At 44.0% G+C, this 248,980-nt stretch overlaps 6 protein-coding genes and 1 long non-coding RNA gene across 25 annotated transcripts; 2 read left to right on the top strand and 5 right to left on the bottom strand.

Annotated features, from left to right (window-relative positions):
• Positions 1–4,371: 4,371 nt before the first annotated feature.
• Positions 4,372–19,194, bottom strand: SSX2IP (SSX family member 2 interacting protein). Of its 2 annotated transcripts, none has more exons than XM_083447192.1 (13): positions 19,059–19,194; positions 18,203–18,366; positions 17,822–18,022; positions 15,465–15,575; positions 14,036–14,171; positions 13,220–13,295; positions 12,940–13,117; positions 11,189–11,339; positions 10,161–10,297; positions 9,345–9,515; positions 7,522–7,633; positions 7,105–7,225; positions 4,372–5,296 (listed from the first exon to the last, which is right to left on the bottom strand). In XM_083447192.1, the coding sequence occupies exons 1-13, from the start codon at positions 19,099–19,101 to the stop codon at positions 5,125–5,127; spliced, it is 1,773 nt and encodes a 590-aa protein (XP_083303318.1). In that variant the 5' UTR covers positions 19,102–19,194; the 3' UTR covers positions 4,372–5,124. The 2 variants fall into 2 exon arrangements, with proteins under 2 accessions (XP_083303318.1, XP_083303317.1); XM_083447191.1 differs by having other exon boundaries at positions 9,345–9,518.
• Positions 15,594–16,276, top strand: LOC310680494. The gene is made up of 2 exons (XR_014512812.1): positions 15,594–15,762; positions 15,908–16,276. It is a non-coding gene; the product is annotated as an uncharacterized lncRNA (long non-coding RNA).
• A 33,307-nt stretch (positions 19,195–52,501) lies between the features above and the next one.
• Positions 52,502–81,478, bottom strand: LPAR3 (lysophosphatidic acid receptor 3). Of its 3 annotated transcripts, none has more exons than XM_083445044.1 (3): positions 80,803–81,478; positions 66,762–67,518; positions 52,502–57,038 (listed from the first exon to the last, which is right to left on the bottom strand). In XM_083445044.1, exons 2-3 carry the CDS (start codon positions 67,495–67,497, stop codon positions 56,710–56,712), a joined length of 1,065 nt encoding a protein of 354 aa, XP_083301170.1. In that variant the 5' UTR covers positions 67,498–67,518; positions 80,803–81,478; the 3' UTR covers positions 52,502–56,709. The 3 variants fall into 3 exon arrangements, with proteins under 3 accessions (XP_083301170.1, XP_083301172.1, XP_083301171.1); XM_083445046.1 differs by lacking the exon at positions 80,803–81,478 and adding an exon at positions 76,484–76,927; XM_083445045.1 differs by lacking the exon at positions 80,803–81,478 and adding an exon at positions 70,088–70,122.
• Positions 81,479–87,410: 5,932 nt separating this feature from the next.
• MCOLN2 (mucolipin TRP cation channel 2) lies at positions 87,411–113,516 on the bottom strand. Of its 2 annotated transcripts, none has more exons than XM_083444933.1 (14): positions 113,377–113,516; positions 110,410–110,572; positions 106,077–106,250; positions 105,141–105,294; positions 103,757–103,832; positions 103,571–103,667; positions 101,890–101,989; positions 99,552–99,664; positions 98,430–98,579; positions 98,185–98,286; positions 97,860–97,982; positions 96,889–97,095; positions 95,096–95,211; positions 87,411–92,534 (listed from the first exon to the last, which is right to left on the bottom strand). In XM_083444933.1, exons 1-14 carry the CDS (start codon positions 113,493–113,495, stop codon positions 92,498–92,500), a joined length of 1,731 nt encoding a protein of 576 aa, XP_083301059.1. In that variant the 5' UTR covers positions 113,496–113,516; the 3' UTR covers positions 87,411–92,497. The 2 variants fall into 2 exon arrangements, with proteins under 2 accessions (XP_083301059.1, XP_083301060.1); XM_083444934.1 differs by lacking the exon at positions 113,377–113,516 and adding an exon at positions 110,856–111,110.
• A 162-nt stretch (positions 113,517–113,678) lies between these two features.
• DNAI3 (dynein axonemal intermediate chain 3) lies at positions 113,679–179,192 on the top strand. Of its 6 annotated transcripts, XM_083444851.1 has the most exons (24): positions 126,148–126,215; positions 132,872–132,974; positions 153,567–153,724; positions 154,535–154,576; positions 156,434–156,615; positions 157,832–157,936; positions 158,035–158,181; positions 158,971–159,173; positions 160,620–160,736; positions 161,402–161,592; positions 162,697–162,821; positions 162,938–163,027; positions 163,769–163,858; positions 165,156–165,284; positions 166,033–166,106; positions 167,575–167,722; positions 169,007–169,094; positions 170,216–170,346; positions 170,650–170,713; positions 171,870–172,000; positions 172,897–173,101; positions 174,132–174,223; positions 176,317–176,439; positions 178,677–179,192. In XM_083444851.1, exons 3-24 carry the CDS (start codon positions 153,583–153,585, stop codon positions 178,821–178,823), a joined length of 2,766 nt encoding a protein of 921 aa, XP_083300977.1. In that variant the 5' UTR covers positions 126,148–126,215; positions 132,872–132,974; positions 153,567–153,582; the 3' UTR covers positions 178,824–179,192. The 6 variants fall into 6 exon arrangements, 5 of the variants coding, with proteins under 5 accessions (XP_083300978.1, XP_083300977.1, XP_083300976.1 ...); XM_083444852.1 differs by lacking the exons at positions 126,148–126,215; positions 132,872–132,974 and adding an exon at positions 113,679–113,695; XM_083444850.1 differs by lacking the exon at positions 126,148–126,215 and having other exon boundaries at positions 131,190–132,974.
• MCOLN3 (mucolipin TRP cation channel 3) lies at positions 117,914–141,237 on the bottom strand. 6 transcript variants are annotated; one of them, XM_083444928.1, is made up of 14 exons: positions 141,037–141,237; positions 136,604–136,836; positions 134,080–134,247; positions 131,021–131,174; positions 130,198–130,282; positions 130,017–130,113; positions 128,763–128,862; positions 127,272–127,384; positions 127,013–127,162; positions 125,797–125,898; positions 125,541–125,663; positions 124,489–124,695; positions 122,056–122,186; positions 117,914–120,145 (listed from the first exon to the last, which is right to left on the bottom strand). In XM_083444928.1, the coding sequence occupies exons 2-14, from the start codon at positions 136,832–136,834 to the stop codon at positions 120,139–120,141; spliced, it is 1,668 nt and encodes a 555-aa protein (XP_083301054.1). In that variant the 5' UTR covers positions 136,835–136,836; positions 141,037–141,237; the 3' UTR covers positions 117,914–120,138. The 6 variants fall into 6 exon arrangements, with proteins under 6 accessions (XP_083301054.1, XP_083301055.1, XP_083301053.1 ...); XM_083444929.1 differs by having other exon boundaries at positions 141,028–141,224; XM_083444927.1 differs by lacking the exon at positions 141,037–141,237 and adding an exon at positions 140,857–140,957.
• A 1,498-nt stretch (positions 179,193–180,690) lies between the features above and the next one.
• Positions 180,691–228,046, bottom strand: SYDE2 (synapse defective Rho GTPase homolog 2). 5 transcript variants are annotated; one of them, XM_083444799.1, is made up of 8 exons: positions 225,813–228,046; positions 218,278–218,976; positions 208,234–209,333; positions 206,932–207,058; positions 198,426–198,607; positions 194,721–194,952; positions 184,587–184,685; positions 180,691–181,165 (listed from the first exon to the last, which is right to left on the bottom strand). In XM_083444799.1, exons 1-8 carry the CDS (start codon positions 227,305–227,307, stop codon positions 181,101–181,103), a joined length of 3,999 nt encoding a protein of 1,332 aa, XP_083300925.1. In that variant the 5' UTR covers positions 227,308–228,046; the 3' UTR covers positions 180,691–181,100. The 5 variants fall into 5 exon arrangements, with proteins under 5 accessions (XP_083300925.1, XP_083300924.1, XP_083300927.1 ...); XM_083444798.1 differs by lacking the exons at positions 180,691–181,165; positions 184,587–184,685 and adding exons at positions 184,692–184,876; positions 187,766–188,259; XM_083444800.1 differs by lacking the exons at positions 180,691–181,165; positions 184,587–184,685 and adding exons at positions 184,970–188,259; positions 188,842–188,896.
• Positions 228,047–248,980: the final 20,934 nt, after the last annotated feature.

Raw genomic sequence — 248,980 nt, forward strand, 5'->3', positions numbered from 1 at the left:
GAGCTAATGGATTAACAGAGATGAGGAGGAGGTTGCAGGAGTCAAGGGTGAGGAATGAACAGGAGGTGTCAGCTTGAAGGGTTGGTTTTCTTTAGAGGGGTGCTAAGGGAACAGGTGGTGGGGCATATTTTGCTATGTTTTAAGGAGAGAAGTGACAAAACTTGTTACAAGGAAATAGTGGCATTAGTCATAGAGAAAGCCAAGTCAATGGTGTCATTCTCAAGAAGGATGGAGAGAGGAGTGGAAGCCTTGTGAGTAAAAAGGAACGTTGTAATTTGGGACATAATGAGTCCATACCCTCCAACATTTTTCTGATGAAAATAGAGACGTCCTATTCCATAATAATAATAATAATAGTAATAATAATTTTATTATTTCTACCCCGCATACCTGATTTGGTTGCCTCAGCCACACTGGGACGCTTCCAACATATATGAAAAGCATAATAAAACTATACAGGACTGCATTCAGATGTCTCCTAAATGTTGTAGTTACTTAACTGCTTGGCTCAGGGGTTGCATAACTCCATACGCCCCAACATTTCTCTGAGGAAAATAGGGGCATCTTATCATACCCTCCAACATTTCTCGGATGAAAGTAGGGACGTCCTAAGGAAAAGCAGGAGATTTCAGGTTCAGGTCAGAAACCGGGATGGCTTATGTAAATCCAGGACTGTCACTGTAAAATAGGGACACTTGGAGGGTTTGTGAGTCTGAGGCAGGCAGTGGACACACATTCAAGGTCCATGTTAAATGATGGCAACTGCCCAGACCCACAGTCCAAGAATGTCCACCACTGACCATTAGCCATCCTGGCTGGAGCTGATGGGTATTGGGAATTCATCAACATCTTAAAGGAAGATTTGTGCATTAACTTGTTGTTGTTGTTTTTCTAAAGAATGTACTTTAGATCTTCTACAGCATTCCCACCCCCCCACCCCCCAAAAAAAGATCCATCAATAGTACTATTGCACAAATATGAAGATATAGGCAGGGGAAAGGAGGTGAACAGATATTTACATGATTTTAAAATTTGATATATAAATTCATAATCTGCCTCTCTGGGTTATTTTCCTCTTCGGCAACATTGCTGCAATTTGCAGTGTGTCCTTTAATCACCGGTCACAGTGACCAAGGGATTACTTTTTCGTCTACAAAAATATTGACAGTGATTAGCAAATATTGTATCTTCCATGAATGCCAAGTTATGTAGGTTTCCAGAAGAAAGGGGTATTGGGGCAATAGCAGGTCAGTGAAAGCTTTCTCTGTTCCCTCAAAGGCAGGTCATTCCAGGGAATCAAAGAACCAAGGCAAGCCAAGGTCGTTTGTCCATCCAGCTTCATTGCAGCCGAATATAATTGCTTGCTGATTATTCAGTGTTAATAGTATGGCTAAATTAAAATTCCATCCCAATATACAGGACTCCTGTTAGAAATATTCAACCTTTAAAATGAATGTTTTAACTGGTTGAATTGATATCAAGTGGGTTCCTTTATTAGATAAGAACATGTTGAGCATCAATTCCTGAAGGATCTTTAAGATATTGCATCGGTAGACAAACTAAGGCCTGGGGGCCGGATTCTGCCCAATCGCCTTCTAAATCTGGTTCGCAGACAGTCCGGGAATCAGCATGTTTTTACATGAGTAGAATGTGTCCTTTTATTTAAAATGCATCTCTGGGTTATTTGTGGGGCCTGCCTAGTGTTTTTACATGAGTAGAATGTGTGCTTTTATTTAAAAAGCATCTCTGGGTTATTTGTGGGGCATAGGAATTCGTTCCTTTTCTTTTTTTGAAAATATAGTCCGGCCCCCCACAAGTTCTGAGGGACAGTGGACCGGCCCCCTGCTGAAAAAGTTTGCTGACCCCTGAGCTATTGTTTCTGAGCACACATTCCGATATTGGCTATGAAGAGGGCCTGAAATGGATGTAAGAGTCCAACTGGAATATTTTGATCGAAGACCATTGGTAGAATTCTATGTGGTTAACTTTCCCATTTAAATCAATATAATCTAGTACGTGGGAACAAGCATTAAAAATTGAGGTCATATATCATTTTTGCACTGTGAGACAGCTTCAACTGACGATCTCTAATTCAAGGTTGTGTAAGGAACCAGGATCATTCCAGCATATGTAGTGGACTTTAAAAAGAAATAAAGACATGTTGCAGTTTTGTACCGGGGTCTTTGCAGAAATTACTAAAATGCCTGGACAGCAACTACTGAAATCTCTGGAACTCGTGGAGTTAAAGATTTGTTTCAAAACAACATGGATTGTCATTTCAAACCTCTAAAGGGCTGTCTTCTTGTAGCTACCTGGCTGGTTGTTGCTCTGTATTGGAATATTGGAAGGTGCCACATTAGCTAATGGTTATAAAATGGCTTGGCAAGTCGCTCTGGTGGGAGAAGTAACAAATATGTCTGGTTAAAGGAGCGAAATATAAATATACTTTTGTGACAAACTGGCACTCTTTTATTGTTTATACAAGCAAAGATGAGATACAAAGACCTTCTGGCTGCTGTGAACATTCTGTACTTGAATTTCAGTCCTTCCTGATGGGCTGTATCGACAGATTAATGACCAAGGGTAATGGAGCTGTAGACCACAACATCTGCAGGGTCATACATCCTCCACCTCTGGACTAAAGTGTGACTAATTTACAGTGAAATCCTTCACGTCGATTCCAAAGCAAGCCCCATTCAGTTCATTGGGGTTTACTCCCGGGTTAATTGGATATAGGAGTGCAATCTCAGACTGTAATTCTTAGTGGGGTGGACTGTTGGTGGTGGTGATTACATTTATATATTGCCCTTCATCCGTAGATCTCAGGGAGGTTCAAAATATAAAATTACAATATAAAAACCACCAAATACAGAATAAAAATAAGAACAAAGGGAAACCAATAATCCCCCCTCCCGCAAGCAGATTTGAAAGGCCATAGGAGGTTAATCAGCCAAAAGCCTGGTTCAAGAGGAACATTTCTGCCTCGTGCCTAAAGGTGTATTATGAACGTACCACTCAGGCCTCCTTGGGGAGAACATTCCACAAGTGGGAAGCCTCTGCAGAAAAGACCCATTCTCATCTTGCTACCCTCTGCATTTTTTGTGGATGAGACTCATGAAAAAGGGCCTCAGATGCTGAACGCAGGGCCTGGGTAGGTTCAAATGGAGAGGCGTTATTGCGGTCCTGAGCCATTGAAGGTTTTATAGGTCAAAACCAGCCCTATGAATTGGGCTCGGAAACTAATTGGCTGCCAGTGCAGTTGGACCAGGATTGAGATTATATGCTGTTTTGCTCCTGTAAGCAACCAGGCCGCTGAATTCTGCACCAGCAGGTTTCCAAGCTGTCTTCAGAGGCAGCCTTATGTATAACACGTTGCAGGATTCTAACCTTGAGGTGTGTGAAGCAATGGATTGCCAACTGTATCTGAAGTCCTACCAGCACTTGCTGGCTAAGTTAGAAGATGTGATGGCGGGGTTGAGGTGTCTTCACTCACCGTGTTCCCATTTACCTTTTGTGTTTATCAAGTTTGCAGATTATCTGAGTATGACCTAAACTGAAAGTTTGACTGATGTCAGTGTTGTGTTGGCAAGTTGGGGAGCCGACAGGTCAAGAAGTGTCAGTTGACCAGTCAACAGATTGCCCCTTGTTTGATCACTGTCAAATATTCTCAAGCATTCCATGAAGCCAAGAATGTCACTGTGTCAAAAGAAGGCAATGTGCTTTTTTTATTTAATGTTCTGAATAAGGAGTTTCCCTGAGCACGATGATGGGTGGTGTAGATGCCTTTTCCCCACACCGGAGGGTGAGGCACGTCCACAACACTCTGGTGCCTTGTCTCTTGTGGTGCTCTTTCAAGATGTGGGTGTTATTTTGTGTTACAAGTCACACCCTCACAACTGCTATTCCAAATGTGGCCATTGGCCCAATACGATGAGTGACCTCTGCAGTAGGTATATGCCTGCATGCACACCATTAAAAAAGTGTATCGGGTCTTCTCTCATGTAGAAGAAATAATTTTGTGTGAATTGGCTCCAAGTCTTACATTTTAGAAACCCCAGAAACTTGCAAAAAGAATCGCAAAGTTCTTATTTGTTTTGCTAAAATGCATTACATAATGCAAACTGTGTAGCAGGGAGATACCGCAACGCCTTTTCACGGAAAGAATCAATTCTAAAAATTATATTGCATACAAATAAACACAACTTTGATTCTTCAAGCATAGATTCATGAGCTGATGAAACACAATGCTTAGCAGTTAGAATTCAGAGGCCAGATGGAAGACTCTGGCAAGCCAGAGGGAGCTCCATCGTAACCTACCTCCGATTTGGTACAGTGCTTCCAATTGATAAATAAAACACCAGAATCCATTAATTTGTATTTTGTAGAATACGCTTATTACATTTATTTTGCAGATGCATTATAAGGTTCTTTTTCTCTGAGCATTAAAAAAAATCCCCCATCTGTAAACATAGTATCACAATTTAAAAAAAAACACCTCTGTGACAATTGGCATGTAAAATACTATGATTTTTTGGGACCTGTGAATTTAATTTCATGGCATTGACACGTTATCGTGTGTGTGTGTCCATCTATGTGCAAGCTAATACCTTGCTTTTTAATTTATGAAAAGCGGTAATCCCAAAGTCACACAATAAATATAGAACCTGCCGTGTTAATCACCTGCAATATGCTGTACATTCAAGTTGGGGGGAGGGGGGAGAGTTTCAATGCCAGTTACACTTGAGACGCAAGTGAATATCCCCCCATACTAGTGCTAAAAGCACTACTAGTTCCTGAAGTAAAAAATACAATTTCGCTATCAGAAGATTCACACATTCCTTCCGTTCAAGAACGTCTTCTGTTCTAAGAATATAATCTGTTTCAAGACATATATATTTAAACAGCCTTTCAAAAAGGGTACAGACAGGAAAGGTCCGAAGTGAGGGCTGGGATGGGGGGGGGGGAGAGAATCCTTAAAAAGCCACACATACAGCACAACCGCTATCAATGTCCGCTGATTGATTCCATGAAAAACAAACACCCTGTTTCGCCAAACGAAAGTTTATGGACACATCCAGTTAAGCAGAGAGAGAGAGAGAGAGAGAGAGAAAGAGGTCCAAGAATCTAAGGCAAGTTATCTATGTGCTCTGTGCATAAGTTTGCTGGCAGTGGCATGTGCAAGCTGTCCACATCGTCTTGCGCAACGGGACTGGCATCAGTAGTCTGCATCTTCCTCAACTGTTCCTTTCTAACCTGGCTTGGCTTTCGGTCATCGGGCGTTTTATCCGGAGGAGCACTTGAGGCGAAGAAGAAACAGAAACAAGAAGAGAGGGTCAAGCACATTAATTTGGAGGAGGAGCCCTAGCTCACGCCATTTATGACACCTCCCCCAAGCCAGGCACTGTTTACCAATTATATACAGCAATTATATATGGGAATGTACCATTGGGTTCTTCGTTTTCTACCTCCATGGTGCAAGGAATGGCCCATGCCAAGCAAAACGCAGGGATGGTGGGATACAATTGGCTTGGTCTACGTTGTGTAGACTTGCCCTGGCCTGAACAATTCCAACAACAGCTCTACGGCCAGGTGTGCGACAACAAACTTGAGGGACAACAAACTTGAGGGACAACAAACTTGAGGGTTGTTGATTGGAGTTTCTGGCCGAAAACATGTGACACTATTGTGAAAACAGCTGCACTGACTTTACCACCAAGCCAGGTTCAAGGTTTTTGTATTGATTTAAAAGTCCCTGAACAACTTAGGTCCACTCCAAGGCAGCTCAGGGAGCACCCTGAACCCTTATATCTCAACTCAGTCACTGAGACCCTATGCAGGAGCATTGCTGACCATTCCCCAAGTTGGTGAGGTTTGTGTGACAAGAAGAAGAAACCGAGTTGTGAGTGTCATTGGCCAAGTCTTGCGGAATACTCTGTCAATAGAGGTTCATTGGGCGCCTTCTGTGCCAACTTTTAAGTGCCTGCTGAAAACTTTTTTAGTCTGCCAGGCCTCCCCCCCCCCCCCCAATGGTTTGTTGCTGCTTGTTTTAAACTCTTTTTTTATTTTATATCTTTTTAATGTTGTAAAACCACTTTCATGTGATTTAGTGGTATTTAAATACTTTTATAAGTAAATACAGTGGTACTGCAGAAGTCAAATGCCTTGCGAGTTGAACGTTTTGGCTCCCGAATGCCGCAAGCTCGGAAGTGAGTGTTCCGGTTTTCCAAGGTCCTTTGAATCCCAAATGTCTGAAGCGGGTTCCGGTTGGCTGCAGGAGCTTCCTGCAGCCAATCGGAAGCCGCGCCTTGGTTTCCAAAAGTTTTGGAAGTCGAATGGACTTCCGGAATGGAGTTTGTTCGACTTTTGAGGTACGACTGTAATAAAAAATAAACTTATGTTGGAATGCCCCAATTCATTGCAGAATTAACCCATCTCTCCGTCAGACTTCTTGCAAGACCTTGTGAGACTGGAAAACTGTTAGGGAGGGGTTGTATTATATTTACTATTATATTCCTACCCCACCTTTCCTGAAACGAGTTCAGAGTGGCAAATGTGGGTCACCCACCTTCCCGTTTTAGCCTCACAACAACCCCCCACTTGGGCTGAGAGAAGGCAACTGTCTCAAGACCATCCAGAGAGCCTCATGGCTGAGAGAGAATTTAAACCCAAGTCTCCCAGACCCTAAACCAACTCTCTAACCATTATACTTGTTGAAGCCAGGAAACAGCTAAGAACAGATTACATAAGAGAAAGAACAAGGGTGCCAACCTGAATAAAATATTGTGGGGGCCCAGGGAAGCCCTGTCCTGCATAACCAATCACATGACACAGTGCACACACCCCATTTGGGAGTGCCCATCAATTTTATTGGGGGCCAGCCTCCTCAAATATTTTATTGTGGGGGCGGAAGCCCCCACGGCCATTAGGAGTTGGGCTCCTATGCAAGAGAACAATTATTACACAGAGTCAAGTGATTCTAACATCCCTTGGAACAAACATCTAATCCAAAAACGTCTGAGGTTCGTGAATATTTCTACCACAGCCTGTTAACTTTTTAATGCTGTAGGGAAGGGAAGGCAAAAGTGATAGAATAAACGTGGGTACCTGTTCTCAAGGATATGCAGAGCTGCCTGACAAACATCTGAGAATTTGGAGGCATTGGTCATGTGGTTCAATTTCTTTTGGCGATACCTGAAATTTGCTAATGGATAATCCGAGTCGGTACCTGCAAAACAAATGTTGCTTCTTAGGAAACAATAATGCCAAATGCTGTCAGAGCCGGGAAGCTACTAGAGGTTTGTTGGTGCAGCGAGCAGTTCATTAGGAAGCAAAATAAAATCATGGCAGTACACCACATTGTCCTTTATCATGCCCTTTACTTACGCTAAGTGTATACAACAGAAATCCAGTGAGCAATATTGCACTTATCACCACAAATTTAGTCATAGAGATTTACAGCTAAAGGTTTCTGCTGTTAAAGGGAGAATGAGTTTGTGAAGAGTTTTTTAATAAAAGTCTTACTTCCCCAGAAGGCACTTTGAGGTTTCGCGTGGTCGCATTTATTTTGGTCAGGAGTCATACTCAAGAACTGTTGCTTCAGCCAAGTCCCGCGATCTTCTTCAAATGCCTTCCTCTACACCAAGGGAAAACCCAAAATTACCATAACAAATCAACATACATCTTGGCACTATCATAACATTGGCCTTCACCTGGAGGTCCCCTTCTGCTTTGGTTAGTGGAGGTATCAAAGGTGGGTTATCTCCCACTCACACAGGAAAGATGGACCATGCAACTTCAGGCACTGAACCTAAGCTCTCCCCACCCCCTTAAGTTTCACATCATGGGCCAAGTCTGCAGCAGAAAAAGCAATTTAATAATGTACGTAATGACCTGGCTAGGAGACCATGAAAGAGCCTCCTGCACAATTTGATAGCCAATTTAAGCTTAAGACATCTGCACCCCAAATCAGAAATGAACTTCCCTGCAAGTACCAACATTCCATTCTCTGTTTGGTGAAGGAGTTCTCCCAAGATGGAATAGATAACAGGCTCTATTAAATACTAAGTGGGCAAGTGGCTATTTACAAAGGGAGGAAAACTCTGGGCTGAAAACACTGCCTATGGCAGCGGTTCTCAACCTGTGGGTCCCCAGATGTTGTTGGACTACAACTCCCATCATCCCTGACCACTGATCATGCTGGCTAGGAATGATGGGAGTTGGAGTCCAACAACATCTGGGGACCCACTCAACACTGGCCTATGGGGAGATGCCTTAGTCCTGATTGTAGCGTCTTATGACGGTGCTTATCCAAGGACCAAGTTGCTTGAAGGACGCAGAAGCTTTAACATCACGGATTTTCATAGGTTCAAAGGATTATAAGGCAAAAGGAAAGAAGAAATGAAAGCAGGAGAGGATGCCTGAGAACATGCAGCAAAGAGAGAATTTGGATCCACTCTGAGCAAGCGCAGGAAAGAGTGAGAAAGGAGCTTCTAAGAGATGCTTAATAAAAAGAAGAAGAAGAAGAAGAGGAGGAGGAGGAGGAGGAGGAGTTTGGATTTGATATCCTGCTTTATCACTACCCGAAAGAGTCTCAAAGTGGCTAACATTCCCTTCCTCCCCCACAACAAACACTCTGTAAGGTGAGTGGGGCTGAGAGACTTCAGAGACGTGTGACTGGCCCAAGGTCACCCAGCAGCTGCATGTGGAGGAGCGGGGAAGCGAACCCGGTTCACCAGATAACGAGTCTACCGCTCTTAACCACTACACCACACTGGCTCACTGGATCTAAACTCACACAATCTCTGCTTTCCTGTAGAAAGAGGAATTTAAAAATCTGCTTGCGTACCTCCCACACTAAACAGGGAAGGAATGCTATCACAAAGTTTTAGAGCTTTTGCAGAGCTTCACCTGGAACTATGGTGCTGCTGAGCACGAACTGTAAGCATTTAAGAGCATCAGAGGTAGATCAGGTCAATGGCTCTTCTAGCTCAACATCCTCTAGGCCAACCTAGGGGAACCCACAAGCTGTAATACTTGGATTGTCGGAATTAGAACCAAAGGCTGATCAGACATCATACAGCAGGCATGTTTTAGTGGGGGGTGCAGATCTATAAATACAAATAGATAAATGCAAAGAAGCTGTAGCTATCCGCAGCTCCCCTAAACATGCCCTGCCTGCTTTTCCTTTCAAACATTTGAGTGTTCATTGTGTGGTAAACAGTGGACACAATATGAACAAGGCCTGCTACACAGATCAGCTCTAGTTCCCGGCAATTTGATTTACCTGAGAAGCACAGAAAAAGACCGATCTCCAGCCTTAGAAAGCACACAATCATTTTGAGTACCTCAAGTCCTAGCCTGATAGCAGCCTCTGTAAAACTTTTGCGCTCTCTCTCAAAGTTCTTCTTCTGTTCCCGGAACAGTTTCCACTCCTCCTTCAGCCTCTCCTTTTCTTCCAGCAGGTAACAGTCCTTTAGCAACATATTGGTGTCATCATCACTTGGAGAAGTTAGCTGCTGCTGCGCATAAGCATGGGGGGGGGGGAATGAGAAGTGATTATTTGGAAGCTACTACCTGGGCCAAAATAAAGTTATCTTTAGTTACCAGAAAAAGTCAAAATAAACTTGACAATTAACTAGGTGTTCCACTAGGCCCCAAAGTCAGAAAAACATGTGTTGGTGGAAAGGAGGAATCTATAAACTGAACTATTGAGCATGAGAAAAAGATTCCATTTCAATTCAGCTGCTCTATACTTGGAACATTATGTAACCTGCAGCATGCATGAAAAGTTCTAAAACTAGTCAATTCAAAGTGCAAGGAAGCAGGGCAGCTAGAGTTTTGTTTTCCTTGCCCTCCTTCCTAAAATTAGTTCTGAGGCACACCAGGATACAAAAGCCTGCATAATCCCCTTCAGGAATTTGTGACCTTGTTCTTTTCCATTTGTGCCAGAATCTAACAATGCACAGGCAAGGCAGACTTCTTAAAATCATGTTAAAATGTGTATTTTTAAAAACTGTTTGTAGATCTGTATCATTATTATTATTTAATTACTACAGATCTAAAAGAACATGAGGAAATTTTTAAGTGGAAAGCTAAGACTGATACTACTTGATACCTCTTGCACACTTCATCTAAGACCATGTATCTGATAAGATGCTTACCTGTAAGAGCTGCTGCTGAGTTTTTACCATCTCTTTGCACTGCTGAATTTCCAACTGCAGCCTCTCGACTTCTAGCTCATGGCTCTCTCTCGAGATTGTATCTTTCTCGTTCGGTGACCCAGAATGCACATGCGATACTGCAAGTTTGAAAAGTGCCTTCTGTTAATTTCTGCCTTTTTATTAAGAAATAGTTACTGAATTTGTTCTAGAGGAGAAAAATCTACAAAGAATCGACCATAGAAGTCAATAAATTCTGGAGGTGTTGCAGCACAGATCATATTCACCAGTCCTCTGTATAATGGAAATGGAGAAAACCATCAGTTGTTTGTTAAATTGCTCAGGATCTCTGGGGCTACATGGACTCTCTTAGTCATTAGATAAATGGCCAGCATTTCTTTCAAAGCAATTATGCCAAAATTCCAATGAAAGCATTAGCAAGGCTCCAAAAGACTTGAATGGAATCAGAATGTGATTGTTTACTTAATGTACAAAGGAAAAATAATAAAAAAGATGGGCACTGGACATTACTGAGTTTGTTAGGGGCTGTAATATATAGAAGGAGAAAACTTGAGAGATGGAAAGCGGAAGAACCCAAAATGCCTGAAAATACAGGGTAACAGAAGTGCTATTCTGAAAACTTCTATAACTGAAAGAACTGAGATAAAATGTTTGAGGACAAAGGGAGACCAAGAATTTTCCATTAAAGTCAAACCTGCTAATAATGCTTGTGTGATTATGAATTAAGTGATTTGTAAATAGACAATGGTGTAAGTTTTGTTCCCCAATTCCTGAAGGGGATAATGAATTTTTTCTGTCATAATATATCTTAAATAAAATGATTGTATTAAATGCAACTTTCTTCTAGCTGTTCCCCTGTAGTAAGGAAAATCCAGTTTCTATTGCTTGAGATGTTCTGTAGTGAGTGATCACAGCACCACTAGAAAACTGTATTAAATAGGTATTTCCATAGCAAGTGCTCAACCAACATTACAGAAGGATTAAAGTATGATGCAGAACTCTACTTTTACCTTGGTTGTCCAGGTTTTCAACATGATTCTTCAGCATTCTCCACTGTTTCCGAATGCTGTTAGCAAGCTGCTCACGCACCGTTTCACAAGAAAGTTCCCACACATTCTCTTTGTTTGCTTCTCCAGAGTCCTCCTCCATGTCTGAGAGAACCTGAAAGGAAATGCCTGGTTAAGAAGATATCCATGAAGCAGCAGTGGTTTCCAAAAGTGTATGAGCTAATTGTGGGATTGTTTGGTTCATATTATCCTACTTTTAATACTGTCGATTTAGTTTGTGTTTTAACGTAGATGGTTGACTGTAAATATTTTGCTTTTAGTGCTCCTATTTTGAGAACTTTTTTGAGTTGAAAAACAAAGATAAATCTTCAAAGAAATATACATAAGTTACGGTTACAATATTATGCTTTCCAGCATAGGCTATTCATCTACACAGCTATTTATATGCACAATGTGTGCACCTCCTCTAGAAAACCGCTTAAATAAAAGGATATTTCCATAGCCTTTAACCAGCATCTCCTACCAGTTAAGGCAGCTCAGAATTCTAAAATCCTGTTTTTCTGGACATGATCCACTCAGAACTGGTTGTGAAATTGCACTGGCTCAAAAAACTTTTTTTTAAAAAAAAACATGTTTATGTCAAATATACTGCAAATGCAGTTAAAAAGGCAGCATAGAACATTTCAGGAAAATAGTACCTTGATCATATTTTTTTAAAAAACACACACACACACAAAATATAATTCTTCAAAGAAGATACATGAATTCAGTCCCCAAGAATCACCCAGTTTCTCTTGTGCTTTAAGCCTGGCACCCTAAGTCACTAGTTCCAATCCTATAAACCAGGGTGTTTCTTGTGGCAAAATAAAGCAACAACTCCATCTACTGAAAGTAAAAAAGAATGACACTATGTGTTCAAATATTATAGTGTTAAATGTTATGAAGACTGTCAAGTGACGCTTTAATAACTATGGAAGCAGTGAAAGTAACTGGCAGATACAAAAACACCGAATAGATAGAATAAGGGGAGTCAAATACCAGGGCAGTTTAGCTGGAGTTAATCTGTTTTGCAAATATAATCTAGCTCTGAAGTTTGTGTAATAATGGGAAATATAAAAAAAATGAAATGCTGCTGGCAGGAATTTAATTTCTGGTTTAAGAGCAACAATTCCAACATGCCCAAGTTAATGAAAGCACAGCCATATATATAAACTATGCTCTCCCACAAGGAACAGAAATCTGCTATTCCTGTCTTGCAGAAAATAAAACATGTGGAGTTAGAGCCTGACTATGGCACATTTTGAAGTCAACAGGAGAAGTTAGGTTACTTGTGACTAATTCCCATTGACTGTATGGTTATCTTAGTTCGGAACTACAGTGGTATCTCGGGTTAAGTACGTAATTCATTCCGGAGGTCTGTACTTAACCTGAAACTGTTCTTAACCTGAAGCTAATGGGGCCTCCCGCTGCTGCTGCCGCCGCAGCAGCATGATTTCTGTTCTCAACCTGAAGCAAAGTTCTTAACCTGAAGCACTATTTCTGGGTTAGCAGAGTCTGTAACCTGAAGCATATGTAACCCGAGGTACCACTGTACTCAAGTAGCACCTGGTGGAAGAGGCAAGTCTAACCATTTAAAAGACGAATCACAGAAGACAAAAGTGAAAAACAATTCATACGATCTCATGGCACAACACCTTATGGTGCAATTTTGTTTTTGCTCTGTGTGACGTGTGTGTGTGTGTTTTAAAACTTACAGTTCCATTGCCATCTTCAGCCTTCTCCTTGGGTTTCTGCTTCTGTGATGGAAGGAGAGAGATTATCTCCTTCTTCATTTGCTGAAGCAGCTTTTTGAGCTCAGCATTTTCTATCAGAAGCTGTTTCTGACGCTGTTCGTACTCGTTTAAGAGAGCTTTGAACATCTCCTCTTCGTTTCTGAAAGCAGAACACGCATAGTAACTAAGCATGAAAAATACAGAAATAAAACTGTGTTGTGAGCAAAACTAAAGCAGTAATAGCTCTTTAACATTAGCTCACCTCGCTTCTGTTTTCCCAGTTCTCCATGCACCTCTCTTGCCATCAACTCTACCTACATAGTTTAGAACATCCATGGCTGCAAAGAGGAGAAATTAAAAACACATTTCAGACACCCTAGAAGATGACAATCGACCATACCTTTAGTATTGCATTGTGCTGTGTGAAGTACAGAAGCCCAAGTGAGTGAGACTGTGTCATTGCACTGTCCACTTTCAGCCTCGTGCAGATGGACATTGGCAAGTTGGCACTGGTTGTCGTCCTTGCTATGTCCAAACCTAAACATACCAGAAACATCCATTGCTGTCTACCTGCCAACCCCAAGTTAGGCTTCATATCAAGTTAGGTTCTGAGAAAAGCAATATACAGTCGTACCCTGGATCCGAAACACCTCGGTAGTCGGATGTTTTGGCTCCCCAACTTCGAAAACCCGGAAGTGATTGTTCCGGTTTGTGAACATTCTTTGGAATCCAAACATCCGACGGGGCTTCCACAGCTTCCAATTGGCTGCAGGAGCTTCCTGCAGCCAATCAGAAGCTGCACTTGGGTTTCCAAACGTTTTGGAATTCGAACGGATTTCCAAGGTACAACTGTACTGTGTTTCTTCAAAGGTACCACTTTTCCTGCACCATACATCATGCTGTTTGGACAACGCAACCTGAGGAACAGTCTTCCACAAACTGCCAGAATTTACCAAAATTTAGGAGTTTCCATGCCTATCAGTTTGGAAACAAAAAAGGGAATGACTGATAAATTAAAACTAGAATGGGGAACAAAACTGACCAGCCCCACCCCTAGAAAAAGATTTAGAAGACATACTCATTTTTTTATCTTTCTTGTTCATAAGAAGTTGATGAAAGCGCTCCTTCAGTTTGTTGTATTCTCTTTCTTTCCTCTTCATATCATGATTGTACTGGGTGGCTCGACTTGCAACGATGCTCTGTAGTTTCTGTACCTACAAAATGCATATTTTTAAAGAAAAGATTACTCTTGATTTTGAATTAAAATTCCTGCCTAATATGAAACTGCTTAGGTCAGTAATTCTGCTATTCATGCAGCCAGAAATTCCAATTATTGGTTTGGATGCAATTGTGTCACTGCTTCTGGAAAGCTCTTCGATACAGTGGAAGCTTCCTTGAGCCAAATAAAAGGGGAGGGGTGACCCACAAATTCTTTTTTGCCTACACAACCTTCCCTACTGTTCCAAGGGGTCCTACAAAGTAAGGTTACCAGATTTTTTCCCCAATGAATCTGGGGACACTTTTCAACTTCAATGGATTTTGTATGGGGTCTGATTTGTAAATCCAGGGACTGTCCCCAGGAAACGGGAACGTCTGGTGACCTTACTTCAAAGCTCTTGAGCAGATTTAGAATAAAAAACTAAGATGCTAATAACCCTTAATCACCTCCATTTCATTTCAGAGTTAATAATCGTGAAAACGACTTAATTACCTGTGGTGTGAAACTGAAGATGCAATGCAGAGTTTCCTAGAAATGTGTTTATTTAACACAAAATAGGTGGGCTGCTGGGTTGAGTAAAGGTAAAAGGTAAAGGACCCCTGGACAGTTAAGTCCAGTCAAAGGTAACTATGGGGTGCGGCGCTCTTCTCGCTTCAGGCCGAGGGAGCCGGCATTTGTCCATAGACAGCTTTCCAGATCATGCGGCCAGCATGACTAAACCACTTCTGGCACAAAGGAACACCGTGACGGAAACCAGAGCACACGGAAACACCCTTTACCTTCCCACCACAGCAGTATCTATTTATCTACTTACACTGGCATGCTTTCAAACTGTTAGGTTGGCAGGAGCTGGAACAGAGCAACGGGAGCTCACCCCGTCACGGGGATTCGAACCGCCAACCTTCTGACCGGCAAGCCCAACAGGCTCAGTGGTTTAGACCACAACGCCACCTGCGTTGAGTATGCCAGCTCTAGCCCCATGCCACATCACCTTCCAAATTGTGGAAGGCAACCACGTGTACTTGTGTGAGAAGCGTTCACATTTTAGAACCCCAGAAAATCAGCAGCCAGTGTTGGTCAGTGATGATAGGAGTTGTAGTCCATCACCATCTGGAGGGCTACAGCTTCCACACTGTCAATTACACAAGCCTGCTGCAAACACAGGTTTCAACAACCCCACACCTAGTGAATTTCCTTTTAAATGAAAGGCTGGCAATATTTTTTAAAAGTTCACTCAGTCTAGCAAAAATTATCAATGCCACTTCCATCAACGTACAGGCTGACTAACCTCATCTTTTTCCGTTTTTAGCAACTGGTGTAGATTCCTGTTTTTGCATTGCAATTGCCTGTCCCTTTCTTGAAGTGCAACTATTTCTCTTCTAGATGTTTCCAGCTGCTCCTGTTAAAAAAAAAAAAAAAAAAGAGGGGAAGAGGAAGTGACCCACAATTCAGTCTCACACGTTTACCTGAAACACAACTGGCTGCTGACAAACTACTGAGATTGTAGTGTTCGGTCACAGAAACAAACACTTAGTACTAAGCAATTGGCTTCTATTAGTCTGAACCCCAGGGCATTAGCCAGTGGCGTAGCGTGGGTTGTCAGCACCCGGGGCAAGGCAAGTAATTGGCACCCCCTAACCCGTGGATTTGCGCCCCCTAACCCTAACCTGCAGATGTTGCGCCCGGTGCGGACGGCCCCCCCATGCTACGCCACTGGCATTAGCACAACAGCTTACCTTCACTGAATGCATTGAAATAAAGTTCTATGTTCTTCTGTTTTTTAATGAAGTTGTTCAATTTGCCTCTAACCTGCAGACCTGGAATAAGGAGGGACTAATCCTAGTTGTGACCCCATGCATTGCACAGCACACTCTGCCTTCTGGAATTAATCCATTAACACAAGGCTAGAAGTGGTAAGGCTGGGAGTCATTTATACTGAACGCAAAGTGTGCTGTGTTAAGCATGCTGTGTTAAAGAGAGAACCACCAGGATATCTACCACAGCAAGTGCTTTTTTTAAAAAAAAGAAAGATGACCATACTCATATAGCAATAAATGTGCCATGAGTCCCTGCATAAAATGGCTGGCACAGGCAGCAAAATATATATATATATATATAAATGTTCCAGTACTCCATACCCGTGAATATTGTTGCAAAAAGGCCCTGGCCATAGCGCTGCTCTGAATTACATAAAGTGCAGTGCTATGAAGACCCAACCAAAAGGATATGGCAGTAAAAGGCCCCCTGGTGTGAAATGCAACTTCAAGAATTTGCTCTAATCGCTATGAGTTTTTCATCTGATATATTAAAAAAAAACATGCCTATATCGTGGCACACAGGGAAGCTAAATGTTGCGTCCATGACAAGGCTGAAGCGAGTTCCCTTACAAAATACTGTGGGCATTCTAAGTAAGTCAGTTGACATCAAAGCGCACATTTAAAATATTCTATTTACCTGCAATAATAAATCCAAATTCTACTTTAGAAGATAAATAGAAATCAGGCCAGGTGATCAGCTCGGTATCTCAGAATAATCTTTGCCTATTGTATGCTACCAAGCCCAATTCAAGGTGTTAGCATTAAAAGCAAAATGACTCGGGGCACAAATATTTGAAAGAGCCACCTCTCCCTATTTGTGCCCCTTGTGCTAAGGTTATCAGGAAAGGCCCCTCTCGCTGTTCATTTCTTAGGGAGCAATCACTGCACAATGGCATGAGAAATCACCTTCTCTAAGATGGCACCCTGCTTATGGAACTCCCTTCTCCTTGGAAAACAGTTTGCACCATCATTAATCTTTTGGTGCCAGTTAAACACTGAGTTGCCTGGGCTTTAAGAGGGGGTTGATCCGAGGTGGACAGTGGTAAACGGTTGGTTGTCCGCTTGGACTACTGCAACGCGCTCTACGTGAGGCTCCCTTTGAAGGTGACCCGGAAACTGAAATTAATCCAGAATGCCACAGCTAGACTGGTGACTGGGAGCAGCCGCCGAGACCACATAACACTGGTCCTGAGAGATCTGCATTGGCTCCCAGTACGTTTCCGAGCACAATTCAAAATGTTGGTGCTGACCTTTAAAGCCCTAAACAGCCTCAGTCCAGTATACCTGAAGGAGCGTCTCCACCCCCATCGTTCAGCCCGGACACTGAGGTCCAGCTCCGAGGGCCTTCTGGCAGTTCCCTCATTGCGAGAAGTGAGGCTACAGGGAACCAGACAGAGGGCCTTTTCAGCGTAGCACCAGTGGAGAAGGGGGGCAGATGGGGGAAGCGGCGAGGCGGTCCCATGACTCCTTGCCGGGGACCAGCAGGGAGAGTAGGGGTCCTCCGTTGCCCATGCCCTCCTTGCGCAGAAGGCTTTCGCGCAGAGAGAGTAGGAGAAGACTAGGCGTCAAAGAGCTTCTTTCCTGGAAGAAGTTTAAGAAACGCCCACTGACGGATTCTGCCAGAGATTGAGACAGCCACGGGTGAGTGGCTGTCCGGACAGAAAAGGTTCACTCAGGCAATCCAGCCAGGTGTTTGCCGGCTTACGCACGAGCAGCACCTAGAACCATTACAGTAGCGTTCCAATGAATTTTATGGCTGTAACCTGCCATGGAATCAAGAGCAAACAAGAAATCCAAACAAAATAAAACAATAAATAAAATGTTGCACCTTTAACTTAGTATAGCTGTTCTGGAGGTGGTCCATATCACTACCCAGTTTTAGATGCTGGGTTTCTGTTTCTTCCTGAGCCCGCAGAGTCTTGCGCTGAAGCAGCAGCATGTCATTCACACAGTTTAAAACCGATACCACGTTTAACTCTTTGCCTCTGGAGTCTGCATAAAGCGAAGGGAAGCCCAGCGTGGTCAGCTCCTAGCGCAACAGAACAAATTCCTTTTAAACCAGTCTCTGGCAACATTCAGGTCTTTATCAAACAGAGTACTATTTCTGCCATAAGGAGCAAATGGTGGGTGGGTGGGTGGGTGGGTGGGAGTGGCACATTCATTCCTCAAAGAGCATGCTTATATTTGCTACACAATTAAGTCAATTTACCCTGTTAAGATAGGAGAGGCTCTGTTCAACATTCTCTTCTGTGCAGAAGGCACTGAAAAAGCTGTGCGCACTTTTGGACAAAGGCAGTGGTGAGCAATGCGCTTGCTGTGCACTTAAGCTTGAGGGGGACATGTTTCTGTCTGAGGTATACCAAGTGATATTATCTGGAGAGGAAAAAGCAAATATTACAAAAATATTACCAATCGTTCTTGTTTTACTCAAACATGTATACCCATCATCAGAGACCATTCAATTGGTTTCAAGGCAAGTGTAATTCCTGTGTAACAAAAGTAAACAATACACAATTGAAGAATTTGGGTGATTAACCAATGGCAGCTAAACGTTGGAAACTGAGAGCTATGACATCCAGCAAGCTAATTATAAGAACAATTCCAAAAGATTTGTGGCAATATCTCTCACTGTGAAGCTTTGCATCTGATTAAATAACGAATGTGCTTTCCTTCTTTCTTATGTATAATCAATACGAGTGACCCTGTAGATACAGTATCTTATACCTCAACTTTCCCCAACAAAGCTTACTACATTAGTCACAACATTCTGAACATGCAAGACATTACAATAAATTTTCTGTTGATTGTTAGATAGAAATACTTAGCTACCTCTCTCTCTCTCGCTATATATATATATCTCACAATTCTGCAAAAACCAACCTTCTTCAGCAAAACCTATTAGAAGCAGTTACATAGTTATGCATTTCCATTTTAAAGATTAATTTAACTATTTTGTATACAGACGGTCAGTTTCAACTATCAACTGCTAAGATCTTTTAATAATTATAATCAACCCTTCCTGCATTAAGACATCCAAAATTTAACTTATGACTTCAATAATTCACCTGGGGACAGTGCTGGCACTGTAACAGTGTTCCAATCTCCCATAGCAACTAACGCATCCAGAGAAACAGATCAACTGCTTCAGCAGAGAAGCATTATGAGCCACTGCGGGTTAAATCTCCTACGTAAGCATCTCCTAAAATAGCAAGAACGTTTTAGATTAACGTGAGTATTTAAATCAAATGAGAGGCTAAAGCAGGCACAGAAGGCATTCTATGTATGTTAGAAGCCACACTCTTTGATTTTCAGATCCATGGGCCTGGCTAACTGTTCATAAATGCATCACCATGAAGAGGTTTGCGATAGGTAAACCTCAAGTTACAAATCAATACTTAATCATCCATGTGAAAAAAAGGAAAAGTAACAGGGTTGCGTTAGACAAATTGCCTTATCATCTGTGTATGGCAAATGGGCTCTTATAAGCAATGAAAGCGTTTTATACATTGGAAGTTTATCAATATGCAATCACATCAACTCTGTATTCTTCACAGAGGGGGGGAAATAGAAGCATTCAGGAATCGCTGTTAATTCCTCCCCAAAAAAGTGTGCTGCACAAAGAGGGAAGAGACATTACTGACAATATTTCCATGATTTTCAAAACTGGGAAGAAAATCTGATTCACTCGAGGTCAGAATATGACATCAGAATTGAACAAAATTGTTAGACGATTTACCTCTATTCTTTTTTTTTTTATGCTACCAAGCCAATTTTGCGTGGTGATTACTTCATCACTCCATGTAGCAAGAAGTATTGACGGCGTCAGGGTATAAACTTCAGAACTAGCTCCCTGAAGTGGAGAAAAACATCAGCTTAAGCCACATTCATAGGAAAGAGCAAAACCGTCTTAAGGAAAATAACCCCGTGGTGACTTTATAATATGCTAAAAGTGAAAATGGAAATCATGAGCCAATCCTCTCACAAATAAAAGTTTATAGGGTCCAAAGTCTCCTCTACCCAGCTACCTCACCTCTGGTTGTAGCAAACTCTCTCATTTACGCATCCATGCTCAAAAGATGCATAGTGGCTACCTATATTTTATGTAAGAGAAATGCTTTCTTGACATTGACATGCCAGTAGCTATTACATTTTTAGGCTCACTTCCTCCAAAGAGATCAAATTATAGGCGAAGAGGCAACCACTGACCCATGGTGACCCAGCAAGTTTTCTGGCCATATAGTGATTTGAACCCAAACACTACACCACACTGGCTTTCAATAGCCCTAGAATGAATTTATAATTTTGGGTAGTACAAAATTCAACCCAATTTAACAGTCACCAGCACTAGATGTTACTTAACTACATCTGTGTTGTGCTGCCCATCTATGTTTCCTGTCACTCTATATAACATACAACAATTGATTGGTTTGCTTCAGTGTGGATTTTCGATTTGTGCCTTAGGATTCCCTCCCCAGGAATAAATATTTTCACAGAACAGAGTGAACACAGGTAAACACAAGGTTGAATTCAGACTATGAGAGTTGCAAATTTTAACTGTAGGTTTAAAAACAAATTCATATTGACAGCTTTACTGCAAGCCTTTCCATGCAGAACAGCTTGATTATAAGCTCATATGGTGCTGTAAATTATTTAGACTTGATAAATAGGTTTAAAGTGAGATTTTAGAACCCCGGCTAGTTCAGAATTAAGTGACAGAAGATAAATAGGTTCCTACAGCACTACAGTGCAATCACATTACACCATCTGCCTTTTCAATACCACATGCTGTGTCATCCAAAAAGAAAAGAGGCTTGCTCCAAGTTCTTAAAAACACAACCCCCTTTCCACGGCAGCATATGTACCTCTCCTAACAGGGTTCAGATTATTTTGCAAATGTTGAGACAAAGCATCCACAAAAGAGTTGACATCACGTAACTTTATTTCAAATCTCGTTCACAGCTGCTCATGGCTTCAGAGATTAACCATGGGTAAGGATGTATGTTAAGTCATTATAGGAGACGGTGTTGCACACCATAACTAGGAACAGCACATGGAGAACTGTGTTCTAAGATTAGATTGCAAAGAGAGTTTATAAAAGCTTAAGCCTTTCATTTGGCAAGTAATCTCCTTAATAGACAGCTCTGTTATCCGGATGAAACAAAACCAATTTTGCAAAGGATAATTTAAGGGGCCACAGAAATGATGCAATTATACAACTCTATAACTAACATTAAAATTTTCTAACAAGCTCTTTGTTTGTCTCCCGTATGTTTTATACTAGATGTCTGGGGAAGCATGAGTACTAAGCATAAGGTAGCAAGAGGAGGGGACAATAAACAGTTTATCTGCAACTGATGGACAATGTCTTTGCGCTATAACAAGAATCAGCATGCAATCTCCGGAAAGATCTGGGGAAACTGGACTGCATAAAGGCTATACAACCACAATTTTTAAAAAAGCCTGGTGGATAAAAATAAGTTTAGTAAGTACAACACTATCATTTCCATTTGTCCTTCTAATGCTAGATGATGTTGCTATTTTTTCTTTCCACCAGAGCTAAGAAAACGCACAAGAACCACACTTCGCAGCTCAAGCACAGTGTGAACTGGAAAACAACCAGGTGTAATCCCTGTGACATACCAAACTAGCAGACAACCTTGACTGTCCCAAGCAATGATTAACCAGATCCACAAACAGCTCGCGTCAACTTAAGAGGGGGGCTGGACTTAAATCTCCAAAAGCTGGGGAGTGGGGGGAGGAGAGGCAGGGAATCCAGTTTGGCTACTTACAAGCAGACAAGAGATCAGAACTGGACGAGATAGACAGAGAGAAAAAACAACACGTCACCACAGGGGATTTAGGGATTAACGCTGTAGGCGGAGCCCCACCCCATCCCACCCCGTGGGCGGCGTAAGCGCACGTGGGTGCTTGAGACCCCTGTCCCCAAATTCTTAACCTCAGGGTCGTGAGGGTTCTGCATTGCAAAGAGAGTCCTGCATTGCAGAACGGGGTTGGACTAGATGACCCTCGTGCTCCCTTCCAAAATCTACAATGCAGTTGCAGCTCGAGCTAGCACGCCCCCCCCCCCGCAAGGCCCGCTTCCACGTGTGCACCGCCTCCCTATGCATCTGTCTCTCCCCCCCCCCCCGGTATTATTTCCTATTCTCCTTCCCTCCCTACCCCCCCACCCACCTCGGGGTGGGGCGGGTGAGCTGCCGCCCCCCAAGCCCAAACCTCCTCCTGGGGCAACTCCGCCCCCCCACCCCACCCCCCGCTGGGCTGAGTGGCAGCTGCCCTCCCCTCACCTGCCAGGCACCTGGCGCTGCCCACCTGCTGCTGCTGCTGCGAGAGGACAGGGGGGCGGGGCAAGCTGGCGACCTCGGCTGCTTCTACCTCCTTCGCCGCCGCCGCCTCCGGCACTAACCGACTGGCCCCGCCCACGCGCGGGCTAACTGCGCGGGCCCCGCCTCCCCCTTCCCCACGCGGCGCCCCATTGGCCGGGAGGTTGCTAGGAGACCTTTCAACAAGAGGCCCTGGGAGGCTCTGCAGCTGCTGCTGAGTCCGCCGCCGCCACCTCCCACCCTGCGCTCCAGAAGCGCCTTTCTCACCTGTTGCAGCGTTCCTCTGAGAAAAGGGGCCACTTTGCATTGGGAGGCTAAGGCTATATAGAGTTTCCCAGGCTGCAGTCAGAAGAGATGAGTGTTCTGGGAGGACTAGGGAGCGTTTAAGGGGTTTTTTTGGGGGGGGGGGGACCACAGGATTCAAGTGATGGGGGGAGTGTATTTTTATTTTATTTTATTGAATTTTTATACCGGCCTATACCGTCTCAGGGCGGTTCACAAAAGAAAATCAAGATGTAAAACCACAAAACACATAATAATAATTAAAAAAAAACAAGCCAACAGCCCTCACCCCACAAAAAAGGAATTTTAAAAGGGCATAGGATGTGTATGTAATGTGCTCGCAGTTTTATCATGATTAAAAGCTCTCCAGGGAGAAAGGAGAGAGGTGGTGACTGATTTCTGTAACCGAAACTCCTCCCCTCTGAGAAAATTTCTAATAATTCTTGTTTCGCTTCCCAATATAAGTACAGTGGTACCTCGGGTTAAGTACTTAATTCATTCTGGAGGTCCATTCTTAACCTGAAACTGTTCTTAACCTGAAGCACCACTTTAGCTAATGGGGCCTCCCGCTGCTGCCGCGCCGCCGGAGCACGATTTCTGTTCTCAGCCTGAAGCAAAGTTCTTAACCTGAAGCACTATTTCTGGGTTAGCAGAGTCTGTAACCTGAAGTGTATGTAACCTGAGTTACCACTGTACAGCCGTTACCTTGAATTTTATTTTATTTATTATTATTATTATTATTATTATTATTATTATTATTGTATTTCATGATAAACTTATAGAGTTGCACAGGAACCCCCAGGGTCATCTAGTCCAACCCCCTGCAATGCAGGAATCTCACCTAAAGCATCTGTGGCAGGTGACCATCAACCTTCTTACTTAAAAACCTGAAGAGAGTGCACAACTCAGCCACCCAGTTCACTCTGCCACACATATAAGATGCTTTGCACCAGTTTTAGTACTGGAGCATTGCAGCAAGAGCAAAATGCTGGCCAGGTTGCCGACTGTTGCCACTGTGGTTGCTTGCAGTGTAGCAAAAGCAAACACCACTAGCCTGGTGGGGCATTTCTGTGGAATTACTGCTGTGTTACCTGGGCAGGTGGAAAAGACAGTGCAGTGCAGGCACACTTGTCAGGACCACCAGATTTGGCTCCAGCAGTGTGTTCCCTCCTTCGTGACCTTCCCCTGCCCACCTGGTCTCTCAGCATCCAGGTAAGTGGCAGCCACAGCCATGGCAGCTGCTCCTGCATTGGGGGGGGGGCAGTTATGCCAGTCACGCTGTTTAACAGTGAGCCCTTCCTCCAAATAATAGTTTGGCAAAACTCCCCCAAATTTCACCGCCCATAAAAAAATGCAGAGAATTTCAGAAGGTTATTTTTTGCTCTGTTCTAAACTGAGATCCAGTTTCTGAAGATCGGGACCACATCCTGCTTTTGACCTGGCAACTGAGTTTAGTGTAAGGTAACCAGATTTCCCCCCCCCCCCATGAATCCGGGGACACTTTTCAATTTCAATGGATTTTGTATGGGGACTGATTTGTAAATCCGGGGACTGTCCCCGGGAAACGGGGACGTCTGGTAACCTTAGTTTAGTGGGAACGACTTCCGAGTAAAGCTGCAATCCTATGCAGTGTTAGGCATGCTGTGGGCTCTGAGATGTATCTGAGACCCACATGTCCATAGGAATGCAATAAGGGTGCCAGCTTTAAAAAACAAAAGAAAAAACATAACATAACCGTCTTTTGCATAGTGCTTGATCTGCAGCAGTTAGCAGGTGGTCTTGTTTGTCTCCATGCTATGGCAACTTGACTTGCTAATCTCTGTATATCAAACTCCCTTTAAGTGGGCAATGCTATTGTTTTCTTTGTTTTGTCTGGCAGCTCTATATATGAGTCACCCATTACATTCTGGAAGAGTGAATAACTAAGGTGTGATCCCTGTTTTCCTTAAGGAACTTTTATTTCTAGAATAAAGGAGAATGCTTTAATGTTCTTCAGTCTGAGAGCCACCTTCAAGGTTAGCCAATTCTGTGAGAGCTGATGTATGTGTACACACTATATATAGGTTAAAAAAAAAGGTAAAGGACCCCTGGACAGTTAAGTCCAGTCAATGGGGACTATGGGGTGAGGTGCTCATTTCGTTTCAGGCCGAGTTAGCCAGTGTTTGTCTGCAGACAGCTTTCCAGGTCATGTGGCCAGCATGATTAAACCGCTTCTGGTGCCACTTGCACTGGGCGCTTTTGAACCCCGTTGTGTGGACTCAAACCGCCGACCTTCTGATTGGCAAGCCCAAGAGGCTCAGTGGTAGACCACAGCGCCACCCACTCCCCTTACACACTACAATTGCACACCACACATATGACACACACACGCCCTCTAGCTGGTACTTTTTCAGGGTTTAAAATATTGTAAGTAACAGTACTTCTCTTGCCACATGTCTGCGTGGCATTTAATAGAGTAGGAAAGTGTAGGAGAAACGGCATATTACTTCAGTAAGAAAGGGTACCAGAGAAGGCACTGGCAGGCAAGCAGAGGTGCCTCTGACATTCAAGCAACCTTGTGCTCTGCAGATAAAAACTAATTTGTTTGGCTGTGATTCTGCAACTAGTGTTTCAGTGTTGCAGCACTGAGCCTCTGTTATCTTTAAGGTCATGGCTGCTTGTTCTTACAAAACATAAGGGAGTTTACTTTTCCAGAACTTTTTTAAAAAACAACAACAACTCATATAACAATTAATTAATGGATTGTGGACCATACGATTAATCAACTAAGATTTACTTAACTGATTAATAGTCTTATACTTTGTACGTAGCAAATTTCTGCACCACCCCATGGCAGCTGCTTTGTGGCATGTTGCAAGTTCCATCTTGTACCCTATGCTATTTAAAAATCTGCATGAAATCACTGGGTGAGGTAGTCCGGAATTTGGGGGTAAGGTATCATCAGCATGCTGCTGTTACAAAGCTCAGCTTCTTCCTTGGTCTCATGAGACCATCTTGGTTCTGAGTCAGGTTAGGGGTGGGCTAGATGAGGTCGAACTGAGTGAAACGTAATCCAGAAAACATGGGTGCTGAGGTGGGAGTTGCCTTGTTCTAGATAGAATTGCATTTGCCTTAAGGAGCAAGTCCACAGTTTGAGAATGTCTGGATCTGGCATTGCTTCTGAATAGCTCACATGGCAATTAGGGCTAGGAACACTTTTCACCATCTTTGTTTGGTGTCTGCTGCTGAGAAATAACGGCCCTCTAATGTCACGCATAGGGACGCGGGTGGCGCTGTGGGTTAAAGCCTCAGCGCCTAGGGCTTGCCGATCAAGAGGTCGGCGGTTCGAATCCCCGCGGCGGGGTGCGCTCCCGCTGTTCGGTCCCAGCGCCTGCCAACCTAGCAGTTCGAAAGCACTCTCGGGTGCAAGTAGATAAATAGGGACCGCTTACTAGCGGGAAGGTAAACGGCGTTTCCGTGTGCGGCTCTGGCTCGCCAGAGCAGCGATGTCACGCTGGCCACGTGACCCGGAAGTGTCTTCGGACAGCGCTGGCCCCCGGCCTCTTGAGTGAGATGGGCGCACAACCCTAGAGTCTGTCAAGACTGGCCCGTACGGGCAGGGGTACCTTTACCTTTACCTTAATGTCACGCATGCCTTGATATTCTTCACATTAGACTATCGTAATGTACTACACACACATATATGGCTGCTTTTAAAAACCATGTGGAAACCGCAGTTGGTCCAAAATGGGTAAGACATAACAGAATAATCAGTAGCCTTCCTTCTACATACATAACACCTGTGTCTGAATATTTGCACTGGCTCTGAATTAGTTTCAATCAGTGCTTTTTTCTATAAAAAAAAATGTTTAGGGGTACGCTCATTTTGACTCAAGAAAATCACCATTTTATAGTTCAAACCAGGGAAAATAAACACAGTAAATGGACAAAAGTACAAAAGATTCGCAAAACGTTTAGGGGTATGCGTACCCCTGCGTCCCTCCAGAAAAAAAGCACTGGTTCATATGCACAACAAACATTGAAGAAGCTGATAAAAGGGAAGAGGGCAACTATGTGAACACAATGTGAAATTTAATCTGTCTCTTGTTCCACACTAGAACTATTAGTTTCTGTTTCTTAATTAAAAACAAAAACAAAACAGAAAATTTGTCAGCATGTTAGTGCATCCCTCCCTCCCCCCCCCCACCCCATACATACATTTATGTATGTGATTCTGAATAATATACACATTTCGGCAAGCAATTTTCGCTAATAGCATGCATTATTATATTTTATTTTCATTAATATCTGCATTTTGTGGGCATGCACACTAACTAATACATGCTTTTTTGGTAAACGTTATTTGGCTGAAGAGATGCATCACAATCTGGAGAAGAGCAAATTTCAAAGGATAATTGTGTTTTACTTTACCTAATTCCCACTTCTCCAACCAATATGCAGTTGTTATTAAAATTCCAACCAAATCTAACTTCTTTATGATCACTACTTTCTGCTAATAAAAAGCCTCCACAGAATACAACTCTGTGGTTATAAAGAAATCCCAGGCTTCTGGGGTCAAGTCAGGATTAGAAAGTCAGACTGTGAAGGGTTTGTATTTCACAATCGCTGTCTTAATCTGAGTGTGCATGTTTTATGGTTACAGTTTAACTCTACCAAAACTACCTAGGATTTCGTGCTCCTTGCTGAGACTGTGATATTAGTGATGAGAGTGATTTAGCAGAGGACAAAAATGATTGTCCAAAAGGCCAGTTGAATAATTATTCCTAACAGAATAGCATGAGCAAGATACACTTGAAATAGCAGATTCAGTGAAAGGCAATCAGTGCTGGCAAAACAGACTTCGAAAATAAGAGGCATGTGGCACAGAGAACAATTATTAACTGTTCTAAGTTTTCTCTTGCAGAGGCTGAGGTCCTAAACATGGGCACTCAACCATTGAGAAACTAATAGAAGGCTTTTGCATTTAAATTGAAGAAAGGAATCCATATAATCCTGCGAAAAGAATGCACTTTCAGAAAGTGCTATGCTCTGTGATCAGGGGGGTCAGTATCGTTTATAAATGCTTCTGCAGTAATCTAGAAGGCTATGTTCATTTTACAACCCTAGAGATTAAATATATGGCCTCATGGTCTTGCAAATGGAAAATCCATACAGTATTTTGATAGGGTTTTTAATACTGCAGAAATACTAATCTCCTGGAATGGTCATTGGATATTAAATGCTTTGCTCTCTGAACTTACTCCCTGAGCTACACAACATTATAGCTATTCTTGCACCAGAGGCAAGAATTTATGCCCCAGCAGTTTGGACCAGCTGGCCTAGTATATTTCTATGAAGTAGGGTATCATAACCTGATTCCTTCCAAAGAAATTTGCGAAAGCCTCACAGTTCATTGTGCTAGTTGTGTGATCCATAGAAACATTCCTTTCTAACCACTGTTATCAGCTTACACTGAAGTGTAAGATTTGATTACCCTTGTGGTACAACTGTATAGGAAGCCAGTGAGTTAATACAGTACAATGTGGGAGTGCAACGGGGCATGTGGACAAATGATATAGCACAGCTATAAAATCCACCTGTGTGTGTGTGTGTGTAACATTGCATTTCCCCACAAAGTATTTTGCAAGTCCCTTGTGTCTTCCGCCTGTGTTCTGTCACACCATAATTATTTCAAATCATACTTATACTTTCTTGTTTTCTACTTCGCACAAAGCCATTTCAAATGTTTCCTTAACTTTACTGTGTGACAAGGTTTTGTTATTTAAAATAAGCTTCTTATAACAGCCGTTGAAAGAGCTCTTAGATTCACAGGTACACTTGAATGTGGCTGTAGGTTTCACTCTATGATCATAGCACTGCACTCTGTTTGAAGGCTGCCAACCAAGAGGGAAGACTCTGGAGTTGCGGCGCTCATCTTGCTTTATTGGCTGAGGGAGTCATCTGGCCAGCATGACTAAGCAGCTTCTGGCGAACCAGAGCAGTGTACAGAAACACCATTTACCTTCCTGCCAGAGCAGTACCTATTTATCTACTTCCACTTTGTGCTTTCAAACTGCTAGGCTGGCAGGAGCTGGGACCGAGCAATGGGAGCTCACCCCGTCGTGGGGATTCGAACCGCCAACCTTCTGATCAGTAAGCCCTAGGCTCTGTAGTTTAACCCACAGTGCCACCTGTGTCCCTTCCTTAGGACATCCCTATTTTCATCTGAGAAATGTTGGAGGGTATGGAGTTATATGTCCGTCCCCCCCGAGCCAAGGAGATAAGTAATTATCTGGAATGTTTGTTGACACAACCTTTCAGATCTTTAGTCACATCCTTAATTGAAGCAGCATAATATACTGCAGATGTCACGTTGTAATTCCAAAACTAAAATATGAAATATGCACAATATCGTAAAATATATTTAATTAAGATACCATGGATATCTCATACTTTAGTCCTTGGTTTAAGAAAACAAATCTGTAGAAAATGGGGAAAACTAAGGAATTTCATACAGTGGCCAAATAACAAGCTGCCAAGGAAACCTTCATTATAAGCTCCCCGGGGTTACGAAGAAACACTCCACAAATAGTTCGTTACCAATTATGCTTTGTGAAAAGAATACATTGTTCAAAAATATACCACCGCCACTAACCCAGTTAATAGAACGGTCATTCCTTTGCGAACTTGGCTGCTTACAGCATTTCCTATTGTTCAATTAGAAGTTGCAATAGACACATTCCTCAAATATCTAAAGGTCTGCCACATGGAAGATGGAGCAAGCTTGTTTTCTCCTTCTCCAGAGCCTGGGAGCCAGTGGATTCCAGTTCCAGGAAAGGAGATTCCAACTAAACATGAGGAAGAACTTTCTGATAGAAAGAACTGTTTGACAGTGAAGAAGACTGGCGTGAGAGGTGGCGGACTCTCCTTCCTTGGAGGTTTTTAAGCAGAGGTTGGATGGCCACCTGTCATGGATGCTTTAGCTGAGATTCCTGCATTGCAGGGGGTTGGTCTAGATGACTCTTGGGGTCCCTTCCAACTCTACAATTCTATGATTCTTCATAATGCAGTATTAAACTATTTGGGGGGTGGGGTAGGTGACAGTGCAAATCTACAATGGGATTTCTCTTCCCACGTGCAACCTGTTTTGTTCCACAATCTGCTCCCAGGGCAGGTGGAGAAGAAGGGGAGTAAGTTTGCTTCACACAAATAAATCCCTGTTCTGAGGGAACATTTGCCTGAGTGGCACATTGGATACACACCATACTCACAAAATTACTCAGTCAGATTCTAAACCAGGTTTGCACTTGGAATTTTCATGGAAGTGCAACACTGAAGACTGGACATTCCTAACAACCCTGGCAGCCCTACCATTATTAATACTTCAGGGCAAAAAATTGTTATGAGTTTTGGGGGAGGGAGAATAGGCTACATGTGAGGCCCTTCCAAGCCCTGGATCCAGCAAGTGTTAAAATATAAGCCAGGCTAGCTTCCTTTGTTGAGGTGATCGCCTGGGTGATGGGCCATTAAGGGGAACAAAGGAAAGGGGCTCTCTGTGAGATGGCAAATGGGTGGTTAGTTACAAGACAAATCCAAGGTTTAGAGTTGAGTTGCAGTGATATGACTTAGAAGAAAAGCAGCAAGCTGGAGAGAGAATCTGAGCAATGTTTGAGAGCAATGCTTGATTTCTGTTTGAATCCAAGGCTGTGGCTATGGGAGAAACAAGACTCTCTTGTGGCGTTCATGCTGCGAACCCCTCCATCGTAGGCTCAGGTTGTATATCTGTGTAAATAAACCATTTATCACAAAGACACCACAGTCTCTGCTGTGCCTTATTCCAAAGGAGGTTCAAGGGATGAATTCCTCCCTTCCTGCATGCATTCCTATTTCCGACCTTCCCTCGGTGGTTGCTAATTAGATTTCTTTTTTAAAAAAGGTGTTAATTGCATTCCCACAACTAATGCTACGTTTATTTTGGTCCTTGGTTGAGGAATGAGCAATCAATAATATATGTGTAGCTTTGGCTCTGACGTGACAGAACTTGCCGGTAAAAGGTGTAAAAAGTTCTGCAAACAATTAGATCTTTACACTTACACTTGGCAATAAAATGTTTTCGGAAGTGAGAAAAGATGTTTTTGTGCATCTTGTTAGATTTGGCATATTTTATCATCTGTTTGTCATGCAGATTTAGAGCAGCAAAATCAAAGCATTGGAGAAAACAGACAATTCTTCTTCTTATTTTTTAAAAGACCTAACTCCTAGAACAACTATTAATAAATTTGTACATTGGAAAGGTATTATAACCTGAAACGTGTACAAATCAAACATATCTAACAAATGACCTTTGAGCCTATGACATGTCCCATCATAGTACACATGACATAATTTTGGTTAGTACTGGAAGATAAAAATACTGTGTAAACAGAATACTCAGGGCAATTTAACCTGGGACAAAGACAAACTTTTCAACATCAGAACCTCTGGATACATTCCATCAAGTTCATTCCACCGATTTGATTGGCAATTGGTGGAATAGCACTTCATATCCATGACTGAAAAAACAGGAATATGTGGAAGGAAATATGCCAAATTTGTGGGTCTAGTTTTTGCATGAAAAAGGCCATTTTTCACAGTCTGACTTGGGTTCCACTATTGAACAGGGTGTTTAAGATATGCCTGAAGGAATAAGAATACATGGAGTTTAGGAAGGGGCCAGGTGTGTGTTCTGCTTCCATTGCCTGCATGTCTCTTTCTCCAGATTAAAGATACCCAACCCCTTCCATTTTCCCTCTCATTAGACTTGGTCTCCAAGTTCCTCATCTTATTTGTCGCCCTCTTCTGGACATGCTCCAGATTGTCACTATCCATCTTAAACTGCAGCGCCCTGAAATGGAAACAATCCTATGATTTGGACAAGGTCCGAACAAAGCAGAATTGAAGGACCTTTTTTATTTGGGTGTCTTTTCCTAGCATTCAAATACCAATTTACTGCAGTTGGGAAAGTGCTGCTTCTTACCCAAAATTGCACATCCATTGCAATCATAAATACTGAAGCTGACCTGTTGACGAGCGCCTGTGATAGCATCAGTGATCAGAAGGACACTTATTTCGCTACCACCAGGCGTAACTTCCCCTTCTACCCCCCAAATATTTGGTTGCATATTTCCAGCAGCAGAGATGGTGACTGGCACCCAACCAAATGCATAACGATGGGGTGAGACGTTGCCTATTCGCTTTTTAGGAAAAAATACAGTGACAAAATGAATCTCTCGCAACACACATATTCGCTTCTGCATCTGCAGACGTGGGCAAGCTCAGGAAAATAACCTGTACAACTCATCTATTTTTACTGGAGCAACAGTGGCCTCCTGTGGCCAGCAAGCATCAATGAGGCTGTCCATTCCCCCTAGGGATCGAAGGAAATTCAGAGCCTTAGTCATCATGGCTTCATGGTTTATGGAAACCTGCATGCCTCAGCCTCTGCATTTTAAAATAAGGGGAGCAGACTTTAGACAGGAATGAAAAGGAAGTGATACTTTATTGAGAACAGCAGTCCGATAGAGGTTATATTTGGAAGAATTGAACATTTGTAAAGGGGACTGTTTCTCAGTTGTGTACTGCTGGCTTCCACTAAGATTAGGTGGAACAAATTTCAGACTGCCAGAAGCAGAGATGAGGGAGAAATTTGATTCTGTTTGCATTTTAATGAGAAACTATTTAGTTCACACTTTTTAAACTGACGTGGGAACCAAATCACAATTATCCTTTGAATTCTCTAAATTTTGCAGTGCAGTTTTTCAACCAAACAATGTTTCCAACCAAAAATACACATACTAGGGAGAAATGTTCATTAAAAATTGGACATGAGTGAAAATAGCATACAGATAATCATTACCTTGAGGGGAAGGCTGCTTGGAAAATGTGTATATGGTCAAAACAGCATGCAAAAAATGTGTATATTGGGATAAATCCACACGAAAATGCTAGTGAGGATTAATTTACTGCAGAAATGGAGTGAAAGAAACCATGATCGTTGTCAGTTAGACGTAACACTGAGGAATGCTTGCACAACGGGTGGAGCAAAGGCAGAAGCAATTTTTGTGATTAGAATACAGTGGTACCTTGGTTGTCAAACTTAATCTGTTCCAGTAGTCCATTCAACTCCTGAAACTGTTCGAAAACCAAGGTGTGGCTTCCGATTGGCTGCAGGAGCTTCCTGCACTCAAGAGGAAGCAGCGTCAGACGTTCAGCTTCTGAAAAACATTCACAAACTGAAACAGGGTTTGCAGCATTCGGGAGCCGATTTGTTTGGGAGCCAAGCTGTTCGAGTACCAAGGTACCACTGTAAACCATAATCTGTGGTTTTCTGTGGCATGTGAACTGGGCCAAAACAAAGAAAAATCTGCTTCCTAAGTCTACTACTAGGGCCCTTTGCTTCAAATCGTTGACATGATGCAGATTCCTTGGAGTGTTTGCACAAATCTCTTCCTCAAAAGTTTTCATTAAGCAACTGTCATATATAGTAAAGGGGTAAAGGGACCCCTGACCATTAGGTCCAGTCGTGGCTGACTCTGGGGTTGCGGCGCTCATCTCGCTTTATTGGCCGAGGCAGCCGGCGTACAGCTTCCAGGTCATGTGGCCAGCATGACTAAGCCACTTCTGGTGAACCAGAGCAGTGCACGGAAACGCCGTTTACCTTCCCACCGGAGCGGTACCTATTTATCTACTTGCGCTTTGGTGTGCTTTGGAACTGCTAGGTTGGCAGGAGCAGGGACCAAGCAACGGGAGCTCACCCTGTTGCAGGGATTCAAACCACCGACCTTCTGATCGGCAAGTCCTAGGCTCTGTGGTTTAACCCACAGCGCCACCTGTGTCGCTGTCATATATACTAAAAGGCTAAACAGGCTGATCTGAATGTGCATCCTCTTCCTAATGTAATCAATCATCTTATGCCCAAATCTGTTTTTCAGCAGGGAAGGAATGCCATTATTGCTTGCTACACCCTCGTATTAGTAACTCTCGCTGAACTGAAAAACAGAGTGAAGAACAGCATGTACTCCCTTCTGCTGAGTTAAAATGAAAATAAAATCGGATCATTTGCATCCATCCGTCACAGTTAGCATTTGTGAGACTCAACTAAGGCAGTGATCCGAATCTTATTTTGATATCGAATAAAGCAGCAGACATGGCAATCTCCTTGCCGCGCCGAGTAAGGAAAATTGATCTGACTACACATCAGGATCAGAGGCTAGACAAGAAAATCATTTTACACAACTTTGAGGGTGTGTGGGAGAGAAGATAGTACAGGCATAATATATGTAATGGTTCTTGTCGTACTTTGTGTAAAAAAAAACCCCAACAACCTCCAAAATGATTTCCCTGGAGTTGTGGAGCTGATCTTTCTGAATCAGAGTGACAATTATCCATTGCTCTTATTACGTAAAGAATCAGAGTTTATATTACTTCCCTATGACTGTAAAACTGAGTTGAGGTTTAGTATGGCAATATTCCTTATTTATTTTTAGAGCCCATAAGTATGAACTAATCCAGGACATGTTGGCACTGCTGCAGATAGTACCATGATAAAATAGCCAAAAATATAGCAAATTCTTTGACTTCCTCCCACCCCAATGTGGACTTTAGTATTTGTAAATGATCATGACCCATATGTATGTCTTGCCCGGAAAGTGCTGTTTATACCTGTTGTCTGTATTATGCCCTCGGACATAGCACAATTCCTCTCTTCAAAAGAAATATCTTCCCCAACTCCTGTCATCTTGTTGTTTTTATCAGTTTTAACCTGTTTGTGTTAAGGGCTAGTGTTTAAACAGCCTCGGTCCAGTACACCTGAAGGAGCGTCTCCACCCCTATCGTTCAGCCCGGACTCTGAGGTCCAGTACTGAGGGCCTTCTGGCGGCTCTCTCACTGTGAGAAGCGAAGTTACAGGGAACCAGGCAGAGGGCCTTCTTGGTAGTGGCACCCACCTTGTGGAACGCTCTCCCATGAGATGTCAAGGAAATAAACAACTACCTGACTTTTAGAAGGCATCTGAAAGCAGCATTGTTTAGGGAAGCTTTTACTGTTTGATCTTTTATTGTGTTTTTAATATTCTGGTGAGAGCCGCCCAGAGTGACTGGGGAAACTCAGCCAGATGGGCAGGGTTTAAATAAATAAATTATGATGATGATGATGATGATGATTATTCCCCAAACTTTTCATAGTTAAAAAAAACACACGATTCTTGCATGATATTTGAATTTTACTTAACTAAAAAAATCAAATCAATATAAAAATTGTATTTATTGAGATGCCAGGTAAACTGTGGAAGTGTCATTGGCATGCGTCTGTCTTGAGAGACAGTGGAGTGCTCCTCCGAGGTGAAGTCAAACTGCTGCGTGAACAGCACCAAAGCAACCACTTGGGGGCGCAAGCCTGGGCAGTGTGATTGGAGGTCCTAGGCTTCCCAGATAACAAGACCCCACTCCTGGCCTCACTGATGTGGTCCAAAGGTAAGCAGAGCCATACGTTTGGCACCAGCTTGGCTGCAGGAGTTGCCAGAAGGAGGTGTACAAAATGTCATCCAAGTGTGTTAGGGACTTTACTCTGGTAGGTGTTACTCCTTAGGCTTAGCCTGTTCTTCTCCTGAAGATATCCCTCAAGGCAGTGGAGGTTTAGGTTCAGAGTTAAACCTTCTCAATTTGATGGGCCCCATCTGCCCATCACTTCCCCCTACAGCGCATGCAGAAAATGCCATCTTGACCATTGGACCCACTACTGATCTCATCTACTCAATCCGCCATAGCCTGTCTTCGCATGCAGGGGAAATCCTTAGCTCAACGAGGGTTCAAGACCCATCAGGTACCTTCACCTGGTTTTGCTGGCCAGTTCCTGGGGTATGGCTGCTGCTGCTGTTGCATGATGACAGCTTCTAGAAGCCATAGGTGAGAATTGAGTGCAGCTTGAGGACCAAAGATGGACAAACTACCCCACCAGAGGTACTACCCCTCCCCTAACACCCCATACACCCTGTGGAAGTTGTTGCATATATTCCCCACTTTTCCAAATCAGCGAGATGTTCCAACAGAGTCACTACTGTGGAGTTTAATTTCCCAGTGAGTTCAATGCTGATTCTAAAATTATACTGTTTCCCAAGAATCTGCACAAAACACCCACATACCTAGAAATTAAGGACCCAGGCTAAGGCAATATACATGAAAGGGGGGGGGGTTATAAACATCACAGTATATTTATTAGTAACATAATAGGGAGTGGAAATACTGTAGCTTCTAAATTTAGACTGGATGAAGAGTGGGAAACAATTCTCTCTAGAAAAAGGCAACATGAACATGCTTTTTAAAGAAATTACGGGAAGCTTAATTCAAGGAAATGTTGATCTGGGTCCATGCCCTTTGGAAATTATTTCATTTTAGCTAACTGGGAGGGGGCGGGCTGTGCCTTCTCCTTGCCCAAGCGCTGCAGAAACTAAGCTTTCAGTCCTCTGTGGTGCCATGGTGATGTTCAACATATGCATTCAAATAGATTAAATTAGGCAGATAAGTCATAGTCAGAGGAGGAAAATGAAATGTGAGGTTAAAAATAGCAACATAAGATGAGTTACGGGAACATAACACTACAGATCTATTTATTACCTGCCTTGGTTTCGTGTTTTAAAAAAAAATATTCTAAAACTGTGCTATTGCCAATCTCATGCCAGTCTCTATGGCAACAAGAAGCAATAGCTCTCAGCAAACTTTTCACAATGCCTTTTAGATTCCTTTGGGGTGACAGGTCTGTTGGTGGCATCCGAACAGCAGCAGCAGCCCAGGCAATTATGGGGTTAATTTCCAGTACAAAGGCTTCTGGCTCAATACAGACCCTCCAAGTGTCCCTATTTTGTAGGGACAGTCCCAGATTTATAGAAGCTGTCCTGGTTTCTTATTTGATCTCAGAATGTCCCACTTTTCCTTAGGATGTCCTTATTTTCATCAGAGAAATGTTGGAGGGTATGGAGTTACACAACACAAACACCCCCAGCCAAGGAAATAAATAATTATACAACCTTTAGAAGACATCTGAAAGCAGCCCTGTACTGGGAAGTTTTTTAAAAAATGTTTAATGTTTTGTTATGTTTTTATATATGTTGGAAGCTGTGCAGAGTAGCTGGGGCAAGCCAGTCAGATGGGCAGAGTATTAATAGTAGTAGTAGTAGTAGTAGTAATAATAGGCCATATTTGTTTTGGGGGGGGTTATAGAATATTGCGTTAAGCTCTCCCCACTTCTCAATGTATTTCCCCACCGCTTCTGACAAAAGTCCAATTTTAGGGAGAAGATGGTTTATTCCGCAAGAGCACCAAATCATTTTCAAGTGTGCAACCTGAATTTGCCAGTTTGTGGTAGAATCTCACTGAAAATAGAGGCAGTCTGGAAGTGCCCCAACTTTTCAGTATAAAACATTTAGCACCCCAGAAAGAGCATAGGGTTTCTGTCAAATATTGGTTTGCACTGTTTTTAGATTATTGTCTTAGCACATATTGTTGTTTTTTTAAAAAAAAAAACCCCAGCCTCTTATTTTGAACACTCACAGCATTTGGAAAATAAAGATTTAACGTTTTAGAGATGCCAGGTATGCGTAATTTTAGTGGAAGTCAATGATAGTTGTTAAGTACATATTTGCGTGTTCAGACCCAGAAACCTCCCCCCTAAATAAATTCACACTTGACTCAAAATTTTGGTTTTGGTTTTTGGCAGAATTTAGGCCACAATTTTATTGATTACAGAAAGTGATTGGTTGCATAGGCTCTGGTTCGACTAGCTCCCTGCCATGCAGGTAGTGCTGACCCAGGGTTCCAGCACAGGTCAGCCTAGGGTGAACACCTGGATAAGCAGAAAGCCGGGAACGGGCTAACTCCGCCACCCAAATGTCCCCCTGGACTCAGGCACAGACACAACCCCATCTCAGGAGTTGACCAAACCATTGAGTCCCTGGATTCCTTTTAACGAAATACCCTACACATAGGGATGGCAAGAGCGTTCTCCCATCCCTAGAACCTGAACCAGAGCCTATCCGCAACCTTAAAAGTTGTGAATTGCTACACGGCAGGCAAAACCCAAATGGCACTTTTTTTTCTTTTCTTCTATGTGATTAATCAATAACCCCTTCTCATAACCGACCTAAGCAGGATGATTAAAAACTGTGTGGAAATAATTTACTACCAAAAGCTTGACATGTGAGATTGAGAAAAAGAACAAGGGCTTTTGATGGCGCAGCAACAAAAAGGGAGTCACCATTTTGACGGGTCTTGTCGAAAGATTTATTGGGACGAGGAAGCTTTGTTTTCATACTGGATTCCTGGTAGAAACTGGTAGAACCTCCTCGAGGACTGAGAAAGTGGGACAGACCTGCAAAAAGTGAATAAGTAGACAGCAAGAATGCTTTTCTTTATGGAAGCGATGAAATATGGCGGCTGTCTGAAATACGACTCTTGGACGAACGGAAAAACCCACACAGGAATACAAATTTGTTTGAACCTGTTTATGGAGACAATCAGAGGCCACAAAGACAAAGAGAGAGGAAAAATATCTGAAAACAACTAGAAGAGATGTGGAAAACAGCAAGAAAGGATTGGACAGAATTTTGAACATTATTTGGACAGATTTGTGGACTTTTAAAGCAGCAGCAACAAGAGGATTGGATCCCTTTCGGAACTTGAAATATGGGTACTCCCAACAAAAATTTAACATTAGGCTCTGTAATTCAGAATTTATGTGATTTGATTTGATATGATTGGTCTGTTAATAAAAATTATTTTTTAAAAAACAACAAGGTCATGCGCAAGCCCTAAATATAGGGAGAGATGGGTGGGTGTTCCGAATGCACACGCTGAAAGAGGAAGCTCTGGGTCACGTGCATGGGCATAAATAGGTCCCTCGAACTGTTTGGACAGCGCCCAATTGGCCAGATTGCACCCAGCTTCAAGGGACCTACCAATCAGGTGTTCTGGTTGACCAGTTGTACCCACCCACAACACAGGGTGTTGGTTTTCCAGGTCTCACCGCAATACGTGCCTTCTTTAAGGGAGAACCCGATTAATCCCTTCAGATAATTTATGAACCAGAGATTAGCATGAAAAGAGAAGGCAGAGAATACCACATGGAAATTGCCAACAATGTAAGCTTCTCTCGGAAGTGAATAGCTTCATAATGTCATTTAGAGAACACCAAGAAGTTAACAGATGTGTGGAAAGCTACCAGGCCAAAGTTTATATTTCTATCCCGTCTTTTTAATGTGATACATTACTCAGTGCAACATACAGCAAATAAAAATATCACAATTCTTCATAAAGCTACAGTATAAACCACAAGCAATTATTATAAAATAGAGAAAGGCTTGGGATGCAGGTGGCGCTGTGGTCTAAACCACAGAGCCTAAGGCTTGCCAATCAGGTTGGCGGTTCGAATCCCCATGACAGGGTGAGCTCCCATTGCTCAGTCCCTGCTCCTGCCAACCTAGCAGTTCAAAAGCACTTCAAAGTGCAAGTAGATAAATAGGTACCACTCCGGCAGGAAGGTAAATGGCATTTCCGTGTGCTGCTCTGGTTCGCCAGAAGCGGCTTAGTCATGCTGGCCACATGACCCAGAAGTCTGTGGACAAATGCCGGCTCCCTCGGCCAATAAAGCGAGATGAGCGCTGCAACCCCAGAGTTGTCCGCAACAGGACTTAACGGTCAGGGGTCACTTTACTAGAGAAAGGCTCAGCAAATTAAAAGCAGTATTTATAATCTAAAAGGTTTAAACCAAGAATAGTTTAAATGTAGGTATTGCTGGACTACAATTCCAGTGGGATGATGGGAGTTGTAGTCTGCCCAAATGTATCTGGAAGACCACAAGTTCCCCACCCCTGGTTTAGATACCAAGAAGACACTTCATAATGAAGACACTTTGGGGGATGACCAAAAAGGGTTAAGTTCGTTACACAGCCTTTTCCAACCTAGGGTTCTCCAGATGTTCTGGACCACAACTCCCATCAGTCCCATCCACCATGGCCGATGGTCAAGGATGCTGGGACTTGTAGTCCATAATGGTGGTGGTGGAGGAGAAGCTGCATTAATGTATATATGCATTCATCTACAAAGGACCATGCCAACCACAAGGAAGGAAGTTTAGGAAGTGCACCCACCTTTTCCCTTAATTCCATAAATGCATTATCCCAAAGTCCTCACGAAGCAAATAAGCCTGTTCTTCCTTCAAGATGTGGCGAAGAACACCTTGCACTAGGCTGGCAGGACAACCAGGCCTTTGTTCCTTTCTCGAATCCATCATTCTGAAAGGCAAAAGTAAACAATTACACCCACTCTCCTTTCCCTGGCGATTTCATGCCTGCCGCCAGGAAGTTAATCACAAAGTTACATAGCGGCTGAATGGCCTTTTGCTTTGCATGTGCAGCTCCCACCATGCGAATCTGTCAAGGCTGCATTCTCGTTCCTGACATATGAGCTTTCCATTCTTTCTGCAGAGCAGCCACCGTCACTGAAACTCCTAAAGTTTCAGAGCTTCCGTCGGGCAAATTCACAATGGAAAAACACATGCACAGAGAGAGATAGAAACACACACATTGTCCCCCATCAGTATAGTCCTGTTTTAACAATCTCATGCTTAATCAAGTCATTTTTATAAATATTGAACTGGCCATCCTCACTGATGCAGAATGACTGCATCATTCCTTTCTACTTGCATCCCTCGGTTTTAGGTTCCAGCGATGCAAATGTTTATAACGGGTGTAAGTTTTAGGCTCTTCATAACCACGAACTGCAACTGATGTAAGCAAGGTAGCATTTACTCAAAACATTCTTTGTTGTTTTCAGTTTTATTTATTTATACTTATTCAAAGGTATTCAAAAACACAGACCCATTGCAAAGTATCTTTTCCAATTTACTGAAATAAAACAGTACTTAATCCAAAGAGAGAAAGCAAAGTCAGAAGGAATAAAATACAAGAAAAAGAGAAATCTAAAGAAAAGAGGAGAACAAAAGCTGCTGTGTCAAAGCTGCTGATTAAAATAATTTAAAATATATTAAAATTGTCCCAAAAAACCTTTTCCAGAGACATGGTAGCATGCAGGGTGACATGTCCTTTCAGGGTTATGTATGTGGGCAGGTGGGAGAAATAGGTATAAGTGCAGCAACTACATGATTAGGAAATATGATAAGGTTTGCCTGATATCTGTGGAGCATCAAATTCATGTTCTCAACAGGATGAAACTACAAAGGTCTCATGACAGAAATGACCATATGTTGCAGCATATATTCAAAACAACAAAGAGACAGTTCACAGTATGAATATCTGCAATGAGGTGAAAGCTGGAAGATATTATCATCCAAAACATCACCGGGTACCAGTGATCTCTGTGTGATTACTTTCCAACAGATGTCGAGGAATGACTATGCCCTTCCGCCCATGATGTTTATCCGAAAAAGAAATGTCAAGCAAACATCCTCTTAGAAGTGGGAAAATTCAGCCTCACCATATTTTCCACCCTCTCCTAGATCTGCCTTCCTCACTTGAGTGTCATCAGGATTGACCTTCATCTTGCATTATGTCTCATCCATGAGTCATTCTCCTATAAACACTGGGCTACATAATGACTAGATGCTGACAAGAGGTTGTAACGCGAAGGTCGTCAACAGCTTTTGAAGTATTGTCAGACAAATGGCCTCAGGTTAAATCGCAGGGCCAAGGCACTGTGGCACCTGAGGCAGGAAATTAAGTATCTACTACCATTTAATCCTGGCTTCCCCAATGTGGTGCCCCCTTGGGATTTTGTTGGACTGCAAGTTCCATCAACCCCAGCTAGCATCGGGTGCCAAATTTAGGGCAGTGCGGGCTGTTCCCTCACACAGGGTGCTGAGCCGAGGCGGCACACAATTGAGAAGATAAATAACTGAGAAGATCCATTTGGGGATGCCAAATTTTGGCCTCATACAGGGCACCATACTATGAAAAATTACCAGTGTCCACTCAATGCACTCTGTGTGCTGAAAAGGGGGCTTACATTTCCAACGAGTGGACCTGAGTGAAACCTGCCTGTTCTGCTCCACCTCTCCAAGGATGCTTGCCCCTAAGCCTGCCTGCCATTGGCCAATTCAGCAGGCAAGCTAAATTCAAGCTTCCTGGCTGCTGGAGAGCCAGATTGGCCAGGATTCCCCTGACTGAGGCAGCCCTCCACTGGGATGCTTCAGGTGAGGTAGTGCCGGCCCGCAACACTGCCCCACCTTGCAGGAGGTAAACGGATTTACTTTAAAAATAATCTGTTCCACTCTTCCTCCCAAAGGAACCCAGGATGGCAGAGTCTGCCCATTAAGTGTTTGTACACCACCATCTACAAAGCAGCTCGTAACTATGAAAGCCCGTCAAGAGAGTATAAATACAATCTTAAAATAATTGAATACAGAAAAGCAGCAGTAATAAACAAACACAGTAAAACAGAAGCAAAACCCACAACTCAGCTTGCATCATATGAACCAGGGATTCCTGTTCCTGTTCCTTTCCTGTTCCTGTTCCTTTCTTAAACCAGGTTTATATCTGGTCATTCTGAATGACAGCCTTTTGTCATGTTGCTATTTGGAACCGCCAAAGCTGGCAAAACCTCCTCTGGTGGATCAGCTGTCAGGCAATCATTCTTAGAGCTAATGCCTTTCCCAACAGCTCGTTGTTTGGGGGCCTCTAATAGGCCTAATGAACCGAGTCTCCCAAGAGAGCTCCATTTACACAGCCACTGAAAACTAAACAGCACTGAGAAAACATATTACAGGGAGCCGTCCATTGCGGGAGGTGAAAAGAAATGGTGAAAAGAAAAGGGTTATTATTCAAATGAATAAAATTCACTTTGATTTCTGATGGTTGCGGTCTTTATGTTCCTGTTGGCTATGTCCAACCTCCAGGTTCAGATTGAAGCAGCATACAGCTGAATATAGGGGATGCGGGTGGTGCTGGGGGTTAAACCACTGAGCCTAGGGCTTGCCGATCAGAAGGTTGGCGGTTTGAAACCCCGCAACGGGGTGAGCTCCAGTTGCTCAGTCCCTGCTCCTGCCAACCTAGCAGTTCAAAAGCACAAAGTGCAAGTAGATAAATAGGTACCGCTCCAGCGGGAAGGTAAACGGCGTTTCCGTGTGCTGCTCTGGTTCACCAGAAGTGGCTTAGCCATGCTGGCCACATGACCCGGAAGCTGTGTGCCGGCTCCCTTGGCCAATAAAGCAAGATGAGCGCCGTAACCCCAAAATTGTCTGCGACTCGACCTAATGGTCAGGGGTCCCTTTACCTTTACAGCTGAATATCAGCTGCCAGGGAGCAATTGCACGAGAGAGCCTTCTGCCTTCATATCCTATTTTTGTGGATTCCACCAAAGTCATCCATTCAACTATTTCAACATCTTCCACATGTTGCTTCTCACCTCACTGATTCGTTTGCAAAGGAAACCATACCAAAGCCATTTTGAAACCATTGCAAGCCTGCAAGCTGGGACTGGCTTCTTTCAGTTAATTGCTTGGAAGCCACTCTGGGAGTCTTTGGGCCTGAATTGTGGGGTACAAAAGCTCTAAATAAATACATATAGGCAAGAGCATCATTCCAAGCTCTTAGAGATAGCAGCCTGCCAACAACAGGGGAATGGTTGTTGCTCATAAGGAAAGGATCTGCCTTGCATGCAGATGGTCCTAGCAGTGGTGTTGCATGGGTTTCTGCTGCCCAAGGCGAGGCAAGCATTGCACCCCTAGTGGATGGGGCAGCTGGGGTGGAGGCACGCACCGGGGTTTCTGTGCGCAGAGCCCGCAAGGCACGTGGCTGCCACTGCTGATGGCACCTTCTCAGCTTGCCGACCCCCGCCGCCTCCCGGCTCAGCCATCCCAGGAGTGGGGTGTGTTGATGTCCCTTCATTGGCCAAGAGGAGAAGGAAGTGGCGCCCCAGACCCGATGGCCCAGACTGGGCTCAGCTTGCGTTCCTTTGGCTCTGGAAGGCGGCAGGAGCTAAGCCATGTGGCCTTGATGAGGGGTGCCTGGATTGTGCCCCTCTCAGAATTTTGTGCCTGGGGCCACCACCCCTCTGCCCCCCCCCTGCCACTGCCTAGCTGCATCACACCTGATATCCACTGAGGACAGAAAGTCCCCTGAGCACGCAGGGTGGGTGGGTGGGCTTTGGAAGTAGGCACCCATTATGATGTGCATTGATAGTACATGCCTGCTTCTGGTGCCCCACCAGGCACAAAGAGTGGCTCTCTAGTGGCTTTGCAAAGGAACCCAGCGTTCCTTTGTAGCCGTTGGACAAAAGCATGCAGTGGTAGACTTTACGCACTGACTGAACACTCCTGAGTTGAGAAGAAGGAACGTGGCAAGGCGTGAGTGCAGCAGTGACCCTACACCCCGCAAAGGTTATGTGTGAACTGACCCACAACTTGTGATCCATTTTTAATTCCATTAATACGTAAGTATTCTAAAATCTGTTTTGCAGGACGAGAAACTCAAACGTGGATAAGGTTTCTCCAGTTCTTGCTCAAGCTTACAGAGACATCTTGTGGCTAAGGTTGGAACAAATTAGAAAGGCAAAAGATGATTAGTAAGTCAATAGGTTCCACCCTTCTGGTGGAATGTTATGGCACTTTGATTTTTTCAAGAGTTAAAAACTGGATATAGAATTAAAATGGCGGTTTCAAAATAGAAGCGAATGAGCATTTCACTCCACCTCTCTTGTTTCCTTGAATATATGTATATTAAGTACAATCTACTAGGAAGATATGGGAAGATATGGGTGGCGCTGTGGGTTAAACCACTGTGCCACTTGGGCTTGCCGATCGAAAGGTTGGCGGTTCGAATCCCCATGATGGGGTGAGCTCCCATTGCTCGGTCCCAGCTCCTGTCAACCTAGCAGTTCGAAAGCACATCAAAGTGCAAGTAGACAAATAGGTACCACTCCGGTGGGAAGGTAAACGGCATTTCTGTGTGCTGCTCTGGTTTGCCAGAAGTGGCTTAGTCATGCTGGCCACATGACGTGGAAACTATCTGCGGACAAACGCCGGCTCCTCAGCCTATAGAACTAGATAAGCACTGCAACCCCAGAGTCGTCCGTGACTAGACCTAATGGTCAGGGGTACCTTTACCTTTACTAGGAAGATATGCACATACAAATGAATTTAGTTAGACTGTTCAATGGCTAGGATGAATGGTAGAGAATCAGAGAGCGACCTCAATTAATTTCAATAGGAGCCCTATTGACCCATTATCTGTTCCTATATATTGTTTTATTGTTTTATTTTAATGACAAACCCAGCTTTATGAGTTATAATTTACAGGATCTGAGTGTTTCCAGCAAAAGTTTGATTCTCAAGAATTGGCAGATCATCGTAAACAAACAGGGATTTGATCATAGAAAGAATAAAATTGTAAGATCGTGCATCACAGCGACAAACAACAGCAACATCTGACATCTCCAAGAAGGTAAATGCTTTGTGTACTTGATAGCAGAGCTCGTTTTGAAATTTCAAGTTGTAGCTAAGAGGATAACGTGCTTTCCACATAAACAGTTTGGGAGCCAAGAGTTTTAAAATGTCCCTCTGTTTGTTCTCCTGTAAACAAAGAGGACCACACTCATCTTTGCTAAATTGAAGAGTAGAAGGCGAACTCTCATAGAACCATCGTCCACATTTAGACATGCAGAAAAGTGTCTGTGGAACTTAAGGAGGAAATGTGTTTATGACTGTTTGATATTGTGCCGTGACCTCAAATGAACATCTTTATAAACATGCATACATCAATAAATTATCTCTCTCTCGCGTGCTTGCACAAAGATGCGAGTAACCGGGGGTGGGGGGGAATCCCATCCCTCCTCGGCAAATTCTGTAGGAACAGGCATATGGAACTTGTATAAGGTTTTCTCTACCATCAAACCAAAATAAATAAATAAATAAATAAATGCTGCCCATCTGACTGGGTTGCGCAATCCATTCTGCTCGGCTTCCAACAAATTAAAACACAATACATCATCAAACATTAAAAGCTTCCCTGAACAGGGCTGCCTTCTGATGTCTTCTAAAAGTCAGATAGCTGTTCATTTTCTTGACATCTGATGGGAGGTTGTACCAGAGGATGGGCGCCACTACTGAGAAGACCCTCTGCCTTGTTCCCTGTAACCTCACTTCTCACAGTGAGGGAACCACCAGAAGACCCTCAGAGCAGGACCTCAGTGTCCAGGCTGAATAAATAATTCTAGTCAGCATACTAAGTCTCCACTCCTGTGGCAACAGGGTGTGTGGGGTTAAAGGTGGTTGAACCACCACATCTAATGCTCTGCTAGGCTCTTCCCCACCCCTTCTCATTTTGCTATTTCATTCTCTGGGTCACAGGACTGCAGCCTAGAGAACTGTTTTTCCAGGCATGTTAAAATTGCCTTGAGTTAAACCTGCTGAAAATATTTTCAAGATCAAAGCAAAAATAATGGCCCTATTTACTCGATGGTGGGGGGGCTCCAAAGGAATGTTCTTTCTACAAAACCTCTGGAGTCAATTTGGGGAGGGCGTGGGGCACACAGGAGGGAGAAGAATGGTGGAAAGTCGTACAGTGGTACCTCGGGTTAAGAACTTAATTCGTTCTGGAGGTCCATTCTTAATCTGAAACTGTTCTTAACCTGAGGTACCACTTTAGCTAATGGGGCCTCCCGCTGCCACCGTGTGATTTCTGTTCTCATCCTGAAGCAAAGTTCTTAACCCGAGATACTATTTCTGGGTTAGCGGAGTCTGTAACCTGTAGCGTCTGTAATCCGAGGTACCACTGTATTGTGGTAGCAGTAATCCTTGCAGTAACAGGATGAGTTAATTGAATGCTGCTCAGAGAACAGCCAGGGTGTCCATACCTTGCTTGTGGACTTCTGCAGGTTTCTGGCTACTGCTCTTGGACACAAACCAATTCCTTTCCATGGACCTTGGGTCTGATCCTGCAAGGCAACTCTACAATACAATACAATGGAAAGAATTTTGGAGTGGCAGATTTGGAAGGTGCAAATGACAAGGGAAATATCATGGGGAAACATTGAGAGCCATTTGGAAAAAAAGGGAAAAAAGCAGAGCGCCTAGTCCTGGAAATGGCAAGGCAAGGATGCAAGAAACACCCAGAATCAGGGTGTACTACAAAGAGAACATTTTGTGACCACTTCCTGGCCAGGACACGAGACACACATCCCTTGAGTGCACACAAATGTCTCCCTGCATCTCACAGTGCAGACCAGAGCTATTTTCTCACATCCGCATAGCACCGCATTCTTATTTTCCAGCAAAGAACAAAGGGTTTTCTCCCCACATCCTCCTGCTTTTGCTAACCGGCTCCCTGGGCTGAGCTACCAGAACGAATGCCGGACCTTGTGTGGCAAACTCCTGGAAAGGGTTGGCTGCTCTGGCAGGCCTCCCAGTTTAAGAAAGAGTAAGCTCAGCTGGCTTCAATGCTCTTTTGGTGTCTCTCCACACACACACACACCGCATTGCTTCAGGGAAAATTATTACACCTTGACTTAGTGAAGCGCTGGTGGACAGAGGCTGTGTGCACATTACTGACTTAAAACACAGCAAGGCTGGTTTCTCTCTCTCTTCTGTGTTTCAGATCACATCTGCATGTTGCTGTACCCACACTGGTAAGCAGAGAGCAGGGCCGTCTTAGCATATGCACCGCTGGGGTGCAAAGATCCGCCTAGCACCCCGAAATTTAGTTTAAAAAAGGTAAAGGGACCCCTGACCGTTAGGTCCAGTCGCGGACAACTCTGGGTTTGCGGCGCTCATCTCGCTTTATTGGCCGAGGGAGCCGGCGTACAGCTTCCGGGTCATGTGGCCAGCAGGACTAAGCCGCTTCTGGCGAACCAGAGCAGTGCACGGAAACGCTGTTTACCTTCCCGCTGGAAATATTTATCTACTTCCACTTTGTGCTTTCAAACTGCTAGGTGGGCAGGAGCAGGGACCGAGCAACGGGAGCTCACCCCGTCATGGGGATTCGAACCGCCAACCTTCTGATCGGCAAGTCCTAGGCTCTGTGGTTTAGACCACAGCGCCACCTGCATTATATTAGCTGCCCCCAAATTGACTTTTTTTAGGGGGGGGCGAACTCGAAGTGGTTGAGCTTTACTGAGGGCAGGGGGAATCACTCACCTGTAATAACGACGCAGCAGAAAAAGCTGCTTTTGTTTCCTGCCTTGTCAGAAATATTTGACACTACGGAGTAACAGAGCAACGGGGGTGGGCAGGGACTTTTGCTCCATTGCTTTTCACTGCCGCTGATCAAGAGCGACTGGTATACAGTAGGTATACATTTGGCGCCCCCCCAGAATTTGGCGCCCGGGTACCCCAGGGTAAAGACAGCCCTGGCAGAGAGGGCTTGATAACGACTTCATGTGACTTATGCATTCGTATCAGATCGAAGTAGGTTTGGGGAAAATGCATCAAAATTCAGTACTTCTCAAGAAGCTACAGGATAGATGCAGATTGTGGCTAACACTATCTGTACATACTAGCGGTGGAGTGAAGAGTAAACTGGGAGTGCCAGAAGCCAGATGTACTTCAGTGGGGAGGGAGTTCCAGAATTTAGGGGCTAAAAGGACTTTGGGAAATGATATATAATGAATTGAAAAAAAAGTTTCAAATTACTTTTTCTAAAAGACCAGAAGGCTTTCTTTTAGGAATTTTAGGTGCCAAAATTCCAATGGAGCAGAAAAGACTTTTTATGTATGCGACCACAGCTGTGCGGATGTTATTGGCCCAGAGATGGGAAGAAGACAAAGTCCCTACCAGAGAAAAATGGCAGATGAAGGTGATGCATTATGCTGAAATGGCAAAAATGACCGGAAGAATCAGAAATCAGAAAGACCAAAATTTTAATAAGGAATGGGGAAAATTTATAATTTATCTTAAAAACCATTGTAAACAGCTAAAATAGTTAGTAGTATTGAAATAACACTTGTAGTTTATTGGTGACCTTTGGAAATAATGGAGATATAATAGATATGGATTATTATAAAAGATGCAGGAGGAAATGATTAACAACAGGATCCACAAACGGGAGGAGGGAAGTCCAGGAGATTCTTTGGAATCTTGTTTTTATGGTGTGTGTTGGATATACGATTGTAAAACTTTAATCTGAAAAATCAAATAAATAAACTTTTTAAATAAAGAATTTAGGAGGCTACCACAGAGAAGGCTCTGTCGTGGGCCGCTTTTGTGATCCTGAAATTCTGAGGACAGCAAAACTACGAAGAGCAGAGTCACCAGCTTGCAAGGGCGATTAGGGAGGCTAATGTCATGCGCGTGACGTCAGGATATTGGGAGGAACTGAGGGTGGAGTCCAACATGGCGGCTGTGAGATTTCAATGGCCGGTGGCTCCTCCCCCACTTCCTCCTGGTACTACCACTGGCAGGAGGCTGCTTAAACCCTCCTTCCCTTCCACAGAAGGAGAAAGAGGAGAAGGAGCTGGCCACAAGAGTCAGCTCTGTGCTTCACCTCTGCCCTTTTGGAATATTGAGAGGGGCTGGCACAAACTCAAAAATATAGGGGGGCCAAATAGGCTCAGCCCCCTGGAACTGGTGGCCCTGGCCAAGAGGGACCCCTCAGGCACTCTTTACACCATGAAATAAGGCCACCTCTAAGATATTTGATCATTTAGGCATTGCACCTTAAATTCTGTATGTAGCTTATTTATTTTTTTAATATAGCAAACTAACAAACTGCTTGCTCAAAAAAAATCTCTCTCTCCAAGTGATGTACTAATCCAGTGCTTATGGTGGAAGAACAATGACAGCATAACGATCAAAGCTCCCACTCTGTTCGAATGGAAGAATCCCCCACAAATGTATTTGCATGCGATATATATTGTTCCTTATTGTCAGTGAAGCAACAGGGTGATTAAGGCATGATCCCTGCACACAAGTAAAACTGGTCTGGTTGGCGGATTGGATTGCCCTTTTTGGAAGCCTTCTTTTGTTTCATTTTACCTACCTGTAAAATGGCAGAAACTCTGATGGTTCTATTGTGCCCCGTACGTGATTCATAACCTTGTCTGCAAACGTGCAGTCCCAGCAAAAGCAGGCAGTAAGTTCCAAAACAGTGTCTCGACAACAATGATATAAATTGGAGCACGAACTTAATACTGGCTGCTTGCAAAAGCATTAGGTAACCGAACATCAAACTCTTTGCTCTTGGTTATTTATTTTCACTTAATGAAGGCAGGGAGTCCATGCTTAGATTTCCCACAGAGATCTAGCCAATGAATCAAATGGAGAGGTGTTGTCGAACCAACAATACACAACCTTCGACGTTTTGCATTGTAAGCAGACGCAAGTCCTCGGAAGTGGGGTTTGTTTCTGGAAAGGCATCTTGCAGATTTGCCTGCAGAGGAACAAAAAAGAGGCAGAGTTTCCCAGGAACAAGGATGAATAAAAAATGGTAAATTGATTATACAAATGTGTCTGACAAGGCTTCCCTCTTTCTCTGTGTCTGTTTTATTCTTTATGGGGCAACCTACCTTTAGAGGCAATACATGCATTCGGCATTGCGAGCCAGATTTATATAGGGGATATATATTTAGAGCTTGAAGCTAAACAACGGCCACCCCACCGCTTATATTAGGAGTAAGCAAGTAATTCTGTTTACAAATATGGAGCAGTTGCTTCTGCAAATGGAAGCCAATGGCCTGCATGATGACTTGCACCCCGCGAAGCATCTTTCCTAACCGCTAAACTTACGTTATTGTTTTGGACAGGAGAGGCAGTTTTCTCCTCATCGTCTTGAGCTGCCCTTTAAAAAGGCATGTCTACCGTTAAACCACAGAGCCTAGGACTTGCTAATCAGAAGGTCGGCAGTTCGAATCCCCGCGATGGGGTGAGCTCCCATTGCTCAGTCCCTACTCCTGCCCACCTAGCAGTTCAAAAGCACATCAAAGTGCAAGTAGATAAATAGGTACTGCTCTGGCAGGAAGGTAAACGGCGTTTCCGTGCGCTGCTCTGGTTCGCCAGAAGCGGCTTAGTCATGCTGGCCACATGACCCAGAAGCTGTATGCCAGCTCCCTCGGCCAATAAAGCGAGATGAGCGCCGCAACCTCAGAGTCGGCCACGACTGGACCTAATGGTCAGGGGTCCGCTTTACCTTTACCCTTACCATCAGAGAGGACTTCTCAGGGATAGGGTTGTGGGAGAAGTGATGGGGGTCTGTGCTCTGCAAGGAGGTGGTGGTGTGTTGGCAGCCAAAGTTCCCACCAGATAGTTTTGCGCGCGCACACGCACACACAATTAGGCATGGCATGGAGAAAGCAGATAGAGAAAAGCTCTCATAACACCAGAATTTGGGGACATTAGAATGCTGAAGGTTGGGAGATCCAGGACGGACCAAGGAAAGTACTTCACACAGCTCATAAACTATGGAATTCACTCCCACAGGAGACAGTGAGGGACAAAAGCTTGGATGGCTTTGAAAGATTAGACAAATCCGTGGAGGAGAGGGCTATCGATGGCTACTAACCTGGATAGATAGGTTCCACTTCCACAGTCACAGGTAGTTTATAGAAACCACAAGAAGAGAGGTTGCTATTGCACCGAAGTCCTGCTTGCGTGCTTCTGCCTGTAGGCATCTGGTTGGCCGCTGTGAGAACATGGGGCTGGACTAGATGGTGTGCATCGGCCTGATCCAGTTGTCTTTTCTTATGTTCTTACACGCCCTCAAAACTCAAGCTCACCACAAATACGCACACTGCACATTATTGTTCGGTGGCAGGCAGAGAGACAGGGCTTTGCGGGTTTTCATGTCTAGAGAGTGGTCCTCTACTGAATCAGCACATTGGTCCACCTAGCCCTGTCCTGTACTGCAAAGTCTGACCGGCTACCACTCTCCAAAGGCAGAGCTCTTTCCCACTGCTGCTAGCCCTGTTAGCTATTAACATCCCACAGAGAATAGAAGTGGCAATCAGGAACGGCAAAAAACACAATTTTCTCACTCAAGAAGCATCATTTAAATAAATATTTCCCCCCTCTGTGGTTAATCAACTCCTTTTTTGCCCTCACTTGGACTCTCCAACACTGAACACGCTCCCTTAAACATGCCCATATTTCATTGGATGCCAGGATAAGTCACTCATTCTCCATTCTATTCCAGAGGGAGGCAGTGAGTATCTCTATCAATGAACAAGTGTGATGGTGGCTGATGAAGGTTTCTTTGCCCCAATCATGGGAGATGGGGGGGGTACATGTCCACACCATTTTGCATTCCTGTCTCCTTTTCTGCTCTTTTTAAGATGTAGCAGCCATTCGTGTGGTGTCACTCGCAGTCCCTTTGTGACTAGTGCCTGTGGCGTTATCACAAAAGGTCCCAAAAGGCTGGCGAACCTTTATCTGTCTTGTGTATGAAGACTTGACTATTTAAAGACCCAAAACAGGATTTTGACAAATCAATGCAAGGAAGTAGAAAATCTTTCTGAACAGCAGAGGAGGGACACACACACACACACACACCCCATTTACGACCAGGTGGAGAAGGCTGTTCTGAGGAAGGGAGGTGAAGTGTGATTCCATACCCTGCAAGTGTCTCAGAAAAACTGGGACATCCCCTTTTTTTCTTGCAGGAGAACAGCAGCCAATTTGGGTGCTGGGTTTTTGGGCACCATGCCCCAAAAAGCACTTTTTGGATGGAAAATTGCGGTGTGAAATCATGCGAGATCATGGCTTCCAAAATGGCCGCCGTACTCTCACAAGAAAAAAACAGGAAGATGGCGTCCTGGAACTTGTTGTCCCACATCTTGCTGTCACGGTACTGGAGGGTATGTGATTCTGCTGAGTAATAAGTCAACAATTCATTAACAAAGAGTGTAGTTTTTTTCTCTTAAATAAAGAGTTAGCTCTTGTAGCATGGATATATTTTTATTTCCGCATGCTTCACCATCAGTGTGCATGATGGCACCTTGCAGATTTACACATGCAACATATATGAGTCCCTGCTCCCAAGGAGCTTACAACCTGAAACAAACCACATGGAAACCACAGGCAAAGGAAACAACAGACAAGAGAATGGGAGGGAAGAACGTGGACAAGTCTCATTGTTATGTACTTGAAGCTTGGTTAAGAAATTTAAGAAGACAAAGGGCACACAGAAAATGTTGGTTTTGAGGAGGGCTTGAGCCAAGGGATAGAGGCAAGGCCATGCATATGTTCATGGAGCATATTTAAGGAACAAGAAATCTTATCACTGGCCAAGGGTAGTAAATGTGGGAAAAGTCATAGGGTGGGCCAATTGCTCGCTCCACCCTATACTTCAGCCTTGTTTCTCATCATTAAAAAAAAGTTTTGCATGCTGGTTGATCAAGAACAAACCATGTCCTCTTACCAGAGCGAGTCCTACATGGCAATCAGCAGTGATTTATTTGCTGGAAAGCACAGCCAAATATTTGAAATTGAGACTTCCTGCTCCCACCTACACCTGCTGCACACATTCCAGTGGTAGAGCCCTCCGTGCAGAAAGTCTCAGGATTAGTCCCTGACATCTCCTGGAAGGGCTGGGAAAGACCAGACCCTCCAAGTGTCTCTATTTTCCAGGGACACTCCTGGGTTTTTGATTTGAACCTGGAATGTCCCACTTTCCATTAGGACGTCCCTATTTTCATCGGAGACATGTTGGAGGTTACGCAACCCCCAAGCCAAGGAGATAAGTGACTATTCAACCTACGGAAGACATCCGAAGGCAGCCCTGTTTGGGGAAGTTTTTAAATGTTTGATTATGCTTTTATATATGTTGGAAGCCACCCAGAGTGCCTGGGGCATGTTGCAGGGTACAGAAAACTCCTGCCAGAAACCCCGAAGAGCCACTGCCTCTCAGCATGGACAATGCAGAACCTGATGTGCCCGTGTCCCAGGATTTGGCAGTGAGAAGTTTGTCTGGGGGGTCTTGGAGATTTCACAGGAGCTCAAAGAGCAGAAGCCGTGTTAAAATGGGTCACCGGCATGGAGGGGTGGAGGAAGGGGGGAGCGGTGGGGGCGGACCACCCCGGGTGTCTTCACTGGGGTGGGTGACATTTGGCGCGCTGCCCACCTGCGACTCCCAAGCCTACCCTGAGCCGTTGGGGTAAGGGGGTAGCTTTGCCACTTCCATGGCAGAATTCCCCCCTTCCCCTTTCGTTTTGACAGCTTGGGAGAGGCTTGGGAATTGTGGGCGGGTGGTGAACCAAATGTCCGCCATCAGCGGCTTGCTCCGCCCCCATAAGCGGCTTGCTCTGCCCCTGGCTGCAGGGCATGCACACCACTCCGTGCACCCAAGCTGCTATCCCGCGCCTGGGAGGGCACCCTCTGCGCCCTGCCCCCCCCTCAGGTCACGCTCCGCCCCCCTCGGGAGCGCACCCGCCCTCAGAAGTGCGGGCATATGCATGTTCCAGCAGTTTGGAGGCAAAAGGGAGAGGCATGACCAGGCATTAGTTAAGAGGATGAAAATCCATCATGAGAGAGGATGGGATCTTTGTACAGCAGGCACCTGAAACGGAGAGACAGGTTGGTGATGCTATAGGACACAGGTGTCAAACACAAGACCCGCGGGCCGAATCCGGCCCGCCAGCACTCATCATGTGGCCCGTGTAGCCGCCGCCGGCCACCAGCCTTCACCTTTTATTCTCACTTTTTTTGTTGTTGACACAAGAAAGCCGCCTCTTCAGCGCATGCGCGGCAGCCTACAAGCCAGAGAACGTCTGCCCTCTAGCGGCACCGGCCGTTCTGATGCGGCCCCCGATGAATTTGAGTTTGACACCCCTGCTATAGGATAATAGTGAGGGATATGGCAGTCAGGAGAAACTGGACCTGCAAGGGCGTGCACAGGTATTAGATGAGAGCAACAGAGATGTATACAATTTTAGATCTTGGTTACACTAATGCGAGCCAATGACATGCCTAATAAAATAGAAACGGGGCATCCTGCAATTAGGCTTTCAAATTTTCACATTGCACCGTAGGCTGGCGTTGTTGTTGTTTGTTTGTTTGTTTTACTTCTAAGTTAGCTAGTTGTGTGGAACTGGGCAATCTGTATCATGAACAATGGGCATCATTCCTTCAAGGCTTAGCCTTCATCTGCTGGGCCCCAGGAGATCTAACATCAAATTCCGGTCTTAATTCTTCTTGCCACAATGCCCTGGTGATAATTATTTGGCAGCAGTGACTGCAGATATCTCTGAACACAGATAATCATTTTGCAAGCAGGTGTCGTTAAGAGAAAAATACTGGGCTGATGGACTGGTTTAGGCATGCTATTAAGCCAGACCTAAGTAGGCCTGGAACTTTGCTTATTTTTGTTTTCATGCAGGGAGCATGCAAGAAGAGAAAGTGCAGTTTTCTCTCATTTGACATACTATTATTTTGCAATCCTAGGAGATGCATAATTTTAAACATTCATGAATTTGAATAAATTAGCACATGCTAATAAGAAGTGGTATTTCTCTCCCCAAGGTAGGCAGCAAATTCTGGTCCTGTTTTCTGGCAGCATTTAGAGGAAAGGTGTCTGTATTGCTTCTAGAAAAATCCCAGTGTCTGAATATGGTCCCCCAAACAATGAGGTACCCAAACTCAGATATAAAGCATTGCATTTATTTACAATTCTGGACCATCGCCTTAAGTATACCACTAATCTCACACACAGTCCACAGGAGATAAAACCACTTAAAAAGTACAGTGCAAAAATTAATCTATGCACATAAAAAAATACTTTGAAATAACAAAAAGTATGATCCCATGCCTTTGCAAGAAGTTTTTCCCTCACTAACTTGAAAGGATTCAATCCATAAATCACAAAGTGCACATATATTCTTGCTTATGTCTCTGTTATACAGGTCTAACTTTCACCACACAATAGTCTAAATCCTTTTTTTTTTAAGCCGGGATTTTTCAGAAACTCAAATTTAATAACCAAACTTCCAACATCTTTTGTGCTAGCAACTCAGGCCTGAACTTGTGACAGCTGAAAGGTAAGATCAGAGGCTTAAAAATACCGCCATCAATCCTCATTGTCCCACCTTCAACTGAAGCAGTCAGTGATTATTTGGCTTGTTTCTTTAAGAGCAAACAGTTCTATCCCTACGAACAAGTCACAAATGTTGTATACGCACGGAATAGTATGTTATTGGGGGACTGGATGCCTTTGCGTGCAATTAGTTTATTGCAGAAATCTCCTGAACTCCCCCACCCCATAATCACAGCTTGGAAGGAAAATCAGGATGCTCAGAAATCATTACATTTACTGGGATGGGGCAGAGGAGCCAAATAAGACCTGTTTTGGTTTTGCAACCCTGTTACGCCATGAAAAATATTTATAAAAATGTTTACTGGAGGAGCACAAACACCATACCACACAGGAGACTGAAGAGCCCAGTCCGATATATGGTTACTCGGGAGCAAGTCCCACTGAGTTCAAGAGGGCTTTAGGGCTGCAATCCAAAGCAATGAATATCATTTGGAAGCAAACCCCCCACTAAGCAAAATGGCACATACTCCAATGTAAACATGCGTAGGGACAGGCTGCAACTTTGGTCTGGATCTCACAGTATTGAATAGCCCTCAATACAACAACTAAAATAAAATAAAATAAAAATATTTCCACGGAGCGAAATAAAACATGACTCAGAAAGCTAGTTTACAACTCTTCTGCCTGATATCCTAGTTCTGTATGTGGAGATGATAGACAGATAGATAATAGATATAGGTAGCTAAGCATTTAGATGTGAGAACCAGCCTCATCTCAGCAGTCTGTAGTGGTATATGCCACACACAGTGGTAACTTGGCCTCTGAAGAATGAGGACTCCACAATGCCGGTTGTACAGTTTTCCAACTTTAAAAACACACACTGCAGAATAAGTCCGCTCCTTCTATTCTTCTCCATCCCTTCCAGCATATTACCCCTCTCATCCAATAATTATTTACAATGATGTCAGGCCACACTGGGGTTTGGGTTTCCTGGCACACAGAGTATACACTTCTGCTGTTTCGGGATTATGAACTCAGCTGGTTCAGTGCTCGGTCCGCTTGCATCCGCCGCACAAGCCACAGTCCACTTCTTAAGGAGGAAGAACGAGAGAGTGTGGCTCAGGTGTTTCCTTTGCCACTGATTGTCCCTTGGGTGATGCCATTTTCTAAGTATTGACTAGAGGTGTCCATACTCCTGTTGAGCACCGTGGAGGGGATCCGCGAAGACCGGCGCTCCGGCCTCTCCTCAAAAGAGCAGCAGATCATGCGCCTCATCGTGCTCGACATCTCGTCGTCTTTGTACGAGTAAATGATGGGGTTCATGACAGAGTTCAGAAGGGCCAGGAGGAGGAACCACCGCTTCACGTTCTGTACCTCACAATGAGTGCAGTTCAAGCCGTCGAGAAGAAGGACGACGAGGCCGGGAGTCCAGCACACAACAAAGGCACCTATCAGAGAGAGAAAGAATGGATGTGTTTGTTTGTTTGTTTGTTTGTTTGTTTGTTTCAATTTGTTTGGATTTGTTCATTTGTTTGCATTTTGCTGCATTAAGCATTCGGGCTTAGGACAAGACAAAGAGGAACACATAGCCTCCAATCTTCCTCAGATGAAAACAGGAACATTTCTCACTCGCCCCTCAACTGACCCCCTTCAACCTCCCATTTTTTGCCACACAGACCTCCCCCTGCCACACAGCATTTACACCAACGGGACACAGAACACAGCATCAGCCCAGCCACATCATTTACCTCGGTCTATGAACAGCCCTGTTAACGAACACCCACCCCCCACTGTCTGGAGAAAACCACTTAATCCAGATTTTATTTCATTTACAAAACGAAAAACATGTACCAATATAGTGGTACCGCGGGTTAAGTACTTAATTCGTTCCAGAGGTCCGTTCTTAACCTGAAACTGTTCTTAACCTGAAGCACCACTTTAGCTAATGGGGCCTCCCGCTGCCGCCGTGCCGCTAGAGCATGATTTCTGTTCTCACCCTGAAGCAAAGTTCTTAACCTGAGGTACTGTTTCTGGGCTAGCGGAGTCTGTAACCTGAAGCGTCTGTAACTTGAAGCATATTTAACCCGAGGTACCACTGTACATAAATTTTAGAAAGGAGCAAGATTAGACATGGACATACAAAGCATTAAAAGAAGAAAAGAGACTCTGCTGTACTCCCCCTTTCTTCCCGCCCAGGGCAGCCCTACCCTCTGCCTGCCCCTCAGAGCCAGCACATTAAGCGGGACTGGGCCTTGCTGGCAATGGCTGCCTCTTCTCCTCATTGCCTGCTCTCCAGCAGTTGCTTCAAGCTGCCCAAGGGAGGACGCTGGCAGCAGCGGCCATGGAGAGGCCATGGGATGCTTCCTTCACAGCCGTCACTGGAGGAGGCAGCTGCTGCTCAAGACAAACACTGGTTCATCCCTCTCCCCAACCTCAGCAACCCTGGTATATGCATGGAAAACCACGTTGCAAAATTCAGAGAAATTTGGATTTTGAAGGATGGCTGTGTTTTGATTTGAGCATTGTTTCAAAAAGTGCAAATTTGGGGAGTTCACCTTCAAATGCAAACCGAGTCGAATTTCTTTCTTGCAGTAAGTTGAGAAAAACTGTGGTTCGTCGCCCATTTGTGATAGCGCAACAACCCGTTTGCAATATTTATCTCCTGTCTCAAAACACCTCCTGGAACAATGTGCAGACCAGCCAAGCATGCAGGCTGGTGACGCTGGTCAGAATCTATGAACCAACACACACGAGCACTGCATTTCTTTTATTTCATAAATTTGTATTTCGTTCATCAACCCTGCTGGGTTCCCAGAGCAACCAACAAATCAGGAAGACTAAAACCACACAGTAAAACAGACAAACTCAATTAATATTTATGGAACAGGCTAATTGTATCGCTCTTTCATCTCTGGTGCCGGCATTCCCGGTTTGTCATTCCATGCTTCTTAGTGCAAAAGGAGAGAGAAAGAGAAGGAGGGAGGGAGAGAGGCCAGAGCTAATGCACAAACCAGCATGTGCTTAGCTCAAGCCACAATTGCTGCCTATTTTACAAAAATAGGAAAATTACAGCTCTGCACAAAAGGCAGGCTGCAGAGGACGCACAGAGGAAGTGCTGCCCATTTATGTGTTGTTGTTGTTGTTTAAAAAAATCAAAGTCAAAAGCTTACATTTTAGGAAGCCTTTTCCCTTCTCCCCTAAAGCCGGCAAAGAAATATTCCAGCAAGTTATGCCAGCGCTCTGTTTCCCCGCCCACAAACCATGCAAATGTAGGGCAATGGAAACCTAATCTGAACGGGGACAAGAGTTCAAATCCCAATCCTGCAGTCACCTTGAAATGGGCAGCTTTATTTGAATTCCCCTATCAGTGTTGCAGGCATTCTAAGAAATGCGTATGGCGGTGAGACCTAACTGTGGGCAGATCAATGCCATAAATTCAAAGCACATGCCGTTCCTCAAAGAATCCTGGGAACTGTAAGTTTGACACGGGTACTGGGAACTGTAGCTCTATAAGGTGAAAACTACAGGATTTGGGGGGGCTGAGGTGCTTTAAATGTACTTTAACTGTATGGTGTGGCTCTGCCCTGTCCCTCCCTGCCTTCCACATACAGGACAAGGCCAAGTACATCTCAATCACTTTTGAAACAGCTACTCAGTTCATTTGCACAATACAAAAAAATGTCAGTGTAAGCTATATAGACGTAAGCGATACGAATTTATACGGAGAGAGAGACCTTTTTATTTGCTTTTTGGTTTCTGCAAGCATCATTTCTGCTCAAATATAAGCATGTTAGGACAGACTGCCGATCACTCTTCAGCTTAGCAAAAACCAAAGTCATGTGTGGACTTGCCTGGAATGTCACCTCCTTTTCTTTCAAAAGGCTGCTTTGCATTTTTCACTGGGATGCTTCTGCGCAAGCTACATGCAGTGAAGCATCTAGAACATGAAAAAAAACAGCAACACTGTGTTGCTGGATCAGATGAAATATTCATCCAGTGTGTTTTTAAGAGCAGCCAACAGGAGACCACTGAAAGCTCACTCAACATGACTTCCTATTCATCCTTAGATGTGAATTCCTACCGTAGGTGACATTTCCATTTACAATCATACCTTGGAAGTTGAGTGGAATCCGTTCTGAAGGTCCGTTTGACTTCCAAAACGTTCAGAAACCAAAGCAAGGCTTCTGATTGGCTGCAGGAAGCTCCTGTAGCCAATCGGAAGCCACAGAAGCCCTGTCATACATTCAGCTTCCAAAAATAGTTCGCAGACCGGAACACTCACTTCCAGGTTTGCAGCATTAGGGAGCCAAAACGTTCGAGAACTAAGCTGTTTGAAAACCAAGATACGACTGTAGCTGCCCTGGCTAAATAGACCTTTCCACCATGGATGTGTAGCTCAACGAGGTCTGAGCATGCTCACAAACATTTGAGAGTCTAGAAGAGTATGGAAGAGTAGTGAATTTCATGAGACAACAGCACACTTTATTTTCTTGCCTGCAAACCTATAGGCCACTGATTAGGTGATCCTGAGTTCTACTATTATAAGAAAGGAAGAAAATATTTTGTTTTATAAACCTCTATATCATGATCCAGCCGCCACGTAAAACACCTACTTGTTAAACAAGCCAGCCGCGTATCAACCCATTGTTGGAAGTTGGCTTGTTTTAAAATTGATGAGTGTGCCTTTTAAACCACGTTTCGTAGTTCACATGGCAAGGAATGAAACTGAAATCACAGTGAATTCCTGATCACCTGGACTGCTTAAAGTGCAACTGAATACTGGTTTATTTCTGCCTCCTGACTGCAGGGGTAACATGAGAGGGGAGTGCTTGAGCCCAAAGTATCGCCTAGGTTTGCAAAGGCTTCTGAACTAAACCATGGTTTGGCATTACGTGCACATTGGACCACTGTGCCTCTATTCATAGATTACTTGTGCAATTGATTGATTGTACTTATTAACTACTTTAGGCTTCATTTCAGAGGAAAAAGCAGGGAACAACACAACCATCAAACGCAATGAAGCATCTGTTGAGTGGATATTTGAATAGACAAGCGGTTATCTGGATCACTTTCTGCTAAATCTGGATCTGATCACGTCAAGGACAAAGAAAAAGCTGGGGACTATGGAACTGTGGGTTGGGATCCATGCTGTGTTCTTAAGGGAAACTCAAGTGGGAGCGGGGAATCACGAGGCGAAAGGAGCAAGAAGAAGAACAAAAGGGTCGATGATAGGGCTCTCCCCTATCTGTCCAAGGGTCAGAGTAACACAGACATTGCACACGTAGGTCAATGGAACTGGCAACCACAGCAAGTAATTTCTGTCTAACGTTATCTAAATTTCTCTACCACTCAATTGGGTGAGCCTCCCAAGAAGACAGCTATCATTATCCAAAGATATGAGAGCGCATGATAAAATTGACTCGGTGGAAATATTTGCTAGTCAATCATAATAATAAGACAATGAGCGGATAAGAGTTTTTCTTCTTTTTCTCGTAATTCTGGGACCCGGGGTCAACCAATAAAGCTGAAAAGTGTAGATGTGGGCCAGGACAGAGGAAGTGCCTCTTCCCACTGAGCACAGCTAAGCCAAGGAACTCACCACCACAAGATGTAGTGAATGAGGATTATCAAATTGGAAAGTTTTTTGTAGGGGAGGAGGATACAACTATTGGTGGCTGTAAAACAAGATGAGAGGCACCATGGCTCTGAATGCCAGCTGCTGGAGAGCAGTAGAATAAGAGGGTCAGCTAGCCCTTATTTATGGATCAGATTAGCTCTGGAAAACAGGATGCTGAAAAAGGCAGCCTAGAAAGGGTTCTTGTAATCTAGATGTTGGTATCACGTTGGTATCAGAAAGAAGCAGGCAGAATGGCAATAATGCAGAACTATTTCTGGTCTGTTTTCTAGGAAATGGAAATATGAAATGAATTCTCACACAGGCTACAAGTCTAAACATCTTCAACGGCTGACAACCAGAAAACCGTTTCAGATAAAAAGGAAGGCACTCAAAATAAATGGAAGGCATTGTGACTAAAATACGTAGTTTCCAGAGAGTGGAAACTGTCATTTAAAGAAACCCAGCTAGATTCTAATCTCCCAACATAATAGGAGAAGGAATCAGAAACATCTGAAAAGCAACTGGCATGACGTCTGACTGGAGTGAAAATGCTGCTCTCCTGAGCAAATAGCCTATAGCTTACTGCGAAACTAAGCCCTTATCTGGCCCTGCCAAAATTTATGGAGAGCGTTGCCATCCATTTCGGTATGAGCTGGGTAAAGTCATGGCAGTGCATTATTTTACAAGCGGTTTGCGCCAGCGGGCTCTGCTTTCCCACTGAAAGGCAGCAAAACATACTTGAATCAGTGCAAATATGTGCACTCGGAACCTTTCATCCAGAGGCATTTGCAATTCTTGTTAGCAGTACTTATTTGAGGAAGGCTTATTGGGTATTCGTTCTACTTGCTTTCCTGCTCAGGTATCTTTAAAAACTAAGTAATAAAAACCAATTGCCGCTACAAGTTTTCAGAATTAGGGTCGAAGCCCCCTTTCCCTGGCAAGACTCTTTGCCCCTGTAATGACTGCAGAAATTCAGCAACTGAAGTTCTCGTTATCACTGTGTATTCAGGCCAGGAAAACAGTATTCACTTCTTAAATTTCAGCCTGCCGTGCCACTGGTAAAAAGTGCAATAGTTTTGTGAGTGGGTGGGTCGTAGATATATAGAGTTCAAAAGCTTACGGTAGGTATTTAGGGTTGCATCTTCTCTGTATTTAAAAACTAATTTTTAAAGGTTATGCCTCACTGTAGCACAGGGGTAGCAGTCTTAATAGGATCTGGAGGGGCGGTCCCTGATTGGCACCACAATCTGAAATGGCATCAGAAGGCCTCAGGCTATGCAGAGAAAAGTTAGCTCTAAGCAAGGATTCTCCACTGACAAAGTCAAAAGGGCACAATCTAGGTCACCGCCAAGATGCAGCAAAAGCTAGCCGGAACTGTAGGAACCACCAATGGCAAGTTTGATATTGACCCAAAATAGTACCCCACTCCCCACTAGGTGTACAGTGGTACCTCGGTCTATGAACAGCCCTGTTAACGAACTATTTGGGCAACGAACTCCGCAAAACCGGAAGTAGGTGTTCCGGCTAGCAAACGTTGCCTTGGAAGCCAAACGGTGGAAGGGCACCAGCCTCTGTAGGGAAAGCGCACCTCGGTTTAAGAATACTTTGGGTTAAGAACGGACTTCTGGAATGAATTAAGTTCATAGACCGAGGTACCCTGTACTTCTTTGTCCTCTCCCTTATAAGTGAATGGATGACGTTCCCTCATACAGGAAAAGAGGAAGTACTGCACTGAGGGGGTTGAAGATATGCCCCTCACAGTGGACATGTTCCAGCCATCAGGAGATGGGAGGCACAATGCATCTGTGCACATGCGTGCGCACACACACTCACACATTAACAAACAAACCACAAAGCCCCCGAAATACAATTATCTAGGTACATACACACAACCAAGCCATAAAGCCCTTCTTCCATTTGTAACCTGCTCCTTGTAGTAGCATAGTTAAAAGTCACTAAAAAGAAATTCCACACCCTCTAACTTTAGAAAGTCTTTCTCTGATATCAGAAGTGTGGCCATTTATTGTGGATTGCTCAGCAGTAAGAGAAAGGTGCTGTTGCTTTTTACTGTGGCATTCCTGAAGAAAAATTATGGGGCTAAGAAGCCTGAACAAACCATGGCTCAAAACACATCTTGATGCTATAGATGCGTAAGATTTGACAAATAAGAGAGCAAAGCTTTTGCTGGGGCTGTGTTGGTTCTGGTGTCCTGTAACCTGTCTCCCAGCATGTCCAAACAGGCAGGGAAAAGAAGGAGAGGAAATGTAAACCACCCAGGGAAGAAAAGAGAGAGGCGTGGGAGGATTTCTAACTTCCCAGAATGCACACCATGGTTTTGCTTTAAGCAAACAGATTGTGTTGCCTCCTACCAATGGTAATAGTCAATAATATAAGACTATATGGGGTACAGACATAGCTCAGTGGTAAAATGGTAAGTGTGCTTTGCATACAACAGGTCCCAGTTTCAATCCAAGGCATTTCCAGGTAGGGCTGGGAAGAACCCCATCTGAAACCATGGAGAGCTTATACTGACTCAGTATAAGGCGACTTGCTATGTCCATCTACCCCAGTGCTTCCCAAACTTAGATCTCCAGCTGTTTTTGGACTACAACTCCCATCATCCCTAGCTAACAGAACCAGTGGTCAAGGACGATGGGAATTGTAGTCCAAAAGCAGCTGGAGCCCCAAGTTGGGGGGGGGGGGACTGCTCTACCCAAAGCTATTGTTTTGTATCTACTAAAGTCAGCTGAATTGACCCAGTGGAAAAACAAACGTGCCTCGCAACGGGACAGCTGTATTGTAGAAGACAATCCCTACTTTGAATTCACTATGTCAACCACAATGTATTTGTTTAGATCTAACAGCTGGGTCCCCGTCCCCCTCCGCCTTTCCCACACATACTTTGTGTTGCGCTACGAGAAAACAAGGCCTCCTTGAGAAATTCTGATGCCAGACCTAAGCAGCGGAGTCCTTGGGTCTGGCATTCAATAGATAAATGGGCGAAGCATTCGGACTATGAAAAGAGAGGCTGTCCTCCATGTTACAGATATCTTGCAATGTTACAATAGGGTCAGTAGCGGTCTCCCCCAAGGCACAGCAATGCTTTCTTTTGTTACCTCCTGTGAAAAGGACATGGCATGGTTATGAAAGAAGCTATTCGGTGCCTGACAGGCAATTGCAACATGAATAACAGCCACGGCAAGATGCTCAGGGTCACCTCATCTCACTTAGCATTCCTTGACTGTTATAATATTTGCACTGCACACTGCAGATGCCCAAGCAGGTGAGAATGAAAATTCAATACTAGATTTGGTTTGGATATAAAGGTGTTCTGTATAACAGCCTTCCCCAACCTTCAACGTGGTGCCCTCCGGATGTTCTGGCTTGCAGCTCCCATCAGCCCCTTAGCTAGCATGGCCAAGGACAACAGGAAGTTGTAGCCCAAGATAAACAAGAAGGTACTACATCAGGGAAGGAAGCTGTATTCGGAGTCTTCCAATCATGGGACAGGGTTCACCTGCCAGTAATTAGAATAGAGGCTCCATCTCAGCAGGTTTTCAGAACCTGGGCACTAGGGACAGAGCAATATAATGATTGTGAGGAGAATGAGCTCTGGGGAGAGGGAATGGGTAGAAGGTGATACACTTTATAAACAGGGGAAGTTAAGATCTATCGCAGTGCCAATAAACCACCAGAGAGATTCTAGACTGGCCTTACTTATAAAAGGACTGCATTTCAAGTTGGAAGGGACCAAACCTTCCTCTTAATACTGTGGCTGAATTGTGGCAAAAGGCACTTAAGGAAACCCCCAAGTTCCACCCCCCCCCGACTCCCATCCTCATTTTACTCAAACCATACCCATCCTATAGCCTTCCTAAAGCTGCAGCTGAAAGGATAACCACAAAAAAGGGTTAAAGGGCCAATCTATGGAGTAGATTGAACCCATCTCAATATTTTGGGATGCAGTGAACAAAAGTTAACAAGCCCACAGGTTGGTTGGTTGGTTGGTTTGTTTATTTTTAAAAACCAGGGCATCAGCCCAGCCACATCATTTATGGCCAGGACATTAGAGTGAAGGGTGTGTAAGAAATTTATTATTATTAGCCAGAAAGAGTGAACTAGCTTCTCTTCCCCTACCCCCCCCCCCCAAGTTTACAAGAGCCGGTGTGCCTGGAGGCAATTCCAACTCATCTCAGATGACCATATATTAAGGTTAAAGCCTGATTTCAACCTAATTTTTTCCTTGTACAACTACCAAGTATACTGACAAGCCTCATACAGTTTGTGAGACTTTGGGCTTCCTCTTGGGATCTTTTGCTGTTTGTTGCAAAGCTGCTGGTGCCAATTAATGCAATCAGACATATTGCTGCTATTCCTAGTTCTTAGGTTTCCCGTCAGTGTATCCACCACCTGTGCATGACCTAGGGATGGGGTTAAAATTCAATTCAGCTTGTATTTAAAGCTATCAAATTTGCACTTTATGAAACAATATGAGAACCAAAACGCAGCTTCTACAAATTTTGTGATGCAGTTCACCAAACAAATGTTGACTAAAATGCATATATTAGAGGAAAGTGTGCATAAAATGAACATACAGTATTAATAAAAGGGGAAAAAACATGCAAATGATGCATTGTATTAGGAGAAAATGATAGCAAAGAAGTAGTCAAAACTGCATGTAAAAATGTGTTTATGAATTCACACTAAAATGCTGATGAATTTTCTTGATGGTTTTATTTTTGGCTGCAGAAATGTGGAGAACCAAATTTAAAACTGGAAAAATGAGGAACCGAGAGAGCCAAAATTGACAGATCTGTCTATCCCTGTGCATTACTACCACAAACCCTACAGCTGAATAGTAAGGTTGGGTGTGAAGTCAAGCTATCAGCATGAATGTCAGAAACCCTACAGGAGGGAAAATGCACAAGCCACCTCCTAAGACAAGCATTGGCAAAGTCGGCCCTCCAGATGTTTTGAGACTACAGTTCCCATCATCCCTGACCACTGGTCCTTTTGGCTATGGATGATGGGAGTTGTAGTCCCAAAACATCTGGAGGGTTGCGTTTGTCTATGCCTGTCCTAAGATATTGCATTTGAAGAGTGGGGTAGTGTTACCATACCTCACATTTATAATTTTTCAGCAAAGCACCATGCTGGGAATGCAATAAGCTTACAGGTAGATGCATCCTCCATCTGCAGGTTAAATGGCTTTGACTAGCCACTTTGTAAACTAAAGCTGGTTATTATTCATAAGCAGCCTAATGATTCATAAGCAGCCCAAGGCCAAGAATCAGGTCAATGGCTCCCATGGCACCACAAACATAGATCCAAGAGAACGGATGAGGCATGGAGTAATAACACCCTCTTGCAGCTGAAGACACATGGTGAGTTTCCATCCCACCATCTCAGAGCCCCCGTCCTACGATGAGGACCACGTGGGCCCTAATCACCGGAAATGTAACCACAGATGGCTCAGCCAAGATCTACCATCCTTCTCAAACTGAATGATGATGATGATACAACACAAGCACATCTGCCCTCCACATCCTCTTACCTAAGACCGCCATGACTGTCTTCATAAGTTTCATTGGAGTCCTCCTGCGGCTGATGGATCCACTCGTGTGCGGAGATAAAACATTTGTTTTCCTCTGGACGTACATGTAGATTCTTATGTACACCACCACCATGATGAAGAAAACCCCCAGGTTGGAGACGGTCCAAAATATCAAGTAACTCCTGCTATAAATAGGAGCCAGCGAAGAGCAGGTTGAGATGTCACAGAGGCAGTTCCAGCCCAAGGTGGGCACCGCCCCCATGAAAATAGCTATGGCCCAGATCAACAAAATGAAAAAGGTGACCCTCTTCTTTGTGAGGTTGCTGTGGACCCTCATCCGAACAACAGACAAGTGGCGCTCAACGGCAATTACTAGCAAGTTGGCCAGAGAAGCCGTCAGGCTCGTGTCCAGAAGTCCCTGTCGCAAAAACCACCTGTTAACAGTTAACGTTTTGGAGACTGGGCCGGTGTTGAACATCAAGAATACATAAGCGATGCCTGCAAAGAAGTCCGCAGCTGCTAGGTTGGCTAGCAGGTAGTAGAAAGGGAAGTGGAACTTCTTGTTTTTGACCACAGCGGCTATGACCAGTGAATTGGAGATGAAAATGAAGAGGCAGAAGAAGGCCCCGAAACATAACACAATGACGAGAGTTGTCCCCGTCCACTCATCTGCTGTGGCTGTATTACTCATGTTATAGAAGAAGTCCATGCGTTTATCATAGTGGCATTCATTCATCCTGGATTAGAGTATGGCATCCTAGGGGGAGAGAAAAAGAAAGGAAGGTTAAAAAAAATGGATGATAGGAGTGGTGCCATCTTGGAATTGCCATGGATAAGGAAGCTGTCTGAAACAAATATTTCTCACCTTCGAAAGTCAAATTTTGCAACTACACAGGTTACGCAAAGCAGGCAAGCTAAATCCATTTATGTGCACATTTATGCCTTTTACTCCGGTTTCAGAACCTTGATGTTTTTAGGTAGAGTCCTTATATGCAAATGCCCCGTTTTAAGAGTTCCTACACGCCACAAGCAAGCCACGTGTCAGACTCCAGATCCAAGCATATTCAACGCTCTTCCAAACGAATCAGATACTCTTTGTCATTTTATGGCAAGACATTCTGAGTGCCCGTTAATATTTAAAAAAACAAAAACCCGGAGTGTAAATTAAATATATAAATGCCTTTACAAACGGCTTATTTATGTAATTAAATGTCCCAAATGTCCCGTCCATGGATTTAATGACATGGAATTTACTAAATTTATTACATTTCTATCCCACCGTATTGGTCGCAATATCAGGTACATATATTTGATGTGATGAGCAAGAGACGCCTGAGCCTTTCCTAGTTTTACTAAGGAGTCCTGCCCCGTTCTTTAAGAACTCCCAAGCCTCAGGGGAAACATTTGGAAAACCTTCAGGGCAATCAATCAATCAATCAATCAAATGTTTAAGAGATTAGGAGTGGCAATTCTGCCGCAACCTTAAAAGCAAGTTCCGTTTCACGAATTTGCGTGGTGGATATGTAGGAAAATACAGGCATTCTGGGAGAGTATACACGCAGAGCTGCAAAAAATGCTAAAGATCTCTTTCAATAAAAAACCAGAGGCCTACCTCCTGGGAATAACAGATTTGGATATTCCACAAAAGAGGAAGGGTATCTTTTTATATGCCACGGCGGCAGCAAGAGTTTTGATCGCAGCAAAATGGAAGAGTAATGAAATCCCCTCTATTCAAGATTGGATCCAAAAGCTGACAGAATATGCTGAATTAGATGGTTTATCAGAAAAAATAAAGAATAAATCAAAACAGGAATTTGTTTCTAAATGGGAGGTTTTCAAAGAATATTTGAAAAATAAATATAGTAGTTTAAATTCTGTTGCAGCATTCGAGGAACTTCAGTAAGAGTAGTAAGGTAGATATAAGAAATTAGATTTAATGAGAATAAGTTTAATTATAAGAAAAAATGTGTATGGGCAATAAGTAATATGAATTTGAAGTATGGAATGGACGGGAGGTCGGGTCTTTAGTGTTAAGACCAATAGATGTTTTATTGTCTGCTAGGAGTATTGTGTGTCTATGGTTGTTTTTGTGATTAGTGTATGGTTTGGTATTCGTGTTCGGTGTTTGTTTGTTTGTCTTTCTTGTTGTATAAATAAAAAACATTAATAAAAAAAAAAAAAGCAAGTTCCGTTTCACTAGGAGTCGTGTTTGTTATGTATATCTGCATATATTCTCTATAATTTGTATGCTAGGTAATAATTTTCACTCTCCTAGGTCGCTAGCTTTATTTAGGCACACAAGAGTCAGCTAAGCAGGCGTCGCTCGCCGCTTCTAACTTAAAATGTGCACACTGTGTGCTAATTGTGACACAGTCACTCAGGTTCTGCATTCCTCCCAGAGCACATGGGCAGTTGGATGAAAAAGTTGGCAGAGCTCCCACACTTCCAACAACTGTGTGGAACAGAGGTGAGGGCAGCCTTCAGCTTGTGAGAACCAACTTCATTTCACCGCCCCCCACTGAACCCCAAGATCTAACTGGAGCCAGGTACAAAAGATGTCCACTTAGAATTAAAGAACTTTGTAACCAGGAAATAGTTCTAAATCCCAGAACTGAATGGACCTTGCAGCTCTTCCACACAACAATCCAATCCTGGTAACCTTTGCTTCCGCTTCCTTCATTTCAGCACTGTAATGTGGAGGGACGGAGACATTTTGTTGTTGTCATTGTTAAATACTGGGAGTCTAGCATCCTTGATGGTCAACTTCAAATCATCCGAAGATCTACCACCCTACCTTCTGTCCACCCCAAGTATAGGAAGTGGCATTTCAGCAGGTGTAGTATATAACGCCAGGTAAACCTGCTGAAATCCCTTCTGGTACACAGTGGTGAAAGGTGCAAGAAGGAAATGCTTTGCTAAGCTTGAAGCCGTCACCTTTGAGTCAGGTAGGCCATTACTTTTGGGAAGAGCAGCAGACCTGCCACAATTTATGCAACCAAGGCCTCTCCTTATCCCTCTATCACTTGCGAACCATAGAACTCACAGTTTTCCTCCCTAGTTGCTATAGCTACTCAAATAGCACTAGTGTTGCTCATTCCCTACCAGTCTGATCCTGTCCTCTTCTTGTTCCTGTCAACAGTGTGTTGGCAAGCGCATGAAGAATCAGGTTCCCTGTGAGGTAACTTCAGAGTTTGAAGACTTAAAGGAAGAGGAAGGAATACAGTAGCCAATGGTGAGGGAGCCTGTGTCAGCCAGAGAGGACTGCATTTTTTTTGTTTCTGGACAAGCTTTTGTGCAGAGCCAGAGGCAACAAATTTACAATTTACCTTTGTATCATATGCTGGTTCCTACACAGACCTCTCATCCCTCACCCAGGCAAGCAAAAGATATCATCAGAGTTCAAGGGCACATTCCAGTCAGGCAAAAAAAATAAAAAAAACACTCAAGGAGGCTGTGAAGCAAGACTGCTGAGGGACATGGCCTCAGGAGAAGTGGTGTGGTCTGGGGAGAGTCCTAAGGGCCAGACAGAGAGGGCAGGAGTCTCCATGGGATACGAAGCCCTATAAACAGAGAGGATGCTTTGCTTGATTGAGCAACCTATAAAGCCTTGCCCAAGGTAAATGAACAGAGGAAGGAGGCCTCCAATAACCATGTCAAGAATCACATGTGTGCTGTTAAGCTTCCCTGGGTCAGTCCACCCAAACATTTTGGCCCTTTTTCTGGACCTCAAAACAACTGAATCAAAAACTAGCTGGTGACCTTTGGGGCTCCTCTGAGCCAGACCCTTCCTTGTTGAAGAAGAGCACTGGACCTCCATGACTGTGATCCATTGGAGCTCATCTCCACATGCTCCTACTTACCCAAGGAAGAATCGCAAGGTTGGAAAAGGACGGGCTCATTTGTTTCATTGTGGGATTCCATGAAAAATCTCTGCCACCCCTTAATTTATATAAAAACATAATAAAGCATAAAACATTAAAACAAACTTCCCTATACAAGGCTGCCTTCAGATGTCTTCTAAAGGTTATATAGTTACTTATCTCCTTGGCTCGGGGGGGGGGGTGTCGCATAACTTCATACCCTCCAACATTTCTCCAATGAAATAGGGATGTCCTAAAGAAAAGTGGGACATTCCGGGATCAAATCAGAAACCGGGATGGCTGCTGTAAATCCAGGCCTGCCCCTGGAAAAGAGGGACACTTGGAGGGTCTGATATTGGTGGGCATGTTACTTTTTCCAGAGGTGTGTTTGAATGCACAGCCTTTAAGGTCAGGTGGAACTTATGTTATTTGCAGAGGAGGGTATAAGCAATCCCTGTCCTGTCTAGTTTTCAGGACTCTGGGTAATTCTGTTGATATTGCCTGACCAGAACTTTCCCATGGCAGAAACACCTTGCCTGCATTGTTATTCACAGGAAAAAGAACATGCTGCCTGTTCTTTACAGACACTGTGTACTCAACTTCCTGCTTTGCTTCTGCTGTATTCTCACAGAGCCACCAACCAGGATTTCAGCTGAAGGTGTGTGTCTCACCACCCCACATGCGTTTCAAGTCCTGAAGTGCACAATGGATAATGACATCATCTCTAGAAGGGTGCTCGTCTTGCACAGTAGTACTTCATGCCCCCCACATCCCCTGCAAAAGGCTTCGGGGTGGGGGGGCAGAACCCCTAAAATGGCATACGGGGTGGGTGGGTGTATCATTCTGTCTGGCAAGCCAAACTGCTTGCACAGATGGAACAAATGCAATGTTGAATTGCACCCCGTGACTTGATAAGGAGCCATCCCAAAATACAAAACTGGGAGATGAGAAGCAGCTATGAGGATTAGTGTCCTTGCATTCTCAGCAACATGGCCAAGCTCATGGGTGCGATCAGGGGCATACGAAGGGGGGCGGAGGGGTGGTCCACCCTGGGCACCACTCTAGGGGGGTTGACAAGATGGCCAGCTGCTCCCCCCCCAGCTGTAGAGCAGCCAAGGGCGCATGCACAGTTAGTATGGGCGCCGTTCGCGTAGCATCCGTACGGGCTGCCGCGCATGCGCAGTCCATACAGACGTCACACATGTGCCACTGGGTGGTTTACCCCATCCCTCAGCATCCCACCCTGGGTGCCGGAAAGGGTTCCTCTGCCACTGGGTGCTGTCACCCCTTTTAAGTCATTAGGTAACTCGGAAGAAGCAGCTGCATGGAACTAGAGGAGCTACCAAGAATGCCAAGAAAACAACAACATAAATGTGAAATATGAAGGCAAACGTTTTGATTGGGGTTTGATAATGTTCCTTTCACATAAAGAAGTGCTTGCTGGATCAGGCCAAAGGCCTCCCTCTTGCACAGCATCCTGTTTTCACAGTGGTCAACCAGATGCCTGTGGGAAGCCCTCAAGCACAAATAATGTGGTCATCTTATACACACAGCAATGAATCATTAACTTTCCATTTAGTGTAACAATGCAAAATGCAAATTGATTTGTAGGGAAAGGGTTTGCAACCGGATCTCTCTGATGGAGTGCTGGTTCACAAAATTAATGGTTTTCTTTTTCTTTCTTTCTTTTTTTTAACACTAGAACATGCAGGCTTATTCTTTAAGAAGAAGAAGAAAAGATAAGTATATCTCTCCTGCGCTGGAATATGCAAGATTTCTGGTAAAAATGAAGACACAAAACATTTCTGGACTACATACATACATACATACATACATACATACATACATACGAATATCTCAAGGGCTGTCACATAGAAGAAGGAACAAGCTTGCTTTCTCCTGCTCTGGAGGGCTGGACTTGAACCAACAGCTTCAAGTTACAAGAATGACCGCTCCCCACATTAAATGGGGGGCACCCTTTGCGTGGTCGCGCGCAGCCCCCGGGACCCTATGCAGCACCATTAACACAGGCTTGGCTTCACCTTCCCCAGGTGGGGTACCTGGAGGTCTCCACCTACCTCAGCCTGTTGCCCAATCCCACCTGGGGAGGTGTTGCCAAGGTGATCAGGCCAGGTAGGGGGAGGGACCACCCTGCCCACACACTAGGGGGAGGATCTTACCTGGGAATCGTGACTAAACATGTGGGAAAACTTTCTGACAGGAAGAGCTGTTCAGCAGTGGAACAGTCTCCCTTGGGAGGTTGTGGACCCTCCTTCCCTGGAGGTTTTTAAGCAGAGAATGGATGACCATCTGTCATGGATGCTTTAGCTGAGATTCCTGCATTGCAGGGGGTTGGACTAGATGACCCTTGGGGTCCCTTCCAACTCTACAATTCTATGATTCTACAATTTATAAAAAGATAGAGTTGGGGGAAAATACTTTGTGCAATGTTTATTAACATTTCCAAGAAAAATAACTACCTATGGAAGTGTGCCAAGAGTAATAATAATAATAATAATAATAATAATAATAATAGGAAAAATAAATTTATAAACAGAAATAATGGAAAGCAATAGCATTTTTTAAAGCTGGTTTTCAAAGGCAATTCTGCCAAGTAGGCAAAACCTCAATTTGTTCAAGCATCATCAGCTGTTTGAAAGACTGGATAATATTTGACCATGATCACATAACATCTGACAAGTTAGTTTGATTGGTGTGTTGGCCAATCGTAACAATGTCTATTGAATACTGCAACTATTTAAATATATTGTACAGAAGATACCTTTGAATAATCCAAGTGAAAAGCAGTCCACAAGTGTGTCTTATCATCACTTTATTACTTCCCAGGCGTGAGTAAATAATTAAAAGTCAACAGAGGCGAGCCACACACGGAAAGACAATATTATGCAATGCTAATGTTAGACATTGTGGGCCATTTTTGTACCATACTCCTCTAGTTCAAAGCTACTGCAGCCATGCTAAAACCTGTTAAGGGCAGACACCCAGTACATCTCTAGTTACCACAAATTTAGACTCTGGAGACTTTCATAATTTAAGATCTTCTGAAATTACGGTTTAGGAAGTCTATACATGGCATCTAACCTAAAAACGTCATGACAAAGCTTTCATTTAAAGACTCCCGGAGTTGAGGACTAAAGAAAGAGTTGGCATCTCAGCCTGTAATGAGGAAATAATCTCAGCATTTAAGACATTATAAAGCCGGTCTCTATACTATTTACTAAATATGTATGTGCCAACTCCTTTCGTCACCATCATATCCTTTCCCCCTTAAGCTTTGCTCTTCACCCGGGCAGTATATACCGAGAACAGGATTGGGAGTCAGCAGAGATTACTGGATTGAGCCTTGATCGGGATGACTGGATACTTCAACATGTCGGCCAACAAAACAATACACAGCTGTGCAGAGTCACCATATCTCAGCCTCTTGTCTTCTAGTCTAGACAATTCAATACCAAATCAGTTGCAAAGATATTGCTACTCTTCATACTGGGAACACAATGCAAATGAAGCTTCCCCCCCCCCACACACACCACCCAAAAAAAGCATAAAGGATTTCAGAAAAGCAGTTTCATTGACCTGTGGCAGCAAAAGCACACTTGCCAAGATCCAGAGGGGACATTCCATGCTCAGAAACTAGGTTGTACACCTGGGGGAGCCATAGTTCAATGGTAGCGCATCTTGCTTTGCATGCAGATGGTCACAGGTTCAAATCCCAGCCATACCTCCTGCACTCCGTTCTGCAGCACTGTTTGGCGCCCCTGCAGTGTGGCACCCAGTGTGACCACAGCGGCCTTGTGGGGATGATTGGGCAGATAATTCAGCAAATAAAAGTGTCTTCTGGAGGGGTTGGTGGGGAGTTGATGAGCAGAGTGGGCGGGGGCACAGCCCCTCCGGTATTCCTATATCTACACTGCCCTCATTACAGGAGTTTGTGCATGCATGTTTGTTGTTGTTGTTGTTTAGTCGTTCAGTCGTGTCCGACTCTTTGTGACCCCATGGACCAGAGCACGCCAGGCACTTCTGTCTTCCACTGCCACCCGCAGTTTGGTCAGATTCATGTTTGTAGCTTCGAGAACACTGTCTAACCATCTCGTCCTCTGTCGTCCTCTTCTCCTTGTGCCCTCCATCTTTCCCAACATCAGGGTCTTTTCCAGGGAGTCTTCTCTTCTCATGAGGTGGCCAAAGTATTGGAGCCTCAGCTTCACGATCTGTCCTTCCAGTGAGCACTCAGGGCTGATTTCCTTAAGAATGGATGTGTTTGATCTTCTTGCAGTCCATGAGACTCTCAAGAGTCTCCTCCAGCACCATAATTCAAAAGCATCAATTCTTTGGCGATCAGCCTTCTTTATGGTCCAGCTCTCACTTCCATACATCACTACTGGGAAAACCATAGCTTTTACTATACGGACCTTTGTTGGCAAGGTGATGTCTCTACTTTTTAAAATGCTATCTAGGTTTGCCATTGCTTTCCTCCCAAGAAGCAGGCGTCTCTTAATTTTGTGGCTGCTGTCACCATCTGCAGTGATCATGGAGCCCAAGAAAGTAAAATCTCTCACTGCCTCCATTTCCTCCCCTTCTATTTGCCAGGAGGTGATGGGACCAGTGGCCATGATCTTCGTTTTTTTGATGTTGCATGCATGTTTGGGCCACTGCAAAAGTTGCACCAACCACGGCTGCAAACGTTGTTTGCATTCTGAAAGCAGGAAAAGAGCCAAAGTGATTTTTGATCTCGTAAAGCCACGAGCAGGCGCCTTCAAAGTCCCTGAAATGTCTTGATTACAGTGGACTGAAAGTAAAATAAGAGTCCAACCTAGACAAATCTAGGATTTGCAGCCTGGTACAGGGTATATTTTCGTTTCGCTTTCCAGTGCACATCCAAAACTTATATAAAGAGAGGAAAGATAAAAATACCCATGTTGCTATCAATAGCCATCAAGCCATAAGCACTATATCAAGCATGTTTTCCTCTATTTCACACATTGCATAATTAAGTAGCTGGAATGAGTTGGGAATAATGTCCAGAATATTTCATTGGAGAATGTGACACGTGGTGTAGAATTTTAATTCAGAATGTTCCTAGGTTGTTGTCGCTTTGGCTTTCAGACAATATCTTAATTCAAATCACAGGTGAGACACATTAAAATTCCAATATCAATGGAGCTGATAACAGAAAAACTTCATTTGAGTTGGTTGGGCATATCCACACCACACATGGTATCCTGGGAATTGCGGTTTGCCAAGGGTGCTTGGAATTGTAGCTCTCTCTGGGTGGGTAAACAAGAGTTCCCATAATTCTCTGGGGGAAGCCATGTGCTTTAAATGTACGCCATGCATGTGACCAAGTCTGAGTCTTTTCTCATGGCAGAGAATGTTTCTTCCAGTTGAAACTATTTTTTACACGTGAGACTAATCTTCTGCTGCCCCAGTAAGTATAAACAAGAATAAAGATAACATCAACTAAGGTGCTACTGGAAGGAATTTTTTATTTTGTTTCGACTACAGCAGACCAACATGGCTACCTACCTGTAACATCAACTGTTCTGACACAAATTAACAGTATCGGAAGTACTCTTGTTCAGATCGCTGTATGCAAAATCTTATTCTTCCTACACTGGAAGAATGAAGGGCATGTAATTTAAAGTGGAAAAGTTTACACTGTTGACTTGTTCTCTTAAGCCCTCTTGAAGCAGGAGAAGGGTGGGGAACCTTCTTCAGCTGAAGCACCACATTTTTTCTCACAAATAACCTTCTGAGCGTCAGAAGCAAACAGCTGGCAGGGCCAGAGGCGAAGTGGGTGGGATCAGAAGCAAAGGTGGGTGGAACAATGGGGCTGACTCTCACCTTTGCAAAGGAGGTTGCAATCAAGCCACACAAAAGCTAGGCGCTTCCACCTGCCCGTGCATCATTGCCATAGTACGGGGCGTATTCCAGCTTGAATGTGGGCTATGATGAGATCTGAGATCTGGCCAGAGGGAACTTGGGGCAGCATTTGGCCCATCAGCTACAGGTACCTCAGTCAGTAGAGCATGAGACTCTTAATCTCGGGGGGGTTGTGAGTTTGAGCCCCATGTCGGGCAAAAGATTCCTTTCATTGCAGGGGGTTGGACTAGATGGCCCTTGTGGTCCCTTGCAGCTCTGTGAAAATTGTGCAAATCCTGATGTAGAAAAAAAAGGCAGGCAGAATATGCTCCGCAGCAAAAGGATGATGTGCGTGAGGAATGCCGAATCCTGACCCAAACCAATGGCTGCCTCCTCACTGCGCTCTCTCTCTCCAAGCACTTTATTCGCAGCTGGAATGAGGAAAAGGAACACCTTGAGACACAGACTGTAGGCAAGTGAGCTGCAGGCAAGGAATGAAGTCCACAATCCCGGAGGCCAGCTAATTATGCTACCAAGTTCTGTCCCCTTTTTGTATAAAAAGAGCCCTGTTTAAACGAACGGTTCCACTGCCATCACATCTAGATTGGTCCTCAGACTTAGGACTCAGCTCCATTAGTCAAACAAACAGAGTTTTGAATGCATTATAAGCATGCAACACAGGATGGCGCTGGAGAGCAAAAAACATTCTTTGCGATTTCCCATAGTGTTTTTCCCCCTTTCGTTATAAAAATTTAATTTCTGACTTATTTATAGCGTTCCCCCCCCCCCCCGTGTGTAGATCCACCCTTAGTGAAGAGGCAATTAATGCTATAAAGAAGTAACATCCAGCCATCCCCAGTAACACACTTACAATGGAAAGCCACCGCAAGCTGCAAGTATTGTGTTACATTGTGTTACAGAAATTTTGCTAAAAATTTCTCAGACAAGCATGTACTTTATTTAGTATTTTTTTAGGTCATTTACACACCACCCTTAATTTGGAAAATCTCAGAACAGTTGTCAAATCCAGAGCAGTTTAGAGGGTAGACACAATGCAAGTAGCAAAACACACACACAGAGAGAGAGAGACTTTAGCTCCTGGCTATATCTGATAACACAGTGAATTCATCACTGTTATCGGCCTCAGCAATGGCGAACCTTAGAGCATTTAATCTCCACTTGGTGCCACTCTATTTCATGCCTCGATTAGCCAACAATTTGCCTTGCAATAGGCATTTGCCCACAAGGCTCAGTGACTACAAACTCTGGCTTATAATCAATTACGTCTATTTGCTAGCCTTCCCGCTCAACAGTAAATGGAAAGGATTGCCACGAATTCATTGGCGTTATTATTGTTGCTGTAGTCACAATTATTATTTTATGTTATGTACCATTAGCCAACTTCCAAATGAATGTAGGTACAGAGGTTAGGTAGCACGGCTGCTTAAGTGTATAATACTTTGCATGGCTGACAAAAAGAGTCTCATCCTTAGGGACACCGTTCCTTAAAGAGCCGCCCTCTGATTGTCACAAGGGAGGTCCAAGATAAGGGAAGAAGCCAACCCTTTGCATCTTATCTGCGGCCTGACAATGCAACGAAGAGCCCCGGCTCAATCCCAGTCTGCAGTCACCCAAATGAATGATTAGGTTTCAGCCTTACAAGTCACCCAGGATTATTACTGAATCCTGGTTTAAATATATCTGGCTGTCCAGGCGCTCTTGTAAACATATATCCCGAAAGAAGGCAGTTCCACTCTTGTTAGTAATATTATCTCTCAGGGTTGGAGCCCTATTGCAATTCTTTCCACTCTCCAGTAGCCAAGGATTCAGCCTTTTCCAGTGCTATTGCCTGCCCATGAAGTGAGCTGGCTAGCGATCACAAAGTCATTGAAAAGGCGACTGGGACAAGGCACTCAGCACAAAAACAAAGGCAGTGCCGCAGCCCTAACTTAAGACAACCTGTCTATTGAGCATTTGTTCTGATTGGTTTGCACAGAGTTTGCAGGGAGGTTATACAACATCAGCTGTTTATTGAGCATTTGCCAGTACAGTGGTACCTCGGGTTAAGTACTTGATTCGTTCCGAAGGTCCATTCTTAACCTGAAACTGTTCTTAACCTGAAGCACCACTTTAGCTAATGGGGCCTCCCGCTGCCCCGTTAGAGCACAATTTCTGTTCTCATCCTGAAGCAAAGTTCTTAACCTGAGGTACTATTTCTGGTTAGTGGAGTATGTAACCTGAAGCGTATGTAAACCGGGGTATCACTGTAGTTCTGTTGTGCAAGAGCACCATGTTCACTTTAATTGCACAAACTGAATTTGCCAGTATGTGGTTGAATACCACCCTCAAATTAGCAACCCTCTGGAAGGACCCACTGTCTGTATTTTGAAGAAGAAGAAGAAGAAGAAGAAGAAGAAGAAGGAGAAGAAGAAGAAGAAGTGTGTGTGTGTATTCTAGCCAGATTAGCATTGCAGTCAAATGATGGATACAGGAACTGTAAACAGAGAGAGGGAGAGGGAGAGAAAGAGGGGAGAAAACACTTTTACATTGGCCCCAAGGCGGTTGGATGAAGAAAGCAAAGGTAAGAGCTTATGCCAGAATGGCTTCATCAGAACCAAACATGTTGCAGAGGAAAATCGAAATGGCAGTGCTCAATGGATTGTGGATGAGGATTACCAAAAAAAACCCCAAACATCTGCCCTAGCTTGGCTGCATCAGAGTCAGTCACAACAACAAACAGGCATTTAGTAGCCCAGAGACCTGAGCGTATGAACATGGGCAATTGCCGGCTGCAATGATACACTTACTCTGAAGTCCATACATTAAATTAAACACACCTCTTCTTGGTGGTGATGAGAAGTTCATTCTTCCCTTGTTGGCAATCCTGCCAGCTTTGCTAACAAGGCAAGGGCAGGTCACGGCTGCTCCCATCTCTAATTGCACACCTGCCCTCTCCCTCTGAACACAGGGGCGGATTTGGGCAATACGGCAACCTGAGCAAGGACAAATTTTGGCACACACACCCAATATGACAAATAGGTTTCGTTATTATTTTGTGCCCCCTTGGCTCGGCGCCCTGTGAGGGGGGGGGGACGACAGCCTGCACTGCCCTAAATCCGGCACTGCTGGAAGGCTCTACCTCAAAGGTGAAGAAGCCTGTGGCCCTTTAGATCCAACTTCTCCCATCAGCCTCAGCCAGCATGGCCCATGGTTAGGAAAGATGGGAGCTGCCAGTCTGGAAGGGCCCACAGGCTCCCATCTTTGCTCTACCTGCTGGGGAAAAAAGCCTTCTCTCTTTGGGCAGTGCTGAAAGAAAGCCTGGTTCTAGCTGGGTCACCTAGAGGGAGCGAAAGGTGACCCCAGGAACTCCACCAGGAACTCCAACGGAGGAGCAGCCACCATTTCTGTCTGTTCACTCACACTTTCACGCTCTGTCCGGGCAGGGTGATGGGGCCCAATCCCCCAAACAGCACCACCCAGAAGCATGGGCAGAGGCAGGGGGTGGCTGCCGCCCCCACCACCACCACAAAAATCAAGTAAATAAATAAAAATACTTAGAAATTGTAGAAAGATTTTGACAGATTTTTCTGAGCTACCTTGGGTTCCAAAGAAAGTAATTTGAAACAACTGCTGTTGAGACATTTCCTTCCGAATCTGCTAGACAGAGAAGGGCGACCGATGGGTGTCCTGGCCCCCACCCCATCCTGGCTTCACTCGTGCTCAGAGGGAGAGTGCATGCAAGCAAATCACAGAACTGCAGAGTTGCAAGGGGTCCATAAGGGTCATTAAGTCATGCAGGAATCTCAGGCACGGTCTCCCATCCAACTAGGAGCAGCACCGGACCCTGCTTAGCTTTGCAACTGTGCTAGCATCGCTAGGAGAAGAAGGGAAGCTGCTCAAACTCCGGAGAGGAGAGAGGCGTCCCGCGTTCCCGATCCCCGCTGTCCTGTCGCTCCCCACTGCCCCGGAGAAAACTCTTTTTCCTTGCTTTGCACGTTGTCCACCCTCCTCCTCCTCCGCGCGCGCCTCAGCACCGCGGCGGACGCTGCTGGGCGAAGCAACAGTTTGGTCTCCGCGCGAAGCCAGAGGCGCTTGAAGAAGGCGGCGGCGGCGGCGGCGGCGCTCGAGTCGGAATCCCGGGGCAGTTCCTAGCTTCCCACGGGGACCCCGCTTCCACAAGTGGAAAAGGCGCCGAGAGGGGAGCCACAGGCGGGTCAGTCACCCTTCTCTCCCCGCTATTACCTCCGTACCCCACTCCCTGCCCGTCTCCCCTCACGGCAGGGCGCAAGCCCCTCACTCACCACAGCAGCCTGCGCGCGCGCGCCTCAGTTGCAGCCTGCCCGCATGCCCGGCTGGCACCCGCCACGCCGCCCGCTCGCTCTCCGGCGCCGGCTCCTTCCCGTCAAGCCGGACGGTGCACGCTCGACGTTTTGGGCGGCTGCGGCCCCCAGAGCCGCCGGCGTGGGCGTGGGCTGCCTCCTTCCCCCACCGAAGGCGGCGCGAGGGCGGGGAACCCTTGGGCGAGCCGAGGCGCCCTCCGTCGGTCAAGGCTGCCTTCTGGGCCGGCGCTGGGTACGTCGCCGCGCGGTTTCTTTCGCAACCTGCCGCTCTCGGGTCCTTCCCATTGGGCCCTCGGTGGTTTGTTATGGCTTCATTCGCAAGCGGAGGGCTGAGGAACTTCTCGCGGCGCTGCTCCCGAGCGAATGTGGAGCAAGGCGCAAGGGCGGCAGCGGCAACGGGAAAGCCCAGTCGCTGCTGCTTCGCTTCCCTGCCTGCTCCCGCCTCTTTCCTCCTCCTCCTCTCCCAGTCCCTCACAGCCACGAGTGAAAAACTCCTGCTCCTCCTCTACATTTTCTTCTTCTTCTCCCCTCCCCGCACTTCACATGCGTGCATACTCAGTCAAGACTAGCCCCCCAGGGCAAAGGGGGCAGTGCCCCACCGAGACCTGGGCCTGCCCTCACCTTCTTACCTCCAACTGGTCCAGGGATGGCACTTCCTCGGCGGCGTTGGTGTTTCACTTGTGAAATGGGCCTTGGTGAGGATGGGGGCAGAATTCGAATGTGTGCCCATGGCTCTGGCACCACCTCCTGTAGGGCTTCCTGCCTGGATGGGGCATCTGTCATGGACGCTTTAGCCGAGATGCCTGCATCGCAGGGGGTTGGACTAGATGACCCTCAGGGTCCCTTTCCAATTCTTTAAGATTCTAGGATTCCACCCTACCAGCCCCCACAGCTCAAAAGTTAAGCCCCACGGCTAGGGCATGGGAATTACTTCATGCGACAGAAGGGAGGAGGTACCTTCAGTCCTGTCTTAGCCTCTGGAAATTTGCATGGATGGCAGGTGTGCCTTGCTGCCCCTAATGCAGCAAGATTTGCAGCCATGTGGAAGGTTATGAACCAGACAGGGGCTGAACTGGCCACCCCGGTGCAATCACCTATGCCCAAAAGGCACTCTGCTCCTTTGCACCTTGCCAGGACTTTGAGGTCATCAGAGGATGCCCTCCCCAGGTGCCACGCTTCTCTGGTGCGTGGTATTTGGGGACCCATGCAATAGTGACACTTGATTCTGGACTGCCCTCCATTCTCAAGTGCAAACAGCAGCAGCGCCCATGCAAGTTTTGCCACTAGGTAAACATGGCTACTCACCCAAGTACAGTAGTTGACTAAAGTGATACCCTTCGCTTGGCTGGTGCAGATATTAGTATATTGTCTGTTTTTACATTAAATTGTATGTAAATGAAATGTTGTTTTATTGCAGAGGTGAAGAACCTGAAGCCCTTCCAGATGTTACTTGCACTCCAGCTCCAATGGTATGGCCAATGGTAGCCCAGCAATATCTTTGAGTGCCACAGGTTAGCCACCTTTGTCTTTTTGTGTTATTTTAATGCTGTTTCTCATTCTGGGGCTTGTGTGAACAATGAATAACATGTTACAAATAGTGTAAACAGATAAGCAGAGCAGCCATGCCCAGAGGCAGTATGGCTCTGAGTACCGGATGTTGTGGACCAACTACTGGAACACAGAACGTTTCACTAGCCAGACTTTGGTCTGAGCCCTCACACAGCTCCAGTCAATATGATCAGGTACTTGCTACAAGCAACCTCTGCCTGAGACCCTGAGGAGCTGCTGCCAATCAGTGTAAACAATATTGGGCTAGGTGGATAAATAATCCAACTTTGGCCCTGTTCCCCACTGGAACCCTTTCTATTTCTCTGTGTTAGTTCTGTTACACAGAGTTGCCTTGGCAGCTTCCAATGTTCCTAAAGCAATTCTTATGCCTTTCCTCACCCAACCAACACAGCTATCTCCTTTCTTTGAATTTTTACTACCCACAACTCCCTATTTAAAAGCCACTTCTGTTTTCTAATTCCTTTCCTGCTTTTTACACAAATTACAATTTTGGTTCCGAGATAACTCTTACTCCCATAGAGGCTCAATGAACGAAGGGAAATGAGCGCACATTCTCAGAAAACTTGCTAAGTGGCTATATTGATGTCTGCCTCCACTGTGGGACAGCTCACAGCATGAGCTAACAGCAAGCTGTCTTGCTGGTTCTTGTCATAGGCAGAATTAAGAGCTGATCTAAGCGCCAGGCATCTTTTTGACTTTGTACCACCACAAAACGTAAAGAGCTGACACGAGACTTTTGGCAGCCTACCTCTCGATTTTCTTTCTCGTTGTTGTTATTGTTGTTGCAAGACAGACAGCAATGAACATGACAAGTGTTTTCAGTACAGCATTAATTTCCAGCTCTTCCACAGTATGGCTTGAAACATTAATCTTGCCAATAAGCAGCAAATCAAATCAAATAAAGGAAGATGCTGTGTCTTCGCTTTTCAACAAATTCAATTAGGAAGCACTGAAAGTAAGTATCGGACATTTGAGCTGAAATATTCATGCGCTGGAGTTTCAAAGCAAATATTTATGGAGACGATCCGTAACTTTATCTAAGCAAGAAAACCATGAATGCTAGAAACCTAAATAAATATGAAAGCTGTGCTCTCGCAAAGTTCAGCAAGAAATTTCAGGTCTCGTAAAAGTGTCAACTTTTCATATCCCTCTAATATAGAAAGTCCTTCTCAAGTCCAACATCCAGTGCTTTTTTCTGGGGGTACGCATACCACTAAACATTTTGTGAATCTTTTTTAGAAAAAAAGCACTGCCGACGGGCTGCAGGAACATAGAGCCAGCAAGCGAGGTTTCAGCTCCCCATACCTGTGTGCCTCTTTTTGAAGCTAACAGCAGACACACCCTATATATGACTAGGCCAGACATGCAGTTAAACAAACACTGATACAACCATCAAGCCCAGTTAGCCCCGTTGTAGACCCAAACAATGACTCGCCCACCTGACCAGTATCTCACAGTGATCTTGCCCTTGCGTTATAAAGTCAGCAAACTGGATTTGATATCTTTGCTGTTAGGTTAATCTGTAGTTGAGTCCTGATAGAATCATAGAACTTGTAGAGCTGGAGGGGATTGCCAAAAGTTCAAACCTCTGCAGCAGTGCAGCTTCACTGTACGGCATGTGAAGCTGCGGAGAATCAGTTGTGTGTGAGCTGTACCTCTGCAAGATTCACTCTTGCTCGGTTGGCAGCGAGCAATCTTGCCCACACCAGTGTTTTACCTTGCATTATTACATGCTTTACCTCGGAAATGTTTTAAGGCACTAAAGAGAAATGAAACCTCTCCATTTATCTCTTCAGTGGAAGTAGCTTCCAGTAAGTTGGAAAGTAATAATAATCATAATAATTTTTTATTCATACCCCACCCATCTGGCTGGGTTTCCCCAGCCACTCCTCAGATACCTTTTTTGCCATTTGTTGAGGATTTAATGCTGTGGGCAGAGAACCTGCATGTGACTGCTTGGGGGGGGGGCTGAAATTCAAGGGGGCCAGAACCATCCCAAGCTATCCACTTAGCAGCAGAAGATGGGTCAGTGTCAAACAGGCTCCAATATACACCCAATTCTGGTTGCCACAACATCCTCTTCTTGTTGTTTAAAACATTGTGCAGTCAAGGTATGTCCAGCCAAGCATATGCATGATTACAGTTGCTCAATTTTATTATTTTTACTTTTAATATATATTAACCTTTTCTGCAACAAAGTGGTGCTTAATCTCAGCTACGTGTCCATGAAGTTGAAATGAAGGTGCAAACATGGTGTGGTTTTTTTGTTAATCTGTATATACACACCACAGGGATGCGGGTGGCGCTGTGGGTTAAACCACAGAGCCTGCTGATCAGAAGGTTGGCAGTTCGAATCCCCACGACGGGGTGAGCTCCTGTTGCTCGGTTCCTGCTCCTAGCAGTTCGAAAGCACATCAAAGTGCAAGTAGATAAATAGGTACCACTCCGGTGGGAAGGTAAATGGCGTTTCCGTGTGCTGCTCTGGTTCGCTAGAAGCGGCTTAGTCATGCTGGCCACATGACCCAGAAGCTGTACGCCAGCTCCCTCCGCCAATAAAGCGAGATGAGCGCTGCAACCCCAGAGTCGTCCGCGACTGGACCTAATGGTCAGGGGTCCCTTTACCTTTTTATATACACACCACGAAATAGCAATTGGAATATATACCAAATAGGAATACTCAGGTGGATACTAGCTATGTGTATGAGAACTCAGAATCTACACTGAACTTCAAATCAAGGAGACTCTGTCTTAACACAGACATAGAGGGGGGGAAACCCCTGTGTGCTATGGTACGTAATTGTTCCATTACATATTGTAAAACAGAAGGTCATTTTAGTTATTAAGATGGAAGGGCTGAGAAGACAGCTTCGTTGCCAAGGTTTGTTCAACATTCCATATATAATTTAATTGCCCCTGAGAACTTTGTGGAACTTCAAAAACAGAGCGAAGCCAAATTTAAGTCACTTGGATCAGCCGAATTTATGAGCATGAACTTCACTGAGACTACTTGGCTCAGATTTTAAAAATTAATCTTCAGCATTTCTTAAAATAAAATAAAAAGTAATGCAAGTCCTCACTTGGCGTTGTGGAATCCAAAGACCCTCCCCTTTGAAAAAAAAAAAAAAACAACCCCATAGCACAGAGATTTGATAAAAGTCACACACACACACACCCCTGGGGGGTGAGGGGTAAGCTTCACAACTTTAAAACCTTATACAGCTTGAATTCACATTCATTTTCTCTTTTGCATTTGAAAACGTAATGACAAAATACTAACTAGTTTGTGAGGAGCAGGTAAATAAGCCTAGCTTGCATTGTGGTTTTCTCCATTATCACCTCCAGTCTCATCTGTCAAGTTTGCTTTCAATAAGCACCATTTCAGCCACTTAAAAAAAAAATCATTTTCTCTCCCATTAAGCTGAATAGTGTAGCTCACATTACTTAAAAGCTGTGCAACTGCAAAGCGTTTTTTGCTTGTTTGTTTGTTTCAGCAGGATGAGAACTCTGGATTATGAATACTTCTCAGTGGAGACAGACTTATTGCAAACTTATCTGCTGTTTGCTTATTATTATAGGCAGGCTGGCAAAAGGCTCATGGATTACACAGTCAACAGGGCCACTTTCATGCCACTCTACATTTCCTGTTGCAACTCTGATGCCTATTTATTTTAATGTTTCTAGCACTCATTGTTTCCATATCTTGTTTGATAAAACTGACAGTAGCAATACCAAAAGCTGGAAGCGAGAGGATATAATGTAACAATAATTGAAAAGCCATAATGATTTCCACACTGTAACACTGTAAGAGTATGTAACATACTCTTTTGGTATGTATACATTTAGAGGTAAGTGGAATGCTCTCCCCAGGGAGATTTGCCTGGCGCCTTCATAATACTCCTTCAGCCGCCAGGTGAAAGCATTCCTCTTCAACCAGGCTTTGGCTAACATCTTAAACCCTTTTAAAATGTGTTTGTGGGTGTGAAGGTTATTGATTTGTGGTGGGGTTTTTTTGGTTATTTCTTTTATCATGTATTTTCTGCTTTTATATTGTGTTTTTATGTTGTGAACTGCCCTGAGATCTGCGGGTGGATGACAGTAAATAATAATAATAATTTAATCATAATCATAATGTATCTGTTCAGATATTCTGTTCAGAAAAAAATCTTAATAATGGCAACAAAGAGAGGGCTTCGTGTAAATTTATCTCTGAAATTTCATTCTGTTCGTCCCTACCCTGACAACAACCAGTCCGAATTCTGTGGCCACTGAGCATTCTCAGTCATGATTAAGCTGCTGCTCTTTTTCTGAAAGATTTTTGTAGTTCTGCAAACCTGGCATTTTCCTGAGCCGGTCAGAACCTTCCTCTTGTGCGCGAATGCTGCGACTCTGGCTACACTATCAGCGTATAGGAAACTTGCTGTCAATATATACAATAGTATTTTGTAGTTAGTTAGTTGATAAGTGGTCCAGCCATAAAGGTAAAGGTAAAGGTACCCCTGCCCGTACAGGCCAGTCGTGTCCGACTCTAGGGTTGCGCGCTCATCTCGCTCAAGAGGCCGGGAGCCAGTGCTGTCCAGAGACACTTCCGGGTCACGTGGCCAGCGTGACTAAGCAGCATCTGGCGAGCCAGCACCAGCGCTGCACACGGAAACGCCATTTACCTTCCCACTATAAAGCGGTACCTATTTATCTACTTGCACTTAGGGGTGCTTTCGAACTGCTAGGTGGGCAGGAGCTGGGACCGAACGATGGGAGCTCACCCCGCCGCGGGGATTCGAACCGCCGACCTTGCGATCAGCAAGTCCTAGGCACTGAGGTTTTACCCACAGCGCCACCCGCGTCCCTGGTCCAGCCATACTACATCCCTATAATTATATCTGACAATGACGAAATCTGTGTATGTCTTGCTATATGAGAAATATTCCTGGAGTATTTTCATTTGAAAAACTGGAAGCATCAAGCAGGTTTCCAATTTGAAAAAAGACACAAGAACAACTGAGTGAATTAACAATGTCTATTCTGGAGAAAAGGGCTACTGTGGAAGCAATCAAGTCAGTAGAATACTACATTTTTCCAGAGTCTTTTACAAATATGTAAGATAAATGGACAGTTATAAGAATATATGATCAATACTGAATCATTTGAAGTCTGAAATTCCTAACTCTGGAGGTTTAGGGTACTCAGACTCTTATGGTTAATGTCTTGGTCCTGAAGATAGCCTTTCCTCTGTCATTAGGCTTAAACCCAGATCATTTATCATTCCCTTTCTGCAGCTGACCCAGTAAAAGGCTTTCAATGAAAAGGCGGGGGGGGGGGGACGGGACAAGAACTGGACTAGACCAAATGTACTCACAACAAAGAGCGTCATAGAATCACACTCCATCACTGGAGTGGAAACTTTGCACATTTATAAATACAACCGATTTGGGACACACATGTGGTTGTGTTACACCTCCCCATCTAAAGCTACTAAAATGAAACTGTCTAGAATTAAATCAGTGGCAGAATGACACCACCCACCCAATCTTGCTACTTGATTATAACACTCACCTGTACTGCTCACCTCACTAAGGCCATGAACCGGTACATTAAGTTTGTTGTGTGTCTCCCCCACCCACCCAAGATGGCAAATGACAGCATCCCTTTCTGGTGTAGCAGCAAACTAGGAAAGTTGGTTTGCAGAGTTCAAAGCGGTCTTGCCTCTCTCCTCCACTGCATCTTAGGCCACAGTTAGGGCTAGTTCTCAGATTTCTTGCTGCTACAGAGTGCTGAGTCATTTCCATCATTTCAATTAAACTAACGACTTTCATTCCCTCAACCTTTGAAGATGATTCATAGTAGGACTGCAACACATTTCTCCACAGTGGCCTCCAGCTATCGAAAGCATATTCCATGTGGAAATTCACAGCATTTTCATTGTGCACTGGGGACAGCATTTATTATTATTATTATTCCTCCTAGTTTTTAAAGGAGGACACGCAATGCTAACACTAAATTAGATTTTTCTTGGGGGTAGAAAAAAAAGTATATAGTCTTCTTTGCTAGATTAACCTGCACTCACACTTGCCCAGATTTCATAAAACAGAATCATGTTAATTATTCAATAGTGTGTGTACTCATTATCCTAAGTCACCATAGACAATATTTACATTGGAGGGCAGGGATACAAGTTTATAAAACACAGTAACAGATCAACTCATCACCCAAACATTATAAAACATAATATTTCCCTGAAGAACATACCAATAATTCCGTCTTAGAAGTCTCCGGACTGCAATTCCTGGAAATTATAGTTTGGAAATAATCTGAATAAAAGCAATTGCAAAATTGTTGATTTTTCTTAGATGTGATCCAGACCAATATAGCTAGAAATTACTGAGTTCAACTCTTCTCCCAGATTAATGTAAAGAGTTAAGTAGCAAGATTGGTCAGTATGATGAAACATGCTCTCAGCTTACCCCCTAGTTTAGGTTATAACTACTCTTTTGAACCACAGTCATGTTTCTAGCACGCCCTCCTCTGTCTATTAAATAAGGCATAAGGCGCTCTAAGTGCTTTGTAGAAAAGCACTCAAAAACCGATCAGGTCAATGAGATTTTCAGCTTATTAATTGCCTTTGCACTTTCTCCAATGTTACTTTGCCATTTAGGTAAGTTACGATCCTCCAAAATACATTCGAAATTAACTTGGAACATTTCATTTCCCTCCTGAGTCACTGCTTTTATATAACGGTGCATAGTACTTGACAAATCTTCCATTGTTTTCGAATCAAAAGTCTTCGTTCCAATTTTTGCATTTCTTTTTAAGGGCTGTTTCCTTCGTTTATTCTAAGGGCAGTGGCATGTTTATTTACCTGTTCAAATTACTTCTAAGCTACAACTGAAATCTTTTATCCTTCAGTTCTGATTTATCTTATCTAGTTCATATATTTTATCTTCCATTATTTTACCTGCTGCTGGAGAACCAGGTAGATTATGCCTTCATTTAAGATCCTAATAGTTTTTATTTTTCATGCTGTTTATAATTGCAACTTCACTACTAATTGCTGCAACCCCCTTGTAACAGATTTCATTGTAGTCCCATACCACTGTTGCCTTTAAGGTAGTACAGTAGTGGATTGTCTCTTCCATGTTCTTGCAAAGTAACTTAAAATTAAATCTCCAATTGGGGTGTCATATGGAGACTGAAAATACAGAATTGTGCTGTCATGAGGCATGTACTAATATTTTGTATACCCTGGATGCAGACTGTGCACACAAAAAGGTTTATAGAGGAAGAAACATAACTTATTTTAGAAAAGGAGCTGTGAGTGCTGCATAGAAGGTATACTACTAATGATTTGGACTGGGAGCCCTCGTATGGGTATCTGCCAAATCAAAGCAGCAGTTTTGTAAAAATAAAATAATAATAATAATAAATAAAATTGTAAACATTTCAGCAAACTACCATTCCTCATTAGGGTTGGGCAATATATTGATACCTACATCGTCCAAAACTGGTTTGAAGTCCATTATCGTGATATCAGTTTCATAATTTTTGACCTAGCAATATATATCTCAAATCATGGTGTGTGTGTGTGTGTGTGTGTGTGTGTGATGCAAAAATCACAATGAGGGAAAAACCATGAAGCCAGCCAATGTTTCTCTCAATTTTCCCATTAACTCTTGTTGGTTCAGCTCTCCCCTGACTCCTACAGGGGGGGCAGCGAATCATAAAAGCAGGTGCCAGCAAAAATCACAATGCGGGGAAAACCGTGAAGCCAGCCAATGCCTTTACATTGCTCCATCCTTATTTCAGACATTGTTTATATGGAGTTGCTTAACTGGTAAAAAAGCACGATGTTGAAAACCAGATATGGCCCAGCCCTATTCCTCATTCAAGGTTAGTCTGCATGTGGTCTCCAACCACCTTTAAATCACCTCCCGTTAATATTAGCAATTTTTGTCAAGGTCTTTCTGAGAAAGTCCCATTGTGTTACATTGGGGCTGTATACCAAAGCTATTGTGATGTGCTTTCCCCCATAAACCCTTGATAGTGACAGGTACCTGGAGGGGTGCCAATAACTATATGGCACTTAAAAGGGGAAATTACAGTATAATATGATTGCTATCCCATGAGACTTTTAAATGCCAGATGCAGAAAAGTGAAATCCTAATTGTTTTTGTTTCGATGAACATTGCCAACAGTTAACACGGCAAATTTCCTGAAGGCAGATCATGCTAGGTTCTTTCCTTATGTACCGGGCAATAGCATCTCTCTTGGCTGGGTTTCCTAGACCTTTCATTTTCCAATAAACCCGTTTTCAGTCGCTCTATCCACTGTCATTATTGAGAGTTGAACTGAGCTCGAACATAATAAAATCTACAAGAGTTCACTGCCTGATATATAGCAAACTTAGAACAAACACCCACCCATGTAACAAACAAAACGGAAAAGCTATTTTGCTCCAAAAGATACCAAGGGCTATCACACCTCTTGCAAGCATCTGGCTAAGCATAGGCTAAGCTAGGCTAAGATCAGCAGGTCCTGATCTTTCCACAAAGCCAGTCCCACCTGCTATGCAAGTCCGACTCTCAGATATTAGCGCGTGAGAATTATCATCAATACATGTGTCGTTTTCACTTCAATAAAAGGTTTTATGTATGGGAAGGTCCTTGCATTCAGGGTTTCCTAAACTAATTTTCTCGAAACAGCTTTTTAAGCTTGTTGCCTTTTAAAACTTTTAGCAAAAGCACGGGTTGTTTTGGAAAAATCTGGTACGAAACCTGGTTATTATTCACCTCACTCCGAACTGTCATTCCATTCTACCTAATTCAAAGGGCTACTTAATGGGGGTGGCCTAAGGAAAAGAAAAGAAAAATTCACCCCCTGCCACCAAACACATAACAAAGAAAAGGGCCCCAATTTGGCTGATTTGCTTGCCTCCCTTCCTTCTTAGGGTGCAGGCTGTAGCCTGTGCTGTTGGCTCCCCCTCTTTTGAATTTACTGCTAGGAGTCACACAACCTGCCTTGACTTGCCATTGTTTCTACTGCAGATGCCAGGAAAGACTTGGGTCTCTAATACCAGCTTTGAGGGTTTATAATTGCCTTAAAGTTCAAGCGGCTCACCCAAAGTTCCACCCTCCTTCTCAATCCCGCATTGTCCTCACCTGCACTACTGCTTTATACCTGGTGGCCAGTGGTTACAAGCAGACAGTGAGAGGTGAAGGAAGGCTGGGTAGATCTTGATAGGAGGCAAAGCCCCCTAGGCCTTCCTGGCTGAGAGGGTCCTGGTGGGGCTCTATCATCCGCCGGTGGTTTTAGGGTGCAGCCTCTTTTCTGCTTCGGAAGCCAATGAAGAGCAAACAGGCCTCCCATTGCAATGGATTTGTAAAGGATTTGCAGGCAAGTTTCATCTCCTGGCCAATGTAAAGAATTGCAGCCTCATTTAGATGCAAGGGGACAATAGGGATGACACACACAATGATTGTGATTCTTTGTTTGTTTTAAAGGGGGGGGGGGAATGCACACCTGGCTGAGTGAACCTCAAATGACCAAACAGCTTTTTAGATCAATTTCATGAAACAAAATCCACAAAGAAGAGAAAGCATAATGGTACAAGTTTTGCATAGGTTTAAAGGGAAAACCTACATTTGTAATTCCAAAAAAAGAAACCTTAAAAATGAATCTCCCGAATGGTACTGTCACCAAGAACCGCAGTATTCTGTGTTCTTTTAGGAGGTGAGTTTCATTTAAATATTTTAATATAAAAATACCTAGAAAGCAGGTTGCAAATCAAGAAGTGACCAAATGATAACCGATTCTCTGAAGTTCATTGACCACGACTTGCAAGATGATCTATTTACAACTGAAGCAAGAAATGGTCATCAGCTGTTGATGAAATGCTAGCTCAAGATGTACAGTTTTTGAGCTTTCCAACTGTGGACTGCAGGACGACTCCACCACTTCTCTTTATAAAGTTGTAGTCGTTGGTTCGTAGAGGGGGGAGAGAACCACATGGCGGTGGTTCTTCTGCAGTTCAGGAGGCTCAGCTTTTCCCAGCAGTTACCTCCACGTGTGCAAAAAATTATGCCAGCACCACCCATCTTCAGTTAATAAGTATCAAGTTGTCATCGCTTTTCCGTCTGCAGAAAGAAGAAGTTCACCGTTTCAGATGGATAATAATGAAAAGACAGGATAAAGCGCTAAAATCTGTAGCTCCAGCTGTTTTCTGCGCTTCCAGCCTCCTCAGTTATCAGTTCCTGGCAATGATGAGTCCCAAACTCTGCTATCATCAGTCCCTTTTCATATATTTACAGCTCTCTACATCCAGAGTTCATGAAAAGAGGCAAGAGGGTCTCACAACACATTCCAGATGTTCAGCAGGAATCGCAGGTGGAACATCGGAAAGTTGCCAGTCAGGCCATCGGTCTATGTAGCATGGAGTAGTCTGCATCAAATAGCAGCAGCCCCAGACTAGGTTACCTGCCAGCAACTGAACCTGCATACTTGGATCCTAGAACAATAGGCAAGTAGGATCCTAGAATACAACAACTGATTGGCTTGCAGGAAAAGACCAGTCAGCCTCCAGGAGGAAGTTAACCAGCCTATTAGGCTGGTAGGATCGTAGAATGCAACAACTGATTGGCCTGCAGGAAAAGACCAATCAGGCTCCAGGAGGGAAGCAGAATCAGCCAATCAGACGGGACTCATTGTGTAAATAATGTATATAAAAGCCTGAGGTTTGGGGGGCAATTCAATCACTGTTTTACAAGCTGCAACAAAGAGCATGAAATCACTACAGGACTCCAAGTATATTTCACCTTCCCTGCTATGCACCTACTATGAGGAGCCAAAGACTGGCACGACACCTTGGTGTAAAGAGAGACAGCCAGCAAAGACTGAATACTGGACAACATGCATCTCCAGGGGGCATTTGTGTGCCCTCTATTTTAGTTCAAGGCTAGCGCATACATGTTCGGTGTCAGCAAACGACTGCTATGCTCGAGAGAGAGAGAGATGCAAGGAGAGAAGTAGGGCAGGAAAACAAGTCCGGTGTGCTCTGCCCTTAACCTCAAGCTGTCCTTGGACAATAAGTACAGGACGTGTCCATATGCGGCTATTTAAAAAGTTATCCAAAATGGTCGAATATTGCTTCAGTATTGATAAGCATTTCCTTTCTTTTTTAAAAAAAGAAAACTAGTCTTTAGGCAAGCTTCCTCAACCTCGGCCCTCCAGATGTTTTTGGCCTACAACTCCCATGATCCCTAGCTAGCAGGACCAGTGGTCAGGGATAATGGGAATTGTAGTCTCAAAACATCTGGAGGGCCGGGGTTGAGGAAGCCTGTCTTTAGGGATATTGAAGGGGCTATTTTAAATGCGGCATTTTTCAGCTGCCGTTTGGAAGTCTTGCTTGATGGAGGCGAGTTGTAAATATTAATACTCAAGACTAAAAGACTTTAGAAGAAAAAAAGTTGGTTAGTTCCATATGTGAAATCCAGCACTTACTTCCATTCAACCCTTCTGCTGCTTGGTCCTAGTTGCTCCTGGAGCCCCAGTGCTAGAGCAAGGGTAGATGCCACAGCACTCTTAAATTTCAGGGTCTTGGGTTTGAGCCCTACGTTGGGCAAAAAGATTCCTGCATTGCAGGGGGTTGGACTGGATGACCCTCACGGTCCTCTCCGGCTCTTTGATTCTGAATAAATGTAACTGAAAACAATCCTTTTTTCCCTATGCAATCACTAAGAGAGGTATTCTGGACAATACACCTCACAACCTGTTAGCTTCCTGGTGGGCAGCCATGTCCTTAGCACAGTTGCTCCACAAGAGGAGAGATTTGCATGTGATCCCTTTCTTCCCCTCCATTGCTAGAAGAAGCCACTTCCAAATAGTCTTATTTTATTACTTATTATAAATATTTATCTACCGCTATACCAGCCAAACCTATCAAAACAGTTTGTGACAGTGAGATAAAACAATACAAAAAAAGTTTAAAAAACAACAAGGTTCAAAACAAAGACCAGTAACCCATTGTGGAGAGTGTACTCTTCTGTCCTGGAGACTTTAGCTGCGATCCCTGCATTGCAGGTGGTTTGACAACATGACCCTTGTGGCTCCCTTCCAACTCGTATGATTCTTAACTGCTTGCATAAGCTTGGAGGAATTTAAAGTTTCCAGCAGGTGTTTAAAAGCTGGCATAGAAGGTACAACAGCAGAAAAGCCAGGTGGATACCTTAACCTGAAAGCTCTTTACAAAGAATGTATTTTTCACTCCATAAGACGCACCTAGTTTTCAGAGGAGGAAAACAAGAAAAAAAAATATTCTGAATCAAATGTTGTTGAAGAGGAAGGAGGAGGGAAGATCAAGCTAAGGCATCACAACAAGAGGCGCTGTGCAGCTTTCCCTCTTGCTGTGCTGGCTTCAGCAGAGCAGTGCAAAGCCTCTTCAGCGAAGCGGGAGGAGGAACGCTCCGACTTCGCTGAAGAGGCTTTGCGCAGCTATCCCTGAAGCCAGAACAGCAAGAGGGATTGCTGCGCAGCTCTCCCTCTTACTGTTCTGGCTTCAGCGATAGCTGTGCAGCCTGCATTCGCTCCATAAGACGCACAGACATTTCCCCTTACTTTTTAGGAGGAAAAAAGTGCGTCGTATAGAGAGAAAAATAAGGTATGCAGAATTTAAAGGAATCTGAAGAAACAACACACTGACCTCTTGCAGCAGCAGAAACTCCTGAACGATCGTGGCTCTGTGCTGTATTCTTCACTGTTACATTCTTTTAGGAATTCTTGTAGGTCTGTGTCTGGGAAACCCATCAGTTGGTATTTCTGAAACAGGAGTTGGAGGGAGGGGGGACAATCTGTTTAGGAAGCCACTCTCCGTTTCATACTGCTCTCCCGACTCTGTATATCACAGGTGGAGAGGAATGGGTGAAGTCACAGCAAAAGCTTGCAAGGCTAAACCAAGTTGTAGGGTTGCGATCAATTTTTTTTCTTTTTATAGTGCACGCTGTAAGGAGGGAGATAAAAATGCTCTCCCCTTTGCATCCTCTTATTCTAAATAGAACAAGCTCAACCTGCAACATCAGTACAAAACTACTAATGTTCTTATGCATGGGCTTGTCAAAATATCAAACAATTTGCTGTTCCTGCTCCCTATATCCTTTCCAAGACACACTCTGCCAGGCTACTTTAGTACAGGGTTTTCAATACTACTGTTCAAAACAACCAGGGCAGGGAAGACAGCGGTATCTTCTGGCTTTCAGTGTCTTTTGAGGCTGTGCAGCCAAAACAGGACTGCCCAGGCCCAGGCAGAGGTGGGGGGGGGGCAGCCGAGTACATTTGCCCTGGGCCACAGAGGGGTAAGCCGGCCGGGGGGCTCCCGTCAGGGACGGACCGCTTTTTTTGTTTGCGTTTATAACTTTATTCCAACAAGACTTCCGCCCCTGGCCTCAGATAAACTCTACATGGGCCTGGGACTGCCTTTACCTGCTTCCCGCCCTGTGGAACGCCCTCCCACCAGATGTCAAAGAGAAAAACAACTACCAGACTTTTAGAAGACATCTGAAGGCAGCCCTGTTTAGGGAAGCTTTTAATGTTTAATAGGTTATTGCATTTTGGTGTTCTGTTGGAAGCCGCCTAGAGTGGCTAGGGAAACCCAGTCAGATGGGCAGGGTAAAAATAATAATATATTATTATTATTATTATTATTATTATTATTATTATTATTATTCCTGCCTTATTATTACAGCAAAAGTTGGAAGAGCTGAAGTTTCATATTCTATGTGGAGAAATAGCTGTCAAATAGCTTAATAAAATGGAACATTAGCATTCCCAAAAATAGAGAAACCTTAGTTTTGCAACTTACTACAGACAGAGATTGGAAGGTTCCATCACCGTCACATATGGTGCATGCCAGGGCAAGCGAGTGAAATTGAGAGGAAGCCAATTTTCATACCCCTTTTAACAAACTCTACCCACCCAGTCTCGGGACACGGGTGGTGCTGTGGGTAAAAGCCTCAGCACCTAGGGCTTGCCGATCGAAAGGTCGGCGGTTCGAATCCCCGCGATGGGATGCGCTCCCATTGCTCGGTCCCAGCGCCTGCCAACCTAGCAGTTCGAAAGCACCCTCGGGTGCAAGTAGATAAATAGGGACCGCTTACTAGCGGGAAGGTAAACAGTGTTCCATGTGCGGCTCTGGCTCGCCAGAGCAGCGATGTCACGCTGGCCATGTGACCCGGAAGTGTCTCCGGACAGCGCTGGCCCCCGGCCTCTTGAGTGAGATGGGCGCACAACCCTAGAGTCTGTCAAGACTGGCCCTTACGGGCAGGGGTACCTTTACCTTTACCTTTTTTACCCACCCAGTCTACACAGTTACATACTTTTAAGGAGCAACAATAAAAGTTAGTAAACGTTATTGAAGTCCAGTTCACCATCTGGGGACTTCTTGTTACTTCTTGAACTATAGCTCATATCTCTTGAGAAACACAAACTCAATAAATTTACCTTTATTGTATCATATGCATCCGTAATGAGGGCAATGAAAAGGCTGAGGATCATGTATATGAAGAGGCTAATGAAGGAAAACAAATAGAGTCGGCTGAAGAGCCACACCAAAGTACTCTTCTGCTGGATTTGAGCAAATGTAGCGAACATGTCGTCGCCGTTGACCAAAGAAAACAGACACTCGGCTACCGTGTTCAGATCTTCAAACTGGAACGCATGAAAAACTGGCATTAGAGACAACTGCACTTGAAAGAATCAAAGGCTCGCTTTATAAAATCTTTCCTTAAAACCACTATAAATTGAAGTGCACAGGCCTAAATATCATTCATACCTCTTAAGTCTGAACTAAAAAGCCAAATGCCATCATATAAACGGTGTGAAAAATAAAATAAAATTCTTTGTTCAGAAACGGCCTGCTGAGTAAGAAAACAGTGCTGGGACTCTGCATAATGCACATGCAAAGTCTTATAAAGAACAATGCGCCTTTTCTGTCAGCGATCTCAGCAAGATCAAATTTTAACTGCTGTTTGAAGGTATTTTGGACCAAAGAAGAGGATGAAAACGCTTGAACTTCTGACCCAACTACCAAGACCGGTCTTCTTTCAATGAAGAGATCATGTTCACAGTCAATGGGCAACTGTGATACAAGACTGCCCTCTTGTGAGAAACCTGAGGGTGAGCCACAGACAAAAAGCCCTAGTAGTTTTCCATTCCTTCCTGAGCAAACTTCGTTATTTCCTTCGATTTTCTTTTCCAGTAAAGAGGTTTGCTTAACAAAACCAAGTGTTGCAAGTTATTTAGACTCCAAGACATACACGCCTCATTCAGAATGCAGAGTGAAGCATGCATATACAAATAAGTATCTTGAATGGAGAGTATGCACAGCTTAATTTTTTTGGGCGGGCTTTGAGAACTGTGCTTCATGTACTTTTTACATTATCCCAGTTACACAAACTGAGACACCCACATACCTTGTCGTGGTACGGTCCTAAAACGATCCAGCCACAAAAAGTATATCCGAGGTATATCATCCCAGCACAGCAACAGAACCTTAGTACTTTGGGCAATGATGCTTGCATTGTTAAAATGAGCACCTATGAAAGGAGGAGAGTGTTACTTTCTTTGCTTGGAAGAAAGGCGGAATCTAATCCATCATTGTACCCACGGTTGTAAACATGTTGTTCCCAGGCATTGGGACCAGACCCGGACCTGCTTGTCTGAAGTAAGGTGGTGTTCTCACACGCATTAAAAGAAAGGAAAACTCCACCACTGATTGTTTTTTACTCTAGTGCTTACATTATAGGTCTGGAAGTAGCCTAAGTACCGAATGACTCCAACCCAAACGAATAAAGTAGATGTGCCAAGCAAAATACTGCAGACATCATAGCTTGTAAGATTCTGGAAGAAAACAAAGGAAAACAAGATTTTACACAGTTGATTCCTCCAGTACTTCAAAAGCATGGCTTGGCAATTTAGGATTACCACAGCCGCTGCTCCAGAACAGGCCAAAATATTTATGACTAGTTTTTTTTAAGGCTCACCTTGGCTTTTATTTCCATTTTCATGATGGAGCCTATGATAGTCATCACATCACTGATAATCACCAAGACGTACCATCCGTTTAAGAACTCCAGGCGGTCTGCGTTGCACACGTGGCGATTATATCGCTCCAGGAAGAAATTCACAAATCTCTGTTTTTAAGCGTTGAGAAGAATGATTAAAAAACTCCCACCCTTTCAGAGCAGAAAACCTATTTACTTCACGTTACTAGAGTCCACCAAGTGACTATAACAGGTATTGCACTAAATTGTAGAGTGGTTTTGTTTCACGACTATGGATGGCCACCAGAAGATTGCGAAAGGTAACTAAATTTTATATTTGCCATAAATGTGTGGGCAATAATTCCTTTACACAGCGCATGGCCCCTTACTGGTCTTGTTGTCTAGTCTAGCATACTGTTCTTACAGTGGCCAACCAGATTCCTTAAGCCCAGAAGCAGGGCATGAGTCCAGCAGCAGTACTCCAATTCTGTTCTAAACTCCCCAATTGAAAAATACTCGGAGTCGAGAGTGGATTTCATGCTCTTTATTCAGCTCATAGTGGTGAGGAGGAATGGAAGTTGCCCCAGAATGTCTGCTTTATATACATTATTTACACAATAGGCTCCACGTGATTGGCTAATTCAGGGATTCTCCTGCAGGCCAATCAGGTTGCGGATTCACTTCCACCTGGAGCTGGATTGGGTGGCTCCTGTGGACCAATCAGACTGCTGCATTCTGGATCCTAATTTTCTAGGACCAATCAAACTGCTGCATTCTGAATCCTACTGTTCGAGGACCATTCAGACTGCTGCATTTTGGATCCTATTCAACTTGGTACATAACACCAATTCTGTTCTAATCAACTAGTATTCAAAGGTATGGTTCCTCTGACAATGGATGACAGCCTTATCCTCCATGTTGCTTGAGAGACAAATCCAAAATTGCCAATAGTACAGCCACCATAGAGAACTCCTGACTAAGCTACAAGGCAGATAATGCCAGACAAATTGTTCTTACTTTATTTCTTGTAGGTTCAGCCCATCCTTCCTGTTTTAGGATAGGGGTTTGGGGTTTTTTTTTAAGCCAAGCACACATCTACCACAAAGACAAAGGTATGCTTACTTTTTGCAGTTTCAGAGCAAGAACGATGGATCGCGTGCAGAGGATAAGGGAAGCGATGCAGATGACAATGACAGCCCCATCAAAAACCAAAAGATACTGTGTGTTTTTCTGAACTATTAGAGAAGATTTTAAAAATGCAAAATTTAATCAGCATAGGGCTGCTCAAGTAATTTAGAGAGAAAGTCTAAATTACATTCCCCTTTCAGTAAGTCTTAAATGAAACAGAGGGCTGAGAAGCAAAAGAATGAACAGGAAAAAGTTATTGCACATCTGTAGGTGGATCACCTCTTCCAAAAAGCAGCCAAGGAGCCTGCATTCGCTCCGTAGGATGCACACACATATCCCCTTCATTTTTTGATCCTATAGAGCGAAAAATACGGTATGTTATAGTACTATTCAGTGGTAATTTATTTTTGTTTCTGTAGCTTATTGTTTGGGGTCTTTAGGGTTGAGGGAGTATTTACTATTGCATCTCCAATTCTTAAAAAAAAATAAAAAAATACCAGCAATAGAAAACTTCATTGGTTCAAAGGTAAAAAAAAAAAATGCAAAGTACTTATATTCAACTCTAGCTGCACTTTGATTTGCAACAAGGGTGGATAAAAATTAATGATTTATTTTTTAAAAAACAAACAGTTTTTAAAAATTTAAATCAGATTTTTAAAAATTTAAATTGGGTTTTTAAATTAAAATGCTTTTGGAGGGAAAATCTTTCTAAAGATAGTTTTCTATTTAAGTTACATTATAGTTCAACGGCTATTCATCAGGAAATAAGAATTGCTTTTCATGTGTGCTAAAACTCTTAAGTTGTTTTTTTTTTATTGTTTAACCACATCAGTTAACAAACATGGATACATATGCTACAATGTTATTGTTTTAGTTAAACAAATTGTCTAAATTGTTATTAAGGAAATGATTGCAGTTCCCCTTCCAATAAAGTACAATGGTGCCTCGCAAGACGAAATTAATTCGTTCTGCAAGTTTGTTCATCTTGCGAAGCACCAATGTGTATTGACGGTTTCCCATAGGAATGCATTGGCGGTTTTTTTAAAAAGGCGCAAGACGTTTTCGTCTTGCGAAGCAAGCCCATAGGGAAATCCGTCTTGTGAAGCAACTCAGAAAACGAAAAACTCTTTCGTCTTGTGAGTTTTTCATCTTCCAAGGCATTCATCTTGCGAGGTACCACTGTACAGTGGAACCTCGGGTCGTGAACGTGATCCATGCGGGAGGCACATTCACAACCCGCAGGGTTCGCAACCCATAGCGCCCATCTTCGCATGCGCAGGTCACAATTTGGCACTTCTGCGCATTCACAAAGCACGATTTAGCTTTTCTGTGCACGCACGAGCGCCGAAACCCAGAACTAACCTGTTCCGGTACTTCCGGGTTTGGCGCGGTGCGCAACCAGAAAATGCGCACCCTGAAGTGTCTGTAACCCGAGGTACCACTGTACAACAGAAAAGTTGTCCAAATATAAACAGTTAACTTATTAAACCTCACAATGATTTCATAATTATCTGTCTATGTATTTCTGATAGTATAACCAAATCAGTAATTTTTGATATAAATGTAAAAACTACTCTGAAAATGTATTATTCCAAAAATGAAACCTTCACCTGGTTGTAAATATTAAGATTAACCAGCAGGAATAAGTCTTTCTGTAAAAAAGTGATTTAAATCAAGTCTTACTGACTAGTGATTTAAATCGTGATCCATCCTCTTTTAACTCCTCCCCCTCTACTGCACTCCCTCAATTTCAGATGTTCATGGCTGATGCTTCTGTAGCCAAAAGCATAAGACAGAGGTATCAGAGCAAGCTTAGGTTTGTAGACCCAGCGAGGACTAAGTATCTGCAGAGTATATTCCCATTACAGACCCAGAACTTTAAACAGGTCGCTCTACCACCAGCAGCTTTTTTTTAATTTCACATAGTTTTAAAGGTAAAAAATAGTAATTATGATCTGCTGCCCAGGTAAGAGGTGGTGCATTTTGCTTTCGGAACAATCAAACCAACTTCACTACAAAATATGTTTCGGATTAGCACACCATTGCTGGGCTAATACAGCATTTGAGAGCACACTTGCATAGCAAACTAACTCCATAAGCCTCACTGGCACAGACAGGCTAGCAAGATCACCTTTGCTAGCTGCAGCACAGTGTCGCTGAACAAGCCTAGCCCTGTGTGAAAACTGCTACTTGCAAGAAAGTTAGCTCTGCAAATTGCCACAGTGCCAGCAACCCCTATGCCAACTCATCAGCGAAACACACACGAAAATCCCAGGCTTCTTTGTGCTCATCATTGAACATGGATATAGTTCTCTCACACACAGATACTTACTAGAGCCAGTTATGTTCCAGTCTTTACATTCTTCAATATCAGCATCCGTATCAAAAAATATTTTCATTTTACCACTGTGGGCTTTATTGTTAAAAGTAATCTGTTGAGATAAATGTTGTTGTTTTTAATTTACTTGCTTGAAGCAATACAGCATCGGTGGGCATTACTCTCACACAGTGCTCTTTTCCCCCCAGAAAAAGAGGTGCCAGAGCTCACCATGAATTTCTCCCTTGTTCTCTTAGAAGGGCAATGGCGCCCACCTGAGATGTGTCGGAACGGAGCGTCTGGGAAAAAAGGCCCTGCTCACATATATCAACTTTTACACATCTGAAAATTTAAAAATCAATATACTTTGTGGGCAAACACACAGACAGACATGCACCTTCCAAAGGCCTAACAATTATGTTGTCCCAAACCTACTGTGGCCGGAAGACAGAACCAGCCATTAATACCCTGGAAATTGAGAACTATTAATTGGATGCTAGGTTAGGACCCCACCCCCACCCCGTCCACCAAACAAGGCAGAGCATATGTGTAACACACACACACACACACACACACACACACACTGCTTTCCCAAGGGGTCTGGATATAAGTAAGAATTGAACTGGGATCTTTTTAAACAAACATGATTTCACATGGTGTCTTCAAAGAACCACCATCCAATTTAAAGACAGCACAGTAAAAAAAAAAAAATTAAATTGCACATCCAATGCTTGCCAATGGCACAGAAGCATTGATCCAAGGCACATATACTATGTAAAAAGAAAAAAACTGAGGATCCATGAGGATAACAACAAGGCACGGAACACATCTGTGGACACGTGATCTATAAATTTGATGGCAACCCTTGTAAACCGTATGGTGATCTGTAAGGATCCATGTCATTCATTCATACACACACATTACACACACACACACTTTGGCAGCGCTGAAAAACACCACATGTGCTATTTTTTTGAAGTGGCATTACAAAATAAAATAAAATAAAAATTTGGTATATGTCTAATAGGGTCCCTTTCGAAAACAGAGGATGCTGGCATAAAGCTAAAAGTCATTAATTTTCTTAACAGGTGTAATAGAAAAATACAGACAGAACCTTTAAGACACTCTGTGCCCAATTATGGCAAATACGCATTTGGAATAAGGACTAAAACTGAATACAACAATATTTACAACGAGAAATGGGCAGAAGTGTTCTCATCCAATATTATATCACAAGGTTGGTGTAAATATCAGTGATTTTTACTGTTCTGTCAATGGAAGCAATTGCAACCTGTGATTTGACAGTGGTTGAGGGAAGTGGGGGGGGGGCGGGGAATTGTGCACTTTATGTTACAAATGTTTCATTAGATCCAGTGTGTGCATCTTCCTTTCTTTCCCTTGCCCTGCCCTGATTCTTCTGGAATTCAAATTCCCACCCACCCACCTCCTTTTTCAGTGCCCCATATTGCTCCCCTTTCCCTCCTGTTCTCTTGGCCACTCTCTGCTGCTCCAAAGTTGGAGCTAAAGAGGAAGTGTAGAAGTCTGCCACTCTACCAACTTCCTCCTTCAGCTCTATGTACTTTTCAAGGTGGGGGCGGGGAGCCTATTGAACTGAAAAGGAACTGAAGCCCATCGTAAGTAATTTAAGAGACAGGATCCCATAGTCTATGTGTATAATAACAAGAACAGCACTTACAGTATTTTCAAACTCATAGCAATCAGGCAGTTCACGAGAATGGATGGTTTGTAGATCAATGCCTTTCAGTTTGAATGAAATTATCACTTGTATCAGCCTGGGTGCAAGAAGATACTGTATTATGTTAGGTTCTCTCCGCTTCTTTAGAAACACAAATAAAACTGGTGTCCCCAAACCTCACTTTACCTATAAAACTCAAAGTTGAAAAAAGAAGAATTCTTTAAGTGGCCCGTTTCGTCGTGTGGTTTCACAACAATGCATTCTGGAAGTGAAAGGAAAAACCAAAAGACATAAATGCATTTCTGATTGTACCACAAGGAACCTAGAACTGTGATCCTAGAGACATCTACTTGGGAGTAATTCATTTTAGGACTATTAAGACTATGGAGGATTATGCAGCAAAACAGCAACCTTTTTGACCACAGGGTTTAACCCCACTTGGCAACGCCATGAAATGGCAAATCTCAAAAACAGTCTGTGTCATCTTCTGCATGTAAATAGCAGGCTACTTCTCTATCCATGCAGCCCAAAGCCTATGCATGTCTAATTCCCACCAAATTAGCTATGAGGAACAATAGGCTCTGTCTCTATATAAAGCGAGTCCATGCAGACAGTGAAACTGCTCCAAGAATTTGTTCATCTGTATTCGTTTGCCACAATGGTAAGGAGTTTTAATATACATTGGGGGCAGAACAGTCATATGCACGGGCTCACAGAAGTATACCGTAGCTCTTGATTTTATACTGGTACCTCTGTCAAGACACAGATGCAACTTTTAGTCCATGTGTTCAAATATAAACCCCAAAGAAAGAAATCTATGGTCCTGGCAGAGACTCTTGAGAGTCCCATGGACTGCAAGAAGATCAAACCTATCCATTCTTAAGGAAATCAGCCCTGAGTGCTCACTGGAATGACAGATCCTGAAGCTGAGACTCCAATACTTTGGCCACCTCATGAGAAGAGAAGACTCCCTGGAAAAGACCCTGATGTTGGGAGAGATGGAGGGCACAAGGAGAAGGGGACAACAGAGGACGAGATGGTTGCACAGTGTTCTCGAAGCTACCAGCATGAGTCTGACCAAACTGTGGGAGGCAGTGGAAGACAGGAGTGCCTGGCGTGCTCTGGTCCATGGGGTCACAAAGAGTCGGACACGACTAAATGACTAAACAACAAAGCAAAAGCAAATTCACAGGAATACCTGGAACTTCTCTACAGGTTGGTTAATTTCTTGTGTGCTGTAATCACATCAAGGAATGGAAGACTTGTGGCAGAGAGATGCCACAGTGCATATTTTTTTTACAGATAGGAGCATTCGCAAGAAGTAACAACATGATAAAAGCACTTGTAAACAGCCTCAAAGTATAAAATGAGTTCCCTGATGTAATGAGAAGCCTTGAAGATTCTACACCTTCATACACCTATTGTTTTTAAAAGCATTGGCAGCTAAACTGTACAAAAAGAATACAAAACCTATATAAAAACAGGAGATATAATGGGATTCAATTCCTCCTTCGTTAATGAAGTTAGACCGATTTTCTCCCAGAGGGAAAAAAAAACATTAACACCGTACCTTCTTCAACTGTGCTGTCTATGTGCAAGGTATCATTGGAGGAAAGTACTGTGCCTTTCTTATACTCTTCTTTACAAATCTTTAAGCCTCGCAAGTCATCTTCATCTTGCTCATAACCAAGTGTACCCAGGGATATATTCTTCAGTTGCCGGTACTAGTTGAGAAGCAAACACACAAAATGAAAACACTTCTTCAGAAAGGCTGCAAACCCGTAAAGGCAAAACCGTATTTTCAAGTGATATGCAAAGAGTACCTGTTCACATCTGGAACGAGTCGCTGGTGAATATGGGTTTGAATCATAGAATCATAGAGTTGGAAGAGACCACAAGGGCCATCAAGTCCAACCCCCTGCCAAGCAGGAAACACCATCAGAGCACTCCTGACATATGGTTGTCAAGCCTCTGCTTAAAGACCTCCAAAGAAGGAGACTCCACCACACTCCTTGGCAGCAAATTCCACTGTCGAACAGCTCTTACTGTCAGGAAGTTCTTCCTAATGTTTAGGTGGAATCTTCTTTCTTGTAGTTTGGATCCATTGCTCCGTGTCCGCTTCTCTGGAGCAGCAGAAAACAACCTTTCTCCCTCCTCTATGTGACATCCTTTTATATATTTGAACATGGCTATCATATCACCCCTTAACCTCCTCTTCTCCAGGCTAAACATGCCCAGCTCCCTTAGCTGTTCCTCATAAGGCATCGTTTCCAGGCCTTTGACCATTTTGGTTGCCCTCCTCTGGACACGTTCCAGTTTGTCAGTGTCCTTCTTGAACTGTGGTGCCCAGAACTGGACACAGTACTCCAGGTGAGGTCTGACCAGAGCAGAATACTACTACAGTTTGAAAGTAGTTGTTGCTACAACCCAGAAACTGGCACATCTAAAGCAATGTGAACTATGATATTAAACTCTTGTGTGTGGATGCCATGAAATGGATGCTTACCTGATCGACCACAAAATGTATGCTATCGTAAGCATCTTGCTGTGTGTACACACTGCAGCTGTAGTCATCCTCATCCATGCCAGAGTAGTTTCTCAGAAACAGGTGCTTGAAAGCCATAGTGTTTTCCTCTTTGAAAGAAACCACCAACTGGTTACTCAGACCAAAAAGGACGAGCTTTACATAAATGAAAAAAGAAAGAAAAAGAGATAGATAGATTCTGTCATACATAACACAATGCATCCAGTGATGGGCCCTTTCAGATGTAACGCACCCTGGCTCACTAAACCATGATTCAGTAATGTGGGAGCAAACATCAGGCCTGAAAGTTGCTGCTTCATTTCATGTACCAACATCAACAATTCAGTCCTGCATTTGCTAGCCAGGATATTAAACTAATTTGCTCCAGATTTAAGATCCTGGGGAGTAAGCAGACTTTGTAAAAACAAGGATTCCCCACTTAAGAACCCTGACATGATCAGAACACAAAGTAAACATGTGAAAGGGAAAACATGCAATGGTTTCACAGCTAAACTATGGTTCTACCACTGAGAGAAACTATAGCTTAGCAAGCTTGGATTGTGGCACATTGTTTAGGAATTTGACCATGATCAATCTGATGACTGGAAATGCAGAGGGAATTATACGATCAGGTCATTCATTTCTTGACCTCAATCCACATTATCCTATATTGTAAAAAAAAATGTTGCGTCTCATCTTAAGTTGCTATATTATTTGCTATGGCATGGAAAACGTCAAGACTTTCCGTTAGAGATTGGGCGCCGATTTATGAAGAACTGTATTTACCTTACTGTAAAGTCTTTACCGTTAGCTACTGTAAATGCTTCCCTTTCCCTACTCATCCACACAAATCCAATTAGCACCTCCACAAAGTTCCAGGTAGAGGGCATGCCTAGCATGACTGTCAAAGATCTTTTAAACTGGAAAAGCAGGGGAATGTACCATATTTTTTGCTCCATAAGACGCACCTGACCATAAGACGCACATAGTTTTTAGAGGAGGAAAACAAGAAAAAAAAATCTGAACGAAACAGTGGGTGTATGATTTTTGTGGTTCATGCTGTGGCCACAGACATGATATGTGATTTGACGGTGAGTTTGGGGTAGCCCAATGCAAAAATTCTGAGAATCCATGTGGATCTGTGCCATTGCGGCCTCACAAAACAGTGGATGCGTGATTTTTTGATGCAGGCTGTAGCCATGGACATGCTATGTGATCTGATGGTGAATTTGGGGTGAGCCAGTGCAAAACTCCTGAGGATCTATGTGCTTTTACCTCCCCCCTCCCAGGCAGCCTCCTTTATCTCTAGAGTCCCTTATCCCTCCCGATCGCTTGCCAATCAGCTGCTCAGCGGTTTTGTTTCAATACCCACTTCCCTCTTTCTAAAAAAAAGAGGCATGATCCACTTTTTGCCCCTGGGCAATTCAGCTCCAGGGACCATGCATTCACTCCATAAGACACACAGACATTTCCCCTTACTTTTTAGGAGGGAAAAAGTGCATCTTATGGAGCGAAAAATACGGTACTTGAATTCTAATGAACATAAACCATGAGCCATGGCTCCCCCCCCCCCCCCGAATCATCTACAAATGATCTGAAGGAACATAAGGAGTACACACAGTGTCACGTATTAAACCACTTTAGGCATTTAAAGTTGCTGGACTTGTAAAGTTTTCGTAAGGGTAAAAAGATGCTTGACACCTCTTTGATGTTTCATGACCAGCGAGAAGTGAACATCTTTAGAGTAGCAGGGAGGAAGTTTTGTGAATCTAGAGAGGCTTTCCCATAACTAAGTCTTCAATAATTCTGAATGTAGTCATGTAGGCTTAAGAATCCGATGAATACTCCCAGCGATCTTAAATATCTATGTAGAGCTTAAATAGATAAACCAAGCACTTGGGAGAATCCATCTCTACCACGGGGCAAAGCAGCTGGGGAGTTGAATTGGTTCTACTTCTGCTCTTCGCAGAGGCCAACACAAGCTAAATTAACTCAGGTTTGTACAGCAGCTTCTAATAATCTCTTTCTATCTCCCCCTCTCTTCCATCTTCAAATCGCCACCAATTTTCTGACAGTAGGTAAAGGTAATTTTCTGACAGAGGTAAAGGTAAAGGGACCCCTGACCATCAGGTCCAGTCGTGACCAACTCTGGGGTTGTAGCGCTCATCTCACTTTATTGGCCGAGGGAGCTGGCGTACGGCTTCCGGGTCATGTGGCCAGCATGAATAAGCTGCTTCTGGCGAACCAGAGCAGTGCACGAAAACACCGTTTACCTTCCCACCGGAGCAGTACCTATTTATCTACTTGCACTTTGACGTGCCTTCGAACTGCTAGGTTGGCAGGAGCAGGGACTGAGCAACGGGAGCTCACCCCGTAGCGGGGATTCAAACCGCCAACCTTCTGATTGGCAATTCCTAGGCTCTGTGGTTTAACCCACAGAGCCACCCACATCCCTTTCTGACAGTAGCAAGCAATAAAAACCAGAACATCCAACAAGAAACAAACTTGTTATAGTTGTTTTCCTAAAATTAGCATTACTTTTAAATTATCACAATGCATTTGAGAACATAAGAGCCTGCAGGATCACGCCAATGGCGCATCTAATCCTGTATCCTGTTTGCACAGGGACAGCCTGTGAGAAACTGGAAAGAAGGACTTGCACTCAAGAGCACTCTCTCCTCCTTTAACTATCATTCAGAAACACAATACCTCCGTGGTCCATGGATTTTACATCTTTCCTGCTCAATCAAAAACTGACAGGTAGGCAGAATATTTTTTATTTTTTATTAGTCTAAGAGGTGGCCTGAATGTGCATTCATTTTATAGCTCTAGGTTTATAATTCAAAGCAGCACATGCTAAAACAGGGCAATCAATTCACTTGACCACAAGAGATTAAAAAACACTTTTTGCAATGCAAAGCTACCGAGGCTGCAAGAAAGTGACCCCTGGTGGAAAAACACAAAATACGGTATAAACTTCATCCTTCATACTTACATGGCAGCATACTGCAATCCAGCATGAAGGCAAAAAGGAAATATTTTATTACTGTAGTGATATGCCAGCACTGTACAGAACGCTTCCCTCAAAACTGTTCCGAGATTAAAAGTCAGCCTGTTCTTAGACAAACTGCTCCTATGACCCTTTAACTTCAAAACTCGGCACTTGTATATTCACATAAATACGTTGCACAAACTTCTGAACCCTCTTGCCTTTTGTAAAAGTTTGATGTCCCCGAGAAAGTGCCAGGACAATAAATACACTCAAGTGGGGGGAGGTGCACAGAGAAACACAATGAGAAGCTACAAGGGGAGAAAGGGGGATTTGTAGGATACATGAGCTCTGCTTCCCTAATGGCAGGAGGAGGAAGAGGAGGGGGGGGGCTTTTTGCAAATTCCTCACTGGCGTTTTCGAGACATTCTCCATGGCTGCTGAAAACAGGGCATGAGTGCAGCAGCAGTACTCCAATTCTGTTCTAAACTCCCCAATTGAAAAATACTCGGAGTCGAGAGTGGATTTCATGCTCTTTATTCAGCTCATAGTGGTGAGGAGGAATGGAAGTTCCCCCAGAACAGAATGTCTGCTTTATATACATTATTTACACAATGGGCCCCACGTGATTGGCTAATTCTGGGATTCTCCTGTAGGCCAATCAGGTTGTGGATTCACTTCCACTTGGAGCTGGATTGGGTGGCTCCTGTGGACCAATCAGACTGCTGCATTCTAGATCCTATTGTTCTAGGACCAATCAGACTGCTGCATTTTGGATCCTATTCAACTCAGTACATAACAGCTGCAATTCTGTTGACCCCACATGTTTACAAAAGTGTGCAGAGCCTTCTAAGAAACTAGCATAGCTCTATCTTGGGTTGATTCTGTGCTGAGCCACTCCCATGCTGTCAAGCACATGGCACTGCTCGCCATCCGTACATTTCAAGGCAAGGCTATCAAGACAATCCTTCGCAACATCTAGCAGCTTATTCTTACCCAGCATCCAACACACAGGTTACTCCAATAATAAGGGAGGTGCAAGGCTGGAGGTCCCCCAAATGTGGAAGCCCATCCCTGTATGTGGAATACCTTTCAGGCATAAAGCACAAGGAACTATCAGGAACTAAGGCTAAAGTTCCAGCAGAGTGAAGTTAAAGGAAGAAGGGAAAACATGCATAAACAGACAAATGATCATGATCTTAAGCTGAATACCATCCAAAAGAAACATTAGCAGCCTGGAGTCACCGATAGTACTGTTCATTTACTTATTCATTAGGCATGAAGAAACAATATCCGATTCCGTGCAAGTAAATTTTTTAAAGTTACCTGGGTAGTAACCAAAACTATCTTCAAAATCTGAAGTCCCAGTTTCCATGGTATCTGACGTCTAGCTCGATATTTCTCACACGGATTCATGAAGTAGAACTTTAAATCCTCTTTTAGGGACTGTTCTTCTTTAAAATCCATATCCAGCTGCGTCATCATACTTCTGCCACAAACAAAAGGTTGAGGGTTTAAATTTAACACATCTTAACATTGTGCATACGGATACTCCATACCATCGTTGAAAAGCATTAAAGAATAAGGCCTTCGCATTAAAGAGAACGAAGGCACATTGCCCCAGGTTCCAAAGGGAAGGTTTGTTTCATCACACCTTGTCAGCCTGCTTATACATCTCTGCTGGCATTTTAAAAAATAGCAGCTAGTAAACATTAACATAAAGTAAATCAGATTAACCCAAGATAAGCCGAAGTCTTCTGTAACCTAGATACCTTTGTAAGAAGACTTGAATTGTTCTTAGGATTTTTCAGACTTCTTTCTGCAAAGCAACTTCAGTATAAGCAATCTGAGCTATGGGCTAAGGTCCAGATTACGTATTATACACAAGGGGAGGGATGCTTCAACCCATTTCCCAATCCAAGACAACTTCCAGCCCTTGCCTGCAAGATTCCATGCTTCTGAGGGTGTGCAACAGGGGAAGAGCAGAAGAAAAGCAGAACAAGGGGGATGTCATTCTGCTCTCCCTATTTCGCCACTGAGAATCATGTGCATTGTTCACTCCCAAATCTGAGGCTTAGAAAAAAAAAGGAAAAAGAAAGAAAGCAGGCTGTGAAAAATTTCCTTGCATACAATTGCATAAGGTACAGCTTGGTTCCTAAGACACTGGGAGGAAGGGTTCTCGCAGCATGTTGTTGACACCTTACCAACAGAAAAGCAGCTGAGACAATTTCGTTTCCTCTAACCTTTTTGCTATAACTAGCCCTGTAAAGCTGCACAAACGTCAAAGCTATAAAAACATCCCGCTGCCATAAAAGGAATTATTGAAGCCAAAGGTCTCTGTGGTTGTGCATTAGCCAAACAAACCCAGAACTTGCCACCTATCTCACGACTAAAAATAATCCCACTGAAAGACCCACTGTATTCTCTGGTGTGAGAGCAAACACAGCCTTCCCGGAAAGTCCTAAATAAGTACTTAACTCAGTTCTGCCCTGCTAGTTGCAGAGCACTGAGCTGTGAGCACAGGAACAGCACCGTCTGCATGGTGCTCTGGGCAGGAGATATGCATGGATGGAGTCTCAAGAAGAGTTTGGTATGTCACAAAACACCAGCTGGACAACTACAGAAGAAGCCAAAGCCGTTTTGAAAGGTCTGTGGGTTCCTGTGTAGTTTTCATCTTGTAATGCCCACGTCACTTAGCTTCAGAGGCAACCCCATCCATCCAAACCCACCGGTTTCAAAGATGTGAAATTATCCAAGATGCCAACTCACGGCTTGTAGTAAAGATCTGCGGTGGCATCACAGTACTGTGTCTTCTGATGGCGAATTTGAAAGGTTTGAACAGAAGCATTCACATGTTACATTCGTGACTCCAGTCCCGATCCTGTTACAACTCTCACCTACTTGCAAGACACCTATTTGAGTAACATCACTTGGTGCAATTACCGTATTTCAGTAAAGCGTTACATAAATGCCCAAGTCTTAACTATGGGAGCAAGATCTTACAGGCCTCCTTGTGGGTCTCTTGCTTCTTCTGCCTTATCAGGCCAGACCCAGATGTCATCAGCCTAGTTGGGTAAGTTACCATTCATTTACCAGCTTTCAGGAAGGCTGCCAAAATCTCTGAAGCAGGTAGCTTAAGTTTGCTCTGCGTCACTTTTTTTTTAAAAGAGGAAAACAGGAAAACAACCACCAAAACAACAGCCAACTCAGTCAGTACAGCAAAAGGCTGCTTATCTTAGAGTCGCAGGTTTGAGCCCCACATTGAGTAAAAAGATTTCTGCATTGCAGGAAGTTGGACAAGATTAGCCTTGTGGTCCCTTCCAACACATGGAAAGCATAATGCTGGTGGTCAACAAAAGAGGTTTAAAGACTGTCGCAAGGCAAATCTAAAAAAATGTAGTATAAACACTGACAACTGGGAAACACTGGCCTGCGAGCGCTCCAGTTGGAGAACAGCCTTTACCAAAGGTGTCATGGGCTTTGAAGACATTTGAACTCAGGATGCAATGAGAAACGTGCTAGGAGGAAGACACGCTTGGCAAATCCACACCGTGATCAGCTCCTGCCCGAAAACCAAAGTCCACACTGTGGAGGGACGTTGGATCCAGAATTGGCCTCCAAAGTCACTTATGGACTCATTGTTAAAACCATGTTTATGGAAGACAATCTTACTCGGCTACGAGTGATCACCAAAGAAGAAGACGACGACAATTCTATTATTGAAACACCAGGTGAAGTTTGGCACACTTGTTCTGAATAGCCCCAAAACACCATTGGCTGCCTGCTTTTGAGCAACAAGACACTAAAATCAACATCTCAAGATTGTTATAGATTTGGGGGAGACCCCTCTAAACCCTAGAAATTAATAAACGGGAGGATTTTGATTAATTGTGAAATAGATGAAAGTACAAGTTGCAGAACTGTTCCAGTTGAAATAGTATATTAAAATTAGCTAACTTGAAAAAGTGTACCTTAGCACCAAACCTTTATTAGGTTTATTTATTAGCTGTCCTTGCACTTCTAAATTCTACTGCATTAAAAAAAAAAATTCCCTCTCCCCATGGACCAACAGTATTGCCTACACAATTTGATGAATTCTTGATTTCAATTTGGAGAGGGTGGGGAGGGCAGTTTAAAAATAATAAACGAGAACAGATCACAGCGCAGCCCTGTCGACGTCTACTCCGGAGTAACCCCGCCAAGTTCAAGGGGGCCAACTTGCCGCTTCTGTCCCTCCGCTTCAAGGAGCGTAGTTTCCGCGAACCCACCTCCCCGCGCCCGCTCTGCGCTCACCTGGTCACCCCCGCGGGCAAGTAGCCCAGCGCCATGCCGCTGCGCGGAGACGGGGGCTGGGCGCCTCCTCCTACGGCTCTGCCCGCGGAGACGTACTCAGTAAGCCGCGCGGGACTCATCGCGGAGGAAGAGCTTGGCCGGCGAGGGCGTCACGTGGAAGGAGCGAGGAAAAGCGAAAGCTGCGGGCGCCCTCGGCGGCCGCGCAGCCCCGCGCCGCCTGCGCGCTTGGGCGAGCTCGGAGCGTCGGACGACCAGCTCCGTGCGCGCCGGAGGGGACGCTCCGCCATTCGGCTTTAAAGGCGCCCTGCCGCCGCCCAAGGTGAGGAGCTGCTGCGGTCAGCTGTGGGCGAGACGCCCGCTTGGGCTTCCCTCGACGGGGCGGGAGGCCTTTTCGCAGGTGAGAGGGAGATCGGAGGCCCGTCGAGTCGGGAGAAACGAGGGATCCCCAGCGGGTCTTGACCCGTCCTAGGCGTGCATAGGGACAAGCAGGGGCGCCAAATGGAATAAAAAATGGTGTGTGTGTCAGGTAAGCCCCACGCTGCATGATTATCACAAGGCACAGCGTACGCACACCTTTTGAATGGGAATGCCCATCAATTTGCTTCCCCCCCCCCCCCGACCTTAGCACATTTTGTCAACTAATGCACCTTAACTGTTTGGAAGGGAGCCCCCATGTTATGTAATGAAGTTCTCACCCTGGGCCAGCAGGGGGAAACTGTAAATAGTTTTCACTCAGGTCCACATATGCAAATAAGGGATTGAAAGTGACGTTCAGTGATTGGATAGTTACAGAAAGTTGTTACAGTTGTGTTGTAGTGGAGCTCTATATAAGCAGGCTGGCTGAACCCTTTAGTTCTGTTCTGGCCTGTGAATAAGCAAGAGCTGTTTGAAGAACCGCTGTGTCGTCTGATATATTCACCCACAACTTAATAAGGCCATTTCAGAAGCCAGAGTCTAAAATGTCCTGAGGGCACGTCTAGAATTAATTCCCATTTGGTTTAATGGGGTTTGCCATAGCGGGTGGGAGAGGACTACTGTCTTGCAATCTATGTGGGAGCTTGCTGGACTGACTGGTAGATGGATCTTCTGTCTCTGACAACAAGGCTTTTGCATTCTTCCTTGGGCCCAGGACTTGAAGATTTTTAAAGTGCAGAGATAAAAAAATTAAGATCCATGTGCTTAAACTGTCCACTCCTGCCATAGATGCAGCTATGTTAAGAAAATCAATTTAAAAAGTATAAGTGAGGTCATGCCCCGCTTGCATAAATCCTGTCTACACCCGTGGCTCCTGGCACCGACGAAATAGGTCTAAGCAGAGTTTCCCAAATGTAGGTCTTCAACTGTTTTTGGACTACAACTCCCATCATCCCTAGCTAGCAGGACCAGTAGTCAAGAATGATAGGAATTGTAGTCCAAAAACAGCTGGAGACCCAAGTTTGGTAAACCCTGAAAAGACCTAAAGGCCCCAAACAGAGCATAACATTGGCCTGTTAGGCAACTCTCTTATGAATACTTTGTAGAAATCACAGGGTGTTTTTAAAGTCTTGTGTATGTGTTTTGGAGAACTCAAAAATAATTTTTGTGAATGCAATGGTTAATTAAGTTAATCTGTTTATTCTTAATTCGTACTTAATTCGTTCCAGAGGTCTGTTCTTAACCTGAAACTGTTCTTAACCTGAAGCACCACTTTAGCTAATGGGGCCTGCCGCTGCGCTGCCAGAGCACAATTTCTGTTCTCATCCTGAAGCAAAGTTCTTAACCCGAGGCACTATTTATGGGTTAGCGGAGTCTGTAACCTGAAGCGTATGTAACCTGAAGTGTATGTAACCCAAGGCACCACTGTATATGTAAATAAAGTAGATTAGCCAAAATGCTGAGCTACTGAGTTCTGTTACGCAAACTGTGAATACTCTGCGAATCCCTAAGTGTGCTGATGCTTCTTGGTATCAGCCGCTGTGATGTTTGGGTTGGAGAACACTTTTGAAGCTTCGACCGACCAGGAGGGAGAGAACATGCCAGTCAGGCATGTGTTTCTGCCAGGGTCCTACATGAGAGCAGGACAATCTACACTGTCTACACGATCTACACTGACTGGCAGCACTTCTCCAGGATTTTGAATAGGGGATCTTTCCTAGTCCTTCTACCTGGAGATTCCAGGAATTAAATGAGGAACCTTCTGCATACAGAAGAGATGCTTTGTCAAAGAGCCGTGACCTTTCTCTGATTAGGTAAGTCCCATGGACTGCAAGATCAAATGTATCCATTCTTAAGGAAATCAGCCCTGAGTGCTCGCTGGAAGGACAAATCGTGAAGCTGAGGCTCCAATACTTTGGCAACCTCATGAGAAGAGACTCTCTGGAAAAGTCCCAGATGTTGGGAAAGATGGAGGGCACAAGGAGAAGGGGACGACAGAGGATGAGATGGTTGGACAGTGTTCTCGAAGCTACAAACAGGAGTCTGACCAAACTGCGGGAGGCAGTGGAAGACAGGAGTGCCTGGCGTGCTCTGGTCCATGGGGTCACAAAGAGTCGGACACGACTAAACGACTAAACAACAACAACAACAATACAGCTGCTGTGGGACAAGATGGTTGGACAGTGTTTTCAAAACTACCAACATGAATTTGACGAAACTGTGGGAGGCAGTGGAAAACAGAAGTGCCTGGCGTGCTTCGTGACGAAGAATCGGACATGACTAAATGACTAAACAACAACAAAATACAGCTGCATCTAAAAACTGCACATGGCAAGTGCTATTTTATGAAAGGCCAGGATTAATGCCTCTTCTAAGATGCTGCAGTATGATGCATAATTCATCACGGAACTCAAATGACACAAGATGTGATTGCAACGGCTTTCCAGATGGATTCCACAAATGATGGTCTGTGGCAATGCTTCTATTCTTCTGCTTAGTGTATGTATGTGTGGGGTTTTGTGTCAGCGTCACTTGTGTGGGTTCTCTTACTATTCGCTTGTTGTATTTCCTGGTGGTAAGAGAGGTTGGGGGGTATCCTAGGGTGTGGTTGGTTGTCTTTGGTTGGGTGTAGTGAGATTTGTTTTTGTGTGAGTGGGGCATGTATGTGTGTGCTTTTGGGTAGCCGGATTGATTAGTATGGTGCCGTCCGATTCTTCTTGTTGTCTTGCTGGGCTGTGTACAGTGGTACCTCGGGTTACAGACGCTTCAGGTTACAGACTCCGCTAACCCAGAAATATTACCTCAGGTTAAGAACTTTGCTTCAGGATGAGAACAGAAATCGTGCAGCGGCGGTGCAGCAGCAGCAGGAGGAGGCCCCATTAGCTAAAGTGGTGCTTCAGGTTAGTTTCAGGTTAAGAACGGACCTCCGGAACGAATTACGTACTTAACCCGAGGTACCACTGTATGTGTGAAACGGGGACCTAACCTAACAATGTATGGGACACTAATGTCTCAAAACAAATGAAACTGATCCGTAGAAAACACAACTTGAAAAAAGAGACAATGCACGTATTTTTGTAAACTAAGAAATCTTTAATAAAAAATATATTCAAAACAAAACAAAACAAAAAGCACAAATGATGGTCGTCAACAGCTAATAACCATGATAGGCTAACAGAGCATTTCTGCTTGAAAATAGAATGCATGGGGGCAAACAAATAGAGGTGCTGCATTTAATTCCTTGAACAGGGCTTGAAATTGTGTGTGGTGCCTACAAGAGTAGAACGGACTAACTTGCCCCAGAACATACAGGAAGTTAGCATGAGTTCATGTTGCCTCTTTGTAATGTCTGAATAAGGCATTTCCTTCCATTCTCGAGTTCTTAGTTGGAGTAAATAACCTGTAAGATACCTTCTCACTCTTTAAGACTTCTATAACAAGCAGGATTCAGCAGGTGACACTTTTTCACTCCATGGTAGAAAAAGGCACATCTTTTTTTACTTTTAACCTGTTGGATAGGTGTTAAGAGGCACAAGAGCTGTGTCAGAAAGTGGGTGAAAACAACCCTAAAATTGGCAGTGGTTAAGTGATGCGTGATGAGGCTTAAGCTTGCCTGGAAGACATGACTTTGAAGTCTTGTTCCTTCATTCCAACCAATAGAGGCAGCTCTGCTTACTTAGTGATAAGATAAAAGTTCTATAGCCTTAAAAATCTAGTCAAAAGAGGAAGGTCATCAGCAGGCACCAAAAAGACAACAGAGAATGCGGCTGCCTAATATTCTGCAGGAAGAAATTCCAGAGGCTAGGTGCCAGGACGCTTGAAACAGAAAAACGTTTTTTCTGGACTTGCTCCCAAATAAAGAAATTCTGGTGCACAGTAACATTAAAAATAGAAACAATTGTTTTTGTTCACTGTTGCTGCTTTCTTTTGGTGGGCTGCAATCTGGATGATAGGCATAAAGGATTTTAGTGGTAGGTGCAGCTAATGTTCTTTGTAATAATGCAACCCTGCAGTTTTATGATTCCGCTTTCTTTACCATTCTTTACAAACTTGGGTAGATTCATTTCAGCCAAACTGCAACGATAAATATTTTCCAAAATACAAGAAAGAAGCAACAAGAAAGTGCAGGTTGAACAAAAATTTATTCTCAGTGTCAATATTAATTAACGTTCAAGTTAAATACTTAACCATAGCATCCTATAAAATGTGAACAAACAACACATAATGTTTTCCAAAGTTTGTACACAGTACATAAAAAGTCTTTCTGCTCATTCAGTAGTACTCTGTCATGATTGTTGCTTTTACATCTGAAATATTTAAAAGTCTAAAAATAGATTTTCTTTATTTTTTCACATTTGCTTTCCCAGTAAATACAATTTAGCAAATAAGGCATCTATAAAAGTAGGTTTCGGACCAGTGTTTAGCAGTTCTAACATCTAACACAAGTTGCAGAATTGTTTTAAGAGCTGTATTTAGAGTAGTTCTATGTGCTTGCCCACTCTTATGTTATTGCAAATAGTCTGCACTTGTTTAATTATAAAGGCTTGAAAAATTACACTACATTTGCAATGGAATGTGTTAGGGCTTTCCATTACTTAGTGTTCACATCTCTGACCACCTTGTTTCGTGTTAATGGATGTGAAACACAGAAATGTCCTTCTTTCTTTCCAGCGAGTGTCTATCCTGGACTCTTTGTCCACTTAAATCAAAATAATGGCAGAGAACACCAGCCACTAAGACTTTGTTTACACCACATTGAAGAAACCTGAACATGCGTGTAGCAAATTAGAAAGATTTTTATGTGGTTTCATCAACTAAGCTGATAAAACTCCTTTTTCAGAAGGACGGAAATCCCATTTTCCAGCTACTGTTCCTGCTAAGTGCTATCAATTCATTTGAGTGTTTGAGCTGAACTGTCTCCTTCCTGTGAGTGGGACCCTTCAGGTGGGGTATCTACCAGCAGAGACTGGGGACCTGTAGTCCTCCAGATGTTGCAGGACTATAACTGAAGGGCCACATGTTCTCCAGGCCTGCCATAAAAGGAGGCAAATTCTATCTGCATGATTTCTGGTGGAGTGTATAATACTCTGCCTTGCCAACCCAGTTTGCTAGTTCTCACTGTCATTGGTTTAATCTTTTCTGTCTAGCCAAAGACTACAGCAGTTTCCACTGATATTAGAAGGGGAGAGCTTTTCTGTACCTAACACAGAACTTTCTATAGGCTGGATAATACCCAGGCTGTCCATCGTGGAGCAGTTTTTTCTGCTCTGTTGTCTGAAACAGCACATGCTCGAGACACCAAATTTGCAGATGTGTTAAATATAGAACTATTTTCTGCACACACACATGCACGGACCTGCTGGGTCACACAGTGCCATAGACCAAGTGCAGAGAAACATTGAATTGTAATTCTTGTGCTTTGCGGTTATATTTTTAGCATGATTTTTTCACTTTTAATACCATGTAAACTCTTAATTCTTCTAAATATATTTTCTTTCTTATTTAATTATGCTTCTTTGTCTGGGGCAGGAAATGCCAATATGACGCCCTCTCATCAGCCCCAGCAAGCGAAGCCAGGGATGGCAGCAAACATGGGCCGGGGATGGTTGGAGGTCTAGTTCATCCAGAGATCACCATGGTGGCTACCTCTGGTATAGAGTCTTTCCATTCAACTCATCCAAACAACTTCTAGTTTAATGCACTAAGACACTAAGTTACATCTAAATATTGGGTACTTTTCAAAGTGGGTTTTTATCAGACCGAAGCCCAGTGCTACTTTTCTAGAAAAAGAGGTGCCAGAACTCACCATCAACACCTCCCTCATTCTCACAGAATGGCAACAGCACCCACCTGAGAGGTGCTGGAACTGAGTTCCTGTGAGTTCCCTCTGAAAAAGGCCCTCCTGAAGCCCATTAGGTTTTTACAAGTTTTGATAGTCTCTGCATCCTCACTTTGGCCCTGACCCATTGGCAGCATCAAGAAGGCCGCTGCCTCAACTTGTAATGCAGATGTGTACACAGAACTAAAACAAACAAAGCAGTTTTGAAAAACACCTAGTGTCCTTAATCATTAGTGGACAGTATTCACACATGGTGCCTGTAGGACTATGATAGTAATATACCTATATTCAACAATGCTTCTAAACCCAGGCAATTCTGCTTTGATTTTTGCTGAAGTTCTAACGAATGCACTAGGAAGTAATTAAAGTTAGCTAATCTTGCAAGGACCTTCGTGGGTGTTTTATGCCTTGTGTACAGGAATTTTCTCTTTGATGGTTCAGTTAAGTATCTGTGATGAGAGCGCTGTCCAGGAATCTCCGAATATATTCAAGAATTCTTGCTATTCTCATTAAGACCTTGAAAGGGGGGAGGGAATCAAGATTAGTTCCTTGGAACACAACTAATGGAACAACTAAAACTATAGCATAGTTATCTGGAAATAAAGTCTCAGTGAACTCAATATTTATTTCTAAGTAAACTTGCTGTAGGGTTGTACTGCATGTCTGATAATTGAATTGATTGTGCATATAAGCAGTTTCGGCTGAGCTTGGTGTGCTCAAAACACCATATCATTTGGTTTCATGAAGCAATACTTCTTGTTTTGTGCGAAAGACATTATGTGTGCTGCATTTTATGGGCAAGATCACATTTCTAGTTCCTGCCAAAAGAGTGCAGTGATACATGCTGTGGCCCATTGTCATGGCCCTGCATTAAAACCCTTCCCACAACATGTTTCTTCTTAATGCATCGTCTGAATCCCTCATGAACGTGCCTTAAGTTTGGGGTCATCAATGTCGTATCCTCCGCTCCTTTCTTTTGATACCTGCCAATCCCAATTTTTGGATTTTTAAAAATTTACCTCAGGCTACCTTGCTGGAAAGCTCAGATTTCCAGTGGCTTCCCCTTTGTTTCCCCCTGGATGCCTCTTGGCCCCACACAGGCCCAGAGATATTCAAAGAACATGAAGCAAGCAGGGCGATTTGCTGCTCTGTTTGTTGGCAGCCCCAGTTGCCTTTGACATGGGGGTGAGGAGCGAAATGTTGTTGCGCTGCAACTCTCAACATCCTTGAACTATTGACCAGCACTGGGGGAGGGCAACCTGCCATTCAGGGCACATTTCCCCATTCACACCCCCGTACCTCATTCTGGGCCTGCATACACTGATGCAAGTGGGAGACTTTCGCTTTCCAGATACCCAAGAAACCTATCCTGCCCAATGGTTAATTTTTTGCTACTCTCAGATATGCTGCTTCGATGCAAATCTGTGTGAATATAGGTATAAATGACTATGGAGCATACATTTCTAGCTAAACCTGGTGTCGTTTGGAGCTGCCCAAAGCACATTTCTGGATGGTTTTTAAATCTCCAGGCCCTTATAGCTATACTAAATCTGCCCTGGAGGGGTTATCACATTTAATAACATATCAGGCAAATGCAATAGTTCAGGCATAGGCCTGATGTTTGGGAACTACAACTCCCATCATCCCTAGCTAACAGGACTCAGTGGTCAGGGATGATGGGAGTTGTAGTCCCAAAACATCTGGAGGGCTGAGTTTGCCTATGCCTGAAGTAGTTTGTATTCAAAGAGAACTAAGTGCATCTTGCAGAGGGTGTATAATACAGAGTGGCTCAATGCTTATTTTGCAGTATAGAGTAATACAGGCACTCCCCCCACCTCCATATGTTTGACTCGTGCATGACCACGCATACACGTGGCACCGGGAAATAATTAAAATCATACCCAGAAATGGTAGGAGAGAGTGTGAGAGTCCTTGTGGCTCGCAGAGACACCCTCCCCAGAGCCCAAAGAGTACATCCGTGTGGGTGGAGGAAGCTATGAAAAGACAGGCGGCACAGTGGGGCTTTGTTTACGCTGCTTAGCCTCCCCAACCAGCAGCTGGCGTGCAGGGGAGTGCAGCAGCAGAAGCTGTTTTCCTGCATGCCCCCCAGCCTCCTGGGCTTTAATTCTAGTTGTGGATATTTTTGGATACAGTATTTTTTTGTTGTGGATTGAAGAGAGAGCAGCAGGGAGGGCTTTTAGAGGGTGCTTCCCCACTTCACGCAGGTTCATTTATGTGCGTGGGGGCCCGGAACGTAAGTGGGGAGTTGCCTGTATAAACTTCAGTTCTGTAATCTGGCAACTGCCAAATTGGAAACTGTAGCAACCAGTTCAGTTTTGCATAATCGGGGTGGAGCAGAGAGCACAAGCTAGCAGTGATACTTTCTGGAAACAACTCTCCATATGGGTTTGCATTTAGTTACTAACCTTTTACAGCAGCAGAAGATTGTTACAGGGCCTTCGTCTTCTAACCTGTACCTCCCCGAGTTTGGTAGATCTTTGCACTGTGCTACGAATGCACGGAGCTCTGTCTCTGGAAAGCCTTCTTGCTGGTAGTGCTTTTTTTTTAAAAAAGTGTTGTTGTTAGCATCAATGCACGGAATCTCAAACAAACCACTGTACGCAAATCAATGGAGAGATGTAATTTTAATTGTTATTCAGTATACCATTTCATCTGTTGTTTTTAAAGGGGGGGGGTTGGAGTGCTGTGGGTGGACTTGCTGGGTAGAAAAAATGGGCTAGGGGAGAAGGATAAAGTGGTTTATTTTATTATAAAATATTTTTATATACCTGTCATGTAAACGTGCAAAATGCACTTTCTTCAAATTCATGGGAGACGAATCTTCAAAGTATGAAGGAAAATCATATTCTTGCAAATGCTTTCCCACCTCCCCACAAAACTCCAAAAACAGGCTAGAGATTAGGGCAGCACATGCACAGTGCCTTGATGCTTGCCTAAAAAAATCTGCTGGTACTAATTCTCAGCTGCAGACTCCAAGGTCTTTCTTTATAGGGAGGCAATGTCTGATGCAGATAGATGCTGGAGATATAATGCTGAAAATGCACTGCATATGATGCAGGTGTGTCCAGCGATAGTTTCCTTTGGGTCTGAAGTTACTGTTGGCATTAATTTTGTCCTGGAGAAATCCTAGATAATTGCAATGTCCACGTACTTTTAAATTATATTCCCGTGGTATGGGAACCAACAGCAGGACAACAAAATTGTATTTAGAAAAACCTTCTGGTTGCTGGGACTTAAGACTTCAAGCGTTTGGGAAACACAAAATCTACTATGCAATTCTCCAAGCACCTCACTGCAATTGTTGCATTGGAATGTATTCCCTATAAACATTGAATTCATTTGGATATCTATTGGGATGTTTGGATGGCATATATAGAAACACATGTTTAAACTGAGGCTGATTTATTTTGTGGCCCTTGACTGCTTTATGTGAGTTGGTGTTTTCTTCTACGGCTTCTCTTTTTCTTTCTCAACTCCAACGCTAGCAGATGAGGATTTGTATTTAAGTATTTACATTTTTAAATGGCAAGTTTAATTAATAAAGAAAAGAAATAAAAGTTCTCAGCTGATAAAGAGTTGGAGGAATCTGAAGTGAAGCAGGTGGCATCCATCTAAGGCAAAGGTAAAGGGACCCCTGACCATTAGGTCCAGTCACGGATGACTCTGGGGTTGCGGTGCTCATCTCGCTTTATTGGCCGAGGGAACCGCCGTACAGCTTCCGGGTCATGTGACCAGCATGACTAAGCCGCTTCTGGCAAACCAGAGCCGTGCACCGAAACGCCATTTGCCTTCCTGCCGGAGCGGTACCTATTTATCTACTTGCACTTTGACGTGCTTTCAAACTGCTAGGTTGGCAGGAGCAGGGCCCGAGCAACGGGAGCTCACCCTGTCGCAGGGATTCGAACCACCGACCTTCTGATCGGCAAGCCCTAGGCTCTGTGGTTTAACCCACAGCACCACCCGTGTCCCTTCACCTACCATCTACTTCCCTTCAAACCTAGAGCCTATAGAGGAAAAGAATGGACTCCTTCCTTCCACAAGAGACCAGCTGCAATCTTTTTGCTGAAACAAGATGTTTTGGCTCAAGCAGCCAGACTGCAGCAGTTGTCCCCAGGGCTGGCCCCCTCTATAGCAGTGCACCCCAATCCAATTAAGGGAGAAGTTTCTTAATAACTGGGGAGTGGGAGAAAAACATTAACATTAGTTCCCTAAAAGGAAATAATAATAATAATAAATTAATTAATTAATAAAATTTTATTTATACCCCAGCCATCTGACTGGGTTTCCCCAGCCACTCTGGGTGGCTCCCAACAGAATATTAAAAACATGATAAAACATCAAACATTAAAAACTTCTCAAAACAGGGCTGCCTTCAGATGTCTTCTAAAAGTCAGATAGTTATTTATTTCCCTGACATCTGGTGGGAGGGCATTCCACAGGGTGGGCATTACTACCGAGAAGGCCCTTTGCCTGGTTCCCTGTAGCTTCACTTCTCCCAGTGAGGGAACTGCCAGAAGGCCCTCGGCGCTGGACCTCAGCGTCCAGGCAGAACGATGGGGGTGGAGATGCTCCTTCAAGTACACTGGGCTGAGGCCGTTTAGGGCTTTAAAGGTCAGTACCACCACTTTGAATTGTGCTCGGAAACCTACTGGGAGCCAATGTAGGCCTTTCAGGACTGGTGTTATATGGCCGCTCCCCGTCACCAGTCTAGCTGCTACATTCTGGATTAATTGTAGTTTCCGGGTCACCTTCAAAGGTAGCCCCACATAGAGTGCATTGTAGTAGTCCAAGAGGGAGGTAACTGGAGCATGCATCACTCTGGAAAGGTTCACACATACCTTAACTGTTTCATAGGTGTCTGTAATGAGGGCAATGAAGAGACTCAGAACCATGTAGATAAAAAGGCTAATGAAAGAGTAGAGGTAGATCCGACTAAACAGCCAAACCAAGTAGCTTTTCTGCTGCATCTTTGCAAAAGTAGCAAACATATCGTCTCCGTTTATCAACGAAAAGAGACATTCGGAAACCATGTTCAAGGAACGGAACTGAAAGAGAGGAACCAGAACAAAACAAAAAAAGATAGGTGTTTGTTTTTGACAGATTAGTGAAGCAATTCCAAACAAACATGTTATATACCTTATTGGGGATGTGCGGGTCCCTGCCACACATAGTGTACAGTAAATACAGTGGTACCTCGGGTTACAGACGCTTCTGGTTACAGACACTTCAGGTTACAGACTCTGCTAACCCAGAAATAGTACCTCGGGTTAAGAACTTCACTTCAGGATGAGAAGAGAAATTGCGCAGCGGCGGCAGCAGGAGGTTCCATTAGCTAAAGTGGTACCTCAGGTTAAGAACAGTTTCAGGTTAAGAACGGACCTCGGAACGAATTAAGTTCTTAACCCGAGGCACCACTATAGTAGATCATTTGGACAGTACTTTAATACTATCTCCGTATACAGGGCCATACATAGGAATGGACAGGCAAAATTGGAGTCCCAATCAGAGGTAAACTGGGTGTTATGGGCATAATCTAATTTTGTGCAGACTGCCACTTGTGCAACAGAACTCCTCTCCTTTTCTGGTGTGCCTCCAAAATATGTTACAGAGAGTCCTCCAACTTTTCGCAGCAGATTCTGAGGCTGCACACAAGGCTGCAGGGGAGAGGAGAAGACCGTGAAATTTTGTTACACAAGCTGAATGGGATTCTTCTTCTGCACAGACAGCTTTGGAAACTACTCTGTGTTTGGGGCACGCTGCCCTAAATAAAATCCACGAGTGACTTTTTCATCTCCCTCAGTAGGGTATGGTTTTTTATGGGGCAGAAGGAGCTAAATAAATTTATATGCAAGGCTTAAACGAACAAACAAAAACCCCTAGATTGCAATACCTTGACGTGATATGGGCCCAGCACAATCCAGCCGCAGAAACAATAGCCCAGATAAATCATAGCAGCACAACAGCAAAATCGGATGACGTTGGGCAAAGCCGCACGTAGTGTCAAAATAAGCAGCTGCAGAAAACAAAACAAAAAGCAAAACAATCCAGTATTGCCAATCAGACTTCAGCCCTGCATTCAGTACAGCTAGATAGCAACAGGAAACAAAATAAATACCAACAGCATGGAGGTCCTAGGTAATCCTTACATTGTACTTCTGAAAGAAGCCTAGGTAGCGAATCACTCCAAGCCAGACGAGCATGGTGGAGGTTCCCAAGAGGATGCTGCAGACATCGTAGCTGGTTAGACTCTGTACGAAACAGAATTTTGGAATGTTATTAGCTGTTTTGTATAACTACCCAGATTAGGTATAATAGCATTGAATCTTAGTAGCATTATGGTGGTGATTGGGAGGATGGGAGCAAGGTGGATCTGGATCACAACCTGCCTCCTTATCAAACACCTGTCTTGGTGAGAGGTAGCATTTGATAAGATATGTGGATTGCATTTTTTACAAGCTGTCCTAGATAAAACCCTCTCTATTCCCTTTAAGACAGGAGGCACCCCAGATCTGCCAGACAAAAATCAGGGGGAAACATCAACTACTTTTGCAGCAATAGCAGACAGGTAAGGCCATTCTTTTTCTGAGGGGTGTCACTATGACCCAGGTGAACAAGGAGCCTCCAGAGACTCAAGGTGCACCGGAGAGATGAGTAGAGCTGCTTCTAGATCAGGGTTCCTCAGCTGTTTTTTTGGACTACAACTCCCATCATCCCTAGCAAGCAGGACCAGTGGTCAGGGATGATGGGAACTGTAGTCCAAAAACAGCTGGAGACCCAAGTTTGGGAAACCCTGTTTTAGATGAAATTAGTATTTGGAAAGTGGTGTGTATTAGAACATTTACATGCACAACTGACGATATTCCTCCACGTGCCCAGAGATGCTTCTGGCTCCCTCTTCATACCTTAAACTATGGAACTCGCTCCTACAGGAGCCAGCGATGGCCTTCAAGTTGGATGGCTTTAAAAGTGGATTAGACAAATTCATGGAGGAGAGGGCTATCTGGCTAGTAGCTATGACGTCTGCCTCCACAGTTATAGAAGCAGCAATGCTTCTGAATACCATTTACTAGAATCTGGTCAGCCTCAATGTAAGAACAGGATGCTGGTCTTGATGGGCCATTGTCCTGTCCAGCAGCATCTTCTTATCATCACAACATGAATGGGGAGAAAAGCAGGCAAAAGATATTTAGGCGGCAATCCCTAGACCTACAAAGCTGGGAGTACGCCCCATTGAACTTAAGCCTTATTTCTGAACTGACATGTATAGGATTGCTGTTAACCTAGGATGCCAAGATATTAAAGGCCAGTTGAAGAGCAGAGGAAACATTTGTTTCCTGTTCAGCATACAAGCCTGCTACCTACCTTAGCCTGTATCTCCATCTTCAGCGTGGAACCAATTAGGGTTAGAACATCACTAACTATGATCATGATATACCAGCCATTCACAAATTCCATCTGATCCGTGAAAGAGACTTCTTTCTTATAGTGTTGTTGGAAGAAAGATACAAATTCCTGAGAGAGGGGACACAGATATAGAGAAAAAAGGGGAGGAATTGTATTATATGAGAAGCTGCAAACGACAATACACTGGAAAGTACCGTCTGGCAAACCCTAAACTCACCCTCTGCAGACGTACTCCTTTAATCACAGATCGTGTGCAGAGAACCAGGGATGCTAGGCATGTCAATATGACAAAGGCATCAAAGATCATCATGTAGTGTGTGTTCTTCTGTACTGGAAGAGAAAGAGGGGGGAAACCGTAACAAACTTGTAGGTAATAGTCATTCCCTCCTCCACCCCATTCTCATTCACACCAGTACGTTTGTGTAGGTCAGAGTAGTATCTTACAAACATAGACTGGCCATGGAAGGATATAGCAATATTTGGAATTCATTGTTATAAATACCATATTAAGCTAAGGGCCAATAACTTAACCACAGTAACGTTTCATTTTATTTTATTTTTGTAATGTATACAATTTCCTTTTCATTTTTTGTTCTTTTCTTTTGAAACAAAAAAAGTTTATAACAATTCCAAATACATATCCATTTAAAGAGATTTCTCTGACTCTTGTGACTTCCCCCAGTCCTTCCATGTGAACATTTTCAGCTACGTATTATTTCCTAATCTATATTTTGTATTCATATTATCCATGATACCTGTTACATTACAAGTGATATTAAAATCCTGCTAATGTTTTCATCTGCCTACAGTGGTCTCCTAAGTAAGTTATAAATTTTCCCCATTCTTTTATAAAGTTTTTGTCCTCTTGGTTCCTGAGCTTTCCAATCAGCTTTGCCATTTCAGCATAGTCCATCAGCTTAGTTTGCCATTCCTCTCTGGCAGGGACTCTTTCTGCCTTCCATCTCTGGGTTGGTAGCATCTGTACGGCTGTTGTCACATACATAAATGTTGTTTTCTACATGGGTACTATTCATTTTTGTGTCGTATCTTACTCTGTGCACTTGTAATTATATACTTTTCATTTTTCAATAAGGTGTACATATATTCTCTCTCTCTCTCTCTCTCTCTCTCTCTCTCTCACACACACACACACACAGTTAGTGTGTGTTTGTGTATAAAAGCCAGAGACCTGCTTTGGGGGGCCCTTCTGCACTCACTACTGAGTGAGGTCCTGGACTTCAGCCCCAAAGCCAATGGCAACAGTTTTTTTATTTTAAGAGAGTGTTAAATGTCATCTTGCTAAATAGTTTTATGCCTTCCTTCTCCTTCTCAAATATGTAACACCAACAATATCCATAAACTGCTTATCTTTAAAAAGTGCTATATGAAAAGTAGCCCTTAGCAATGATGCTAAGTGAGAAGTCTATTTCCTATTGGGAGACTTGTCCTCAGTGGAGATGAGGTTTCTATTTTTCGTTAATATTTGGATCATGGTGCAATTTGGGGTGGCCAAGCAATTCTACTAGTCAAAGTTTTCAGCGAACTTGAGGGAACATGCTCATGAATATGAAACCTTCAAGGAAACAGTCAAAGCTGATAGAGGGTGGAATTCATCCTCTCCCACCTGTTGCACTGATTGAATTTGCATTTTTTTAAAGACCTGGACATTAGATGCAAAGAAAACCTTGAATATGAGGTTTTTACTTACGTGATCCAGAAACATGCCAGTCTTTACATTCCTTAATGGCAATATCGTTGTCTAGGCTAATTTTGATTCTTCCACTGTGTGCTTTGTTATCAAAGACTATCTGTGGGGTCAGAGACAAAAAAGCAGTTATCTATTTAGAGAGAAAGCTCTGAAGCCGTATATCACACTGACGTGCCATTAAGACAGACTGGATCTGACAAACATTCTTCTAGCAAGAACACATCGGATTGAAACATCTTACGATTCCCAATTGTTTGCTCAAAAGAAAGAACATCTGGTGTCTGCCAGATGTTGTTTGCTTATAGCTCCTGTTGGCCCCAGCTAACATGGCTACAAATCCCATATGAACCACATATGGAGAGTGCTACCTTGGCTATTCCTGGTTTAGCTATAACTGCTGCACCATGACAGCCAAAATTATATTCTTGAAAACAGGCCTGGAGTTGGCGCCTGGAATCCTTGGGCAGCTGGCAATGCCCACAACAGATGATTGACCCGGAATCTTCTTTTCAAAAATCTCTTCTGTGCTTCAGTTGGCACCAGGCAACTAGGCTTGGAAGCCACCATCTTAATTTCCCACAGTGCCTTGGCAAAAACCCAGCTCAGGGATAGTGGGAGGAATTAAAATAGCAGCTCATTGGCTAGCACTGACTGGAGTGCCGCTGCCCAACACCACCAAGTTGGCCTGACAGGACCCAACATATGTGGTCCCCCCCCTCAGCACTTCTGCAAGGATGCCCTTAGCACACTGATGAAATCTTTGAAGTCAAAATAGCTGAACTGCCTCAAGGAAAATGGGGCTTTGGTACTCTTCACATCTCCTCAACTCCTCAACATCTCCCTTGCCTATTATCACTTTGTCCATGTCTCATCCTCCATATCCTCCACCGGCAAAATCCAAGTTGTAATGGAAAAAGAAACGTGAATTTATACTTCGTAAACTGGATATCCCTGGAGCGCAAGTCCATACACTTTACCTGTGTTCCATATGCTTTAATATTGTTTAATAAGTATTTGCAAATGGTGAACCAAACTCTTGATGTTAAAATAACAGAAATGATCCTTACCACATGACTTGGCATCTGGTGCCCCTTGCAAGGGATAGCTTCAGCCCCATGATTTGCTAGGCCCTTTCTGCCTCGCACATCTTCTTGAGGCTTTGATGGGCTCCTGGGTTCTCCAACCCACCCTTTGGAAAAGCTGGTTGGGGCCCTACATCAAATGGGAACATTTGAACCTGAAGCCTGTACTTACTGTCAGTGTGAAATCATAGCAATCTGGTAGGTCATGATGACGAACCGTCTGGAGATTGATGGCCTTCAGTTTGAACGTGAGCTGCAGAGTCACAAGTCTAGAAGAAGAGTTTGGGGATTTTATTTCACCATTGCCAACAACAACATGCGAGCACGCCAGCAACTGAGAACTCCCGCCTCACCTATGGAAGTCTAGAGTGAAGTTGAAAACATTCTTCCCCAGTGTCCTGTTTTCCAAAGGCAGCATGGGTTCCACATAAAAGCATTCTGTGAGGAAAAGACAAGACAGATTTTGTGGGAAGTACTTGGCATCTCACTAGGCAAAGAAGAGTCTAGATCAGTCTTTCTCAAACTTGGGTACCCAGCTGTTTTGTGACTACAAATCCCATCACCCTTAGCTAGCAAGACCAGTGGTCAGGGATGAATGGGAACTGTAGTCCAAAAGCAGCTGGGAACCCAGGTTTGGGAAGATCCTGCTGTCCACAAGGGTAGACATGTTTGATTTGACATGCATTGGGAAGCTCTGCCTTTGATTAAGTTACCCACCGTGTAACCTTTTCTCCCTGCACCGTGCCCCAGGAGAAGGAAGAAGGAAGTGGTGGTTGTGATCTTGGTATACAGCCACCCACAACTTCATTGGGCAGTTAAGGATAAGCCCCTCAGTGTCAGGACTGCCGACATCTGTTTTTCAAATGTGGGGTGATGCTGAATCAATGTGAAATGGGCTCTTATTTCAGAATGAACACCAGTTTCTCAATAAATAAATAAATAAAAACCAGGGGAAAACAGCAACACAATGGATCTAGATTATGTATTTGGGCTATATAGGGGGGAAGGAAACCAAGTACTTAAGTCTCCATTGATTCTAGAATGAGATGGTGTATGTACAAACCTCAAGCGTAACAGTTGGTATTGCATATGAGTGATGACAGGAAATTGACCTCTCCCCCCCCCCTCCTTTCTCTCTCTCAAACACAAGACTTGAGTAATAGAAATATATATTACCAGTTTCAATTTCTGGATCAATATCAAAAGTGTCATTTCCAGGACAAATGGTTCCTCGCTTGTAGAAGTATTGGCATATGGCCATCGGTGTCTCTTCGGCTCCTCTCTTCTCGTAGGCGTGATTTCCAACAGATATGGTACGCAGCTGCAAATACTAACCCAAAACTGACAGATGGTTAATGAACCCATATGAACCTGCCTGACAATCAAGAGAAAGCTCAGATGACTCTCTCTCCATCCTGTTGATGCACAATATCAGATAAGCAGCTACCGGAGGCAGGATCATCCCAGTGGTGGTTGCAAATGTGTGTGGAATGTCCTCCCTTTGGAGATATTCTGGTCCCCTCTGTTGGTTTTTAGGTGGTCAACTGGAGTCTAAGTCTACAAAGGTTTATGCCATAATAACATCGAGGTGCCACAAGACTCTTTGTTGGTGTTCCTGCAGCAGGCCAGCACAGATCACCTCTCTGGAAATATTATTTAAAATACCTTCGTTTCAACATGCTTTTAATGTTTAATTTTAAATGTGCAGCTTTGAATGCATTTTATGTTATTGGCTGCATTAGGTTTTTGTAACTGTAATTACAAAATAACATTTTCTATTGTCTTGTCTTTGGTGTTTATTCATTTTGTAAACTCTTCTGATTTTCAGAAATAGGTCATCCTCCTGTCAGGTCAAGGGAGCATCTGAGGGCATCCAGATAAATGATTAAATCTACATAGATAAATTTAGTGTTTTCTGAGCTATGTTTGGTTTCACTGGGTTTAGTTAAATTTGTATGGACAAAGTCGAGATCGGAATCTGCATTTTATTGAGCTTCTGTTTGCTTGCTTCCCATAAATAAGGGAAGAACAAGCAATTAGGACAAAGATGAGCAGTTTCTTTGCCCTTTAAGGATTTTGCACGGGGAGTTTCACAAGAGAAACCCAAATAGTTGAAAACCAGCAAGTAACTAGAATTGTCCTCACAAAAAGCACACTAAGGCATGCACCAATTTGAATGAGACTGTATCTACAGGCTCTTGAACTATGGTAGTTTATCAGTGGGAAGGAGTTTCTGGAATTCTGACTTGGGAATTAAGTTTGGCTTGTGAGGATGATGTTATCTATTAGCTATTACTATGCTCAGATGCTGAAGACAAATAACAGCCTGCCTGTGACCCTGCAGAATTACTACAGAGCCGGCCCTATCATTAGGCAGGATGAAGTGATCACCATAGACAACTGGTTTGGGTTTCTTGAAAGGCCAGCAAATGGTTAGGTATTTAATCATTCTTGGATTTTTACAGCCAGAGACAAGGAGGAGCGCTTTTTGGGGGGGGGGGGGTTGCCTTAAGAGCCAAAATAACTTGACTGGCCTTATGTATTCTGCACCTAGATTGGCAGCATTTGCTACTCTGCTTCAGGCAGTACAGTCTCTTGGGCCACGTGGAAACAAGATGGGATACAAGGAAATCCTTATATTGTTAGCCTTGCCAAACAGGTAGGTAGCCAGACAAGGACGGAAGCAGGTTCCACATCTTAGCTCCCAAATGTTGCGGTGAGAAAATGGTTTTCAAGCTGCTATCAAAACAAGTGAATGTTCCAGATTTGGGCTGAAGTAGACTTCTTCACCTAAGCCAGGGGTGGGGGACTGGGTCAATCTGGCAAGGGGGTTCCTTCATCTTGACACACCCACCCATGAGCTAAGCTTAACAGGTGGGTGGGGCCACACACCTGCCAGTCACCTGACATCACGTGGTCCATTTTTAGCCTGCATGGTTTGAAATCAAACTCTGAGCGGCAAAACATTCTGCAATGCATTCATCTGACTGTCAGCACTTGAGAAGCCTTGTGCAATATGTTTTTCAGGGACCACGGATCAGCCATTATCTGCCCTACACCATACAGCTGACCCAAGTCCTTTTTAGCCATTATCACTTGAGGAGTGAACACTGGTACGGCAGAACTGCAGGTACATTCTTTTGGCCTCACTCTCTGTAACCATGCAAACTAGGTGAGGGTCCCTACTTCTCTGTGGAATGTGCAAGACACCTCTGCGTGATTTTGCTGAAAACGAAGCAAAAAGCTGAATGAGTCATGCAGCTCTGGGGAAGGGCTAAAGGTCTCCCTCTTCAGACAATAGCACAGAGATGGAGGAACCTGTGGCGCTCTAGATGTTGCTGGGCTCCCAACGCCCATCATCCCTGGCCATTAAGCTCTGCTGGCTGAAGCTGAAGGGAGCTAGAGTCCAAGAACATGGGGACAGGTTCCCCATTCCCTGCAGAAGCACCTGAAAATAGCTTTTGTGTTGAATAATTTTGTTGTACGATTCTGTCTGTACAGAAAGTCTGTATAGTCAGTGTAGTGTTGGACTAGGAGCAGGGAGACCCGGGTTCAAATCTCTAATCTATAAAGCTTAGGTGACCTTGGGCCACTCAACCCAGCCTGTCTCACAATTTTGTTTTGAGGGTAATGTATGAAGAGAACCTTGTACTATGTCAGTCTTAAGCTCCTTCAAGTAAAAGGTGGGAGAAAGGTGTAAATAATAATAATAAATTTTATTTATACCCTGCCCTCCCCGGCCAGAGCTGGGCTCAGGGCGGCTAACACCAGTAAAATTACAATAAAAACATAATGGGGAGAAACCAATTTATTAAAATATGGGTTAAAATACAATTTAAATTGCAGCCTCATTTTAATAGTAGCCCATAGATCAAAGCCATAAGGGGTGGGAAATATAAGGGTCAGACTGAGTCCAAACCAAAGCCCAGGCGGAACAGCTCTGTCTTGCAGGCCCTGCGGAACGATGTCAAATCCTGCAGAGCCCTAATCTCTTGTGACAGAGCGTTCCACCTAGTCGGGGCCAGTAAAAAAACCATAAAATTAAGACAACAGATTTGTCCTACTACCCATTTTCTGTGCAATTAATGTTCACAAATGATTTTAATATGGAGTAGTTGCTTGGGTTTTTTAAGCTAACTTTAAATTTCATGGGAAATGGCACCCTTGTAGAATAACTCCAGCTGCTATATTTATTGTATTGTAAATTGTAGATGGCTCGCAGGAAGTGAAGTTACCTGATTTATTGCAAAATAGATCTGATCATAGACATCCATCTGCGTATAAACTGCATAGGTGTCATCCAGTCTGTCCGTGTAGCCTTTCAGGAAGAGATGTTTAAAAGCCACTGTGTTCTCCTCTTTAAATTCCACTACCATTTGGTTGCTTAACCCAAACACTACCAGCTGAAGGCAACCGCACACAAAAAGAAAGAAAGAAAAGAGAGCAAAAGTTGTTTTTTATATTCCAAATAATTTCAGCTGGTTAAAAACTGCACATTTCTACACAGATCATTTCCCTGCTGCATGGACAGCTATGGCTAAGACCGTATTTATATTTATCAAATTTATATCCCACCCTTCCTCCCAAAAGATCCTAGAGTAGCAAACACACATCTGTAATTTAAAATAAAAACGTATTTAAAAACAGTGAAAAACATCCCTTTTAAAAATGAAACGCAATAAAACATGTACCGTATTTTTCGTTCTATATGACGCACCAGACCATAACACGCACCTAGTTTTTGGAGAAGGAAAACAAGAAAAAAAAAAATTCTGAATCTCAGAAGCCAGAACAACAAGAGGGATCGAAAGCAGCGATCCCTCTTGCTGTTCTGGCTTCTGGGATAGCTGTGCAGCCTGCATTCACACCATAAGACGCACACACATTTCCCCTTACCTTTTAGGCGGGAAAAAGTGAGTCTTTAAGAGCAAAAAATACGGTAACCAATGATGGGTCTGGATAGGCCCGTCAAAAACGTTTTCAGCAGGCATCTAAAATAATACAGTTATGGCACTTTACCATAAACTTGGGACGCGGGTGGCGCTGTGGGTTAAACCACAGAGCCTAGGACTTGCCGATCAGAAGGTCGGTGGTTCAAATCCCCGCGACAGGGTGAGCTCCCGTTGTTTGGTCCCTGCTCCTGCCAACCTAGCAGTTCAAAAGCACGTCAAAGTGCAAGTAGATAAATAGGTACCGCTCCAGCAGGAAGGTAAACGGCGTTTCCGTGCGCTGCTCTGGTTCTACAGAGGCGGCTTAGTCCTGCTGGCCACATGAACCGTAAGCTGTACGCCGGCTCCCTCAGCCAATAAAGCGAGATGAGCGCCGCAACCCCAGAGTCATCCGTGACTGCACCTAATGGTCAGGGGTCCCTTTACCTTTACCTTTACCATAAACCTATAAGGGCTGAATTCAGAGCTACAACCTTATTATTCTCTTTGGTTTTTAATATGATTTGGCAAAGAAAAAGTTGGCAAGGCAGGAGTATATTCTCAGTTTACTGGGTGTATCCCTCCCTGGTTCCAATCCGCTGTTGGGCCTTGAAGGCAAGCAGTGGATTTCCTGCAAATTTAACCTTCACATCTCTCACTCTCTATTTGCACGTAGAGCTTATTATCTGGGATCTGCAAAGGTGAAGACAGTGCAATGGCTATAAAACTGACTCTAAATATATGTCAGCCGGAGGCGCTTTGCAGCCTGAGACAAAGGACAGTATGACACCCCCTCTCCTCTCCATGTGCAGAAGCTGACTGGCCTGGAGGTTGGATTTTGCTCCCAACACTGTTGTGGAAGGGTCAATTTTGCAACCAAAAAAATAACCATTGATGACAATGCAGGCTGCATACACGCCATACATTTCAAAGCACATGGCTTCCGCCAAAGAATCCTGAGAACTGCAGTTTGTTGAGGGTGCTGGGAATCGTATCTCTCTGAAGATACAGTCCCCAGGATTCTGTGAGGGGGAAATGTATGGTTGTATACTGTCCACCATGCTTGACGCAACAAGACAGATTAGGAGGCCCAGGGCAGGTCATGTGACAACAAAAGTCTAGATCATGGTTTCTCAAACTTGGGTCTCCATTTGCTTTTGGACTACACTTCCCATCATCACTGACCACTGGTCCTGCTAGCTAGGGATGATGGGCATTGTAGTCCAAAAGCAGCTGGAGACCCAAGTTTGGGAAACCCTGATCAAGAGGGCTCCGAAAGAACAACCGGGGGTAGCTCCCACCTCTCACTTTGCTTAGTGGCATAGCTGGGTGTTTATTGGTCCTCCAATATCAGAGGAGATTATTTTTCTCCCAAACTTCCATAATTTGAAACACTGAAGCCATTTCTCTTTTATTTCAAGTATTGACATTTTCCATCAGTATTAAAAGTACAGTGGTACCTCTGGTTGTGAACGGGAGCCATTCCGGAACCCTGTTCGCAACCTGAAAGGAACGCAACCCACATCTGTGCACGCGTGGGTCGCGATTTGCTGCTTCTGCACATGATGTCATTTTGCACGTCTGCACATGCGCAAGCGGCGAAACCCAGAAGTAACCCTTTCCGGTACTTCCAGGTTGCCGCAGGACGCAACCTGAAAAGACGTAACCTGAACCAAACGTAACAAGAGGGATGACTGTAGTTCCGGAAATGTATTTCTCAAATAAGTATCTCAATTCAGTATCAAAAGCCTCTTGCAGTCACGTCCAAGCAACATAAGATGGTTTTGGGGATTTCTAAAAGGCAACTTGCAGCTTTCCCATTGTCTCTCACCTGGATAGTAACCATGGCAATTTTCAGAAGTTGTATCCCAAGTTTCCAAGGCTTCCTTCCCCGGGCCCAGAATTTTTCACAGGGGTTCATGAAGAAAAATTTAAGTTTCCTTCTCAGCTGATCTTCCAGAAGCAACTCCTGACACATTGAAGGGCGCCTCTTGTAGCTGTAAACGTTTTCATCATCATGGGAACTGCAGCTGCTTACAACCACCACTTCAGGGTTTTCCATTGCTAGAACGTGCAACCCAGTGATTAAACCAAAGAGACATTAGCAAGCTCAGAATGACTAACAGAAAATATTACACTTGTGGTTAGGAGCATCTCTACTATATGAGCTGGACTATCGTCTCCATGAAGGAATCATACAATCATAGAGTTTTAGAGTTGGGAGGGACCTTTGAGGGTCATCTGGCCCAACCACCTGAGGCAGTGGTTCTCAAAGAGAAACTTTTAAACATTTTGGTGTAGCATAGTATCAGAATTTTATTTTATTTTTTAATTTGCAGAATCTGGACAGATACATTTTCAAAATGAGAATGAGAACATCAAATGATATTGAGGATAATCCTCGTTTTGACCCTGAACTGCCGTGTTGTGCTGGAGAGTGCTGGAGAGAATGCATTAGCTATTCTGCTGCAGGTCTCCACAACATGGTGTTGTGAACAGGGATTTTCAACTCTTGACAAATATGAAAGATCAGAAGAGAGAAAGCCTTCTTTGTGTTGATGAGGAGATGAGAGTTTGCTTGTCTCAAATTAGACCTAATATAAATGAGATTACCCGGCAAAAGCAAGCTCATGCCTCTCTCATTCAGTTTGAATACGTACATAAGGTACATATGTAAGAGGCTCGTTTATAATTATATTTTGGGAATGGCCCCATGTTCTTATGTAGCTGCATTGTTTTTATACTTTCTGGATGTCCCATGATCCTATCATAAAGTAGTTGTGTTCTATGTTATACATCAAGCACTGCCAGGAGTTGGTTTCTTTTTGTTTTCCAAAGTATTTCTTATCAATAGAAAGATTTGGTGTGGCAGGAGCAAATTTTTCTTCTGAAACTGTGCCCCAGAGAAGAAAGAACTACTTTGAGAACCACTGCCCTTAGGAGTGGCACAGCCCAGATGTGTACAGTGTAAAACAGAAACCAGATATATACAGTACACTCATCCCAAGGACCATCCAACCCGTATGATCAGGCTTATTAGGTCATCAACTAAGCACAACAGGGAAGGGTGACTTAGTTAAGTGTACAGAAAAACTAATTCACACACAGTTCCCATGCTTCACTCACAGAAAGCACTATTTTTAGAGATGAGCAACGGAAACATTTTCCATAAACGCAGTATTTCCACATCTTGATTTTTTTCTGGTTTTCCTACTAGAGTTTGGATACAACAGAAGACAGATTTCTTAAAGCGGGTTTAAAAAAATAAAAAGCTATGCAAAAAACACACCCTTGCATATAAATTCTTAATTGGAACATATCTGTATTTCTTGTAATACGGGTCATCAGATCAGAGTGTTCCTTATTTCTTACCCACATACAATTCCAAGATACAGATTGACTAAATCAGCAATCCTGCGGTTCTCCAGGCATTTGTTGTGCTCCAGTTTCCATCAACTTCAGCCAGCATAGACAATCATCAGGGGATGCTAGGAGTTGTAGTCCAGCAACATCTGGAAAGCCTCAGGTTCTCCATCCTTTCACTTGGGGTTTCCCAAACGTGGGTCTCCAGCTGTTTTTGGACTACAAATACCATCATCCCTAGCTAGCAGGAACAGTGGTCGGGGATGATGGGAACTTTGGTAAAAAAACCAACTGTAGACCCAAGTTTGGGAAACCTCGCTTTCACTAAATACAAATCGGTATCAAGATAATTATTTGCAGAATGCAGAAGTCTCTCTCTACCCCTGAGTTTTAAATTACTAACTTATTTCTGTGACCAGCAATGAGGCTGTCAAGCAGGGAGCCTGGTGCCTTCTGGATATTGTTAAGGCTAGGGTGGCCTGTAGTCAGGGATGAAGGAAGTTTCTGTCCAGCAATTTCTGGATGGGCACAGGTTCCCCAACCCTGCAGTAAAGGGAAGGAAGCTCCTTGGAAGTCTTGGTTGCAACTGTGCAGCTCTTTGGTCCTGCTTTAGATTTGAGGTCTCCAGAAAGTAGAGTACATCTGGCCAATGGAGAACATCCCCTTTGCTCTAATTGTTGCACAAATGTCATAGAAGTGCTTACAGCTTGACCGATGACATTGCTTCTAGTTCTCCTGCCCCTATCTCTTGCAAATGGTATGTGAATTATTTAGCGTTTTACCTGCAGCAGTGACCAAAATATGCCAAGAGCCTACAAGCAGGGTGCAGTGCATTCGTTTAAGAACAGGTATAGTTCAATCCGAACGTATGCTTAGAAGTAAATCTGATGGTGCTTTTCCCAAAGGAAATGCACATTGGATGACGGCTTTCAGCGGGGAAGTATTCCCACTAGGGGCCTTAACTTTCAAGTAAACATACATATAATCAAGTTGTGAAAAACATCACAAAATGCTGACCTGATCTCTTTGGGTCATTTAGGCTGCAATTCTATACACATTTACCTGAGAGAGTATGTTCCATTAAACCCAACAGGACTTACTTCTGAGTAGACATGTATAGGGTTACTGTAATTGCCATTATAGAAAACAAAAACAGCTCAATTTTTGGAAGAAGAAAATCCTGCACATGTGAGATAGCAGCTGCTAATCTACAAAGTAGTGACTTTGATTCACTTTTTGCCAAACCAGGGTCCGTAACTATGGACAAATGCAGCAAATTTCTGCAATAGATAGAAGTGCCTAATTTAGCTCTTTAAAAATATGTTAACATGCATGCAGCCTGGGCTTGAAAAAACCCACAAGGCTGGCTATGCAGCTGATAAGTGCCAACGTATGTCAACTCTCTTGTCTCCCTCACACACCAATTGATGGAAACAAGGGCATTGCAAGAGTGGCACACATTTACACGGGAATTGATGTTCTGTTCATTTTCATGGCTGATAGCATGACAAGATACGCAGCATGGATACATGCGGAAAATTGCTAGCTAACAGGAGCATCACACAGCGTCCCTAATGTATCCATAAATGACTGCAATTAAAATTGCCAAATGCGCTGATCAGAAACATTTTCATGTCCAAAGTTTCCACATTTTGTGTTACCGTTTAAACGAGAAACTTTGTCATGGCCACATGGGTAAAATCATCAGGCATTCGGAATGATTACTCACATTTCTGCAAGGTTACTGGATATACCCATATCAAAGTCCCACATCTACTGATCTAGAGATTGTAGGTGGAGACAACAAGCATGTTTCTGTTGACTTCCTCTTCACCATCCCAGCCTCTCTTAGGAAGGAAGCAAGGAAATCAATGGGGCATATTCCCAGGTAAGTGTGGTCAGGATTGCAACCAAACTTTCAAGTATAAGTCATTGTACAGATTAATCAAATTGGTTTTGATCAGATATGTGATTAAATCTGCATAAGTTTACATGACTAAAGAATAGTTTTGAAACACAGGAAAAAAGCCTGGGTATAAATTATCCAAAATCCATGAATAAAACAAATTTCATTTTTAATTTTCCACTTAACAGGGGTCTCCTCTTAGTCAATTGCAAGTTGCTGAATCCAATATATTACCCAGTTAAAGGTTGCAGCTCCTATTTCCAGTGCCACCCCTCAGCCCTGAAAATCTGACCAAGCAGGCTATATCTCTGAACATGCACAAAGTGCCTTTCCCTCTACCAATGAGTTCCCTCCAAAGCACTGGAGAAGAGAAGCAAGGATCGCTGGGGGCATAGAATTGGAAGGTACCCCAAGGGTCATCTAGTCCAACCCCCTGCAAAGCAGGAATCTCAACGAAAGCATCCATTTCCATATACCAACTGATCATGGGAAAGAGATTCATTTAAAAATCCTTGTGCGCGTCCACCTGCCTGTCTGATGCTCAGCTCCAAAATCCAGCATCTTTGAAGAAGGGCCACAAAACGAAGCGGGGAAGGTCTGTCTCTCCTCCCTGTCCCCACCCCGGTTATATGACCTCCGCGGGATCTTCAACCAGGAGGAGAGCCTTTCCTTGCCTCGGAGAGAAAGCAGGAGCGCCCGGACTGACCTTTGGAGGGACGGCGAGAGAAGCAGCGCATTGGGGCGCCTGAGCCTACCGCGCCTCTCCCTTCCATGCGCTCCCCCCATCCGTGAACCAGCCTCTCCGGGCGACTTACTCGTTGAGGCGGCCCCAAGCGCTTACGGACGCCGCCGGCTGAACACGACACCCCCAGGGACGCCGAGAGAGAGAGAGAGAGAGAGAGAGAGAGAGAGACCTCCTCGTGCCCGGGCGCAAAGCGACACCTGATGCCCGCGGAGAGGGCAACGCGCCACCGCCGCTCGCTCACCTGCCCTACCTGCCGGGGAATCGCCAGGAGGAGGAGGAGGCGGCCGGCGCCTCAAGGGGAGTCCGCTTTCATCCCTGCTGCCGCGGAGGAGGAGGAGGGGAGCGTCCTCCTCAGCAGAAGGCGGGACGGCGGCCACTCACTCCGAGCTGGTGCCGGCGAAGCTGCCCGGGCGCAGGAACTGCAGCGGCGAAGGCGGCGCAGGAGGAGGACGCGCCACGTGACTGGCGAAGCGCGCTCCTGCAGCAGCAGCAGCAGCTTGAGCCTCCGCCTCCCACAGGGGAAGATAGCTTGTGTGAGCACAAACTAGACTAGAAATGCCTCCCTACTTACCTCCCTACAGCAGCAGCAGCAGAGGTCCAAGTTGAGACACACACACACACACACACACACACTAAAATATTTGATGGCCCTGGGTCCCCCAAAGTTGATGGGCATTGCCCAGTGAGAAATTTACGTATAACCAAAAAAAATTAAGGGAAAAAACTGGATGTACATTTCCAAGTGTTATGTGTTGTGTAGGCTCCTATGACTCCTTCAGAGGCGGGGCGAAGGGGCTTGAATAACTCAGAGAAGCTATGAGCTATGCCATGCAGGGCCACCCAAGACGGAACAGGTCATAGTGGAGAATTTTGACCAAACTTGATCCACCTGGAGCAGGAACTGGCAAGCCACTCCAGTATCCCTGCCAAGAAAACTCCATGGACAAAGACAACAGGCATATAAGAGTTACAACACAGGAAGGTGAGCCTCTCTGGTCAGAAGGTGTCCAACATGCTACTGAGAAAGAGTGGAGGACAAGTAGATTCAGAGCTGATGAAGCAGCTGGGCCAAAGCCGAAAGGTCGCTCAGTTGCAGATATGCCTGGAAGCGAAAGGAAAGTCCAATGCTGTACAGAAAAATATTGCATGGGAACCTGGAATGTAAGAACCATGAACCTTGGTAAGCTGGATGTGGTCAAAAATGAGATGGCAAGAATAAATATTGACATCCTGGGCATCAGTGAACTAAAATGGACGGGAATGGGCGAATTCAGTTCGGATGACCATCATATCTACTACTGTGGGCAAGAAACCCGCAAAAGAAATGGAGTGGCCCTCATAGTCAACAAAAGAGTGGCAAAAGCTGTACTGGGATGCAATCTCAAAAATGAAAGAATGATCTTGATACGAATCCAAGGCAGACCATTTAACATCACAGTACAGTGGTACCTTGGGTTACAGACACTTCAGGTTACAGATGCTTCAAGAAGAGATGGCAAGAATACACAGAGGAATTACACCAGAAAGATATGGATGTCTCGTACACCCCAGGTAGTGGGGTTGCTGACCTTGAGCCAGACATCCTGGAGAGTGAAGTCAAACGGGCCTTAGAAACCACTGCTAACAAGGCCAGTGGAAGTGATGATATTCCAGCTGAACTATTTAAAATTTTAAAAGATGATGCTGTTAAGGTGCTACACTCAATATGCCAGCAAGTTTGGAAAACTCAGCAGTGGCCAGAGGATTGGAGAAGATCAGTTTACATCCCAATCCCAAAAAAGGACAATGCCAAAGAATGCTCCAACTACGGCACAATTGCGCTCATTTCACACACTAGCAAGGTTATGCTTAAAATTCTACAAGGCAGGCTTAAGCAGTATGTGAACCAAGAACTCCCAGAAGTGCAAGCTGGATTTCGAAGGGGCAGAGGAACCACAGACCAAACTGCAAACATGTGCTGGATTATGGAGAAAGCCAGAGAGTTCCCGAAAAACATCTACTTCTGCTTCATTGACTACACAAAAGCTTTTGACTGTGTCGACCACAGCAAACTATGGCAAGTTCTTAAAGAAATGGGAGTGCCTGATCACCTCATCTGTCTCCTGAGAAATCTCTATGTGGGACAAGAAGCTACAGTTAGAACTGGATATGGAGTAACTGATTGGTTCAAAATTGGGAAAGGAGTACGACAAGGCTGCATATTGTCTCCCTGCTTATTTAACTTATATGCATAATTCATCATGTGAAAGGCTGGGCTGGATGAATCCCAAACTGGAATTAAGATTGCCAGAAGAAATATCAACAACCTCAGATATGCAGATGACACAACCTTGATGGCAGAAACTGAGGAGGAATTAAATAACCTTTTAATGAGGGTGAAAGAAGAGAGCGCAAAATATGGTCTGAAGCCCAACATCAAAAAAACTGAGATCATGGCCACTGGTCCTATCACCTCCTGGCAAATAGAAGGAGAAGAAATGGAGACAGTGAGAGATTTTACTTTCTTGGGTTCCATGATCACTGCAGATGGTGACAGCAGTCACAAAATTAAAAGACACCTGCTTCTTGGGAGAAAAGTGATGACAAACCTAGATAGCATCTTAAAAAGCAGAGACATCACCTTGCCGACAAAGGTCTGTATAGTTAAAGCTATAACAAGATGGTTGGACAGTGTTCTCGAAGCTACCAACATGAGTTTGACCAAGCTGCAGGAGGCAGTAGGAGACAGGAGTACCTGGTGTGCTCTGATCCATGGGTTCACGAAGAGTCGGACAGGACTAAATGACTAAACAGCAACAAGGCTTCTATGATGTAAGCAATGGGCCCCGCCTGCTAGCCTGCTCCCTAAAATATTACTGGTTTGCTCATTTCTATATATAGGGTGCCTACATTCTGCATGTGCAAATGGCTTTAGATACCTATTAGGGCCATAAATTACCATATAGCATATATTCAACACAAAAAACAGCAACAATTTGTTGTTGACAAAGGACAGCTGGACATATAAAGGGCCCCATTACCTTCACTAGCTTAGGGCCTCGTCAAACCTAAATCTGGCCCTGGTTGGCACACACACACACACACACACACACACAAACACATTAAAATATTTGAAGGGCCTGGGTCCCCCAAAGTTAATGGGCATTGCCATTCAGATGGTGTGTGTGTGTGCCACATCTTGCGATTGATTATGTGAAGTGGGGTTTTCCTGGGCCCCATAATATGTGATTCAAGTTGGCACCCCTGGCTTGAGCTGCTAGTACAGCTAGATTGCTGCCTGCAGCGGATCTAGCTCTTATCTTATGGACAAAGGCAGCGTGAGGTTATTATTATTTTTCTCCCACCCAGAGGGTACAGTCCAGGGCAGTCCAATTTTCATACCAAGGGTTCTTTGGCACAGAATGTGCAAGCCGCACAGCGAATTACATTTCCACGCTGTAAATTCAAGTGTTTGGAATATATTTAATATGCACACAATCAATATATTGAACATATATAATTAAATGCAGCATTAATGTCTTTAATAGAGGTAGTTATTAAATAAATTTGATACACAGATGGATGAGTTTCATTAGCAAAGCCAATTCAAAAAGAAAGAAATCAATTTTAAGGCTTAAATATGTTTTTTCTTGAATGTTGCCACCATTCCAACAGAACGCAGAAAAACAGGTAATATAGACTGGAGAGGTGCTGCAGTTCTGTTCAGCTGCACAGATGGGTGGGAGAGAGGAAATTTATAGCATCCTAGGAATACACCCATCCTTGCAGAATGTGAGCTGCATTTACTATTGTAGACTAATTAAAAGGTACTTCCAGCAAGTATTGAGAGTCAGTACTTTAATAATAGACCTCTGGGAGAAGGGAGTGCCACAATGATTGTTCAGTTAAAAATAACTTTCTAAATCCCTTTTGCTGTTTGAACTTGTTGTACTGATGTCATAAGGACACTTGTGGTAGAAGAAATGAGGGAAGGCAGTATCTGTGGTATACATAGTGCCTAATAGACCAAGATCTGCCCCTTCTGCCCAGGGGGTTATAGGTGGTCAGATGCTGGAACAAAGGCATAGTGTCCCCTGTGACATGTCTGGGTGAGGTGGCAGGCCATTAACCTGCCTGGATAGCTCGGTTGGTTAGAGAGTGGTGCTAATAACGCCAGGGTTGCAGGTTCAATGCCCATATGGGACAACTGCATATTCCTGCATTGCAGGGGACTGGACTAGAGTCAGACGATTCTCAGGCTCCCTTCCAACTCTGCAGTTCTGCGAATGAAACATATTATAGCTACGGAAATTCCATATCAAGTTATCAAGGGCATCCCCTTGTGTTCTGCATTAAAGCAGTCAAGCCTCTAGTTTATGGCCACATAAACTCCAGGTTTTAGATTATGACTGGATAGCATTACACACTTGCACTTTTCTCATAGGATACGGGCTATGGAATGCATATTTGGCCATCACTGCCATCTGAGCTACTTCCAGGCACACCTGCAGACCCAGAAGCACTCCAAAGTAGCAAACTTGGGAGCATCCAAATCCTGTCTCCTCATGTACAGTGTGAGAGCCAGTGCAGTGTAGTGGTTAAGAGTGGTAGTCTTGTAATCTGGTGAACCGGGTTCACGTCTCCACTCCTCCACATGCAGCTGCTGAGTAACCTTGGGCTAATCACACTTCTTTGAAGTCTCTCAGCCCCACTCACCTCACAGAGTGTTTGTTGTGGGGGAGGAAGGGAAAGGAGAATGTTAGCCGCTTTGAGACTCCTTCGGGTAGTGATAAAGCAGGATATCCAATCCAAACTCTTCTTCTTCTACACACAATGATTCTTATGACCTCTATTCAGCTTTAGTTATCTCACCTACAGCTGGTGTCCCACCATGGCCAGATTTATTGTTAAGCTCATAATGCACAGTATAGTTCCACCTCATAATTATTAAAATCCCAGAGGAATCCAGGGGATTGGGACAAGAATTCCACAGGGCAGAAAGTGTGATTTCAAGAGGACTGAAACCTCTACATTTCGTAGTTTAGAAATTAAGCACAAGATGGATAAGTACACAAAACTTCCTGTAGTTCTTGCTCTCTACCCAGGAAATTTGGATATGGTTAGTGTTATTGAATAGTGAAGGAAAGGCTCTCTATACAGTCTGTATTGGCATTACCATTTCTTCGTAATTAGTGTATCAATGCAGTATAGCTTTAGGGAAACTTTTAATGATTGTAAATCTTTCTCTCCCCCCCCCCTTTTTTTTTTTTGAGCTATAGGTTATCACATTACCCATTACAATCAATTTAGAAATTCAAGATCAGTCTCACTGGTACCAAGATGTCGAGATTTATTCATTTTATTCGTCATAGCCACCGTTTTAAAAGATGGTGACCAAATGATAAGATTTGAAATATAACCCGAAATAAGTATCAACCTGGGCACCTTGGGAATTATTTTTGTTATTTAAAAGTCTCTGGAAATACATTGGTGTTATAAAGATGTATGGAGATACGTGGTTTTTTAAAAAGATGTACAGTCTTTGTGAAAACATTTTATGTAACAGCAATCGTGTCAGTCGTTCCTCGTTCTCTCTCCCTCCCAAATTCAGGAAAGAAAACTGCATGCAAGTTTAGTTCCTGAATCTTTAATGAAATCTCCTTTTCGGTCACAAAGTAACAATTATAGGGAGCAATCTCTTGCTAGGGTAGAGCTACTCTGAATAGCTCCCTTTGACTGCATCTCCGCAGATGTAATCCAAATAACACTCAAGTATAATTAAGCTCTTGAAAGTTATTAGATGAGCAAGTCAGCCACAGACGCGAAGGCATATTTTGCTGCAGTGATCCAGCCGCCTTCTCTGGCTTTCCCAATGGCTCAGCACGTTTTATCTTTCGAATTAAAATTGGAAATAAAATACAAACGCTTCAAGGAAAGGAAAAAAAAAAAAGAACTGCAAGCTGAAAAGTGGACGTTTGGTACTTCAAAGGAAGCGCCAACAACGAGCGCCAATGAATCGCACCCCAAAAGAAAACTACAATTCCCCCTCCTCTTTCCACCGACGGCTGCGAGATGCCCAAAGCAAGTGCATGCTGGGAGTTGTAGTCCTCTCGATGTTTCCCAGCGTCGTTTGTAGAAGCGTCCAATGGCTCTTTCCTCCAGGAGGGGCGGGTTAAGCCCGTCGAATGCTTATTGGCTCTCGCAACTGCCAGTCTTTAATAGCAACTGTTGATCATAGCAACTGAACGACACCTGCTGTAGGAAGGCGGCATTCAGATTGGGAAGCGGACGGAGGGTGGGGGACGCTGCAAAGCAGGTAAGGAGCGGGGACAGTGCAACTTCGGGCGGGGGGGCAGCTGCGTTGGGGCACCCCAAGTCGCCCGTGGAGCCAGCTAGGTCGCTGACCGGGAGCTTGCAGGTTGCAGCCGGAGTGTGCAAACATGCCCTAATTCTTTATCCGTGATATTCCTTCAAAGGCTTTCGTTTCATTGCCTTCTCATCTAATTCCCTAGAAATGCACCTTCAGCCGTGCTGTGCATGCCTAGTCACCAGTCTGAATATACTCTTGCACCCAGTGCTATTTTTCTAGGAAAAAGAGGTGCTGGAACTCCTCATGAACGCCTCCCTTGTTCTCTTATAATGGCAATGGCGCCCACCGGTGAGTCCCAGCTGCGGGGGGGAAAAACCCTGATTGCACCCACTGCATAGATGGGGAACTGATGGCATGCTCTCGTCCTGCCCAGATCTAAACACTCAGCTAGCCCATAATTATACTTCGAGTTTAGCTTGGCATCTGTTTATGTGAACTCCGACCTACACTGTGCTACTTCCCTCTGGCTTAAGGAGGTGGAAGAAACAGAAATGCTTGATTCAGGGTTTCCCAAACTTGGGTCTCTGGCTGCTGTTGGACTACAATTCCCATCATTCCTAGCTAGCAGGAGCTGTGGTCAGGGTTGATGGGAACTGTAGTCTAAAAACAGCTGGAAACCCAAGTTTTGGGGTTTGGGAAACCCTGCAGAGGCCACATCCACATGGTTTAAAGCACATTACTTCCCTCCAGGGGATGCTGGGAAGTGCAATTTACCACACTCACAGAGCTGCCGTTCCCAGAATCCTCTGGGTGAGGGCATGCTTTTTAAATGTATGGTGTAGTTGTGACAAGAGCCGGAGATGCTTCATTCATCTGGTGAAGGCTTTTCCAGAGCTACTGACTGGGAAGAGGCTACTGTGGAGGCTTATTGACTACAATGGCAGCACAGTCAAACAGGGAGTTTACTAATCAGCTGCACCTGCAAGTGAAGTGACCATTTTCAACACATGTGTCAGGGTAGGGGAATTACAGAGTCAAGAAAAGTGGTAATCTGCATAGGGCAGGTTTGGGGACCCAGTTCCTCTCCAAATGTTGCTGAACTGCAACTTCAGTTATCCCTCGCCATTGGTCATGCTGACTGGGACTGATGGGAGTTGGTGTCCAATGACTTCTGGAAGGTCACACAAGTTTCCCCCGCCCCTGACACTGAGGAATATTACACAAAACCAGGGCTTTTTTTCACTGCAACTCAGTTCCAGCACCTCTCAAGTGGGCACCATTGCCATTATAAGAGAACAGTGGAAGCATTCATGTTGAGTTTTGGCACACCTCTTTTTCTAGCACTGCACAAAACTGATCCTAAAGAAAGGAAGGGAGGGGAAAATAAATAATTAAATCACACATTATGGTTGCAGGATCAGTAATACGTCAGGAGATATAGCTTGATAGTGGCCCAGAAAAACTGGTTGATGTTTTCTCAGTCAGAGTGACTGGTTGGGAGAGATATGAAGGTTTCTCAAGCATTAATTTTGCATGTGACATATGCCTGTCGTATGGAGCAAAGATGTTTCAAAGAGACAGAAGGCAAAGTTTTTTAAAAAGAGAACTAAAGAATATTAAAAAAAATAAAAATTGTTTCAATGTGCACTCAAAAACCCTTACTATTCTCTACCCCACATGGCATCTATAAAACATAGATCTGTAGTGAAAGCTGCTTAAATTTGTTTCTGGGTAAATCTGAAAAAATGTACAAGCAGATTACTTCCAGAGGGTTAGTGATATTTTGCTGCAGCAAAACAAACCATAGAAACTTGTGGTGCTTTAAAGATTAACAAAAGTATGGTGACCCAAACTTATGTGGATCGCAGTGTATTTCATCACATGCTGCTGCTTGTCTGGCAGTGATATTCTGAGCATATTTCCTGTTGCAAAGGCACAAAGTAGCACAGCAGTCCAGTGCACAATGTAAATCCATTCAGTAACAAACATGTAAAATGATTATCACCTGCAGGATTCCTGTGTGCGGTTGTGTAAAGAACTGCAGCCTAAAATGATATGACCATGGTCTGCAGCCTCTGATATTTAGTACTAAACCCTCTTTCATACAGACCATGGTGAAGATCCCCCACTTTCATTTTCAAATGATACAGGATTCCATTCCACATGATGCAAAATATTGAAATGATTAACCTGACTTGAGTACTGTTATTACCTTAAGTATATTAGCAGCAAGGCCTTCCTAGGACCAAGTGCACAACAGTTGTCTTCGCAGGAAGCTCATTGGAGGAGCTGGCTGGCTAGTTAAAGGACACCTGTCTTATTTTGTAGTTTTCCGCTTCTGTAGAGATTATCCCCATAGCAACCTTGTGAGGTAGGCCAGGCTGAGAGACTGTGGCTGGCCCAAAGTCACCCTGGTTGAAACCTGGTCTCTCCGGATCTGGCCCAACACATCTTTACATTACACTGACTCTCTTTACCCCAGTTTTTGACGGCTCTCTCTCTCTCCTCTTCCATTCATGATGCGCTCACTGAAATGGTTGAGTTTCTCTCCATTCATACCCCATTCATACCTTCATTTCCCATTACCTGGATTCACCAACTGGGTTTTTAGAAATCAAGGGCTTTCAGGAAAAAAATACCAGAGTCATAGAAATATATTATGTGGCTGCTGTACAAATTTCAAGGTTAAAATTAAAACACTCAGATAGTAGATCACTTCAGTACTCAGATATTACGTATATCTTTTCAGACTTTAGCTGTAAAAATATGAGGCAGTTTGTTTTCTGACAGAAGCATGGATCTTCAAGGACTGAGATGTCAAGCACATTTGTTAAAAAGAACTTCATGTTTTACACCTGTGTATTCTGATGATTCAGTTCTTTCATAATGAAATAAATTACAGTCTTTAATGGGTACTGCACATAAACGTGATGTTTAAATAGTTCAATCTGGTCACCGATTAATCGTTCTTCCTTCTTGGTACAGACATCATCCATGTCTTTGCTGATAACTAATTAACTTTCCTCCCCTTGAGCACCTAGCAACATGGTAGTTTAGTTTCATAACGCTAACTATTTCAGCCCATTAGATAATTGGAAGAACATACTTCTCTGTTTTTGTTACTTTTAAGTTAATACAAAATACTTAGATACAAAGTTAACAGCCGCCTGTAGTTCTACTAATGCACTGTCAGTTCTAAACATTATTTCATGACTCAATATTTAGGTTGGCTAAATACACAACTACAAACACCCGAGCTAAAACACTTAACAGTTACCTTTTGCTCAGATGACAGTTTCATGGAAAAGTGTTTTTAATTAGCCCAAACCGGGGGGGGGGGGGGTGTTGAGCAAAATATAATTATATTTTTGAGCTGCGGTTCCAAAAGACCAAACATTGTCTACCTAAATAAAGGTTGTAGGGAAACAGCAGAGGCCCTTAGGAGCCTTTGTCACAATCTATTGGGATTTTTTTCCACCTCAAGTGAACTGCATTAATTTTATATTTCTGCTCCACAGCACTCATGTCAAAGAGTGCAGGAGGAGTTTAAAGAGCTGTTCCTTCTATTGACTCAGAGTAAAAAGATTGTGGCAGGACCTTTTCATAAACCACACCCTCAGATCTAGATGTTCTTCTGTAATCTTGGTTGTGTCATGTCTGGCTGTGGTTACTGAGCTAGGGGAGTTATTTAACATGCACAAAGCTATTATGATTATTTCGCATATTACAGGGCAGAAGTTCTAGCACTTAAAATAGGTCCTGATGGTTGAGGGTTCACATATAACCCTGTGAAGATGCTCCTTTGTGCCTTCCACCATGGACCAAAATCATCACGCTTCTAGAAGGCTATGTCTGTATTTGAGCTTTTGGGGTGTGGTTCGTACGATCATGCAGTTTCTATTTTGCCCTACTTTACATAGCTCTGGCTATTTCTTAACACTGTCTGCCCAGCCATCCAACATTATTGATTGTAGCCATTAGCTACTGATGCTGTATTAATGAGCTCCTCTCACTCATTCTTGATATCTGGTATTCTCTTTCCACTTTCCAAAGTTTCAGCACTCAAAAAGAAGGATCAGAGTTACATGCATTTTTTTTAACAAGTCAACAAAAACAATACACCATAGCTTTAGGGCAATCAGTTTGATAAGTCGCTGTTTTTAGGAACTTTCTGCCTTGCCTTGTAAACCGCTTTTCTAAAATTAGCTCTGTGATTAATCTCAGAAACGCCAGTGTTGTCTTTGTTCATGTGACTAGACTGTTTGGATTACTTGAGAGAGAAGCAAATCACATGTTCCAATCTGTGGTTATTCCAGTTCCCTGTAAAGTGGCGATTGACAGAGCTTCCCTAGCCACCAACTTGATGCTTGGGTCATCCTTTGTGATTTTTCCGGACCCTGGATGTATGGTTGCCATCTTTCAAAAAGAGAAAATCTGGACACAAAAGTTGTTGAGCTTTCTTTGGCAAAGTTTGTCTGAGTTTTCCTGGGCATTTCAGCAATTTTGACTGTTTCTGGGGCTGAGTACCACCTATGTCTAGGAAATTCTGGACACATGGCAAAGTGTCCAGAAAGTGACCTGAAAGTCACACCGGGAAAGAAGCGAGCATTTGCTCAAATCTCTCCATGTGACATCAGGCTTAGCAGTTAACTTGGGTTGGATTGCATCCTATGTTTCCCATCTCTTTTGTCATCCGCTTTGTTAGAATTCGGTTTCTGGTATAGCATTGGGTTAAACACGGTGACACTTTGAAAAATAAATAAAAACAGTGACTCAAATTATGAAGCTGCTATTTCGTGTCCTGTTATGCACATCATTTCCACATGATGGTGCTGGAGTTATTCCCCCCCATACACTTTTTAAAAATCTTCCTCCATTCATCTTTTCTGTATAAGCGATTCATTAATGCTTTGTTCTTAAGAACAGAACCGGCTGCTTTAGCAGAGCTATGATTTCTATTCAACCAGCTTGACGACTTTAGCAGCCCCTTGCCTAGACCCCTGTCTTATCATCGTAGAATCACTTGAGTTGTAAAGGACTATGCAGTCAGCTATTTAGTCCAACCCGGCGTCACATTTAGGTGTGTTGATTGTCTCGGGAGTGTTAATGAAACAGCATGTAACCTAATAGATTTGCCCTAAGCAACCTTGCAAGGTCAAATAGCGCACAGCTATGCTCAACCCAAGGAGCATCCTCTGTACTTTGTTGTTGTTGTTGTTATTATTATTATTATTATTATTACTATTATTATTATGCAACCCCTGCAAGCCAAGGAGATAAGTAACTAATACGGCCTTTAGAAGACATCTGAAAGCAGCCCTGTATAGGGAAGGGTTTTGTTGTTGTTGTTTTTTTTAAAAAAAACAGTTTAATGTTTTGTTATGTTTTTATATATGTTGGAAGTCACCCAAAGTGGCTGGGGCAAGCCAGGCCTCTGATGGACAGGGTATAAATAATAAAACTTGTTGTTGTTGTTTGTTGTTATGGAATAGGATATTCCTGTTTTCATCAGAGAATTATCAGAGGGTATATTACAGTTGTACACCACCCTTCCTCCAAAACTAGCCTAGAGTGGCAAATCTGAAAAGCAATTTCAATACAGATTCAGACTTGGAAAAATCAGAGGGAGGCAGGAAGGCTTGTTGGAAGAGGAAGGTATTCAGTAGGTGCCAAAAGAAAACAAAGATGGTGCCTTTCAGGGAAGGGGGAGGGATTACACAGCATTAATTTCTTATGCAGAGCCGACCTGCTGTTAAGATGGCATCTGTAGGAAGCCCTAGCCTGTTGATCACAGTGATCAGCTATTCTGGTCCTAAGCTGTATAGGACTTTGTTCACCAAAGCAGTATCTTCAGCTTAACCTGGCAGCTAATTGGCAACCAGTGCAAGTCTTTTGACAGTGGGGTGACATGTTGGCAATGTCCCGCCCCAGTGAGGAGTCAAACCACTGCATTTTGCATCAGCTGAAGCTTCCAAACCAACCTCAAGGGCAGCCCCACAAAGAGTGCATTGCAGTAAACCAGTCTGGAGGGGACCAGCACATGGATGACAGTGGTGAGTAGTCTGGGCCTCTAGCGATAGAGGTGGAGCCAGGAGCACCCCACAGACTATGAACCTTCACTTTCAGGGGGAGAATGACTCCATCAAATGCACACTTGGAAACCTCAGAGTCAGTTTATTGGCCCTCATCCAGCCTTGAGTTCAGGCTCCTTTGCAAGGAATTTTGGGGTGCAGGTTTTTGGATTTTACTGCTTGGAGCAGCAAAATTACTTGGGCTAAACTGAAGCAAACATCGTTCTGCCTCAGTAGCACAAAAGGCAACCTTTTGCCAACCTGGTTCCATTCTGCTGTTTTGGACTTCAACTCCCATCGGTCTCAGCCAGCACTGTCACGCAACTAATGGGATGTAACTATCATGTTATGAATGAGTTTTTAAGCCACCCCCCTGAATTCCGCCTCATTATCCACATTGATGTGCCACCTGTTTTCCAGGCAGAAATCTTTCAAAATGGCTGAAAGTGCAGACACTCCCGTACCACGTTCTGCTCCTGGTTCAGCGAAGAAACCTAAAGCTAAAGGATCGCCGAAACCTAAAAAGTCGCCCAAAGGATCGCCAAAAGGCTCACCCAAAGGGAAGCAAAGAAGTGCTGGTAAGTATAATACTGCTGAACTGTGGAACTAAAGAAAGTAATTTATTGGGAATTTGGATGCCAGGCAACAATACGTGTGACGGTATGCCCAACAACATTTCTCTGTGATCTTTTCATGGTTGTCGAACGGAATCGGTTCCGGAAGTCATTTCGACTTCCAAAAATGTTTGACAACCAAGGCGCGGCTTCCGATTGGCTGCAGGAAGCTCCTGACTATGAAAAAGAACAACCAAAATGATCAAAGTGCAACTTTAAAGTGTTTGGGGGCCTTTTAACTCAGGGAAAAATATTTTGTGGGGAGCATGAGAAAGGTTTATAAAGTTGCGAATGGAAGAGATTTTAGCAGCCGCAGCCCCCAGGCTAGAGCTCACCCACTGAAATTGATTGACGAAAGGAGGCTTTGAAATGGAATTCAACAAATTCATGGGGTATACTAGTCTTCATCATTTTATGAAACCTCCAGGTGGAAACAGAATTATACCTTTTTTATTTTAAAGCGCCTAAAAAATGTACTGTACACAGGTCAGAAACATGAGATCGTGCCCACAGGCTTACAGTCTAAAAGTCATGAGGGAAAAAAGGGATGGGGAGAGAAAAGGAAAACAAGCAAACTCAGAGCAACTCAAGCAAACTCAGATAGTGTAATACAGTGTGACCTCTGAATAAAAGATACTGGAGAAGACAATGGTGTGAGTGGGTTGTTCATGCCTTTGGTTCCAGAGAATACTTGGGAAGCATTTGCCCTTGGTCTTCTTCAGCAGGGCTCTTCTTGATGTTCTTATGCTAAGACCCCACTTTATCTCATTTCAGCAAAAAAAGATGAAGAAGTGGATTTATCGATGGCAAGCATGGGTAAGTTCAACACGGAAAAAACAGTTTTTGAAGAATATGCAGCAGACATAGAGTCTTAAGGCCATAAGACTAGCTGTGAAAGGAAAAAAGAAATATTTCTCTTCAGAAGCTGCATCTTCTGCCTTTTAGCTATGGGGAAAATAACACAGAACGCATGTCCGTTTGAGAAGTTGTAGGAAAGAGGAGCAAATCATTAGCTGGGATTCATAAGTGCTAAGTAGAATACAGTGTACAGTGGTACCTCGGGTTAAGAACTTAATTCGTTCTGGAGGTCCGTTCTTAACCTGAAACTGTTCTTAACCTGAGGTACCAGTTTAGCTAATGGGGCCTCCCGCTGCCGCAGCCACGCAATTTCTGTTCTCATCCTGAAGCAAAGTTCTTAACCCGAGGTACTATTTCTGGGTTAGCGGAGTCTGTAACCTGAAGCGTCTGTGACTTGAGGCGTCTGTAACCCGAGGTACCACTGTATCTCATAAAACATTTGGTACGTGCAGTGCAATGGCTGGGCTGGGATCTCAGAGGCTCTGGTTCAAATTCCCGCTTCATCATGCAGCTCAGCAGGGCGACCTTGGGATAGTCAATTTTTCTCAGCCTAAACTACCCTACATGGTTGTAGTGAGGATAACATGGGGAGGGGAGAACCATGAACTCCTTGGAGGAATGGTGGGATAATGTCCATCTGTCCATCTATAGAGCCCACCATTTTTGCCTACTCCACTTGCAGAAGGTTTCTGGCCATTTGTGTGGCCCTCAGTGGGCTTGTGGGTACGTTCTGCCTCAAGCGAAAATATCTCCAAGCCGATTTCTCTTGGGGCTCCTGGTGCCAAATTTACGAAAGCGCCAGACATCTCTCTCCTCCTTTTGTAGGTTTTAATGAATAGCTGCAGTTGAGCAGGTGCAGTAGAGGACCAGAAATGACAGGGCTTAAGGGATAAATGTAGGGTTTATGAAATGTAACATATTAAGTGAGAGACGTTTGCTGAGGGATTTAGATTTCTGGATGAGCCGGATTAAAATAGGATTTAGCGTTTTGTCAGTTCAAAAAAAAAAAAAGGATTAAGTGAGTGAAGACTTTCCCCCCAAAGCATGTGTACGTAAAGCTTATCAATATTCCCAAATTTATATTTCATTCAGCTTCGTAAATGCCAAAAAATTAAAAAGCCTGTCCTTGACATCTTCACGGACATAAATTCCTTCACCCTGAGACACTGAGCTCTTTTCCATCCATAATATATCCACGGTGGTTGCCTCGTTAACTGCAATAAAGGGACTTCGTTTTAGGGTAGCGTACGGCGCTGTGGGTAAAACCTCAGCACCTAGGACTTGCCGATCGCATGGTCGGCGGTTCGAATCCCCGCGGCGGGGTGCGCTCCCGTTGTTTGGTCCCAGCGCCTGCCAACCTAGCAGTTCGAAAGCACCCCCGGGTGCAAGTAGATAAATAGGGACCGCTTACCAACGGGAAGGTAAACGGCGTTCCGTGTGCTGCGCTGGCTCGCCAGATGCAGCTTGTCATGCTGGCCACGTGACCTGGAAGTGTCTGCGGACAGCGCTGGCTCCCGGCCTATAGAGTGAGATGAGCGCACAACCCTAGAGTCTGGCAAGACTGGCCCGTACGGGCAGGGGTACCTTTACCTTTACCTTACATCAAGTATGGAAAGAGTATATGGCAAAAGAAGTAAAAGGGTATTGCTCTGAGGGGGTGGGAATCTCGTTTAATTTCACTAACACTTGTAAGGGTACTAAAAGTATCTAGTTATACTTGTTGAAGAATTCTAGAGTGTGTGGGACAAATTGGTACTTGAAATACAGCGAGCCTTTTAAGAAGAGGTGTTTCTATATTGTTCTTTACTCTTTCAGGCCACCCGGAAATCTTCCCCTTGGTCCTCACTGAGAAAACTCAGGAGATATTTAATTGCCGTGCTGACGTCGATGTCACGGCGGAAAACCCTTACAAACTTTTGAAGAGAGAGGACATCATCGATGACATGAAAGCAAGAGCTGCAGTTTCTGACTTCCATCCTTTCAAAAAAATTATCTTAGTGAGTTACCCTGTCAGGGCATGTTGTATACCGGGGGTTGTGCTGGAACTTGGTAAACTGATCGCCTAACTTCATTTCACTTAAGATTTGTTACTCCTCCTCCTGGCAAACAAAGTCCTTTTGAGCACAAGCTTAGAAGTGGCTGTGATGGAGGCATGAGGTTCACAAAAGGAGGGCCCAACATTAACACGGATTGTGGTGTATGTGTTGCCCACAACAGTTTCTCTGGTTTGTAAATGTACCTATAGGCCCCAGAAATGACCCCTAGTATATGGTGCGGGATGAGCAGTTGTGATCTAGAAAGAAATCAGTTGGATTGGCAGGCAGAGGGCATTCTAGAACGTAATGGGAAGAAGGAGGATACATTGAGGAAGAAGCTTAAGGGAGCTTTCTCCTCTGAAGCAGTTAGTGCTAGACCAAAAACGTAAGCGGAGAACCCTCCAATCCATCAGTATTAAAGTGATGTCATAGAATCGTAGAATTGGACGGGACCCCAAGGGTCATCCAGTCCAACCCCTTGCAATGCAGGAATCTAAACTAAAGCATCTATGACACATGGCAATCCAACCTCTGCTTAAAAACCTCCAAGGAAGGAGAGTCCACAACCTCATGAGGGAGGCCGTTCCACTGTACCAAAATGATTAAGGTTTTAAATGACAATTTTAGTGATCAAGATTTAATATATATTTTAAACTGCTGCTATATCTGAATTGTCTCTGTTATACCCAATTGCAATTCAATGTATTCCTGTTGTGTTTTATGATTTTCCTGATATTGTAAGTGAGCCGGAACTGGTCAGTGACCATAATAATAAAATTAAAATAAAATTCAAGTCTTGTAAGGATTCAGCCGTTTAATATCCATTAAAGCATGCCTAGTTTTGACAGGAGAGATTATCGTTTGGAGAATGTACTGGGCCGTTCCACTGTTGAATACCTCTTACTCTCAGAAAGTTTTTCCTGATGTTTCATCGGAATCTCCTTTCTTGTAACTTGAATCCATTGGTTTGAGCCCTAACCCCCCAGAGCAGGAGAAAACCAGCTTGTTCCCTCTGCCATGTGACAGCCCTTGAGATATTTGAAGATAGCTATCATATCTCCTTGGTCTCCTTTTTCCCTAGCTTAAACCTATCCAGCTCCTTCAACTGTCAGTTATAGTTGGATGTAAAAATCGTTTAAAACTGCTTAAAACTTTTCAACTGTTTGTATTCACACAGGAATATCCTGGGGAAGAACTTCTGGTAGTCTTTGACAGGGAATTAAAATATGGGCAAATATTTTATCTTATTGCGACTGAAGAGGCCAAGGAAAGCATTTTACATGTAAGGCATTTTTAAAAATAAAAATACTGCATTTATCTCTATTTGTATCATATTGATACACTTTGTATTGACACCTTTGCAAATATTTTTCCTGATAGCCTCCGGAGCCAGAGGAAGAGGAAGGGGAGGTGAAAGAGGGCACCCCAGAAGAATATGTGTACAAGCCTCCTGTGTGGAAACCTTGGGTCTCGCTTGGAAGTGAAAAAGAAATTGAAGAAGAATCGGTTAAGGAAAGAACGACAAAGGTCAGTCTTCCTAACAGTGTCTTATACAGTCGTACCTTGGAAGTCGAATGGAATCCGTTCTGGAAGTCTCCTCGACTTCCAAAACGTTTGGAAACCAAAGCGCGGCTTCTGATTGACTGCAGGAAGCTCCTGCAGCCAATCGGAAGCTGCGAAAGCCCCGTCGGACGTTCAGCTTCCAAAAGAAGGTTCGAAAACCGGAACACTTCCGGGTTTCGATCGTTCGGGAGCCAAGACATTTGAGAGCCAAGGTACGACTGTCTACTTTAAATAACAGTCTTAAATATACTATATTTTTAAAAGCAATAAACTGTAGGATCCTGGATTGCCCAATTTTGACTAGAAATCTTTCAGATTTCAAAGCCTGAGTAGATAGTGGATTCAGAAAGCATCTAGAAAAACAAAAACCTAACTCTTACAGAATCTTTGCTAGCCTTGGCCAAAGTGTGGATTTTAAGCAGAGAAAATGAGGTGGTAACCTGTGAAATACTCCACAGAAGAGGACCTCTGGATGTGGATGAGAAGGTTTGGTGAGAATACTTGAGACTACTGCACCAACAAACTGGTCTCATAACAAGCACGTCCCAAGAGTTCAGTTGTTTCTTCCCATGGGGGAATGATGAGCATGTTGAAAAATGGTCGTAAAATCAGATCAAACGCAGGTCCTGTAAGAGGTCTTAAAGGTCTGTTATTCTCTATTTTATGGCTGTGTGCCATACCCTCAAGAGAATGCACAGTCAAACGTATAAAAACAAGAGTTTCCACTGAGAAATATTTTGGCTGAAATTTCAGGTTAAATATAAGATTTCTCGGCGGCAGAGAGAATTTGGGGCTCGGGTTAAATTTCACAACAGAAACGCTTCGGCTGACCCGAAACACGGCTACGTGGAATGTACGAGTTATTTTGATAAGAACTTTACCATTCGGCAGCTTGAGAAAAATGTTGGCACTCAGGTTGTCCCGATAGTAGAAGAAACAGGAACTCAAACAAAATGGTAAGTATAAGACTCTCTCTCCCTCTCTCTCTCTCTACCATTTTAAATAATTGTTAAAAAGAAACAATGCCCCCATTAATTTTGGGCCATGTTATTTTTTTTCGTTATCTGAATGGAGGGAAATCTAGAATCGGGCACTTTTCACTTTTTAAAATTTACTTTCAAGCAGAGCGGTATGAAGCAGAGTGCGCCATTTCAGATTATTTATTTTTAATTACATCCTGCCTTTCTTGCCTGATGCGGTTCAAGGCAACGTACAAGGGCTTCCTACTTGGCCGCCCATCCAGTTACTGATCAGACTTATACCTGCTTAGCTTTAACAAGGATTGCTAACCACAACATACTGTTATAGCACTAGCATAGCACTTTAATAGTCATGGCTCCTCCCCACCCGCCATGAATCATGGGAACCGTAGTTTGTTAAAGGTGCTCGGGACTGTAGCTCTGTGAGGGTTTTCCTAACAACTCTCAGCATCTTTAGCAAACTGTATTTCTCAGGATTTCTTTTTGGGGGTGGAATCCATTACTGGTAATGTGGTATAATAGCACTTTAAAGGTATGGTGTGGTTGCTATATTACGCAACTTTAGATCCTTCCCAGGAATGTCTTCTGACTATTCCCTGAGATTATGTGCTTCAAACATCACTTCCTAACAAACAGCTACATTGTCTTTTGTGAGGATGGGACTAGGTACGATATTAGATGGGGCTGATGCAAAAAAAAAAAAGTTCTTCTCCACTCCTCATATTTTTTACTACTACTATTATTCATTATTTATTAAATTTGTATACCACTCTTCACCCAAAGATCACAGAGCGGTTCACAACATAAAACTACAAAATACATAACAAAATACATAACAAAACAAAAACAAACCAATACCGCCCCCCAACACATTCAAAAGGCCATAGAATGTTAATCAGCCAAAGGCCTAGTTATAGAGCAACGTTTTTGCCTGGCGCCTAAAGATAGTTAATGAGGGCACCAGGCAAGCCTCCCTGGGGAGAGCATTCCACAAGTGGGCAGCCACCACAGAAAAGGCCTGCTCTTGTGTTGCCGCCCTCCGGACTTCTCATGGAGGAGGCGCGTGAAATCCTTCTCTCCGCTGTCACCGGTGGGCCAGGTTTGACAGGTCCAAGCATGACTTTGCCTACCCCACAAATGATGTCTTATATGCCTTCAAGCGTAGGCCTAGTTAGGCCCACAGGTCAGAGAGGCTGCCTACAGCTGCTTTAGCCAGACTTACCAGTGTGTTTTCTCATCTCCCATCAATAACTGATGGTGCTGTGGAGCAGGAATGTGGGAACACTGGGAAATGAGTGACATACACAAATCTGGCTAAAGGAGGAAACACTCTCTGAAGTTTCATCAATCCTGCCTTCATTGTTTGGGATTTTCCTTTTCCCTCCCCAATTTTTCTGAACAGTGTGTTTTCACTCGCCTTAGGACCTACCCCAAGAATGCAACAACGCAGTATTTTCCAAGGGACTTTTCAGATGAAGAAAAAGAAAAGTATTTGTCATCGGAAGACCTGAAAGACTTCATTGTCTCTGTGGCTTTAAGGTGAAGTATCAAGGTCCACTGAAAGTTCTGTATGGAGACGCAGGCAAGGTTTCTTGCAGTCATAAAGTATGAGGACAGGGTGACTTGAGGAATACTCAGCCTAAGAAATTATATATAAAACTGTTGATCTCGAAGACTTCTGCTTTCCCTCTTTAGGGTTCTTAATCTTTAAACCAGACAGTCCTTCAAACAGAGAACTGTCCTCTGTAAAGGAGGGCACATGACCACTCTATAAAGCACCTGGACATATTTTTTATCTCCAGCATCTTGAGCAGCTCCTGGTGTCATGTAGAAAATGTCTTCCTCTCAAACGTGTGCCTAAAATCTGTATAATAGTTCTGGTCCAATGTTTCCCAAACTTACTGGGAGGTCTCCAGCTTTTTTGGACCACAGCTCCCATCATCCCTAGTTAGCAAGACCAGTGGTCAGGGATGATGAGAATTGCAGCCCGAAAACAGCTGGAGGCCCAAGTTTGGGAAACACTGGTCTACAGTATCAAATAAAGAAGCCATGGCACACAATCATTTATTGCTAGTGACACTATTTTTAAAAATTAAAAGCGCATCTTCCCCAAAATAACAAATCTACGCTATACCACGATTTGAGATGCAGTATCTGAATTTTTTTATTAAAAACAAAACAAAACAAAAATGTCCCCGTTCCAGAGTTGAAATAGCACTGCAGCAGAATGAGATCCTGAATGCCTTCTTTGACGACTGGAAAGCCCTTGCGGAAGACGAAAGTGGCTTTGCGGGCAAGTCCGACGTTACCCTCAAGGAGTACCAGTCATTCACAGACCTGCATTACCTCAAGGACCGGACCGTGAGCTGCGTCTGCTGGCACCCAACCATTTATGGTAAAGTTTGCAGAGTGTTCGGTTTGTGGGCAGAAACTTTGTGAGGGTTGTTCTGAAGTCTTGGGTTTAAAGATTAGCCACTGTGCCCGTTCCACTGGCCCTTTCACTGAACAAATCAGCAGCACGAAGGAAAATGAGATGAGGAAATCTTTTGTAACGTGCTAGCACAAGGGTAGTCAACGTGGTGTCCTTCAGATCCTGTTGGACCTCAACTCTCCCATAAGCCCCATCCAGCAGTCAATGGCTAGGGATGCTGGGAGTTGGAATCCAACACATCTGGACTGCACCACATTGGCTGCCCCCGTTTTAGCAAACTAGGCAAGCTGTAACAGAAATGAAAGTGAAACGGGTGTTATTGCAGTCTCTTAAGAGTCAAGCTGCACGTTAACACCAGTGACATGGCATGGGGGGCCCACGGGGTGCTTGCCCCAGGCCCAAAATTGTTAGGGGTGCAAAATTTCAACACCTGGCACTGCCTCAATACAGGTGTGGGCTTCTGTTGAAAATGGCTTCTCCATGCAAACCAGGAAGAGAGCTCTACAAACAATGGAACGACTTCCTTTTCTCATCCCTGAGGCTGCAACCTCTTAGGTGATGCAGACACTGTTAGGCCGTTGAACGTGCATGCGTACTCGCATCCGTTTCCCCCCTTCGCAACCCGCCTTCCACACGGCCCCGGGCACCAGCAACCCATGCTACTTTAAGACTCCTGTTGCAGGCAGGCGAGAGCCCTGAGCAGAAGTGCTCCACTTAGGAGGCAGAATATAAAGCAGTGCCTGTAACAACTAGAAGACTGTGGGCAGAGCAGATAAGAGAGTTGTTTCTTCACTGCCACCCCCACCATCGCATTAGGTGGCCCAGAAACTTGATGAGCAAAAGGCTGAGGACAGCCAAAACATCTCTTCACGTAACGCTTGTGGAATTCACTGCCATCAAGAAGTGAAGGTGATGATTAGCTTTTAGGATTTGTACCTCTTCTAAAACACCCCTGGACAATTCTTGCCGCAATTTCTGACAGCGTGGTTGAGTGTGGGCATGGACCACATTAAACGGACGCAAAGTTTTACCCTTGCAAAAGGTGAAACGACATTTGTCTTCAATCAGGGATTATCGCAGTGGCAGTAACGGAGCGACTGTCTTACGAGGAGCGGGTGAACAACTCTGGCCGACTGCTCTTGTGGAAAGCACCAATTCTCTTTTGGAGCTTCGCAGACCCAATTCACCCCCAGGTATTTAAAGGAGGGCTTGGATGTTTCTGAGGTGTTTAAAGAACAGAACCAATAATTTCAGCATAAGGCTGTCCTCAGATCTGATATATTCCTCCCTGGATATTTATGTTTTCTAGCTGATGCTGGAGTGCCCTGAAGATATCTACTGCTTTCAGTTCTCCCCAAGCAATCCCAACATCATTGCAGGAGGCTGTATAAACGGACAGGTTAGGATTCCATTATTTTTCAGCTACTTGTTTGCATTCGCAACATACCTCTTCTACATCGGTATTGTGGAATAAGTTGCTCCGGCAGGTTTGCAGATGTTTGGGGGACCAGCAAGGGCTAAGGCCCATGCAGGGTCTGGTCATTCTCATCTAACCCTCAAAATCGGAGGTTGCCAACCTTTTTTGGGGTCTGTGGCCACTTTTGCAAACTGGAGAAAATGCCAGGGGCATCACATACACGCCACAACCAAGCACACACTGCAACCTCTTCTTTTGGTGACAGCAGAATGCTTCCTTCAAGCCTAATTTCAGCACAGGAGTGGGATCCTATGGGTGCCAGGGAAGACCTCTGTGGGCCCATGGGTGCCTGGGGGCGCCGCATTGGCCAAGCCCTGTTCAGAATGCTAACATTGCCTACATGAGTACTTTGAGGCCTCCCTAGATGTTGCATCACACCCTCGTTTAGATAACTCAGGGTTTATTGAAGTACACCTGGAATCCCCATGCCATTGTGTGGGACTCCTCAGTACCAGAGACATGTTATTATTTTTTTAACAAATAAAATGATTCCCTTTCTATTAGTACAAAACAGATTTCTACCCGTGAGCTCAGCTGGCCATCTCTGCATATTCTGTAGAGTCATATTCTACCCTTCCATCACGTGGCACATTAAAGTGTCCATTAAAACAGGACTATCTGCCTTCTAACGTGTCGTTTCCCCTCCCTGCCCTCCCATTCCAGGTTGTACTGTGGGACATTTCAGCATATGAAGAGAGGTTACGAAATGCGAAGTCCGGTACAGGCGGGAGCAAGAATACCACAGTTAACATGGTTGGCACTTTTAAAGATTCTGCTTTTAGCGTTCCATATCATGAATTCCTCAAGGAACCACTGAGAATTGCTTCACATTTTCTTCTGTGCATGGATGAAGTTGCAGGCTTTCCAGAGCACTTGCTTTTGTACACACACGTGTAACGTAGGAATAAGGGGCTGGAAGTGGGGCAGATCCACCACGCTCACTTTCTGGCAGGTGGGTTGCTGTGGCTTGCCAGAAGGGGAGAGGAGGTGGTGGGAGAGAAGCTAGCATGCTGCAAATGTCCTGCCAGGAGCATGAGATGGGCTGTTTTGGTGCGCTCATGTCACACTGACGTCCCTGCCACCACATTCCCTTCCCTTTCCCCTCTCCTTTGAGCAACAGCAGCCCACCTGCCAGGAAGCTAGTTTAACAGCTGTGCTCTACTCCCTCCTCCCAGAAAGATGCTTCTGCAAGGCACCCCAAAGCTACAGCCATTAGCAATTTCCATTTTTGTGACCACTGGGGAAAGTGAATGCCTAGTTCCCACATTGCATTTGTTTATTGCATGCAGTTGCTTCGCACTTCTATGTGGAGCAAAGTACCATAGGCCTGAGAATGTACACATTGCACCGTTTATTATAGTTTATCGAAGAAACAAGTGCTCAAAATTTGTAACAATCCTTTCAAGGGATCTAAAAGGGACTAGTTCAGGTGTAAAAGGAAACCGTGGCTTTGTGCTTTTAGTTGCCCCTGAAGAACATACACTTATACAACGTAGAAGTATTACCGTATTTTTCCATGTATAAGTTTTTTCCTTAAAAAATGTCAGTCTCCCCCCATTTTGTTAAATCTGAGTCCCCCAAAATAAGGGGCATCTTATACATCTTATAAGGGGGCGTCTTATAGACGGGAAAATGTTGTAATTTTTTCCACTCAGTTCCTAGAATATGGGCTAGCTAGATAGGTCAGGTTGTATCAATGAATTCTTGGCAGTTTCCTCCCCCTAGATGTATCCAAAATTATTCACTATAAAAACAGGAATGGCAAGTGGATGCAGGAAGCAATGCCCACCAGGAAAGCATGGAAAAACTAGAAAGAGCTGGGTCATGCAATGGATGCCAATGATAGCTCAGTCGGTAGAGCATGAGGCTCTTAATCTCAGGGCCGCAGGTTCAAACCCTGCGTTGGGTGAAAGATTTCTGCATTCCAGGGGGTTAGATTATATGCAGGGTGTTGGATAACCTTTGACCCTCGTGCCCCTTCCAACTCTCAACATTCTATGATTCTGTCATGTGTGGAAATTAGTGGACACTAATTTGTGTTCAATTTCAGCCAAGTTTCATGCTGGAACAACAAGTTGGGAAGGAGCCACACTTGGTGAGATACTGTGCAGTCTCTTCCATCGAATACGGCCATAAATCAGTAATAACAGACATACAGTGGTTGCCAGAGTTTTTTGAGGTAAGAGTCCATCGTAAGTATTTCATAATGCAGAAGAGAAAATTACAAATAATGCCTTATTTGTTACATCTGTATTTGTTACTGTCTGCGACCAACACAGGAACAGTGATCTACACTAAGCAACCCTGCATATTAAGCTCAGTATTAATTACCCATGTAATTTCAAAGGGCTGCTTACATGAAAAACTGTGCATACACTTGTAACTTGTGTGGGTGGGTGGTTTTCCCCCCCTTGTGCCCTTTAAGAAAAACGTTGTGTGATATGGATGTTGAGTGTGAATTTCTAGCCTGTCCTCATTATGACAGCGACTATAGATAATTCCCCAGTGTTCCAAACACCTTTTTATGTACATTATTTCAACAACCCTTTCAACAGCTTTGTAAGGTAGCCAAATGATTGTCATGCTGCAGTCAAGGGGTTATGGCAGTGGTTTCTCTTAGGTGCCCTAGCATGTTTATGAAAGAAGCAAGATTTGAATTAGGCCCCATCTGCTCTATACATTGACAGCAGCATCATGCCAATTTAAACCTTCATGGCCTCCCCCAGAGAATCCTGCGAACTGTAGTTTGTTAAGGGTGCTTGGAGATCCCTATTCCCATCGCAGAGCCACAATTGTGTTCTTAACAGCTGGAGGGCCACAGTTTCCCCATCCCTGCTGTTGAGCATGCCTACACCAAAGTACTTGTATAGCTACTGCATTTTGTATTTTTGTTTGTAATAAACGTTGTTTTACTTGCTATTTCTAAGGTCAACAGAATGGGCACTATGTTTGAAAACAGAGCTGGAGTTTGTGTACAGCTTGTCACCTGCTCACCAGACTGGTAAGTATTTCTTCTCTTCTTCAAGGTTTATTACACAAGGCCCAGTTAGGATGTCACAATCTCTGACTTTTAAACCATGGTTTATTGGACCAGGAATGAGTTGTGTGCCTGCAGGCTCCCTCCTTGCCCATCCTCTTTGCTGCTGCTCTCCTGTGGCTTGCTTTGGCAAAGATATCCCGATTTCCTAAATCACAGTTTCCTGTGATGCCATAACCAGGAAACTGTGGTTTGGCAGTGTCTTCAAACAGATTGTGACTTCTGAACCAGGTTGATAAGGTACTGTCTTCACTCTTTCTTCAATTCCCTCTATTTCTTTCCATTGTTTGGTGTAACAACTATTCCTTTTGTGTAATAACTACTGAATACCAATAGACGAGAGAAGAGAATCCTGATGCCCCATACTACCAGTTAAGCTGTTGAAAAAAGTTACCTGCAAGGTTTCGTTTTATGGAATCTTGCATAACTTTTTAAAAAAAAACTTAATTTGGCACGAGCATTTTCACATAAGAGTATTCTTCAGCAGCTCCATTACCATTTAGTTTGCACATGCCGTGGAGTGTCTAGATGTTGGATTTAGTGCACTGGCAAAGGAAGATTAAGATCAGGAAAGCCTCTCTCTTTCACACTGGCATTCGGAATAGTCCTCTAAATAAGGAGAGGCTTCAGAGACTGACTTGCATTACCTTGCTCCCCACATGCTCACGGTTAGAATTTGTGACGTGCACCCAAGCTAACCACAGCCAGCCTGTCATGTATGGAAAACCCATCAAGAGGCTTGAAAGATATTTTGTTTCATGCTACCTACCTGAAACTGCAAAAAGGGGATTATCAGATAGCTAAAATGGGCTGCGTTTGGCTTGGAGGATGGATCGCAAGTTGCTCAGGGATAGGGTGAGAGTAAGAATCCTTCCCTTTTATTGTACATTAATCGGTGGATTTAGGGCTTTCTTCTGCTCATTTTACTTCACCACCACCTCCCATCTTGACCTGTTTCTGGTTGGCACCCCAGGAAGGATTCACCTTTTACCCTGCCGGATGCTCTCAATTTGTAGCGTATTGTGATCCTTTTGACACCCCAAGGGGCTCCTTTTTCTGTGACATCTGCTTACCCGATGTATTCGGCTGTTCCTAAACAACTGCTATCTCACTGAAAGTGGATGAGGCAGAAGAGGAGGAGTTTGGATTTGATATCCCGCCTTTCACTCCCTTTAAGGAGTCTCAAAGCAGCTAACATTCTCCTTTCCCTTCTTCCCCCACAACAAACACTCTGTGATGTGAGTGGGGCTGAGAGACTTCAGAGAAGTGTGACTGGCCCAAGGTCACCCAGCAGCTGCAGGTGGAGGAGCGGAGACGCGAACCCGGTTCCCCAGATTATGAGACTACCGCTCTTAACCACTACGCCACACTAGCTTTCCAAGCAGGCTGGATCTACAACCTAACTTTTCTATCGTTGTCTATTCCTCCGCAGCACAATATATTTTTGGGATCTTCGAGCCCATAGGCCTACTCTCCAGCCTTCAGGTGAGAAGAAAAAGGAGGATAAGCTGATTTTGGCTCCGCCTGATGTGCCTACTACCTTCAAACACCTGGATCTCTGCTGGAGGCCTCTCATTAAGGTATGGGCTGTGAATTTAGGAGAGCCGCCAAGGTGCATTGATAGGGATGGTGTGGCTACAGCATATAGTTTTATTGTTAATTTCTCCACCGTACCTTTCATCTCCTCAAGGCAGTGAGGTTTCTCTCTGAGTAATCTTACGTTCTGGAAAAGAATTACCGTATTTTTTGCTCTATAGGACGCACTTTTTCCCCTCCAAAAATGAAGGGGAAATGTGTGTGCGTCCTATGGAGCAAATGCAGGCTTTCGCTGAAGCCTGGAGAGCGAGATGGGTTGGTGCACACCGACTCATCTCGCTCTCCAGGCATCAGGAAGCTATTTGGAAGCCTGCGGAGCTTGGTGGGAGTTCCCGCCGGGGTCCCAAGACTTGCGGATAACAGCCTGAAGCCCAGGGAGCATGGCGAGGTTGAGTGCAACCTCGCCTTCGCTCCCAGCCCCGCAAGCTCCGGGAGCACTCCCGGACCTCTAGCCCCGAGACTAAAAACAAAGCCAAGACAGCTAGCGGGATCCATCCCGCTCACTGTCATAGCTTCTTTGCTCTTTGGGGCTCGGGGGGGGGGCAATAATTTTTCCCCCTTTATTTTCCCCCCCCAAAAAAGGTGCGCCCTATAGAGCGAAAAATACGGTATTTAAAATTGCATGTACAGATTGTCCCACTCTGCAGCAGGTGGATAAACATGATTCATTTAAAAGCAAGCCCTACCCAATCCACACATTCGAAAAGAAAATGCAAACTGAAACGCAGCCGTCCTTCAAAATTTGCACAGCTCTGAATTTCGCAGTGCAATTCTCCAGCCGGGGAATGTGTACCCCAAAAAATTGCATCCCTAGGGTAAAGTGTGCATTCGTGAAAATAGCAGGCACAAATGCATTATTATGGAGGGAAACCTACTTGGAAAAAGGTGTATATTAGGCAAAATGACATAGGAAAACGTGTTCGTGGGGAGAAATTCACAGTAAAATGCTGATGAGTATTCATAAAGACTTTCCTTTTTCAAAAGAAAATGCAATCTGATGTGGAAATGGAAAGATACTGAACTTATGAATGGAAGAATGATTTGGACAGCAAGCCCCACAGGACTGATGGGAGTTGTAGTCCAAATCGCCTGGCAGGCACCAGGTTGGTGAGGGCACGCGTGGCACAACTAACGCTTCTGACCTCTTATCTCAGTGCCACTGAATGTGTAAGCTGCCTTTCTGTCTGGTCACACCTGAAAGTGATGTAACTTTTAACTCAAGTTTCTTGTGGAGTATACAGTTCAATGCTCTTCGTATCTTAAAACAGGTGAACCTGCCCAAGACAGATACAGGCGCAGAGTACAGCCCTATAAAACTTAGCTTCAGAGAAGAGCATTACCATACCAAAATTCAAGGTATATATATATATATTTACATTATATATACATGCATTATATATACATTTGGACTGATGCCAGCACATCTCCCTCCACCTGGTTTCTACAGCATTCAGGGTTGCCCCTAACCCTCTGGGAAGAGGTTGGGGGGGCACAGGAAGCTAAGCTTTCTGCTTGCAAAACCTCTGGACCCAACACTATACCCGTAATGTGGGTGCTTATTAAATCTACTTTTAGTGGAGAGAGGTGGGGGGGAGAGAGCAGGGGTGCAAAGTTGAGTATAATATTGGGGGCTCAGGTACACCCCACCCCACATAATCAATCACAAGACATGTCACATGCACACCATTTTAACGGCAACGCTCATCAACTGGGGGGAGGGGGAGAGACTGATTCCCTCAAATATTTTATGGGGGGGGTGTCAAAGGACCTTGGTCCCTAGGAGTTAGATGGAACACATTCATTAAATGCCACACGTTTCCCTCGGGGCATGTCTATTTGCCATAATATAACCTGGTGAAACCGACAGCAATTTCTCTCATAAAACACGGCAAAACATACCCATTGAGGGAGTTAAGATAACAATTCTCTATTGAGAACTCCTCTCAGGGGTGGCCAACTCCCAAGAGACTGCGATCTACTCACAGAGTTAAAACTGGCAGTGATCTACCCCGTTTTGGGGGGTTCAGGTCAAATTTGTTGAGGTATTTTTTGGGAGGGCGAAAGCCCAGTTTTTTAGGGGTTCAGGGCAAAAATGTTGAGCTTTTCTTAGGGGAGACAAACTTGTTGAGCTGCTTTGGGGGAGCCAGTGATCTACCGCAGACGTCCAGTGATCTACCGGTAGATCACTATCTACCTGGTGGACGTGCCTGCTCTAACTGAATAAACTGCAGAACAATGACAATTCTGGAATGTGGATTTCCCACAGCTTGCCACGAGGCTTTCACCTTCTGCCCACCTGAGCTTAAAGATGGTAGATGAAAGGCATTAATTAGTGGGAACGATTGCTGTGCTTAGTAGTAGTTGTTTTTAATGCAAAACACGTCAAATGATAGCAATGACTGAGTAGGAATGTGGAAAGTTCTGGGAGTTTTTGTTTATACGATTAGCATAGTGACTTTATCCACATTCTTCCAAAGACAAAACACAGCCCCAAGTCAAACAGGAAGCACTTGTGGAAAAGCTGCCATATAGCGAGATACAGGCCACATCCATGAAACCTCTCAAGCTGCTAGAAAATGTCACCACCAGCTTTTTTGTTGGGACTGAGGTAAGTTGGACATTTGGGTGTACAATTGTTGTTTACGGTGGGGGAGGTAAGAGACAATTGGAGAATGCAAGGCCTGAACTTAAAGGAAAAGTAATAACCACACCATAAAGTGTTTTGTTTTTTTCAAAGCGCCTCTTAAACCATCCCAACATTTCTTCTGCATTCTCTCAGTTTGCAGCCCATCTTAAAAACAAAGCATCATGCAGGAAATGGTTTCGATTTTGCAAACACTTTTGCATGCTTCAAAAGATCAAAGCTCAGCTTAAAAAAAATAAAATTGTGTTTCACTTTATGGCATTGCAGGATGGTGAAGTCCTTTATACCGACTGGAAGATGGAGAGAGATGGGGACTCAGGAAGACTGCTCAGTATGCTTTGAATTTCTCTGGGTGGACAGGGATTGCTGTGGGATTTGGGTGGCTTTTCTTTTGTTTTTTTAAACTAACCAAGGACAACACAGTTCTGAAAAAAATCTGCATGTAACAGTTTCTTCAGTCAGTGTTAATGCTACTCAACTGAACTGAGTTTAACAGGATACAGTAGTGAGTTTGGCATTAGATAGGTGTTGCTGAGTGAAAGAGAGAGGTAGAGGTAGGAAAGGCGAATAAATGCTGAGAACACTACTACTAGCAATGGGGCATGGGGGATAAATTCAATTCTCTTTGCATTTCCAAAGCAACAGTTGAATCAAAACGAAACCACTGTTGAAAAATTACCCTTCTCCAAATTGTGCTGTGTAGTTTTCCAGCCAAGCAATGCTTTAAAAAGTGCATGTCTTCAGGGTAATATTTCTTTGCCAAAACATTTATATCAGGAGAAATCGCATGGGTATATTGGCAGAAACGCCTGACAAATTTTCATATGGACTTTAAATTCTCCTTGCACACTGCAGCAAAGGTTTATTAGTCAAGGAGATACATGCATGTATTATTGTGCTGTGGGATTCAAATGAGAACAGATTAACAGAGCATCTTTCAAAAACTAGATATAGGTAAAGGAACTAGTTAGATTCAGGGGCGAGGAGGTTGCCTAGGTGGAGTGTCTGAGTCCTGGAATTTTTTTGTGCAGAGAGGACTTAGATCTCCTGACCCTCCTTTAAAAAACAAACAAAAAACTTTTGGAAAAACTATGCTTAAAGGGCAGCAGGGCACACGGCAATGTGTTGGGCTGGTAAGACCCAATCTACCTTCTTTAATTTGCACAGAGGAACTCTATGTATTTGTGCAAATATGTGGCATATGGACCTGTACTTTGAGGCCTTATTCACATCTGTACACTTATGCCACTTTAAACAATCATGGCTTCCTCCAGAATCCTAGCAACTCTAGTTCATTTAGAGTGCTGGGAATTGTAGCTCTGTGACGGGTATCCTAGCAATTTTTCTCTTTATCCTGACCTCTTTAAAAGGCACGGAATAGGCACTTACCTAACTAGTTCAACACCTTGCAAGAGCCAGATAAAATGTGACAAAGAGACAAATGTATACACATACAAAACAGAGTCTCTCTCTCTCTTTCTCGTAAGGTCAAAAGCCATCCAACACATACATCATCCATGATGGACTTGTCCATACTGTACAGAGGTCTCCATTTTTCAAAGACATAATTCTCACCGTTGGAGGCTGGAATTTTGCAATATGGAAAGAAGGTGTCACGGTATGTTCCTCTGGAATGGGAAATCCTTAAGAAAGGGGTGACAAGTCCATTCCAAATGTAGCACAAGGTGATTCAGAAAGGTGTAAGGAACAGGTAGGAACATGTTTTCAGCTGTTTGTTTGGGGGGGGGGGGACATTGACCTGTTTACCTATTTCCTTTGATAATTCTCCAAGAGAAGTTTCCTGCAGATTGTTTATATGTATATGACTCCTCTCAGTGAATATAACAGAATATTTTAAAACCAGCCATGATTCTCTAATCAAGAGCTGTTATAGCTCAAAACATATTGGATATTTTTTGCAAGAAACAAAAACATGAAAACACCCCTATTTATTGCACCTGTATGAATAATGCTGTGCTCCACTGATTCAGGACATACTGAAGGATATTCTTCAGTTCCCCACAGGTGTAGAGGTTTCACTATTTCAATGTATATGCATAAATTCACGATGCAAGCGTAGCTTCTTCTGCCAGCAGAGTGGAATTTATCAGTGATGAATATCTGATGAATTTATCAATTTATCATATCCTCATGCACCTGCCATAAACTGAGGATACAGATCCCCAATAAATTTCTATTTTAATCTTCCTGTATTCTTCAATTGCGGTTAAGCTACCCAAATATAACAAAAATCCTTTAAAAAGCACTCTCACGTAGAATTGCAACTGGTTGTACAATGTGTAAGACTTGTCAGCATAATGATTAAAAGTTGATGAAGAGTTTAATGGGGATTTCCCCGCAGCTCCCATTTTAATGGGATGGGATGGGAAAAGGCAGGAATACTCAAAAAAAAAAAAAAAAAGACAGGAAGATGGAAGTGTTAGGTGAACAATTTTAATCTGGTATTTGTTTCATGCAACTGTTTTCCTTTTGGCCTTTGCTTTTTTAATGAAGAGCGGTCCCCTCCTTGAGTCAAGTTGCACAGCAAAGAGATACACTGTTGGGCAGTGGTCCTTATCAAGGCCAGGTGTTTTCTTCATTGGGAGAGAAGATGGAAATATTGACATTTGGGACCTGTTGGAGAAGACTCATGAAGCGTCTCAGACCCAAAACGTCTGTATTGCACTGATTACTTGCATCAAACCCTGGATTTACTCTTGTATGTCAGTGTACCGTATTTCTTATTTCCTTACTTTGAATGTAACTTTGCAGTGGGTCGGCCAGGTTAGAAAGAAAGGCAATGTTTAAAAAAAGGAAGGCAATTCAAATGGAGAGTTGGCCATAAGATGGCAAGGGAAAGGAAGAATAGGGAAAGGAGCGAAGAAATTTTGCCCAGGTTTGCTGTTCTAGCATTACACTCCGTCTTCAGCAGCTGAAAGTGGAATGCGTGTTGAAAAAAAGGCCTTGGGTGAACTACACATTACAAGCAGATGCATGAAACAGAGTCCAGGTGCCATTTTTTAAAATATGAAAAGCTGCTTCAGGAACCACTCCCAGGTGGTTTTCTAGGGGAAATCCTTTCCTGACACCCCGTGTGGTTTCACATTCCTGCTTTCCCCCTTGTTTTGTCAGCCCCAGTTTCCATCCTCCCCAAATGGCCTTTTATTTTGTTTTTAAATAGCACTGGGACTCAGTTGCACATATGAATGTAGAACATGTAGTTAGCTCTGCAGTCAGACACGTAGAGAGTTAATCTTTTATCTTTGGATGTTAGAGGTCGTAACGTTTTATTGTGATATTTCTGTACAGTATGTATGCACAATGAGATATTTGCTACTGCTTTTAGCTCTCGTGCCGAACCATAGCTGTCAACCTTCCCTTTTTTTGCGGGAAATTCCCCTTATTTCAGCGCCGTTTCCCGCTCCTGTCCCGGATTGTTAGATATCCCGTAGACTGTCCCCGGGACAGGTGAGGCTGCTGATCCCTTATTTTCAAATCTGAAAGTTGACAGCTATGTGCCAAACTCTGAACAAATAGGCTTATAAACTGTATTTGGGGATCCCAGTTTAATAAGGTTTGGGGGAGGAGCAAAACAGGACAGGCAAGGTGGCTAGGAAGAACATGCAAGGCATTGAGTTCCCAAATTGACCCTTGCAGCTCATTTGCTCTCTGCCACTAATACTGAACACACACAAAAAATTCTGTGTTTTGTGTACAACTCCTTCTGCATTCTCTGTCTTCTCTTACAGCGAAGCAACACTTCTTAGCGGTATCCGACGACTTTGGCACCCTACATGTTTTGGAAATTTCATGGACATTAAGCCACCCTTCCCTCAATGAGGTTTGTAACCTGTTCCAGAAACTTGGCTGGGGAGTGGGGCAGGGGAGCCGCAAACAAGATTCCTTGCATGGGGTTCTAAGAGTTACATGTTGTAGTTGGCTTGGCATTGCAGGGGGTTCTGGTGGCATCCTGTTGACTAACAGAGAAACATGGATGTGCCATTCATTTAGACAAGGTATGATCAGAAGTGCAAACACAATGGTTTGTTGCATTTGTGTAACACCCATATCAGAAAGCTGGCAATTGTGTAGTGAGGCTGGAATGTGAGCAGAAGAACTCAACTGGAAAACAGGAAATTACCTTGGCCAGCCGCTTTGGTAGGGGAAGAAGACCTAAATGCAGCCTCTGATTGGCATAAGCATACCGTATTTTTCGCTCCATTGGACGCACCGGACCATAGGAGGGGGAGAACAGGGGGAAAAATTTTTTTCTTGCTCTCCCCCTCTAAAACAAGGTGCGTTCAAGGTACATTCACCAGAGCTTGTGGGGCTGGCGGTGGGGGGAAGCGCTGCTTTCCCCCACCACCAGCCTCAAAGATCCCTGAAGCCTTTGGAGCGCAGCGCCCCGCTGCCCTGCAGAGGCTTTGCACACAGCCATCCCCAAGCTAGAACAGCGAGACGGAGCCCTCCGTCTCATGTTCTGGCTTGGGAATAGCCTTGCTAGCTTCTGCAGGCAGCGGGGTGAAGGCACCCAGCTGCCCTGCAGAGGCTGTGCACGCAGCCATCCCCAAGCTAGAACAGCGAGACGGAGCGCTCTGCAGTGCTCCGTCTTTCTGTTCTGGCTTTGGGCTTAGCGGCGCTGCCTGCATTCGCTCTATAGGACACACACACATTTCCCCTTAATTTTTGAAGGGGAAAATGTGCGTCCTATAGAACGAAAAATACGGTAACTGACAAACTTCTGGCGGCTGGATTTAGGGAGAAACTACCGTATTTTTCGCTCTATAGGACGCACTTTTTCCCCTCCAAAAATGAAGGGGAAATGTGTGTGCGTCCTATGGAGCGAATGCAGGCTTTCGCTGAAGCCTGGAGAGCGAGAGGGGTCTGTGCGCACTGACCCCTCTCCCTCTCCCTCTCCAGGCTTCAGGAAGCTATCCACAAGCCCTGGGAGCCCGCGGGAGTCCCCCACCCGGCTCCCCCGGCTTGCGCAGAGCTGTCTCTTATCCCGAAGCTACCTGAAGTGACTGCTCAGCGCGCTGGGGCGTCGGGATAAGAGGCAGCGCTGCGCAAGCCGTGGGAGGGCTCCCCCGGCTTGCACAGAGCTGCCTCTTATCCCTAAGCGCTGAGCAGTCGCTTCGGGTAGCTTCGGGATAAGAGACAGCTCTGCGCAAACCTTCACAGGAAAGGCGCTGTGCAGAGAGGGAGAAGGCGCAGCGCCCTTCAGCGAAGCTGGAGAAGGAACAGAAGGGTCTCCTTCTGTTCCTTCTCCAGCTTCGCTAAAGGGCGCTGTGCCTTCTCCCTCTCTGCGCAGCGCAGAGAGATAGAGAAGGCGCAGCGCCCCTTGAGCGACGCGCCTGGCGTGCGAAGCTGGAGGAGGAACAGAAGGGTCTCCTTCTGTTCCTTCTCCAGCTTCGCTGAAGGGCGCTGTGCCTTCTCCCTCTCTGCGCAGCGCCTTTCCTGTGAAGGAGGGGCGCTGCACAGAGAGAGAGAAGGCACAGTGCCCCTTCAGCGACGCGTCTGTCCTGGCTTCTGCTTTAGCCCTGCGCAGCCTCTTTGGGCAGGGGGAGCCTTCATCCTGCTGCCCTGAAGAGGCTTGGCACGGTTACCCCAGAAGCCAGAACAGTCACACGGTATCCCAGAAGCCAGATCCCTCTTGCTCTTCTGGCTTCTGGGGTTCAGAATATTTTTTTCTTGTTTTCCGCCTCCCAAAACTAGGTGCGCCCTATGGTGCGAAAAATACGGTACATTACCAAGAGACTCATTCGTTCTATTCTTCTGAGCAGCTCAGATTAGGAAAGTACATGGTTCTCTCCCCCCCCCCCTTCCCGATTTTTCCACACATCTGTAATATGGAAACCTGGTTCGGCTCCCATAGCTGGAAATTGATATTTAAAATGCCTCGTGTCATAACCTAAAAATACCTTGGAATTTCAGCGTTCTAGTGTCCTTCATTACTTTGAGCGAGAAGTCAAACACCTGGAGTTTTCTGAAAAGCGGCGAGAATTCAGAGAAGAAGAAAGAGAGAATATGGAGCGTGAGAATATGATGAAGAAAACGGTAAGATGCTTTTAAAGTGACAAAAAAAGCTAGGAGTGCTAAGGTTTTGAAAAATGTGCCTATTTTTCATATATTCTATTTATTTTCCATTCCTTTAGTTTATAAGCAGCCCAACCCTGTGCAGTGTAAGGCAGCTAAATTTATCCACAATCATAATTTAAGGAAGGTTAGGTCTCCCCATCTTCCCCTGTGCTTTTCCCCCTCTTCCTTCCTTCAGACGTTACACAAAACCATGGTTTGTGATAGTGCTAACTATGGTGCTCTTAACTGTGGCTAACAGTGCTTTGTAAACTGGCTTCAATTAATGGTTGGCTCCAGTGCTTTTTTCTAGAAAAGGAGGTTCTGGAACTCACCATGAACACCTCCTTTGTTCTCTTACAATGGCGATTGTGCTTACTTGAGGTGCCGGAACTGAGTTCTGGCTGTGGGGGGAAAGACCCTACACAAAGCATGGTTTCAGCATTAAAATAAGCAATGGTTTTGCATTGTGTCTGAACCCAGCCTCTGTGGGAAATGCTTTTGGAAGGACATGTATTCTATGCCTTTGCCAAAACATAATAACTATAATGTAAAACATAATAAACCAGAGAGCGGTGGGGATTTACTGTTATGTGGAGATAGCATTTGAATTTGTAACTCACAGCCCACAAAGGCACAAACTATGATGGCATCTGTACAAGGGCATGTGACACGCAGTACTGGCTGCTTGCTCACTGGAATTGGTAGGGCAGAAGCCAAGGAGACTGACTCTAGCTCTGCCTACTGTCAATGACAGGCAGTGCCAATGAATACTAGTTTTGTTCCACCCTCTCAAAAAAGGTATCATTGAGATTGAGGAGGAATCTGTCACAGGCAGCGCAATCCCCTGGACCAGTTTTGAGGCAGGCAAGTGAGGGTTCATGGCGCATTGTCCCAATGTGGGCCAGCCCCTACTGATTCCATGTCTGAGGTAGCAAATTCAGTGAAGAATACCTTTTAGTACAGCATGTTTGGGCTGCTGTACTGGTTAAAGTGTTCTTGTTTTAGAAGCAGGGTTTGTAGCCTGAATATGAACACTTAGTAAATAATTATTAAGCGCTGGTCTCGACCTTATAAAGCCTCAGGACCTCAATACCTTAAGAATCACATCTCCCTGTATGAACCAACCTGGACCCTGCACTTATCATCTGATGCCCTCCTCTATGCCCCCCCCCCCATCACAGAGAGGTCTGGAGGGTGGCAACAAGAAAACAGGCTGTCTCAGCATGCTTTTCATTATGTTTTTATCATTGATGTTCTGTAATATACTATCTTTTTCGCCCTATAGGACGCACTTTTCCCCTCCAAAAATGAAGGGGAAACCTGGGTGCGTCCTATGGGGCGAATGCAGGCCCTTCTCGCTCTCCAGGCTTCAGGAAGACATCCGCAGCCTAGGCAGCCCTAAGCAGAGCGCCCCTCGCGCCGGGCAGACATCCACAGCGTGGGGAGCCCTCCAGGAGTTCCCCGCAGGGCTCCCCACGCTGCAGATAGCAGCCTGCCGCCCGGCGCACAGGGCACCCTGAAGCAGAGTGCCCCTCGCGCCGGGCAGACATCGGCCAGCCCCACAAGCTCGGGGGACAGCAGGGAGGCACAGCGCCGCCATCCCGCTGTTCCTCGACTTGGTTCGGTTTCCCCGACCTGCTTTTGGGGGGGAAATAAAGGGAATTTTTTCCCCCTTTATTTCCCCCCCAAAAAACTAGGTGCGTCCTATGGGATGAAAAATACGGTATTCTTAATGTTGCACACCATCCTGGGATATTCTGATAAAGGGTGGCGCTGTGGTCTAAACCACTGAGCCTCTTGGGCTTGCCAATTAGAAGATTGGCAGTTTGAATCCCTGCGACGGGGTGAGCTCCCCTTGCTCTGTCCCAGCTCCTGCCAACCTAGCAGTTCAAAAGCACATCAGTGCAAGTAGATAAATAGGTACCGCGGTGGCAGGAAGGTAGATGGCACTTCTGTGCACTCTGGCACTCGTCACAGTGTTCTGTTGCACCACATGACCCAGAAAGCTGTCTGTGGACAAACACCAGCTCCCTCGGCCTGAAAGCGAGATTAGCGCCGCAACCCCATAGTCGCCTTTCACTGGACTTAACCGTCCAGGGGTCCTTTATTATTATATCTTTGTCTACCTAATAGGCTATATTTTAAGGCTTTGAGAATTAACTTTCTCCCTCCAACTCAGAAAATGTATTTATAACTTACCTCCTCCTTCCTTGCAGAGAGCGCTAGGTGGCCAGCGGTCAAGAGAACTTATGGAAGAACAGACAAATCAAGATTATACAGAGTTTTTGGATCTAGAGAAGACCATTCTGACCCGTCTTGGGGTACTGAAGATGCCAGACAGATACGCCTCCAGGACCAACTAGCTGCGTAAGACACCACTGTCATATTCAGGACAGCGTAACTTGTTGTAAGCAACATATTTAGAATGACACTTATCCAAAGACATGGGAGCACCGGAGGAGACCCTTGTGTGGCTTTGAAAATTTGCAATGCAGGAGAGCTCCCGCAAGCCAAAAGGACCTGCTGCTGTACTGTTCAATTTGCAGCTTGTCTTTTTTTTTTTTTTTTTTACTGTAGGACTGTTGAAAATGCCCCCCTCCCCAATATGGTTGTAGGTGCTGTTCCTCCATACCTCTAAACTATGTATCATAATAAATATACAGGTAAGCAACATTTTCACACATGGCCAAAGGTGTGTATTGACAATAAAATAATAATTGGTTTTGCATTAATTAGAACTTGTAGCGCCTTAATGCAAATATTAAAAACAACACTATGTAAATATGTATGCCCATTAAGTGCCCTGGAATACAGCATAATATGGAAACAGCAGCAACGCGAGGAAGCATCACATGTAATCTGGAAGTGCACACAAACATCAGGCTTCTTTCCAGATCTACTACATATTCAGTCGTTATCACATAACATTCTCTGTGTATGCTAACAGCTGGCCTCAGCAACACTTCAGTTTTCAAAGTGACTAAGGTTGATTTAGGCCAGAGCTTTTCCAAACTTTTCACATTGGTAACACGCTATTTAGACCTGCATCATTTCGCGACACAGTAATTCAGTTTTACTAGCAAACTGGAGGTTAAACGAATGCTGCTGAATGAAAAAATGGGCGCCGCAACAGCCATGACTTAACAATTAACAGTAAGCAACCAGCCACACAAAAGTCAGTGGTTGCTACAACCCCTCCACAAACACATCATCTCCCCATGTAGCTAAGCAAGAGGCATAATCACCGTTCAAACTCACCTGCGGTCACTGTGCCATCAGCTTGTTTATTTACATAGTTCTTCTGTCCAATACACATATGAACGTCAGGATGCCCAAACTGCAATAGTAAAAATATTTGTGTTGAAGGGAGCACCTTTCCATTGACACACAAAAGCCGGTCACCAGCTGCTTGTGCTGCAGCAGGAGAGCAGCTTTCCCCCTGGAGGAGTTAAACAACAGCTTGACTATTTACCTGTGCAAAGGAACAGCAGCTGACTAATATTAATGTCGCTCTCTTATCGGTTGGGGTGACATTTTTCATCATGCAGTGCTATGTTACCAGGTCAGGTGCCATCAGAGACCATTAGGCAGAAATGAAAGGCTTCAGAGAAGGGCAGGTTAGACTCCTAAGAGGGTGAATCCACACTTTCCACAGCCTGCTGTGGTAGCAGAGGCTCCTGTCAGACATATGGCCAGGGCAGAAAGCGGAAAGATACATGGAGACAGTTTGCAAAGCGACTCTTACCGGTCTGCAATATTCACTGCTCCTGTCTAGCTTTGATCAGTGAAAATAACAATTACCCTCGGGAATCATAGAGTTGGAAGAGACCTCAAGGGCCAACTAACCCAACCCCCTGCAATGCAGGAATCTCCACTAAAGCATCCATGACAGACAGCCTTCCAGCCTCTGTTTAAAAACCACCAATGAAAGGGAGTCCCCAGCTTCCCAAGGGAGACCATTCCACTGCCAAACAGCTCTTACCCTCAGAAAGTTCTTCCTGATGTTTAGTCAGAATCTCCTTCCTTGTAACTTGAATCCATTGGTTCGAGTCCTGCCTTCCAGAGCAGGAGAAGACAAGCTTGCTCCACCTTCCATGTGAAAGCCCTTTAGATATCTGAAGATGGCCATCATACCTCCTCTAATTCAACAATCCGAAGTAGATGCTAACCTGCTTGGGGCACAGGAAAGTGATAATTAGAAGCTGGGAAGAAAACAGTAAAAAAAAGAAGTAACAGATGGTCTAACAGAATACAGTGGCCATTTTAGGTCTCCGTCCTCCTTTTCTCCCCAGTCCAAATGATCTTTCAGTCACCAACTCTTAGATCCTCTCTCACACACCTGTTAACAGCATACCTCTGAATGCCACTTGGGAGAGGGAAGGGCTCTTAAGCTCAGATCCTGCTTACAGGCTTCGTATAGGCATCTGGGTTGGTCACCGTGAGAGCAAGACAAGGTAGCCTGTTGCTCTGATTTACCAAGGCTCTTTTTATGTTCTTACATGACCCAGACTGTATGCCCTTACACATGTTCTTACGCATGACCCAAACTGTATGCCCAAGGCATGGTTCCAGACAGCACATTCAGATATCACAAGATGATGAACAAGTAACCCCTTAAAATATGTTTACCCACCTTTCTCTTACATACGCAGGCAGGCTACAGAACAGCAAAGGTGGATCCCTGCCACTACCTTTTCAATAAACTCTGAAGTATTTGGGTACAGCCACAATTATATATATATTGTGAGAAACGTGCTTCAAATATCACACATGCATTTCGTGTACTAGACTAGCCCCCCTAAAACATTAGTGGCCTTGAACGACCAGATGTGTCCCAAGCTTATCAGATTTAGAGATTTGTGCTCCAAAAATCCCGAGGATCTATTTTTATACGAGAAGTTACCAGCTATTTTTAGCATACCAGTGTAGCTATCTCCACCGCTTGCCCTCCCCACGCCAGGGCCGTGAGGAGGAGTCTGGCTGGCTCACCAAACACTAGCTTCCTTAGTGTATTTTGCAATAATAAGCTACCAAGGGCCCCCAAAAATGAGCTGGAAGGTTCAGCCTAGGTGAACAAACATGGGGCCTTCCATCTGAACCATATGGTGGAGGTAGGGTTAGATCAATAAACTTGTACTTGACAATGTTCCATCCGCCAGCATTCAAATATGAAAGGTGGACAGAGACAGATGGAGGCAGATAACAAGAGGCCACAGTTCAGTAGTCTCTGTCAAATGCACCTCTCTTTATTCACGAGTAAGGAATATGGGGTGGCTGCACTTAAGAACTGAAGAACAAAAATGCCTGCAAACAAAAACTTCACTATTGTTGGAATTATTGCACTGCAAAAGGCTTCCACACACACACAAAAAGGGCATTTAAAAAAAGTTAATAAAAAGCACATGCACCCCTTAAACTGCAACTTTAAGATTGAGCACATGAACCATTCATTTGCACTGTTGCATAAACCCAGACAAACCTGCCGAAGATGCCAAACACAGATTAGCTCTGCTGGCCTGTTTGCACCATGCTGACCTCAAACCCCCACCCCACACCTCCCGCACTCCATGCCTGCCTGCTGCAGTAGTAAATCAGCCAGATGGAAGGCAGGTAAACGATATGGGTTCACCAAGATATCCACTACTGGCTGACCTAGAATCTTCTCTTGAAAAAATGAAAATGAAATGAAAATCCTAGACTCGCCTGTTAGAAGAAGATGTTCATCTTCTTTCCTAAAGCAAGCAAGCTGTAATCCTTGCATTTATTGTTGTTTGTCTGCAATTTGAATCCTAATCCTATTCTTTATTGGGGGGGGGGGGGGCTATGCCTGATTGCAATATGTACATAGAGTGGATCCTATTATATAAACTGTTACATAATATAACAAGGAATAGCTTACACAAACATATATCACCAGTTTAGGTGGCTTGAACAACGGACAGAAAGCTGACATTTGGTACAGGTTTAGGGCTCTTTTGCATTCACACACTTAACCAGCTACGGATTGGGGGTGGGTGGGGGACTACACTACCAGTCAGCAATATATTTATGCTGGTAAAATGTAAGCTGTATTAACCAGGGTAGAATCCAGGCATTCCTCTGTTCTTAATAAGAGCAGAAAACATTTGCATGCATGGCACTGAAGGTTCTAATAAAGTGAGCAAAAACCACCAAGTGGGTCATCATCACAGTTCTTAATTTCTACACATCTAATTTGTAAATCATGCAGGCACACAATCTACCTCTAAGCAGGGATGTGCTGAAGCCATTAATTTAAAACAGATTTGAAGCCATTTAATGCATGCTCTCAGACTGCATTTCAATTTAACAAATGCATCATTAAATTGTTTCCTGACAGATGATGAATTCCCATTTGGGAGACATAAGTTTTCACATAATTTTTTTACCATTTGTGCTTGTTGAAACAAGCAGAGCTTTCTTTCAGTTCTAAAATAACGTGTATGGAAAACGTGCATCTCTCCCAAATGGCCACAAGCAATTGCTACAAAGAAAACAGATATAAATACCTCTGACGTGGTGGACTTAATATTAGGCTTTCTTAAAACTAAAGTTTTTTGTTTACTTGTAATATAACAGAAACTACTGGCCAAAATGCCAAGACGACATGAAATCTTGAAATTTGCTAACAGAATTAAATTCAGTCACTGCTCATACATTACTGAGTTCCACAGCCTGTTCTATGGATGGGAGAACAACCATGAACTTCCTGTCATGCAAGGCAAAGGCCAGGGGTAGTGGCAGAGCAGCCATTTGGGCACCTGCCAAGCCTTGCTCTCCTGAAGAGGGTCCGTTTCCAACCCCTAGAGCTACCCCCCTTCCATGCTTGCCCTGAGCATGCTAGCAACAACAAAGGTGAGTTGCCTTGAACTCTCCCTGTAGGCCAGTGGTGAGAAACCTGTGTCCATCTAGATGTTGTCAAGACTACAATTCCCATCATCCACAGCCAGCTTCATCAGCAGGGATGGTGGGAGCTGGAGTCCGGCAACATCTGGAAGACCACAGGTTCTGCACCCCTGCTTATAGGCAGGTGTACAGGTTAGGCCCAGTGGGAAAGTGAATGGCAGGTGGGCACAGAAGTTCAAGGGGGGGCCAGTGAGTGCATCCCCCACCACCCTTGGAAATGGTCTGGATGAGAAGCATTTGCATGAACAGTCATATGCACAATGGCCTAATTTGTGTGATTATTCCCCCTCTAACAGATATGTTGCAGCAGGAAAGTGGGGGGGGGGGGCGATGACAATAGAGTCCTTGTGTGCTTGTAGCTCATTAGGCCTCTGGGAAATTGATCAAATTACTCAACAACATGATGTTCTGGCTCGAGATACAATGTGGATAGACTAGAATTTTACTCATTTTCTGTTGGGAATTTGTATGTTCAAAAGCTGTTGGAAAGCTGAACGTTCTGATAGCATGTCTATGTGTGCTAAAAGGGCACTGTGATTTTCACAACGCGACAAAGTAGGCTACTTCCATTCTCATTATGCAAAGGGCAAACATGAAAAACGCACAGCCCATTAATGAGCTAGGCTCTCTCTCTTGCCCAATTCCAATCATCTATCCACTGAGACATGAAGGCTTCGTTTGTACATCCATGATCATTGCTAGACAACTGCAACATCAGTGGCTTTTCTGTGTGAATGAGACCCAAAACTACGAAACAAGGTTGCTACTTATTCTGACGTACAAAAACTACAGAGTTTTCCAATGTTGAAGTTCTCATTTATCTAAAACTAGTCAGTGGAACAACACAAATGCAGAAGATCAGAAGCAAGCAGATCAGACAGGCAATGAGTTTTCAAAGGTAGAAATGGTAAGTTGCCTCTGGGAAGATGTTTGGGAGGAGACAATACTGTACTCCATCTCTAGAAGGGTATCTCAGAGGACCAAGATGGCAACAGAGAAGAAGGCCATAACATTAGGAGCACTTTCACACTGTAAACTTCAGTGACCAGGCAGGTCTATTATAGGAGACATATCTTCAGCTGAACTCATTCCATAACAGCAAAACATTAAACCTGGCTTGGTAGCAAATGGCAAAACATATGCTATAACAATGCAACAATTCACCCCGTGAGCTGGAAACAAATATGTTTCTGATAAACTACCTCTGGCTGGGAAGAAATAGCACTGAAGTCGCCACTCAAATTCCTGCATGAGATTAGGCCTTCGTCCTCTCAGTTGCTGAGCGCATTGAACGACTAGCCCTGAAAAATATGAAGGAAAACTTATATTCACAACCACAGCGGATTCTGTGTGGGCAAATACATTTTCAAGGTATTATGTGGAATCAGAAATACATCCAACTTATCTTCAAATATTGGCAACCGGGGCTTTTTCCAGCCGGAACTCGCTGGAATTCTGTTGCGGCACCTCTCAGGTGGGCACCATTATCATTCTAAGAGAACGAGGAAGTTGTTCATGGTGAGTTCCCGCACATCTTTTCCTAGAAAAATTGCACTGATGGCAACCTTTTACAAAATGCAACTCATTTTTATTCTTAATCCAGATTTTATTCAGAATTAACATTTATATTTTTAAAAATAATCCACTTCCTGTACATACCTACTTTTAAAAAAATACATCAGCTTATCAATAAATGCTTCAGGTTAAAATTTCCAAACAGTACCGTTGTTATTTAATTGCAATGACTGTATTGTGTACTGAGACACTAACGATAATAAATTAATAAAAAGGACACTGGATAAAAAGTGGAGATATTTAGGAAAAAACGTGGCAAAAAATTCGTGCACCAAATTTGTGCATCCTATTGTAAATAAATAATAACAATAACGACAACAGTAGCCAGACAAAATATAGGAGGGAAACAAACAAGTTAAAATAGCATTTACACAAGGTCCATAGGCCAAGAGAGCGGCCGCTAACATAATACAGGAGAAAATGAAATCTTACAGTGTGTCATGAGTTTGCAAGATCCAAAGCACTATTTAAGAAACCTTTGCTGTCTTATATCTTTTAAAGCATTTCCATTTAAGAACTTACTCATCTGCATTATTAATAATGCAGCCTTCTTTAATGAGGCAATTGGTTGTATATTTTTTATTGCTCGGGTCTTATTGCTAGACAGTGGACAGAAATTGAGTTTTCATTTATATATTTGCATAAGACTTGCATTTGCTTTGGTTAACTACTAAGATAGCCAACATCCAAGGACAAGTTTAATAAACGTTTTGTCACATTTACCCTTCTAAGGGAAGGGCTGAGGAGCTGTCAATAATATTCATTTAAGACAACTGGCAAGATAAACAGTAAATTGATAGTCTCATTTAATACTTATTTAATATTTCTGGTATGAGAGCAAATACTAAGAACTTCAAAATGCATTCAGGACCTAGATATATTATTTTTAAAAGGCACTTTCTCAATTCACATGTCAACCTTTAAAAATAGGATGGACTTTTTTGGGGAGGGGACTACAGCCATTTTAGCATCTACTAAGCTTTCAGAACATCTAAAATATCCCACTTGAATCAATATGACTACTCTCCTCCTTTTTTAAAAAAAACAAAAACAGGCCATAATTCCTGATCACTTAATTTGTAGTCACGAGGACTACAGCTTCATAAACATGGTTCAGCATAGGGATCTGCACTCTTGAATTATGTTTGCTACTTGAGGCTGAACCAGAAAACATGTTCAGTCTTTAAATCCATCCCAATTTAAGTCTCATGGAGTTTTTGTGTGTGCGCGCGCGTGTGCATCTAACTTATTCTGAACATTTGCCTTTAACAGAGCCTTTGATCATGCATGAAATATGGCTCTGTCCATCGTTTGCATCTGGCTAAACTTTGGAAAGGGTTACAGGGATGTATATTTGGGGGGAAATTTGCATTTTAAACAATATGCATATTTCTGAGCCACCACAGTGTGAAATTTGGACTCTGGGAAACAATCGTTCCCATTGCCAAAGCCTCTCTAGAAACTCTCAAAAATGTGGAAATTGCACGATGAGACAAGCACACATTATCTGGGAATGTTACGCACTTGTACATCTGAGAGATATCAATGTCATCTGTGGCCTTCAAACTCCTCGCAGGTAATTCAGCAAGTCCCTTCTGGTCCGACCCATATCCACTGCTGCTTAGCTGGCCATTTATTTTGGCATCGCGCGACACACATTCCTTTTAGAAGTTGTGTTCATATTCAAGTCTAAAACGGCCCTTTCCTGAAGTACCGATGATTACAAAGGGTTTGAGGCAGGCAGCAATTGCTCTTCACAATGTCTCATAGAACTTGCCCTGCAAGGCTCTCGTTTCTTGACTTGCGGCGAGGGAAAGGGAAGGCTGGACAGGGAAGAGGAGGAACGCAGTGTCCTCCTATTTCTGACCGGCCAAGTATGCTGCCTGTAGATGCGTAAGGAGGCAGGATCTCCTATGCTATGTTCTATAGCAGGGATGGGGAACCATCAGCCTGCAGCTGAATTTAATCTGGCTCCTTCCTGCTTATCAGCTAGAACAGCTTAGCAGAGGGGGAGAGAGGAAGGACAAGGAGGGCTATGGTGAATTCCCCATGCACAAGCGGAGTAGATCAAGCCCAATGCTTTTTAATATATGTATATAAATATGTACAAAACAAAACAAAAAGTTAGAAAAATATTTAATTTCTTTTCACTTTTAAATAATTGCTGGAAAGTGTTAATGCAGGAATACATTAATACTTGTACATTTAAACATTTTCATATATAGCTATATAGGTATATATAAAAAGCTTTTTCTTTTCATAGCAGCCTTTGCATTGCAAGTGAATAAGGTGTCAAAATATGGTAGAGGAAAAAATGATCTACCTACAGTTTGCGCTGCAAATTATCAGGTAAGCAGCAATGTTAATCCTCCCTTTCTGGGAAAACATCTGTACCAGGGCTAAAGTTTCAGGAACAAATGAGTGCTGTTCCTGTTGTAACGTAGACAGAGATGGTGCCTTGCGTATCTTGCATAAACTGTCCAAACTTCCTAAGTGCATAGTACCTTGAAAGGGAAACGGAAATTCTGCAATCATCTCACGAAAAGTAACGTACCATTTTTAAACCCAGAAGGGTCAACCCGAAACCATCCTCAACGGAGAAGAAGGAAGGGGGAGGAAAATTACAACAAAGCAATAACAGATTGTGTAATACGAATGCACTAAGCCCATGGTGGATCAAAATCATTGCCCGATGCAATGGAAATAACAGCGCTGCACCCGTCTCTCTTTTGGGGAAGAAACGGGGGATGGGGGGGGGGAAGAGACAGCAAAAAAAGAGAGAGGAGGTATTGCAGAGGGAAATTACTTATCAGTAACTGATGTTGAGCTTGTTTTTATTGAGTTCCCGTTCCAGGTTTCCTATCAGAGTATCAATGCTTTCCTGCAGATCTTTGAGGTTTACTCTGTGGTTCCCTGCAGAATCCATGGCTTGCACCGTCAAATAGGCCTGAAAAGTGTGCTCTTTGGACATGCAATGGGGCCGTTCTGCGAGCTTCTCCGAGCCATCCACTCTGCCGCCGTCATCGCCACTTTCGGCATCTTCCGAAGGAACATCGTCATAGTCTGCTTCGTTCAGGGCCTCCTTGGGGCTGACGAAGTAGCTCTCCCCACAGCCACTCCAGTCTCCAGCATAGCGGTTGCTTGAAGGGCTATCCAGCCTGGCTGGCCTGGACCTGAGGATGCCTGACATCTCAGTACTGCTCAAGTTCAACATCTGAGGCCGCTGCTTCTTAGGTCTCAAGTAATTCACAGACGACTGCTGCTCAGACAATGCAGATTCCTTGACGGCTGAATGTTGCACTAAGACAAACAGCAGTTTTAAGACATGTTAGCTGAACGGTGTATATGGCAAGAAACCAACAGTGTTAACATTTGCATTATTTCTCTCTATTTCTCTACAATTGGAACATGCATGTATGCATGCACACTTAACAGCCAAAACATTCTACTACTGGGGTAGTGGAGCTAGCTAGTAATCCTATATTAGGAGGGGGAAGCCTGGGAGAAAACGTTCCATCTCAAAACTATCATGCCTTAGTCCACCTGCAACCGCAGGAGTCTGTTAAATTTTCTAAGCGCCTCAATGAACTCTGCAAGTTAATCCCAAACCCGCAAACGCAACGCAGTTCAAGTGAGGGCTGGGCTTTCATCTGCCACCCACATTCAGCTGTGTAAGGCAAAAGCAAGGCCCGGCAAGTGTTAAAACAGCTTGCAAATATAGCCACCACTCTAGAAAGCTGACTGTTTTGGATCCAAGTGTGTGCAAAGCCAGCCGAAGCTTTTCAAAGGTTTCTTTCCCCCCCACCTCTAAGCAGCCATATACTCCAGCTCAGAGACAGTGGTGGGGAATACATGCAACACACATCTGACAATTTTTGTTACCTGAACTCATGGATCTACACCCCAAGAAACTAAGTCTCCTCTGGTTACCGGCTCCCTATGGTTAAATAGTACAAATGTTTTATTGACAGCTGACGGCTGAATATTTCAACTGTAAAATATCTTTATCCCATGGTGCTTCTACCATCATGCCATTTTTGTTCAATTTTAGCTGTTTGCTGGCTGCAATATGGAACATGAAAGGGGCATAATTCCTCCTCCAAATGCTTAAATACTTGCTAAGGTTAGGGCTGGGCGATATATCGTCCAAATCTGAAGTCCATATCGTGATATTGGTTTCATAATTGGCAATTATAATGTGCGTGCGCACGTGTGCTATACAAAAATCACGATGAGGGGAAAACATGAATCCAGCCAATGTCTCTACATAGCTCCATCCTTATTTCACACATTGCGATATGTTGGTATATTGCGAGGTTTAGCTGGCGATATATAACAAGATGTTGAAAACCAGGTAACGCCCTGGCATGGCTAAAGGATGAGGGAGAAGGAAAGGCTATCAACAGAGAACTATGGAAAAAATGTAGGTTGTCATGATGCAGAAGAAACTGAGGGGACCTGGTAGCAGTGCTTGAATCTGGGACTGGGGTGAGGGGGAAAGCGGGCCTGTCGCCACCACATTTTGTGACAGGGGCCGACTTCCCAGCTTCTGTATTTAGAAGTCTACAGGAGTTGGGCACTGTGATTTGGAGAAAACTGATGAAAGTATGGGGTGGGCCTTGTGGATTTCATGAGAGGCCTCCACTACCTTTCCCCTCACAGTTCAAGTGCTGAGTAGGATAGACTAATCCAAGTCTGGGGAAACATCTTATTTAGGCATGAAGATGGAAGATAACTGGGCTAAGAAAAAGGGGAGGATGGGATCATGCATGGCATGGCAGACACATGAAAGGGGAAAGGGAGAGAGTTAGGCCTTGTTATGCTTTGACAGTTTGATAGACAGAAGGGGTTTTCTTGCATTTCATACTTTAAAACTACAGTTTGAGCCTCTCACATGGCATGTGTGTCATGGTAATAAGGGAAAGGATGCGGACGTTAACGTGACAGAACATTCTAGCAAGCATAGGTTTGGCAACTATATTACAGAAAGCCACTGTTTTCTGAACTAGTTTTTCTGACCCTACAAACTCCCCATCTGACATCCCACACTGAAAAAAGAAGACAAATGAGCACACAGGGGCCATCTCCCCATAGATATAGCACATGGCCAGACAGTCCAAAGGCCTTTGCATCAGTGGCATGCCATGAATTTTTTTGTACAGGAAGACTTAGTGCCAGAGGCGCCAGCTTGCCAGGGCGATGGGGTGACACATGACGTCTTGATGTCCTGATGTCACACACATGGGCATCACGTCTTCCTCCCTAAGCTGGACAGAAGCTTCCTGGGCTTTGGGAAGGAGGTGACAGGTCTATGACAGGATGCTGGAGTCCTCCTGCCTGTTTCCCAAAGCTGGGAATTAAAAAACAAACAAACCCCACAATAAGGCGGCAATTCTGCAAAAGCTGCTCCTTCAGCCAGATGACTTAGTGGAGTCAAAGCAGAGTGATGCTGGCAGTTGTGTTCATTGTGCTCTGCAAACAGCAGAATGGTCTCTGCCAAAGCATTCCGTATTGTCTGCAGAATCAAGTTGCCAACCAAGGAGCCTTTTCAGGGGATTTCCAGATGGTATAATTCAGACACAGTTCAGTCATATAGTTGGTCAATCTGAAGGGCTTGACTAGGAGATGGAGGACTTTAGTGAGGAAAGCAACAAGGGACTGAAAAATCTGTAGTAGTTTTCTGGTTTGGGGCATGGAGAGGATCCCTCCTCCCTTCAAGTTCTCTGAAGATGAATATTCTCTGTGCCTCTAGTATTTTTGAGGGAAATGGTGAGTCTAGCTACCCTTCCAAGAAAAAAAAGGAGGGGAATGTTTCCACTGATGAAATATTGGTGTTGACTTGTGTTGAAAGTACGCGCTCCTTCACTTTGCAAGACAAGGTCAGATTCTTTGCAGGGTCACCAGATTACAAGAGCACACTGCTGTGATCCTCAGCCATGTAAGTCACCGAAAACCACCACAGAAGTCACCACCAAGAGGCTCAAAAGTACAAGTGTAGAGGTCAAAAGTAAAAAAGCAGGACATGTTACCTGCAAGAAAATGGGGAACAGGAGATTCTCTCTTTTTAAAGAAGTAAAAATTGCACACACAGCATTTGCAGTAGTATGTGAAGAGTCAAATCCTGCCCATAAACAGCACACTACAAGCTGGGAGCCCCCTGCAAAAGCAAGCCTTATTGGTGGGGATACGTCTTGTTATTAGTCTTTAACAATTCGGCTTTTTTTCTTTAAGAAACCGGGAGTGGGGAGCACTCTCCGCAGCAACAAAAGCTCTTCTGTTTAGGCTTTGCTCTCTTAAGGCAAAAGGGTCATGTGTTAAACCTTAAGTGCCAGCGTTGTTGAGCTTTCCTACTGAACAAGGAGCATGTGTTTTCCATTTTAAAATTTAAAAAAAACCATGAGGAGCACAAACATGGTTATCTAGTTTTTCAAATCCATTGGAGGCGTAATCTTTGAGAGCCAAGCTCTGGGCTTTGGCTCCTTCGTTGGAACAGAGCTCACTCCGCAATGTTTAATTAAATTCTTGAAGAGCCGAAAGACGCTGTACAGTATCATGCCTCTACAAGGAGTTTTGCAATCCTCTCGTTTGTGCCATGGTTAGCCTTCTTGACAATAATCGCACACGCACAAAAATTATATGGCAAAGCAGTCTCCATACATTCTGTACGTTTATAACTCCGACATTCAAATCAGAGATTCATAAATCCTAGGCAACCAGCCACAGCCCTCATTTCCTGGGCAAACATGAGGATTTGTCCAATTACAGAGACTATCTCAGCTTCAACTGACAGCACGGCCACATCATGGTTGCAACGAACAGACCTTGAAAGCAAGGCTGCAGGTTATAGCTAGCATTATACATGTGACCACCAGAAGATGCTGTTGCTTAGGAGCAGACACATTACTCTGAAGGCACTTTCTTCTTTCAGCCTGGCCTGCCACAGCAGTTCGGGGAGTAGCTGCCTTGAGAGGTTTCCGTTGTACCCGTTGTGGGAAAGGTGGTGAACGAACTTGTACAGCAACTACGGTGTTGCAGAAGCTCTCACTGGCAAGGAAAGACAAAATCAAGAGCACCAAGGAACAGGGACCCATGGGGGGGGGATGCTCCCTGCACCTATAGAGCAGCAAACAGAATAGCTCAGGGGACAGCATCAACAATGGTATTTCGTGGCACGTGGACAGCAAGTGAGTGCTTTTAAATGTTTGGGTTCAGTTAAATATTTTTGTCTTCATTGCATTTGTGCAATATCTCTTCTGCTCCCAATTCAGCGAAATTTAATGGCAGATCTGCACTGCATCCTGCTTGCTGGACTCACAGAATTGTAGAGTTGAAAGGGACTGATGATCAACTAAGTCCAAACCCCCGCAATGCAGGAATATGCAGCTGTCCCATACAGGAATCAAACCTGCAACCTTGGCGTTATCAGCATCACCCTCTAACCAACTGAGAATGTTAGCACACAACTCCAGACAGCTATGTTGCTATGCACTGGGTGGACCAACAGGTGGATGAAGAATATTCCACATTACTGCACAGATTGGAAATGGAGATATTGTTGCTACATAAACACTGGAAGGCCATAAATACCCATTTCTAAGAGTGGGCTGGGCTTTCAGTACATTACCAATCGACAACCTGTAGCACAGTGAAGCTTGGGTTCTGCCCTGAATACCCAATCTTTCCTACCATCAGGGTTTGATGGTAGAAACGGGAATGGTAGAAGATGGAAACAATTTCTAAATGTGGTGTAGGCACCCAAAGGGCAGTTGAAGCAGACTTGCCCCATCTACTCTATGGTCCGTATCAGCAACCAGGCTGGAACCAGTGGGTAGCACAAGGGAACCCTCCATCTCCTTAGGGAAGCTTCAGATGACTCATCTGATCTGGCAAGTGATGCCACAAACCTATCGCAAAATGAGTTTCACTTGATCACAGCTGACCTTAACAGCTGTCATTAACCAGTGTTAGGATCAAGCCTTCTTAAGCGTGGCTCATTCAAAACTACCAAAAGGCAGACAATCGAAAACACACTTATGCAGAAAATGAGACAGTCCTCCCAGTACACAGACTTGCCTACTTAATCTGCCGCGATCATCAGCTTTATTCCTGACTACTGAAGCAGTTCTGCTTGAAATGGGATTAAGAGCTTGATATCAAATATTTCTGGCTCCGGAAAGCATTCTGGAAATATTCCTAAGGCATAAGTTATTTGCTGAGGCACCAGTAATCGGCAATGGAGAAAAATACTGAGAGTGTGTGTCTTTTTGCTGCAACCACCAGAACTATATGGTGATGATGAACATTCTGAAATATCACAAGCAAACTTTGGATTCATACCTAAAATGGCATTTTTTTGCTATGCTATACATTGGGGGTGGGCAGGGGGAAGGAACACTTCAACATTCATATTCTATTTCTCCACTTCCTTTCCTCTAGTTGGCATGCCAAAAAATAAAATAACCACCACCAATTTTTATTTAAACCCATTTGCATCACCTTTCTCAAATAAACTCAAGAATAAAGGTAAAGGTAAAGGTACCCCTGCCCGTACGGGCCAGTCTTGACAGACTCTAGGGTTGTGCGCCCATCTCACTCAAAGAGGCCGGGGGCCAGCGCTGTCCAAAGACACTTCCGGGTCACGTGGCCAGCGTGACATCGCTGCTCTGGCTCGCCAGAGCCGCACACAGAAACGCCGTTTACCTTCCCGCTAGTAAGCGGTCCCTATTTATCTACTTGCACCCAGGGGTGCTTTCGAACTGCTAGGTTGGCAGGCGCTGAGACCGAACAACGGGAGCGCACCCCGCCACGGGGATTTGAACCGCCGACCTTTTGATCGGCAAGCCCTAGGCGCTGAGGCTTTAACCCACAGCGCCACCCGCGTCCCAACTCAAGAATAATATACAATAAATAAGTGAATATATAAAAATAAAGGTTAGAACATTTCAACTTCCCCATAACACAGTTACTGACCTTAAGGTGGCCATTCTCAAGCAAAGGAACTTCACGTGGGAAACTCCAGCTTGACGCCTGCTGAATTGCAACTTATCAAGAAGTTCGGTCCTATCACCGGTAGCCTGAATCAAGGTAACTCCACTATAGGTGTGATTAGCTTACTCATGCCTGGATTGTGTATTTGTGTTGCCATCAACACTGCTTTGTGAATGGTCCTTGTTACGACGTTACATTCATTCCGACTTTAATGTAATTGTCACACTATGCAATTTGTGATTTTCATTTGCCCCTGACCTCATTGCTTATAATACTGTTTCCTCCTCTACAACAGGTGTGTGTGTGTGTGTGTGTGTGTGTACATACATATATACATACCTTTACTTGCCCATTTAGGGCATCAGATGAAGTGGTCCCTACTCTGCAAAAGCTAAGCCGTAATAAATGTACTAAGACACTCTGGTTTGTTCGATTTTTTGCAGCAACAGACTAAGACTGCAATCCAAATCTGTCACAGCTGCTGCTACTGAGGCCCTGCAGGCTGCATCAGGTTTTTTGCTGGCCAGTGTCAGCCCTGAGAGCAGCCTGGGCTATAGCGGGGTTGGCTCAACACTGCCCTGCCCTTGGAATGCCCCATTTGAGGGCTATCCACTGGGCAAAACGGTGGGGAACCAGCTGAGCTGGCAGAAGTGAGCCTAGGAATGCCTCCCTCCTCAGCCCAGCATGGGGGTTTGGATTACAGCCCAACACAGCTCCCCCTCTGCAAATAAAGAGTTAAATTATTTCCAGATATGCTCCTCTAAGACTTTTACCTGGCCACAGCTGGAGGAGGTAATGCAAAACCTCTATGTGTTTTTTGAAATCCAAGGCACTGGCAAGCTCTTCTGAATCTGTGAAAACCCTGTTGTTGTGATTGGTGGTTTCCTGCCGCTGGCTCAGTAGCACAGGCCCGAAACACACAGCTAAGTTCTGGCATGTCATTCTGTTTACTTCATGGTACGAAGCCACCAATTTCAGATGGTCCAACAGCATCCTTAGAGTAGCCTAAAAATAAAATAAAAATGGGGTGGGGGTGGGGAATAATTTGAGTTAGTTAGCTTCAGGGTGGTGGGGGGGGGAAGGGTTTTTGTTTTGTTTCTAATCCTCTTGAAGAATTGGGCCTTTTCACATAGCCACAATATCGTCATTTATGCACGATGCCAACAGTCAACAGAAGATAACCTTTCGATAGTACCTTTTTGTGTGCCACGTAGAAGGGCACAGATAACTGGTGTTTTCACAGCTGCTCTGAGTTCTGTAATTCCTTCTTCAGGAAAAATTTGCCAAAGAGCCCTAAGCTGCAGTCCTAAACACACTTGCTTGGAAATAAGCCTAGCTGAAAACAGTGGGATTTGCTTCCACATAAACATAGAATTGTGCTTCATCACATACTTGGGTGCATAATCAGTCACAGATGCGCCATTTTAGTTACAGTTTAAAAAATCTTTAGTATGTTTTATGCTCACACTGGGTACTCCCCCTGCTCTTTGGAAGCATTATAAAACACATTCAGTCTCAAAGTGAAGCTTTAGCTATCAAGGAACTGTTTTATTGGCACAGCAGCCCATAGGATTAAGGGCAGAATTATAACCATAATGCCAGCACAGAAATTCCATCTTCCCCCCATAAAAAGCCCTGCAGCTAGACTGCTCTTTGCCTCAGCACTTGGCTCTTCAGGAGGGCATCACGATAGCAAAAACCAGAGCAATAAATCTACCACAGCATGCATGGTTTCCTTTTGCAGGTGTGTGCCTATTGGCATCCTGGCCAAAGTGTCCTTTTCTCCAACTGGTACCATCACATAATTTTCTCTTATGCCAACAACAGCAACATGTGAGAGTTCCACCACGGAACTCACCTGGCCTGGTATCCCTCCAGGATGTTGTGGGACTACAATTCCCATCATCCCTTCTGTCCGGGTGGGTGTCAAGTACAGGTCAGTGATAACTCACACGGTGGCAGTAAATTTAACTCTCTTCATTCAAGGAAACAAGTTCAGGCAGCCAGGCCTAGTGAGCACAGAAACACTTCCTGGTAGATCTTGCCCCAATGTGGCAGTTGCAAGGACTGAAGGTCCACGTCTTCCCCCAGCTCCCTAAATCGCCTCCCCCCCCCCGTTTTTTCCCCAGGCAATCTGAGGCTCTGTCATCTTGCATGTCTTTGCTCCACCCTCTTCGTACTTCTTTGGGTTCTGGGAGACCTAGAAGGGAGGGCTTCAGCACCAGCCTGCCTCATCTCTGCCTCTTGCCCCCCTCTTGGATAAGGAAAGGTTAAGAGGCCAGAGGAAAACATAAATATCATTTTTTAAAATAAAGCTTTGGGATTAAGTAACTCAACGTAGGGGGAAAAAAGTTGCCCCTGTCTAGCTGCCCAAGTATAAAATGGCGCAGCTGGTTCCCTTCACTGGAAGGTTAGAATGCCCACATGCGTTGGCTGTGTGTGAAATTAATTAAGCAGCAGTCTGTCGTTAGAGGTGCTTGAAAATTACAGTGGCCCAGGGATAAATAGTCAACACGTAGCAGCTTAGCAAGTCAATAAAATCATTGTCTCCTGATATATTCAGAACAGGTACACGCATCATTGTTGACTGTCGGTTAAACATTCACAGTGTTCGGCTTTGCTCAAAATCAATGGGCCTTTCCACCAGCATTGCTGAACGATCTCGCCTTTCGTTTATTTTCAGTCACTCACAGACGTCGCACCATCTCATTCATAAACAAAACGCAGCACTTCACCATTTTTAAATTACTGTTTGAAAGCAACCACACAGCACTTGCCAAAGCTGCTTTTGCCGGCATGGGGATCTAAAAGGGGACATGCATGCCTAAGAGAGAACTGTTGGGAGATTTGCTTTTTTATTTTCCACTATGGAAGACAAAGCCACTGTTCAGTTCTTTTCTCTCTCAAAAAAAAAACACCTAGTTTCTTTCTTTGGTAGTGGGAACTGTGTAGGACATAAACAAATAATTAAAAGCAGAGCTGTAGCTGCAGGTGTTGTTTGCTGCCATGTACATATGTTCTTTCTTTGGCTCCCAGGCCCTCTGTTTACATGGGAATGATCTGCTGAGATGGAGCATTAAGTTGCTGTGCTTAGCAGATGATTTTAAACATCTGCAGTCTAAAGTTCGCTTTGCTCACTACTGGGGGCATGGCGAAAGTAGCAGAAAACACACCTTCTTGCAGGACACTTGCAATCTATATTACAGTGGTACCTCGCAAGACGAATGCCTCGCAAGACGAATGCCTCGCAAGACGAAATAGTTTTTTGTTTTTTGAGTTGCTTCGCAAGACGAATTTCCCTATGGGCTTGCTTTGCAAGACGAAAACGTCTTGTGCCTTTTTCTTAAAACCGTCAATGCATTCCTATGGGAAACCGTGCTTCGCAAGACGAAAAATTCACAAGACGAAAAAACTCGCAGAACGAATTAATTTCGTCTTGCGAGGCACCACTGTATCTAGATGCCAAGTCTGCAGGTTAGTTTCCTAACACACTCATACATCCATCTCTAGCATACACACACCCCATCCAGGCAAACAAGAAGCATTATCAGAGTTCATGGATCTATTTGAGAAGGATTTCCATACTGGAAATGGTAGGTCTGTGAGAATAGTGGTCTCTTTAACACTCTTAACCCAGCACCCTTAAAAAACTAAGGTTCTGATCATTCAATTCACTGCGGTGGAATTAAATTTCACATAGTTTAATTTCAGATTTACAGGCATCTCTCCCCATGCAGTCTAGAGAAATATGGTTGTCATGATTTCAGACTGGATGCCATTATTTAATATTGTTTAGGTTCTGTATGCCCTGGTCCTTAGGATGGATATATTATTTAATTTTCTGTTATAGTTTAGCAATCTCTGTGGTTCCATAATAATTTGAAAGCTAATAAAAATATTTCAAAACCAAAACAAAAACCTAAGTTTCCCTAATTCTTTGGGAGACGTCTTGACTGTTTAAAGTAGCACGTTTACTGCTTTAAATTTATAGTGAGGAGGGAGCCACACAGAGAAAAACGACTTCAAAACTACATAGTCAATTGGAGCACATTCTACCTCAGCAAACGTCATGCTACTCTCAGCCTGGTTGCTAAGCAACAGCTCCACCCTCGACTAGTTGACTTTAATACCAATAAAATTAAACCTTTAATTTGCACATAGAATGATCTCTGCTATTGCACCTCCAGCAATGCCAACATAAATCTGGACAGAATGTCAGCTAACACCATTTAGCATCATGGAAACCCAGCAATGCAAAGACAAAAACAGCTTAATATTGCCATGAATAAGAATGGGTTCACTAGACTGATCTAACTACCCGCTTAGCAATGTTTTCAGATGCCCCTGTGCTATGATTCATGTAGTCCAACATCTTATGGAAGAGCCCATTTGTCTCAGGTCATGACGCAATCCGTTTTCTTTAAAATGGATTTGGAATTTACTATGCCATCTGCAACAGACCAGTAAACGATACTTACCTTCTCCACTTCTGGAAGGCAATCCAAGAGAGCCACGGTATGCTCAGAATCACCAGGGTTATTATCACATCCATTTGCTGTCATTTTCAAGGGCTTTTTCACCATGGCATCTAACACAGCTTCGTAGAGTTGTTTGGTTATCAAGGGGGAAGGCAGCTCTCTTAAATAGTCCTTGAGAACACCTTCAGAAGAGATGCAGACAAGGTGCAATGAACAAACTGCAATGACAGACGCCAGCAGGCACCTCCCTGCACACACTGTGAGCATATGTACAAAGCACAAGGCTACCACTCCCAGAGCATCCCAAGACCACAAGACATGTACATATGAGCATATATCCCAAGGCATGTGTGCATGAGCACATGTGTTACAAATGGCCCATTTTGCATACTACAAAATCCTGCAAATAATTCCAGTTCTCATATCTCGCAACAATTTCTAATTCCGATTTTTAAACCTTCCCTCACGAATTCTGTATTCAATGTCTGCTAATGGATGGATGGCCAAAAAGAAAATAGTATCTAATAATTAAATGATACGGGGAAGCTGTCGCAACATTATAACACTTTGCATTTCAACGTTCAATGAGTTATACCAAAAAGAATTCCAATTCTGTTTTCCCATTTTGCTTTATCCTCTTTGATAGTGCAATACTCTTATGGAGCATGGGAGATACCTTATACTGAGTCCATGTCCTTAGTGTTGTCTACAATGATTGGCAGTGGCTCTCTAGAGGACATTCCTAGCCCTAGTGAGGGATGCCATTGACTGAACTCTGGGACTTGTCCATGCAAAACCAATTTTCTATCCCCTGAGCTATGGCCCTTTCAAGACTACCATTCACCATATCAGGAAATCTTGTAGTACCAGTTCTTGAATACTGGCAGAAGAAAAAGTACTGTGTTAACGTTACCATTGTGATGCTATTCAAAGCCCAGAACTGGTGCTCAAACAAAAACCACACCCTAGGGAGAGAAATCCTTACAGCCTGAAGCAGCTGCTCAAACCTAAAGCAGCAAAATGAGGATCAGAAAATGAGGGAAGAAAATTAAGCTTGCGTTTAGAACTTTTTACACTGTGGTTGGGTCTATACCCACAGAAGAACAAGGTGGCAGAATGGATTATATCGTGCTTCAAGCTAGAAGTGGAGCATGCTGCTTTTAACCACTCCTCTACTGAACTCCAGGGACGCGGGTGGCTCTGTGGGTTAAACCACAGAGCCTAGGACTTGCCAATCAGAAGGTTGGCGGTTCGAATCCCCGCGACGGGGTGAGCTCCTGTTGCTCAGTCCCTGCTCCTGCCAACCTAGCAGTTCGGAAGCATGCCAAAGTGCAAGTAGATAAATAGGTACCACTCTGGCGGGAAGGTAAACAGCATTTCCGTGTGCTGCTCTGGCTCGCCAGAAGCGGCTTAGTCATGCTGGCCACATGACCTGGAAGCTGTACGCTGGCTCTCTCGGCCAATAAAGCAAGATGAGTGCTGCAACCCCAGAGTCGGTCATGACTGGACCTAATGGTCAGGGGTCCCTTTACCTTTTACTACTTAACTCCACCACCCCCTAGAAAAACCCAAACACATACCTCCATGGAAATATGAAAGTAAATCATTGAGGAGAAGAGTTCTAGTCTACCTTTTCACCTACTGTGCTGAGCTTGAAGCAAGCTCTCAACACACTGGAGCATTCAAAAATTTAACCCACCTCCCCACCCTACCCCCTTTTCTAGTCTGAAATGATACCATCGATTCTACCGCCTCATCCTGTTGCATCTGTAGACTGGACCTATGATGCCATCTTCCACAGGCGTGTGGAATGTGTTGTGGAAGAGAAACTGCATCAAGGAGCCAGCAGACATTTCACCCGCAAACCCAAAATAGAGGGTTTTTGGGTTTGTTTGTTTTTTTAGCAACTTCTGAATTCCTCTGCTACAATTTAGAACGGTTTGTTGTCTATAGGTCTCTTTACTCTTGTTAGTCAAGTGTACAGAGTTTTAAATGTGGTGATGGGTGCTGCAGGGCTGCGCACTGCGGTTGCCATAGCTTCTGCAACAGGGACCTTTCACTATGTACATCACACAGCTCCCACATGTTTGACTGTTCCCCACTGAGTAAGCTTTGGCAGACACGGTGGAGGCAGGAGAAGCCATGCAATACTGGAAACAGAGCTAAGCAATCAACCCTACCCTTGCCCTCTCTTCACATAAGTAACATGCCAAACACCAGCAATATTCTATCACACTAGGTTTTCCCCTTTCCAATGCAAAGCCACTACAGGAAACGTAGAATGATGAGCGCAAATGCAAATTTCAATGTAACAGGTACTTGTGCAAAAATTAATCCTGATGTCAAACACATAGCATCACATCCGTGTGCAAGAGTATTTCATACTAGCAGAAATACCTGGCATTACAAGAGTAATTTCATACTAGGGGAAATACCTGGCATCACTTGATTTTTATTTATTTATTTAAAAAAAATAATCAGTGCAGTTTTAAAACCAGTAGTTAAAATCAGCACACTTTTGAAAGGTTCAGTCTGCCATCTTGCTTGAAAATGGTGTCCAAAGATACAAAAAAAATTATATGCTCCTTTATCTCATGAACCAACCAGCATGCAAAATCTCGTTATGGTATCTTGAGTGGTGTCCAAATGCCAAGTGAACAGAGGAAGACAAACAACTTTCCGAGATAGATAGTGAGATCTCAGACACTTTGTATACTTTGCTTTGTAGATCATGTAACCTTATTCATTTCAGGCCCCAACATTTTGCTTTGAGAAACTAAAGTCAAGCAGTCAAGTTAAAACAAACTGCATCCCCAACACAAAATTCTGCAACCATACAAGCTTTAAAACTACTCCCTTCCCTTTTTAGGAATACCCCCAAATGGCAACCAATATATTTGTTTGTGCTACCAAGTATCTAGGCTCAGAAATCCAAACACCTAACTTTATAAACTCTTAAAATGGCAGCTCAGATGTTTTAATTGGGGGGGGGGGCGAATGCAGTGGTGCAGGGGACCTTTTTTGTATTGTTCATAACTCATGGCCCAACTAGGTAAGCACAGCTTGCTCTTCAATAAATAGCACCATTTAATGTAGAATGAAAACAAAGAGAACTGAAAATAGGAAGCCGAGATACCAGTTTAAGTATCTGCCAAATAAAGGCCTTGCTAATCCTCGAACCATGACAGAAATACCACTGCTGAGTGTTCCTTAACAAAGCAAGACTTGTTGCAAGCCTCAGTGTGCCTACCACAAATCCTGCCCTATGACCCAACTGTAATGTGAACTGTGTTAATTGAAGACTTTGTTAAGAGCAAAAATCCTTAAGAGTAAAGTGAGGGATTCTATTCTCACTCTTTGTTTGGGGAAGGGGGGGGCACGCTGCTGAAAAAGCCCTAAAGACTACATAATTTTGATGTCAAGGAATATTGGAACCAGCCAGAATGTAAAGGCTAATTGTTTAATCACAACATGACACTAAACAGCTCTTTATGAATTCCACAGCTCCTAAGAGGCCCATCTGACGAAAGAGTCTTCAAACCTTGCTAGTAAGTGAGGAGGGTTTGATGGTTACTTTGCAAGCCAATGGGATGCATTTCACACAATTATTTCAAGTCTAGGTAGGCCTAAATTTACAACCTGGACAAGCAGTGGAACCAAATAGACAGAAACTGGTCTTTGTAAATCATGGTTTGGGAGTATAGTGAAACAGGGTGGGGTGGGGATATCAAATTCTGTCACCAGAATGGTTTAAAAAAAGAAGTTTTGCAGACAGCTCATATGCAACTGATAGGAAAGGAATCTGTCCTGTATTTTAAACACATTCAGTTACAGAGGCACCACTTGCAATGCCTATTCATAGCATCAGCATTGAGCCATGCAACAGAGTAACCTGGCATTTCCTTCTCAAAACACTTTCTCCTGCTTAATTCCTGAACAGAATAACTTGTGAGCCCTCTGACCCACATCCCCTTTCCAAATCCTTTCACTAGCTGAGCTCTGTAAGAGACGGCAGTTATTTTTATGGAGTTGCCTCTCCTGACAGCTGAGTTTTTCTTGATACACCACTGTCCACACAGAACTAATTTAGGCAGCAAGCAGAAAACACATAGCTCCCCCAAACCACCTCTTTAATTTCCCATTTTTCTGACCCACTGAACTGTTAAGTGTATGACATGCTTTACTCCAAGATGAGAATTCACATGGCTGGAAGCAGAAATGATGCAGCAATGTCAGAAACCAACCAGGATCCAAATACAGCAGAACACATTATTCTAAATCACATGTGCATTTAATTGCTTGCCAGCCAGAGGAGCATTCCTCAGTTGAGGTTTAATAATTAAATGCACATTCCTTGACCAACTGGAGGTTTCAAAGTAAAAGAGTGCCTTTTAGAGTCCTAGGGACACCCCACAGTTAATTAAAAAGTGGGAATGGGGGGAGCAGCAACAAATACGAATCAGCTTTTAAAAGAACTACGATTTATGCTGAGGTTTCAACAAAATACTTTTAACAAGAACAATGTGTTTTATCACACATATGTACACATCAGCCTCAAAATAATAAATGTTAAGAACTAAAACCATCCTCAATCCCAGCAGTGAAATTGCACCCATTTCACTCATATACCGTTTGCACCATCCAAATTAGTAAATACGTATCTTCTAAAAACAGAATTTGCTATTTGGAGTTAGCACCCAAATGGTCATACCATTCAAAGCTGTAGGACAAGTTTCTAGCCCTCACGGTGGCAAATGCCTACAAAGTGCCTGCTGAAAGCTAATAACTCAATGGAGAGTTGAATTCTCCTGACCTTTAAAGGAGTCACAAGATGAGCTTTAATGAAAAGTATGAGCCTCTGTTGCGTTTCCCTGGTTACCACTAGCCCTTTTGGTTCCTACTACCCTTCTAACACAATGAACGCCTCCCATTTCTATGTCTCTCCTTCCCTTTCTCTTTATCACAGTGGTCAACAACTTCTGGTTGGCCAAGCCCGAAATGGTAGTCGCGAGTCCACCTTCTGCCAACCCTCCCACCAGCGTCGGCAGGGAGAGTATGCTGCTGGCAAAAGTACTACACGGGCGACTTTGTGCCCAAGTGCTTCTCCCCTGTGCAGGACAGCCTCAACCCAACTCTGCAGTTTCGACGCTGGGAGGAATCCGGTTCCGCACCAGAGGGCAGTGCCGCCCTTGCCGTGGCAAAGCAAAAACTGCTGAAACCTGCTTCGTTGTATCTGATCTTGTCCGAAAACAAACAAACCTTTCAAAAACCCGAGTCCACCAGCACTCTTCTTCTGAGAAGGGGATTCTGATTTTGCTTAAGAAGCATCCGGTTTGGATTTCTGTTACAGCGTATACAGACGGCCATTATTGCTCTCATCTATTGAAACAAATAGCACGGCCTTATCTGAAGTGTTGCAGGGCTTACGAGTTAAAACACATGCTGGCAAGCAGCACTGTGCGTACTGTCAGGCTGGCGGCCTGGCTAGCCCACAGTGCTGCCTGCTTTGGCTGGCAACGCTCTGTAAGGTCTCAGGGAGCATATTTCCCCAGCCCTGCTCCTTTTAACTGGAGATGCCAGGTCCCCTGAACCTGTGGACATCTGCATGCGGACAGCATTGTCTTCACCCATTGAGTTATTATTCCTCTTTGTTTCTCATGAGCTCCCAGCCAATTTCAACAGGTGCTGCTGAGGCTTGTTTAGGCTTTTGACTAACAACAACAAGAGCTAGAAAAAAGACTCTCCTCCCTGGAAGGGAGGGGAGTGGTTGTGGGCAGGAATCCAAGCGCCGCCACTAGCAGGGGGCATTAGCCCCCTGCCTCCCTCCTCACCTGGCTGGTGCCCACGCCCTTCGGCGGGCACCCAACCAGGTGCCGCTGAGGGGGGGTGTTCAGCAGCCTATATGCTGCAGCGCCAGCCCCCTTCTCGCTCTCACTCTCCACCGACCCGTCAATCCTTTTTTTTAAAAAAAGTAAAAGCTCATATTCTTATGAACTCAATAACAACACACACATCTTACCATCCTTGCACTGGGCTTTAAAGACTAACCATTCAGCAGTCACACACTCAACTTGATCCAGGCATTATTGGAATTTGTCATTAGCTGGGGAACAGTGTTTTTTTGTTTTGTTTTTTAAAAAAGGGCTGCCACCAAAATGAAGGATACAGGCACTGCAATGTTTGCTGGAGAGTTGAAGTACAACCGTACCTTAGTTCTTGAACAGAATAACCATTTGCAAAACCAAGGCACGGCTTCCGATTAGCTGCAGGAGCGTCCTGCAGCCAACTGGAAGCCACGGCAGACGTTCGGCTTCTGAAAATGGTTTAAAACTGGAACACTCACTTCTGGGTTTCGATCATTTGGGAGCCGATTTGTTTGGGAGCCAAGGCATCTGAGATCTAAAGTATGACTGTAACTGGAATGTTCACCAATGCTCAAAAACAAAACTGCATTTAAATGTAAGATATAATCATGCTATGGATGCTAGCCTTGATGGCTATTTTAAAAGAAGCATTATACCAGGGGTGGGGAACCTGTGGACCCCACCCCAGATGTTGTTGGACTACAACTTCCATCATCTCCAACCACTGTTCATGCATTCCACGTTTTAGACAGATTAATGGAGGATAGGTCTATGAGCAGCTGTTTGCCATGATTGCTAAAGGAAACCTCCACGTTACAAGGTAGTGTACCTCTGTGTACTAGATACTGGGGAAACTCAACAGGCAAGACCTACTGATTTCTTGCCCTCCTTGCAAGCTTCCGAGAGACCTCTGCCTGACTTATGTTGGAAACAGAATGCTAGACTAGATGGGACTATTGACCTGAGTCTTCTATGTTCTCACTACTACGCAGTGCTACAAAGCCTAGCCTGTGCACACAAATGAAAGCAGAGCAGCCGCAGCAGCTCAAATCAAGAGAGACAAGATTGAAAGAGACATTCTATTCTCAAAATGGCTGTAATTCAGATGGCGTTGCTTGAAACTGTCCATCCCACAGGAAATTCCACACTTGAGGCTCGCTGTCATCCAAGATGGAAAAGGAGCACAAAGAGGAATTTTCCATAAAAAGGAATCCATGAGCATTTTTATTCAGCTGAGGGGAAAGCTTAATCGGAGATTTCAAGAGATGAATCAAGACAGCCCAAGAAAGGTATTCAGATTCATCTACACCAGAGAAGACACTCAGAATTTCTATATTTTATTTCAGCAATTTTTGCTGAACTTATAATGGACAGGTGCAGCACTGCCTAGACTCAGAACACAATTTAGTCAAACAGGCCCTAGTAAACACACACTTTGAACCTTGTGGGGCTAACACTTGGAGGTTGAACTGAAGTAGCAAGATGATGTGTGAGGAAAGGGTTAAGGGCTCATTCCCGCCCCCCCTCACTTCTCTGACCTAAATTCCCCTCAGTTTGCTCTTTTAAACAAGACTGTTAACAGGCACCAGCATGAAGTGTGCAGTTAGACCCCCAAGAAAAGCAATTCTGATGTCATAAAAGTTGTCCCTGTTGCTAAATCCTAAAGCAGCTCTAAAATCTCCTCCAGTATTCCCATGGCTTCGTGACCCCTGAAAACTACCTGGGGAGGACAATTCCAGCAGCAAAATAAGTCAAAATATTTTAATTTTGTTCCACCCTAAGCCAAACTTGCAGGACAATCTGAGCAATTCTCTGTTTGATACTACATTCTCCAAGCCATGTCCATTTTGGATCCTGGGTGGGAGTAGGCCTTGGCAAATAACAAGGCGAAATAGCTGTAAGATATAACCTTCATGCCCCCAAACCCAGCCAAAAAATAACACCCAGGATTGTTCGATGTGGCATAATCCTGCCCTATGCATGGTCAGCATAAAATGGAACTCTCTTCCTCCCCTTTCTCAGCTAGCTCTTACTAGTCAGGGAAGTTAGAGGGTTCTGTTGATCATGTCCTGAGCATTTCTGCTTTTTAAAAAAACAAAACAGAAAGCATACTCTTTATTTTAAAAATGTCAGCTTCATCCCTGCCTTACACAGCCAATGCAACTACTTACTCTGGGCATTTTTCCATTTCTGTTGTAAAGCATACATACACAGAATGTTGTGACAAAAGCTCCTTCTCATCAGATAAATGGGAACCAGCCCTGATCAGGAATCCCTAAGCAGATGAGCACTGAGGAACTGTCCAAGCTGAAGACCCAAAATTCCACGAAAGCTCAACACTTACTTCCAGGTTTGCGAATGTTTTTTGGAAGCCGAACGTCCAACACAGCTTTCGCGGCTTCCGACTGAGCGCAGAAAGCACCTGCAGCCGATCAGAAGCCACGCCTTCATTTCTGAATGGTTCCAGGAGTTGAACAAACTTCTGGATAAAGTTTGACAACCAAGGTACCACTGTAATGATATCTATGGCTCCACATGTAGACTACCAAAATGAAAATAATTTTCACATTGACATTGACAAGACATTTTAAGCATATTCTTCCTTTTTGAAAAAAAAAGTCAAGGTTTTTAATTTTCTTTACCTGTTATCACATTTATATCTGGGTACTGGGTTTCACAGAGGGTAACTGCTTTGCTATCCTTTTCAAATGCCTCACGAAGCTCTTTCTTGACGGCTGCTGAGCCACATAAACGGTACAGGCCTACAACCTAGAAGCAAAATCATAACCTTACAACATGGCACAGGTTTGCCACCTAAGGAATACTAAGGTTGCAAGTTAAATACCAAGCACAAACACAGTTTTCAGTAAGCCCAGTAGAAGCATCAAGATATTCACGCAAGACCCCCAAAGATGCTGAGAGACGTGCAGATTGTATCATTGGCACACAGTACGAGTTTTTCGCTAGAAAAAGACATAACGGTTATCAATGTTCTACGGAGTACTCTGCCAGAGATATAACAAAATAAATTAATATTGTTGGCATCTATCTGTCTCAGGAGACAATGGAGGAGTGTGCCTTTGGGGGTGGAGTCAAACTGTTGGAAGCCTGGAAATTAGTATCAGGTGATAAAATAAGTTGAAACTCAAAATTACAAAGGACATCAGTTTGCATTTTTGAATGCAATGAATGCTTTCTACATAGATAGTCAGCCAGTAGGCAAAATCGTCTTTAGGCTATATGCAGCAAAGCTGTTTAGAAAATTTCCCCAAAGGCTCCTTTATTAGGAACCCATAAAAGGCTTAATAAATAAGCCACAGGGAGAGAAATCTCTCTCTCTCGCTCTCTCCACTCTTGGAAATTCAATAATCCCATTATGACCAGAGGACGCAATAACCTCTGATAGCAATTACATGCTCTCAGCTTATCATGTGATGACTGAATTCCCATATAAGCAATAAAAACATTTAAACTTGCCCTGTGAGGAATCTATCCATCAAAACTGCTTACTACAACTTCACCTTCCACACTGGGACAGTAAAAACTAGCTGTTTTGTTTGTTCAGTTTTGTTTAGATTAGCACAAAAATACCCCAATTAATTTCACTACCACCATATTCCAGGTTTGGAAGTTCCTGAGGCCAGAGGAAAATTAGACCCACAATAGATTGTTGGCGTTCCAGAAGGCACAGGCTGCTTTTACCCCTCCACTTCGTGTATCATACGAACACATCATGTCTCCATGACGGCAAAGAGCAGGAGAGAGCAGCCTTCATCCCACTGCAATGCAGGTGTGCTACCCCAAACTAAGGAAGTGAAGGATATGGTGCATCCAGCAAAGACAACATTATTTATAGCAAAAGTAAATAAATAGGGGTAATGCTCTAAGCAGCAAAAAATTAAATGCAGAAGAATGCAGTGGTTGTTATTTTTAATTCACTCTACCTGGCAGCCTCTTTTTTCAATCTCTATAATGCACTTCTTCATCAACAGGGGCACCATCAAGCCTACGTTTTCCTTCTCCACAACCTTCCGAGCATCTACTCCAAACATCACCGGTTCTTTTTCTCCATCTAGTCCATTGAGAGAATTCTCCCACTGCTCCAGGAGGGTCAGCTTGACATAAATAATACCTCGGGGCTCCAGCTTTACTGCCAACTGATGAGTCTTCGTCACCCGGAAAAGAGCAGGGAGGACCACCGTCCCGTGGCAGCAGACCCGGTTTTTCCTCGGTGTGGGCTCCCAGCTGAAGACCACCAATTTCAAATGCTGGGCGTTCTCTATTTCTATGTTGAAAGTGTGATCCATGTCCAAAAAGGTCGTCCTGCACGTCAGCAAGGCAGTCCTCGCTTTGTTTACCGAATCTACCTGAATGGCGCAGAAGACGTCTCTGGAGTCCATCCTTGGCGGTTTCAGATCCTCCGCGCCATAGAAATGGATGCTCATGAGTCCAGATATGTACTGGGAACATTTAGGTTGGTCGGAGAAACTGTAGTGCCTGAAAGCGTCAATGTCTATTTCCGCCTTACTCCCGTTGCTGCTTGGGAATGCTTCCTTTCCTCCTTTCCCAGCCCGGCTTTCGAGGCCGTGCTTCCCTGATTTTGTTATAAGCTCAGGAGAGTCTCCGTCGCTGAGGTAGCCCCCTTTGCTGGAGGATTTCGAATTGCCACTGCTTTTCTTTTTGTAGTTGTGCTGAGAGGACACGCTGCTGTCAAGATGGTACCGGCTTATGACGTTCCTGCTGGCTGCTGCCGTGATGTTCCCGGAAGAAGGTAGCGACCCGTGACCTATGACCTGGCAGTTATTCTTAAGCAACGAAGAATTGTCCGTGCTACTATGGCTTGAATTTCCCTTGACACTCAGCTTCCTGCTCAGCTCTGGCAATTTTTTCATTTTCATGGAAAGTTTCCTCACCGTTCTCGGGGATTTTATTTTGTCAGGGAAGGACCAGTTTATCGAACCACCTTTCTTCAAAGGGTTAGGACTCGGAGGAGAACCTTCTGCCGCTCCCATCTCGGACTTGCTTGCAGACAAGATCCCAGGACCTTTGCAGGGGTGGGGAAAAGAAGAAAGGGACATATTAAAAATGGAAAGGATACTTTAATTTAAGAAGCTACTAATTTGCCAGGGTGGGACGTGGGTGGCGCTGTGGGTAAAAGCCTCAGCACCTAGGGCTTGCCGATCGAAAGGTCGGCGGTTCGAATCCCCGCGGCGGGGTGCGCTCCCGTTGTTCGGTCCCAGCGCCTGCCAACCTAGCAGTTCGAAAGCACTCCCGGGTGCAAGTAGATAAATAGGGACCGCTTACTAGCGGGAAGGTAAACGGCGTTTCCGTGTGTGGCTCTGGCTCGCCAGAGCAGCGATGTCACGCTGGCCACGTGACCCGGCAGTGTCTCCGGACAGCGCTGGCCCCCGGCCTCTTGAGTGAGATGGGCGCACAACCCTAGAGTCTGTCAAGACTGGCCCGTACGGGCAGGGGTACCTTTACCTTTAATTTGCCAGGACCTGAAAAAGGTATATGTGGTATTATTCAGGACAACGCAGAGCATCAGATGCTCCTACAACATGCTCTGACCTATGGACTGTACTTTTTTGCCTTGTTCTGCCAAAAGCAGAACCACACAAGGAACCTGCCTCATCCTTCCCTTAAGAATCTGCCGATCCCTGCCCGTTATGTACTGTTTTGTCTCTCTGCATTGCCTTCTCAGACTTGTTAATTTAGCTTCTTTCAGAAGAAGAGACTCCTGGATGCAACTGCTCTGTGCAAGCAAGTCATTTGAAAAAAAAAGACTCCTGTGCCTTGTCTGCCAGGTCAAGCCACTGGAAAAGAATGGAAAATTAAAGGGGACCTAACTTTGCTCTAGAACTTGCATCTTTTAAACAGCTGCATCATGTTTGAGCGTAATTTGCCCCCTCTTGTCAAACAACCATGTCCCCCTCTGCTTCTGATGGGCAGGGTGGAGATGGAATGCTTTTGGAAGTCTTTTAAGAGTTCTAACTTGCCTTGCTTCTTCAAGCCCCAAAGTGCCCTCTTCCTTTCTTGCACAATGCCCTTTTCTGTGTGTCATGGAAAGCTGCTGGCTGCCAGGTGATAGTCACCTAGGAATTAAGAAAGCATCCGGTGGATTCAGCAAAGGATTACCAGCTTGCGTGCTGATCCAGGATGACTGTTCTTTTTTATTAAAAAATTTTTTTTTATCATAGGCAGGAGAAGAAAAACTGAGCATTAATCAGGAGCCCTGCATCCTGTGGTTGCATGAGGGCATCATAACAAATTAAGCTTTATTACGGTAAGTCTAGGTGAGTCTTGAGGAGATCGGAAGCTCTGGCTTCTGTTTTGACTAACTACAGGGTTTGGAGTAATGTGGCCTCTAAAGCATGGTTAATCTTAACTATGGTTTGCTGAAATAAGCCAGCTTCCTAACAGCTAATTTCTCCAGTAAAACTATTTTTATTTGCCTTGACTTTTCCAGAAGACCTGTTTATTGAGGGTTCATCCTGATTTGTTTGCAGAAAGATTACCGGTAAATGATCAGCATTTCGATTTTTTCCCCCAGGGAGCCTGGAAAACGTTGCAATGAAGCAAAAGTTATACCATACTTTCCATTGCATTTTCATTCACTCTCCATATCAGAAAGAGTCTGACCTTTTGAGGAAGCAGTTTCGTTGCACAAGCAGCTTCCAAATCAGCTTTAATTTCACAAGCTGAATTTGCCAGTATATGATTGAATCCAATAAGAAAATAGCAAAGAGCCTTCAAGTTCTCTTATTTACTATTGTACATCACTATGATATCTGCTCATGTTTAGCAGTTTGTAAGTTTTCCAAATAAATAAGATAAACGGTGCATGGTTTTTGTTGGGTTCTGACAAAACAAGCTGTAGTTAACGAAAAACAAAAGCACCTGCTCTCCTTGTGAGTTACAGTTTAGTGCAAAGTCTCAATTGGCAAAGCATGGTTTGAGATCAGCCAGCAAACTAGAATTCGAAACCATAGAATATGTTTCAGCTAACCGTTCTGATGTGAATTTTTTGAACTGACCATAGTTGTTATGCTACCTTTGGAAGCTCTTGCACCAAGAAACAAGACTGCCGATGAGATGAAAAGTAAAGCAGGCATGTATCTCTAAAAAAGTTGGCCCATATGCTGGGAACTCAAACAACAATCTGGAAACTAAACTATGGTTAGTGTGAACCACTCTCTCTAAATTGAGAGAGAGAAACAGTGGCTTTATTTCGATTTTCTCTCTTTGGATTTACAGAGCTGTATCAAAAACGTAATTCACATTTTCATAATTCACAACAACTGGTGAATTCACAGAACTGGTCATAATTCATAGGAACTGGTCAGGTGAGATTCTAGAATATATTACTGTCTTTCTGACAGTTTCTCTTTAGCAGCATCTGCTACCAACCGCTTCCTAATTTTTGTTATCAGAGCAGACTCTACTGAGGCTGCGACTTCACAAGAAGCTGTTAACAAGACAGGTGCTCCACTACAAAGTTATTTCATCTGGATATTTTGGACCAGCAGCTATTGAGTGTACATGTGATTACATTACACCACCACTGCCCCAATCCAAAAATCCCATACGCCTCAGAAGTCAGCATACTTCCAAAACTAACAAAATTCTCTCATGAGCCTTTCATAGACCAACAGGTTAACAAATGCCTATTTATCTAATTTTAGCAATGACCATATTTTGGGCAGAATAAGAATTGAAGATTCAATAACATTAGCATTGCCCAAGAACCTGCTCTCATGCCAACAGAGACTCAGGTGAAATATTATTCAGTTTATCCTTTTGCTTATGATGTATAGCTGCTGCTCACTCCAGGACACATGCAAAGGTCATTAGAAAGCAGTTAAGTTAGGATTCATAGCAAGAAGAGTTTCCTTAGTTTTGAAGGCTATGCAAAAGGGACCAGACTGAGCCACTAGGCTATCGCTTCCTAACCTACAATGAGCAGAGGGACTGCGGAAGTACTTCCATCAGTCACAACAACAAAAAGTTCAAATAGTCACACTGCATTCTCACTTCCGGTGATAAAAATTCCTGCTTGAGGGAAAAATAAAATGAGTTCTTAAACAACACTGTAATAAAAATGATATCCTCCCTCCCTTTTTTATTAAAAAAAATATGCATCAAGTATTTCTACTAGTAACTATGTACTGTACATCTTTAATGCACTTAGCCTAGAAATACCAAACCTGTTGACTAATCATACAGGACAAAGCAGGCATGATTCTTCAATACCCATTCCACGTTTCATGTTAGAAAACGAAGCTCAACAAGTTAAAGTTCATCAAAATCCTTCAGGAAGCTGAATAACTCTTCCCAGATACAAATTCACAAGGAGCTTCATTTTTAAAAAAAAGACAAAAAAAGTTAAAAGAATACAATGCTGCACAAAGTCTGTTTTCCAAATGCCTCAATGAATCTTCTTGTTTCTCCCAGTTGCTACGCTTCTGTTGAAGCTGTTTCCTTGCAGGGAACAGACTATTTCTAGCACGCCTGCTGTGCTTTTCTGGCAAGCAGCTCGCAAGAAATGCAGTGTTTGATAAAACCGGACAAAGGCTTCCCTTGTACTGCAAATCACAGCGTAGTCCCACTGGTGGCCTGCTCTGGAGCCTTCTATAGTAATCAGTGCCATGCTTTCGCCTGCTAACATCAATCTTCCCTTTCTGTCAGAAGCCTCTGGCAAAGGCTTAGGAAAGCCAGCCAAGATATTAGAAAACTTTCCTCGGCTTCATTACAGCTGAGAAGTCAATCTTAACGTTCTTGACGTTTTCCCGTCTAACTTCCGGTGGCTTCAGTCCTTTTCTCTCCCCTCACCCAAATTTGTTAGAGTGACAAATGACGTTGAAAGGGCAGCACTGGAATTCTTCCTGGCAGCGTGGCATCCATTTATTACAGATGTAGATGCCAGAGACATCTCTGTTGCTAAGCCGTCTAAGTTGGTTATACCTTTTCCATATGGTATCCATGAGGAGGTTCAGGCCTTCTTCTCATGGCCCTACATGCGTGTTCAAGCTATTTTAAAAATCAATACTACCGTATTTTTCGCTCTATAGGACACACCCAACCATAGGATGCACCTTGTTTTAGACGGGGAGAACAAGGGAAAAAACTCTCCCTCTCTGCTCCGCGCCCCTTCAGCGAAGCGGCAGGAGAAACGGAGCACACCAACCCCTCTCACTCTCCAGGCTTCAGTGAAAGCAACGCGAAGCCTCCGGAGCGTGGAGGGAGCGCTGAAGCCAAGGAGCCTGCATTCACTCCATAGGACGCACACACATTTCCCCTTAATTTTTGGAGGGGAAAAAGTGCGTCCTATAGAGCGAAAAATACAGTATATCTATTGTTACAGGCACTGGGTGCCTGGGATGCGTGTATGACATCACACAGCGGGAGGAGACCGCAAGGCCCGCCACAGCCACAGGGATGCTCTGCAAAGCCAATCGCAGGCTGTGGAATATTAAGGGGCCCCAGCCCACTCCTTGAAAATTTAAGGGGTGCCCTCAGCCTCTCCCAAGATGGCGCCCCTGTCTATCTTACTGCACACACAGTGTCTAGAGCAGAGCTTTCCAATCTTTTCATGTTGGTGACACACTTTTTAGACATGCATCATTTCATGACACAGTAATTAAGTTCTACTAGCAAACACGGAGGTTAAACTTATCCCTTTCCAACCCTGGGAGGAGCAAGGGGAACGTTTGTGTGACACACTGCAGCCAAAACATCAACGTGTCACGCCACACAGTTTGGAAAGCTCCAGTCTAGAGCGTTGGGTATTTTGTTTTACATTGCTAAACTTTACTTTCATTACTGGCATTTAGCCAGTGACCCTCTGCCTCTGCACTGCACCTTCCCCATTTTATGGTAAAACCTCGCTAAATTATTGCATAACCTTGCTAAAAGTTGAACGTGTGCACAGGTGAAGTGGAACAGAACAGTGATCAGATGATATGTGAATGTGCAAAAGTCTGAATAGAAACACACGAAGGTATTTCTCGCATGAGTTGTAAACTACTGTATATGACCGTTCCAAAGTCAATCTAATTCCGCTTTGAAGGCATGACTGCTGTTTTGCTTGAAACAAATGCAGAATGTAGCTTCAGTACAGGCTGGAATAGCACTCCTTCAATGGAAACTCTACTCGTGTGCCTCAAGCCACTAGTCTCCCATCCTCCTGAAGTAGCAGCTATTTTAAAATGGCTATCACCTCACAAGGATGACTGTCTCCAGCTGCTCAGGAAAGAATGAGGTTAAGGAGGGACACCTGCTTTCAGCCAAGGAAAATGGGGAAGGAAAGGATGGATGCAGGAAAATATCTGGGGGGAGGGAAGCCCATCCCCCTTCAAGAAGCCTTGGTTGGCACAATCCAGTCCCCCAGACCTTCAGAGCACGAGTTCTGCTCCCAGAGTCTCTCAACCATCACCCCCTCTATTGTAGAACAAACAAATATTTTGCTTTTGCTGTATATTGTCCTTTATGCCCACTGCTCTCTGAAAGTGAGGGTGGAATTATCAAGGAGTATTATATAATGGAGAATTCACCTATGCAGTTCCCATTGGGACAAACAGAAACACTGCTGTGATTTTTGCCACATCCCATTTTCTTTCCAAGTGCATTATCAGATATTTGCAATGAAAAGCAAGCGCTTGGGGAAAAACAAAGCCTTACAATAAGGCGGCTTTGGTGGTTTTTTGCCATCATAAATATGTGTGCAGACACTCACACACAAGTAACAGAGAAAGAAAAGGCAGCTTTTGCGGTCAGTTTAAATTCATCACCTTGGCACAGAGGTGTCTGCAAGCTTTTCTATATGGCACCTGGGGTGGAGGTGGGGAACTACACAAGATTATAAACTGCCTTCTGCAGATAACACAAAAAGTGAAGATAGCCACGTTGGACTGTGAGCTTGTGTTACCTAGTTTTTAAAAAGTTATAGAGCTTCTGCAATAAAGCAATTAAATGCACAGCCGCACACCCACTTCTTTCAAAGCTAGAGACCAACAAGCATCACATGGGAATCACTGTACTTCATAAAGTCAGATCTCATCTCATCTACTCAATCGAAGTCTATTTAATCCATCAAGTCAATCCTAATTAAATCAACATGTACACAACTCTGCTCAGACGCAGAAAGGCTGACTCAAATTAACCCCAGAAGTCAATACTCAAGAGTCTTCAACGTGCTCCCCCGCCACCAGTTATACTAAACGCATACAGCTATTGTCTTGGACCGAACACTGTCATTTGGTCTAATGCAAACTGGCTATATAAAATTGTGATCAAAAGCACCAGCCTTCTGTTTTCGAAGGAAGTCTGCAGGGATATTTATCTTTCTCCTCCCACAGCTACACATTCATACAGAAATCCTTACAAACTCTGAAGCTGTAGTTCTTATATAAAAGGCAACGCGTTATGGTAAAAACAGAAAGCTTTTTTTATCTAAATATGGACTACTCGGCTGCAGGATGGAATGCAAATAATGTTCCTTTCAGTACCTCCTGAACTAAAAATACTGTTCTCCCTTTTTTATGATTTGAGGAAGTCTTAAGGATGCTAGGTATAATTCAGTAAACATTATCTCGGAAAACCTCAGCAGCAAACACTATAGTTAAGATGGAAATAGCAATAGAGAGACACTTATTTTCAGAAAGCTTGCAATTGTCTAAAAAAGAGATTTCCTCTACGGCAGGCAGGCAGGCAGTTAAGGATTGCTGTTTTTTCTTATGAGAGGCCTGCTGCTTAATTCTGGAATGGTTAAAAAAAATACGGCATAGCACATACAGGAGAATTCTGTACCAAGAAAATAAGACAGTAAAATGCGAGTGCCTTAGAAAGCATGATGAGTATTAAACAATGTGATGCTTACTGAGAAGCCAACTCATGCAGCCTTTCTGCGGTCACGCAGTTCAAGACTTCTGTTTCAGCAGCCCTTCAGGAGGGATGGTTCTGTTGCCAGGTTTAGATATATACATGCAGAGTTGGAAGAGAAAGTTGCTTTCTTTGTAAGGGGGCGGCAGTATATCATCTGCCTCTCGCTGGTTTTAAAAGTCAGGGAGAAGAGTTGAATGAAAAATGGACAAAGCACAACTGTCGCTGTGAACAGCACAACCATGCCAAGTTCACCCTTCTGCACTGGCTAGTAAAAGTTATCCCGTGTCCTGACAACATCACGCTTTGTGTTTTTTCCCATCGGCAACAGTCAGCAATGTGGAGCAATGGCAGGAAAGGTAAGTTCCCCTATGTTGTTGCAAAGCTTGATATTGAATGGCGTGTTTGATGGCAGCCCTATCTTGATTTGCAGGAAAGTAACAATAAAAATCATACTTAGTGCAAATCAGAACCTGGAAAGATATTAAAGACATTTATTAGTAAGTCCCCTTGAAGAAGCGCTACACAAAATCCCGTCTGCATGCAACGTGTTAAGCTGTTTAGTCCCCATTACAGGCAACAAGGATGATTAGATGATATTCCAGATCTGTTAAAAGGTATTCTGGGAAATATAGCAATCATATCTGTTGTGCTGTTATGGAAACAGGTCAAATATGGACTAGGAAAGTATTTCAAAATCAACACTCAGCATAAAAACTATACATAAGCTGGCATCTGCCCCACCTCAAAGGATATCCCTTTTGGGGGTGGGGTAAATATTTAGAAAATCACTAGGCAGAAGACAGTAACAACCAGCTATGATTGAAAGGCATGAAGACATTTACATCCCACTTCAGAGTAACTGCATGTGCTACTCAGTACTACACATTCATACAAACAAATTGATTTGCCCTGCTGCCCTTTATGTGACAATTTTGTCTGGAGGAGCTGTCATTTCAGCTTTGACTGAAATTAACTGTAGACACCTTAACAGGATTAAAAGAATCACTAAGTACTCCTTAGCAATAAAGCCAATTATGTAACAGCAGGGACTCTCTTCATCAATTATTGCATTCAATGTGATTACTATTCAATGCACACAGAGGCAAGGCTGCATTCATTAACTCAATACACAAGGAACAGTATAGGATAAATTTGCAATCAATTTCACCAGGGTTCATTATAGGCACCACAATCATGAACCAATCTTGATTTAGTTAAGCAACAAATTTTCCCCAGTGAGTTGAAAGCCTCTATATAATTTCCCTTAATTCAAAAACAAACTTTAATCTATCAGAAGTCCTCTGCCAATACTTGTGGGAGCTATGTATGTATTAAGAAATTGATCCATGAAACATGGCATAAAATGCATGTAGATTTCCTACAGTGGTCATATTTACACCTTCCCAGCTTGCAAATAAAGTATATATTATGATGACCTCATAGCTAGTATGTCTCAAGAAAAGCATAACTGTGCTGTTGTAGAAATTAAAAGCACACACGAAATGGAATCCCCTGCCTCCTTGATCCATGTCCATGTTTTCCATTTTTGGTTTTTAAAAACAACCATGAGAAGCAAAGCCAATTCAGAAATGTTAGGCATATCCCTATAGACAGCACCATTAAGACAAATGTTCATTAAGTTGTAATGGGCAATATGTGTTATAGTTTGTTCTAAGAACTGAACAAAAATTAAAATGTTGTCAGTTCTACGCAAACAAAAATCAACGGCAGATCTCATATTGTAGGATATAACCAATTCCCAATCGTGGCTGAAAATAGTGTTTCCGCAAACCTACTAGAAGAACGATTGGGAGAGATGTTTCTACATGAGCAAATGAAAGTTTCAGAATTTGTTACAGAAGAAACCCAAAGTAGGCCTAGTGAAAATAAAGCTTTCTAAAAGAGTAAGTCTGATTTTAAAAATCAGTTCATATCTGAATGAAGATGCATTGATCAAGCTGTATGAGTGAATTAATACTTATGTAAGACTTGAACTTCCAGAGAAATGGGACTTTCAGCTTACCCCAAAATGATAGCTAGTACTGCCTTATGAAATGTAATATTTAACAACATCGCTGTAGGTTAAATGTTTGCACTCCTCTTACCTCCCAAAGTAACTTTCAATGTAGGACTATCTTCCACTGCAAACCCAGTCTGAATACTGCACGTAGGCTTTTGCTTGTGTACTTGCAAATGTTCCATGGAATGTACACCATCTACTTCATTAATTTCCCTGGGCAGAGTGTTTCCGACACAGTCTAGGACGTGTGCGAGGCCTTCGTTAGGCCTTACGACTTTAACCAAGTCATTCCCAGAAGGCACCTTGCAATTAATGGCTTGAGGGTCCAAATGGTCAGCATTACAACCAGGGAAATTGGGCTCATCGTCTTCAGGGATAGGGTTGTACCATATTTCTCCTTCATCATCTGCATCGTTATCATCCCCAAAATCTAAAGTACAGTTTCGCCGTGCCAAAGAGCTTGCCCCGTTCTCAACAGTTCGTACGCAACCAATTCTTCTTTTAGGGCTTTCATGCCCTAGACGTTTGGGGAAAAGGTGAGGCATCTTCGGCTCAAGCAATGGGCTGGGTGATTTCTGTCTCTGGTGCGTTTCTCTTGAAATTTTCTTATACGAGTTTCCTTTTTCCAAATTGGGCACCCTTGGAGAACTTTGATGTAGCCAGTTACGTTTCTTGGACACGGTGATGCTGGCAATCCGAGGCCTGCACTCAGCAACTTCGGTGGATTTGAAGTTCTTAAGTTCTCTTCTGCTCACCGACGGTATGTACACTGTTTCAATCAAATCTGTAACGGACGGGGATGAGGGAAACAGAGAGAGCAAATTGTAATTGCGGAGTGGAATGGTCTACAGCAGCACATTGCAAGTGTCCAGAAAGCCTGAAAAAAGCTTCTGTTTCATAGAAGTAAAGCAGCCAAGCTGGTGCCCTTCCAAAGAGTTTTGGACTACAAAACCCATCAGCCCATCCAGCATGCTTTACTGGCTGGGGCTGATGGAAACTGCAGCCCCAAACATCTGGAGGGCATCAGGTTGGCAAAGGCTGACATAAAGGTAAAGCTCTGATGGAAACAGAACTCCCTTGATTTTACATTCCCCCTTTTTTAAATAAAAAAACTACATAAACTCTGTAGCTATACATTATACACACATTATATCCATATACAGGCATAGCTCAGCATACAGGCATTCCACACAGTTTCAATATACAACAGGGATAGCGGGCAGAGAGGGGGAGGCTGTATATTTTGATGGCTAAATATTCAAATCTGACCAGATGCACAGACCCGACAGCGATAAAGGTCTTGAAGTAACTACAAATGGTAGGACAGTCGTGTCTGAACATGCATCACATTCCAAGTGTGCAGACACAGTGAGAAAAGGATCTACCCCACCCCCCACCCCAATATCAGACACTGCTTGATAAACATTAAGTTAGGGAGCATGCTATAATGTAGCTATCATGACCCACCAAGGGACCAGATTCTTGACTAGTTCAGATTCTTTCATCCTTCTGGGATGAAGGTAAATAACCAAAGAATAGATTTATCTGAGATACATTTTTACAAATGTCACTCTTCGTAGGTTTCATAAAACAAATGTTTATTCTAAAAGAAAGGGGGGGAATATTTTTAAAACTTCTATGCTCCCTGTGAATAATATATAAGGGGCACGGGGGGGGGGGGGAGAGATGCAATCATTTAATCATGCATTATTTCAGCGTTTCATGTCTTCTTGTTCCTCCAGATGTGGTGAAGGTTCCCTTTTACCCCATTTCTGGCCGCTTACAATTATTCCTCAGGAGAATCTCTCTCTCACTGGCATCCTACCCTTCGTCCTAAGACCCCAGAGCAATTTACAATAGTAAATACACAAAACAATAAACGTTAACACAAAACATAGTATCAGCAATGCAATTAAAAAAAAAAAAAGAGCAGTCGGGCAGTTTCCTGAGATCCAAGCATCCTACTATATTAAAACCTAGTGGAAAAGGCAGTTCTTCAGCAGGTCGTGTCACAGTGGACAATGTTGGCACCAGCTGAACCTCTAGGGGCATCGCCTTCCACAACTGCACTGCTATTACTAAGAAGGCCACCTAGTGCTCAAAGACTTGGCTTGGGCTACCATCATGGCCTCCCCAATAGTCCATATGCTAAACAAATACTCACTAGGAATATCCTGTAATTTTACTAGAACATGGAAGCAGGGTTTAAGAAAGGTTTCACCGTGTTACTGTCTCCCTAATATTTAAGGTTATTGGGCAAAAGAAATGGTAAAAATAAAGCCATTAGGCAGAACAATTCCCATCAGTCAATGAAACTCAATGTTATGACCAGGAACAGAACAGAACTTGACTTCATTTAACTTTACCCATGTCTCCATAAAACCTATTTAAGCAGACAGAATTCATTCTGCCTATTTTTAAAAACGCAAATGGATAAGTTCTTTGTTAAAATACTACTACTAATAATAATAATCACTCGCTATGTTGGTTTATATATTTTGTTATTACTCGAAATCTGAAAGACTAAAGTCCGCCCCTGTATTGGGCAAGAAGCATTCTTACATCTCAACCCAGATTTTTGGAATTAAGTCTTTTTCTTTTCCTGTGACTACTCAAGTCTGTACAATTAACAGGCACCTTGTAATTATGTGCATTTTAACCTTCCCATGTCTGTAAAACAATACACAGAATGTAGTACCATTGTGCAACCAATGCTTAAGAATGCTCTGGCTAATTATATTTTTCTGAAGCAGTGTTTTGCAATAAATCTAGGAGGATTTAGAGCAATGAAGCTTTAAACCAGGCATAATCCTAAAACAGAACTTAAAACAAAACTGGGGGGGGGGGGAGGCACCCTCGAAAAGCATTTTCCACTGCAGCTATTCTACACACACTTATGTGGAAAAGTTAAAACATGAAAGAAACTGTACTAAAAAGCAACTGCTTCTTTCAGTTAAGATTAGAGACCACACACTGTTAAAGAGGAGTATTTGAATAAATAAATTATTAACATTTAACTTACAAGCTGGTTCATTCATTATAAAAAGCACCGATACCTGCTAATGCAAGTGACTATTTCACACAAGCACTGTTTGTTTTGTTTTTTAATGTAGAAGGTTCAAAGCTTTATTTTGAAGTTTGTTTAAACAGATTGGACAATGTCTTATGGGCACATAAACAACCAGCAGTTATTTTGGGGTGTGTTTGCTGTAAGCAATAACATTGTATTTCCTCTCAAGATGTTAACACGGAAGGTGTCTTCATAAACCTAACCCACACAGTCGATATTGCCGAAATTGCAGGCTTAGATCACAAAGCAGCTTCTGAAGTGCCTAAAGTCTGTTCTTGAAACCAACTGCACCATTAGGAAACCGAACCACTTGATGGCCAAATTGGGGAAAGGACACCAATACCATTGGAATCCTCTTGCCCCATACTAAGATGTATTGTTAACACCAAAGTGGACATTCTGGAGCTTTGTTAAATGCCTGGGCTTTCCTGCAAGATCTAGATTGATCACAGTGGGAGAATGGGTCACTTGAGGGTACTGGGGCCAGTTGCCATGAGCTGCCCCTGGGGGCAAGATTTGCGGAGGAGGAGGAGGAGAATCCCTTCTCTTTAACTGCCCTGTAGAAATGAGAATTTTGACAGGAGCACTTGCTGAAATTCCCTTTTCTGTGCAGTCTGTTTCTTTACAACTGGGCACCTTAGCAAGATACACATCTCTGTGTTTGTAGGACCGTGAAGCAATTCACAAATGTCCACCCTATATTAAAAGGCAAAGTTTTCCCTCCTCCATTAAGGACAAGTTAGGAAAGCTAACAGCCCTCCGGAGAGCAGATTCTCAACACATAACTCATATCCATAGCTACTCAACATTAATCACACATGTACAAACTAGACCTAAGGCTATGTCTAGTTTACAAAAACAGCAGAAGCAAGTTTAACAAGGGCAAAGCACCACAGTGATCCTGTAGATTTATTGCAGCAATCCTAATTAGAAGTTATTTAAGGTGGGGGGTGCGGGGGGGGTGCTAAGATGCAATGACAAAATATATTCAAACCCTGTGTAGTCTTTGAGTTGTGTGATCTTATTACCTGGAAGTAAATCCTGCTGAACACAATGGGGCTTGCTTACGAGGAAGCATGCCTCGGTCTACACTAGAAGTTCCCAAACTTATTTGACCTACTGTCCCCTTTTCAGGAAAAAAACAAAACAAAACATTACCCAGCACCCCCCAGAAAATCTACCTTCTTTACGCGAACAAACAGAAAGGTGCAGTGACAAATTTGTGTTCTTTTATGTATCTATATTTCTACCTACGTTCTACAACATAGTAAATAAAGATGTAGTTGTAAACAACAGATGAAACATGTACAGTTTTTCAAAATTTTCTTCTCTTCATGCTTCCACTGCCCCTTTATTTTTATTCAATGCCCCATTCCAATTGCACCAGAGGTTACTACCCCCCCAATCGTTCCAGTACCTCCCCCCAGGGGGCGGTATCACCCACTCTCGGAAGCATTGGCCTACGCTGACATACAGAATTTGTTTGTTTCAGAAATACTTTCAATCAGCTGCACACACATTGTACCTTTAGAGTAAATGCAAAATGCATTACTTTCCTCAAGAAATTCTGGGCACTGCTTTTTAAGGATTGCTGGAAATTGCATCTCTGTGAGGAATAAACTACAGTGCCCAGAATTACTTTTAGTGAAAGAATGTGCTTTAAAGACATAGCAGGTACACAGGTCTTTCTTTAATTGTCACAAAATGTGGTCAGTGGTGTGCTAAGTACTGATTTTTTGTGTGTGACCTGGGCACTGTGGAGGGTGCCTTTGATTTAGTACAGGACACAACAACTGATTTAAAGTGGGTGCCATCGTCCCCCATACTAGCATCTTTAATATTTGTCTCTCCCCACACTTTTGTGTCTTGAGGAACTAGATAAGGAAATACAATATAGGATTTATTGAGCTGTACTGTTTCTAGGATGTTAAGCAGAGGGCGATACAGCAGAAAATGGTCCAGAACAACACAGAGGGCCAAAGACAGGTTGAACAGGTGGAAAGGACTGTATCCCCCCTCAGGATAAACCAATCAAAGTAACTAAGCTACCCATTTAAATTAGAAAGCTCTTTGATTAAGCATTTTGAAAATCTTCTAAATAAATAACTCAATGGAGCTGCTCTAAGCATGACTCAATTTGGATCCAAACCAGCGTTCTGTTGAACTTGAAGTATTTCACAAAGGAAACTTACTATAGGCTTGCCCAGAAAAAGATAATTAAGCACTTTCCGATTATTATTATTATTATTTTTATTATTACAGTGGTACCTTGGGTTAAGTACTTAATTCGCTCCGGAGGTCTGTTCTTAACCTGAAACTGTTCTTAACCTGAAGCACCACTTTAGCTAATGGGGCCTCCCGCTGCACCACTGGAGCATGATTTCTGTTCTCACCCTGAAGCAAAGTTCTTAACCTGAGGTAATATTTCTGGGTTAACAGAGTCTGTAACCTGAAGCGTATGTAACCCGAGGTACCACTGTATTATGATCATCATCATTACTATTACTCAAATCTGTAGCTTCTCATTTCTACATACAATACTGGACTATCCACAATAATGTGGACTTTATAGAGAAATTAAACACCAAGGGACCTAGAAACTGAAAGCTTACTTCATATACGGGCACTTTAATAAGTGAGCTATTAACACGGTTTAGCAACACGTTGCGAGATTAATGTATAAAAGAGAGGCATTTTTCTGGAAGCATCCATGTTGATTTGCCAACCCTCCTGGGAATGTTTCACCCCCTCAGGGCCAATAGAAATAAATGAGGCAGTGGTGCTTGACCAGATAACATTAGCATGTTCCTCCCCACCCCACTGTGCTTCCCCCCCCCCCACTCCCCCCCTGTTTTTGTTTTGTCACCGGAATTGTGAGGTGTACTTGTGAACCTGCCACTGGGCAGAGATTTCAGGGGTGGGAGGGAGAGATAAAAAAGAGAAGTATTTTCCACGATACTTCTTGTACTCAAAGTAACTAAACATTTACGGTTAATAAGTGTCACACGTCCATTAAGATTTCACGCAGAGGTTACAATTTAAAACAGTAACTGGGGCGGAGAGAGAGACAAATTGCATTCCATACCAAGAATGACTTTTCACACTGTATTCGCAGCAGGGGAAGTGCTACTGGGCAACACTTTGCTCTGCAACTTGGGGTAAAATGAGGACTGTTTAAGAGGCAGCTCCTCCCCATTGGATTTAGAGTAGCACTGTGCCAGGTAGGCTCCTCCTCAAGGCTTTCTTACACCAGAGAAAGGGGTTGCACTGCTGCAGCAGGCTCAAACGCTGCAAATGTGGCAAGTCCTCAATATTTAAATTCTTCTCCCAGCCTAAAATAAAATAAGCTCCCTGCACATGAAAAACAGCATGCAAGGGGAAGTATTAGTTAGGATGAACCTCTCTCCTTGCTACGCCAGCTTTCCACCTGCAGCGATATTTGATGCAGAAAAGCCCTCCCCACAACTTAAGGTAAAGGTAAAGGTAAAGGGACCCCTGACCATTAGGTCCAGTCGTGGCCGACTCTGGGGTTGCGGCGCTCATCTCGCTTTATTGGCCAAGGGAGCCGGCGTACAGCTTCTGGGTCATGTGGCCAGCATGACTAACCCGCTTCTGGCGAAGCAAAGCAGCTCACGGAAACGCCGTTTACCTTCCCGCCAGAGCGGTACCTATTTATCTACTTGCACTTTGACGTGTTTTCGAACTGCTAGGTTGGCAGGAGCAGGGACAGAGCAACGGGAGCTCACCCCGTCACCTTTGGAGAAATCGAGACTCAGAAGCATATGCCTTTCCTCCCCCCCCCCTTAATTAATATTTTAATGGCAGCAAGCATTTTTAAGTTTTGCTGTATTTGAATGGGGGAGATCTATGCAACTGCTTAACTCTCCCAATGACATAAGTGAGCTTTAAAAAAAAATCCCAGGTTGCGCACTGGAATAAGGAGAAGTTATGGTTACTGTACAGTATTTCTTCCTATTCTACATGTGCTCTCCTTTCCTTTAACTAACCTACTTGTCCTGGTCTGCAAACACAAGTGACCTCATTTTTGTGTGTGTGTGTGTTTTCCCTTCATGTGAATCCCACACACTACTTGCAAATTAGTATTTGGCATGCAAACTTTACGAAAGCCTTGTCTCTTTCTCAACACTCTGCATGCCTGTTATAGCAAACTTGCTATTTTTATGCAATACTGCTTCACGTGCCATAAGCATTAGTGGTATACTCCATCCGGCCCAGAAACTGAGACTATTTTGCCTTTAGCAGAATGAAACAGAGCAGGTGAGGCTTGGAGTAGGCCTGCTCCTTAATTAAAATAAACAAAGGCAAGTCTTCTGCACCTGAAAGCAATTCAGCCAAGTGAAGCTTGTCCCAACCATGGAGATGCAAGGGTGAGGCAAACTGCACTGAAGTGTTTTCTTTCTATCAAGCAGCTGTTAAAAGCACATCACCACTGTCCATTAAAAAAGAAGAACAGAGCAACTCTGGGGAGCCTTGCAAACCCCCAACCATGGGGAAGTGGGGAGGGGGGAAGCGGTCACAAACATCATTACCTGTCAGCAAGATTCTTTGGTCTGAAGGGGATCCTAGGCCCTTTCCACCTTGACCCCTCGAGGGGGCAGGAGGCGGCGTTGCTGGCCCCTCTTCCCTGCCCAGAGGTGGCCCGCAGGTCCTGGGTGTTTTTGCCGGAGACGACGGAGCCCCCGCTGGCTCGCTGCGGCCTTTCATGCCCAGGGAGAGGAGGCGTCCTTTGTACATCCATTTCTGCAGCTTCCGGACCGTCACGGCGGGAGGCTTGAAGGGGCCGCCGTGAGTGCCTGCTGGAGGGCGCCCGTGGCTTCTGCCGCCGCCGCCCCCCTCCGCCGCCGCCGCCGGGTCCGCGACGCCCTTCAGCGCCACCGCCTCGCCCAGGGCGGCGCACAGCTCCGAGCCCAGCAAGCGGCCCAAGTCGTCCCGCGGCAGCGCCGACGGATGTCCCTCGCAAGCGCTCCGGCTGCCGGGGCTTTGCTCGCAGCTGCTGCTGCTGTGGCCAGAGCAGCCGGCGGCAGCAGCTGCGAGGCCGCCGCAGCCTAGTCCCCGCCTGGCGCCCAGCCGCTGCAGCAGCAGGTGGCCCCGGGGCGAGGGGCCGAGCGCGCCGTCGCTGCTGCACCTCCGCAAGGGCGGCGGTCTGGCGGGCGGCTGGGCAGCGGGGAGGCTCTCCCAGCTCTTGCTGATGCCCCGGCGCCAGGCGGGGGCCCTGCCGGAGCCTTGGGAGCCGGACTCGGGCGCTGGCGACGGCGGGGACCCGTCCCCGCACGAGAAAGACCAGCTGGAGGCATCGTGGCTCCTCCCAGCCGAGGAGAAGGAGGAGGACGGCGGCGGGTGGGCAAGGGGCTGCGGGGAGCGGGCCCCGACGACGGGGCTCGCCGGGGGCAGGTCGTGCATGGCGTGGATCAGCAGGTAATAAGCCTCCTGCAGCTGGCTGCGAAGCCGGCCCGCGCTCTCTCGTGCCTTGGTGTGGCCGCCGCCGCCGCCGCCAAGGGCCACGCTGCCGTCGGCGTTCCCCTGCGCCCGGCACGCCAATTTGGGGCAGCTCCAGCCGGGCAGGCTGTGGTTGTCGTAATAGTCCTCTTCCTCGCTCCCGCCGCCCCGCTCCAGCGCAGAGCCCGAGTCCGCCCCCCGGGGGAAAAACGACGACGACGAGAAGCAGAGCTCGGCCGCCGGCGGGGGCGCACGGAGCCCCGGCGGGCTCGGCGGAGGCAGCTGCCGCGTCCCTTCTTCCACGCGGTTCTTCGGCGGGCAAAGGCGGGCTCCGGGGGCTTCTTCCTCAGGCGCCACTGCCGCCTTCCCCCGCCGGGACCAAGACTCCGGCTCCCTCAGCGTGGGCTCCTCCAGGTGGGGCGCGAAGATCCCGCACGGCGCCCCGTTTCCCGGGCGCGCCAGATTCTGCTGGGCTCGACTTCGAAGGGCGCCGCCTCCGCTGGGGTGCCCGGCGGCTTCCCCCGCCGCCCCTCGCTGCGCCCGCCTGCCCCGCAGCTTGGAGAGGGTCCTGCGCAGAGGGTCAGCCATGCCTGGCGCTGGTCGTCGCCTCTCTCCGCCTGGGGGCTAGTTGCTGGGCGCCGCCGCCGCTGCTGCGCGCAAGGGTCCCCCTGAGGGAGACGGCGAGCGCAGCAGCCCGGAGCCCGGCTGGCAGGAGCGCCCCATGGTCCCCTCTCTCTCGCTCGCGCGCGTCCCGCTCTCTCTCCTCTTTCGCTGCTGCTCACCACATATTTGGCATAGCTGAGCGGGGTGAGAGGGCGCCCTGCAATGCGCATGCCTTGCTGCCAGCAGCTGGGCTGAGCGCTCTCGCAGGAGCCTCGCGCACACGGCCTCCCGCCGCCGCCGCCGCCGCCTCCTCCTCGTTCCAGCCCCGAGGCTGCACAGGCTGGGATAGGACGTCGGAGAACAACAGGAGAGGCGAAGTTTTTTTCTCTTACCCCGCGCACCTCCTCCCCTCCCCACGCGCAGGGGCGGGGCGAGCGCCGCTCCCTCTCCCCTCCTTCGCCTGGAAATTAACCCTTTAACTGGCCCCTCTAAGGCACCTACTCTCCGCGAGCCTCAGTGAGCCTACCTTGGGCAGGGAGTTGGGCTTAGCCGCGAGTCCGCTTCTCTTTCTTCTCCCTTTTTCTGGGGAGGCTCCTCTGCCTTTGATAGCTAGAGCCCAGAGCAGTGGTTCTCAAAGGGTGCGGCAGGAGAAGGAGGTGATGGCAAGTGGCTCAGGAAGATTGAAAGAATCCAAAAACATTTAAACGTTTCAGTATAGTATAGCATAGCATAGCAAATAATTTGCGGGGGGGGGGGGGGGAGATATACAACCACAGTCTCCAAGCCTTTCTTCAAAGAGCATTGGCTATTTTTCTGCAGTTCTCCACTACATGCTGTTGTGAACAGCGATTTTCAACTCTTACAAATAGGAAAGATCAGATAAGAGAAAGGTTTCTTTGCATTGATGAGAAGTGTGTTTGTCTGTCTCAAATTATACCTAATACAAATGAGATTACGCTGCAAAAGCAAGCTCACACCTTGCACTGAGATTGCATACATACTTACGGTACATAGGCAAGCGGCTCATTTATGATTATATTTTGGGAATGGTTACTGTAACTGTACTTTCTAAATGTCATAAAGTAGTTGTGTTCTGTGTTATAAATCAAGCCCTGCCAGGAGTTGTTTGTTTTTTGTTTTCCAGTGTGTTTCTTATCAATTAAGTAAGTTTGGCAAGAGCAAATTTTTATTCTGAACATGTGGCCCAGAGAAAATAGTTGGAGAACCCCTGGTCTAGGCGAAAGCACCCCTTTCCCCTACCTGCCACAACCATACCACCTTGGTGGAAGCAAAAGGTGGAGCTGGTTTAGGGTCTCCGCAGGTCCATGTGGAGCAAAGGGAAATAGATCTGCCATGACTCCATGTACAAGATCCTACTTTTACTTACCGGAAAGTCCATGAGAAGTTATGACCACTCATTTGAAGGGCTCTAATTCATAGAAGGCAAGGCTGCCAGCAGCTGCTAAGCACCATGGCTACTTGCTGGGAAACACGGATGCGGAGAGAACCGTCAAGCTCAAGTCCTGCTTGTAGACTTCCCGTGGGCATCCTGCCTGCCGCCACTGTTGGCCTGATCCAGCAAGTTTCTTACGTTCTTATGTCTCAGCTCCCCATCTGCACAATGAAAATAAATGGGTCTGCTTGCAGGGTTGTTGTAAAAATAAACTCAATGTAAGGTTTTCAAACATTTTCCAGGTTTGCAAGCGTGTTGGAGGACGGCCCAGCAACAGGTAATATGGCAACTTTGGTATTACAGTGGTACCTCAGCTTACATACGCTTCAGGTTACATACGCTTCAGGTTACAGACTCCGCTAACACAGAAATAGTGCTTCAGGTTAAGAACTTTGCTTGAGGATGAGAACAGAAATCGGGCTCCGGCTGCGCGGCGGCAGCAGGGGGCCCCATTAGCTAAAGTGGTGCTTCAGGTTAAGAACAGTTTCAGGTTAAGAACGGACTTCCGGAACAAATTAAGTTCTTAACTCGAGGTACCACTGTACTCGTATCAGGCTTTGTATTGACATATTATTACGCAGATAGAATAGATCCCTCGTTTCCCCACACAAAAGGTCCTTCACTGCTGGTGAGGGGAGAGTATCCTCCCCTCCACTTGAGGGCAGCAAGCCAGCCTAGGAGGCGCAGGAAAGACCACACGGGGTGTGTGAATGCCCAACTCCCGCCAGCCTCAGTATGTGAGGAACACTGGACATTGTAGTCCAAGAACACCTGGAGGAGGACAGGTTAGGGACCCCTGTGAAGTCCAACATCTCATCAGTTCTCTCCACCCTTCAGCATCTTTTGCCTCACTTTGACTAACAGGCCCTGGTGCCTTCGCTTTGGAGAGGTTCGTGTTCAGCAAATGTGGCTTCTCCTCGAGGCAGAGGCTGGATTTCTCCCTGCCATATGGTCGCGCAAGCAAAGGCATTCAAGTGCTTTGGAAGATGAGAAAAAAGGGAGAGAAATTATAATGGGATTCTAGCTGCGAGGATTTATGATTCTAGCAGCAAGGATTTTGTATGTACTGGAAAAAGAAATAGGTATCCCCATCTGAGGGGAACGGACTATTTAAAAAGTTGGGAACTGGCCGCTTTTAAATAAAATCGCCTGGATCCTTTGGGTCTGACGCGAAAAGAAAAGAAATAGATCTGAGCAAGAACGGAAAACGTTTAAACAACTTTGGAATAAGCAGGCAGAGCGAGCACAGGATTACTTATAATCCTTTTGCAATTACATGAGAAAATTATATGCAATTCACTAACGTATATTGCTCCTTTTTTCTTTTCTCTGGATTATAACAGCAATTATTGTTATTTAAAATGCACTTTTATTCTGGTGTATCCATGCAAATGGCAGCTATTGTTTGGGTGCCTGTTTGTTTCTCTTTCATTTAAAGTAATATATGGAAGCCCTAGTCTGATTTAGAAGTCACACTCATTGCCATGTTTTAGAGCCAATCTACCCTTGGGGCAGCGGTCTTGTTTAATTTTTTCCTAATCGATTGCAACTTGCAGTGTCTCTTTTCGGAGCCAACACCATGGAAAATCCCTCAAATGTCTCTGCACTGCAGTCTCCGCAATGGAGCGCTACACTTACCTGCAGTTTCAATGTGACCCTTTAAAAGAAGGGAACAGTTGGACAAAATAGGCACTGCTTGGGGATGACAACCACCCCCGCCCCCCATTTGCCACCACCAGCCCCTTTTTTGGCATTGCAGTGCCACCTGGCAGGCAGGAGCAGCAGCCTTGGGGGCCAGCTGTTGTCTCCTGACCCTGATAAGGTTAGGCAAGGACACTGCCCTGTCACACTGCGTCCCCAGGGGCTGGAATCCTCTCTGCCAAAGGGAAATTGCAAGCTAAGGTCAAAGACTTACTTAGTCTGCAACTTGTCCCAGGAGGTGGAGAAATAGATGAGTTGCCATTTTCTGCTCAACATTGGGAATTTTGAAAGCCCCTAGAATAGAAGCGAGTTGCTGTTTTGATCAATCGTTAAGTACTACTGTATTAAGAAACAAGGCAAAATTGTGTTATATTTTCCCTCATTTTGGAAATTTCTCAGAGAGGGAACGACAGAGCTGATGCTGTCCGGAGTGGTATTTCAAGTGTCCAAGAATGGACTAATGTTATTATAGATTGGTATTATAACTGGGCTGTTTGTTAGAGAATAAAAACAATTATTTAGGGCATGGAAATCAATGTGGGTTTTTTAAAAATTCTTCCTTCTGTCACATAACATTCCTTAAATTAACACATGGTGAGCAATATCCATAATGGCTGTTAAGCACATTGGATTACATCTACTTATGACTTTGGCTGTATATGCACTATATTTTAAAGCACATTTAAAACACCTGACCTGGGAATCCTGGGACCCGTAGCTTGTTAAAAGTTCTGGGAATTGTGGCTTGGTAAACTACCGTTTTTTGGATTCTTTGGAGCAAGTTGTGTTTTTAAATGGGTGGTGTTCCTGCAGCCCTGCTCTTTCAAATCCATTGACTTAATTTACTTAAATCCATTAATCTGACTGCATCAGCTCTGGGTATAGCTAATGTTGAGCATCGCCTGTTATGGTTTTGTTTGAAACCAATAATAATGTTTAAGTGTGATAAATAACTATGTAATATACCTGTGAGCATTTTCTATTGATTATTTCTTTTTCTTGTATCCAGTATTTCTCAACAAACATTGCAGAAAAACACAACGAAGCAACAGGGGTTAGTGGAGCTGCAGAGAGTATTTTTCCCTTGTTTGCTTTTGTGTGAGGATAGGGAAGAAGAAGAGAGACAAGTGCAACAGCTGGTCTCGTATAACAGAAGAAAACGTGCTGTGGAATTGGTCACAAAGTGGTTTTTGAAGAAGAGCCTTTTGAACCGCTGATCTTAAAAATTCCGTCAGTCTTCTCCCACTAACACAACTTCATCTTGGGAGCTTGTTTGATTGAAGACATTGAAATAGGGACGCCAGATGTCCCTTCTTGAAAATGAGTAGCCTTTATGCAAGCCCTTTTGTTGCAGAATACACTGCCAGAACTCCCTGCAGCACACTGATTTACCATCAGCTGGTAGAAACGTTTTATGTAATCCAATGCCTCGGCTACATGGTAAATGGTGCCAAGGGACCAGATTGTGTCATCATGGGTCATCATTTCATTCACATGCCCATTTTTGAGACTGAAGTATCCTTCACTATTCATATTGCAAAGCGACCCTGTAAATATATCCCCAACTAATCCAAAGATGCAGACCTAAGCATAAAAGTACAACACGGTGTACATTTTCTCAAAATAAGTATCAGAAGTATTCCATCTACCAGATAAATGCTGACTTCCTTACTGAAACCAGTATGTTTCTTTAAAAGAAAAAATCCAAGACATTTTTTCTGATAAGCCAAAAAGATGGTTGATCTTTCCCTGGGACAAATAATGACTTCAACCTATCTTTCCTTTCACATTTGAAGGAAAACATTGCTCTGTGTCTTTGTTTTCTTTCACAACAGGGATAGCCTGGATGGGATGGGGGAAATACAGTGGTACCTCAGGTTACATACACTTCAGGTTACAGACTCCGCTAACCCAGAAATAGTACCTCGGGTTAAGAACTTTGCTTCAGGATGAGAACAGAAATCGGCGGCAGTGGGAGGCCCCATTAGCTAAAGTGGTGCTTCAGGTTAAGAACAGTTTCAGGTTAAGAACGGACCTCTGGAACGAATTAAGTTCTTAACCCAAGGTACCACTGTAATTAGAATCTTATTAACCTAATAATGTATCTTTGAAACAGGGCTGAAAAATATTCAGTATGGTGATGACGTATGCCAATGGATGAATTATGGATCCACTCATAAGGAGCTGATAACACACCTTGCTTTCATGTAGGGTGACCATGTACTGCATCCTACTTTACAGAGGACAGCAGTTTATGTGAAGGCTGTCTGGTCCAAGTCCACTTTAGCTATATGTTTTTAAAAAACAACGGAAGGGAGTAAAAAGGCCCTGAAGTTGCTCATCAAAGGTTAGTGCTTAGACAGTAGATGTTAGCAAACCATGTCAGCATTTACTCTGACATTCTGGTATCAGGAATGTCAAAGCAGTGACATATTGAAAATTAATGTTGCTTACTTGTGAATGGTTCCGTTCTTTTGTGACTTGGTGTTAGGGTGCCCCCGTGGGGTGAAAGAAAGGCTTATCAATGTAACACAACATTAACAAAAATACTGCATATTGGGGGGAAAGGTAGCACAGATCAAAAGGGTTTCACAAGCTAGGATGTAGCAAAGAACCTGTTTTCAGTGGTGGAACTGGAATACTTGATACAGCAACAAAGAAAAAGTGCCTGTAAGCAAATATAAAATATTTGCCATTCACATCTGAATAGCTACGATCAGTGTTTTAGTTTTCGGTGTGGTGTTAGTTGAGGCAACTGCACAAAGTGGGATCAAGGAGAAGGGGGATCCAATGCACAATAATTATTTTATAACTAGGGCGGGAAACAGTGTGGTATCTTGCTTTGCATAGCCAGAGCTTTCAACATGAGCTGGAGTCCAGCCTTGGAATACATGGCGCAAAACCAAGGAGGACCTGAGAGCATTATTTATCTGTCAATCAATGTCTTGCCTGCCTTCACCAGTATTTCACAGGGTAGGTTACAACAATTTTAACATGCAATATTAAAATCAGTGGCTGGAATTCAGCGCCACACTATGACAGATGTTCCATCTGCGCAAGCACAGCAGCTTGCCAGACAAAATGATCTGTTCTGCACACTGTTCTGGGGTTCTCCTGATATCCCCCACCTCAGAGCAGACATATGGCACATTCCTTCACTTAACTGAAGACAGTGGGAACAAATGACATGTTACTTCTTTTGCATCCCTAGAGCATCAAGATATCACTTTACAATGATTTGGCATTAAACAAAATTTGAAAACCTTGTTGTGCAACCAACAGTCAATTGCTACCAATAGATAGCAACAAATAATTATTAAGAAATGATCCCATTGCAATAAAAGGGAACTTCCCAGTATGTTTGTTCAGCTATGGACCTTTTACATGAGCACAGGAAAACAAGTGGTAACTTCAGTTTGCAAACACAGCTTAATCTATAATAGCATGATCCAAACATAAGCATGTTTAAGTCCCTTTGATTCCAGATGGAGAGTTCTGCAATCCTCTACACACCTGCCTGAGACGGAGAGCAAGTTTCATTGAATTCAGTGCAATTTACTTCTGAGTAGACAGGATTCCTTTGTGTAGGCTATGTTTATGAACTTTCATAAGATCGGACTGTGACTTAGCAGATTGTTTCCAGCAAACTGGTGACTGCAGAAAACAATTTTAAAAAATCACTACCCTATATTTGCAAATAAATTTAATTTTTAAAAAAATCAGATCCCATTGAGGTCCTGTGTTGAATGGACTGAAGCCAAGTATTCTAGAACTTTGTTAGTGTTTTCTTGTACAGGTACTGTAAAAATTAGGCTTCCAACAGCAATCTAGGAAATAATGCTTGCCCATTCTGAAATTCATCTCAGGACCTTGTGTTTTGATTCACTCATCGTTACATTAAAATAATGCTGCTAAATGCCTCAGTACAGATTCAATCTGTACTTCTCTAATAAGATGCAAGTAAGATTTCAGTCCCCGCTCGCTTGCATTTTTTGGGCGCCTCAGCTATCAGATATGGCACCAACGAAGTGAGAATATTAATGACTGCCATAGGCCTGAAATTCAAGATGCTTGCAGTTATAAAAGACTTCGGCAAAGCACAACTCCGTGGCAAAGGAAGAACAACAAAGAGCTCACACGCAAACTGGTTTAAGTCTCTTGACCCACTGGCTGTGCTTCAGTCCCAGCTGTAGGAATTACTCCAGCGTAAGTGGTTTTAAGTCCCGCAGCTGATATTGAACTGAAAGCAAGGACACCTGGCTGAGGGCTAATTTCGATTGAGGTAAGGAAAAATGAAAGTGGCTTGTTCAAGACGGCTGGCAAACAACTCTGAGCAACCTTGCTTCTCCTTTTCCAGGGTCAATTCTGTCTCAGCATATCCCTTTATGCAAACTGAGCCTTTTTGAACTGGTGCACAACAATGAAATTTCAATGTCACTGGTGTTCTGCTGTTTTTAAATTGATCTTGATTTTAAAATCACCCGTTGTGCTTTACTCAGCTATCTACAGCATATTACATTTAAAATAAAAATAGAAATTCTGCATACTATTAACAATGCCCCTGTATTTGCTGACCAGATTATAGTCAATATTAAATGGCCTTGGGACAAAAAGAGCAGGTCGTTGAAGGTTGATTCTCATATCTACTCAACCAGGTATGTGCGCTTGGCCGGCTGCCGATTCATAGCTGCAGTTTTGCTTTTTAAGGTTTTCGCCGGTGCTGTTGCATTTAACCTAGAGTAGGGACATAGGAAACTGCTTGAAAGCAGGTCGGGATGGGGAAGAGTCCTGCCTGAAACTCTGAAGAGCTAGCTTAGTATTATGTGCATCAGGAGTGGAGGACATTTTTTAGCCCACAGGTTGGTGCTGTGGGTTAAACCACAGAGCCTAGGACTTGCTGATCAGAAGGTCGGCGGTTCGAATCCTCGTGACGGGGTGAGCTCCCGTTGCTCGGTCCCTGCTCCTGCCAACCTAGCAGTTCGAAAGCACCACAAAAAAAGTGCAAGTAGATAAATAGGTACTGCTCCGGCGGGAAGGTAAACGGTGTTTCCGTGTGCTGCTCTGGTTCGCCAGAAGCAGCTTAGTCATGCTGGCCACATGACCCCGAAGCTGTATGCCGGCTCCCTCGGCCAATAAAACAAGATGAGCGCCACAACTCCAGAGTCAGCCACAACTGGACATAATGGTCAGGGGTCCCTTTACCTATCCTTCCAGGAACTGCATTCCAGTGATGAGCAGAGCCAACAGATAAAGTGGGTGGGACCAAAACAGGAAGGACTGGAGCTGGCACGCATAGAGCAAACACCCCATGTTCCCCCACTTTTTATATATACAGTGGATGCTCGGGTTGTGAACGTGATCCATGCAGGATGCACGTTCGCAACCCGCAGCGTTCACAACCTGCAGCGGCGCATCTGCGCACGTGCGGTTTGCACTTAGGCAATTTCGGTGGGTCCATAACCCGTAAAAACGCAACCTGAAGCATCTGTAGCCCAAGGTTTGGCTGTATATATAAAAAAAGTACCAAGGAGTTTGTACACCAGCAGTGACTGTGGCTGCATACAAGGCTCTCTTGACTTCTCAGATTACCTTACTGAGCAATTTGGAATATGTTTATTCAGAAATAGGTCTTGCTAGGTGCAATGGCCTTTATTCCAACATTAGCATGTTCAGACCGGTAGCACTGGTGTCATTTAGGCTTGCCTGTCTCCAAATCATCATCATCATCAGTTTTTATTGGTCAGCCAAATACAGGTTATAGCAAGCAAGCAAGCAAACAAAAACAAACAGGTCTCAAAAACATAGCATATGTAGTTTAAAACATATATATAATACACATCACAGAAATACACAAATAATGGAAAACTCAGGGCCCAAGAAAGGATTCTTGGGCTTTCCTGAATTGAAAGGCTATATTAAACATAACCGGTCTGTTTGAGGTATTACCACCATACCTTTTAAAAAATAGATTGATTTTAGCTGCTGCAACAAAATGTCGCAGTGCAGAGTACTCCCAGGTTCCAGCCAACAACGGCCTTTTCTGCCCTGCTCCTCCTTGTTTTCTGCGCTCACTCCTAAGAGTGGCCTTCCATGGCCCCTGAGCACGCAGAGTCCTCATTAGGATGTACTTGGGGTCCCTCCGGCCATGTTTTTCCTTTTCAGGTTTTGTGTAATTCTGGGGGGAGGGGGTTTCCCAAACCTACTGTGTGTGGATGGTGGTGCCATTTTGATTACATAAGGATAGGAACTTCAAGAGTGGATTCATTCTTAGGCTGCATATACACCATATGTTGAAAGCACATTATTTCCTCAACAGAATCCTGGGAGCTGTAGTTTGTTAAGGGTGCTGTAGATTCTAGCTCTGTGAGGAGCAAACTACAATTCCCAGAATTCTTCTGTGTGTGTGTGTGTGTGTTGGGGTGGGTGCTTCCAATGTGCTTTAAATGTATGGTGTATGTGCAGCCTTAGTATAAACTAGTTGGCAGACCACAACACAATATTGCAGTATATTCCTGCCATAGGGAGGGGTCTTACCTGAGCCTGTGGTTGGGAGCGGGGGATTAGCATCAAGGACAGGAGGCCCCTGCTCTAACTTGGATGTTAAGCCGTGTACAAAATGTATTTTTTATTTTATTTTTAAGGTTTTGACCGGTTAAAAGAGCAAGCAGTTTGCACGCAAGTCAACAGAGCCTGAGGTTTCAGCATGCAGCCCGAGGAGGCAATTTAAGTAACCTGACCTTTGCTGCAACCTGAGAGGTGTGGGGTGTTTTTTGACTGGGAATCCAAATCAGCCTCAGCTCCACCTCTGACCTGCAGCGTTAACAGTGGAGCGCAGTTGCCTGGCTAGTGGAAGCTACTTGCGGCACAGGCCTCCAGCCTGACACAGGGGTGTAACAATGAACCGCCCTGCTGGATTGAGGCACACTGGCTCAACCTGCAGCATGGGGATAAAAAAACAGCGGATAGCATTGCCAGATTTCTGGATTCTCCTAGTTTCTGCCCAAACAGCAACAGGGTCCTGCAGAGTAACACTGCCAGGGTATTGTAAAGCACTCAGCATCTGCCCTGCAGTATTCAGTGTGAACTACACGGTTCAGTGTGGATAATGAACTGTATTTGCTTTGAAATGTACATTAGTAAGGTTCAAAAAAAAAAAAAGAAATAACATTAAATAATCAGTGAGTTCGAAAAAGCAGGATTTTTACCCCTTTTGCTGCTACCTTAAGTTTTCGTTTAGTTTTGATTTATGAGGGGATGGGGGATACACACTGGGGCCCAATCCTGGGTACATCAATTTCTCAATTGATTTGTATGGACAGTTTTCATTTCCATCCCTCAGGACATTTGAAAACAACTTTTCACTGTGAGCCAAGAAACGATCTATCAGTAGAGATGGAGAGGGGGGTCATTCCACACTTTCTATGATCATCTCTTCCTTCTTCCGACCATCCCAGTCACTTCATTCTATTCCCACTTCAACCCAGATACCAGCTTTCCCCCCCCTACAGACATTATATTTATCCGTATGGGGATGTTTTGGGATTCTAGCCCCAATTTATACCTTTTTTTCTCCTTATTTGTGTCCCTACAAACTTTGGGCCTCCCCCAAGTCTACTAATACCTCTCACTTCTGCATGGGTAACATTTTTGCCCTATTCTTGTGTGTTTTTTAGTCTTGTTCATGACCACACAAACACACATTTGCTTGTCATAAAATCACAGAATTTAGAGTTGCAAGGATCAACCCAGCGGACCAACTAGTCCAACCCCGTGCAATGCAGGGATATGCAGCTGTCCCATACGGGGACTGAACCTGCAACCTTGGCATTTATCATTACCACACACTAATCAACTGAGCTCTCCAGGCTTAGTTCTGTTTAATAAACAAAAAAGTAATTCAAAGCTGAACAAGAGAATGTAGCTATGGCGGCGAGAGCGTCGCCTGAAGCATTTATACCACCAAAAACCATATGCTGCTCTCCGTTTAGGTTAATGAGAAGGGTTATACTGCGGTATGAGCCAGAACAAGTCGTCGCCATCATCATCATCACCACGTTTCCAAACCCACTCCCCTTCAAATAAAAGTTTGTAAAAGTTGTACAAAAGACTGTGGATTTATCTTCACAGTTTTATACGAGGGCTTGAGGGGGGAACCATTTCTGTGGCTGTATGTATTTCGTCATTTGCTAACTAGGGAGTATATTCATGAGCTGCATATGGGCAGTTTCAGTAATATACATCGAAAGGCTGTAAAGCCAACAGAAAGAGAGGAAGAGGCAGAGAGAAAGAGAAAAAGAGAGAGAGAGAGAGAGAGAGAGAAGTAAAAAGCTAGCAAGCAAGCAAAGTCCAAAGCTTAAACTCAGACTGCCTGGAGGCATATGGAATTCTACGTCTGTTTACTCTGCCATGCAATTAAACAAATGAAATATTTCACATATGAGTCACAGCTATGTTAGACATACACATAGTGGTTTTAAAGCGGGGGGGGGGGATTATTTCTTTACCGAAACCAGAATGGGCGGGGGGGAACCCTTTATGAGCACATAAGTTCATTCCTTGCATATGCAACGCCAGTGCTTCTGTGCCACAGCAAAGGGCTGGAAAAGCATTTTAGGTATCAGAGTATAAATAGTTGCACAGAAAGTCTTTTGTGTGTGCAGCAGGGTAGCTTCGAAGAACAGATAGCCATTTGTATTGTTCCCTTTTAGGGAGTTCACAGCTCTTCAAATACATTATCTCGGCTCTCTTTACAACAGCCCTGTCAGTTGGCCAATGTTTTCACCTCCGTATCACAGAAGAGAAGCTACGAATGATAAAACATTTTGCTGCCTATACGGCCACCTTCTGAAGTGATGGCACAGTTGAGATTTGCACTAGGGCTTCAGAGTAAGGTTAAAAGAGGACAATGCTGACTTTATTAGTTTATGGCACGTGGCTCATTTGTGCTGACCTTTGAGGGGTTTGCTAAGGCGAGGTCTCTGCTACTGAGTTGCCAAATACAACACCGGAGAGTGTTCATGTGCTTTTGAAAGCTGCATTTAAAGGAAAAGACTGAACAGGGAAGCTTCTCCCACCATAGTGCTGCAGTGCTTTGCAAAGCAGCACCTGTCACATGTCCCCTCTTTGCAACCATTAAAAGCATTTGAGCTCCTGCTTCTTTTACTGAACCCCGTTACCCTAACACATGGCAATCAACTAATTAAAGAGCTTCTGCCTAAGCAGCTCTCAAATCATGGAAATAAAAGAGTCACAATAGAACCACGCACACACACATTTCCCTTCCAACATTTCTCTGATGAAAATAGGGACGTCCTATTAAACAACCACCACCATCACAACAACGATGTTATTATTTATACCCCGTCCATGTGACTGGGTTGTCCCAGCCACTTTGGGCAGCTTCCAACATATATAAAAACAAAATGAAACATGAAACATTAAAAATTTCCCTATACAGGGCTTTGGATGTCTTTGAAAGGTTGTATGGTTAATTATCTCCTTGGGGGTTGAAAAACTCCTTACCCTCCAACATTTCTCTGGTGGAAATAGGGATGTCCTAAGGACATTCTGGGATCAAATAAGAATCCGGGACGTCTTCTGTAAATCCGGGACTGTCCCTGGAAAATAGGACATTTGGAGGGTCTGCATGAGAAGCGTGAAGCAACGGCATTAAGATTTTCCATCCTAGATAAATATATTTAGCTGACTCTGTTGTATACATGCAATCAGGTCTGTGAAGCGTTCTGTACCCCCCGCCCCACCCTAACCTCACAGTAAACCTGGTCTTTAGATGGTGATTGCTGTTGAGAATTTTTAGAGGTCAAAGATATTCAAAATATTTGCATTCCTCCTATGGATAAAAGCACTGGTTTATTCTAATCTCTGCTCTAATAGTTTGATTTCCCAGATATCTCTCTTGGCATAATCTTTCCTATTCATTCCTAAAGCACTGGCAACATTTCAGTAATTTTTTTGGGGGGTGGGGGGGCAGGGAAATACCACATATGCGCTAATCTCTGTTTATAAACTCATATGCCGTTTGGAAGATTAGGGTTGGAGTCCAGAAACCGCAAGCTCACAAACGGTCCACTTTGCCTCGCTGCTGAATAGCTTGTTTCAGGCTTGCAACAGCTGGAATATTTTTAGAACGTCTATTAATACTAATAATTAAAACCCATTTCTTAAGTTTTTCAAAAAAGCAGTTCTCCCTTTCTGCCAAAGATGGAAACAGATGGGTTAGGAAACGCTGACGGTTGTTTTTGAAAAATGGTTTGTCATCTACGATCTGGAGTGCATATGGTTTCTTCTAGTGATGTTTAACCCTTCGGCAGGCAGTGTATAATGCTGAACACAGACACTGCTCCACTGTATTGCCATTTGAGGAGGTGGTGGGGTGAAGCATGGCTTGGTTTGAAAGCAAATAGAAACCCTAAGATACAGGAAACCTTCAGACTGAAGAATGCACCTGGGAATCACCCAGGGGTGTGGGTGTAAATTTCGCCCTGTAGGGACCCCCAGTCAGCCACCTGCCTTCTTAATTTGCCCAAAGTCCTTTAAGCACTGTAGCAACCCCCCTGCCTGTATAACTTGATCATGGATGTGGGGTGTAAGAGATGTCCTGATCCCAAAACTGACCTCTACGTTTGCTGACCACATCACCTTGTGGCGCATAGGAATGGGAAAGCTGGTCTAAAAAAAAAATGCAATTAGAGGGTAGCATTACGGAAGGAAATCCCAAATGGAATCTGGGTGATACTTGTGGGGAATGAGGGTGATGTTATTGTTTTCTTTGGACCTGAAGCCACAAAAGGAAAAGAATGCCGCATAGGTCACTGTGGACCAAAACCTGATTTTTATTTTTATTTTTACTAAGGTTTTTTCCCAGCTGCCTTATTGTTTAGGAAGTTCAAAAAACTTGCTGGGATGGAGCGCAGGTAAGAGCAGAGGCATGATACAAGAGAAATCAGAAGCTGCCTGGTTCTCCAAGAATGAGGGAGTGTTCTTAACACATCAGGTGTGTGTGTGTGTGTGTGTGTGTGTATTGGGCATCAGGTCTGAGAATTCCTGCAGTTTACAGCGCCGTAAGAAAAATACAGAACTCATTATATGATGTATATTGGGATATATCAGGCTTCCTCAACCTCGACCCTCCAGATGTTATGGGACTACAACTCCCATGATCCCCAGCTAGCAGGACCAGTGGTCAGGGATGATGGGAATTGTAGTCTCAAAAACATCTGGAGGTCCAAAGTTGAGGAAGCCTGGGATATATGATATATTAAGAGAATATAATTCATTATATGATGAATAATGAAATTAAAAAGATGTTCAAGTTGATGATTCCCAAGAAACCCAAAGCTTTTCTTTTAGGAATTATAGATAATGATGTAGTAAAAAGGTTGGTTAATTTATTCGTGTATATAATGACAGCGGCACGAATACTGTATGCCCAAAGAATTGAGGACGGAGAAGTTGCAACAAAGGAAGACTGGCTTTTGACAAGGATGGAGTTCGCGGAACTGGCAAGGTTAACAGCAGAGACCCAAATGATGAAAAATTCTTGAGGACTAGAGACCTTTTATTGTGTATTTAAAGAACTACTATGGTGAGATGAAAACATGAGCAGGACTTGAAATATGAGCAATAGTGTGAATTATTAAGATAATTTGGTTAAATAGTATATGTGAAATATGCAGCATTCAAGGGTAATAAATATGGAAAGGGAGGATGGGAAGTCAATGGATAATGAAATTTATGTTAAAAAAGGGGGGAGACAAAGAAAAATACAGAACTTATTCCACGCTTGCCAGCTCTTGGGTTAACAACTCTAAACACGTTGTTCTAAGCATATTCCAGTTGTGTCACGTGGTTATTGAACAGGCTGAACTGTGCGATAAAAGAGGCAATCCCTACATTGCAAGTCTTTCTGACTTGATGTTGTTGCATATTTGTGTGATGGATAGGTCCCTGTTTGGGCACCTATTAGCAGGTCAAAGCCTGCAGGCCTTGAAAGGAAGAATCTTGGGAGACACACACAACTGTCTTAGGCAGCTGTAACCTGCCGGGCCTGTTTGGTAGCTTCCCTCCTCCGAACTGTTAGAGCAAGCAGAGAAAACTCCCCAGGAGAAGCCAACCACCTATGTCAACAACAAAAATCCCTGAAATAGTAAGTGTGGCTTTTGAAAACCTTGAAGCAACTGCTGGTTATTTATTTTTATTTTTTAAATGGCATATGTTCTAGGCAAATCCCTGTGGTGGTTTGAGGTGAAATGATATTGATAAACCATATCCCCCACCCCAAAGGCTTCGCTTTCAGCTGAAGAACACTCAGAGCAAGGAAACCATTTTATTTTTTTACAACTGACTCAGACATGGTTTTCCAAGAATAAAGTTGCTCCTGCAACGATCTTCGGATAAACACATGACGCAAATGGATTCCCTAACAAGCCACACTCTCTTTGGAACCAGAGCCTGAGATTTGCTGATAAGAAGAAATTGGTAAAGATAAATTTCTTCTGCATAGAAATGTCCATTATGGGATATAGTCAGGCATTTTACAGGGCTTCAGGTAAATGCAACATGCGCACTGGCTCCTATTGCCATGTGAGCTGGTCTTTGACCGTAATAAATTATCTATCTATCTATCTGGCTCCTACTGCCAAAGGTTATATCATCCCTGCCCTAAAGGCAGAATCCAGCCTTCAGCAACCCAGTGTTACACCATACAATATGCCACATTGCCATGAGAACAGAGATGGGATGGGTGGGAATCAATCATTAAACCCATCAAACCACAGCATGCCAGAATCAGAAGATACCAGCGCTGTCTCATGCCAGATAAGTAACACAATGCAATTCAAGGAGCAGTTCAGTTAGCCACATGCTCTAAGAGAAGATGACAAGGGGATGGGTTTTTTTTGCCACCCAAGCCAACCAGGGGAAGATGACTTTATTATCCAACGTTGTGATGAGTGTGGAGCGAAACTCTTCCGTGCCACAGAGAATCTTCTAGAGCAGCCTTCTCCAACCTAGGATCTTACAGACGTTTGGGGCTACAACTCACAGCCACCAGCCTTAGCTGTGCTACCTGAGACAGACGGCAGTCGTAGTCCAAAAAAAGATCTGAAGAGTGCGAGGCTGGGGAAAGTGGCCTTAGAACAAATATTTTGAGGGCCTCTTGCATTCTACAACGTCCATATCTCATCTCAGAGGCTCTCTCAACCTCTTACTGCCAGAGATAAGAGGTAAACCAACCTAATACTAAGATGTTAACAGGGGGAGAAGAATCCTTCTTGGTATCAGGGAGACACCAATGAAAATGAAATCATAGTCATCCCCTGTCCCAGTTCTGTATATATTGAAGGCCATGTGGCTCTCTGCTTCTGTGATATCACCACTGTTCAGAAACCTCTTCCTATTCTCCACCTGAAGCTTATGAATGGACGGCTTGAAGTTACCATTTCCCATACCAATGTTCTTCATTAATACTGATTGTTCTCTCCACTCTACTGAGTTTATAGAGTGCCGTCATGACCCTCTTTCTAAACAAACCCACTTGTTCCGTGCGAATACTTTATTTCAAGCATTGCCCTCCCTGTTCCACACCGTGATTCTGAAACAACCGAGAATAATCCAATGCACCTTTCTGTGCAATAAATGCTGATTTGTTGTTGTTGTTGTTTAGTCGTTCAGTCGTGTCCAACTCTTCGTGACCCCATGGACCAGAGCACGCCAGGCACTCCTGTCTTCCACTGCCTCCCGCAGTTTGGTCAAACTCATGCTGGTAGCTTCGAGAACACTGTCCAACCATCTTGTCCTCTATCTTCCCCTTCTCCTTGTGCCCTCCATCTTTCCCAACATCAGGGTCTTTTCCAGGGAGTCTTCTCTTCTCAAAGTATTGGAGCCTCAGCTTCAGGATCTGTCCTTCCAGTGAGCACTCAGGGCTGATTTCCTTAAGAATGGATATGTTTGATCTTCTTGCAGTCCATGGGACTCTCAAGAGTCTCCTCCAGCACCATAATTCAAAAGCATCAATTCTTCGGTGATCTGCCTTCTTTATGGTCCAGCTCTCACTTCCATACATCACTACTGATACAAATATGCAAAAATGCAGCGACACAGAAGTGTAGCTTAAGAGCATGATGTCCTGGTTATAATATTAATCCCAAGAGTAATTACACAAAGAAAAGACAGAAGCATGTAACAAAAGTAATAGTCAACTCCTAACAACTCTCAGCACCCTTGGCAAACTACAGTTCCCAGGATTCTTTGGGGGTAGCCTGCTTAAAGTGGTAGGATATCTATTTAGATGTTTAGTGATGGGGGGCACACAGTTTTACTGTTTCTTCTTGAGGTGGGGAATCTTTCTTCCACAAAGGGGCAGGGAAGTGGTCAGCAGGGGGTACAAAGGCAGAACTCATTTACACATACATATGTCATGGCTCATTCTCTGACTCTCTCTCTCTAAACGCGCCCCCCTCCTTAGAGTACACAAACAGCTGCAGAAAAACTCAGCGAGGCTTCAAGTGGAGAGTTCACCTACACTAAACATACACTTGGTATTTCCTGTTTATCTTCTTTCTGGCCCACAGAGAGACTTGCAATTTTTCAATTCCCCGAATCCCACTTGCTTCCACTGTCTGGGTGAGGACTATCAGTCAAGTGAGAGGAGTGGAAGTTCTTTCCTCCCCTTGTATCCCAGCTCCCTCAACTTTTGATACTTCTCCCAAATTCCTTTCCCTCAGACCTCCCACCACAGACAGAAGACGTCTATAACTGCTTTCAGCTAAGTTTATCTTGTTCCAAGACTGCTCAAGTAGCCTGACAGGGAATGCTTTGCGAGGGCAGTAGAAAGGGAACAAAAAGAGGCAGCGACTTGTTCATACTCTCTCCCTCAGGGCAGACACAGAGGGGACCATCATTACCATACTGTAATCACAGTGAAGTCTCTATATGTTGGTTTGTTGAGAAATGTGGAAAAGCCGTACTGGAATCTAACGCAGAACACATAGCCTTGTGCTGATTGACAAAGCCAACTGGACCCTTTGAGTTTTCCTGACGAATGCTGAAAAACAATTATCTCAACCTAGTGAGGACCTTTATGGGTGTTTATCGTTAAACTGGACTTGGACTCGGCAGCCCTTTAAACAGGGGACTGTCCTCTGTAAAATAGGACACATGGACACCCCAGCAGTTAATAGAGAGCTAGGAGGGGAAATAGAATTGAACACAGGAAAAAGGGTGGATGTCAAGAAGCAGGGCTTTCAGATATCAAACTGAAGCAACTATTTGGCTGCAAGCTTCTCTGTTGTTTCTGAAACTTCTAAAAACTGTATAGCAAATAGATAAGAGTGAGAAATCCCTACCCCCACAAAGAACTGAGAAGGCCAAAAAGACAACACATCCCATTTTCATTTTAAATATAGATTCTGGCTGCCATCATCACCCATGCTTTCATTTGCATGTTACATTTTGGCAACATATCCCTAAAATCTCTGGGTTAGTCTGTATCCAGGCAATATATCACATGGCCCATATATATATATATATATATATATATATATATATATCGGAAATACACAGCTTGGGCAACCAAAAAAGTAACTGCCTGAATGAGAATATCCTTGCGGATTTCTCAAGACGCAGCGTCCACTTCCCCATAAAGCATGAATCTCAAGCTGCACAACACAAGTACTGTATGATAAAATATCCGTAGTATTCCCTGTAAGTTCCCCATCGCCAGAAAATAAAACAGTACAGTATTAAGGGTATTTTTATTGCCTGAAGTAAAAAAAGAGTCCCCTTGGAGGAACAGCAAGCTACGTCTAACTGTTAAATCCTTCACTCTCCAGAACAAATGGAGGGAAAGAATGCCCTGAGGTAGAACGAAGACTGCCACCGCAAGCGGAAGAGACTGGCAGATTTCCAAATACGGATGGACCACAGTTCATTTGCATAAAAATTAAGTCACTTCCAGCTGTCCTCCTCTTCGGTGGTGCAGGTGCAGACTCAGCATGCAGCCGCCTTTGATGAGCTCAACCAATGGCAATGGAGCTTCTGAAGGACTGGGACCTGTGAACTCCCCCAGCAAAAATCAAATCAAATCAGGGCACCATGTGAAGGAACTGCAGAGTCATATTTCTCAGATACAGAAAACAGTTTCAAAGCATCTGGGAGTCAAGGGAATTCCTGTGGCTGCGCACCTAGAGCACTGTTTGAGTGTGGACACTTCATGTTTGAACCGCTGCTCACTTTGTGGCCTCGTCTCTCAGCCTAACCTACCCCTGAAGACCTTCAACTCGTCTGGGTAGCGCATTGGCGGCCAGTGCAGTTCGTTCGGCAGTGGCGTTGCACGTTGTTCAAAGGACCACCGCTTCTGCGATCTCATTGCACCCTTCTGCACTGGCTGCAGCTTCCAGATCAGCTGTAAGGAGAGTCGCACGCAGGGTCCTGGGTGGAGGCAGCTGAGCAGTTCTGCCCTAGAAAACTCCCAGCATGCTCGCTGTCCACACACACACCTGACTTCTGCAGGTTCTTAGGCTGTCCTGCATCACTGTACCAGGCTAACATCCTAGATGCTGGGATTGCAAGCCATGTCACTGCACCTGGTAACATTTGGCTTGTGGATGAGGCCGGACCATCTCAGGACGAGAATATCTTGTGAGACCCAGGTGGTAGGATGCTGTTGGGAGCACGTGACCAGAAAACCAAGGACCCAGAGTCAAAAACCAATTCCGCAGCCGGTGCCTGATGCAATGACAGCGGAAGTGACTAGTCATGTTTTAAATAAGGAAATAATATGTACTAGGACACGGGATATGGTTCAGCCCAACCCTCAATGTCCAGTAATCAAACCATGGTTATAATAAGATTGCCTCCTCTCTGCCATTTAATGAAATCATCAACAACATTGCTGAAATTTTAACAGTTGCGTTTTCGTTGTGTTTACAAGCCGTCAAACAGCGAGAGAGGTGCAGAATAAAAATGCTCAGTCAATGAATGGATTTCTTTAGTCCTGGCTTGTTTAAATTGAACCTCAGTACCTAAACCCCATATGACTCAAATAAAAAGGTAAAGTAAAGGTACCCCTGCCCATACGGGCCAGTCTTGACAGACTCTAGGGTTGTGCGCCCATCTCACTTAAGAGGCCGAGGGCCAGCGCTGTCCGGACACACTTCCGGGTCACATGGCCAGCGTGACAAAGCTGCATCTGCCGAGCCAGCGCAGCACACGGAAACGCCGTTTACATTCCCGCCTGTAAGCGGTCCCTATTTATCTACTTGCACTTAGGGGTGCTTTTGAACTGCTAGGTGGGCAGGAGCTGGGACCGAACGACGGGAGCTCACCCCGCTGTGGGGATTCAAACCGCCGACCATGCGATCGGCAAGTCCTAGGCGCTGAGGTTTAACCCACAGCGCCACCCACGTCCCATGACTCAAATAACCTGATTACAATTAACTGCTAGTTTTATGGACTTTAAAAGGAAGCAGACTGGCTTAAATCTAAATCTAGTTCTTGGTTCAGGAACACGCAGAGATTTATCTAACATTCCACAGTTGCTTCCTGGGACATCTGGTGGTGAGACATTTGCCCCGGGGGGGGTGAACTGCTTTGGTTAACCTTTGGCCTTTTAAGTCGCAACACAGAGGCAATTTCTCTCACGCACATTTCTTCACATCGAGTGAGGCAATTTTACTCCAGGGTGAGAGAACCAGAATGTGCCAACTGAACATGCACAGCTGAGGCACTGAAGAGGGGTGGTGTAGGAAATGCCGAAAAGAACGAAATTTGGAGCAAATATTTTGAAACAGTATAACAACAACCCTGAATTTAAAGCTATCCACAAATAGAATGTACCGTATTTTTTGCTCTATAAGACGCACCTAGTTTTTGGAGGAGGAAAACAAGAAAAAAAATTTTTGAATCTCAGAAGCCAGAACAGCAAGTGCTTTCACTGTGCAGTGAAAGCAGCAATCCCTCTTGCTGTTCTGGCTTCTGGGATAGCTGCGCAGCCTGCATTCGCTCCATAGGACACACACACATTTCCCCTTACTTTTTAGGAGGGGAAAAGTGAGTCTTATAGAGCAAAAAACACGGTACGTTTCTATCTGGTATTTGCTCCACTTCAAACTTTGGATGCTCCAGTTGCACAAATAGTTTGTGCAGGACAAATTGTCAAGAATGATGCTTTGTGTGTGCGCCTCTTCTTTCCCCCAGTGTTGGTTTTATGAGCACCCAGCTGTGCCCTGACACTAAATAGAAGATGTAAATAAGGAGTTCAGGTCTGAACCCCCAAAACACCATTTTCAACCTCCACAAGTAGCCATAACTTAAGGCTGACATGGCTATTTAAACATATTTATTGGGTGAAGAAATACAAACACAGCCGCTTGAGACACACAAAAGCCATTTCAAGCAACTGGCTAGAGCAAACAAAAAAACCGGAACGTTGCAAAGACCGTTAAGCAGAAACAAAAGCTCCAGGTCAGAGGGAGCACAGATTCA

This window comes from Podarcis tiliguerta, assembly GCF_965153285.1.
Source record: "Podarcis tiliguerta genome assembly, chromosome: 6".
In the NCBI taxonomy this organism is placed as follows: Eukaryota; Metazoa; Chordata; class Lepidosauria; order Squamata; family Lacertidae; genus Podarcis; species Podarcis tiliguerta.

Coding starts and splice junctions, on each gene's coding strand:
- SSX2IP (XM_083447191.1), bottom strand. CDS start 19,101: ATGGGAGATTGGAACACTGTTACAGTGCCAGCACTGTCCCCAG. Junction 11,340..12,939: donor CTGAAGATGGCAATGGAACT/GTAAGTTTTAAA, acceptor ATTTCCTTTCAG/GTTCTCTCAGACATGGAGGA. Junction 7,226..7,521: donor TCAAAGTGCCTTCTGGGGAA/GTAAGACTTTTA, acceptor TTTGTTTTGCAG/GTACCGACTCGGATTATCCA.
- LPAR3 (XM_083445044.1), bottom strand. CDS start 67,497: ATGAATGAATGCCACTATGATAAACGCATGGACTTCTTCTATAACATG. Junction 57,039..66,761: donor GACAGTCATGGCGGTCTTAG/GTAAGAGGATGT, acceptor TCTCTCTGATAG/GTGCCTTTGTTGTGTGCTGG.
- MCOLN2 (XM_083444933.1), bottom strand. CDS start 113,495: ATGAGTCCCGCGCGGCTTACTGAGTACGTCTCCGCGGGCAGAGCCGTA. Junction 110,573..113,376: donor TTGCCCGCGGGGGTGACCAG/GTGAGCGCAGAG, acceptor TGTTTGTGGCAG/AAGTATGATGACGCAGCTGG. Junction 98,287..98,429: donor AAATGGAAATAAAAGCCAAG/GTGAGCCTTAAA, acceptor GTTTTCTTCCAG/AATCTTACAAGCTATGATGT.
- MCOLN3 (XM_083444925.1), bottom strand. CDS start 140,778: ATGCGCTGCTTCTCTCGCCGTCCCTCCAAAG. Junction 134,248..136,603: donor TTGCCATGGTTACTATCCAG/GTGAGAGACAAT, acceptor GGTTGCCTTCAG/CTGGTAGTGTTTGGGTTAAG. Junction 125,899..127,012: donor AGATGGAGATACAGGCTAAG/GTAGGTAGCAGG, acceptor TGTTTCGTACAG/AGTCTAACCAGCTACGATGT.
- DNAI3 (XM_083444852.1), top strand. CDS start 153,583: ATGGCTGAAAGTGCAGACACTCCCGTACCACGTTCTGCTCCTGGTTCA. Junction 165,285..166,032: donor GGTTGCCAGAGTTTTTTGAG/GTAAGAGTCCAT, acceptor GCTATTTCTAAG/GTCAACAGAATGGGCACTAT. Junction 173,102..174,131: donor CAAACCCTGGATTTACTCTT/GTATGTCAGTGT, acceptor CTTCTCTTACAG/CGAAGCAACACTTCTTAGCG.
- SYDE2 (XM_083444798.1), bottom strand. CDS start 227,307: ATGGCTGACCCTCTGCGCAGGACCCTCTCCAAGCTGCGGGGCAGGCGG. Junction 207,059..208,233: donor TTGAAAAAAGAGGCTGCCAG/GTAGAGTGAATT, acceptor TTTTGCTTCTAG/GTTGTAGGCCTGTACCGTTT. Junction 198,608..206,931: donor AGATATAAATGTGATAACAG/GTAAAGAAAATT, acceptor TCTCTTCTGAAG/GTGTTCTCAAGGACTATTTA.